Source organism: Struthio camelus, chromosome Z, assembly GCF_040807025.1.
Source record: "Struthio camelus isolate bStrCam1 chromosome Z, bStrCam1.hap1, whole genome shotgun sequence".
In the NCBI taxonomy this organism is placed as follows: Eukaryota; Metazoa; Chordata; class Aves; order Struthioniformes; family Struthionidae; genus Struthio; species Struthio camelus.
In genome coordinates, this window is record NC_090982.1 from 42,230,656 (window position 1) to 42,519,013 (window position 288,358).

The 288,358-nt window shown below is 38.7% G+C and overlaps 1 protein-coding gene and 1 long non-coding RNA gene across 7 annotated transcripts; both read left to right on the forward strand.

Moving 5' to 3' along the window:
- Positions 1-1,353: 1,353 nt before the first annotated feature.
- Positions 1,354-122,613, forward strand: LOC138064505 (tRNA-uridine aminocarboxypropyltransferase 2-like). Of its 6 annotated transcripts, none has more exons than XR_011137769.1 (8): positions 1,354-3,822; positions 33,557-33,647; positions 37,766-37,860; positions 58,103-58,292; positions 92,034-92,162; positions 96,209-96,358; positions 116,294-116,442; positions 122,459-122,613. XR_011137769.1 is itself a non-coding variant. In XM_068927383.1 (7 exons), exons 1-7 carry the CDS (start codon positions 3,668-3,670, stop codon positions 112,109-112,111), a joined length of 813 nt encoding a protein of 270 aa, XP_068783484.1. In that variant the 5' UTR covers positions 1,354-3,667; the 3' UTR covers positions 112,112-112,203. The 6 variants fall into 6 exon arrangements, 3 of the variants coding, with proteins under 3 accessions (XP_068783484.1, XP_068783482.1, XP_068783483.1); XR_011137767.1 differs by lacking the exons at positions 116,294-116,442; positions 122,459-122,613 and adding exons at positions 96,560-96,690; positions 113,513-113,663; XR_011137768.1 differs by lacking the exons at positions 116,294-116,442; positions 122,459-122,613 and adding an exon at positions 113,513-113,662 and having other exon boundaries at positions 96,209-96,690.
- Positions 122,614-267,975: 145,362 nt separating this feature from the next.
- Positions 267,976-275,786, forward strand: LOC138064507 (uncharacterized). The gene is made up of 4 exons (XR_011137771.1): positions 267,976-268,108; positions 269,147-269,341; positions 272,015-273,059; positions 274,777-275,786. It is a non-coding gene; the product is annotated as an uncharacterized lncRNA (long non-coding RNA).
- Positions 275,787-288,358: the final 12,572 nt, after the last annotated feature.

Genomic DNA, 288,358 nt, shown 5'->3' on the forward strand with positions numbered 1-288,358 from the left:
GTGTGAGAGCTGGGATGCAAGTTATTGTGAGCTATTTCCTCACTTAAGAATAGCTCTTAGCAGCTTCTCGTTACAGGATATCTCCAGGCTGATGGGGAAAAAAGGCTTGAATTGATGAATATTGCTGTCCCCCAAATGCTGTGATTTTGAGAAGACTATGTTACGGAAAATGTCTGTGTTTTGGCACAGGCTGTAGAAAGAGACGCTAAAAAGCAACAGCCCACTCTGCAGAGGGATTTCCATCAGACAGAATAAAAGAAGAATCACCGCTGCAAAGCATTTTGGACACGATTGCATAAATTTCAGTTCTTATGTCAACAGAAAGAAATGTAGATGAAGATTAAGCAACCAACAGGATGTTTTTCTTGCTGCTTGCTGCTGTAGTTTATGTAAAGGACATTTCAAACCACACCATAGTGACTAAAATATCCGTACTGAATTCTGTGTTTTTCAAGCCACTTGCTATCAGTTGTTGAAAAGTAGTAAATTAGCTTGAATGATGGGCAAATCCAAAGACATTAAACAGAACTGGCAATATCTGAAGCCCACCTAGGTACTGAGTCATGACTTTAAAGAAATATAATATATGAACAGATTAGGAGAAAATATTGTACACAGTTGTTACACTGTTGCTTACTATGCAATCAGTTTCTCCCTGCTGGACGGCTACGTCCTTTCTGCTGTTTTTCTTTTGTATGTGTAATCCTTAACTGCCCAGGCAAACAAACAGAATATGACAGTTTGCTCCCAGCTTTAAGCTGTAAGTCGTTTACAGTATGGCACATTCTAGTGCAGTCACAGGCTCAGCTTTTGCCCATAAGCCTCGCAGAACCTCTGCGCATGTGTAAAAACACGGCACCGCTTGGAGCAGTAGTTACCAAGGCCAAGTCCTTTGTGGGTGGCTGGAGCTGTATTATTCTGACCAGCTACCTTGTCCCTCTAAACCATTCTTTCTGCATCAAAAAGGCCTGCTTCAGGAAACAAGTGGGCTGGCAAACCAGATCTGTGCACGCTTGAGTCAAACAGAAACAAAGCTCTTCCCCCAAACTCACCAGTTCTTGGTTTTGAGTTCAGATGCTGCCAAACTTGTCCTGCAGGTACCTTTAGTCACCCAGGGTGGTATTTACCAGCATTGTGCATGACAGTCTGTAGGTGAATTAAATTTGGAAATCTCTCATCTACTATACAGCTTTCTAAATGTGTATACAGGCTTCTGTTCACAAAATGTTCCCTACTGGGGTGGTGCTTTGTTAATATCATTTTTATATACAAACAGCAACTGTTTTGTGTTGCGAGCAAGCGTGGCAGAAAGATGAGAAACTTAAAAACATTGTCTGTTCTTTTCCCCTGCAGCATGACAGTCTTTGTATGACTATCTCCTAGCTCACCTGTTTCCAAACTTGTTTCCACTTGTGACTCTACGTCTCATTCCACAGCATCTGGATTTGATTCACAGTCCTCATACTAGTATAAGCTACTGAAATCTCCTTCATCCGAGGTCCCTTTGAGTTCTCCAGGCTCGTTCATGGTGCGCTGGGATTGCAGCTTAGCCAATGAATCACGCCTTCCAAACTCCCAGCCTGACCCCACTTCTACAGCCTGTGGCTCGTGCTGACACCGGTGGCCCTGCCGTGATCCTGTTCAGGCAGTTCATCCAACTTAAAACGAATTGTTTTAGGTAGGTTTCTGCATCAATTCCTTGAATGTATGGCCAACCATGGAAGTGGACAGGAAAGATCTACATCAGCCCTGGATCTAACCACTAGTTCCATGGGAGCACACCCTATATGAGGCTATAGTTTTTGCAACAAAAGTCAGAAACTCAACAGAATTTCAAATGAATATGTTGGTATCTGAAACCATGAGTCAAGCCTGGGAGTAGAAATGTGGCACTTGGACTTAAACTGGCTAAAGCCACTGGGGAACTACACCTGTCATTCAAATAGCCTTGCTTGAGAACTGCTCTCTTGACAGCTTCACATCTCTAAGACATGTATTAAATTTGAACTTCAGAGAGGGGATTTTTCTGAGTACACCACAAGTTACAACAAGAAATTTAAGTTGTTCTTAGTAAAGGCAAAACCTACAATACAAGAAAAATAATTTATTTAAGAATGCAGAAGAGGTTGGACATGTAGAAGAATGATACTTTCCGTAAAATTTAACGGACTTTCCATGCTACAGTGAGTCTACAGCTAGTCACTAAACACATGATCATCCATGATCCCCCAAAAAGGGAACAGTGCAGTACATTAGAGGGTATTAACTGCAAATAAGAAGCTCCCAGTCATGTCACCATTTAGTTCAGTAAGTTTTTAAATTGCAGAAGACTGGCCCAAAGCAGTTACTGCGGAGTTCCTCAGGTCTCTAATATGTGTGGAGAGGTTAATTTGGATTTAAACATGAACATCGGACACTCAAGCTAATTCTGCATTAAATCGGTAGTGGGAACATATGTGGCTATTAGCCTGAAACACAGATTGTCAAGATCTGTCATAAAGTGAGTTTAATATTTTGCCTCATATTTAGCACTGAGGGATTCTTTTTAAACTTTTTCTGTTGTTTACGACTCTTTGGCCTAGAAATCATGCTTCCAATTTTTTTTAGAGGAACATCTGGTTCCAGATTTTCCATCCTGTAGTGAGAGGAGTTGCTGGTTTCTGCTGAGTCCTGGAACAACATGCAGAGAGCAGACGCTGGCTGTAGTCCAAAAGAAGCTAAGGTTGGGCTGGTTTTGGATCCCTGTTACTTCTCTTGGTAAGCCAGGACAGCCATGCTCTGAAAACCAGGAATCCTCTTAACTTCCAGCCTACGTTTATTCACAGGCAGTTTATGTTCATTTGATCTTGTGGCACATTTTCCATCGGCTTAAACCGCTCACTTTCCTCTTCAGATGTACGTACAGAGAGAACATTTGGCTACATCTACAAAACCACAGTGGAAAAATATGAAAACTAAAAGCCCAACCATCTTCATATTGTATACGCATCTACTACCACCAGGTCGGAATTACATCAGACGGCTCTGAAGACGGTAAACACGTACACACAATATACTTTATGTTGGATGCGGAAGTGATAACTTCGCAATTGCCTAACCTATCCGCAGCTACTAATTTCAGGAAATGATCTCTTGTGTAGAAATTCACTAGTTCATTATTTCAGCTGATTTCTAGTGTGTAAACTGCAACAACCTAGGAGTTGAATTCGGTTTCACCCCAGAGCAGACTCTCTGTATTCTGTTTCCTACTCTACCTGGTTTACCAAGCGGAATATAGCCTGTATCTAAAGCCTGGGCTGTATCTACAGTGTCTTCGTGCAGGCACTGCTGAGGTCGGAAGAACCGAACCGAACCGAACCGAACCGAACCGAACCGAACCGAACCGAACCGAACCGAACCGAACCGAACCGAACCGAACCGAACCGAACCGAACCCAACCCTCCGGCACACTCCCCTCCAACGGCGGCGCAAACACCGCGCTCCCATAGGCAGGACGAGGGAGCCTCCGCGCTCTGATTGGTTGAGCGCCCACGAGGGGGCGGCCCCAGGCGGAGGGGCCGGCGCTTTTCAGTGCGAGGGAGGGGCAGCGCGGGTGCTTTTTCCTGCCCTCGGGCGCCTCCTGACGGCCGCAGCGGGCGCGGGGGAGGCCCTACCGCCAGGAGCCGGCATGGAGCGGGCCGCTGCGGCAGGCGGGAGCGTGGCGGCGGGGGGTACGGGCCCGGCTGCTGCCCCCGCGGAGGAGGAGGAGTGCGAAGGCTTCGCGGGCCTGTGGGAGCTGCCGGTGGAGCGCTGCGAGAGGCGGCCCGAGTGCGGGCGCTGCGGGTGAGGCAAGGCCGCGGGCGCCGAGGTGCCGCGGCGCGGGGAGGCGGAGCCGGCGGGGCGGGGGGAGGCGGAGCCGGCGGCTGCGCGGTGCGGGCGGGGGCCGGGGCTGGCGGCAGGCTGTGGCGCGGCCCTGGGCGACCGTTGGCCGCGACCTAGCGGGGGTGGGGCGATGCCGGTCTTGCGGCAGGCGGAAGCGCTTCGGTGGTGGGTTTTTTTAAATAAAAACTTTTTTTTTAGTAAATCTACAGTAGAGAGAGTTATTTGCTTTTCAAAACCGCTCGCAGGGTGATGCTTATATCAGCCTAGCCAGAGACCTTGTAGTGCTAAAGGAAAGGGGGCTGGCTTACTTAAGTTTTGGCTAGCTGAGTGTTTGAGAAGAGCTTACTTGTGCTGGTGGCTGGCTTATTAGACCGCTGACTGCGACACGGGTAGTGATGCCAGCTGCTTAACGGAAATTGAAATCCCCTTGGACCGCGGGATGCCTCTGTGGTTGTTTGTTGATGTGTGTGTATATATATATGTTTGTGTTGAAGCTAGCGGTGGAACTGATTTTCAGGTTGTCTGTTAACAGTTTAACTCTTCCAAAACTGTTGTCTTTGTGTTTGTCCCTGAGGGCTGGGAAACAACTTCTGTTACTTTTGGCACGGAAACATAGTGGATGCTTGGGAGACAGTACAGGTGGGAAGAGTTTGTGTGGATTTTTTCAGTGTTGGGCAGGCACTAGTGTAAAAATATATGTGCTATATATATATAAATTCTTTATGTAACATCAATATCTACCTGTCTATACATGTTTTTTCCTTTTGAAAGGGGTCCCTGCCTGTTTTCATGGAGAGCTTAAATTTGGCTGTACTGGGTTAGATCCAGTATCTGTCTTTCCCAGGATCCCACATGCATGGTCTGCATCTCTGATGCTCAGACACCTTAGAAAATGCCCCATAAAGACTTCAAGGATTTAATTTAAGGTGGGGAGCGGGGAGTCTAGCATGCTTGTAAATACCATAGGATGAAGTGCATAAAAGCTCAGTAAAGCAGCCAGGTCCTAGTACCTTATCCAAAGAAGTTTAAAAGCAAGAAACTGCTCCTACTTAACAATTTTATAGATAGTTTTGAAATCTAATTCAGCACTGGAAAATGGAGATGTTAATATAACTTGATGTGAATTCAGATTCGTAAAGCTGTCAATGGCTCTTGATCTTATATCACAAACACGCGTGCTTCTTTTTAATAAAGTGAGTTGGCTGTATGTCAGCCTCAGAATTCAGGCATTTAGTGAAGTTCTGCGTGTAACTTCTGTAAATAATCTTTAAGAAAGTTAATGAGGTTTATTAGCAGACCTGTTATGTGGAAATTCTGCTACGATTTCAAAGTTTGAATTTATAGTTAAAAAAAAATTGTGCAAGTCACAGCATTTGTAAGTGCTAACTATGAAAAAACCAAAAACAAGCCAAACCCCATGGTACATGACAATCCCTCATTGATAATGTGCTGTTTTCCAGCTAGTTTTAGTTCAGAAGTTGTCTTGCCGCAGATGCGGTTTTGTGTTTATTTGGTGTGTCCCAGTAGATTTTTTCTTCAATGAATGTCTCCAGTCTTCCTTGAACCTGTGTAAAGTTCTTAATATCCACAGCATCTTGCTCACAAGGGGGCTAATCAGGCCTACAGCCCCTAATGTGGAGAATTAAATCCTGTTTGTTTTGGTTGTGGCTTCCTGCACACAGTATTCAAGGTGTGGCTAAGTCAGATTTGCATGCTGCAAGTTTCTGTTTATTCTTATAAGGACCTTTCCTTATGCTTGGCTGCTTAGTTTACTAGTAGGCTTTAGATGAGGAACTTTAAAGCTTTTTGGTAAGCCATTTTTTCTTCTTTAAGGGCTAGACAGACCATGTTCACCCATCTGTTCAGTGACCCTTTCAGAGAGCTTCAGTAGTTTTGAAAAGCAGGATTTCTGTTTGCAAAAGCTATATGAGTTGTTCTATGTAAATAATATTTTTCTAAGCATCTGTTAACTGTATTTTTAGTGTAGTTTCTGTTACACATGAACCGTGTTACCTGTTGCAAGTTTCTTTAAAAGTTGGCTTTGTGTTTGCCATTTTCAGTCCTTAGACACTAAGGAACTTTTAAATGAGAGTTAATCCACACTTATTCAGCTATTTAGCCTTGAGTCCTTTTAGGACATCTGTGGGATGGGATTACTTGTGGGTGTTAATTTTGTTGATGTTTTTCCGCAGCCTCTTTTAAATTCCCTTCAACTCTGGATGGATTCTGAGCCACCTGCAAAGGAGGCTTCCAGAATAAGAATCTCCCTATTTTCTTCTATAGTAAACCCTGATGGAAGGGGTATATTCAGCTCCTTATCATGTAGTACTATGAAACTTGCTTTTCTAAAAAACACTAAATGAATTACACCTCACAGAATCAGAATGGCCAAGGTTGGAAGGGACCTCTGGAGATAACCCCTCCGCACTTGCTGCGAAGAGCATGGGTGCAGTAAGGGCAGACAGTGAACTAATGAAGTGGAGAGAGAGGGAAATAGGGGAGGATAAAGAGACTGCCTAGATGCTTGCCTTTTAAGTAACAAGGAAAGTATATAGCAATGCTTTGAATACAAATACATTTCAGTGTTGATCATGCTTAACTGAATTTCGGGATCTATCTGTTTTTTGTAGGGTATTCCCATCTCCTTTCTTGGGACTAGTTTAAGTTATGGAAAGGATGCTTGTTGAGTGTGGCATTCTGAGGCATGATGTGGAGTAGAAGTGACTACTGCGGGGACTTAGGGAAGGTCATGGGATATAATATTATGAGACTTGTTTTTTGCCCTGAGTACTGTCATGATGATGATTTAGTGCAAGTTTAACGAAATCTCTCATTTTTCCAAACTGTAGAAGAGATTTTTGTCTTTAAAGCATTTTAATGGATGTGATTTAAGAGCTAGTACTTGAAATCAGTGCTTAGAGTAGGGTTTGTCTGAATTCAGTTCAAATGCACAAAAGAATGGCCTCTCATTTGGGGTTCCCTTATGGGGGGGGGGAGACTTAGGGTTTCAGGTGGGTTTTTTGTGTTGGCGCTTTTTTGATATGGCAAGGTATTTGTCATGTTTTTTTACTTCTGCGGTTCTGAGTAGGATATCCATACAGAAAAGTGGAAGGTTAATACAAGCAGGAGAAATGGGGCTTAATTTCGTAACTGTTGGCTGCAAGAGGTCTCTGGAGGTCACCTAGTCCTTATGACTCCTGGGAACCCAGGACTGATCACTGCACAGGCTGCCTCGACGTATGTTCTTGTTTCTAGTCCTTACAATCATTTGTAGTCATTAATCCAAGCACTTTTTTTCCTTATCCTTTAATATATTCGGCATCATTCTGGCCTCAGCTTGAGTTATGCCTCGTTCTATCCTTTCACACATTAATGTGCTACAACATAAAATTAGCAGAACTAATACACACACAAGTACCAAAGTCAATAATCCTAACAAATATACTGTCTTAAGCAGTTTTCTTAACCATCCTTTAAGGTCTGGGAGCCAGTCCCACTAATCAAAAGGTTTTTCTTCAGCTACTTTGTGTAAGACTGTTTCAGGGTCTTTAATGTGGTTGTCCTGAAATATCAACAGCATATATCCTTCTGAGAATAAGGGAACTGCAGGAAAACTGGGACTGCATAAAGTAGATTGAGTATCACCAGTATCAGCTAGGCGAGAAGCAATCTTGCTGTTAACAGGGTAAGATAAGTAAGGGCTAGTCTGATCTAAAGAAAGTGAAGAAGTGATGAAGTCTCTGTCCTTCTGGCTGTTCTAACTGCGTTTCTGAGATTGTCATGGAGAAAGGGCTGGGTGCAAAGGTAGGGTTACTGAATGCTGCTGGACTGAAGGACTCATGAATAGGTCTGTAAGGACACTCTCACTTCCAATGTCTTTGTTTGCAATAATTACATGAATTGGAGGATGGTCTAAAGGTCTCCCAAGTCCTTGGTCATGGCTTTCTCTGCGTTCCTCCTCTTCTCCTGCCCCAGCCTCTTGTAGCTCCTCTATATCTTTTAGTATTTCCTAGAGTAAAATGCTGAATTTGTTGTGTCAGGAGTTTAGTCTCACTGTTTATCTTTTTCCGCTCTTGAAGCGCACTGCGGTGATTAGCAATGGTAACAGGCTCAATAAGAGTCTTAGTCTGCCACTTGATGGCAATAGATTGTAATTGCTCTTGAATTTTTGGTTGCAAGCCTTGAGCAAAGGCAGCTGCTGCAGCTTCTGAAGCATTTTCAGTAGCATAGTCTATGCCAGAATGCCTGTTACAGACTTCCTTGAGGCAGTCCACGTAATCTGCAGGGGATTACCCCTCCTTCTGTTTACAATTATTCATTTTGGCCCAATCTATTTTCCTTGGGCGGACTGACTGGATTGCCTCAAGAAGACAGTCCTGAGCTGATATAAGTTCTCTGTTACTGGAAACATTGGGAGGCCAGTGAGCTTCGATTGTTCATTGCAGTCTGATTTCATGCAGCACAGTGGGCACACAGTTGGTTCTTACTGGCCCAGTTTGGATTATAACAACTGTAGGAGTAACTATAACAATTATATCAGTCTCCAATTCCTCTCTAAATTTTTGAGGGTCTTCCCTTATGTTTGGAAATTCTCTGACTAGGTTTAAGTGTCCAGGAGTCTGTGGGGCATGAACAATGACTGCATCTACTGGTCCTGGTACCTGCTGTAAAGGTGCCTGTATTACAAGTCCCCTCTGGCAGGTTCTGCCAGTGACTGGAGAAAAATTGGGCATGTTCTGATAATTTAGGGGTACTTGTGGCACTTCTGGTATTATGGGGGCAGGGCAAGGGAGTTTTCAAATAACCTTAGGGTTAGTAGGGAGTTGATGTTTTTCTAACTGATTTGTAAGATGTTTTACTTGATCTTTCAATTTTTGCAGGGAGTCTCTACTTTAGGATTCTGTTTTTCTTTCAGAGGCCTCCTTTACTAATCAACAAATACATGTTATAAAGAGAAGTTATTTGAGTATTTCTTTTTGGATTGTATTTACTGCCACTGATGCTTTCTAATACTTGACAACATGATAGCGAGCTTGGTTTTGGAGTCCAACAGCTGCATCATGCTGTTGGTACTTGGCAGGTGGTCTGCTGTGCTCTTCTCTATACTGCGTAAGCAGAGGAAAACACTTGTGTGCTATAATATTCCTTGCTCTAGCAAAGAACAACCGTGCAATTGTCACGCACAAGCAACAGCAATATATCTTTGTGTAGGAGGGGCATGCAAAGGCTTCTTAATATGATAGATATTTGAAGTATGTCGTAAGATGGGTAGCAATGCATAGGACTGAGAGACTGTCTAATTTGATGCAGATGAATTAGCTGTTCTGCTGTTCTTGCTCTTTTGCTGGGCAGGCGTTAACGTTAGGCTGGCTGCCTGCTGTGAGCTGGGATATTGGACTACAGGTGGAAAGTGGAACTGGGGAAGCCTCACTTGGATGAGCTTAAACTGCCATGAAAGAGAAGGGCAGGATGAATCAATACCGCTAAGTGAAGAGGATCCCTGTTCAAAGTGAATTAAAATGAATTTCATATTTTCTTGAGATACAGGAGGTTACGTAACTGCTGATGATGAGGGCATGTGAATGCTGTCATTCCTGGCCCTTGGACCAAAAGCTGGCAGAAGTAAGAAAGACGTATGATAGAGGGTTTGGTCTTGGCAAAGTTAGAGTAAAAATGAGACCTTGGCTGACTTAAGATGTGCTGGTAGAGCATAGGTAGTTTATAATAAAATTTAGTTCTGAGGAGGCGAAAACCTCTAGAAATACTCAGTTATCTTTCTGTAACTGAGAAACTTGCTTTCTAGTTCTTCTAGTCAAGGTCAAAGAAGGTTACATTATGATAATGCTACATAATACAGTTTTATGATATGACACCAGCTCGTGAATGTCCACCACATCAGCATTTGACGAGGAAGATATTTTGGTAGATAGTATTCACTGTTTTGCAGATAGGTCTAAACATGTCTGAAGAGTGATCACTCTGAAGAATTAAGATCTTCATCTGCCTTTGGAGTTGTGTGGAAGGACTTTAACAGTGTAATTCTGATTTACACTGGGGAGTTCCTAGCAGGGAAATACTGGAGAGAAGGATTAAGTTCTAAAAATAGTAATGTTCAGCTGCTGCTGCCACCAACTGGGTAAATATTTGTGTGTGTTTGGGTATAACTGAAGGAAAGAATAACACTTTATAGACTTTCAACCTATAGAAATTAAGTTAATTTCTTGTAACTTTTTTCATTTATTAATCTTAAAAGACATGATGCATTTGCAATTCTGTGGTACCCTTGAGTTGGCCTAGTAATTGCATGCATAGATTATTCAAAGTGTATCCCAAATGCAGGGACAGAATTCCCTGAACTGGTAAATTGATAAGACTTTTGTAAACTAATTTAAACACAGATGTGCCTGATCAAATATTTATAGAACATACAGCCTAGACACCTACAAGTCTGTTTCTTAAATAAATAAATAAAACTTAGAAGTATTAGCAGATTTCTCAAGCTGCCATTCAGTGCTTTTTAAATGAGACATTTCAAGATTGTAATTTAATACAGAGGGGTAAAGATGTAAAAATCTATTTCTGTTTCTACAAGCTTGTGTACATAAGCAACTGAGAAGGTAAGAGATCTATCTCCGTGAAAATCGGGTGTCTGACCCTGATTTGGAGCTTTGTCAACCCTGCAGCAAACATGAGTTGAAAGGGGAGGAGCTCTGTTACCATGACTATTTTCTTTTTGATACCTGATTTATGTGCATATAGCCAGCTTGGGCATCTGTATATTTACTCGGAGATCTGAATCAGTGCTCTTAGTGATCAGAAAGCTAGAAGGTGATTTAGACAATGAAATGTTATCAATATGCCTGCTCCCGGACTTTTGGTTGTGCCTTATTAGCCAGCAGAGAATCCATCTGCAAGACCACAGTCAATTTTTTTGAAGCTTATCTTTAAGGAATGTTTTCCTTGATGCACATATATTTAAAGTTTTTACAGCCTAGTGCACAGTTATTTAACAATGAACGCTTATTTCTACAACTGCAAAAGTTTGCTTACAAATTGTGAGTTTATTTCTACATGAAGTTATGTTGATTTTCCTGTTGCTGAAGCAACACAAACATTTATGCAGTAATATATCAGCTTATCTGAAGAGACTAAAAAATTTTAATGCTGTTGAGGATGTGGAGAGCAAAAGTACTCAAAAGCCTGGAAGGCTCTGTCACTCAACTTTCTGTTTCCTTATTTGGCATATACACTCCTGTATGTCTTTGAGTTTTTTAATTTGTTTTTAATAGAAGACTCTCAGATGAAGGAGTTTTAAAGAATGTAAGGAGGGACTCTTGAAATGTTGCACTTAATAAATAAAATCCATGTGAAGTTACTAACAATAGATTAAGCTGCAACTTTCCTGAAATCGATAGATATATGGAAGACTGCAGAAATAATATAGCCTGATGAAATGTGAAGTCTTTACTTCCAAACACAAGTTTGACTGGCAGTACATCTCTTGTCTTGCAGTAGAGCTTCTAGCTGCTGCCATGCTGTTGTTCCAAATCCTTAGGTTTTCAGTGTTTTTGACTGCTTCTGTGAATGCTGCTCATTACCAAGGCATAAACAATTTCTACCATGTTTTAGAGCCAAATGCTAAAGATAACTGAAAAAATTACCAAGCATTAAAACAGTTTGAGTGCTGAATGTCTTGGACCTCTTATAATCTTAACGTACTTTTATTCATGCTACTTTAAAGTTATTGAAGTTCATGTACTAAACTTTCAGTGGCTTATATTGGTTAGAATTGTAAATATCAAGATAAATATTGCTCAGTGGGTTTCAGTTAACTTTCATTCTGCACTTGATGGTTGTATTAAGAATTCCTCATGCTTATGTTTCTTTGGCCTGTAAAAAACCACCATGAGTGGTGCTAGTAGTGTTGATTAGCTTGAAAAAACTTTGGTGACTAGAATGTTACTTCCTTCTGCTTGGCTGAACTGCTAAGGCATTTACTCATTTCCTCTAATATTGTGATTAGACTAATGAGTAGTGACCTTTCTAGGACGCTTCAGTTGGCATCCATTTTTGGTCTGCTGGCCTTGAAAAAAGGGGAGGAGGATGGCAGCTGTATCCTCCAGGACAGGAGGAAGGCCACATCCTTTTAACTGTGGTAGCTGTTGGCTAGTAGCAGTACATCTAGAGGCAAGAGCTGCAGCAGAGAATAATCTTGTTAATTAAAGCAACTCCAGTATCTTTTGATCTGCTTTTCTGTAATTATATCAACTGCAAACTTTGCCCTGGGGAGGGTAGTTATTGTAAGAGAAAGCAAAGATGTTTCAACAATGATTAAATTGGTGAGGTCTGATCATAAGGAATACTAAGAAGACAAATGGTTCCTTTGCAAGAATCGCTATTGATTTTTATAAACATGGCACAAGGCAAAACATGAAACAACATCTATTTTCCTTTTTATGGCTTAATGGTTATGAAAATAGATTAGAGCTGAAGACTTTTTATTCATACACCCATAAGAGGTTGGTTTAATGACAGCTAATTCTAGTAATGTTTTCTGGTAATTTTTGATAGACTTTGGCATAGATGAATTCACTTGAAATGTACTGCTGAGAAAGAGCAGTATTTTCTTCTGAGGAAAGCGGGTCCTGGCATATCCTAGTGTTGCCTGTAACATTCCAGTGCTGCAGAGCTTTTTTGAAAAAAGTCTGCTTGATGTTCTTCACTCTGATTCTTCTTTGATTTCACCACTTTTTTTTTCCCCCTCAAGCCTAGTCAAGTTTCATTTTTACAGTCCCAAGCTTTCCTGTCACTTCATATTCACTGTTCAAACCTTCCTCTTCACTTGCCTCTGTGTGCCTAGGATATCTTAGGGTTTTTTCTGCCTCCCTTTGAGAACGAATCATCAGAATGATCTGACTTCCTCTACCTGTTGGTTTTTGCCTGCCTTTCACTTGCACGTTTTTCTTGCCTTCTATTTCAGATTTGGAAGGTGGGTTTTGTTGTCTTCTCTGTTTCTTTTGGTTGACTGTATTTCATCCCACCATCTGATCTCCCTTTCAGATTCATCCTTTACAGTGCAACTGTACTTTGCTTTCTCATTTCTTAAGTCAAATACCAGCTTAGAAGCTCTGGATTCAGTTTTTTTTGGCTCTTCTGTAGTTGTACTATGCTGCTGCTCTTCAAGCTCTGCTGAAACAGCTACTGTCAATCTATAATACTTTTTGCTCAGACTATATAATCCACCTAAAGTTCCTTGCTGTGTCAGCCTTGTAGTAGTAGACTGTGGTGTTAATGGAAACAGCTCTCCTTTGGCTTCTCAGACATTTTCCTCATCTGTGTTTTCCTCCCTCCTCCTGCCTTCATACTGTTTCTGGCTTATACCAGCTACATTCACTACTACTAGTAAGGTTGTGTGTGGTTTTTTGGTTTTGTTTTTAATTCTTCTCCGTTTCTAAAGCTATTTGACCTTTTTGTAATATAGAAAACCTGCAGAACTCTCTGTAACAGATGACTTCAGTTTAATCTCAAGTTTGCCTCTTCAGTATCTTCTTGTAAATTTCCAGATGTATCAGATTGATAAAGGAGAACGTGTCCTTACTGCACTTCATTTACTTGTCTCCCTGGGCCCTGTGTGAAAAACAGGTAAAATGAGTCTTTGGAGCCTCTCACTATGGCTTTTCTGGTGCGATAGTAGTAGATAGAAAATTTATGCCATAAAGTTGAATGCAATCTTTTCTTATCTAATGAGTAGCTACCTACTTATTGTCGTTGCTTTTCTGTGTGTCTGTGGATTTGCATTAAGTTCTTCAAGTTTCAATGGACAAGATAGTTGATCTTGATTTCTTTCTACTTGTTTTTCTTAATTTGATGCATGCTGTGTCTGTGCTAATGGTTGATAATACCATTCTTTGAGACTTTTTAAAAGTAGTCAGCTGTCATCCAGAACTAATTTTGTATTAATATCTTTTCTTATGATGTCATGGAAAAAGACCTTCTTCCCTGTAGTTATATTTAGTTCAAAAGTCTGATTTAATGATGTTGAAAATAGGTGAATCATGCCCTGGGGAGACAGTAAGTGGGGCAAAATGGCATGACTGTGATGTGTTCAAGAATTTCTTCCTACTTTCTGAAGGGAGCCTTTAAGTAAGTCAGTAATCCTTAGCTTAAGTAAAAGAGAAAGCACCTGGAGTTGTGGGTTTAGTAAGGAAGCCTAACAAACTGGAGAACTCCACTGCCAGAAGAGTTGGTCTGATTTTTTCCAAAACTATAAAGAATGAAAGAAAGCTCCTTTATGGTACTAGCTGTGTGCTGATGTTTCTATTATGTTCTTAAAATGTTTGGAAAATTTATGATTTTTCAAAGGGAAAAATAGGGTATATTTCTGTCATGTGATAGACTTTCCAGTAATGTTGAGAATGCATGTTAAATAGCAGTTACTAAAGCTAGATGGTTTTGTTGGTCTGGATAACCTTTTGCAACTAAGATGTTTCAAAAGAAGTGTCAGTAGTTTCAGGGTAGCTAATACTGTGTTTGCTTTTTGTAAAGTCTTGAATAAAGAGGCAATCTCAGAGGAGTAGCAGAAAGCTAATATTGTGATTATGCATATTAAGTATGGTAGACTTCAACTTCATGCTAGTTGCCAGCTTGATTTGTTTTTTTCAGAGATCAGTGTTAGATAGAACTGGCATAAAATTTGACATAGAGCTATATTTATGAAGAAGGGGTTAATAAACAGAGAATTTAAAGAAAAACTGCAGAACTCACTAGCCCTCTTCGGCGTAATGTCCGTGAAGACATTGGTATAACTAAACTCATGTAGAAAAACAGCAGTACTGAGAAACTGATATGATAAATGTAAAATGGAAACTTAGTAGGTTTCAGTATAACTACAGTCAAGGAACTTTAGAACAATTGTTTCTTTGGCTGATCACCAGAGACTTGTTTTTAGTCTCTGAGTAACTTTATGTTCGGGCCACAGGGAAGAAAAAGCTGCTAGTGACCTTTTTCAGGTATTCAAGGGTGGAATAATGAGAACTATTCTTGAGTAATCTAGGGGTGTTAGAGCAAAGAATTGATACAAAAGTCTTCCACCTAGCATTTGAGAATATACAGTGGAAGTGCCACTGAGAGGCAGGTGGCTGGTCACTGGATAATGGGTATCTTATGAGTCACCAATTTGTAGCTTAGCAGGCTTGGGCTCAAGTTGAAAGTATGACAAAATCACCTCAGTCATGAGGTGAGACTGGTGTAAGATGGCAGTAACTGTCAATGACTAATTTAGTTAATAGTGGATTATGTTAATTGGTAAACAAAGAGTACTCTTTTATAAGAGGTCAAAACAGCTGATTTAGACTGTTCTTAGGATTTGTTACTTGTATGGGACAGCAGAATTGCTCTACTCCAGTTTTATAACACATGGAACTTATTTTTCTTGATAGTTGTGAATTCAGTGTTACCTCTGCATAATTTGGGAGTAATCCTTCTAACTTTTTTCCTAAATTCCTAGTAGGATTTGTACAGAAATTTAACTGCTCGTTAGTAAAGAAATGGAGTTCTGAGACTGTAAAATCATTAAAGTTCTAATATGTCTTACTAGTTTTAATAGGGTTTAACTATGTCCTCTAATAGGGAATTTCTTCATTAAAATAGCAAAGAGCTGAGCAATTGCATCCAGGTGTGCTGTTTCTATTGGAGACGTACATATAATTTTTCTCTGAACATCTAAGTTCTTTTGAAAACCCTTATGTATGAGAAGGGCAGCTAATGGAAATCGTTAAGTTGATTTTAAGTGCCTTCTGGAATGCTTTGTCTTCAAGAGATGGTTGGTGATTTTTTTTAGTACAACAAAATTGCTTTCCATCTATGGCCCCCTTGTGCCTTATAAAACTTAAGCGGAGATTCTAAAGGGTACGTATGCATTTTAAACTCAAGTGGTTTCAAAGGAATGTAGGCATCTAAATATCTGAGTGCTTTAGACTCCAAAACCACTTTGGTAGTGACTTGTACGTTTATAACAGTACAGTGGATGCAATTGTTCAAACCCGACTGAAGTTGATTTCTCCTTTAGTATAATTCTGTTATGAGCCACTGCGTTGACTTGGTGTTTAGAGGTATCTGTTAGCGTTTGCAAGTATAGATTAAGTAGCAGTTTTCAGAGCAGAGGAAAATAAAATTTAATGAGCAGTATTACAGGACTGATGAAACAGTGTACCCACAAAGCAAGCTAGTGAAAGGGGAAGAAGGAAAAACGGCATGCCCACATGCGTTTGCCGGATTGGTTAGCGGATGTAATCGTATGTAGCCAAGCTTTCAGACTTTCAAATAGTGATGGATACATTCATTTGAGTTGCCAAGAATGACAGGGCTTTTGACAGTTTTCTGCAGTATCCTAATAGCCAAGCTAAGGAGATGGGGATTAAGTGAATGGGCTATGAAATGAACGAAGAACTGACTGGACCGTTGATCTCAAATTGTAACTTGATTTGAAGTTTATCTGAACAGCTGCTTAGGAGAGGTCTTCCCCAGTGGTTGATACTGTGTCCAAAGCTGGTTAACACATTCCCAGCCACCTGGCCTCGCAGGAAGGGACTGGAAGGTAGAGCTGCCATTCAGAGAGAAGTTGCCAAACTGTCTTGTCAACAGAAACCTCATGAAATTTAACAAAGACAAATTGAAAGCCCTGCACCTGGGGCTGAACAGCCCCTGTTAGCATTGCTGGGGCCTGGCTGGTGAGGGAGCAGCCCTGCAGCAAAGAACCTGGGTGGGCAGCAGAGCAGGCTGGATGTGAGCCAGCTGGGTGCCTGGCAGCGGAAACAGCCCAGTGCACTCTGGGCCGCTTCAGCAAGAGCATAGCCAGCAGCTTGAGGAAGCTGGTCGTTCCCCACAGTGTTAGTTGAGGCTGTCTGGAATGATGTCCTGTTTTGGACCTTCCAGCACAGATGAGGAGAGATGAGAGCGAGTCCAGCAGCGAGCTGCTGAGGTACTGGAGTACATGCTGGATGAGGAAAGGCTAAGGGAACTGGGTTTATTTAGTTTGGAGAAGAGAAAGCTGAGACCTAATTTCAGCCTTTCCCTACAATGGAAGGGTTGTTATTGATCCAGGTTCTTATAGTTGCACAGTGAAAAGAAGGAAGTCATAAGTTGGAAAGAGGGAAATTCTGTTTGGACGTGAAGAAAAAACTATTCCCTATGAGTGGTTAAATGCTGGAACACGTTGCCTGGTAAGTCTGTAGAGTCTGCATCCTCAGAGATGCTCAGAATTAGCCAAGGTCCTGAGCAACCTGATCAGACTTTGAAATTTGCTCTGCTTTGGGAAGCTGATGTAGAGGACCTGCAGAGGTCCCTTCCAATATAAATTATTTTAACTTTTTTTAGATTTGTACTGGTATTGTGCTCTGCCTGAGCTAGTACTTGTAGCCTCAGTGCAGGTAATGCTAGTTCTTTTTGAACTTAGAGGGGCCGCAACAGTTATGACGTGTATTCCCATCAGTCTCTTACTAATGTGCTCAGATGGAGTCTATCCCTGTTTTGTTGAATTTTATGAGCACGGTTGCCAGCTACACTATGTTAATTACAAAACAAATATTTCTGAATTATACAAGAAAAATTCATCCGTGTGTTAGACTTCTAGCTTAAGCAAAAAAGTATTATTGTAAGGTGTTTTTCATCAGGAGTGATGCTTGCAAAGCTCTCTCAGTAGTCATTAGGTATAAGTCAGTATGGTTCTGGAGTTTGATGTGGCAAGGGCTATGTTTAGCATTTAAAAGCATTTGGGCTTAATTGCAGCTATAACTTAAAAACAGTGTCTTAATATATTCCCCCAAAAGCTTTAGAATACATTATTTAACTAGCGATCAACTGCATAAAGTCAGTGTCTTATACTCGGTAAAAAGTCAACAAGTTTTAATGTATTTTTTTGTTGTAGATTACTTGCTTTTAGGAATGAAATAACTAACTTAAATGACTCGCCTTACGAAATATATCGAACAGTTTTTACTTTTTAATAGCTAGTATATTTTAATATACATCAGTTCACTGTAGCAAAAGGCAGTCAATAAACAACTTGGCTAATACAATTTGTGTGAAAAGTAGAATGTTAAATTTTGAAGTGAAAGCATATCCAACACAAGTGCCTGCTATTTAGAAAAAGGACGCTAGAGTGCAGTGTAGCATTTACAGTAACACTTAAAAGCTAAGACTTAGCAAAGTCTTTTGAACATAGCATTCATTTGCTTGCACACTGCTTTTTTTATACAGTATTCTAACTTTAGGCTCTATAGAAATTCTCTAAATGTATTAGCAGAACTCCATTCTTTTACCACTTATGACGTGCTCCTTTTTTCTATTATCTTTTTGAGTGTTTACTATATTAACAAAAGAGGTTTCTAAGAATTAAACTGCAGATGGTCTAAGTGAACGTTAAAATCTCTGAAAGTTGGGATGGTTACAAAAGATAATTTTAACTTAACAAGGTTGTGTAAAGCTTTGCTAGGAAGTGGTGAGTTCACTGCACAAGTTGAAGATTTTTGAAAATATAGAACTATTTTCCTAATACAAGTTATCATATGAAGCTCTGATGGTAATTGTTTATGTTCTGTTGAAGACAAACTACAGAGTGAGTGGTAGATTCTGCTTTTAACAGGAGTCTGTACCTATTAAAGAAGTTGAGTAGAAGGCATCCACTTTTTTTGTTAAAGTACGAGCTAGAACACTTGCTTCTGAAAGGTGTATGGGTTCTGAGCCAGCTTTTATTAAAAATCAATGACAGAAGTCACTCTTGACTTCATTTGGTGCAGGGCTGAGCTTTAAATTCAACTCTCTCATCTTGTTTTGAAACTGGAATATTCTTGGAAAAGGTTTTTGATATGGAAACGCATGTTGTGCTAGTAACAAATACAATAGATGTGCCATAGACTGTCCTTAAAATGCTGTATTTAATAAGGTAATGTTGCGTAGTTAAACCTAAATTTCAAATGCTAAAGGAGTTATTGCTTATGTGGAGATAAAGTTACTTAGCCAAGTCAATTTTATTGATATTCAGTGTGTATGTTTTCAGAACAAGAGAATAAAACATAAAAAAAACCCAATCTCAAAACAAAACCAAAAACTTTTCATCAGCTGTGACATGGAAGCTGAGAATGTTAGAAGCTTTTTACTCTTGCACAGATTATTGCAAGGTTTCCTTTAATGACAAGGTGCAATTCTTTATTAATAAAAAATCCCCAACAATAATAAAGCCATGTATGAAGCTTTCAGGTAATTTAACTTCAGATGGTGGACCAGTTTTACACCACTTCATTTGCTGTTTGGACCACTGAATGCGTCTGAAAGTTACTGACACTAGCTCCGGCTAGCCTTATTTTAGTCCTTAGCCGCCTTCAGCTGCCTTTTCTCCTGCTCACTTTCACGTCCACTATTACTTTCTTCTACACAGGGTAAAAAGAGCCTACATTCCCTGGCTTCAGTGGATGCCAGACTGGGGAGGAGACGGGGAGAAGCAGTGGCCGGCTGTAATACTAAAGAGTCCTCAGCAGTGAGGCTTTTGGGGATGGTTGTTGGGGGCTATCACTAGCAAGACTATTGGGGACCACAGGCTGAAGAACATCCTGCGCTAGTCCTGGCAGGTTGGAAAAGTTATCTGTCCATGGCTGCACACTTCTGATGTGGTGTATTTGGTCCTCTTCTGAATTATCATGGAAGTTTGGTGCCAGCGAGGAATCAACTTACTCTTGATACAAGAGAACCATCTGTCAGATTTGTAGTATTGTTTCCTGAATGTTTTATAAGCTAATTGAGCAATATAGACACTGCTACTTCAGCAAAAGGCAGTTTAAACTTCCTGGGTTCTGTTAAAATCCTATCAGTGCCTGTGCCCCTCAAGAGTTTATGTAGATATTCCACCTGCTGCCTCAAACATTTGTGCAATTGTAACATAAGTAACACTAACAAGTAACTAGTAACACTAGTGACATGAGTGGTTTAAGTTAGCTAACAGTTTAGGCAAGTAGTAACTCTCATCCCAGTGCTGCCTTGGATCAAGATGGTGTTGCTGCTTCAGGTGTATGACTTCGCTTTAGAAGTTTTTTGTGTGTTTTTTGTAGCTGAAAGGAAGATGAACAACTTCATTTTTTCAATGGAAATAGTGGTCTGAGTTGCAAAGCACATGTTTGCTGATGACTTAAGGGCAGACCTGTCTTTCTCTTTGGAACTGGGTGTGGGTGCAGGGCTCCCCAAACATTTCCCACATGTAGACATGGGTGGCAGGAGTCTGTTTCTGCAGAGCAGCAAGCTGACTTTGTCTCTTCTGAATTGCCCTCTAGAAGAATTTAAAGCTTCATATGTAATATTCATGAATATGTAATATTCATGTTGTGGTGTCTTAAGCTTTAACTGAACTGTATTTCCATGTCCAAATACATAGTTTCTGAAAGGATAAGATGAAGTCACTGCTTTGTCAGATAGCAGCTTTTGCTTTGGTGGAGAGCAGCAGTCTTCATTACAAAGCGCTGCCTATTCCAGAACTGCTGTTTAAACAGCAAGCAACTTTGAGTAGGTTCTGCTAAAACCATACATGAGAAAGCAATATGGTAGGGGAAGCTGTGAGAAACCTTGTGGCAAATTTGACTGTAATTTGATTTGTGTTCCCCTTTTTTTTTCTTCCTGGAAACATCACTTTGGTAAAACTGTACTTTCTCACTTAAAAAGGCAGTTGAGCTGGAGAGGGAAGCAAGCTTTCCTTAGGCTATGCTAGTGTTTCTCTAATTTATTAGTTGTGTGTGCTCTTGTGTGTGGAGATACAGATGTTAGCAATGCACTCCGATTTGTATTATGTGTTTTTATATAAAAATATAATTAAAATATGAAATTTGCAAATAACTTTGTATATATACAGTTAAGACTTTCGTAGTCATTATTCATTGCTGACCTAATATAGAAGTTGAGATACTGTTAAGAGTATTAATTGTTTGTGGGTGTGTTATGCACAATAGTAAATACAATTTAATATTGCATGCCATTTTTTGTCTGTGAAATGACAAACTTGCTGAAAATGGAGCAGCTGAACAAAGTGAGAGTGAGACTGCGGAACGGTAGGTGGCACTGGCATTGCATGGGACTGATGTGCACTCCTGGGGCCCCAGCACTCAGTAGTGAAGGGATGAACTGCATATAAGGAAAAAACAAATTGTGTTCCTGCTTAGTGGAAAGGCCTGTGTAAAAAGTAACTGTTGTACAGGTTCCCTATGTTATCAGTGTGGATGAGAGCTGTTTTACTCTCCATTTTTATCATTTAGTGGGCTCTGAACTGCTCCAGCTCATGCCTTGAAGATCATTTTCAGCTTTCTATCTTCTGTTTTAGTGAAGAGAGTAAGGTAAGGGAAATATTTAAAACCATGGTAGGGCAGACAGACCCTCATAGGCATAGGTAAGTACAAAAGGCAATAACTCTAATTTTAGTCAAATAACTACTCACAACTCTTCACCTTTTTCATTGATAATCCCTTAGGAAGGAGGATATATCAGACTCTATAACTGGAGTTTATAAAATCGTGTACATATAAAGTTCCCATTTGGTATCTTTCAATTAAAATCAGTGAAGTGACATAAATTAAAGAAGGGTTAGAGATGAGAACTACAGTGGATCCTCTTAAAGAGTCTTTATTTTTGAGTGTTTCATGTTCTGATGTTGAAACTAGTTTGCAGCGTTTTCAGATGTGGACCCTTCTAATCATCTTTTAAACAAGCTGTGTTTCAACCTAAAGCATAGCTGGATCTGGCTTTATTTCATAATGCCAATGCTGCAGTTTCTCATTTCCTAATATATCAAAGACTAAAAGGATACAAGCATTTGGAAAAACAAAGCTCTTCAGTTTGAGTCAAACATTCAAATGAATGCTTTTCTGCAGTATTGTAAAAAATATCTGCAGCCAATGGTATGCAGTCTTCATTTAACTGAAGAAATATTTAGACATTTGTGCTCTTCAAAAATACATTATGCTGTTAACCAGAGTGTTCTCTGCATATATACAAATAGATCAAGTATCCAAGATGCTGAATCTGTATTGCTGGATTTTTTTTTTTCCCTTCCTGGATCAGTTGGTTCCTCTGTTCCCAGGAGAATTTTGAGCTTTTCCACGACACCTTTCTGGTTACAGAATTTGCTAGAGTGTCTTTGCTCATGGCAGCCTCTAAGCTTCTAAGAAACAGGCGAGAAATTATAAAGCTGGCAGTGGAAGACTTCAGTTAACACCTTAATTTTAGTGTCTCAGTCTTAATGGTTGAGTTGAAATGGCATTACTGCCTCACCTTGTTCAGCAGATTTCAAGCTCTGTTAATTATCTGGCATCAAGCTTGTCAGAGTGCCAGCTGTCTTTCCAGACTGTAGACCAAGATGCACAAAAATGTCAACAATTTCAAGCACATTAGTTTTTGACTTTCCTGGCCTCTTTGTAATGACTCCAGTGCTGCATAAGCTAAATCCTATTGTTTTGTTAACTCCTATTAGGTATAATGGAAACCATAGCCGATTGTAATGTACGCGGTTGGAGTAGCTGTGTCCTCCTATGCTTTGTTCATTTCAGTTATTAAGGAAAGTTACCTGCCAAGATCTCCTTCTGTATAATATATTAATAAAATATACAGGGTGTATATATTGTGTTCTTGACTCCTTAGTATCTTTTGTCTTACATGGCATAGGAAGATATTTGTTGTTTTTAATATGTTCAGATTAGCCTTGTAAAGCTGTCATGAACATCTGAGGTTTGAAATTAAGTCAAATCCTCCATTTTTCCCCAAACTTATTTCCTTTATTTATGATGTAGTTTATCTGAAACTTATTTGTCTTGGGAAATGGTTGTTAGAACTCTACGCAATTTAGAACCTTGAACAAAGGCAACGTGCACCTTGTCCACATCTATATTATGTGAAGTGTATTGACTTTTGTCTTTATACCTTCAGTGTGAAAATATGTAAAAGAATATACTCCTTAAGGGCAACTTATACTCTACATTTAGCTTTTATACAAATGCTGTACTAATGAATCCAAACATTTTGTTGGTAATGGTTACCTTCTGTTGTAATGTCAAAGTTCAGAATAAGTGTCTACATTAATTTAAAGCACTAAGGTAATTGCCTACCACTGTAGTGTTATAAATTTCTCCATAAAACCCAAATTCACCCTGAAGTGGTAATTCTGCAGATGCAAGTTTCTCTTCAATACAAAAAAAAAACCTGAAAATTTTCTATTGTACTCTTTACTTACTGTTCAAATCACATATAATAAAAATAAAGCGGCAGTTTGGAGTGATATGTGGACTACAAAAAGCTTTGGAAGGAAAGCTTTCTTGTTTACTAAATGTAGATATTTAGATACAGATATTTCTTTGTCTCTTTCCAGGAAATGAGTGTTTACTTTCTTCTTGAAAAAACTAAGCAAATTTATTAGCTGATTGTCTTTCCCAAAAGACAGGAATGTTGTCCTTAAACAGAACTGAGCTTGTCAGGAAGTAAGTTGCTGCTTCCATCCTTCATCTCCAGAGGTGCTTTTTTTGTCCAGTTTTGGTCTTAAATCTAGGAAGAATGGCATCTTGTAATCTCTATAAGTAATGCTTTCAAATGTTTGACTGAAAATCATTACAAACTGATGGCTGTTTGGTGCTGGAAAGGAAATGAATTGGTGATGTCAATCCTTTTTTAATGGTTGGTGTCAACAGCAGAAAACCCTGAGATCAAAATCAGCACTAACAAACTTTAAGACTTGAACTGAGGATAGTTTTGGTGTTTGCTTTTTTGAGATATTTTGGTGCTTTCAGGACATTTCCCAAAATGTATTAGGTTGCTCTGGAAGTAATTGTTGAAATGAGAGCTCCTGTAATCTGTGCTTGTTCTGAATACTTATGTTGGTGAATGCTATTTCCTTTGGTTGGGTGTTGGAGCTGGGTGTTGTCTATTGTAGGACCACAGATATAAGAAAAATGAAACAATTTGTTTGCGTTGTTATTCAGCAACAGTAAATACATGCTTGTTTTTATGTTCTGCTGAAGCCTGAAGGACCTGAGAACTATTTGCACATGGCTTAACAGCTCTATTCTTTCATGTGTTGCTCTGTGCCATAGTAAACTATACTGAGAATGAATGGACCAGACCAAGGTTTGTGTGGTGGAGGGCTGAACAGTAAAGAATAGCAGCTGCTTAGGGAACAGCATAATACAGTGCAACTATAGAGTGATGTTTTCTGGCTGATAACAGTTAGTGGTTCTGGGATTTTTTGTGAGCCAAAAACTCCTCTTCCTGTTACAGCTCATGATGATGGGTACTTGTTTCCTGCCAGGAATTATTTTTCCATAATCATAAGGTCTACAACTCAACTAAGCGTTTTGTTGATAGCTATCTTCTTTTGAACTTACAACCTGCTTGTATTGTTTCTCCTATTTTTTCTATTTATAGGAAAAAATATGTATTTATAGGTGAGGCAAGTATTTTCTTTTTGGCTTCTCCATGTGCCTTATGACTTTCTCTTTCACTAGTTGTTTCTGCTCCAGACTGAAAATTGCTAGTTTATTTAGTCCTCCTTCATACAGGAAGTGTTTCTGGTATCGACCTGCCTTATTTTTTGTATGGGTTTACTGAAGTCTTTTGCCCAGGGCAAAGGCCCATGAGTTAAATTTACAAGAGAGCACGAGTCCTCTGGGTTCGCAGGGGGTGGAGGGGCAGAACTGATGACAGCATTGTTGAGGAAAGAGTGGAAAATGTAGGGAAGGGCAAGGGGTGTGTGTTCCTACTGTAGCACTGAGGAAAAAATTGCTGAAAGCTGGTACAGAGGGAATCTGAACTCTAGGAGCTACGGTATGATCAGTAGGACCTGCTTTGTTGAGAGGTGGGACTCTCAACTGCTTACACTTTCTGTGTTTCTTCACTGAAGTATCTCTGGTTTGGGTTGGAGGAGGCATTTTTGTATGAAATACTGCACAGCTTTTGTGTACCTCTGCTGTCACAGCTGTTATGGTGCGTATCATGACTGTCTATGCCTTGACCGCACTAGGTATGTTGATAGTGTGTTATAGCAAGAATAGCAGGTAGAATGTTGTCTCAATTGTAGAACTGTCAGAAGACTTTTTTCAAAAAGTGCTTTTTCAAATAGAATGGTAATCTGTCTGTCATTGATCACTTCTATATTTGTGCTACTTTGGAATTAACCCCTTGCAAATCCATGGTTCTGCCTTGAATCTCTTCTACTATAAAATGCTTGTTTCAGTATATTTTAATGAATTTAAAATGTGATGTTATAATGGCTTTTACTGGAGCTAGGGAGAACATGCAGTGGGCTGTATTGTTTCTAGTTCCAAGTTTAAAGTGATCCTGTCTGCTGTTGCTCTAAATGCATGCTCCTAAGATGCCTCTCCCTGTTTGTGCCTGGCATTCCAGAGCAACAAAAGAAGGGAACTGACACTTTATATGCCTTCATATTGAGGCTTGATGTTCTGCCTCAGAGTGCTTCTAGCTACTTAGCACCATTCATGTTTTCTACATGTCTGAAAATGGCCTTTTGCAAAGTGTAAAGACATATCAAATTAACTCACAACTGTCTCATGGTACAGTGGAGGGGCTCTTGTGTAAGTTGGCAATAGTGCTCCAGACTTCTGATTGCCCCAGTTAACTTGTTACAATGTCAGACTGTTTGAAGTTGCTGGGGCCTTTTTTGTTTAAAAAGGACAGTAAGAGCTTTTGTATAGGATAACTTTAAAATGTCTTTACTTCTTTACACCTAGAGGCATTTTGTTTGCAGTGGTTGATAGTGTGTTGGCTGGTAACGTTTTTTTTCTTCTGTTGTGTGTGATCTTTTCCACCTTGGATAGAATGCTTTTATGTGCGTGTCTTTATGGAGAAGGTGGTACCAGAATAATTAGTTTTGTGCTCTTTAAATGTTTCTGGAGCTGATGAAGAGGTTGAGGAACTGGGAAAGGGAATGAATGTTTCTGTGAATATTTTACATATGTATATATATGTGTAAAAATTTATGTCCAGAAATGCAAGTTGAGTAATCAGTAGGTATAATCATCAGTTTAGAAAGCTGTATTTTATTAATATAAATATATAATTATGAGCCCTTTAAGTTACATATTTAAAATTCAAAAGGCATAAATAACTTTCACTATGATTCATATTGTATCTTTCTCCTTTTAAATGAATCAGTTTATTTAGGAAAGTGTGGTATATAAATTTGCTGGCTTTCTTATTTTTAAGTTCTTGTGGGAAGCGAAAACTCAGCAATTTGCCTTCGAGTGGGGTGGGGGTATCCCCTCTCTTTCCTGTAGTAGGCTCATGCTATGCTGGTCACTGAGTGAACAAGTGGGTTATTGCTTGTTCTCCATATTCTCCCAGCTGTGTTTCTGATATGGTCTTTTTTCTCTGTGCCTGTTGATGTTCATGAAATCCATAAAAATTAATCTTAAATTTCTGTACCTCTTGACTCAGTTTTGAAAGCCTCTTGAAAGAAGTTAGAGGAACAGATGGACATTGGAGCATGGTGGAGCCAGAACGTGATCTCATAAGCCTGATTGATCCATGACTTGGATGAAGGGATAGAGTGCACCCTCAGCAAGTTTGCTGATGATACAAAACTGGGAGGAGTGGCTGATATACCAGAGGCCTGTGCTGCCATTCAGAAGAACCTCGACAGGCTGGAAAGACGGGCAGAGGGGAACCTCATGAAATTCAAAGGGAAGTGCAGGGTCTTGCACCTGGGGAGGAATAACCCCATGCCCCAGTACAGGCTGGGGACTGACCTGCTGGAAAGAAGGAGGAGGCTCCTTCTCTGAGGAGAAGGACCTGGGAGTCCTAGCGGACAACAAGTTGACCGTGAGCCGGCAGCGTGCCCTTGCGGCCAAGAAGGCCGACGGTATCCTGAGCCGCGTTAGGCGGAGCGTTGCCAGCGGGTCGAGGGAGGTGATCCTGCCCCTCTCCTCAGCCCTGGGGAGGCCGCACCTGGACTACTGTGTCCAGTTCTGGACTCCCCAGTACAAGAGAGAGATGGAGCGCCTGAAGCCAGTCCAACGGAGCGCTACAAAGATGATGAAGGGACTGGAGCATCTCTCCTATGAGGAAAGGCTGAGAGAGCTGGGCCTGCTCGGCCTGGAGGAGAGAAGGCTCTGGGGAGATCTGATCAATGTGTACAAGTATCTGAAGGGGGGTGGGGGGGTGTCAAGAGGATGGGGCCAGGCTCTTCTCCGTGGTGCCCAGGGACAGGACGAGAGGCAACGCGCTCAAACTGAAATACAGGCAGCTCCGTCTGAGCGTGAGGAAAAAGTTCTTTGCTGTGAGGGTGACTGAGCCCTGGAACAGGTTGCCCAGAGAGGCTGTGGAGTCTCCTTCCCTGGAGACATTCAAAAGCCACCTGGACACAATTCTAGGCGATGATGCTCTAGGTGACCCTGCTTGAGCAGGAGGGTTGGACTAGAGGATCTCCAGAGGTCCCTTCAACCTCAACCACTCTGTGGTTTTTCTCAGGAAACGATATTAAACTAAGGGTTGGCAGTTTTGACTGTTCAAAAAGCAAACTAGAGACCTACCAGTGCTGCTGAAATGCAGATAATTTCATGTGGTTAAGAGCTGTAGTACCTCTCAAAGATGGTTTTTGAAACCTGTTAGAAAGGGAAGTGACGAAGACGGAATGCATGTATGTGGAAAATTGAGACTAAAACAGCATGAATTTATATCATGTTGTTTCTACTAATGGTTTTTTAACTCTTGATCTTGTCTGTGGGGATTAGTCTTCTGTAGGCTAATTGATTTGAATAGTCATGAGGCTAGTCATAGGCATCTTAACTGCCCTGCTTGCATTGCTGTATTTAAAACAACTAAACGTGATGACCATGAATCACTCGGCTGCATTACCTACATACTACCTGCTGTTGGGAAAATAAGAGTAGCGCATGATAATTGAAGCAATGGTAACAGTTGAATTGGGTCATCCTGTTTTCTTATAAAACAAAAGAAGAGAGAACTCCAAATGACTCATTCATCTTTTTCAGTGTTACAGTCTACAGTTTGCCTCTTACAGTGGGGGTTAAAAGCAGGTGTGTGTTTCAATTACCAGAGCGTTGCAAAAGAGCTTGGATGTTTGGGCCATCATCTGTGGAGTTTCTAGTTTAAATCTAGCCTTAATAGCTTTGAATCAGAGGGTTGGGAATTCTTCAGAAACCTGAAGCTTACTGTGCAGGCATAACTTCAGGCCTGTCTTTCACTCAGTGCAGCTGGTGGTCCGGGTGTTTTGGCTAGAATTACAGGATCTGTGTTTATTGTCAGCAGAGCTCCAGGGAATACCAAGTGTTCTTCCTGGCTGCGCTTGCCCTGAATTTGCCAGATGAGTCTTAGCTGTGTAGAGGAAGTAGTAGTTAAACTAATTATTTCCCCTCTGCTTAGGGAAAGAGAGATAGGCTTTCGTTGAATAGGGATGGTTTCTTATCTATAAAGTTGCAACAATTGCATCAGGTCACATACTGTAGCGCTATAAAGAGGGAAAGCAGAAATACTGTCTTGGCACTTGACACTTGGCAATGTCTTTTTAAGACAGCAGTTAAGTCCTGTCTGTTACAAAAGACTGCCTTACAGTTCCTTTAGGACTTGCTTAGAGAAATTCAGAAGTATATAAAAATAAAATTTTACAGCCACAGTACAAGGAGTAAGAAATTCTAGGTAGATTATCTCTAGCCAATGCTATTGGCATTGTATACATTCGTATTAAATTGTGCTGAAATGACTGAGCATGGAAGAATGGCCATTTGAGAGTGTATCAAAGGTCCATCTTGTTCAGCATGCGATCTCCAAGCATAAACAGATCTTAGTCATGAGTATATATCTGAGCAAGAGTTAAGAACAGAGCAAGCATATGTGGCTATTTCTCTCCTTTCTCCAAGTGCCTTTTGCTCAGGGGGCTTTCTGAGCCAGATGTGGCTTTGTGTATTCAATGCTAGTGTTTATGTATTCAGTGGATTTTTATTCCATGAATTTCTTAGTTTCCCTTGAACTCATGTAAAGTTGTTGTATTTGCAGCATCAGGTAGTGAGGAGGCCTCTGGCCCCTGGCCTGAGCAGTTCCTGTCTCTTGTTTGTTTTGGACTGGCTTCTGTAGTCTGTCTTTGCGCTCAGTACAAGGTGTGGATAAGCCAGAGACTTATGCTGTGGCGTAAGGACCTTCTCCATTTAGATCTTTCTTCCTTTCCTAATAATTTTTAATGTCTGATTAGCCTTTTTAAGCACTACCAAGCATTCAGCTGCTGTTTTCACAGAAATGCTTATCGTAAGGGCTAACTCCTGAGTACTAATATTTGGCTCTGACCTGAGATTTTTATGTTGGGCTAGGATTGTTTTTTCTACTCCCACATTCATTGTTTTATGTTTGTTTAACTTTATCTGCTGTTTTATTGCTTTGTCACTCATAATTGGAAGGCTCTTATAGAACTGTAATGGTTAATGTTGAAGGCTGCAAAATGTAATTTTGAAATTATTTTTAATGTGTTTGTTGCTGGCAAAACTGAAGTTTGTTCTCAGATTTAAACCCTTGGCACGGAGTTCCGACAAATCTTTATAAAATTCCTGAACATGGTTTTCATGGCTATATCTAATGAACTTGTGTGAGTATAAAACATGTATCAAAACACTAGTATAAAACAAATGCACGGTGACTTTGTGTCTCTCCAGGCTTCTCAGGTGGGTTTTGACCTTGAGAGGCATGATGCTTTGTCCTAAATACCAGAGAAATCTAATTAACTTGAAGCAGCCATTTCTGTTTGGCCAGGCATGTTTCTTTGAAAATACCAAGTCTGGGGCCTGACCTTGGCAATTTGTTGGAACATGAAAATGTTGTCACAATTCATGGTTGTTCAAAAACATCTGCTTCCTTTTTATTTTAATATTTATTAGATAGGTATTTAGTAGGTACTTAATATCTATTTCTAGAACATATGTTGTGGCGCACTTAACCTCTTGGTATGTTTCCCTAGAAAAATTTACAGATGCTGAACATGAAAATGTAACCTTTTTCTTCACTTACTCTGGGATAAAATGCTTGATTTTTTTTTCTTTAGTTTTCTGAATATAGCCATAGGAGTATACTTATTTGCATTCCCAGGATGGTGCCCGTTTTCAGAAGTCCTTTGGGTGTATTGCTTCAGGTTTAACTGTTACATCCTCAGTTGTTTTCCGAGCTGCTGCATCCTCACTTTTAGAGTGTCTCTGCCCAGAAACTACTGGTCAAATTAAACCTCACACCATAGTATGATGCAATCCATTGTCTGGATTCAGTTCTGCTGGGAAAATATACTAAATGTTATTCTGAACATCATAATTAAAATGCAGGAAAAAATGAAGGGAAAGCTGTGACATGACTCTGTGCATGGTTGTTTTCTCTTGCGTGTGAAATATTTTTGCTAGACATAGAATGATTTTTTTTTTTTACTCCCACTAGTGTCACAGGTTGCTTTGTAATAAGATCAAACAAGAAGTGATATGCTGAAAAACAGGTGAGAACCTCTTGGATAGCTTTGAGCTATAGTGAAATTGCATATAAGTGGATAATACTGCAGAAATCATCCCCTTCAAATCCTTTCCCACTCTCAAGTTTTTCATTAATATTCCAAATACTATAGTACCTGCCTGTGACTGTATCCTTACTTTGGAGAAGGTTTGACTAGTGAGAGCTTCATCCCTTCTGGAGTTTGGTGCAGATCATTACTTCCATTTCCGGAAATGGAAGAAGGCGTATGTTTATTGTTAAGTTCTCTGTTGCCGCCCCTACTCTTCTGTACCATCAATTGCATGTGGAGGGCAAGAGTGTACCAGAAACTTCAAACAAAAGAAAAATACAAAAGGCCTTTTCTGCCTAGGTGGCCTTTCTCAGAGTATAGGCAGCTTTTGTGGTGGTGGAACAGAACTTCTCTTGTTCTGAAGTGTTTTCCGTCCTGCTCTTGCAGGCTGATAATGTAGGTTTCATGTAGGGGTAAAGTTTTAAGTATGGGGTGTTTTTTTTCCTTCCACCCTGCAACAGCACAATAACTATTAGGTACCAAAATGAAAGTACAGAAGTAAGTCCTTATGCCCCCAGGATGGGGTTGTAAAAATACATATTCAATGTAATTAGGTACCTAATTGGGTGCTTAAAGCTGAGTGATGTATATACATATGTTAGTAATTAAATTATATTGAAAAGTGCTCTATTTGTTGTGCTCTGCTCCCTACGAATCAAATTATAGGTAGGATTGTTTCTTTAACTACTTAAATGCTTGCTTTCTGGGTTGTTTCCTTTATTTTTATAAGGTTAACAAAGCTCAGAAAAGCTACCTGTGAAAGATATAAACCAGTGTGGAAAATACAAAAAGCATATGTGAAAAGGAGATTGAAAATAAACCAACTAAATCTAGCCAACTTTGCTATAGTAAACACTCTGAGGTCAAATCTTTGGAAACTGTTTCTGTCTGGTTATAAAAGCTAGTGAACAATGCAGCTCTTTGACTTGAAGTCACCAGCTAACTGTTTTGAAATAGTTTTACATAGTAGATTTTCATGCCTCAATCTCTCCAGGAGAAAACGCCATTGTGGCGAGAATGCCCACAAAAACTCTTATTAATGAGAGGATATAATAATGCGGAGAAACCAAGGGATCACATTTAATATATAAATGAGTTTTCAGTAAATATGATGGAAAAAGGAGGGGAGCTTTTACTTAACTCTCAAGGCAGAAGTAACAAACAGCCTGTGGGAGTACTTGCTGCTTCCAAGTTGTTAACAAAACTGATTTTGGAAACTTCTGTTCCAGTCAGTTGCATGAACAGAGGCATTTCTGGAAGAAAGACTGGTGCAGTGCTAGAGAACTTCAGAAATACAGGCTGGTCCAATCTAGAAATGAGGTTGGTTTCAGTGTGCTCCCGGTGAAGGTCCCCAGAACACCCCAGTGACTCATGGAATTGAATGCTTAAATTTAGGCTCGAAGCCCGTGGATTAATACAACAGGATATTCTGCAGTTATGCAGAATATCAACAAGAAAATGACAATGCTAGAAGTGCAACTGAAAAAGAAGGCAAGCCACTTGAAATTTTACCAGAAAGGTGTATTTGAGCAATTTCCATCTAAAATAAGTTCACCTACTTGGTCTTGAACCTTTTAGTCTAAATCTTTAGGTTTTAGGTTTTTTCCTCCAGTGCTTATTTTGACCATTACTAATTCCGTCCCCTACTCCCTGCCCCTTCCAATATGGACTTCGGTTGTTGTTAGCTAACCTTTAACTGGACTCTAAAGAAAAGGAGAGTAATCTCAAAATAAACCTCAGTCTTGGTAGATAGGACTAGAAGGGGTAGACTTAATTTAACACAGCTGTCAGCTGTTAGAGTTCTTATCTACTGTCTTTCTGCAGTGCTGCTGTTTACTGGTGAGAAGTAATGCTTTATTTCCACATGCTCTAGGGAATAGTCACCCTGGTGTGGGAGAGGGTAACATCAAGCAGTGCCCCTGACTGGGTGTTTGCTCTTGCAGACAAGCAACTGCAGGGTTGAACGGCCTGGCCACAGACTTCATCTCGGCCTGTCTTACGAATTAGCCTCAGTAAATTGCACTTACTGCAGTAATTAATTGTTTTGCATGTGATCAGTCTATACAGACTGTTCTCAGGAAAGATTACAGGGAGCCTGTGGGTCAAGTTATACTTGGAGTTCCTAGGAGTCTGCTGAAAATGCAACTTTTTTTTTAAACCCAGAGAACTTTGCAGACAGGGTATGATTGATTTTTATATGGTGAACATTAGTGATAGCATCAGTGTTAAGGAAATGTATCATTTTTTGAAGTTGCTGATTAAAATATGCTAGTAGTTAGTGATTCCTGTGCATGTATGTATGTGTGTGTATGTAAAAACATATAGGGATTAACAGCTTTACTTCCTCTTTGTTTGACTTTGAACTTAATGCTTTGCTTTCCCCTTATTCTTGATCTTCTAGCTTGTCATGTGCCAAACTTTGTTTAAGTATCATTATTCCACTAGTTATTTTAACAATAACATGTGGTGCACCGAAGACTTAAATAGCTCTATCTATTTTGTATTCTTTTTGTTAGACTTAGGAATTTCAAATTTGAAATGGCTTTTTTGTTTTAATGCTTCTTTTTTACAGTCCAATGCTATTTATCAACATAGTTAGAATTATGTAAAAAAAAAAAGGAACGTGCTCATAAATATAGCATGTGTGGGGTTTTCTGTGTTTCGTTCTTTAAAGTATTGTTTCTATTGTTTTATATTTGTTGAAAGGCTAACTTGGTGTGAAATGCTCTGACAGATTTTTCCCAGTGTGGCTACTAATAGGTTGCTTCTCTTGCAGAAAGTAAAAGGGTTTTTAGAATGCTTTAATACTAACCACACTGCAGAAGTTATTTGAATGCTGTTCTTAAAACTCATTTGAATGAGGTCTTTCAAAATTTAAAAGTTTTGAACTTTTTTAATTTTTTGTTTCTAAAATAGAAAATTTTTGTTGTTGTTTTTCCATTTTTAGAAACAGGAGTGATCTTGCGAATAGAAAATTACACCAGCTGGTTTAGTATGTTGTGTTGTAAGGGGGAAGCTATTAGTGTGGCTCCTGGGATGGGATATATATTTTAGTACACTTATTCTGTCTGTCATAAATTGCTCATTCCTTTTTTCCTTCTCTCCTATGTCTTGTAGCCGTCCTCAGAAGGTGTGCCTGTGTCCATTCCTGCCAGTACATCCACTAAAAGTCTCCACCTGCTTATATATAATTCAGCATCCAGCAGAGGTGAGTAAGGCTATGGGCATGGTCAGGGTTCCCCTAGAACCTTTGCCAGTTCATCTGAATTACTGAATTCATTTTTCAAATTTAGCCACTGTTGTTTTTCTTCACTTATGTTCTGGAGTCATGCCTTAGTTCTGCAACACAAGACATCTTTCCTTGTCAAAATAGTCCTGTTTAAAGTTTACATACTGTGGTATGTTATAGCATGGAGGCTTCAGGTTGATCCAGGGAGGAGTGCTTTTTAATTGCAGCAGTCCCCTTTGCTAGTGTTGCGCTAAATATTTGAACTAAGCAATTCTTAATGGTGACCCTAAATAGTTAGACAACAAAAACGACAGCTGCAGTTCAGAACAGTATGTTTTGTGGATTTTTTTTATTTAGAGGAGTGCATTTGTGAACCACAAAACCAGGAGCTTGCTTTGCAGTTTGCAGTGTCTCCTTTTAAATGTACTCTTGCTTTTCAAAGATTCTAGGTGAAGGTGAAGTATTTCCTATGTTGGACTTAATACACCTAGTGTATCCTTTTACATTTCCTGTTCCATGCTTTTGAAGATCTTGTGGACTCTCATTTTTGGTTTAACTAACAGCAGATTTTATATTAATACTTTTCTTGCTTTCCTAACAGTCCAGTATGATGGTGGGTTATAAGGAGTTTAGGAGCTAGACTGGTTACACGAAGTTGGAGAGATGCTGGGCCTACAAGTAAGGATATGGAGTTTGGAAACCTGAGTTCTAGTGCCACTGTTTACTTACCTAGCATTACATGGTAGCTCAGTTAGCAGATACAGTGTCAGTCCTTGCCTGGGAGAGCTTTAGTGGAGTCTAAATGAGCAAATTGGATAAAGCCTCTGGAGAAACAGAGGCTATGAAGTATTCAGTCCCTAAGCAGCGAAGTGGTGGTTTTTAAGTGGCTTTCCTAGATGCTGCTATAATAAGTGATGTTGTGTATTACTTCCGATTTCAAAAGTACTTAAGTATATGCTTAAATTATTTGCTGGAAAGAGGTTTAAAAATGTGCCCAAGATCTTTGAACTGGGAATTGAATTGGCTTGCATTTCCTATTCACAGTAGAAGGTATTAGAAAAAATAGGCAGATTCTCCTTAAAATTTTTTCTTTATTTCTGTATCCTTCTGAAAGGCCACCTACACTTCTTAATAAGCTAGCTCAACAGCTGTCTATTACAATGGAATGTAACTTTTCCATGAATGTCTTAAATAATGATATTTCAAATGATAAACCAGTAGTAAGTTTTTGCTCTGCTATAAACACAATAGGGACTTAATCACTGGTGGGTGACACCTTTTGGCTAACGGTTCAAGAGGACTTTGAAGTCGTTCTTAAACCACAGAGCAGACAGTACTTTTTTCCTAGAAGGCTAAAGGACGTTATTAACATCAAATCTTTGAGGAAAGATATAGGTCTTCCAGGATGTGTAGAACTTTTGGTTAGGCAGCTGTTTTGATGAACGCTACAGTAGATACAGGTTGGACTCTGAAACCTCTGAGAGGTGACTTGCTCCCTCTCACCAGCCTTGGTGTGTGCCCATTAAAAACTGAGCACTTCATTATTATGCTGGTGGTTTTCTCTCGCTGCCTTCTTCTCATCCCCCTTTCTAATGTCTCTTCAGGGACCTTGTGACTTTTTTAAAAAGGACTTACAGAATTAAATATCAGACAGAAGGGAATACAGAGGATGGAGCCAGACTCTTCCCAGTGATGCCCAGTGACAGGAAAGGAGGCAGTGGGCATAAATTGAAACACAGGAAGTGGGGACTTGGCTTATCAGAGATAAAGCCAACTGAAACTGTGGCAACCTTACATGATCTTTGAAAATGTTTGTTTTAGATGATAGCGGGTGATGCTTTTGACTCACACCTGCCAAAGGATAGGTTCCTTTTGCTACATCTGCTAGTCTTCAGAATAGAATCAGTTTGGAAGGCAGGTAATCCTTCTGGATTTAGTAACAGAATCTGATCCTTCATTTTGCTATTTCATTGCAGATACTTTTGAATTGGACCATGGAGTGTATGTCATTATAGCAACCAGAGAGTGAATGCCTTTCTCCCACTGCACATCAGTGCTGACTTATCTTCCATGTGCTTTGTTAATTTAGTGGTTTTGGGAGTCTGCAGTGTGATGGTGTGAAATAATCCACTAACCTTGGCTAAATGATATTAGTAAGAGTAATACTATGCAAGCAAGAGGGTTACTTAGGAATTTGGGAGCAGTGTTTCCTGTGTGCTGCAGTTAATGGCTAGAGGGCATGCTGCCAGGTAGACTTGTGCAGGTGTTAAGTATTGTGAAGGAGGAATCATTTATTGTACAGCAGGAGGAACCTTACCATTCATCTTCTGTCCTTGCATAGTAGGTCCTTGCCTTGATAGTTTTTTTTTAACTTGTGAAGCAATTTGAAGAGAATTCAGCATTACATGTCAAAGGGTAAATATTTGTTTTTTGAATAGTGTTGGTGCACCTGCTCATTTATTGCCACCCTTTCCATCCTTATGAAGAAGGAAGTCTTCTGACTAGTGAATTAAAAACAAATGATCCCATACTATCAATGATTACTGGTTTAGCTTTGCTGAGATAGAAGGAATCAATGGTATTTTGAGGGCTAATTCTCCTTTCTCTTGCTAACGCTTCGTTCTCCAGGTACTTTGATCTTCGTCTGTTCCTGGGAGACCTTGTGCTACGGTTACAGAGCAAAGTGGTGGTGAATGTAGCAGGATTTCTTCTTCCTTTAGCTCTGTAATGTTTTGTTTATACTTTGGAGGATCAGTAAAATTAACAGAGGGTCTGTGCAAAACAGTGGTAAAATATTCAAAGAACTAATTTAACAGCAATTTTGTGGTCGAAGGGAGAGCTCTGGGCAGCTGTAGATTGATGCTTGTGGAAGGTAACAGCCATTGAGAGCACTTAGCTAATAGCGGCCTTACTTGTTCACAAGTACTGAATTGTTGATATATGGCTCTAAAATCAAGACAGACCAAAAAACCTCATAGGTTTTTACTAATTTATTGTGTGGTTTAGGGACTGAGCCTGAATCCTGAGACATTCAGGTTAAGAATACTGTACGAACTCAGTTTTTACTGGGTTTAAGGCTTTCATAATTGTAACTCCACCTTGAGTGTCTTGGCTCCTGCTAGATTCAACTAAACTTCCTTTATTCCTGTTGCAATAAATTGCGAGTTTCTCCTTTACTTTCATCACTCAAACAATTTTTGCTGTTGCTTTATTTTCAGTACTTATCTGCACCACCTTCTCCTTGAGTAGTAGTTTAACATTTTCTAACTCTTACTCATGACGTCCGAAGTATTTGAGCTCAGTTTATGGAACTTCTTGTCTAAAGAAATTAGTGTGTTCTCAGCTATGTTAAATTAAGTACAGAAATTGATTACTGTGTTTAATAAGTAGGTAGTTCTTCAGTTAGCTCCTCTTCCTCTGTGTTTGAAGCGGAAGTCCCCTGGTTCAACACAGTTCTCTCGCTCGCTCTCTGAGATTTGAAGAGACCCTTCTCTGCTCACAGGCACAGTATCTTGTTGTTCCTAGATAGCAAAGATGTAGGTGGAGGCCCAGTCTGCATAACCTGAACAGTGTGAAGTAGGGTACTCATGGCAGTGTTGGTGCTGTGATGTTGGTTACTGTAAAGTGAAAATGGAATTCAATTCCTATTCTGCACTGTCTGTTACTTCTCATACATCTAGTGTTTTTTGTTTTTAGCACCTGTTTGTGAAAGTCAGGATCATCTATACTGGCAGATGAGTTTCTCAATATTGGAAAATGAGTGAAGTTAGCTCCCCAACCTATTATGTTAATGTGAATGCTCTTTCCTTGGCTAATTTTATTATTTTGTTCAATTTTGTTTTTTTTCTGATACTGATAGCCTACCTGAATAAACTTATGCTGATGGTCATAGGTTAGGACAAGACCAAGTTTAACACTATTGGTCAGAACAATATGATTTGATTACATCAGAATCAGGTGTGTGTTCTTGCAGATTTTTTTCCTGTTAGCTGATACGAGTTTTTTTGTGTATGTGTAGTTGACAAAGTTAAATGGAAACTTTAAGAATTCACAGAAGCCTCCTTGGTTTTTATTAAGAAGTAACTTTTCTTTTTCAGGAAAGTCGAGTGTTAAGGACAGTACCTCTGCTAGCTGCTTGTCTCCCTCCAGACAAATGTAAAGTTTTGATTGGTCGACGTTTTAGTGAAGACAGGTGAGCAGGATTGTGAATATATTTTTCTGGTTCTCTGTATATTATTGAGATGTTTCTTCCAATTTCTTTAACAGCACTCCGTGTTCTTAGTTGTTATTTCAATGGCACATCTTCACTTTTGATGTAAGCTTCTGACTTGAAGTAAATATAAACTTGGCACAGTAGTCTGAAACAGCTGATATGTTTTCTTTTACTCAGCAGCTTCCACTATGTTAGCAAGATTCTGTTGCAAAATATTCTTTCATAATGGGCTGATGTGCTCCCTTATTTTTACTCTTCCACAGTATGCTACAATGCCATCTATATTTCAGGTGGGAGGAATGGCCAGTTCTTCCTTGGCTATGCCAGTTAATGACAAGGCAGCCAGTTTGCTGGGTTGCTCTCTTCAGCTGTGGTGCTCTTGAAAGTTCATCTAGTTACTCTGCAACTCTTTATAAAGCTTTTTGTAACTGTATTCTTAGCGGGTACTTGGCTCATCTTGCTGTTTTGCGTGGTTCTTGCAGTGTTTGCCTTGTTTGACAAACCACTTGGTGCTACTGAAATAGAAGTAGTAGTTTGTACTTGAGTGTCTGAGATTGTACTTGAGAGCGGAGTTCTCACATGAAAAATTCTTGGAGAATATAATTTTTGTCAAATCCTTTTCTCTTTCTGGAAAACTGATTATAAGGGATCATGGTGCTTTCAGTTTTTTTTTCTCTGAGACTTTGGACAATATTGGTCTCTAATGTTTTTCATCGTCATTTGTAGCAAGTCTTAGAAAACAGTTCCTGGTAGAAAAGCTGATTAAACTTTACATACGTTTTCAATGAAAGCAAACAAAAATCATGAATATCGATGAAGCAAACTTTAAATTTGAGTTTAATCTTTGGAGAAAACTTCTCTAGAGTTCACTGAACAGAAACGTTGAGAGGTGATTCAGAATGCTGCTCCCACCCCATTGCATATAATAACTAGAGCACATTAGAAATACATTACTTTCCTGTTAGTCTTGTATGGTAATAACTCTAATAATTATCAAAAGTTCCAGGCTACAGGGAAACTGTACTCTTCCCATTAAAGCTGAAAATGAAGCAACTTTTTGTGCTGACGTTATCAATGCAACCTGCTTCTGGTAAATCTCCTTAGAAGTTTTTCTTAGAAGTGATGAATAGTCTTTAAAGCCCCTTTGGGTTCCACCACAAGGACGTTGCTGTAACATAAGAGCCCGTCCAGGTGAAAACCTGTTGTGGAACATCTCAACCCCAGCGTAACTTCAGTAGTTCCAGAATTACCTAGTCCCTATGAGATCAGTATGTTTTTTGGCAGAAAACACTTAAGATGGTGAATTATCAACATACTACCAATGGACTTGAAAGAGATGAAAGTTTTTCCTCAGGTTAATGTGACTTTTGGTGATTTCACTTACCCTGATGCAGAGCTAAAAATATTTTAGGTAATAATCAGGGCCCTACTTTAAGTATCTGTAATATACCTACTTCTGTTGTGCACATATGAGTGAGATGACAGCAGTCTGCAATGCATAGCAATTGAAATCATTCCCCCCTGGGAGGAAAAGGTGAAAAAAGCAAAGATGTGTTTTGTGCTTTACAATCTGTTATTTTCTAAATCAGTTTATTAGCTATATATGCCTCTTGTCAGTGTTTTAATCCATGTTTCTTACTTTCAGCTAGTAATCAGTGCTTGAGTATGTGGCTAGAGGATCCTATCAATGTTACTTTGGACTTCTGGTGTCCTGTCAGGATAGGCCATAAACTAGGCAAATATATTCAGAGAGCTCAAATTAATGACCTGAAATGACTTGACGAACTGTTCCTTCTCTGTGGCATGTGCAAGGAATGTGTATCTGCAGATAGGGGTAGAAACATCCCAGGGTTTACTGTGAGTTGGGAGGATCGTAGTGGCTCCTGCCCTGCTGTTAGGATGGAAACCTCCGCTAACGGAGCGCTTAAAGGCTCACAAAATACAAGCTGAACCACTGGGATTTCTGGCTGGTGTGCCAAACTAAACTGGCCCTAATTGGTGGTGGTGGGTTTGGGTTTTTTTCCCCTTTAAAAGCCATGCTGTTTGTAAGCAGTTTGGTAGCTGCTACACAAGCATCTTCATCAACCTTGCAGCATGTAGTGGGAGGACTTCTGTCTCTTATTTTAAGGAAAAATTATTAAAGGGTGTTTGCTGATAAATTGTATAAGCATTATTGTTATGAAGCTTATTAAGGCCTTACCTTTGATTCTTTTGAAGATCAGTGTGACCTTATTTGTCTTTTGCAGCTTCCACCAAATGCGTGGGAGGAGGGGGGAATAGAAACAAGTATAACTGAATTGATGCCTGCACTTCCGTGTGAACAGTGTCTGCAGATGGAGGGATAACTTGGTGCATGCATTTCCTTGCTTTCATGTTTATTTAGAAGCCCTACTGCACAGTCCAAGACTGGCCTGTAAAAGAGTGATACCCTTGGTGGTTGCTCATATGTTGGTAAATCGTGAGAGTAGAATGACATTAGGTGTACTTGTTAACATAGGATTCAGCAGCCCTTTGCAACAGCTTCTTTTGAACAGAATTCAAAACATCTCCAGCTGGGCTTTGGCGACCCAAATTTTCATTATGGTTTTATGTGAACATTAAGCCATCAGCTAGCTGATACTCTGTCAGCAGCACTGTAGCTCTAGCAGTGGCACACCAACCAGCAAACCGATCAGCTTTCAGGGGTGAACAAACATTGCCTGAGGGAGGTGGCCCTTCCAGGCTTACTATATCTTTTTCTTCAGGGGAAAAGTAGATTGTCACCCAAGTATGTGCAGTTTATTTTTCTCAAGTTGTCTTAGCTCTGCAAAATTGTGTGTTCCCATAGTTTGTGATCGTCTGAAACTAGTGAGGAGCACCAAGGAATTTCCTTTTAAAAAAAACCTTCCCATGGAATTGAGTGCTCTAGAGAAAAGGAGATCATTAAAGCTTAGGCTTCTGATGTTTATGACAATAAGATTGAAAATTAGGCAGGAGTTTTTATTCTTGGTGGCTTTTGGTTTTTCTGAGTTCTTGTGTTTAGGTGAAAAACAAGTCAGGCTGAGCTTTTTTGTTTCCTCTACCCAATTCTACCTCATTTGCCCAACTTTTCTTGTGATTGATAATTGATACACAACTTAATTGAATTTCATATACCTTATTATTGATGATATATTGCAGAAAAGCTGAAGAACCAACTTAGTCTTTCTAGAAGAACACACAGCTAATCAAAGCTTTCTGAAGTTAATGTCTCTAACATAATATTGACACAGGAATAGAAAGATGGGAAAGTGGCTTAATGTTAACTTTTGTTTTTTCTTCAGTCTTGTCTGTTCCTCATGCAATCTGGCATTTTAATTCTCTTGAAAAGTGTATAATCAAGTATACTGTCATAAGGCAATGGGCAGAAACTGAACCACAGGAAGTTCCACCTAGACCTGAGAGGAAACTTCTTCACTGTGAGGGTGACAGAGCACTGGAACAGGTTGCCCAGAGAGGTTGTGGAGTCTCCTTCGCTGGAGATATTCAAAACCTGCCTGGATGCAATCCTGGGCAATATGCTCTAGGTGACCCTGCTTGAGCAGGGAGGTTGGACTAGATGATCTCCAGAGGTCCCTTCCAACCTAAACGATTCTGTGAAGTCTTGAAGTTTGACTTGACTGATCAGATAGCATTACTGACTTAACCAACCAAACTGGTCTTTCATCTGTAGCTTATGGTTGTGTGTGTGTGTTTTGTTTTTTTGTTTTGTTTTAAGTACTGCTACTTTAACTTCTGCGCTATACTGTTTTGGTGTTGACTATGTTATTGATAGATACTGGTGTTCACTTTTTATACTAAAATGAGTAAGGCAGAATAAACGTTCTGGCAGTAGTACTTATCAAACAGCATTACTGCAGAAATAGCACTTTTGTGAGCAGTTAAGAATTACTGTTCACTTCTGTTTTAGATTGACAGTGAACCCAGTTTTGTAGTAGCTTGTGGAAGGTGGGGTGGGGCAGCACCACTGTCAAGTGAGAGATTGAAGTTTACGTGTGTAAAAATACTTAGCACTTTGTGCATCTGACTTACCATGCTAGTACAGATGGTGAGCCTGTTACATATAGCATCTTCTAAATGTTTTAGATGCGGACTAGGACCGCATACACCAGTAAAGGACTCGGATCAGTCATACTGAAACTTTCAATACCTTTATGTACAGTAAACTTCCCTTCTTGCGCAGTTGGGCTGATTTTGTGGGAACTGGAATTTCACTTCTGCCTTTATGAAGTGACCGAGTAACATGTAGTGAGACACGGGGAAGTTGACAGTAAGGATTAGTAACACCTACCAAAATTGTGCAATAGGACAGCAGTTAGTTTCTACGTGGCTAGTAGTTCATTTCTACTCATTTCTGATATAAGGCTGTTTCTTTTGTATTGCTGCTGCAAAGCACAGGTATTGGATAAAGTATGTAGGTTGGTTATGCTGACAAAATGCATTTTACAAATAAATGACTAGCAACTGCTGTCTGAGCCTTATCTGAGTTTTTTGAACCTTACAGGAAGGAGAATGTCAGTTACTTATTATTGATGTATCAATTTTTTTTTAGTATTCATAACATGGATTTTAGCGGTTTGTAATGACTTTTAACGTCTGCACCTTAATCTCCTTTACTGGGAATGTTAGGAAAATATTTACACCTGTCTTCTAACCATTTCTTCCACTTTATTTTGCTTCTCTGTAGCTTAGAAACACTGCTTTTCTCTTGACTCTAGTAGCTGTTTGCTTCATATCTCTGAGGTTTTTTTCCTTAGTGACTTTACCAGCATTCAAATACCACTCGTTGCTCTTTTTCTCCATGTTAGCATTCACTACTTAGGTGTAGTTTTCCTTTCCTTTTTTTCCTGGCTTTCTAGGTGTGTACATATGCTACAAGTTGTATGATCTTTTCTTTTTCCCGTTCTTTGAAGTCTTCCAGCAGCAGAAGTCCAGGTAGCGTTTCCCATTTTTTTTTTTCCATCTGTAATATCATTGTGTCTGATTACTTCACAAATCCTCCCTATGCTTTACATTAGCTACCGTCTATTTGAACACTATTTGACTTATGATTCCTAGGTCTTCCTTACTTTGTGGTCTCTCCAATTCTGTAGCATTAGTTAGGATAATTTCTGGTTCGCAGTTCTTAAAACTTATTGAATCTGTATCTCTGGTTCAGTGCTTCTACTCATCAAAGAGATATGGACGCTTAACTTTTTCTCCAGCTTTGAATACCCCTACCTCTCTGAATATTGTCCAGCAGCTTTCTCCTTCATCCTCTTACTAGGTCTTCAGATGATCTCCAGTTCATCCGTGCTTGTTACAGGGATCATCAGCCCAAACCTGCTTCCTGTTCTCCGCTGGCAGGACTGATCTCTCATGCTATGACAAACGTACTTTCTCTGCTCACCTCACTCTCCTTTGGTTCTGCTATCTTTCCTGCTAAACAACTCTAAATGCTTGTTTAATTCTGCCTAGTGTCTTTTGCTACCAACATTTCTACTGTCTTTGATTCTTTCCTTGAACCACACAGTTCTGCTGCAACTCCTTTTGCTGTTTTTTTCTCAATTTTAAAGATTTCTTCTGGGATAATATTGACAGAATGTAATGATGTTTGTTCTTTTTGTTATCTTTCCTTCATTCTGTTCTGCACTGGCAAAAAAATGTTTGTCTCATCCTTTCTTCTGTCTTCTAGATTATGTATTTGATCTAGTGACTGGATCTTTTGATTTCTCTTGGCCTAATCTCTTCTTATTACCCTTCTTTCAAAAGTTTAATTTTGGGATCTTCTAATGCCTGATATTCTTACACCTTTTACTTTCTGTTGTGCTATCATTTTAGCTTCAAAAATGGTGTTCTTTGGCTTGCTAGATGCTCCCTTGTTGCATCCGTATGTGAAACCAATACACAAAACAAAAGGGAGGATCCAGACACCTGTTTGTGCCTTCTCTTTCCTGTACATGTGTGGCTTTTTCTTCCACAGATTATCCACGAACACATGGTCACATCACCCGCATACTGATCTACTCCTTTGGAATAGAATGAGTGATCTTAATTTTCTGGTGTGTTCTGGTGAATATTAAGCTTGAACTGACAATTCTTGTCCTGACTTGCACCTGTTTCAAAGGTTCTAGCATGCTTTTCTCGGGCCTTGACAAACGAAACAGTCTTTTCCCTTAAGATTTATCCGAAAAGCTACTAACAGCTGTTTTCTCAGCTTATTGACCTGTTTTGTTCTGACTGTTTGACAAGTCAAAACATTATCTCCTCTTGTCATACCAATAATGAGCTTGTTTTCAGAGGTTTTTCTTTGTGCAGAGTACTATCATTCATTTGCTCTTCAAACCTGTGCTCTCACCTCCAGTTGCTCAAAGCTATCGGTTTCTTTTTGATTATTGGTTATGTTTTCTTCTAAGTATCTCTTTGGGCTTGCTTGGTTGTCCTGGAAACACTTGCAGAGCTGATTAACCTCCTTTGTGTGTGTCCTGAAAATTCAAATTGCAGTGAGTTTTAATATGTGCCTGTAGAGGTGTGAAGTTAGGTTCGTGATATATAGAGAGTACTTGGTTTGTGCTCTGCATTTCTTTATTATTAATATTATTATCTGCTTACTCCCTTACTTAAAATGTGTTACTTCTGGTTTGTTAATTCCTTGACAGGAAGTAACTTGGGTCTGTTTTGTTTTTTAACTCCTGGCGAACCTGGGATTTGGCTTCAAAAAGCAAAGATCTTCAGTGCTTGAATTAATGTCAATTAATACATTACCACTTACACCTTTAACTTGTATATTCAGTTGTAGTGTTACATATGTATTTGTGCTAATACACTTAGTATTCTAAATGCATCATATGTTGAAGTTTTCCCTAGGTGGACTGGTGAGTGATTATATATGCAGCAATCAAGTAGCTTGAATCAAATTTGGTCATGATCATATTTGTTAGCATGGGAACATGGAGGGTACTGAAAACGTACCCTCTTTCTCCTCCTTGTGCCTTACCAACTAAATATGCTCTTGTACATAAAAACTATTTAATACTGAATTATATGCAAAAGACAACACTTTGAAAATATTTCATTGGACTTTTAGTTCAATGGCATATAAGGGAGGGCTCACTCATACATTAGATGTTACATTTAAGTCTTGTTATTCTAAGTTTGATTGGGCATTGTCAGCAATAAACTTCAGTGTTTGCAGCCGCTTTTGGAGAGCTTATTTCTCATGGGTTTCGTTTGCACCAAGAATGTTCTGGGAAAGATTACCGAACTCCCAGTGCCTTGTGGAAGTTATGTTGATAAATGTGAAAGTTGCAGTGATGAATGGGAACCAAGGTGCCCATTTGCACAAGATGCTGGTGCAGCTGAAAGGAAGGTCAAAGGCAATAGTCTGCTCAGTGACATATGTTCAACAATAGATTTGCTATGAAAGATCTAAACTTCAAGCCCTGCCTGTAACTTGCAGTAGTATTGCAATACATGTAATACATTGAGCGAGGACAATTTTGAAAATAGAAAGTGTGGAGATGGCAGGAGGAAGCAAGGGCAAGTGCTGACTCAATTTATCTAGATAAACTACTGTTTATTCTTTCTTAAATAGAAAGTTGGTGTATTTTACGTTGCTGGATATAGACTGCAGAGTGTATGGTGATATTTTTTGAAACTAGGTGCAGAAGCATGTATGTGTTAGATATCTATTGAGATATTTTTGATAAAGGCAATACCTTGAAGAGGAGAAAGGAGGCGGGGGAAAAAAGGATGTGTCTTAATTTCTCTTCTTGGGGATCATTCATGGGACCATATCTAAAAATTGCTGTAAACTCTTTGACCAGTAGGTTTGCTCTCCGCTATGAAAATACAAAGGGACAAACCCAACTAGATTCTCGTTCTTGAATAAAGTATCACTTCTGGAATTCATGTTCTTAGACTACTAATAAACTTGTTGCAGGCAATTTTTTCTTGAATAATAATACTATTCGTTCAGCTCAACAGGATTTTTTGGCATATACTGAACAGAACAGCAACTATATCTGAACTCTAACATGTCAAGAGTCTGAATTATTTTGATTTTTGTCATAGTTACATGAGCAGTCTTGCTACTGCTGTTTGAGTTTCATTTTATACTTTTCCCCTCAAACTGTGGTGACAAAGATTATTTTGACCCTTTATTCATTTTTTTTTAAAATGAAATGCTAGTCTTGCTCTCAAACCTTTTCCCTTGGCAAGTGTTCACGCTTACGTAGTTTTCTGATTGTGTGCTGTGATGGAATTATATACCCTAATGATTGATCTCTAATGGGGATGCTGACACATCTCTGCATCCATCACCCTATTTGGGACAGTGAGGAGGTAATTACAAGCTTATTTGCATTGCTCTCTAAAATCAGACTGCAGAAATCTCTTCAATAAATTCTGTAGAGAAAAACTGCCAGCTGTGCTACAGATCAGTAGTTTAGATCAGAAATGAATTGGAACACTTGGAGAAAATTGTAACTCAAACCTATATTGAAGTAATAAAATGCAGCTTACTACTTTAATTTTATAAAGCTCTTCATGGCATGTGACATTTTTCTTTTGCTTACTCGCAAATATATTTTCACTGTATTAAATATCAGCTAATCAAGTTTTACCATTTACCAAATACTTAAACTGTTTATAATATATGGCTTCTTGTTTATTCAGGTGGGCTTTATTTCATGTTTTTCAGTGTCATTATGTGTATTAAACAAAAACTACATCTTTCTCCTTATCTTGGTTAGCACTAAGTAGAGAGCCTGAGCTTAGCCAGTCAGCCTTGTTACTGTATTTAAAAGTAGAGGTCAATGTGCTATGCTAGAATTCACTAAAGCTGTGCTTTACCATACCAGGTTTCACATTTGCTCAGTATAACTCTGGATACATCTTCTTTGACTGTATTGGCTTTGAATATTGCAGCTTTTAGCTCCAGCGTAGACTTAAACTCCTGTCTTAGCTGATGGGATAGGGGCTGTTACTGTCTAAGGCTAGCTTAAAAGGAGTGACACAGTGCAAACCAAACTGAATTCAACAGTTTTTATGAAGTAACATGAAGCTTGTACAAAAATCTCCGTTATATTTTTTTTTTACTGCTGGGAGCAGGAGTTGAGGTAGTAGTTATGAGAGCATGGTCCACCTCGAGTTAGCCTTTTGTGTAGTTATCTGGGAATGAGTATGTGGTATCTAAACTGGTGCCAGGACCATATCTACTGATGGTACCAGACACTGGCTGACTTAGTTGTGTTACAGAACCTACTAGAGAAGGTTCAAGAAGCACATTGTCAGCATAGTTTATGTCTCTGTACTCTGTCAGGAAAAAAGTCTCCAACTAGGTGGTTGGGTGGAGAAGATTGGTGTTTATTGCTGCAGAAGAAAATTCACTTCATCATAAATACTTTATCATTATGAATACTTCATACTTATTGTGAAACAAATTTCATTAGTCCAGGTTACAGAGGAGAAATACATGCATTACCTGAAGCAAAGTTTGCAGCTTTTTTGGAGAAGTAATTGTGGCTGTGCTTTACTTAAAAGGATTTGGCATTTCTAGATATATTAATTACCACAGCTGTTGAAATGTGCTTTGCTTCTAAATACTAATTTCCTGGGCTTCCGTTTCTAATTTGCTTGAATATTTTTGCTTTAGTTCTAAGTCTTCCTCTAAATTCTGCTCTCTGGACAGTTCTCAGATTTGTTGTCTTATAATACTTTGTGGTAGAATTGCTGTGTCTTTCTCCTGGGCTTAGGGCATGTTTGGAGAATTCTTCCTCTGCTGGAAGGAGTGGAAGACTTTTGTCCCTACTCAAAACACTTCATGTGTTTGTTAAGCTGCCAGGTACTGTCTCAAATTTGTTCCTCTTTCTCCCCAAAACTAGTAGTTTGAAGAAATGCTGGGTTTTAGAATACATGCAGTTAATAACTTTTCTGTTCTAAAGTATAAGCAATGCAACAGAGATTACAGAAAACAAAAGTTTAATAGAACTTTGACAGGCTGAACAGGGGAAAAAAAGGGATCTTGTTAAGTTGCAGGATTTTGGAAATGCTAATAGGTAACTAGTTTGTGTTGCAGAAGAGGCATCTTAAGGCTCAGTGAAAGATCTATGAAAGTCTGTTAGCGTTACTGGAACTTCTCTGGTGCTTCCTGCACAATTCTCATGTGCTGTGAGTGAGGACTGACTTCTTAGTCTGCATGTGTATGTTCCGTAGAAGAGGAGTTTTAGTCTGTGATTATAGCTGCTAGGTATGGCTGAGCGCTGCTGTCCATGGTACAGACTAGATTTCTCCATAGTTCATTTGGTTAAGTTATACCCAGCTTCTTTAAGCAATTGTCTTCCTTGCTGCTTTTTTATAGAAGGAATGTTCATTTAAAAAAACCTGTATACTGATTTTCTTACCTTGTTCCACAGTGCTAGATAAGCCATGAAGTGTTTCTGGTAAGTTTAAGATTATATAAATAGTAGATAGAAAGGAAGTATTGTATACAATGCAAAGGGAAAAAAACTTCCATAGAATATGGAAACCTATGTTTTCAGGCATGACGCTTCCCCCCTGCAATAAACATCTATCTAGGAAATCATTAAATATTTGAGTGTTTTTTGCTGTTTGTTTTTCATATTTAAAGCTCAAAACTTGCAAATAAGTATAGTAGTTCACTTAAAAGCAAAACAAAGCTCAGCAGTGGAATGGCTGGAGTTACTGTAGCATGTATATATTTATGCCTTTGTGCAGTGCAAGACTTGCTAGCTTTAAATCGTTGCTGCTGCTTTGCCCCAGACAGATTAACCAGAAAGTTACAGCACCTATCCGGTGGCGTGCGATAATATTAGATGGAGAAATGGCTCCAGTTTTCAAAACAGAAGAAACTATCAGAAAGGACAGTGGTGGAAGTGAAGATAGACATGGTCGGAAGGGAGATGACTGTGTTCTTGCTCACCTACTTTTGCTTTCCAAAATGATACTGAGGTCCACTGGTAAAGCCAGAACTGCTAAGATAATGGTTCCTGCAGCTCTCTATTTCTTGACAGAACTTTCCCTTCAACTGCCATTGCATTCATCTTCAAAACTAATCTGTCTATATTAACAGGTATGACTGTTGGCATGAAGACTGGGTAGGATGTTCTGCCCATGTAGTCTAATCCATGGATGCTGATGGGTTTGTGGGATTGAGGCTACAATATTCAGCTCTCGGTTAGTAACATATGGGGGCCTATATTAGTTGATAGTTTTTGTAGTACAAAACTTCAGCCATGTTTGCAGTCCAGTGAGTTGAGAATTCAGAGGAATAAAGAACGTTCTTCTGACTGCGTTCCCGTTTTGTATATTTTCATCTTTCCATTGTTTTTCCTACACAACTTAGCAACACATCAAGTAGCTGAATACTTAGTTTACTTGATTAAAAAGTTGTATGTTTGTGTTCGTTTTCTGTTCTAATGTCTGTGTTCTTTGAGAATTATTATTAGTAAATACTGTAATGCTACAGATGGTACAAATACCAAGGTAAATATATTTTAATTAAAAATGAAAACCAGATGCTGCTCCAGTAATTTCAAGTTGTAGAACTGTCCTTCTACCTTAGATATTCTTCTCAGTAGCCCTTAGTTTACATCATGATAGGATAGGTGGATATCTGTTTTTTTAATAAACAAACAAAAACCACTTATCTGGTCCTTAAGAAAAAGCGATTTTCTCCTTTGGTCCTGTGTAATGACAAACTGAAAAGATCAGTATTTTTCTAAAAGAATTGCCTACAGGCTGCCATACTACAGGGGGTTTTTCTTATGCTACTGCAGACTCTTGGATTAACATCAATTTTCAGACTTTTTTTGGCCTGAGAATGGTTCATGTCACTTAAACGACTTCAATTTTCTTTTCCATAGTTATACTTTCAACTTCACAGCAGCACTTTCACAGTTGTGTTTTCACTGAGTTCTCAGCTGTGGTGGTGGATAATTCTTATTCTTGGGGGGTATGCCAGGAGAAAGGACAGAAATGGACTGTGCAAATTAGTGTTTTTATTAGATTAGTTGGACAAGAGGTTCATCGCTTTTGCCAGTGTCTTAATGTTTCCATAGTGCTTTGGGGTAATGGAATGAGAACTGAAAATAGTTACAAATTAAATACGGTTATGAACCAAAATGATCTCTTTTTAAGATGGCAGAGAGAAATAATGTTAATTAGAAGATACTCATGTTTTTAAACTAAATGCCAAGGTTCATTGAAATCTATTTTTCTAGAAAAATCTGCAAGTACACTAACAGTGCAAGAAACAGTTTTCATTTTATGAAAATACTAAACTAAGTATTATTAAAGCACAACACCTCAGAAAGGAGAAATAAATGGAAATAGGAATAATAGAAAGCAGAATAAAGAGAACCCATTGTTCCTTTTTTCTAGTTCTTACACTGTTGCAGGCCACCTCCAGTTCTGACAGGAAAAAAAAAAATTTAAGATCACACACTACCAGCCTAATGGTAGTGACATGCTGAGTCCTTAAACAAGGAAGCTCCCTTCTCCTTTATTTACATGTTTATGTTGTAATAGCTAACGTTATTCAGAGGCATTGACAATGGTGGATTTTCACTGTGGAACTCACCAGAGTGTTTACTTAAAGTATGTGATGCACAGGTTTGCCTAGATTAAAAAGGCTTACTTAATAAGCAGCTTTTGTGACACCTCCCTGCCCAGTAAATGGTTAAAGAAGTCATAAAATTACAAGCTTCCAAAAACCTTAAATGTTTTTGTGACTTCATTTTGTGACCAAAGATAAATCTGTGCTGCTTAAAAGGGGGAAAAACATAGACCTCACTGGAGGTTAGTATGAAAATGGCAATCTTTCTCTTCCTTATGCTTCAGCACTGATCCTAAGGAACTGTGTGTACTCTCCACACAGAGTTGTTGACTTTATTCATTTAATTACCTTATGTGAACTGTGGGGATCAGTGTTCTCACAGTTGGAATTCGTAGTGCAGGGGCTGGTTAAAAGGTCTAGTGACCTGCCAAGGTGAACCAGTAGTGATGATGAGGTGGAGGAAAAGTGAGAAGTTCCTGTTAAACTGCTTGTTTTTTAAAGATGCTAAATTAGCATCTGTTCTCTAATATTAGTACTATTTGCTAACTGGCAACGTGGCTTTTTTTATTTGAACACTTTTATTGGCACTGACAAAGTTTAATAGTCTCCTATTGAATTAAACCCATCAAAGAATTTGACAGAAACTGGTTATAGCTGTGTGATTAAAAAAGTTTATGCTGCAAAGACTGCAGTGTTTAACTTCCATGCTTCTAGAGCATGCATCTCAGGAATAATGAGATGCTACCTGTCTTAAGTATGATCATGAGAACATAAGAATAGTCTATGACAAAGTGGTTGGATACAATTTAGGCACAAATGAAGAAGATCGCAGTACTTTTGGCTAGCAGAATGTTGTAAGACTAAACAGATCACATGGACCTGTAGTACCTGCTGCGTACTAAAACTAAGGCTGAATAGTGGTTTGCATGAGATGTATTATAAGCTTTTCTCTTAGGATTCAAGAACATAGCTGTACCTTAAAACACCTTTAAAGCACATAATCTTCTTACAAGCTGTACACTGTCTGCGGAAAGGATGGTAATAGATAAGAAATTTAATTTTAATGTGTATGTACATATAGAAAGAAGTTGATCTTCAGGTTGGTTGAATTTTTAATTACTGGGGGAAAATATTAAATGGAAAGAAATGGAATGCTGCAGCCATAACTAAAAACTGATTTTTGCCTGGGAATTATTGTAGTTTTTAAACTCCACAAACTGGTAATGAAAACTTAAAAGCTATTAATATATGCAAATACTGCAAGTATAGCACCTGTAGCGAGTGTTCCTGGGAAGATTGTTACATTAAATACAAGTGTGGGAACACTGGAAGCATGGGCATCTATAGATGAGATGTTCCTTTGGGCTAGCGCCGTTAGTGGAAGTCATATGTGAGAGTAAGACAAAGAGTAAAGACCATTAGCACTTGGTATTTGCTGTAACATACAGCAGCACGCTTACAGAAGTAGAGCTTGAAAGGTCCTCAAATGTCACTGTTATTCCTGTACAGAAAGCAAAATCAGCTGTGTACATGCCTGGTGTTAACACAGTCCAATACTGGAGTCTCTATAGTATTCTCAGTGAGTCTATTTTAGTATGTGGTCTTAATTTTTTTACTTTTAGAAAGCTTGCGGGGGTTTTTCCCTGTTCAGTATGTATCTTTGTTGCTATACTTATGCTTGATGTTTATCTTCCTGTCTGCTGTTGACATAAAGAATAGGTTACCTTCTTCTTGGGGTCTTGGATACTGCTTAGATTTCCCCTTGGCCTTGTTTTCTAGAAAATATACAAATTCAGTCTATTCAGTTCCTCTGTAAAGGCTTTGACTACTCTTGCTGTTCTTGTCCATAGACTTTCTCCAGTTCACATGTATTTTTGAGGGATTTCTTTTCAAACTGTTCTAGAACGTGCACAAATTGTTCTGAGGTAACATACTTTGAGGTGACTATATTCTAACTTAAGAGCTGGCTTGTTTATTGAAGCCCATTGCGTTACCAATATGATTCTACTGAAAAGTTTAACTGTAAGATTCAAATTTTGAGCTTTTATGTATTGCCAGTTTTTCCTGAGTTGCAGGCCTGTGTTGTTTGTGCGTGGTTTCTTTTTTCCTCCTGCTCTTGATGTACTTGTGCAAGAGCTGCTTATTCTGGTTTTGTACTTAACCATCCTTAGTATCTGAGCGAACATCTATTGGCTGTGTATTTGTTATACTTATTTTCTGACATAATGAAGTGATTACAGTTTAGGTGAGGTATTCCTGTTGGGTTTCTATTTCATGCTTTGTATTTCCTCTTAATTTGTGCTGCTTTCTTTCATGGAAATAGTAAGACTTGAATTTCTTTTCTGGTATCATATCTTCCTGCTTGATTAACCTCTTAGTCTTGTCCACCAATTCTGTGAATTTTTTTTTCCTCCTTAGCCATTGCTTAGACCCACAGAGGAGAGAATGGGTCTTGCTCTACTTTGTCCTTTTGAGAGAAGGAAAGCAACACCTCTTTCCATGACTGTAACCTTGAGCAAGCTCTTTTTCTATTGATGTCCAATGCATGTGAATTTAAGGTCTCTTTAGTTCCCCTCAAGCATCTTTTACATCATTCAAATGTATATTTTCATTATATTGCCCATTTTCCATTATACATTAACTTACAAACCTAGATCATGCTTTAGAGGCAAAGTCGTGTTTGTTATCAGGCCCTTTCAGGTTATGCCAGCTGAAATCTGTTATGTAATGGTCATGACTGTCAAATTTCCAACAGAATTAAGTTGTCTTCTCAACTCTTTGCACAATATTAAGAATTAAGAACTCTGTTACAGTCATCTTGGCTGGGGTGGAAGGTTAGATCTGCACGTTTTTTTCCTTGTTACATATGTATGAGTGAATTGTGTATATTTAACTTCATCAGTGATTCACTATAATTTTATTTCATTTAGATTTTATAAAAGGACCTAGGTTCATGACTTGAAAGTCATAATCATAACAAATCTGTAAAGAGCTTTTGATAACACCTGTTAAAAGTACATGAATACAGGTGACAAATGAAGGATTTGCTTGGTTGGTTGTCTTAATTGTTAAGTTAACATATAACAACTGTGTGTTTGAAGTTCTTTAGCAGATCCACTTTTTAAATGAGATGAGTTATTTGAAAAGTAGCATTTAAAATGAATTCTAAATCCCACCAAATTTGACAGTACACTGAAGTTCAGTACCTAAAGCCAGAAATGAGTTCTCATTTCAGTTTTGAGGTTTTACCACTCTCTTGAAGGCCCTTTGGAAATGTTAAGGCTCTGGAGGAGCTCAACTGTTTTAAGAAAATATATATTTTTTGCAAATACAGCAACTTCCTCTTTCTTTTTTTCCTTGACTGGCAGAGTTGTAAAATCTCTTAAGGTCAGCTTCTGATCTGTAGGAAGTCAAGTACTGGTTGTTTAGAAATTCAGCTTCAGTCCCCTCTTGATTTGGTAGCTTCAAAGAGTCTGTCATGAGCATGCTGGCTGAGGCTGCTCATGGTAAAATTAAGAGCCTTTACATATTTCAGAGTAAGCAAAGCTTCTATAAAAGCATGAGGGAATGAATGCCCTAGGACACACTACATATAAGTAAGGTATACTTTAAGTCTCCCTCGAACAATGGCCAATAGCCACACTGCAGTCTGCCCTCCGCTTGTTCTGAGCTCCTATGCTAGCTGCTGTGCCCCCTACTGTGCCTGGTGTTTGCCATGTTTTCCAGCGTTAGGCCACAGTTGTGTTCAAGCATTTGTGCTTGAGGCTTCAAAGACAGCGGAAGACTTCCATGTCCTAAACACCACTGAGAAGGGATTTGATTGCAACAGGTACTCTCACTGAACTGCTCCTGGATTCAAGTTATAACGTAACTAGTGGCAAGACTGTTTGAGAAGTTTCCTGAAGAACATCTGAAAGAAAGCTTCATTTTGAAGCATGTGGTCCTTGTATCTTGTCCATAGCAAATGCTGACCCCTGCACAGACAGATCTCTGTTCTTCAGCTGTACTGCCAAAACTGTGTGGCTGGATGGCAAACGACATGTTGTCTTTGGCCATGTCAGAAGTCACAAACGCTGTGAAAGCTGTTGTGTGTTCGATCAAAATATGGCAAGATGAGTAAGAAAATCACCTTTTGACTGTAGGCAGCTGTTATGTGAACTTTTCTATCATTACTATCAACTCTTCTGTAGCCTGAGCTAGCTTATCGTGATGTGAGCGTCTGCACTTGTGCTCCTTGTGCTTACCCCTACTGAATCTTTGCGCTCCTGCTTTACCTGTGTGTGTGTTGGATTTCATTTCCCCACAATCACTGGTCTAGCTGGACTATAGAATTATGTTTCTGAACTTTAACAGCAGTTTAAGTTAAAACAAAACCACAAAATAACAACCTGATCCCCAAACCCATCCCACCTCAAAAGATGAACTTGGGTGGTTTATAGTAGGTTAAGCCTGTATTGAGACTTTCCCAATTCTCCTTTCAGCAGTTTAGCAATTCTCTGGACTTGGTCGAAGATGGTGTCCTTCTAAGAAGTTGTATGTCTCCTTCCTAATGCAGTGGTCTAGTATGTGGCCTGGGCTTTGTGTCTAGTCATTTTTAGTGCTTCTATACACAGCAAGAGTGGGCTGGGTAACACACGTGCAAGTGGCCTGGTGCTGAGTTTTTTAGCACCAGCCTTGTGTGGTGGGGATGAAAAGTAAAAATACCTTTCAGTGCGTAGCATGGCATTGAGCAAGGAGCTTCTGCTGTGGGTCTGGGGAGAGTTTCAAAACTGGCATATGTTGTTTAATATTTCATGAGTTGTCATAATTTTATTAAGGTTGATGTTTATATTCATCTCCTGTATTTTTAATGAGCCATACTATTTGTATCAAATTACTCTTGTACTTAAACAATGGAAGAAATTGATGACATTTGGGGGAAAAAAAAAATCAATATTGATGTTGTTTTAATGAATTTTTATTGTAGGACTATATGCCCTTGCTTTTAGAAGTAAAGATATGTGAAGACGAAATCTAATTCATAATCTTTTACTTGGTGCTATAGTAAGCTTAAGCATACAAGTCAAAGCTTGTAGGCAAAAAAAGCCAAGCAAACTGTATTATAGTGTGTGGATCAGGTTTTCAGAAGAGCTGAGCAGGCAACAGCTCTATTTCAGCATTTCAGTGAAATGGCTGATTTTTCACAATTGTTCCCTCTAATGGTTTAGTTTTAAAACATCTGGCTCTAGGGTATCCATCTCAGCAGATATCCTGCCCTATTGCAGTATTTCAATAGTAGTGTGTGATTAAATATATTGTATTACAGCATTTACCCAAAGCAAGCAGATCAGAAGCATGTTCTTGCTAAGTGGCTGTGAAAAGTGGTATTGTTGATATGTACTTGCCTTTCAAATGCAACATGAAGTTGTTCAGTTAACACAGATCCATTTTACTTATCAATGTTGCAGATCCAGTCTCTTTAAGTGAGACTGTTTCAATTTTTTTATGCAGTTATAATTAAAATTGAAGGATTCACATGAAACCTGTTTGGAGGAGAGAGGCAAATTCTTCATAGCAATGGTGATTCATGAGTAAGAAAAGGCTTATTGTGCTATGTTTTGGCCACAAACTAACAGAAAGCAAAGCCTTAGAAAACAGGCAAAACTAAAGCCTGATGTGCCATGACCTACAAGGAGCTGAGCAGCATGTATTTCTAGGAACCTCTTACTGTGCAAGGAAAGTGTGGTAAATCTCTCTACATACGCTCAGCAGCACTCAAGGTCGTGGGTGTTTTTTGTTTGCTTTTGGAATGGGGTGTTTTTGGCCATCACCTAAGAGGTCTTGATTATTTTTAAGCTCTAACATCCCAGAATTAGGAGACTTGGCTCTTCTGAGGAGTTGGGCTCTCAAGATAAGCATCTGAAATTAATGACCACTATTATAGATTTAAACCTTGAATGTTTTGGTAGCCTGTAATGAAATATCCCTTGTATGTGACTGAGTAGCATGATTTCTGGTTAGGCTGAAGTGATTAGAAATTACCAAAATTTTAAGTTAAGGTTAAAAGTTGTGTGTGGATAGGTTTCCATGTAGTCCTTGGTAGAAAGTTATTACAGACTTATTTTACAGCTTTTCTATCTCTGCTTACATTTTTTATTTATTTTGGAAAAAAAGGTGGTTACTTTTTTGATAAGTAACATTGACAGTATCGAACAACGTAGGGTTGAGCCAGGTCTATCTGGATTGTTTACCTGGAGTGAGGATGGTCAAATATGGGAAGGCTGGCTCTGGGCTAATATTGGTATGCTGAATTCAATTTCTCTTCCATTTTGAATGTCTCCCATGTGGTCCTAGGCAAGTCTTGAGCTTTAGAGTCTCAGTGTCTTAGGACTGAAATTCTACCTAAACCTAACAGCAATCAAACTGTATTTCCCCATCTGTCCAGAGTGTGGTGAGGTATGCAGGTTTGAAGTACACCTAATAGATGTCAACTCAAGAACCATTAATAAGCATTGCTTTCTTCCCCGACCTTTTTTCTTCCTCTGCCTTCATTGCAATAAAGGAAAGGAGATGCTTGCTTGAATTTTAGAGAAATGGTGCAGGTGCCCCGCTCCTGGGGCTTCAAGACTGAGTGCACAATAGTGTTAGGAATTTCCTAGCATGAACTGACATCTTTAAATCCTGCTTCTGTTGGTGTCTTGGTACATATACTTGTCCTTTGTGGTTCTTCTAAGATAGCATGGATAGCCCACTTGATGTGCTGGCTATTGAGAATCCCATTGTATTGCTTTGCACCTTATTTCCACAATGCCTTGTTGCCTTTTGTAGATGGTATACAGTTGGTGCTTTGGTTTCTTAGCTTTTTTTTAAATGAGTTGTGATATGTGCTGTATTTCACATGACTGTTTTGGTGTACTATCTTCAGAATACCGTCAAACAAGGGGCACTGCTACTCACCAGTTGATCTTAATGATCAGGAATACTTTTGGCCCTCTTAGCAATCTAATCTTAAAGAAGGCGAGGAGGCCAGAGCAGTGCTAAGCTCTACTAGCTTTCCATTTGACTTCCGAGTGCAAAAACAGTCATAGACTATTTAAACTGCTCGTTACTCTGCTCCCTCTCCTCACTGGCAGTCGCTCTCTGTAACCTCTGAAGTAGTATGCAGAATTTTTTTTTTAGTCTGCTGCATATGCTTTAGTCAGTCCTTGCTTTGTATTTTCTTCTTCCTGAATTGAGGCAGTTCTGAAGACTGCAAGTTGATGTTAACTGAAACTGCTTCATGACTGTAGGTTGTAGTATTTTTGCATTTAGTGTTGGAATAAATTTTAGATTAGTTTTTATGGTAAAATTTTAGTAAACAATTCAAAACATCCTCTAATGTTTATCTGAAGTGAAGGTCTTAATCTCTACTGATTAAAGCATTGGAAAATATTGCTGATTGCTTCATTAAGCTTTTTACTGATTACTACTGTGAAGTTCCCCTTCCCCCTCATTAGGAGGCAAGGGGAAAACAAGAACTGTACATGAAGTTTTGAAAAGAGATCGGCTGAGTGATGGACTTTTGGAAATTTAAAATTGAGATGAATTGGATTTAGTAGCTTAGAATATCTGAAAGTATATATTTGTCGTGGAAACATTCAATTGTCTTTTTATGTGTGTGCATTGAAGGTATCCTGAATTAGCAACTGTGTGCAGAAATCCCAATGCTCTAATTTTGTATCCTGGAGCTGAAGCAACTAATCTGGAAGAAGTTGCTTTGATGCCTTCTAGTCCATCTGTGATGATTATCATCGATGGAACATGGAGTCAGGCTAAAGATATATTTTATAAAAACTCTCTCTTCCGGCTTCCCAAGCAGGTAAGTTATTTTTTTAATGTATAAATATATATGTATTTTAATTTTTTTAATATGCATAATATGCTTGATTTCTGACCAACCGAAAAAGGAGCCTTTCAGTTAAGGAGGAAATGATGGAAATGCTGCCCCCTGTGTGCTTCCTCCCTGCCATTAGAACCAACTGTTAATATAAGGAGAACTTGTGCAATAAAAGTAACTACGTGATTATGAAAAAGATGACCTGCTAAATAGTAGGATTTTCACTTTATCACTTGACGTTTGATTTGTTGAGTTAATGCATCTAATATAATGAATCAACCCCCTTGCAAAACTGAGAGCTATTTTAATTTATGTAGAAAACTGTTGCCTTTCTGTTATCTGAGACATTCTAACATGTGCAATGAAATAGGCTTTTTCTTCCCTGGACAAGTGCTTTGTATTGCTTCCTTATTGTTAATAGGGAAGCAGAAAGTAGAATATTGCAGTCACTTATGAAAACGTCACCTTCTGAATTTTGATGAACTTCCTGTAGAATTTGAAGCCATTTTTTTGGGGTGGGGGTGGGGGGGTGGCACACTGCCTCTGTCTCCAACCCTGAACTGCCAATAAAATTTAAGCTGTGGTGGTGTAATTGTTATAGTTCTCCCTGCCATTATTAAATATCCTACCTTATATCATCTTATTAAAACTGATGGATGTGGGTCTTGTTGCTGCATTATGAGTAGTATGACACTATGTTCCAGGCATTTTTAATGGAGAACTGAATGTGGCTTTGGCATCAGGAATTTTGCCTGTAGGCTTTGAAGGTAAAGCTTAATTTCATGTGACTCAGTCACGGCTGTTCAAGAAATTTTTCTCCTGTTACTAGATTGAACTTGTTTTATATATATTATATAAACACATTAGGCTGTATTCTTTTATGCTACTGTGCTGTACCTGGGTTAAATGCCCGTTTTACAGATCTTCTAGGGAAGGTGCTCATTTGGCATACTTGCAGTTGTGTCCAGATTGTTCTTTTCTTGATTAACAGTTACATTGGCAGCTGATGAAAGATGAGTAATAGGCTTTCTGGAGTGTTTTCGAGGAACTGAGTTCATAGTGGGGATGGTGGTGGTGGTCCAGGAAATACAGACAACTGAGACCCTTGTGATGTTTTTAAACTGTATTGGCATGTGCGTTTTTGTTCTTCCTTTCTATACTGGAAGATGTGGAAGTAGCTACTTCTCAAGTCCTGAAAAAATTTAAGGAGACTATATGCACAGGGGATCTGTGTGGTGAAGGCTGTAGTGTTTTGTGACCTGGTTATGGTACAGATATTCTTGTTACTTCTCCTTTGATAAATTTATGAAAAATCTAAGCACTGAACTGGCATGGCCAAGTTCATATTCAAGTCCGTATCTGACGCGGAGGCATGGAAAAGTGAGCAGTTTTCTTCGGATCAAAATAAGAGGCAGTACTTTGTCCTCATCTCTTGGTTTCTTGTAGCTGGAGTTATGTCTAGAATATTTCTCCCCATATATGGGTGTAGTAGTTGGGACTCAGAGGACGATTTTTCAACATGTACACAAATTGAACCCTAGGTGGTATAAACAGGACTTTTGCTTCTCTTTCTGAAGTGTTGCTATGAGATGATTTTGTTGTCCAGGTGTAATTTGTTAACAGAGTTTGTATATTCTCTCGGGGTGTTATAGGAGTATGCCATGGAAAAAATTGATATTCCCACTATTAGTAACAGAACAAATTGTCTTCATTACTGAATTTTGTTTTCATCAGTGAAGACTGGCTGTGTCCTTCTGGGGATGAACAAACTGGCAACTTGCAAACTTGTAAAAACCAAACCCTTATTGCCCTAGGATGTTAGAGTAGTTTAAATGGAATACTGTTAGTTAACATGCTGTCAATTCAAAAACCAGGTTGCTGTATGTTTAAGTTGCAAATTTCATTTAGAAGGTGAAATCTCCATTTTATATCAGTGGGAGTTGCGTCTGGGCTCTTACTGTAGTATAACAGTTACATTATGTTGGTGCAAGTGAAAGGCAAAATAAATCTTAAGTTTTAGTCCAATTATTTTTGTTTCCAGAGAAAGATGGTAAGACAGATGAAATCTACAACTAGGAACTTACGGAATTCGTTTCAATGTATCTCAATTCCACTGCAGTTTTATGAGTAGATTTTATAGAATTTATTTTACTGCAACTCATTTCAAATTCTGTAGAACACTTGTCGTAGCCTGACGCACCTGACCGCTGATATATGATTTGCCTTTAAGTGAGAAAATGTTTCAATTCAGAGTCTCCTTAGTTGCACCCTACCAAATTTGTGGGTAAGTCACACATCTCTAATTCTGTAAGCTACTTATTCTCAATCCAGAGTGTATTCTCAAACTAGAAAAATCAGATAAGTCATTTCTCTTAATACATTCCCTTGGAGGAAGGGAGATAAAGGAGAAACTTGGTCTTTTTTAAATTGTCTCTTTTCATAACTTTTTGAATTATTTCTAGTTTTATTAGCCAGAAACTAAGTATTCCTGTGCTTTTACAGCTTTAATCTACTTAGTCCATGTTAAAAAAAGAGAAATCTCTTACAGATAAGATCCAATGGTTACAGCAGTTCAACTCCAGCCTGCTATTCTACAGCAGACCTTTTGAATTAATTTGTTCTCTAATTGATTTCCCTTATTTGAAAATGAACTTGGAGAATAGCTTAGCTGGCTTTCTTTGCCTTACCTTTTGCTTGCCTTCTCTTATATCCTTGCTGCTGACTGAACTGTCTCTCTGTGATTGCATGTAAGAGGCAATCTCTTCAAAAGCTGGGACAAGCAGAAGGGGGTGGATGTTTTCTAAAGTGTTTTTCTGTTTTGTCCAGTTACTCAGAGTGACTAATTCTTTTCTTTTGTGTGTCAGTCAACCATCTGTGTTTGGTGGGCTGAAGTTCATGCTGCCTTAATCTATGAAGCTGAAACCTAATCATCCTGTCAGGTTCCTTTTTGCTGACAGTTGGATTGGCTTCTGCAATGGAACTTGATTTTTTTGGAAGAGCAGTTATTGAGCTGTATTGCAGGTGATGACTCCTTTATGACATTTAACTACTAGCTATGTCTCCCCATCGTTAATGCTGTTGGCAGATCAGATCAGTAGGAGCCTTATGACAAGAGAGGATGCTGAGTAGATAATCAGTGTTTGTCATCTACCTCTTTATCAAGATATCTTCTTCCATTTCTCTTTCAAGATGTTGATAAGAGTGAGTAACCTCTAGGTTTTTCACTTACTCAGCTTACGTTACTGTTATTTCTTAATCTTTAAGCTCCTTTCTCTGAGGAGTATGACTGGAAGAGCTGACTGATCTTGTCTTTCAGATCTTGTTTTTAACTGTTTAAGGCTATACTGTATAAGCTTATTGTCATGGCAGAACCTATTTCTTGTTCTGTATTGTAAACTATGAAATCTCATTTTTGTCCAAACAGTTGTTAGCATGTAAGCTAATTTTCATTTCTGAATGACTCCTTGAAATAAAAATATCTGAACTGGAAGAAAATGACAGTATCTTCCTTTTTTAGGAAAAGGTCAAGAAGTGACAGACTATTAAGGTACAAGCTTAAGCTTAATGAAACTCGGCTATGATTTTATTCCTTCTTTGCTCTCATTTTAGCCTACTCCCTTGTCACACGTTATTGCTGAGGAAAACAATTCATGAGCTAACCAACTACTAAATCAATGTTTGATCACAGCAGATAACTCTTCAGAATAATTAAGATAGTTAAAAAAAAAATGCAGGGTGTAGTTGCATATTCTGATGGGGAAAAATATTGGAAATTAGGAATATACTTGGAAGGTAATTTAACAGCTGTATGCTAGAATTTTGTTGCCAGTGTTATGCGTCCATGCTGCCTAAGAACCATAGCATTATTAAAACGAGTGTAAAGTCATGCATAAACCAGCTAATTTCAGTGATTACTAACAAATCAAAAGGGATATAGCCAGCCAGTTTTGTCCAATATTTGAAAAAATTTAAGCACAGAACTGAACTGCTCAAATATGCTGCCAAGTATGATGTAGGGGGACAGAACTTATTTTTTTAATGTATGAAGCTAAAATGTTTGTTTTAACCTACCAAACTTAACATTAAATCAATAAGGAACAGAAAAAAACAAAACCTGGGAACAAATTAACCTCTCACTTGAAATAGATAAATGTGATTATAGTGATGTAATTAAAACATAATTTGATTCTTCTCCCTCAAGCTGTATTCCTTAATTACAGCTTTTATTGGCCATTGAACAGTATTGTACGCACCTTTTCATGGTGTGTAAGCTATTTGGGTCAGGAACCCATTTTGACATGTCTGGTCTGGATACTGTGCATGAACATTTCTGATGTTTGGTTACGCTATTAGTTGTATGACAATCTTTTGGGTAAATAGAATCTGCATAGAGAATTTCAGTAATCCAAGTAGAAGAACTCTTACCAATTTTTGAATTGGAGCCTTAATTTCCTTAATTTCCTTAATTTAAAAAGAGGAAAGACAGAAAGCAACTTGTGAAGAAAATAAATGTTAGTTAGAAAACTTTGTAGGGATGACTTTTGTGTGTGTGTGTGTGTGTGTATCTCCTGACATACTAGTCATCCAAATTCTTTGTTTCTGATTGTAGCAAGTATCTGAAGGCACAAAAAAGTTACTAATCTGACTTGTACATCACCTTTATGGAAAAGCTCATTGTTGAAAATAAACTCTGTTCTTTTGAAAATCCAAAGGGGTTTAATTATGCATTTCTAACAAAATCCAGAAATGTTCTCTTGGGCCTTTTGGAAAATCTAAGTGGTTTGATCTTATGAGTGAAAGAATTTATAGGTAACATTTTGGAGGTCATAGAAAGTATTTAATAATTAAGGCAGAAGTCCACAGAGACTCTGAAAATGATATCAAGTCTGTAAATGCAGGCCTTGCAATATGTTGTAGAATTTACTTTGTTCCTTCTAGACTTTCTTATGTTTTATGATCAACTTCTTTCATTTTCCATGTGGGACTGCTTCTTCATGCACTTTTCTTTCATACCAGGCCCCTTGTGAAAGTCTGCTGGAGGATATATAGGCAATCCAGCTAGAGAGCATAGCCTGAAAGCCAAGGAGTGGGTGGGAAAGTTTAGTTCAGGCTTCAGGAGAGCTGATCTAGAGGAAATGTAGGAAGTTTGCTTAGACCCTTATGTAAATCCCTTAAGGAAATGTGAGCGTTTCAGAAAGCAGTTAAGTTCTTTCAGAAGACTCGAGAGAGGATGGATGTATTTGAGATCCTGCAGAATTTATGAAGGAATGAAAGAAACCCTGAAGGAAAGGGCTGAAATCCTACAATTTGTGTTCTTTATTACACCAATTATTGACTTAACATCCTGGCACACGACATCTGCCTTCCCCACAAGCAGTATTAGCTGTTTACTCTTTTCCTCTTCTTATTCAGTTTGTAACTAATGCGTTCCTTGCTATGAGATTCATTAGTCTGATTAAATGTTGATGCGGCTTTTCACATAACTCTTACTGACTCTCTTGACTTCTCTCGAGTCAGTCCCAGCTTTGTATTTAACTTCTTCCTTGTGTTGTTTGTAGATGAACACTCAAAATTTAAAGCTTTTCTTGAAGCTCTGACAAGAACAGAAAACATTTTATGATGGCTTGGCTTTACTGGGTTTTGTTCTAGTTTTAACATTTCATGACACTGAAGGTTAAGATAAAGTCTAAAGTGTTGTTTCCTTTATGGTCTGAAGCATCATCTAAATACAAAAATTTATGGGCTATCTACCTTATTTTCTTGCTTTCTAGTCAATGTCATCATCCTTGAAGGTAAAGCATAAGGACAAATATTTTATATCTCTGAATAAAATTCAGAAGACAATATACATGCTTCTAAATATGTTTTGATTTCTGACACTTCAATTCGTGGCATGGGTCAACACAGATGTGATTATGACATCAGACAATATATAATGGAGAAACTTAAGCAGGTGCCAGGAGGAAGAGTTAGCCCTATGCAGGACTGCTGCCTTAAAATACGTAGAATTTAAATGCTTGAGGAAAAACAGTAGACTTTCTATTTAAGATGAGGAGTTCTAACTGGAGTGCTCAGCATGGTTGCACAAGTTTGAAAGGCTCTCCAACTAAAACAGAGTACAATCAAAGCAGATAATATATTCTTTTCACTCCATTTTAGATTGGTAGCCTTTTTCAGGGAACCAAGCTTGTTCGTTTTACTTCTGATTTCTATATGCTGATATTGAATGTACAAGAAACTCGCATTTCTTTGGTTTAACTAATTTAACAGGTGTCTCTGACATTGTTGGACCTAAATTTATAGGAGGCTTGTGACAGAAATACAACCTAGACCTTCAGAGTTGTTTTAGTTCTGTAGCATTGAAAGGATTTTTCCTTTTTCATCTAACACTTCATTTTTCTGTAATCTATGAATATGTGAATTTTTATTTTGAATTTGTTCGGTCTTGGAAACTTAGTGGAAAACGTGCAGTGAGTTCTTTCTAGGTGTGAACTTTACACCCAGTTATGCATTGAACTGCGTTTTGAAAGCAAAGTGGAGTAAAGAGTGTTTTGCCTGAGTTGCTCCCCCTTGCTGAAACTGAAGGACTGCCTATTATATTATCTGTGAGTATAGTCAGCTCTGAGAGGGGAGAAGCAGGGCAGATTGTGTTTGCCTTTACATGTTTCTCAATTATTTATGTAGGATGAGCAAATTGGGATCTTCAGTTTATTTCTGAAACTTGTTCCTCTTCATATTTTGTGTGAATACCATATTTAGTTTCAGAAGTTTGCTGCTTGGTGCTTTGACGGAAATAAATCTTCCTGGCAAAATGGGCTCTTGCACCTGGTTGAGTTGATAGGATAAAACCTGTATCCTTTACAGGACTCTCTACTTTGATAGTGATATGCTATAACTACTGCAGTCTTAGCAGTCAGGGTTATGGCTTTAAAGCATGTAGCAATAGCTTTCTGTTGTCATTCTCTAGTTCTCTATGCTTTCCAATTATAGAATTAGTGCATATTAAAATGAAGTTTTTAAAGCATTATTCTTAAAATTAAAAATGCTTCTGAAAAAATCCTATATATCAGTCATTGCACTTCCTGACAATATCATGGAATATGCTTGTGTAACTAAGTTAGTTAGCAGACCCTTGCAGTAGCAAGCTGAGTTTAAAAATGATGAAATGTAGCTTGGGGGGGGAGGAGGGTATGTAGATACATATATATAGGATATGTGTGTATGTAGATACATATATATAGGTGTCTTGGATTTTAGTGCATGTTCAGATTTTTACCTCTTGCAATAAATTTGCAGTGTCAAAGGCAGAATGCAAGTCAAAGCACTTCACATTAATTGGGGAAAAAAACCTTGAAATCTTAGGAATAAATTAATGCAGAGAACTCAAATATAAAACATTTTCTGAGAATAAATTTTTGAAAGAGGGAGAGTGGGCCATGTTAGCCTTAGTGGTATGCTGCTGCTGGTATGAGAGCCATATGGAGGCAGCCTTCTCATATGTGATGGATCCTTATCTATTAGCTATTCGCTATGGGTTTTAAGATGCCTAAATTTGAGGAAGAATGCTTTTTTCTTCACTAATAATGCTTTCTGGGGTGCTTCAAACAGGGATCTAAATTCAGGTTATTTTTTTCTCGTGGATTAAAAACAGACAAAGCTTCTTGGGAAGAGCAGAAAAGGAACCTGACTTGTTCCATTATATAGCTCCTTTGTAACTTTCACATGTTGTCAATTCCTTTGTGATAAAATTTCTGCCTTCTTGCTTCTGACACTTATTATGCTTTCAGATAGGTGCTGTTCCTTAGTTCGGTGTTACAATCACAAATGCAATGTTTTAGCCTCCTGATAAGGAGGTCTTTCTGAAAAACTGTAGGTCCTTTTGGAAAATAGAAGGGTTTAATAGGTAAAATTCATAGCATCAGGGGAAAATAAAGAGCATTTAATTTAGAGATGGGAAACGCGTAGATCCTTCTAGCTGGGGAAACAGATTTATTTAAGCTCCTCGCTTTGAGGCTGAATGCTGGGGCTTAAGCATGACATAAAACTCACCAGTAGGAGTGCTCGGAGGGGCTTGCTGGGTTGCTCAAGCTGCTACCTGAATGTATAGAGTGGTCACCAATGTTTCAAAACAAGTTTTGTTTAAGAGCTGTAGCCAAAGGTTTCTTGTTCATAAGCAAGACAATTTGAAAGCTTATCAGAAAATATGCCCATCTCTTGTACCGCTATTGCTAGCGAGGAGGTAAGTTCCTCCTGTTTTGCACAGCAAAGCCATATTGAATGGTTTAATAGAACATCCTTAACGGAGACCATCACAGTCAGTGCCATGGCAGGAACTTCTGGCTGTGCAGATCTGAAAGTAGCTGGGGAAGGTGAAACTAATTGTGCTTTTTTTCCCCCTCCCCCACTGTTACAGTTGAGTGTAAAAAGCTCATGTCTGAGGTTAGTGCATGCAGATAGCTTAACTTTAGCATGTGGTTTGACAGTAATAAAACTCAGGCAAGTCATCTTGAGGCTATAATAAGAAACAACAAGACTAGAGGCTGCCACGGGAAGCTATTGATTTGGTGTAACTGGATATTTGTAGTGTTTTGGTGAAGTACAAGCTTACAGCAGTTTTGTCCTCAGCATTTCAGATTTTTAGGACCGATATGGTACTCTTAAGGCAGACCTGGTTAGTGGTTTAGGGAAAAAAAGGCCAAACCTTTGGAAAATATTTCATTAGAGAGGCTTCATCCTTTTGCAGTCAGAAGTGTGCGAAGAATATTTAGAATAGATGCTTTTTGTGCACGGAACAAAAACAATTATGCTCTTTTCAGATTACTTATATAAAAATCAAAAAAATTCTCTCCTAGTATGATCTATGTTTGCACTCATTCTGGTGTGTGTGCAATCTGTATCTGCACAACAGGTTCTTGTAATTGCTTAGTTATAGAATTAATGAATATCAAGTAATATTCTAGTTATTTCAAAATACTTTTTTGCTCTTTGAGCTCTTAACTGTTAAGGAAGGACTAATAGCTTAGTTTTAGGTGTACTAACTGGCACTAATGATTGTGCTTGTAACTGAGGGGTTTCCCGAAAGATCATTTTCAACCAGGTTCAAGTTAAATTATTTAGGCGGACCTCTGGCTCTGGGATGTGTACTTGTAGTTACACTTACTGCTTTCCTGTGTAACATGTTTCTTTTCCCCAGTGACCATCTCCAGCTTTGGAGAAGATATGGTTAGCATATGACTAAATGCATGATTGGTAAGTAACTTAACTGTGTTTTATTGGATATTGATTTTATCGGATACTCATTTAATGACTGCTTATAAATACGGACATACATAGCTGAAGGTTATTTGTGCGTATACCTACCTAATTTGACACTAAAATCAGTTTTGTTAGGACAGCAGACTTTTGCCGTAAACTTAGCAGTAGGTACCTTCCTCACACTTTCAGTGCTGCTTTGGGGTCAGTATAGATGAGCTATACCACATGTGACTTAACCTGGTATGATGTGCGTCATCTTCAGTTAATGCACTGCTGCGTGACTGACTTGGGGCAAACAAGTTGGTTTATGGGACCGTGAGAATCCCGTATTTTAGCAATAGCCTTAGATCATGGCTTGAGTGCAGCTGCAACTTTTAGGATTTTGAGCTCAGTGTTATGTGTATGCTATTTGTACATGCTGCTACTTAATTGGATACATGTTATATCCAGCAATATGCCTGTATAAGCAGACAGGGAGCATGTCAGCTTTAATTATTTGCTGATATTGCATCCTTACATGAAGTAGCACAGATGTATTGAGTTTCTGCTAGTGCTAGGGCATGTATAACTTCATGGTAATATCTTGATTATAAAGGTATATAATACTGAAAGACACAAGTTACCAGGGTGTAGTATTAGTCTTAAGTCTTGGTATTGGTGGTGGTGTCCTCTGTCCCCCTCTGCAGTGTTCAGCACAGCCCTGTTGTCCACCTGCTCTCAGTGTGCTTTATGATGTGTGCCAACTCAGCGGTTACAATTATTGAAACATGAAATGTATTTTAGGGTAACTTTTAATGACTTTAGCATCCTAGATTTTAAGCCAATTAGAATATTTGATTGCAGACTGGGGTGGGGAGAGTACATTCATACGTAAGACTAAATCATGTGAAAAGATCTACTAGAGTTATAAATTTAAGTTGAAGCAGGATGTTGGTAAGGGAAAAACATATATTCAGTGACAATCTCATTCCATATGAATCAGAAATACAATTTTCTGATTGCAGCAACAATAATGGCTTGATTGCTAAAATTGTTTTTTTGCATAGATGGCAGATGTCTTGTGAGAATGAAAATGGTTTGCTCCCCAAGTCAAATAATGTTAGAGATGTAAGTAAATGACATCTTTGTTTACACTTTTAAATCTCCGATTTACAGCCTGACATCATCCTTTCTTATATCTCGTGCTTTCTTCTGCCGTGTCTTTCACAATCAAATTATTGATTGTCAAAACACAAAAGGTTTCTTGTAAAATTCTGAAATCCTCTGTAATGCAAAAGGGACTTGAAAGAAACTGTAGTAGTGTGACAAAAAAAGATATAGTGGACATAAAGTAAGATAATATGCCAAGGAAATTTGGGGCAAGTGGATAGTAGTATTGACTATATAGTCAGGAACAGTTTTCCATTTCTGAGACAGTGGTGCTAATGGTGGTAAGTGGAGGTAGAGATGAGTGGGTTCTGGGTTTTGTTGCTGAGCTGAAACATGCATTTGCTGGATACTCTCATCATTCCAACTCTAGGTTATTGGTGGCAGTCCCAACTCTGTATATGTTTCTTTTTCTAAAAGAACAGTATTGATATTTCTTCATTAAAGACTGCCTTTGACTTTTTAATGGTGGAGAGATCTTAAGGATAAGATGGTAGGCAGAGAATAGTATTTTGCATACTAAGTGGAATTCTGAAAAGGTCCCATTGAAGTTGTTACTCCTAGGTGTTGAGTTTTTTTGGTTCAATGATTTTAAATGAAGAGACCAACTATATTTTTTCCGAAACTTTCATAATTTCATAAGAATTAGTGATATTTAATAAGTGATGTAATATTAAAAGATACAGTAAAAAAAGCGGAACATTTCAATCTAAGAAGTAGTAAAATACATTTGCATACTATGGGAAATCATTTGCTGTCTACAGAGCCAAACTACTAGTACTGCAGGATTTTTTAATATTAGGCTAGATATGAAGTCATGAGTAAATCATGTGATTTTTAAAGAAACTTAATTTACCTATAGCAGTTTTCTTTTTTTGAAAAATTATGCTTGCATAAACAGGTAAGAGCAGATGGCAATTTTAATCTGGAGCCCTCCTTATGTGGATATGGATAAAAGCATATAAATGCATGGTGGCCCTGAAATTCAAGAATCACAGAATGGTTGAGGTTGGAAGGGACCTCTGGAGATCATCTAGTCCAACCTCCCTGCTCAAGCAAGGTCCTCTAGAGCATATTGCCCAGGGTCACATCCAGACGGGAATAATCGGCCCTCCAAATGCTGATTGCTGCAGGGCACTATGTGCTTTCAGTTGTAGTATGTGGCTTTATAAAGAACTCAAGACTTGACAAAACTGAACTGTTAGTTTTAGTTTATCATGGGGGCAGATAAGATGCTCTTTGTGAGAAAGTTTTGAAGCTTTTCTGAGTTTTGTGGAGCAGTGCTGCAAATGATCACACTGAGCTTTTGCGGGGGGGAAAATGTGAGCAGACAGCAGGAATATCAAAAAGATCCCTAGCGGGTTTCTGGATAGTGTAAATTTGCTTCTTTGTGCAAACTTGAACCCTGCATTGCATGGGTCACAGCCTTATAATAATAGTGGTTATAGCCTGTCTGAATTAATACTCCACATTTTCTATCTGATCTTTCTTTAAGGGAAAAGAATATGCTACTGTTCCTTCCCTTTTTACTGCAATTGCATTCCAAGTCCTGTTTTAAGAGTTTTAAACTTTTACTGAAAATGAAGTCCACTGACTTGTGGAGCATTAAGGATCAATTTAATAAGTATATTAAAGTAACTCTCAAACCAACAGATGTGTTGGTTGTTACTAAGTTACTAGAGCTAATATCAGTGTTTGTGTTCTAGCTTTATGTACTAGTTGATACCTGCAGATACTCAGAAGAGCTGGAGCTGTCCAGTGTTGTAACAACACTGGTATAGTTCTCCAATGCAGGTATAACTTTCTGTGAAACAAATTATTTTCCCATATTCAAGTGGGAGCTAAGTGGCTTCACTCCCTTGATCAAGTTTAAAAATCATATATAATGATTTGAGTATGAGTTAAGTTTTATTTGAGCAATCCTGGTAGTACAGTAGTGAACCACATCTAGTGCTGTGACTCCAAGTAGTTATCTCTCAGACAAGTAGTACACGTTTAAGACACCAATTGAGTATGGAGCAGTACAAAGATAAGTAGGTTAGGTTTAAGCACTGCCTAAACAACAGTGTAGTAAACTAATTTAGGTTAATTTAGGCAGAAATGAATTAGAGCTACTTGTGCAATCCACTACGGTTGATAAGATCAACAAGCTATTCAATTGTTGAAATTAGCAGTCAGGTGGTAAAAGATAGTTCCAGAAAAGTTTGGAAGCACACAAACTCTTGCAGCTTAAGTTTTGTTCACCCTATGAATTAAATTTTGTTAACCGTATGACTCTTGTCTGTGTTTCTCCTTCTGCACTGTTGGCTACTGTCTTGCTTAATGCGGTTTTTCTTGGCTGTTTTCTTTCTGCAGTTTTGTTCTTGTCTTGATGAGAAGCATGGGACAGTGATTTTGTAGCTGTGAACTCCTTCAGTTGTGAGCCCAATGTTCCTCCTGCTTTCTAACTTTCTGTCTTGCAATCAATTAAGATAACTATCTATGCTGGCTTTTAATAGTCTCCAATTGCTGAACTTAGCGAAAGAGCTAACCAAAAACTTGAAGCACGTGAAAGCAAAGACTCACTCATGGGCAAGGAGTGCATTTTACTTGTGTTTAAATATTCTGTGAATGGTTCTGTATTGGAATGATTTTTTTCATGTTCTCAAAGTTTGGGTTGATAATGCAATTATGCAAAATCAAAATGATAAGAATATCATTATATTTGTAACTTAGGAAGGCATTTTTATGTTTCAGAAAGAGAATGAGGTAGATACAACAACAACAATATAAAGAAGAAATATTAAGGGAGAAGAGAATATGATACCTTTAGGGGTTACTTATAAATGAAAACTGTTGGTTGCTATTAATCTTCTGAAATAATGATTTCAACTTCTGACTGGAATGCTTTATAGGTAGAAAATATTTTTAGTAGTTAAGAGGATAATCAGTTCTTAATTGCAAGATATACTACAAAGACAGTAAATTGGAGGCATTAAAGGATCACATTGAATTATTTGTTATTGCTTCACTGGTCTTGGATAACAAACAGTTAGACTGAATGATTTTAAAGATGATGTTGACTATTTTAATGAACTTTGTTTTAAATTAGTATTAAAATCTGCATGTCTTCAGTAAAAAGCTGTAGAAATAAATAGCTCAGTCAGCAAAGCCAGTTCCTTTGAAAATATTCTTTAAAGAAATTCCTATTTGACTCTTGCAGAAAGTGCCAGAGGAGATATATTTATGGTGGTAATGTATTTAATTTTACCAGAAATATTTAAAAGGACTAGCTTCATTTATATCTTGATCCAGCGTTGTTCTGATTGTCTGATCTTTTTCTAAATAGAACCTTGGAAAAAACAGCAGCTTGTATGAGATGCATGGTTTAAGGTGACTTTTGTAGTTCGATAATATGATTACTTTGATTGCTTTGTACTCTGAACTGGCACCCTTTAGAGAAGCACATCATCCCAGGATGTTTTGCATAGCCACAACTAAGGAAGAGGCCGCAAACATCAGGGTTTGCACTGCAGGCTTGCTTGCAACAGCTGTCGTGGTTGGCAAAGGTGGTACAGAAAAAGTATTGCATTAACTTGGCCCAGCGGATGTAATTCGTTGAGGGAAGAACGAGCTAGTTTGCACAGCAGGCAAGCTTGGCACAGTTCGGCAGCTGGTGTATTGTATGAAGCACTCGCAGAGCACCATGGGTGAAACCCTCCATTTATGAGGAGACAGACATGGCATAGTGGAAACAGATGGCTAAAAAAACCGTATGACCTTCTACTACTTCGTCACCCAAAAGGGTTGAGAAAAACAACCTATGGACAAGCACAGAAATAAAACATGGATGCGTTATCCCAAATATTTTATGAATAAAATTTTTACTCTTTGTGGCACTTGCTAGAAGTAGAGAGTGAATGAGTGAGTATTATTTATACATTTGTATTTCTTGGTCCAGTGAGTGTTATTTATACTTTAGTATTTCTTGGTCCATTGTTGTCAATCTGTGCACCTGCTGGCAAATACCTGAAAAGGATTATTTTTGCAGCCTGAACTCTTGTGTTCCTTCGTGAAATGGCTACCAAACAGCTCTGTAATACTTATGTTGCTGTTCATACTGCAGGCTTCCAAAAAGAATCATCCGTCTCTAAAAAAATGTTAAGCTTTGGAAGTGCTACACAATTGATGTTGAGAATTGGGGAAGGGGAGGATTTCACATACTGGTCTTCAAGTATCAAAAAATAAGCTAGATGTACACTGGTGTATGAAAACTGAGTCTTGCCTTCTAATGTTAAGCTAAAATCTATCTAGCCAACTGTCAAGAGAAATGCAGTCCCTGATATTCTGGAAAGGGACATAAAGTGTAGCTCAGTTAGTAGCTTTGCTTTTTCCTCCTTTTATGCATAATACTTATACCTGAGAATCTGTAATTCTGCCTTGACATCTTGCACTCACCAAGTACTTTTTTTAATGCATTAGAAGAGCACCATGTGTTTTCATGAAGTTAAGAGTGTTTCAGCTGTTGTAGTGTTGCCACTTGCATAGGTGGTATGGCCTTTTTGCTTCTAGCTGTATTTACTCTAATTCTGAATACTGCCCCTGCTTGTGTGGTGGGAGGCAGTTTGAGGCTGGAGGCTGGGGAGGGCATTCATATTCACTTTTGCTCTATAATTCTTGACTTATGTGCTGCTCTGCTATTTTATGCTGCTGGTATTATGCCTATTATGCCAGTAAATCATCCTGTTCATTATAGCATTGCCGTTATACAGACTTTCAGCACCTCATCTTTTCTCATCAGCCTTTTAGCAACTTCGGATATATCTGTTCTTGTTTGGCCTATTTTCTTTGTTATATTAAATTTGGTATCATCAGCTAAAATCTAGTTTCTTACAGCAGATTTTAACACTTCAGGTTTACCTTACATTTCAGCTTGCACTGTATGTAGTAATCTGCTAGACGGGTAATGAACACGTGTGAGTGTATGTCATTGTTTCCAGCTAGTTCTCAAATGAGTTGCTGTCTTGAGATCTGAGATAAGATTATGCTTATGATCTGTCTTGCTCTTCTGTCCCTCCCCAGCCTTCTATCTCAGAGTCCTACTTTTTCCTGTCAGCTAGCTTCCTCAGAGCCCAGGACATGGCTTGTAAAGATGTAACAGAATTATGTGCTTACTTAATTGAGCTTATATTTAAAACAAAAAAATAAAAAAAAAAACTTTGGGATCATGGCTCCCTGGTAAAACAGACTCATTGTAATCAGCATATTAACAGTTGAAAATGATTTATTTCTTCTCTTAGAAAAGAAGTGAGAGTACCAAACACCAGCCAGAACATACAGCAGAAGCACTCCAGGATGACAACAGTATGTAAATGCATAGATAGATTGCCGCTCAGAGGTTTTGGCAAGCAATGTGTGCAGTAATTGTAGTGAATATTTAGACTTTGGAGTTAATGTGCATCAGAAACACTTTAGCATGAGGTTGCCATGCACAAAGGAGGTGTTTTTTGTTGAGGGCAGGGTCCTTTAAGATCTTAATTATCTCTTTATTGATCCATACACTTAATACTTGGCACACACAACATTTGAGGGGATAGAAAAAATAAGTTAGGTGAAAAGATCAAATAGTGTTGGGAGCAATAAACCAGCAGGAGGTTGACATGGAGGCTCTGAAACTTGATGGGGCTCTAGGTGGACAGGGCAGTACAAATAAAGTAGCAACTGGTAGTGAAAAATGCATAGCCCACCAGAGAATACATTCTGGAAAGGCCAAAAGAAACCATTTTTCCGAGAGCTTTCCATTTCATCTTTTCACGATGTTAACGCAACTAATATTGCAGGAGTAGTCCTTCACTGTTAATGGCGTTGTGCACGTATATTGTTTCCTCAGTGTATGGACATTCTATTGTTTTTTATTTATTGTCTTTTTTAATTAAGGTGCTTTCTGAACAGTAATGCTCACTTCTCTTCTCCTGCAAATTCATTAATTTACCAGGAGCCTTTTTGTTGTCCTTGAATATGTTTAATATAAACTAGTTCAAAGAAAACAAATAAGCCAATAATTTGCTCTTATATTTCCTATTTGCAGTTGCTTCTGTTTTTTCTTCATCTTTTTTGTTTTATCTTTTCAATGCTTTTTGTTACTGGATCTCTTTTTTGACTCCTAAAATGTATGACTTGACTTATTGCTGTGATGTTCCCAAGTTCTGTAGCTGAACGCATTCCTTTTCTTATTTTAGTTTTATGTTCTAATATAAGCTGTGTTTTACTAGCTCTTCCCATATCATTTTAGAAGAAATAAAGATATTCTAAAAGTAGTCTTTCAGCATATGGGAAAGCTGTGTCATTTTTTTGGCCTCACTGCCTGGAAGTTCACAATGTCAAAATCTTTTATAGAAAACTATTTTGTTTCCAAAAAGTTTGTGATAAAAGTTCCTGCTGTTGATAAAGGTATTCTGCAGTCGTTCTGGAAGAGTTATGAATTTGCAGGGTTTAGTTATGAATCAAGGGGGTGACTATGTGTTTTAAGAGTAAAAATTTGAATGTAGCTTTCAGTGCTTACAAAGAAAAAATAGCACCAATTTGCTTCTCTTAGTCATTTGATAAATCAGTGACACTTATTTGAAAGTATCTTTACTTAGTATCTTACTATGCAAGTGAAGGATAGCAGAATTTAGTCCTTGGTTTTGAAATTTTGTTCTGTAGTCTTCCTCATACCTATTAGCAATTCCTAATTATTAATTTAAGGAAGTGCTCAATACTGTAAGTAGTGGCTTTCTTACAGCACTTGGGCTTGTCAGCTTAGGCTTTGGTAGTAATTCCTGTATCTGCTTAAAAAGATATTCTCATTTAAGGGCAGAACCCAAGAATATTGGATACCTAACTGTATTATCTGTATTTTTTGGACTTTACATACACACAAGACTATTCCAAATCTAGTCCTGAATTTGGAATTGCTAAATCAGCTCGTCCTTGGCAATACTTTCGTGGATGAAGATTTTTGCTTTCTAATCTCATTCAGTTAACGAACAGGAATGTTAACTGGAATAGGTTGAGGCTTATATTCACGAAATAAATCTTAAACACTTTATAGCTGCACCTACCAAGAAGAGAAACTTGTGCTAAAAAGGTACTAGTGCAGAAATCCTAGTTTTTCTCCTTTAAGCTAATTAAAAATGGGCTTTCACTTAGTTTGTTAGACAGCAATAATCAAATGTGGTGATAGATAAACCTAGAAGGTATAGAGATTAATCTCATGCAAGACTCTTAACAAGAAATCTATATAGCCTTACTTCCATAACATGTAATGTAATACCCATTCAGCTGTTGTTTGCACTTGGGTCTATTCCAGCTGAGTGGTCTTTTTATCTGTACCCCTCAGTGATTCTTACTGTTTGTTTTTTTCAAAACAGTGTTCTTACTGTCTTGTTTTTTTTTTTGACAACTGGTCTCTGATCTTTGAGGCACGGGTTAAAACTTGTCTTACAAATCCTGAAATGCAAAGTGGTGTTATGAGGCATGAGTGGTGAGGCTGGCAATGGATTGAAGAAATCCTAGTATGTTTCTTCAAAGACAGAAGAAGGTATGATTAACTCCTGAACACCAAGGCAAAAGTCTTTTCACCTGGAAACAGGATCAGTTCTTACAGTTGGCAGGAAAACTGTCTTTGGTCTATGAGCATTAGTTACAAAGTTTCTTTTCTACTAATTCATTAGCTGCATGGGAGATGGGGCAATTCTAAAAAGAGGCTACTTGACTGAAGCTTTGTGTTTTGTATGGGGTGTTTTTTCTGTGAGTTTTCTGAGATTACTTTCAATCCAACTAGCTCTTTTTTTTTTAGGCAGAGTGAAGAAAGTGTTAGAGTGAGGAAAAAATTATACAGAATTCAGGGACTTCACAAGGTCACAAGCAAGCAGCAGAGTTAAGGGGACTGAAGGATTTCATCTGTAAATCTCATAGTTTACCTGTCCATCTATTCATAAATCTATTTCACTGATTGCAATTAATTAGGGTTTATACATTTGTTTTAGCAATTATTAGTTAGACTCTTCAGCGGAATGGAAATGAAAAGGCCAAGTTATCTTTTTTGTAGCTTTACTAGGAAAATGTGTATGAATACCTAGCTGTGAATGAGATAGGAATAAATTTGTTTCAAATGCTGGAGTCCCTTGGACAAGAAGTGCTTATAGCTTTGAAAAAGGTGGGGGTGGGTGACTCACTAGTATCTTCCCTTGCTTTTGTTAATTTTGCAGTGGCTGCTTGACTATTATGTATGGAGAATTTTTTTTTATTACAACAGTCTTTCACAAGTCCTAATACACTGATGCAGAAAGGGATAAAAGCAAAATGTTTAGTATGTGGTCTGAGTTTAGAAGCCTTTGTTGCCCTTCCAGCCTTGGAAAAGTAATTTTGAGTTTTGTTAGCACATTGTGGCTCGTCTAGACACAAGTGATGTCAAACAGGATCTGATCACTTGGGTTTTGATCCGCACAAACTGTATTGTGAAAACTTGGGATGAAGAGATTGCAGGGTGTTACTGTTAAATCCCAGCACTGTGAATGATTAAGTATGAAATTAACTTCATATGCCTTGGTAGTCCAGTTGGGTTCAGCAGCAGTGCTTATATAAAGTTGCTGATTTGCATATATCTAAGGTCAATGCAATCATATTCATGCATATTTAGCTTTTATGAAAATACTGTCACCCTTTTTGGAAAATAGCTGCATTATTTTCTCATTTTACAGTTCTCATAAGTTTAATGGATTGTATTGTCTTTGGGAAAGCGTGCTTGCAGTGTGTGTACATACAGGTATATATGTGTGTATACATGTACATACACACTTTTTATACTGAACTTCATAATAAATCTTTGGTAAGAGAGTTGGAGACATTTAAATATGTGTATATGTATAAATACACATGTATATATCTCAGGATCAGAGCTATGCAAATAAAGATTAATTGTATTTCACCTTTAGCACCTGAAACTAGAAGTAATAAAAAATATATTTTAATTACCCTAAATTCTAAAAAAGCATGAAGGGGAATAGTGCTGTTCAAGGGTAGTACAAGTTAGATAGGAATTCAGTTCTGTCCAGTCCAATGAATTCCCTTTATTTTTCATACAGATTTAACTTCTGATATTTATGTTTAGTTGAGCAGTGTTGTACACAGTCTGTTTTGTCCCTGCTTCTGTCTTGTCTTCATTATTGTCCCTTCATAAGGGCTCTTTTGAACCCTTTTGAGTTTGTTTTGAGTCAAGTTACTGTCCAATTTTCCTAAGTAATGTTTGTTTTGGTTGGTGAGAGTATGAAACTTGTTAAAATGAGAAACAAATTTCTACAAGTAGATGAGTTTTCTGCTTTGACTGAATGTTACTGCTTAGCTCAGAGCCTAGTAATTCCATTCAGATTAGTTATTTGGTGATTCATGTTCTTGATCTCTCAGATCAGCAAGTATTAATATATGACCTTAAGAGTATTTGTTGCACATTTCTTCTGTAAAATATGGAACCCTTCTGTTAACTTTTTTCAGAAATTCCTTTTAATTTAGAGAAAAATAGTCATTTATAATATAGTTACTAATTTCCAGGCAGTAATATGAAGTGTAGGTGAGTTACTTTGGTTATTTTTTGAATAACTAATGTATATCTGTGTAAGTGTTTTCTTCATAATAAATGTCTTCCTTGTGCAGCCTAAATAAGGCTGAAGAGGAATAAGATCTTCCCCATTGCAGGTTGTGTAGTGCCACACATGCTTCAGCTTTTGCCAAGTTGTTAACCTTTGGATCCCTATTAGGTGGGAAACAATGGCTCTCACAAATGCTGTGGGTAATACCAAGTTCCCTAATGCAAAGGGATGTGGTTGGCCTTTTGTGCAATGCTTGATTTTTCTACAGGCCTTACAGAATCGTTCTTCTTGTTTTGGTGCTTAGCTGTATGGCTAAATTAAAGAGAGACAAAAATTTCCTTTAAAATAGTCATTAAGAGTGAGCTGGAGCCACAGCATTAGCTAATGTCATTAAAAAACCTGAGAGAAAGTTGCAGTTGCAGGAAGCTAAAGCCTACTGTGTTGTTTCATTATTACCGGGAACATATGGGTGGGCTAATACTAATTTTAGGATTACTTTTAATTTTTGAATACTGTTCTACACCAGAGGCATGCTTCCTCTCTTCAGGTGTTTCCTTTCTTCCCTGTAGCCTCAGCTCTTCAACCTGTTTGTATTATCTCCTTTTCTTTAGTTGCTCTTCAGCTTAATTTGCTTCAGATATGACTTTATTGCTAGATTCTAGGTCTTTATCCTTCAGACCCACTTCCTGCTTCCTTCCCCTGTGCTGGGACCTTAGGTTGCGAGGAGAGCAGGATGAGCTCCAAAATGCTCTGGGAGCAACACAAGGGTTTGCCTCTGTCCTGTGAGCAAAGTGGGAGCGTGGCTCCCTGACAGCACTCGGTGCCTGGGAGTTCATCTTACTAGAAGTATCAACCAGGGCGAGAATGCCTGCGAGAGGAGGTGTAATAGGTGGTCAGTTGTGGAGCATAATGCTTTCCCTTTGCTCCAGATTATCAGTGCTGAGTGTACTAAATATTTGGTGGGTTTCTCTCAAACGGCAGCAAAATTCTGAGTTCCAACCAAGTGCGTTCTCTCCCTGGCATACCAGGAAAAGGCCATGAGTCATGGGAGCTTCTGCTGCTGGAGATACTGCTTCACTGAAGTGCTTATAACCCAGCTAAAAAAAAGTGGGAGGGGAAGGGAAGCACACGTCTTTTATGCTGTCTCTCTGTGAGCTGGGGCTGTTAACTCAAGTATCCTAGCCAAATACTTCTCAAAGTAACCAGACAGTTTCTTAAACTAAATTCCCCTGTGGTTTCAATTGAATTATGTATTCCGTTAAGTGTTCTGTGTTATACAACCTGATAGTCTTGAAATCAGCTGTTAAAGTAGACAAGTGTTACTTATTAGTAGGTGAGGTAGATCCTACCATATGCTGTCTCTTTTCCAGTTACTCATATGCAATTTTAAGACTCCTGTGATAAAAGGTGCTTTGTATATGTACAATCATAAAACTAGCTCTCAAGAAGTTGCACTTTTACAGGTAAACATTTTTAAGCTGAGACCCTCAGAGCAGTTTGTTTAGGATCTCATTTGTCACAATGAGCTGCAGAGTTCCAGGATATTACACAAATGCTCTTTACTCAGCACTGAGTTTATAAAAGGATTGTTCTTGCAAAATATATTTCATTCCTTCTCTGGCTTTTGTATAGCTTTTCGAAAAGAATAAGGCCCTTGACTCCGTGCATAAGATGAACACAGTCCACTAAACATGCTTCAACTTGTAATCAGTAGAAGCAGATTTTCAAAAGTCTTTATTGATAACTTAAAATACCATAGTGCTCCGAAAACCCATCAGAGTACCTCAATACAATTGTCTCCCATACAAAGGTGAGGTTTGCAGAAAGTGTTATTGATGACAGGAAGGTATAACCTTTGACCTTAGACTGGTATTATAACCAGTTTGTCCTCTAAAAAGAGGAAAAAAGCCGTAGAAGTTGGCAACCTCGTGGTTTGGTGCATCTTGAGTGCCAGTCAATGAAAGAGAAATTGAATAAATCTTGACAATGTATTTGATTTGTGGGTCTTATCCTCAGCTTCTGAGAAACATGGCCAAATTGGTATGTTAAAATTAGAAGACAGTGCAATGAAATACATGTGAAACACTTAAGTGTTTCTGTTTCTTCCCCGTTGTTCACTGACTACCCTGGAATATCTGTGGGATCAGTGGCAGAAGGCTAGTCAGAACCCAAGGCACTGGTTCAGTTGCCGGTTCCTGAGTGTTTGGAGAGTTTGTGCCCTGCCTCGCAGCCCTCCACCTGCCAGCAATGGTTTTCTGGTATTTAACTGGAGCCTGTGGATTTGTAGCTCTGCTAGTTTGCACTTCGGTGTATCTACTTGCACAGTTGTAGTGGGAGCAATTGTAGGACTACAGGTCCCAGAAAGGAGCGTGTGTTCAACCATTCATCCTGATTCCAACGGAAGAAAAATACCTTGTTTCCACTGATTTGTTCTGTAAACACTTTTGATTTAGATCTATGCGACACCTTTGATTTTACTAAAAAATATCTCCTAGGAGAGCCTAGAGATCTGTAGGCTGTAGAAGACTTTGAAATCTTTGACAGTGAGCCGCTTTTCTTGTTTATGTTGGTGTTTTTAAATCATTTTTGTTGTTGTTGCAAGGAAACTGTTTTTGTTGAATAGGTAGCTCATACCTTGTGCTATATAATGAATTGAAAGATCAAGAAAAAATAAAAATGTGGCTTTGACTAGAAGTTAGAAATATGATTTCTCATTCTAAAATTTTTATGAGTGTGTCCAGATTGTACCTGCTGTATTAGAACTGAACCATTGAAGAAAATATCTTGGACCCTAAAGAGCAGAGTAGACTATGCCAGAACCAGTTTGAGCAGACTGGGGTAACAGTGAGAGAACTGAAAATTATCTTGGGTCAAGCCTTTATGTACAACAGCGATGCGATGCTGAGCAATCAACAGGATACTGTCCTTCAGACATTTAGATTAATTTGAATGACACAGGTACACTTTATTTGACCTGTGGTCCTAAGTACTTATTTCCTCTCTACAGTGACATTTTCTTTGTGACTTGGTCTTGGGTGGTTTGGCAGATCTCAAACATATGCCATTTTCATACTTGAATGTTGGGCAGAAGCATTCTTTGCTTTAAATTTGTTTCTTTGCCATTTTTTCATAAATATTTTTAAACTGTTTACTTTTATATATATATATGTGTGAATATCTTGCTGCTAGAACATTTCAAGAGTGAGTTTTGTAGTGTTGCATCCATGCTGAAGTTCTCATGGGATATGAAGACTCTGTAGTAAGGAAACTAGAATTAATCATTTTTTAACTGTGATTGACCTTGTTTTCAAATAATCTTGTAATTGAAGGATTTTCCCCCTCTTAAACTTTCTGCCATGTACCTTCATTTCCCCCCACCACTGAGATTTTCAGGAGCTGCTTCTGCTTTTTTCTTCCTTTTTCGGAGGAAGTGCTTGCTACCTTTTAACATATAATAAGGAAAAAAAGAAACCAGAGAAAGCAAAAGTAATTAGCAGATTCCAAAGAACAATGTCAGTATGCTGATACTACTTTTTGACACTGAGGTATTTAATTTTCCTTTTCAATTTTCTGATATTTGCAGGTGATTAAAGTTAAATAGCTGTGACAATACATGTAATTACATTTTCTTTCTTCGTTTCATGACCCTGTTCTGTAGATCTGTACTCTGCTCACTGACTGAATTTACTTGCAGCACTTTCCTCTTGCATTAATTATTGAAAGAATAGTGCTGCATAAAATATTGATCTGAATGTTGCCTGACATTCATTTTTGAAATGCAAGCAGAGCAAGAGGTAATACTGAGAACCGTTTCTGGATCTTTCCTTTCTCTAAATACAAAAATATGATGCATGAAAGAAATTTAACTAAACATGCATATTTATTTTATGACATGCTGGGCATGCACTGTAAAACTCCTACTTAAATGTGTATTTTTACATAGCATAATGCTACTATTATATAATTCATTTGTTATAGGTAAAAAGCTGCAGTTTCAGAAGCTGAGATTATAACTAGATGGTATTTCAATTATTTATAGGAAGTGTATAGTCCAAATCCTATTAGGTTAGTCCTGTCTTTTCTTTCATCTTAACTGTGAGGCCTTTCCTTTCCTTCAACTTCAGTCTTTTGGCTCTTAATTTTATCTTAGCTGTCAGGGGAAGCTCAAGCTGCCTTCTATTAAAAGAATTCAACCGACTATCTTAAAACCAGCTTGTCTTATCTGTACTAGGGCTTTATTTCAGTTAACCTTTTTAACTGAAGACTATGTTGTTTGACTTTAAGGTCTTCAGTTTTTGATAGTGTTCCTTATGCTTTTAAATCTTCATGCAAGAAACATGGGGCAAGAGTAAAGAGAATCTTGATTTTTCTGATATCCCTATGTATAAGGAGGATTCTCCTAATCCCTGTTTACTTCTTTGTCCTTGCCACTCCTACAGCTTTTTAAAAAATATATATATATTGCTCAAAAAGAGAGGAAGGAAGATACTCCTCCTCAGTAGTAACTTCTTGCTGTTTTTGATTTGTCCTCCACTTTTACATCACCCTTTCCCTCAGCCTTCAAATTGCTTTACAGTATTGGGTAGATATCTTACAGAGAGAAAACTCGGAGCCCAGAAGAAGGTGACTTGCCTAAACTAGCACAGTGACTTAGTGAGGTGAGGTTATTTCCTGAGATCTGGTCCAGTGTCCTGTTTTCAGAGAAGCAGGATACGTAGATACAGACATGCTTCACCCTCCTTCCAGCACTGGTGGCTGATCCTTGTCTGTCACTGTCAGCAGCCTATGGTAATGCCACCTTAGAAAGTGCTACTTTAGATAACTATCACTGATAAAGATTTTCAGTAATTTAAAAATTAATGTTGCTTAATTAGTAAGTTAAATACTTCCTGCAGACCAGTGGTACAAAATAAAACCAAAAGAAAACCTTTTCTATGTATAGTTACTATTTACGTCCTTATTAAAAGTAAGCCATAATATCTTGCTTACTCCTTTGAAAAAGGACTTTCTCAGGTAAGCATAGGTTTATTTGCATAATGATTTTTTGGGTTGGGGACCTACTTCATGCTCTATTTTCATGCGTGCTGTAAGTGGTGAAAGACATAGGAGATGGTGTGAAGCATTAAGAGTCCGTAACTTCACCCCCTCCTGTGTTGTACGTAACATCTACGATGCCAAATAGGCAGATGGATATAAGCAACCTTTGGAATATTTTCAAAAACAAAGTTTATCATGTAGATATTTGAAAGTTAATTTTAAAAAAAAGACCCACATCCTACAGCCTTTAGTCTTTGGACACTGGGATATGAATACAATGAAAGTAACAGTCACAATGGTGAATAGCTTTAAAAGATAGTGTTTCTTTGCGCTAAGCTGAGAGAGCCTTTCTTTGAGGCACTTAATTTTCCATGTTTCAAATTATTTTCGAAGTTAATTTTGAAAGTTGTATCTCTGCTTCTGGAAGTAATAGAACTTTCTAACGGGTATGAGTGTTATGTTGCTTTTTTTTGTTTAAACTTTGTCTCTGGTAGGATTAGGATTAGTTTCTTCCTTGTTTGATTTACTCTAGTGTTAGCTTCTTTCTTCCTCAGTTAATATCAATTATACAAGTTCATTTTCCATTATTTTTCTGAGGAGGAAAAGCAATACCAAGGCCTCTATTTTGGTGGTATTTCTAAATTACTAGAGTTTGCAAGTATGTCTGCTACCTTGAAGCTAAATGTTTGAGAACCTAAAGGGAGAGGATATTTATTTCGTTTTAAATGTGTGACAAGTGCTCAACTGTTGAATTATCTTAGCTTCTCTGACAAGATGCTCAAAATTTGAGTTGCTATGAAAGCTACTGTGACAGTATCCTGATGGAAGGCACCTTAGAAATGAGTAGATAGGCAGAAGAAGTGGTAAATGTAAAGCACATGAAGTGTGAAGAGGGCCACTGCATGCTTTTTATTTTTGCATAAATGTCTTTGATTTTGTATAGTATTAGAGAAATATTTAGCATCAAGACTTACTAATAAGCTGTTGGGCTGTCTCAAAACAGTCTGCATGTTTTATAGTGAGTGTTTTGAAGTATCAGGTTTTCCTGCAATGAAACTTGTATTTTGGAACCTGAGTTTTACCTGACTTTCAAACATTGTAACTTTTAAAGATGATCAGTATAGGTATATACGTAAATTAGCTCATTAGAATAGAGAAACTTGATTGCTGTTTTCCTAAATTTAGTAGGCACTTGACATGTTAATTGTCGTAACTACTTAATAAATGAAAGCTTTTTGTTCTTGTGTGAAATACTCCTCCCATTTTTATTCCAACTGAATTATGAAGCAGGAATCTTGCTGTGTAAGAAACTTGTATTCTCCAAATAGTGATACTTTCTGTAAGGCTTCTGTTTACAATAGTTTTTTCTGCTTGATTTACCACAATCTTGTACATGTGGAGAATGTAGTGTTATATTTTAATACCACAAGAGCTTTACCTATATTCTGATTGTCTTTTTAAAGGCAGTGCTTCTGTTAAGTTCATTGTTCACTTACCCAGCTCTTGGAAAAGAGTCTATATTGAACAATTTGGCTGAGACGCTATAAAAACCTGAAATTGGGGGGGAAGTGCATATGTTTCTGGTTACAAGATTTATTGTTAACTTTTCTGTAGTAAGGTGGTATAAATCTGAGCATGTTCCTTCTGCAGTTTCAATTCTCTCTGGCCCTCAATTATGCTTGAAAATGAAAGCAAGGCACAGAAATCTTCCCTATGTTCTGAATTATTCTTGTTAAAAAGTTATTTTGAAAGAAAAGTCAGAATATGAAACACTGAATAACTTTTTTTCCAGACTACAGAGAAGTATCTGAGTATCAGTGCATCAGATTACAAGATATTCATTTTATTCTCTTTTGAACTCTGGCTTTTAGAGTAACTGGAAAGATTGAAATAAGTACAGAGATAATGCTTTTGAGAGGTCATTTGACATAGCTGTGGAGCAAAGAGACAGATCTTGTAGGCTTATATTCAGCTGTTGAGCATTCAGTCATTCCGTGAGTAGCTCTGCTGCTTTGATTTGGACTGTTTATCTTTAGTGAATAATACTCTGCAACAATAAAAATCTGGTTCTTAAATGATTTTACTTTAAGAAGCAAACAAAGAACGTCCTTGAAACTACGTAGAAATTTACTGTGTTTTCCCACGTGAGCCTTATGTTTCTCCCTTGAAGGAGAATCTGGGCACTCCCAGATCCCTGAGAATCTCTTACTCGGGTCCTTTTATAAGGAGGTAAGAAAACTATCTTTGACCTGTTAAACAGTTAATCACAATTGCAATCCCGAATCCACGTTCTCCTGCGCAAAGATGAAAGGAGCGTGAGGAGGCAGAACACCTTGCAGCCACGTTGTGCTGTTCAGCAGAAGCAATTCTGCTGCTTTTCTGAAGAAAGAATATGGTTACCATAGTTCCTGTCAGTGTGACAAGGCTTGTTGTAGTGATAAAACTGTAGAGTCTAACCCGAAGTGATAAACTGGGAGGAAAGGCTTGTGAGGTACCAAAAGGGAGAGGAAGCCTCACCTAAGCTTTTTAGTTCACTGGAAATTGCCTGGGGAAATTGTCTGGGGAAAATAGCTTGTCATTTCAAGGAGTTTGAACAAATTGCTTTCCCTGAAGTTTACTTCAGAGTTGCAATGTAATCTGTGACTTATTTCAGCAATTTACATGCAACAAATACTCAGGAATGCATAGGTGCATCTAAACATTCAACCAGAAGACATGCAGAGTGGGGAGAGACCTCCACAACATCCATTTACTTTTTCTGACTATCCATTTGTGACAGTTGCATGACAGTTGTACTCTGCAGAATTTGAAAACAGAGAGCTCTTAAGATGTCTCTTCTAATTAGAGCCAAGATTTTGAACAAATAACTTATTTATGTGCTTGATGTAAACTTCAATAGCATGCTGAGGCTTACTTTACTCAGGCTATCTTCTCCATCACGAAGGTAACTTTAATTGTGTGAGATTTTTGTGTATAATATATAGAAAATAGTTTGGCTTGCTAGCGAAAGGTATTGAGCAATTGACCTTTTCCATGCCAGGCTCCCCTTTTTGTTAAGAGGTTGGTTGTGCAAATAGCACATAGAGAATACTTCTCTTCAGCACCCTCCAGTTTCTGGAATTGATGAGCAAGGTGGCAGGATGTATTTGTATTCTTATTGGGTTTTGTACCTTTAGAGTTCACTTAAAAAAAAAAAAAAAAAAAGCATTTTTCTGGAAGATACTTATTAAAATAATGAGACTTAGGAATAATAGCCACTAATTATGTTACTAACCCTTATGGTCATTCTATGTTCTTGGAGGTGCGTTATATTCCCAAAAGTATTTTAAGGTAATGTTTGGTTCTATTTGGAGAATAAAGCCAGTAAAAGGGCAGCGGAGGAGAAATTGGCATAGACGAGGTGGTGGCCAAAAGATAAGGATACTGACATTCAGGAGAGGGCAGGGGATAGTGCTTATAGCTTTCTGCAAGAGCTCCAGTCCCTATATTTAAAATAGGAGCAGAAACCAGTTGCCTGGCCTGCTTTCTGAAAATTTCACACAGTAGGTTTTTGACCGTATCAAAGCAACATTTCAGCTGTTCAGGACTCATGGAAGCATAACAGGATCAGCTGGGTCATTATTTGACTGGGACATTCCCAAAGAGTGTCTTAGAAGAGCTCAGCCCTGAGAAATGCTGAAGGGCTACTACTTCTACTGGGATTCAGTGTTGATTAAATTAGTATAATAGCTGGGGAAGTGCTGACTTTAAGATCTCCGGAAACCCTGGCTCTTGAGTTACACATAGAAGTGAAACTTGGTTTTAAATGTTGCTTCAGGCTTCTGATGGCTTGAAAACTAAGTCTCCAAATTCCCTGGCACTTGCGAAAAGAATAGATATGCTAATTTCAGTGTCTTGGCTAAATTCCACTGAGTAACTGCATTCAGCTTATCTAAATTCCCCTCTCTAGTTTGAATTGGTTGAGATATTCTCCATTTTCTTTTTTAGGCTATTGTTTAGTTTTGCTGAGTGCTGTTAAATAATGGGCTGCTGTCCTTTGAGCCTGACACTACTGTATTTTGGTGGTAACTACAATGTTGTAGAGTACGCTTATCACTTTGCAAATTGCTTTGACAGGCTTAAAATTAAACTATTCTATCATTACACTTGCATCATGTTATGGGGAAATGGTTATGAAATATGATTCTTGTTTTGAAATATACTTGAATAGGATATTTAAGAATGCTTATTCTGAGGTTGTTTTCAGATGTAAAGCAGAAGATAGATAAAGTCTGACTTTGTTTACATAAGGTACAGAGGGTGCACTTCCCTAACTCACTGAAGCTTGTTCAGATCGATTTGAGATATACAGGTGATTAATGCTTTCTCTATGGACAAATGGAGCAGTTTTGATGAGATTGTTGCATTACCTTACCTGAAATGGCCTTGTAAACTATTACTTTAGCTCCACAAAAGGCCAGACAAGTCGCACGTTAGAGTCTTGTTGTTTAAAATTGATAGAAGTAGTAGTCTTTCCCAGCCACATTTGAGAACAGTAAATATTTCATGTCTTTATTGATTTTTAGGCACATTTTCAAGAGGGTTTCCCTGTGTCTGAAATATGTATTGACTGTATTTCATTTTGATTTCTGTATTGGTTTCGTCTTGCCCCCTTAGAGCCCTTGTGCTCTAAGTTGGTAGAGCTCCTTCTTGATGTATTTTATTTAGTCAGTGAGCATATGTAGCTTGTGGTACACAATCACTCCTTCAGTGAGCGTATCCAAATTATGGTAGGCAGTCAGGCTACCCTGCTTGTATTTCAGGTGACGTTCTTGTGTCTAAGGATCTCTTATTTAGGTGCTGTGCTTTAAGAGCAAATTGCATCTTTGAAAGAAATCTGAGACAAACTGTAGCAGGAAGTTGTCCTGGTCAAGTATTCTTTCTCTGCCCACCACTGTACTGTCTGTGAGGTGTTTTGTGTGCGAGTCAGCTGCTCATTATTTTCATCCCATCCCTGTGAATGTCTCATTTTTCAGAGAAGTGGTTTGGGATAACTTCTCTCCATCCTCTCTCACTTCTCCCAAGAAAGAAGAAACAACTTGGTTGCTGCTACTGATTTAAATATAAATTTGTCCTTATGTACCATGTCAGCTGTTGGAAGGCTGTGCTCAACAGATTTCGGACTTTACAGCATAAGGCGGAGTACAGACAGAGTTTCTTCTGTATAGCTTGTTAGAATCATGAAGTTAGGGTCAAGTTTCCTTTTGCTGGAATATTGATCTGACGTTTTCCAGCGTGAGCCCAAAGCAGTTCATGAAGGGTAGGAGCCAGCAGATAGACCTTTTCACAGACAGCTCTTCCAGAAAAAAGTTTTAAGGCACTGTTGCCTGGGCCCAAGGAAAGGGATGTCAGTGCATCTTCAGGTAGTCCAGTATTACAGGAGGTGGTTTCTCTGAGTCTTTGGAACGACTGTGAAGAACGTGATTGTCCTCTGAGAAAAAGATTTCTTTCTGGTGAGGTTAAGTGCCTGGTCTGTTGCTCAGGCTACATCCTGGAGAACTAATGGAGTGAGCTGGCCCTTGTTCTTAACACCTGGCTAGGAACTAGCAAGGTTCCTAGCAGGGACTAAAAACTCCCTCCAGCATGCAGCTCTGTATAACTGGAAAAAAACAGCTTTCCTGCTATGTCATGGTCCCATGGATCCTGAGATCCATACATGGTCCCAGGAAGGAAATGTAAAAATAAAGCAAACCTTAAAGAACAACAAATTAAAATTATAGTCTTTTCATTTACTTCTGCATTTTGTTGTATATATAGAATTTGGAGGTCTGGGTTCTGCCTTCTCTCTCCTGAATCAATTTCTCCTCTATCTTTTTACAATACTGTGAAAAGTTGAAGAAAGCAGTTGGCAAAGGCTAGTATATATTCACTAGTTTCCTTTTTGAATCTGGTCTGGATCTATTCTTCAGTATGGGGGATTAGATTTGCAGTTTAATAGCCAAGTAAGTGTTAACATCCTTTATATAATGTAAAATATATGAAAGTTCTGCAGTATGACCATAAATTAAGAATTGTATGATGGGTTGCTGGCATAGTGTAATAGCAAGCATAATCTGCTAATGAGGTGTTAAGTAGAAACTCTTTCCCATCCCTGGGTCGCATGGAGTACAGAGCTAGAGACTGTAGACCTTCATTTTTGCAGACATGAAGTAGCTTCAGATAACTCGGCATTAAATATAAAATATTTTCACCGTTATAGTTAGTAGTTCACATGCATTAATTGAATAATTTGTCATATGTTGTGCCAATCCAGTTGCAGAAATATGCTGAATAGCTGCAGAAACTGAAAGTGAGTTTTAAGTGAAGATGACACTGAATTTGCAGGAAATAACTCTCAAGTGTCATCTCTACCTGTTTCTTTCAAATACATAGGAATACTAAGTAATGTTTGGGAAAGATATGTTTCTATAGTTGAGAACACCGCTGCATTTTAGAGTTAATTAGCAGTTGCTAATTGTATAACCTGATTAAAAATGTAATGCATCCCAGGTAATTATTGTGGCAAGCAACCTTAAAAGCATCGCTCTTCACTCAAATTTCTCATGCTGTTGTCCAAGGACTGATATATCTTGAAATACTGATGTGAGCAAACTGAAGCTATAGGAGCTGAAAGATGGTGTTTAACTCCTTAGGATCCCTTACTGTAAGGAAGCATGTCTTGGCATATTTGCACGTCTGCAGATTCTGATGGGGAGATGTTGCCTGTAACAGAAGAATTTTTCATGACGAAGAGTAAGGTTGTTCTGGAGAGCGGGCATACCAAGGTGTGAATTTAGCTTGGGTCAAGTGATTTAGAAGGTAGGGTTGCATATTATGTAGAGAAGTAATAAGAGCCTAGTCATGCACTGGGGTAGTACTGAATTGGAATAAGGAGGAAGAGAAAGATTTTGAAAAATGAAAGAGTTGTAGGAGACTGAAGGAAGAACACTGCTAGAGCAGTGAGAAGAAAAAGGGGTTGAGAAAAGGAAGAGAATATCAGAAAATGACAAAAATATGTCAGAAAGGAAAGAGGGCGCAAAGTGGTTTCTGGAAGGTGTGCTTTTAAGGGACTTAAGAAGCTACCTCTAATATTGCAGTTTTGAGAAGACATGTATTTTATATACTGCAAAAATAATGCACTGTATTGCTTTACATCAACTTTTTAATTGAAGTGCGTATTCTTTGGGTGTTGAAGTGGATCTCTGTTATCTTATGTCCTTGCTAGAAACTTCTAAAACATTCTGAATCATGCATGTCTTTGTCCTTTAAACCTACCCAACAGCAACTAAAGGCCAGCATTTCAAAACAGAACGAGCTAGAAAAATGCATCTTTCTGAAGATGGTTCCTTTTCATGTATTTGAGTGTACTGAGCTTTTATACCTAACCTACTTTCCTTTCCAGAATGGCTTTGCTCTTTTCATGTTTTTCAGTTCCCATAGTGTCAATTAAGGTATTGGAATTTGATCTCAGTCATCCCGCATCATCCTCTTTGGGCAGGTTGGAGGTTCGCTTTCATAAATGAGAAATCTTAACTTTAATGAAGGAATAACTGAACGTGAGATGAAGGCACTACAAATAAAAAGCAAAAAGTAGGAAAGTGAGAGAGAAGTCTAAATAGAGAAAAGAAACTTCAGGCAACCAAGGTGGGAGCCATATTGCAATGAGCGGGAAAGTGTCGCCCATCTGGAGAAGATGGGGTAATAAAAGACAGAACTGCTGGGATGAAAATGAACAAGACAAATGAATTGACTTGCACTTTTAAAATAATTCCTTAGGGTTTATTGCTTTGTATTGTAATTGTTTGGGAAAGGAATTGATTATTGTTAACCAGGAATTATGTTACCAAGCCTTAACTTGTATGACAAAGCTACTTTAAATGTATGTGGAGAAGGCAATAAAAGTTTTTGGAGCAGTGTAATGGTTGAAAGAAGCTTCTATTTCTTAAATGTTTAACCTCTGAGATAGTATGAAGTGCTTATCGCTTGAGGCAGAGCCAGTAAATCAGTTTGAGATAGGTTTTAAATAAGCAAGTCAGTTCTAATCAAAGTGACCAGTAAATTATATGGACAAATGCAGTTTCTAAAGGACATTTTTGCTTCAAAATATGCCAAATAATGTTTAAACAGGGTCAGTAGTGTCAGTGAGTATATACAGAGCCATTGTATCCTGTATAGGAAGGAGCATGTATGTATTCAGTGTGTATAATAAAGCACACATGTGTGATTATGTGCAAGTCAGGTTAGGACTTTCATGGCAGGTATTTTATTTTTGTTTTAGGGCATCTGAAATTGGTTCCTAGTGTATTTTATTCTTTTTCATGGGGTTTTTTGCTAATGAGAAAAAGCACAGAAGAGTAACAAAAAACTTAGTCTTAATGTATAGCCTCTGTTTCATTCAGTTTTTCCTCTGACAATCAGTTGTATTAGTTAGACATGTTTGTACATTGGGAAATATTCAGTTCTTGTCTGTGGTGGCTCTCAGGGTTTATAACTGTAGCATAAAGTCATTGGCTATTGGGAGACAAAAACGGCAAAAAGGTAAGAACACAATTGATTACCGAGTGGAAGGGGACTGAGGCTTTAGTTTTCTTAGTGTAGAAAAGGGGTGCTTATTTGCTGGACTGAACTGTCTGCTTCAGGAGAGTTTGCTATTTTTCAGGTGCAGTTAAAAACCAGCATTTCAAGTCAGTATGTAATTCGTACACAGCCCACAAACACTTGTCTGTCTACACTTGAATGCGCAGCTGTTGCTCTTTCCATCATGGAAAAAAATAAGAGTATACAAGAGGTATGTAATTAACTTAAGTTTCTGTTATGAATATCACAGGTACAGCAAAGTTGGATATTAATATGGCATTTGACAATCCCAATCTTAAGGGCCATAGCAAACTAAAACAGTGTACTAATGCAACAGAAAATAGATTTTATATTTATGAACTCTCTAATATAGTTAAATTATTATGACCCTCCCCTGTGGTGTTTCAGAGCCTGTATACTCTTCCTAGGCTTATTCAATGTTGCTGTCAAACTGTTGAGAGAACTTGTAAGGTACAATGCCCTTGATTTTTATTTTGATGTTATTTTCAGTACATTGAATTGTGGTACAGTGTTTATACTCCTATATCAATAATGGGATTAGATAGGCTTTTTTATTGTGAGGAGTTGTCTCAAGATAAACCTTGGCAAGGTTCAGGCATAAAAATCTTGCTTGGGTTGTATTTAAAGTACCAGTTAGTGTCAGATATCTCCTGTAACAGAATGTATTTGGTATTGGCATGACCCTCAAGGCTGAATGCAGATTATTTATCTGATGGACTAATTCTGTCTCTGGCAGCATGTTTTGTATATGGAACAATATATTGATTATTGAGAGCTGCTACATTCGTAACTTGTCACCTCCGTTCCTTTTTTCCTTTTTCTTCTTTGTCTAGCACTTTTCCCAGTCAGTTCACTTTTATGTTCATGTTGCGCTGTCTACAGGTTCGTGTCACAGGATTTGCATTTCCTTTTTCCTGTACCTGTTGCTCACTCTTCCTTCTGTCTTCCTTTTTTCTACTTCATTCACTATTTCTCTTCTACCTTTTATGCATTTTTATCTTAGCGGTCCTTGTGTCCTGCAGTTCCTTCTCTCCTTCTACCCCATTTTCTTTCCTATAAGATTATCTTCCACCCTCTACCACTTTCTTAAACCTCCTTTCTCCTCTTTGAAATCTCTTGAGAAGGGTGATGACTCAAAGTCTGTTCATCTGTACACTTAGCCCAAAATAATTGGAAGAAGCACTGTTGTGTATGTAGCAGGACAAATAATGCATGTGGCTTACGAGTATCTCTTCCTGTGATGTTTTCTGAAGTTCACTTGATGCTTTTACTGCAATACTGTGCAACAACTTCCACAGACTGTGCACAAGGCATTTGTAATATGCTGAATTGCACTAATATAACCTGTTGTTGATATTTTTAACATTTTTCTTTGCTCATTTCTTAACTGTAGCTTATCAAAACCTACTGTTTTATGTACTAGTTAAACGAACTTTATGCTTAGTTGTCGTAACACATGAGCTTTACGTGTTGTACGCTTATGTTACCAAAGTTGTATTTCCTCTAAAAGTATGACTAGTATTTTGTATCGACAGAAAATACTAGTAAAATTGGCTGTGATTATAGCCTATAATCATTCTGTAACATAATTTTCATGAAGGCAAAAAAGCATGATGATTGAGTTGATTAGGGATTCATTGGTACTGAATGATGTGGCAATTTGTGTTTGGAATGAAATTTTTGTGCTGAATCTTGAAAGCTTTGTGCCTTTGACTTTCTTGTGCTTCTCCCTAGTGGGAGATGAAACCTAAATCAATTTAGTCAGTCTTTTCATCCTACACACTGTACATAATACATATATATGGGGGGGATGTATATACTCTCCCCCCCCCCCCCCAAGAAAAAAGGATTATTTCACTTGAATACAGAATAGAAACCTTTAAATTTTCTTTTACAAGTTATCATGTTTACAAGTGGCTATGTAATCTAATAATGAGGAGTAGAATTATTTGAGTTGCTATCAGAAATCCCCAAGAGCCTCTAACTAAAATAGGTTTGGATAGAATTTATTTAGAAGGAAAAGTATATCCAAGATTTAAGGAAACTTAAATTTTGAAAAGTAGCATCAGTAAAATTTCTGTCCTTAATTAGCCTTTTAACTGCCTCTTATAGGTAATTTGCTTAGCTGAGATCTGAATTTGAAATTACTGGACTAACAAATGTTGTTGAGAATGGCTGCTGTTAGATTCTAAAGCAAGTTAATGTAATGATCTGCCATGATTCATTTCCTTAGTAGCTTTTTATTAGTCTCGTAATACTTACTGGAGATAAATAACTTACCTTTTGAATAGATAAATATTTTTAAATGATCTTCTAGAAATGAAAACACAGCAAGATGATCTCAGAAAACAAAAGCTGATCCAATTCAGGATGGGCAATCAAATATTACTATATGGAAAATAACAAGTTTTTCTTTGCAAGAGTTAGGCTGCAGGGACTGAATACACCCTGTAACTAGACTGAAGATAAACCGCTTTTATAAGCATGCCCCGTGGATTGCCAGCATCTTAGGGGACGCAACCCGCTGGCTTACCTCTTCATTATTACCAATCAGTTTATAGCAATTTAGTGTCATTGGAGGAAATTAATTTAAACTGGAGGACTTAACAGTACTTACGTTTATTCCAAATTAAAGAATGTCAATGTATAAGCCTCTTAAAAAAAAAAAAAAAAAAATCTAAGAGTAGTCCAGAGGTGTCTGTAGAAAGAGACTGAAAGCTCATCCATGTGTTCATTGCATTCTGGTATCCACTGCAGGTGTTGGTATTTTTCTCCATCAAATAATGAATGTTTTAATACTTGGTCATCAATTAAAATGGTTCCCAGGGCAAAAAATTGCATGTGCAATTGGCTAAATGTAGAATATACCATCCCTTCCCCTTTTTTCTCCAGTAATCCTCCTTCAATTTGGATTTGCAAGGATGAATGGCAGAATGCCATAAATGACAGTCTGCCCTGTGACATTAGAGAGTCACCTCAATGCTAAGTCAGTTGCCTTAAGAACCAGATTATGATGCAGTGTGTGGCCCTACAGGAAAATGTGGCTCAGAAATTTGAAATCTGGGTAGAGAAACTTTCCCAGAAAGTTGTGTACTTCTGTGACAGCGCTGATATCATATGCTGTTATGCTGAAAGAATACAGTTATTGTAGAAGCTAAATACAAAACAATGAGAAATAGTGAAATCAAAGTCAGATTTGCATATTTCATTTTGTTTCCTTTGGTGTGCTAGGACAATGTTGGCATACTTTTTCTTCATTTGACCTGCTGTCTCATTCATGCCCAGGAAGAATACTTTCTTAGTGTCTACAACTCCCTGCCTTGTACTGTTTTGTCCCTGCCGCTTGGTATTTGCTCCAGCCTACTTCTCAGACAAAACTGTCAACTTCTCAAAGTGCTCCTACAGATGTTACGATACTGCGGAGTTTGATCAACATCAGTGAACTCTTTTAATAATCTCTCTGAATTAAGTGAGGGCTGCCTTTCCCAGCATAAAGGTGGTGCATTGAGGTCCAGAAGAATGGAAGTTAAGAATGGCTGATTAATTTGATGCCCAGTATAAGTCACTTGGCTTTTTAGTGTGCACAGAAGAGTTACGTTTTTTTGATTGAACTCGGTTCCTGCTGACTGAGTTACATGTGTGATTGCTTTACACATCTGTACATGAGGCTGAATAATAAGCCATGCAACCAGAAAATGAAGAACCTGCAGTTAGTAACCACTTAAACTTATCTCAAGTGGTTTAATTAGCCTTATGTAATATCAGTAGGGGCAGACAGGGATGAAATCCAGTCTCCAGGATAGCAGCCCAGCTACTTTGAACATGAGACCCTTTTCTCTTTCTAAAATGCTGCCTTAAGGTATTTTTATGCAACCACGAACAATTTAGTCATTTGTTTTATTACCACTTGTTGACTGAGTCATGGTAATTGATCGTAGTCCATTGCTAAGGTGAAGTAAAACCATAGCTCTACATAATGCAGCTGGAGCTAAAGACGAGAGCAAGGAGGTTTGAGAGAGGAGCAAGGAATGACAGCGGTTGGATGTGTCTCTATTGTGTGGCTTTTTTAGTATGTCTCTTATTCATTTGTACCCACTATGACCCCACTGGTTCTGCATAAATTATATTCAACCAGCAATTTTAATAGTAGCCCTCAAACACAAAAACTGGAGTAAGTGATGTCTCCATCATGGCTTACTAAGAAGTTGGGTTTTTTTCTCCCCTGTTTTTCTGCAGACTATGCTCCGTCCACTTCAAGCTTTATGTTCTTTCCAGCTTCAGCATGGTGCCCAGATCCATCACAGCAAGGAGCATCTTCTCAAAAATGGCCTATATGACAAGCCCATGCCAAAGAATAAACGCAAACTCAGAAGAATGGAACTTTTGGTAACTAATGTTAAAATCTAGGAAAACTATGCTGATAGTGAAATGTAGTTTATTTGAAGCTAGCAAATGAGTCTGGATTTAATCCAAACAGCAGTCCATATGGTAATAAAATAACTTTTTATTGGATGAGCCTTTTCATTTTGCAAAAGGCCAGGTGCCTTTGTTCAAATGGTAAAAGATCATTCTTCCTATTTCCTATAGAAAAAAATTCTGAGAATAATTTAGAGTTATGTTCTCTCTTGAGTGAAGAGTGATCCTCAATATGACTGGATAAATATACTTTGGAGAAGCTTTTGTCAGTCCTCAAAGAGGAATTTGAACATAATGCAATGGTAAGGCTCCAGCATTTAAGAGTATATTGAATTTCTGTTGCGTATTGTAATATCTAATTACAGTAGGTTTTCAAACTGTAATTCCTTATATTATTTAGGCAATATTTGTATAGCTTTGTAAACTCTGAGACTTTCATTTCTTACACTATTAGAATTTCTTTTTGTAAATTTATATGCCTTTTACAAGATTGTCAGATTTAGTTTATCCCTCAGACTTTATTAAGATCAGCCCGTATGTATTTTTACCAGAACCTGAATACTTTTGATTTAGGTGGGAGTTGGGGGTGGGGGGGGGAGAAAAGGGGGGAAAGTGAATGTAGAGGTATAATTATTGTAACTGGAGCTCAGGTTCTTCACTTTTTACTTGAGCAAAAACTGTTTTTATCTGCCTAGGAAAGGCAAAATACAGATGATGTGTATATACACACCTATACCTGTCCTACAACAATTGTATTATTGAAGGGATTAAACAAGCCCAATGTGAATAGCCCTTTCAGAAGTATCACTCAATGGCAAATGGTTATTTCTGGATACAAACTTCTAACATGTTTGCAGATCCATTAACGTGTGTTGTTTAATTAGTTTCTCTCTTCCATGCAAAATATAACTGTACTTCTTTCTTATGGGAAGCACTAGGAAGCAGAAGAATTGGGTGTTTCAAAGTAACATTCACTGTGAAGTAACATTTTATAATCTGTAAGAAAAGAAAGGTGAAATAAAGGCTTTGACATTCCTTTCTTCATGTTTATAAATGCTTCCTTCATGAAACAGATTAAAATGCTTAATGCTTGTCTCTACTATCAGTTCTGCTCTAGGTAACAACATAGAGCTACTCAGGTTTCAATTATTCTTAGACTACAGAGATTTTTGTCTTTAATTTATGACCTGCAAGGAAAGAAACCACAGAAGTGGGGGTATACAAAGCTCACCAATATATTAACTTGGAAGTATTTCTACAATTAACAGAAGAGGTCAAAATTAGGTCAGAGATTAGCTAATAAGTTTTAACTAACCCTGAGCTGACAGTGACCTTTCGTTTAGGCATGGATTAACAATTTAATTTGTCTGGCTATCTTAGCGAAGTTTATATAACCTTATTCTCTTCTGGTCTAGATAAAGCGTATATCTTTTGCTAACATCAGTAAACCCGAATTAGTTTTGACAAATCTGAAGCAGAACAGTCTAATGCGATTAATTATTGTGTAGATGCACTCCTCATTGGAACAGAGAAAAGGCATGGTTATTCCTGTAGCAGAGCCCAGTGCAGGAATTGACAAGCTGAAGTTGCAGTCTTGTGCAACTTGCCTGTGCACCGTGTTGGGTGTGTGGTGCTGCTTCCTGCTCTAGGGCTGGTATGACTGGTGCTGGGATGCAAATCTTTCCTCCATGCTCCAGGACGAGGTATAGACATGTCCAAGTTTTCCTGATAAAGGAAAACAAGGTATTGGGCTTCATAGTTAATGCCATGTTTACACAGTTGGAAGATGTTAACACTTAATGTTGTATCTGTTAATTTAGTTTGCCTTCTTCTAGACCCATCTAGAATAATAGGGCATCCTTAGACCTAGTGTGCGAAAGTTATTTCCCTAAACAGAAGGCTAAATATGTCTTTTCATAGAACGTGAACTTGTATTATGAAGAACAAAAAGAAACTTATTTTACTGCCTGGGCTTCAGACATCTGCAAAATGCCTTAGAATTACAGGATCAAAAAATAGTTGTCTTAATTGACTTATCCTGCATTAAATACTTTTGTGTGCACAGTTTGAGAGTTTAGAGGCTTCATGTCATTCAGTAAAGGACAAATTTCACAGTAGTCATGTAAGCATATTTTAGTGATGTGAATAATCCTGTTGATTGAGGCTGTTCTTCTAAATTTTTCTCCTGTGGTTAACAGGATTTGTAGGATTGTATTGCTGGACACATGGAAGCCTTTAATTGCTAATTCTTTATGTTGTACAGTACCAGAAGATCAATCACTGTGCAGTAGTTGCTGAAGGAATGAAAAATAATTCACTGTAACTTCCAGATGTCTTATTTTTGAGCTTTTTGCAGTCCTTTTTTTGGCAATAATAGAATGACCATTTAGATGCAGCATGGTAGCCATATGAAATTCAATCTCAGATTAAGGATTTGTTTGATGCTATTAAAAACATAAAATAAGGTTTTTTTAATTGTTGGTGAAACTTGTGTGGCTTTAGAAATATATATGCAGTAGAAAAATACTTTTAAGAGTTTAGAAAGTGTGTTTTAAGGGCTTTTGGATTCAGGATTTACCTCTAAATTATGTCAAAGAAATGGGTTCTCCAAATTCCAAACTCTTGAGACAGGGGTTTAAGTAGGAGTCTTTGCATGCATTTTTGTTAAAATAAATTTAATTAGCAGTTTTATTTTGTGCTTTAATGGTCAATCTGTTTCACTTACTGAAAGAGTAATGAGTCAAAAGCACCACTTTGACAAGATATTGGCTAAGAAGAAGAATATGTTTGCTTTTAATGTTTGATCCTTTGTCCTTGTCCATTCTGTACTTGCCAATATTGAAATCTGCCTTCCGAATGCTACTGTCATGCTTTGGGGAATCGGTGACATGGATAGGCTTCTGAGCATACGTAACAATTTGCAGAGGTGGGAATTCTTAAATCTGCATATTTTCATAATATGTAAGAGGAAGTTTAAAAAATGATAAGGCAAAAAAATCTTTAAGAACACACCAAAAAGATTTTGTTTAGAAAGCTTCAAATTAAAAGTTAACACTGGCCCAGAAAAAATATAAGTTTCTTTTTGCCTTCAGGTTTTACTCTCATTGTCTCGTAACCCCACTGGAGCTCTAGCTAGGCGATGGTGTTGAAGTACTCCAAGCAATTTCTCTTTTTATTAGTTTTCTGTTAAGTGAAAAACAAAAACAAATCACTTTCTAACTCTTTAACTGACTTCAGAAAAGGGTAAAAATTATTTTTAGACCAAGGGTTTTCTTCTGAATTTAGGTTAAAAATTGTTCATGCTGTGTTTCCACACAAGTTTTGGTTTTAAAATTTAAATAAAAACTGAACTTTTAAAGGTGTAATGGCTCATGTTTTTCCCTTGAGGCTTGTTTATTGTACCTATATACATGAACGCACATAAATTACATATTTGTTTCTGCTTCAAAGCAATAAAAGATTTCATTTACTATGGTCGTGTGCCGCTGCTTCTGCACTGAAGTAAGTTCACATATGCTAGTATCACAAGGATGTAAGCTGATTCCAGTGCTGTGTCTTTTTTGCACCACTCAAGTGAGGAAGAAGTGTGGCTTCTCTTGTGCCTTTCTGAAGAAGATTCTTTTGTTATCCATTGAGACTTGCATGAAGACCAAATTTCTCTGACTGTAGCTCTGAAACATGTCAACCTCAGCTTCCTTCATGCTTTCTGCACTAGTTGCTGGCTTGTTTCCCACCCCACAAACCTGCTTGTGTTCCTGTACTCCAGCATCGCCCAAGCGCTGCGCCTCCCGAAGTTGTGCCCTACTAGCAGTAATGGTCTTTTCCTCATGTTTCTCACCCTTACGGTTTCCTTCTCCAATTTCTTGCCCTCAAGTTCAAACAAAGCTGGTTCTTTCCTTGCGTGACCTTTCTTCATGTTCTGCCTGCTACAAAATGTGCACTTGAGGGGCTCCCATACTCCCTTAGCTGCCAGCTTGCTTCCTTGTGTCCCTTGTCACAATCCCTCCAAAACCCTAGTATTTCCTCTTCTGAGAGCTTGCTTTTTTGTGGAGAGAATGGGGTAAAGAGAAAAGTAGATTTAGGGGTTCAGATGAAAGCTGCCTCTGTTGCTATGATAAGGCTGGTAGAAAGCTTGATACACATTGCCATAGCTTGGTGTTAATACTAGGGTTGTCCTAACAGCTTGGATTGTGTTTGCCTGCATCCTGCACATCTTGTGTCATAGATGGCATAGCCAGCAGAGGCTCAGTTGGAAGTAGCTTTGAACTGTTCTCTCTGCCTCTGAGTTATAACTAAAAACCTTCCTAGCTGTAGCAAACCATATGCTCTGCTGAGCCCTAGTGCGCCTGTGAGGACAGGTAACAAATTTTAGCTGTTATAGCTGAACTGAAACTGGGACTTCCTCTGCCATGTGAAGGGTGTTTTAACCAAGCAAAGTTAATTGGGCTTGAATATTGGGATTAAGCCTTAATGAAGACATACAGCAGAGTGTATACAAATAATTTAAAGCCTATTAAGACAAATCTACTTCTTTGTGTTAGAGGAGCAGAGCAACCTACAGAATTGGGCAAATTAATGTGTAATTTTTTTGCATATATGCACATACATATGTATGTAACACAGTTAACTTATGTTGTAAATATATGAATTAACATCAGATTTAAAATAGTTTCTTTAGAATTTGCCTTTATTAAAGAATGGTTATTGATTCTAGCTTCACGTTTTCCTTTTGCTGATGGAGGCCTGTGAAAACTTACAAGTACAACAGATGGTTAGATGAAAGGCATCAGGTAAACTTTTTCTAATGAGTGTTGAAGAATGGGTCATGTACTGGTTGTGATTAAGCACTCGCTGAACTAAGGTCTGCATATGAACCTTTTCCATAGTTCCTAGCAGTAGAAAATGAGGAAAAGTGACACTACAGTATATTAATTTATCAAGTTATGTTAGTTTATTATACTGGTAAATCTCTTCTAAGGGATTTTCAGTTTTGCACAGCATCTAGTTGTCTTGTTCTTTTGAGTGCTGGTATTAGATAAGATGGCTTAAGTCTGTGCTAGATGTGCTAGTGTATGCCAAACATGCAGTTGCTACTGTGAGGGAAAACTAAATTCAGATGAAAAAATGGTTTTATGTAATTTTCCCTAGAAAGGCTGCATGGATTTCCTTTTTGACTAAGAGTGTGTATGGAGTAGGGCTGTTTGTCTTCTCATTTGAATGTAATGAAACTATGCAGAACTGGAGTATTGCTGGTTGTTCTGTTTCATTATGGATTGTGTTAATGGCATTTGTTACTGGTAGGTGATACTCGGATCTTAGCTAAAATAGTGAACACTTTCAATTTGTGACCCCTTTCCTTATTCAAAAGAATTGTCTTTGTTTTTGAACAGACATCTGCTAGTAGAGAAAATACGTATTTTGATGGATCTTAGAATAGTTGTTAGATTCTTGTGTGTTGCTTTACTCATCTGCCTCCCCTAAAACAGACAACAGTTCTTTGATCTGTGAATCATATTGATGGTCTCCCTGTGATCTGTAAGAGCTTCATGTTCTTTAATAGGGCAGACTGAATTTCTGTGTCTTCCTGAGAAATGAAATCACCACTACTTCTCTGCTCAGACACCAATCATGTTTTCTTTTTGACCCCATGGTCACAGTGGAGTCGCAAATCATGTTTTACAGACCTGTTCTGGCATTGCTGGGGCGTGGTACGTTTTTAACATGAGGAAAGAGAAGCCAGTGTGAGTGTAAGTTTCTGTTGCAGTTCCTCTTCAACAGAGTTTTATTTGAAAAGGGAGAAACAAAAAAGTCTGTGTTTGTCAAATAGTGAAGGACCAAAATATGAAAGTCAGCTCTTAAGGAACGGGCTTTGTACCTTGCCTGGGAGCAAGCAAAGGGAGATCGTCGTTTACGTGCCCTTCACAAGGTGCAAGCAGAGTCACAGCCTTTCTATTGAAGGAAAACAGGGACAGTTCCTTCTCTGTATCTCTGGATGCACGTGTCCCTTCAAAGCGGGAGGGAAAGGGGCATGAACACTGTGTAACTCAAACGTCTTGTAACACTATATGCTATCACTATAAAAACGAGTCTGGGGATAGATGCAGCTTCTTTAGGGTAAGTTCCCTGTTAAGTGTGTTAAGGCTTCACCGCCAGAGGAAGTAATGGATTTTAAATCCAACAGAAGTGATTCACTTAACTGGCAGCATTGTAAACTAATAACTCATCTGCATTACTGTTGCTTTCACAGGGTGTATATGAAAAAATAATACCTACTTCATAGTGGTACATATCCACAACAGGAGAGAAAAACGCAAGGTGTCACTCTTAAGGTTTTGCTTACGGACGCAGCCATCTTTGTTTTCTGTAACAATATCTAGTGCTCTCAATTTTGTAAGTATTTACTTGTGGGAGAGTTGCAGGTTTCGGGGGTTTATGCTTTTTTTTATGGTAACTATAAACAAATTTGGGAGCAAGGAGGAAATTACTGAAGAAGTTGGATTGGATCTGAAGAGAGGTACAAGTTAGTTGCAGATCCTGAGATTTTAGACCTTGTAATTTGTACCTACTCTGAGTTGCTAGCATTTTCATGTTATAAAAGCTGCGAGGTGAATGTTACACCTTTCAGAGAAGTAGCTTGAAGTCTTTACCATTATATTCTATGGCAGCACTAAAACATGGTCCTGTGCTGTCCTTTGCAGACAAGTGAACTTTGCCTTTGTGAAGCTTTGGATGAAGTTTTGGTTATTCGGATTGAGTTCACTGCAAGTTTTATAGCTAGCTTCAGTTTTATGCCTGTAGTACGCAGGGTGCATTCTGCCTCCAACATTGCTGAAGCAACCATAGGAGACAGAAGCCTATTTCTGACATAATGATTCTTTGTATTCGTCTCAGACTTTGACAATGAAACATTAGCTTTCTATAATAATGGTAGGAATAGTTTCTCCAGCTGTACCACCTGATTTCCCTCCCCCCACCTCATGTAAGTTACTATCATATTGATTACTTGGAAAAAATTAGTAGGTCATAGAAGTAGGTATTCCAGAGATAATGTTATTTATCTATGTATATCAAAATGTTATTCAATTCTACCTATTTGCATTTATTCACTAATTTTTGGGAACCTTGTGATTCGCAATACAGACTTCTCTCCTTTCAATCTGAGATGCTATTGTTGATGTGTGGCAGGCAATAGACATTCATGAATGAAAGCTTCAAACGTAATTTCTTCTTCAGGGGAAAAAATCTAGTGCTCTTGACTACATTAGAGCTTAATTCAGGGGAAAAAATAAAATATGACAGGAGTTTTCTGCAGAGTGGCTTTTCCAGTTAAGTTGATTTCTAGAGGGGAACACCTCATGAATAATTCAGGTAAGATAGGAGCAAGTGCCTCACTGGCCAGTGATTCGGTGAAGAAATCATGTTGGAACCAGAGCATCCCATGTAAAATGCATGGTAGTCTTAATGCTCATGGTTAAGTATTAATGAGTTTGGATAGGCAGAAGTGCGGCTCGACTGAAATCCCACACAGCGCCTGTGTATATAGCTTCTGAAGCTGTCACAAATAGTCTGCTTTAAAACAGAACTAAATGGATGGTCTATGTTGCCTGAAGTAGTACCAGCCTCCATTTCTCCGGCAAGTTGAATTGGCTTATAAAAGAGAATGCGGTGTCAACGTTTTACAGATAGGTCTGGAACGACTATAGGGAAGAGGCAGATAAACACCCTTTTACATTGCTGTGCTTCCTGAAGAGTTGAACTTGTTGGTGCTAATGTTTGTCAGCAAGAGCAGAAGATAGGTTTAATAGAAATGAAATACCTTAAAATTAACTATGGTAGCTTATGCAAGAAATGCATAGTAAATACAAAAAATTGTTTTAATTTCCATATTTATTAAACAAGTTAAAAATTTGTTGTTCAAATAGGTCCCAGTTCTGCATGCATTTTATCTGAGAATCTGTGAGGAATTTACAAAGGTTACTTAATTTCTACATCCTGATTTTGGTTTCAAAAACTGCTAATGTACTTGCTTTGTGCTTGGAAGAAGTTACTGAAAAGTTAATGGGTGAATTGTGATTTATCTATTTCAGTACTGCTGTTTATTAAGGCAACAATATTATATATAGCTCTTGCATGCTGCCTTTGTCTTTTGTAATGTACCTTACAAGACATGTATACAATTAAACCAACTATGGCAAAAAATATTTTAGTGCTCTGTATGTCAGTAACTTTAATTTAATGTTGCTTAGAGTGCATTGATACAGGGAACTGCTGTAACATGTTTATATTTCAGGGCTCCTTGGATCAAAAGTCTATGCTTAAAAAAAAAAAAAAAAACACACACAGTATTTATAGTGCTCTCTGATGCATAGGTCATGAATTCAAAAGGATGCAAGGAACAGTACGGCATAGTTGAAGAAAAGTAGATGTCATTCCACAGAAATTTAATTACCGCTTTAGCAAGAGTATCTGAAATTCAGACCTCTTATAGTTTCCAATTTCTTTTAAGGATTTTTTTTTAAATCTGAGTTCAAGGTAATAGGTTAAATTCAATTTCAGCCCACAGAACCTGGGACTTGTGGAATAAAACAAAAGATTTCAATGTATTTTATTCTTTAAAAGAAATCTCATTGCGTCTATGGTGAGTATGTTTTTTAGTTAATGATATGAACAAAAAGATGTCAGGTGTAGTTGCTGCAGGCTAACAAGTATTTCTTATCGGGGACATGGTAACCTGCCATGTGCTTCTCTCAGACAAGCTGCAAGGTCAAGTGGTTAACTTAGAACATTGTTATGGCGTTGGCATTTTGTGATTGTGTTTTTCAAGTCTGTGAGCTATCCAGTTAGCTTTGCATGTTCTCTGGAGCAGTGTAGGTCGTACTAGCCTTTGAGCTTGTCCCTGCGAAAGTACCTGGGGGGGGGGGAAATCTGTAGCATTAGCATAAAGAACATAGTTTGTATTAACGCCTTTTTCCATTCTCTTCAGAGACTTGTCTCTCTGAAGCAGAGAAACTGGGTTGGTACACATGCTACAGGCTTCTCATTCAAGCTGCAATTTATAGCAAACTACTAGTTCTTATAAGTTGCAAACACTGCTTACACTTTACAAAAGCTTGAGATACTGCGGATGCCTGCTTAGGACTGCTTGGGTTTCTTCAGCCTTTCACTCTCCTCTGTCCTCTCCTTGATTTTCAGCATCTTCTGACTAAGAATTATTTTCTGCCCTCCTTGGTTTTTCCTCTTGACATCCCTTCCCAAATTAGGACGCAGGCTGACCCACTTCTATGAAAAGCTGTGTTCAAATGCCTTTGGCTTTTGTCTGACTACTTGCTAAAAAACAGATTAGCTCGTTTTCCCAACTAATAAATTATCAGAACCTTTCTCTTACTTCTGTCTCTCTCTTGCTTGGACACACTCAAGAATTATTTCTCAGAGTCCCTGGAGTTTAACTGCATATAAATTAGTTCTTTCACTTGCCTTACTGCGCTAACCACTTTCTATTAACATCGCTTTCAAAGATCACTAGCAACACTTTCCATTTCCTTTGCTCCAAAGGACTCATGTCAGTATGAAACTGCAATGTTTAAGATAGTCTTTTAAATCATTTAACTGCAACATACAATTATGTATTGTTGTGGCATCTGTTTTCTGTATGCTTTTATGTTTTAAACTTGCTCCTCAGGAAGGTCTTACTAATTTTATATTAAGGGACCTCTTTGGCTTTCATGTATGTTAACTGATGTTTTATCAGATCATAGCACAATAAATGCTAAAGAGAAAGCTATTAATGACTGCTAGCCAGCTTAAGGTTTGCCTCTTGTAAGGAGTCTCTCCATGTTGCTCAAATTAGAGGGGACGTATAAGGGCATGTTTATACGGTCATGCTGGTGCTCTCTTGTTTTATTTAAATCCTGTCCCTCAGTCGTTTGCATGTTGGTATGAACGAGGCCTCTGCTTTGGTGTAAGTCTACTTCTCTTTGAGGAAGCTGAAGTGCAAGGCAGGAGATGGAACAGGAGTGGGCCTTGCCTTTTCCAGCACGGACGCGGTCAGTGTGCTCTGACCCTGTGCCGCAGGCACAACGAGCGTGCACAGCGTTCAGCAAGCGGAGGCGCGTGGGTGGAGGTGTTTACTGATATCTAGCTTATATGGCTCTGCAACAAGGTCACTGAAGGTGTCTCGGGCCTCCTGGTTTCACCACTGGTCCCCTCTGGGCTCTGCCTGCTCCACGTGCAGTGCGTGTCTGATGCAGGAGAACTGACTGGAAACACTTGAACCCGCTAACGCGCACGGCAGGGACAGGGTGCCTCAAGGCACAGATCCGTAAGGCAGCTTGTTCTCCTCCCCATCCTTCCCCCCTGCCCCCTGTAGTTTTTCTCATGCCTCTTTGGACAAGGAGCCAAGACTTCAATGGTTGAAGGAAATACAATATTTAGATGTTTTCTTGAACATAATTTTATTTGGCATAAAATTTCTTTGCACTGAAAGTGACTACAAAACTGATGTTATACCTTCCTTGGAAAGGAGCTTAAGCACAGTTAATGTTTAATAATGAACAAAGCTGGAGGGTGTTTTAACCTTTTCAGCTTGTGCCTTAGTGTTTGTTAACGTTCTATCTAGTGAGAAAATACCATCTTTGATTAAAATGAAACTTTGCGTTCTGATTTCTCTAAGACCCCAAGGGAATCCCATAGTTTGGAATGCTAATCCTGCTGAAAGTCACTTTTACTTATGCTAGTTATTTGTTTTAATTAGCGGCTGTGTGTAACAGGGGTATAGGCTTCTGATATTTACTTAGTTTTTGTTGTTGTTGTGTAAGCAGTTGTGCTTTGGAATGGGAATATTTATGCAAAAGTTGACTGTAGATGACAACACTGGTAAAGTGTTGGCAGAGCGGTTGGGAACTCCCATAAAAACTATATGAGAACTCAAGAGAAACTGAAGTTCATTAAAGGTTGCTAGGAAACAAACCTGCTAAGCAGAAGCTTAATGGAGCTATACGGCATACTAGACCTGATCAACAGGTCACTTAAAGTCTACTTATTTTTCATTGTTCTTTATCTGCCACTGAAAGGTTCGCGTCTGTGACAGTTTAAGACTATAACAGAATCATGTCAATGACTAAATTGATTCCATTTTCCTTTAAGTTTTACTGTAGATCTAGATAGTCTAGATAGCCTTATGTGGTACCAAACAGTGTTATTTGAATGCTTTTCAGATTGTACTGGATGCTCACTTCTGAACATCTGTAAGCACTGAAACTATTGTTATAAAACATGAGTTTCCTGGTGTGCGTTTGAAGTGTGCTGCTTTTAAGGATGTTGAAAAATAATTTTGAATTTTTGAGTAACTTTTCTCATGTTACAAGTGAATCGTAGCAAATAAATTGATCTGCCTGTTAGAGGATTTATCTTCTATGGTGATAGAATGGATTCTTTAGTCCAGAAATAGCAGGATGATACTGGGAGGAAGACTGAGTTCAGATGGTTGAGAATCGGTCGTGAGACTGAAAAACAATGACAGTTCAGTGGAGACGTGTTGTTAGTAAGGCTTCAGTAAGAGTGTAACTGGGAGAGAAGGAGAATAGCTAGGAAATTTCCCAGTCCTACAGAGACACTGAAAAATGTGATTAGAGGTTTCCTGGAGCTGAGAAAGTGCTGGTACAGCAATGGGAAACTGGGTGGATTTGGAAGTTGATTTATCAAGTTGTGTATATCAAATACACATGCATGCTTGTACGCATACTTTGTCATCAATGTATGCATAAATGAAGGCTGTAATTTCACTCTGAGCTTTTGAGAATGTGCTTTTTAAGCTTCTGTCTTATAGTTTCTGATGTCGTAAGAATCCCTTTGCTGGGGCTGTACGTCATGGTGTACTACTGGAGGACCTTTATGTATAATATATTTTCAAGTAGAATTAATCAGTGGTAAACCCTGGCAATTGCTTCCTCCAAAGGAGAAATCACATAACACGTTATGAGTGTATGTGGAATTGTACACAGAAGGTACGTTTTTGGAATTTGTCTCAGTTTTCATTCTTTTTTTGGATATCTGTTCTCTCATACTGAAAAACATTTAGAAGTGGAGTTCTACAGCTCCTGTCCCCATTCTAACTTCAGCGAATATAATTTAAGAGGGATGTAGATCCTTGAGTTAAACAGAGTTCATGTGTCTCAACTTAGTAGGCTCTTGATATCCGGTTACACTTTTCTTCACAGATGTGGACAACAACAAACAGTAAGGTACCTACTGGTTTGGGCTGAGATTTTGTTAGGTGCCAAGTCTTGTGATGAGATTTGGGTGGCTTTGAGTTCCTTTGAAAACCTATGTGTCAAATAGTACTTGAGAGCATTGTTGAACATTTATAAACACAGCAGTAGTGACTAAGTTCAAGCGCACAGACAAGGGTCTTGGCTAAAAGTGCTGCTGCGAATCAGCAGCTCCTTTCAGCTACAGCAGCAATTGTGGCTATTTATCACTAGGAGCAAGCCCTGAGGTGCTTCACTGGAAGGCCATTTGAAGTTTTAAGCTTAACGTACTTAATTGTCAAAAAACTAGAAAGTCTTGAAGTTGTATGTGGCTTTTTAAAGGGCTCAAATAGTTATGTAGATGACCCACTGAGCTATGGAGGAAAACGCAAATCTGTAAGGCTATTTAGGGTTTTGAGACAGGTTCTGGGGAATGAATCGGGGTGGGGGAGCGGAAATACCCCTTGCTACCTGAAGAAAATTAACTTCATGATTTTCATTATCTCTCTGCCAGGAAGAACACATCTGAGGAAAGTGTTTACTCGTGTTCATAATTCAATTCCTGTTCTTCACACAAGAACTACTTTGCTATTGCAACTTTACTAGCCCGCAGCAGAGTTCATACATAGCCTGTAGCAGTTTTTTTTTCCCCCTCTTCCTTTGTAAGCACCTTCTTGAAAGTAAAGATTTTTGTCATGGTTGAGTGCAACTCCATGTCATAGAAGCATCCATTAGACCTGATGACAGACTGATTAGATGCCTGCCTTTTGGTACGTGATATTGAAACTTAAATTCTAGCACACCTAAAGTTCATGCAATTCCAGGCCTCAGTCAATTAGATGAGGGAAAAACAGGTCAATTTTTTAGACTCCATGACTTGGGCAGTTGATAATCCTGAGAAAACACAGGACTTGGTACTTTAACAGAGGGTTTGCTTTTGTAATTGATTAACTGCTGCCTCCTGCTCTATTGACCTTCACTAATTTGTGGTAGTGTCTGTCATTCCTTATCTGCAGCTGAGTGGGGAGGTACATATGTAAACATCAACATGGCTGGGGTCAGAGGGGACTTCATCTGTCTCTGTAGTCTGTTCATTTTAATTGTGTATAGAGCCAGGCTGCAAGCTTGCTGGTTTGTTCCACAAATCCACCTGAAAATCTGCAGCCGTTGTCACGCTGTCGCCGTTTTAATTGTGACAGCATGAACAATGAAAATAGCTATGGATCATTTAATAGCAATGAGAGTTTCTTTTGCTGTGCTCCCACGGCTGCCCCAGAATCCTGCCTTCCCAAGGGGGGGCGAAGAGGCTGACTGTGATTTGCACGCTATTTGCTGGATGGACCATTTAGGGGCGTGCTGGTTTGCTCTGGGTGACGTGGTGGCCTATAACAAAGGCTTTACGCTGCTGTTGTGATTGCAGTAAGGCCCTACCTTGACCTGTCAGCAGGGAGGCTGCAACTGGGAGAACTGCCCTAAGCTTTCACTTTAAAAAAAAAAAAAAAAAAAAAAAAGTTGCAGTAAATACCCTAAAGCTGTATTTCTCAATGTTTGGGATATGCCTATATGAAATGGAAAAGCATGTCAGGGTTCACTGGGGCCTGCCAAAATTGTGCTTTTTTAAGGAAATTTTTTACTGTTATTACCAATGTAAATGCACAATTGGCACTTGTATTAGGTAAAACTTTGTGACAAAAGTGCTGTAACTGTCTTTTTGGCAGTTTCTATATCTCATTTCTGCTGCAGGATGATTGTATATACAACGAAAATTGCCTTTTTCTCCTCTAAATAGCTTCTGATAAAGTATGAGTTGTTGGCATTATTTTCTGTAGCCGTATGCCATAGGTATGCCGTAATATATTTAATATATTTTAGCATCAACTGTTTTTTTAATGAGCATGTTAAATGTCTTTATTTTAATTTCATCTCAATGTTCAGCCTAGCAAGCTTTGTACTTCAGCAGATGATTCTTCAGTTCCTTTGATGCTTCTTCCCTTTAGATATTTGTATGCATGTACCTTATTTTCCTCTTACTTTACATTGGCTAAGCTGTTACATGTGGTAGTTCTTCCAGATTTTTTTCCGCTAGACACCTATGCTGTTTGAAGCTTTCCAGTAAGTTGTCTAGATACGTGCTCAGAAGTCTTGGCGCTAGCAATTAGCAAGCAAATGACTGCTTCTCTGCCTCTAATGGAGAAAATGGAGAACCCAAACATGCTTTTTCATTTTCCTGTTGTATATCCCTGTGTGCTCTCCCAATTATTAATCAGCTTCATTTCAGGGTTTGAATCGTTTCTCATGCAGAGATTCTAGTTTGACATTTTTCAAGTTGATTTGCGATGCATTTTGTATTCCAAACCTTCCATGTTTTCCAAACAATACATGTATGTATTCATAACCACTGCTGATGTGATATCAATCAGGAATAGAATTTATGATATATTTTCTTCCTGCTATAGATTAGGAATAAGAATACTAAATTTATTTCCTACGCTCTAATTTGAGCAAGAAATACAAGAATAAAGGGAGAAGATTCTGAAGCACTCTTTTGTTTACTCTTCCTTTGCTTACTCAGTCTTGGATATCTGGAAAGACAATGGGTGAATTAATGGACAGTCAGCAGTTTCACTTTGGCAGAAGTCAATGAGAGTCTTTTTAATGGCATTTTACTCTCCTTATCCTCCTTCCAGCCTTGCTACTTTAAATTGCTGTTCAGAAACCAATGTTAACCCATATGGAATGTGGAAAAGTACTAAAATTCATGCTGTGCATCTTGATGAGCATCTCAGAGACAAAAGTCTAATGAATTTGAGTCCAACGCTCCAGTTTTTGCAAAGAAACTGCATTTCTGAAATGAGGCAAGCTGAGACCAAGTTACTGCCTATAGCTTGAGAGCTTTGCTCTCCCTTTAACTGATGCTGTGTAGCTGTGAATCCTTCAAGGTGACGTAACAAATCCTGAACTGTAAACTCGCAGATCTGGATGATAAAGCAGAAAAATAACTTGTGTGCATATTTAAGCCTGTAGCTGTGTTAAACTGTTTCCTTTAACTCGTGCTCCTGTTTTTCTTGCATTGTTTTCTTGGGAAGAGCACTACTATGTTTGTATGTGAGAGCCTTAATGGTGAGACTTCTTCTCCAGTATTACAAAGCACTGCTGTTATCCACAAGTGAAGTACAGATGAAAGAAAGCCATTTGGTATACTTGGGAAACTGCAGTAAAATACTTTTCTCCTCCTTTGAATTTGCACATTGCAAAGAGCTTTAACAGAAAGGAAGCAACCACAATTTTCTGGGAGGTGAGGAGAAAGGGACAAGATCCTATGTGAAATGTGTTAAACTTCTTGTGCAGCTAGAGGGAAGAAGGAAAATCCTCAAGAACTTTTGGGTCTTAACAGAGTTTCCGTAGACATTGCACCTGTGTCCTTGGGTTTTATTTTCCCCCCAGCAGCCAGCTGACATCTGTCTCGCTTCCTTAGTGACATTGCTGGAGTGAAGCGCAGATGAAGAGCAGAAGGAATTGAAAGCAAGGTCAGGCCCAAAATAAAAAGGCACTGTGGCTTTCACTGAGCTCCTTATGCCCACCCAGAATGGAAGGCTTTTTTCTCCTGTTAACAATGCTTCATCTTAGTAATGAGTAAATGACTGAAATGCTGGGTGAAGCGAGGTGGGGGGGTGGGAAATTGGGTTAACTTAATTTTGCCTGTATTTCCAAGATATCAAAGACCAACTAAATAATTTGAGGGAATTTTTTAAAAGAAAGTTATAGCTTGTAAGAAAATTATCACAGCCCCCTAAACTTATCAAATATTGTGTGAGATCTAGGTTTAACAGTGATACAGATTGTAAGTAAGTAATAAATTATTTACACAATGCACTTCATCAAGAATAATCTCAAACTGCTTGCAAGAGTGGCTGTGGCTTATGTACAAACATATGTAGTGTATGCTGGGGCCAAGTGAGTCTAATGCCCATCTTACAAAATTACTTTGAAAATTTTTTTCAGGAGTTAGGTCCTTAGTACTGCTGAAAATTAGGCAGTCTTAGTCGCAAAAGTGAGATGTAGAGGTGTTTGCAATTGCTGTATTAAGAATGTGTCATACAGTCTGTGTGTATTTGTATACAGTGCTTTGCCTTAAGTTATTTGTATGGAGAATTTTTCTTATCAGGAGTATACCAGTCATCTTAATAAAACAGTTGGCATACTTTGATCTAATGAGCACATGCATTTCAAGGTGCCCACAGGAAATGAGCCTGCTGGTAAGAGAAGGGAGCGTTGCAACTGGGAGGAGGGGAGGGATGATGAGCAAAATTGCCTTTATTAAATGATGGGAGAAGGTGGCAGTGCTTGGAGGAAGAACTCAGCTGGAAGCTGAAATGGGCAAATTGGTGTCAAGGCTGGGAGGGAAGTCTATGAACGTGGCCCAATGGGGAAGAAATACCAGACCATGTAGGAAAAACCCAGCAAACTTCCTTTCGAGTTACGAGCAATGTGTAGTACTTAATGTTAGCAAGGTCAGAGCGCGTGAGGTTAGCGTGCTCTTGTATTTTGAGCAGAGGTATTCAATGCAAGGAGGGAATTTGCTGTCCTGCAGTATGACAAAGCACAGAATTGGGAAATTGTCTTAGCAGGTTCACAGAGAACCGAACTGAGGTTTGGAGGTGAAAGGAGGCAAATCTGGCCTACTCCAAGAACCTGATGGTAAGGCAGCTAGATCCCTTTAGGGAGGAATCATAAATCAGCTAAACAACCTAATCTTGCTTTTCTGATTTTGTATTATATAGATATATATAGACTTCCCTATCTTTTTCTGGTGTCTTTCTAGTTAATCTTATTATTTTGGGAGAAAATGTTAATATTTTGGTAATCTTTATGCTTCTAGGCCAGAGAGCTACAACCTTGTCTACAAGAAGACAATTGCTCCTGTCCAGAGCACCTGGATATATCAATGCCATACTTTGAAAAAGAAGAAAAGAATTACTGAAGAAAAAAATTACTGAGAATGTACAGGGAGATTATGGGAGTAAAAAGCAAACTTCAACTATATAAGCAATTTTTACCATACTCTGCTGTGTTGCTTTAGTACTTTTTTTTTTTTAAGGTATACTTAAGACACTGTTCTCTTGTTTGCCTGAAAGTAAATGTGATACGTTATGGTGCAATGAAATAATGCTGCTTCTGTATAAACCCAGGGATTAAGTCTACTGCTCTGCTTATCTGGCCTTGTCGTCCATGAATGGAGCTTTGAATAGAACATCCAGCCGTGGCCTTGTCTGAAGAATTCAGGCTTCCTGGGAATGTGATACTTGTTTCACCATATCAGAACATCCCAAACTGCTGAAGGCACTGTGAGCTAAACAACAATGGGGAGAGGCAGTAGTTTTGTTCCTGAACTAACTGCAAGCAAGCAAGTCGGTGATAAGAGAAACTGTATATTACTGCTGGCTGTGGTTACAGGCATAGCTGTACCTGTGACTTGCCTCTCTGTAAGGGGCCCATTTTTAACTAAGCATGACTCCTTGGTTTGATTAAATGTCCACCTGCCTTGCCTGACAGGGTCAAATGAGGTTGACTGCATGTAGAGGTATGTTGGCATGCTCTCCCAGTTTCTGATGACTTGTAGCACAGGCATATGCTGAGATAAAAACAGTATCTTAATATCTAATAGGTCTAGGATATTTTTTCCTTATTTTAGTTCTCTGAGTAGAATCCCAAATTTAGCCTGAGTTACCAGTGTGAAACACTGGTTTTTATCAAAGGCATTTTCTTTTTCGTTCTGTGTGGGCAGATAGATGCAGCAGCCTTACTTGAAGTTTCTACCCTAAGATGCCCCAAATTCTCTTGTCTTCTGTCTATCTTAAGGTATTAGCCTCATTTGAACAAAACACAGAATTTCCAAGGCTGCAACTCCTGTGCTGTAATGCATTGGTCACTCGGAGATACTGACTTTGTTCTTACCAATGGTCAAGCATCACCCAGGACCAGGCTAACTCTTGACTTATGATCTAGCTGATATCAAGATGGTAATCAAATGCAGAAATGCATATTAATGTTAGTGAATATCCTTTTCTTCCTTTCTACAGACCTATATTTGATCTGTTATTTAATGACCAGTTTTACTACATGTCCCTGATGAACTGTTGCTGATCCTCAAGTACTTTTACTTTTACCTTCTTGTTCTTCCCTGTGAAGGCTATGTTTCACAGGACTTGGCAGGTATGGACAGAACAGAGATCCTCTTAAACCCATACTACTGCTTAGTCAGGAAGATGGGTCTGGGATATCTTTCCCCATCCTTCCCTGGACCAGTCATGTTGCTTCTGTGTTGCATCTAGTTTCCTAGTCTTTTCTAGTCTTTTACTCGCGAACTAGGATCAAGGCATAAGAGTATAATGTGTTTTATCACTCTTGACTACTGCTTTAAAAAAAAAAAAAAAAAAGAACTTAGAGCTACTAAGCCACCTATTTGGATTAGGGCAAAGATAAGATTTAAAGGAAAACCTATTTTGCCTGTATTTACAGGATTTGGGAAGACAGGCAGGAAATAGAGCTGGTGCTGTGCAGTAGGGTTGAGTAGCCAGGAGGTGGCACCTGAAGTATTCCATTGCACTGAGAGCAGAAAGCAACCTATAAATAACACTGCTTTTGCTTCTTTGCAAGGGGAAAGGCTGTACTTTGTTAGCTGTGTGCTAAAAGGAAAAGTCATAATGGAGTGGATGCCTGCTTTCATCCAAACATCTCAAGCATCCCTTCTGATCTTTGAATTAATTCTGGGTATGATTATGGAGTGGTACCCAGAATTAATTCAAAGGTTGGAAAAATGTTTGCCATTTGATGCCTGTTCAGATTCTTTTTTTGACTGACTTGAAAATTGCTAGGTAACTTCTGGGCTTTTGGGGGGCATGCTTTTGTTTTCTTTAATGTGTTTTGTTTTCTGTTTATCAAGAGGCTAATGTTCTGACTTGTTGTGCTTGGAGTATCATTGATGCTGACAGGCAATCAGAATATTTTTTTTCATCTTGGCAATGCTTTTAATCTTACCAGCTTGGTTTAAGTGGTCTCCAAACAGCTTCCACCTGACTAACACTCTAGTCTATATATAAATAAATATACCTGATGTATATTTTAAGTCTGCAAGGCAATGTGAATAAGGAGAAATCAAAGCACAGCTCGACCATTAGTCCATGACTCTGTTTTCCCTTACTGACCAGAAGCTTTATAGAGCGGCATTGTCAGCTGGATTATTAGTGCTATGGAGAAGATGGCTGTTTCAGCCACTTGCTTTAAGTGGTTAGGAAACCACAAGCTACAGCTGATCTGACTTCTTCTGTAAAAGAAATTACATAGCCTGAATCATAGCTATTTAAAACATTTTCACCTTTAATAAGGTGCAACAGCCAGCTGGGGAATTCTAGCTTTTGATTAAATGCTTGGAGCAGCCAACCCTTCAACTGTACAACTTCCAAAATGGCAGGTGATGCTTTTTCTCCCTCAGGTAGCAAGTGAAAATATGCCTGTATTCCTAATTACATTGAAACTCACCAAAACAAACAAACAAAACAAAACAAATGGACTTTTTCTTAATCTGTTTTCTGAAGAACAGTATTTACTGTTAGGAGAATGATAGTAGCTAAATCCCTCTTGGTTTCCTTTTGTCTTGCAGTGAAAGATGCCTCCTGACCTTGGATCTCAGTTATGCCTGTGCCTTTAGGTGATACTTTAGCAGCATAAATGGGTTTTAAGTGAGACTTATGGGATCCTTTCAGGAGAGCACAGGTGTGAGGAGCAGGCATCAGCCACCCCAGCTCTGAGGTATGTAATTAGGTCAGATATGGGAGACTACTGTACAGGTAGATACCAGAAGCGTGTGGAGTGTGCTCCTAGCAGCTACGTGAACCAAAGCCTACATTTTAAGGGTGGATGCACCAGGATGTCAGGAAACTATAGCTTTTGCCCTCCATCCTTGTTAGCACTGCCCAAGAGCAAAGTAGGCTCCATGTCATGTGATAGTGCCAAGAACAGCCTGGCTACTACCTGCAGCCTGGCTTAAACCTTTCTTTGGGCCAAAAGAGAGCCTGGTTCCTCTCCAGGACATGTAAGAGCTCACAGTGGAGGCTGAGAAATGCCTGTTCCATCACTGAATGGACATTCAGCCTTATGGCCAGGTATGTCTCGCACAAGTGCGCTTACAGATTCCCACATCCCCACTTGCTTCCCACTGTGGTGTGTGTGGTTTGGGGGGTGAGGGGGGCAGGGGTTTTTTGTATCTGTTTTAGATGTTTTTCTTAGCAGATACTGCTAGCAGAATAAATGCTTTTACTTGAAATGCCTGTTGAAGATGAACACAAAAGAGCACATATGTAATGTTGTAGCAAATTTATGAAACTTACTTTCAGTAAATCTTCCTTCAAGTGTTCCCCTTTCCCTGAACTTGGCGCTTGTGTTCATACACTCTCCTGGCTAATGGTAAAACAAAGTCTCCTTCAGAAAACAGCCTCCACCACCACCTCCTTCCCCTAGAATATAACCTAACTGCTCAGCCTGTCCTGACATGACTGGTGGGGTTAGGTTTCTGTGCAGTGTCTATCAGCTATGCTCTGCTTCTAAGCTGATTTCTTTCTAGTAGAGACCTTTAGATAGGGTAGCAAACAAGTCTAGGCTGATCTTCACATATGCTGTGATCTGGTCTTTTCTGACATTTAGGTGAAAGTTGTGTGTGTGTCATAGGTTTTCCAAGGGATGAACTGTAGGTCCAATCTACCAGAAGCACAAGTCCTAAATAGCTTGATACGACTCAGTTTTAGTGTTTTTATAATGTCAGCACGCAGGAATAACTGATACAAACAGGTGTATCAGGTGGGGGCACTATTGTAGCCAGATGCTCAGATCTGATCTCATTTGCATTTGAAAACTTATAGCAGCAGAGTATGTTTCTGCTAAAGTTTCCAGCCCTCCTAAAGCTGCTGTTTATCAGGAGCTTTCTTGTGGCTCGACTGCTGGTTATCGTTTAAAATGATCTGTGCTACTGAGTGGAAAAACAACAGCAAAAAAGACTAATATAGGGAACGTAACTTCCTGGGTTGCTTGCTGTTCAAGTTTAGTTTACTTTATTAATGAGCCAAACCTTATTTTTGTCTATAAAAATTTCCTTCAAAACAGTAACAGTTTCCCTATGAGTTCTGCCAAAACAAATATTCCCGTTGCTTTATCTTGTGACATAAGCTGATGTTCCATACACTTTGTTTCTAGATACGCTTTCTACCATAAAAAGACAGTCTGTATCCAAGACGAGTTTCCAATATCCCTGTCTTATTTAAGAGATAAATGCTTTGAAAGCATTTATTGGACTCATTTCTGGAATTAACTCTTACACCAAACAGATACATCTGTCTGGTTTTATTTTGTGGTAGCTGACCAGAAATAGAAAGTAGAGAAAGGGGAGATTTCAGTTGTGTTTTGTTTTGTTTCCCATTCTGTGATAAAGTTGCAATGAAATGTTAAATGAACAGTTTAAAGCTGTTGACAAAACAAAAGCCATGCTATTTGTGATATCTCATATGCTAAAAAGGTTGTCAGTCTCTAGAAATAAAAAATGTAAGAGCTTGTCACTAATGCTGTATGCATGTTTTGTTCTTGGGAAAGTCAGATAAGTGTTGTATTGAAATGGACCCATATTACACATTCTGCAGATTTTCTTCCTCTTTTCTGTAATTGTAAAAAAAAAAAAAAAAAAAAAATAACATAACAATAGAAGAATAAAAGTGCCTCCTCCCAAGTGGTAAATCTCAGTAACAGACTTTTGCAAAGGAAGGTACTGAAAATATTAGCTAGGCAGAGGCATTATGTTCCAGCAAGCAATTTCACCTTTCTGCAAATAACGACTGTGAGAGTGTTAAGATGTAGCGAGTAGATTTTTTCCTGCACAACTTATTACTTGTGGCCTTTTGTAATATCCCTTCAGCAGGGGGATGACATGACCTTTTCCAGCATATTTATCAGTCTCAGCCTCATGGGGAAGATGATGCGGTGTCAGAAATATAGATGCTGGGAGGAATGACCAATTCTAGAAGACTGGTCCAGAATCGGTTTTTGGCTGGGATGCTTTGAAATGCTCTTATCCTGGTGCCTGTACATGACTCTCCTTTTGAAGCTCTGCTTTCAAAGAGTGAAGTGTAATGCAGAATTCTATTTCTAGAACAAGAGTTATTAAAAGGAACTTAAAATTAGACTAAATAGTAGATGAAATGCATCTGACGAAGCACGTGTTAGGTTCAATGAAAGACGGAGAATGAAATCGTGCTTTGTGCTTTATGAAAAGGAAGGAGAGGGGAAGGGATTTTATGTGCCTTGTTTTCAGAGCAGAAGTATTGCAAAAATTGTGAAATAAGGGCATAGTTTCTGAATAACATAATGGATTTACTGATTTTGGAGGCTAGAATAGATATTTATAACACAGTACGTTGTCCTCCAATGAAACCGTTTTTGATCTTGTGAAAAGTGCTTTTTGCCTTTTTTCTACAGAGGCATGATCCTTCTCTCTTTCCTCTTGCAGAGAGTCTCATGTTGAAAGAGAGAGGATTTGATACTTGAGGGATGTGCTGACTTATTCAAATTGTTTTCTGATACTGCATTATGGCATTTCTTGCGTGTTTCCAAGAAGCTTCAGATATTCACTGTACTCAGAATATTTATATTAAAGGATTGATCTTCATTTCTTTGAAATCAATGACAAAACTTCTATTTATTTCAAACTTGCCAGGGTCAAGACTTGGAAGAACTGCTGTACTGATTCAGGAGGTCTGTTCTTTTACTCTTAAAAGATTGTGTACTGTATCCCATTTCCATTTAAAATATTTCTACAAAAAAGATTGTCTTGCTGCATTAATCCATTTACAACAGAAAAATTAATGATGTATGTGTCTGAATACATATGTTACATTCCTGGCACTGTTCTGCACCTTTTGCACTCCCTCTCAGAAATTTCAGATCTTCTACAGGGAGATATGAGTAAGCAAAGAAAATAGCTGTACCCTAAAGGTAGATGGGCATGACAAGAGAATGCCAGAATTCACTGATAGTGATATGGGAAGAAACAAGAATATGGTATTTAAATGGTCACTTTATGTAATAGCTCATAACTTCTCATACAGCAGGATTTGTGTACAATGTCAATGACTTCAGTGATTCTTTGTAAAGCTTGTTAGTCATTTCTGATGTGTTATGAAGGTGGTTTCTTAACCTTATTATTTATTTATTCTTCCAATCTTCTGTTTCATAGCTACCCTGCAGCACTTGTTTTTTCCACTGTGTCTCGGTTACTGACATTAATACCTGTTTTAGAGGCTGGAGCCTTTCCAGGGCAGGAATTTTTCATAGTGGGTGATGCATCATAAGGCTGTGAATGAGCAGTGAGGAAATTCACATTAGGGGCCTTCCTAAAGCTTTAATTTTCCTTTTTATATAGATAAATAGTATTGCTCTTTGCCTGCTGACTTTATATCACTAAACTTGTGTGGAAGTTCTGTTAAGGCTGCTGCTGAATGTCAAGATAATACTAAGGACAAGATAATGCTAGGGACTGTCCCTGCTTCTTACTGGGACTTGCTGTTTGGAGAAGTAAAAATGAGAATCTAGGAAATGAGGCTCGTTAGATGCCGTGGATTAAGGAATCCACTGACTATTTTAATTCTATACTAGCTCTAACGCTGCTCATGTTGCTCGTTGTTGACTGTGATCTGTGAGCAACTCCTTGTTGACAGAAAAGTGTTCCCAGTTATTGCTCGTCATGCTCTCTATGCAAGTGAGTTAAATAGGCAAACGGACTTTTTTAAACTCGTACTCTGCCAGTAATGTGAAAAGGAACAGACCTCCAAAGGGTTCGTGTTCTGCTGGCCAAAATAGCTGAGGATCCTCGCAGTCCAGGTTTACAAGAGAAGATTAAGTGGAGGGAAGAAGGGGGAACCCCCCCCCCCCCCAAAGACTCAACAAATTTCTGGCTTCATGAGGTGAGGCCCATAGAGAGGGAGTCCTGCATTAGTGAAAATGTACAAAATAATCAAGTAGAGCACAGTATATGTTTAAGGAATGACCTCTTGTAAACTTTTATAGACAATTCCTCTGCTTGTCCAAAGCTGTTCCCTGAGGTACTGCTGAAAACCTTTGCCAGAAGTAACAGATTCGAATAGCAGGCATCTGATTCAAAACATTTTGCAGCTCATAAACAGGGCTACTTCTAGAAGAGGCAAATCACTTCCACAGAGGCCCATCGTGGCTTGTGACGTTGTGTGCGTCATGGCAATACTGAGGTGCTTGCGATTGCCTCCTTGGCACTTGTATAAAGCAAGTGGTCTTACTGCAGTCACTTCCACTGTCATATGAAGAGACAGTGATAAACACATACGAGGAGGTTAGGATGCTGCATCCAGTTGGAGTCCCTGAATTACTCTTTGAAACCTATGCTTTAATTTACCTTGGGGCGTGACCATTTCCTGCCTCTTCCCCCACCTTTCATAGTCCTATCATGAGGTCTAGCAGTGCTGGCACATGCTGGTCTGGATGGAGATAGAGACACCACCAGAGCCCAGCTGAGACAAGTGGGCAAGCTTGCTGGAGGACAAGCAGGAGGAGGCTGTAGTATGGAGATGAAGTTAAGGAAGAAGGCGGCATAATGAGGTCAAAGCGAGGTAAACCTGTAGAGCAAATTGATCTTTCAACTTATATGTTGGCAAGACAAGGCTTACTAGGGGAGGAAAAAAAAAAGTCCCATTTTTAATGTGTTTTTTACTTAGTAGCATGCTTTCAGTTTGTGTTCTGCTTTCCTATTCTGTTCAGAAGAACTATGTGAATGTTTCCTAGGATGACTTGTGTTTTAAGATGCTAATCCTGATGGTGTTTATGCACAGGCAAAGGTTTAAGCACTTGTTGGGCCCAATGGCTTATCCTTAAGGAAGTCCAGAAGGGTATGCAAGACTTTGACATAAGGGGAAAAAAATATATAATAGGATATAATAGGATAAAATGTTGTACTCTTTAGAAAATGTTAAATAGGAGGGGAAAAAAAATGAACCACTTGGATAAACTTAAAATTATGTTGAATTTAAGTTTTCAAACAGTGCATGGTAGTTTCTGCATGGAGTTTAGGTTTTCATTTTTCCTTATATACTGTAAAACTTCAGTTCCTTTAAAATTAAGAACAGTATTACTTCAAGAAATATGAAGAGTAACACTATACATTGCACTGTCCAAAAAATTTATAGCCCATCTTAAATGGGAAAATCTTGCAGAGAGCAGCTGTCAGGATGGTCAGATGTAGATTTTCAACTACTTTTTTTTTTCTCTCTCTGCAATCAGTGTGAGAAAGGGGAAGAAAAAATATATATAAACCATTGTCAGGTTTTCAGCTGAAAACAAATGGCGTAATTATGGAAAAAGTTCCAATCACAAGACCTCGTGTTTCCTCCAAAACCTCCATCTTTGAAGAAAAAGGTACACCTTGGACCTCTCTCAATGTGGATGAAGCTGAAAATATGTTGAGTAGAAGTAATCAAGTTAGTCAAGCGTAACCTAGTATGTCTAGGATTTATATGGCCAATTGGAGGAAGTAGTTTTTAATTAAAACTTGGTAGTCTTTTCTTGGTTTTGATCTGTTTAATGTTAACAAAAATATTTGATGGTCTATGCTTTTAAAGACAATATGAAGGGCAGAAAAGCCAAGGAATATCACTTGATGCTGAGTTAGTGGGTGATAGTGCTGTATTTTACTCTAGGTATTATATACCATTAGTTACACATAATATATTGCAGCTATTATCCATTTTTTCCATTAAAGACATGGAGAAATCACAGCAGAAAGACTTCAGTGATTTCATGCTGATGTTTTAAGGAGCATAAGATGCAGTTTTCAGCGTTGACTTGCAGTCTGCTCCAGCAGAGCTCCAATTCAACTTCAGGAATGGGGCAATAGAGCTCAGTTTAATAGAGCAGGTAAGTGACTTTCTATTTGAAGAAATGATTTGTCAGAATCTATCCCTATGGCTGTCAGCACTGTGATGACATCCAATCCAAACAATTGCCAAATATCTGAGAATTCCACTTAGTCATAGAAGTATTGATATACGTACTATATACCTTTGGCTGCATGCTAGTAACATCTTTTACTTAAAATACAGTACAGAAGCCTTGGGCATCTCAAGGTAGTTCACATACACTAAATGAGTGAGCTCTGCATTTTCCAAGCTGCGGATACTGTGGGAGCAAGTTCCTTGTACACAGATAGACTTGGGGAGAATCTGGGAATAAAAACTAATTGACTGAGTAATTTACTGATCCTGCTAAGAGCTCGGTCTGTGGATAGCTTTTTTTTTTTGTATTGCCTGAGATTAGTCTGAGAACGTTCATAGGGCTTGCTTTTAAAGTGGTAATAACTTAAAATGGTGCATCAGAGGAATGTGTCAGAGTAAAGTTTTGTTTGTTGCGTTCCCTGACGTCTACCTGGGGGAATTATTATGAACACAGCTCATTGTGCTGAACTTATATTACTCATTTTTCCTGCCAGCCTGTTCCTCAGTAGGCTGTGCAGCATTTGCATTGTGAATGCTTCCTGCACTCACATCCCTTTACAGATTTCTCCTTTATGCCATGCTTTTTTCTTTGTTGTCCTGTTAGGCTTGCTAACCTTTTTCATTCTTACAGTAACTGGGATAGAAAGAATGATTTTTTTTGATAGTCCCCTAAAAAACTGTTTCTAATCTCCTCAGGAAGAGGAAGAGCAGTGTATGAAACCCCCTGTGGGAAGATCTTGGCAGATATTATCTTTTTTTTTTTAAAAAAAATCTTGCTTCTAGAATGTGCCACTATCTCTACCCCAAACTCTATTTTTATTTCTGGTTTCCTTTGCAGAACAGAGCAATAATAAAACATTCATTTTATCTATTCATTTAAGTCATTTTCTAACCCAGCTCCAAAGAGCAGCCTGAGAGCAGAGATGACTTTTCTCTCCTCTGTGAAGCAGCCTTATCCAGCCTGAGCCTGCTAGATCTCTTGGCAGAGCTGTTATCCCTGCCAGGTGAGGAGCAGGCTGCTCGCAGTCATGCTTGACCTGTTGGCTGGGCAAAATTTTTTGTGAAATCTTCAGTTTTCCTTTGTAAGCTTGAATCAGAGCTGCACTTCACTGAATTTGAAGCAGAGTTGAATTTTACTGCTCTAAGCACTGAGGAGGAGGCACCTGGCCAGGTTTTGGCCACAGAGGGGAGGTATGGAGATGGGAGCAGAGTGCTGTGGGACACCAGGCGTCGTCCTGCTGCTGCCAAAATGGGTGAAATGGGAACAGCAGTAGATGCCAATCTGCGCGCACTGACTCTTCATTGTGCTGGTGGCTGCGGCAGCCTGTCCCCAGCAGCTGTCCGCTTTGCATGTGCAAGATAGCTGGCTCTATCCTGAATAGTCTGAATAGCAATGTTACTGTTGATTCTTTTTCTTTTCACAGGGATGAAAATGGTAGGAGTGATCAAGATGTCGTTGCATGGGAGTGAGCATACCCACATCTACTCCCACTCCCTTGAGTTTTTTGATAAGGTTGTGAGCGGTGGTGGGCCAAATTCCACAACATTTCTGCTCAGTTAAGAGAAGCAAAATCCATGTCCTTATGTGAAGGGTTGAACCTTCTCAGCCTGCCTACATTGCAGAAACTGTAATAACGTTGAAAGCTATTGCATAAGACGAAGAACTCAAAGATGGGGAAGAGGGAAGGGGGGTTTTATACAGAAGCAGATGAGGTGGAAGCTATTCCATCTTTTATCCGCGAGTAGCTGGATAGGATAGGTGGTACCTAAAGAATATTTCCTTATAAGGATAATAGAATTTCAGGATCAGGCAAGGACATAAATGAACGAAAGAAAAATGTTCTCACAGTACCAAAGTACATAATTAAAATTGCATTCCAATCAAAAATGCATTTGTTCATTATCGAATACATTCATCAATCAAAAATGCATTTGTTCATTATCGAATACATTCATTCCCGGTTGCTGTATCCTGAATGCACTGCTGCACTAGGGAGCTTCTTTCCAGGTTCAGGCAAACTTTCCACAAAGCTTTGTGATAAAGGTGTTCTCTTGTACTACTTTAAGCTCTGTGTCATCTAGCTAGCTGTCTTTGAGGGCACAAGTTGCACTGGTCTCTCTTAATACTGAAATATCTTGATTTCGACGTTGCTAAATGTAGAAGAGGGAGAGAAGAGCAGTATTTCTGCAGCTACCAGATAAATAATTGCTCTAGGTGTACAGACAAATCGCACGGAACGGATCAGAATAGGAGTGGTGTTTGAAATGGTTTGGCGGGGGGGAAGACACAGGTGGCTTTGGGTTTTTTTCTGTCATCAATGGATGCAATTTAATTAAGGAAAGACTTTATAGGAAACTTATGGTGATAAAATGGGTATTCATGTGGGAGCAAGGAGAGCAAAAGGGCCTCCTGTAAAACACAGAGGCTTGTGTTTGGCTGGAAATGAGATCTGGATATTTTTTAACAAGGGTGCTATAGTATTTGTCAGCTCTGCATCTTTAAGAAGTTTCTATGAATTTCAGTTGTTCTCCATCTTCACTTCCTATTATTTGTCTTCAAGTTCAGAGTTCATGTTCAGTGATTTGTCTGTATGTTCGTTCAGCTCTTTGTTTTAAATCATGAAAATTCTGCATAGAGATGTAATGGCTGCAAGGTTTCTGCAAGTGAATGGAGAAAAAAAAATACAATGCAGCAACTAGTAAGGATATCAGACACTGAGCTGGACCATACTGTGATCATGGAAAACAGCTGACTTTGTTTTACAGTTAAGGATAGAGAGGCAGGGAGAATGAGTATCTTGTCCAAAATACATAGCAACTCTTGCGGAGTTAGGTCCAGGATGTTGGTCTGAGTATTGCTCTATGCTCTAGTCACTCTTTCAATAAAACATCAATTGTACTTAAAGTGACGTTTTGCCTTGTGCAAAATTATGTTACAAAATACTGTAGCAGCAAGTACAATGTTTAAACTTAACTCGGAGAAAGAGATTAAGTACCTTTAAGGGTTACTGCTTTTCTTGGCTGACCTCTTATTGTAGCTCTGTTTCCTTCTTATTTGAGCAGCTTTCATCAAGGGCATTTGCCCACAGATTCTCAGGAAAAACCACCTACCCCTTGCTCTGGGAAGGTTTGAGGAGAGCGGAGAAAGGTGGAGGAGGGCAGAGAATGAGAAGCCAGCGGCCTTACAGGAAGCAGCAGGTATTAGTGACACCAACGGCATAAGAACATTCATTTACAAATCCAACCAATTTCAGCCAGGAAACCGTAGCAGGGATAGCGTGAGGGAAACCTGCTGCTGGAGACGAAAGCGCACCTCTTGCACTGACTTGGCTGCTCTGCTTAGGAATGGGTCAGCAGACCTACACAGTGCATGGGAAAACATCTGTTTCTGTTTGAGATAATGGATGAGTATTCTGAGTGTGAATGCGAACTGAAATAATTTAGATTTACCAGAAAAGAAAGTGATCTCCATAATGTTGGCACTGTTGGAGAGTTTAAATGAGCCCTGGGGCACTGTTTCTCCTTTGATTTATAAACAAAGAGGGAGTGATGTTTGCTAGAGAGCTATGCTATACACCTTTAAAGGATCTGGCCTCATGATTTGAAGGATGAAAGTCTTGTGATATGCTTGGCCCTTAAGACTCCTGTTTGCTTGACTCAAATTTTCTGGCAGCTGAAGGTAGAGAGAATAAAGCATCCTGCAGAAGGCGGTTCTGTTCTTCAGGCTCTTCAAGAGAAAACTTCTAATTGTGTCTAATGAAAGGATTTTGAAGGTTTATTTTGTTACAGGACTGCCTAGTGGTTCAGATGCCATTCTCTGGTGTGTTCCTTGTCTAGTCCCAGTTTTGTCTGATGTGTTGTATGATGCTATTGAAGATCATTTTTTTCCTTATCTTTTGATTTTTTTTTTTAATTTAGTTTATCTGAGAAACTTCAAATATTATGGGCTCGGGGCAGGGTGGGGAGGGGAAAAGGGAGTATTTATTCTCTTTGATCACAGGCCAGCACTTTCTTTTGAAATGGTATTGTTGTATAAATACTCTAGAAGGGCTTCGAGAAGTTCTGCTCGCAGAGGTGGGTGAGGACAGAGGAGTGATCTTTCTTGAGACAGATTGCTGAGGAGCAGTTGCTGGCAGCATGCCCATGAAGCTGAAACTGGTGCTAGGCTTTCATTTCCAGGGTGAAACTCCTATTTCTATCTAGTTAGTATAGAGCAGGTATGTCTAATAAAATGCTTGTGTTTATTCCTCTCAGAAACTTCTGGCCAGATGTGTTCTCTCAGAACAGAAGGACAAGTTATGATTTATTAGGCAGATAAAAGCTTTCATTCCTCCAAAGGAAATTTTTGCGGCTATAGCAAAATGAGAAAGAAACTTTTTCTTTTCCTGTTGTGAAGTGCATGTACAGCAAGCAGAAACAATTGTAGCACGCATCAGTATGCGCACAGAAGGAAAACAGGCTGTGGGGCTTTAACAAAAGTCTACAATATTATCCATGCTTTCGGGAGTGCCATGAAACAGGGTATCACCCAGCACAAAAGTTCACCACTAGCCATAACTGAGTTGCGCTGGGTCGTCTTTTAAATAAGTCGCAAAAAAATTGCCCTCACTTTCCCACCTCTCTAATTTGCAGTAGAAAGTTATTCCTGGGACCGAAGACACATGAAACACTTGGGAGTGACTGCCTTTTTACACAGCTACACTTACAATATCATCCAGTGTTTGTAATCTCTCCAGGCTAATACAGTACCTTGATCTGAGCAACATTAGAACTGTGTAACAGTAATGATAATGATAATGAATTTTGTATCACCACAGAAGTGAATTAAAAATATCAGGCATTAGAAAGGCAATCAAGATGGCAGGTATGCAGCTTCTTCAGCACCCCATCTTTGCGGTTACTCTAACAATACAAATAGTGATGTTAAACACGTCAGGGCAAATCCTCATCTAGATAATTCTAGCTGAGTCCTCTCAAAGTGAGAGAAGTTCTTTTGGATTTATATCACTGTCACCGAAAGCAGAACTTGACATGCGTTGAAACTTCTCATTTGTCAAGATTTGTTACTTCCTGGCAAAGAGATGAATGAAGATAGATGACTTTGTTCTGGTGACGCCCTTTACTAACTGGAAGAGCTCTTTCACTCTGGTCAGACAGTTTCCTCCGCACAAATTTCACCCTTCTTTGAACAGGAGTGGAGCCTCAAATTCCCACTAACCAGTGGTTGTGTATTCGGCAGCCAGGACTCCCAGACCTGTCGTCTCTGGCAGCTAATTATATTTCCCAAATAACAGCTATGATGTTTGTGCTTACAAAGTAATGTATCTAAAAACCAAACCCCTCCACCAAATGTGCAGTGGTGGACTCTGAAGAGACAGCAGCAGTCGGGGAGAGCTCTTGGACCAACTGTGGCCTGTTCTCTGAAAACATGGCCTTGGCACCGCAGGCATGCGACGTGTCCCGGATGCTCCAGCTTGCTCTTGTTCTGTTTCAAAGAGAAAAGGTGCAGAAAGAAAAAGGCTGCAAGAACGATCAGATGTACGGCATGGCTGTTTCGCTCAGAAAGAGCGATGGAGTGGGATCTGGCAAAGGTCTAAAAAAAAAATCATCAAAGATACAGAGAAATAAAGCAAAACTTCTATTTTTTTTTCTTGCTAGGACCTTACATCTAATGATGAAGTTAGGGGCACTAATTAAAAATGAATCGTCTGCTTCACAGTTCAAAGAAATAATCTAACCTTTTGTGTTTGTGAGGGCTTTTTTGTTTGTTTGTTTTTAAAAAAGGAACCTTTCCTCAGACTCAGAAGATTCAGCCCAGAGTAGACGTTGTCTGGTACAACGTTCAGGTTAGTAGTCTTCATGTAGCTTTTTACTTGAATGTGAAATTCTTGAGATAATGTAAACAGGATTTTAAGTGTTCTCTGAAGTAGCCTTTGTATCTTTGAAGCTAATTATGAACCAGAAGACTGAGTGTGGTTCCCCCCCCCCCCTTTTTTTCCTCTCTGTTACTGCACCCATGCGACAATATATCATAGTGACAAGGGAAACGACACTAAGGTTATATGCTTATGCCATGCTACAGTGAAGCTAGCCAGGCAGTGGCCTTAGTATACCTATGTTTGTGACTAAAGCTGACTCTTATTTACCTTCAGCCCATATGATTCCCTGAAGCCTTGAATCTGGATTAAAAAAAAAAAGCTTTTGGCCAGTGTTAGGCTAGTTGCTTCACACCTAAGATCATTCTTTATAAAACTTTATGCAAATCTAGTCAAATTAGATTTATTAAAAAATATGAAAGAGAGCAGGGAAGTTCAAATGAGCAGCGATGCTGTGCATTATCTGTGCACAAAGCAGATGTAATGATGCATTATAAATGCTGAGGAAAATTTAATCAGCGTAGAAAAAAATATAATGAAATGGTTGTTTAAACACTGTAAAGCTAATGTTATAGTAATTACTTCCCATTGAGCAAGACATGGTACACATTATCCAGGCTGTGTTTGATTAGTGATCCTGCCTGTGACATCTTGCCTCTTCTTAATTTTACTTCAGAATCATTTTTAAAATCTTCAGTTGAAACCCCAATTAAAAAAATAGAAGTGAGCATGTTATCAACATCCAATTCTCCTTCCTTTTCCTTTGTTACTTTGCCTGCTTAAAAGTCTGCTTTAATTTACTATTGTTGTATGAGAGGACGATGAACGCTTGCACTTCTGTCTGTCTTTCCCCTGTGAAGTGACATTAGCAGCATTACTTGTAATGAAGTTCATACTTTCTAGCATGTCCTTGTGGAAGATGGATTGGAATATACTGAGGTTTAGCTATGCATCTTTTGTAAGATTCTTTTAAATAAGACGTGGATTTCACCACTGATGTTTCTCAGTTCTTCAGAGGCTTTGGGGATTAATTTTGTTTATACTAATAACTATATTCCAGTCTCTGAAAGGAAACACATGAAAAACTTCTACTTGTAGGCCCCCTTACAACTATAAAGCTTAGATATGAATATAAAAGGAGTTCTTATCCATCTTGTCCACTGATAATTATCTACAGGGGCCAGTTAGGGCTTTGTCTTTAGAAACTGTCTTAAAGTTGCAGAGATTCTGAAGTGTGGCTGATACTGTTTAAGTTATATTGGATCATAAAGGATAGAGGAGAACTGAATTTTGTTGGTGATCTCCAGTCATCAAGATCTGCTTCAATGTTAAGGCTCGTTCAGCACTCGCTGAACTCGGTGAGGGTTTTCTACTGCTTCTGAGAACTGGATTTGGCACTTCTCATGGGGAAGGTATAGAAGCCGCTGTCATGCATTACTTCAGGTCAGGCAGGAATTCTTTTTCAAATCTGGAGCTACAGCCTTTTATAGAGAAACCAGAGCAAGAGAGAGAAGAAACAGCAAACATTTGAAGAAAAGAAAGAATACTTTCCCAGTAAGTATCCTTCAAAATACAAAAATGTGTTAGACTAGCTATAGCAACATTACTGGTTCTGCACGTGTTCATCTTTGCAAATGTTAGAGCAAACACATGACTCTCTTGCTTTTGGCTTGAAGCAATTAACTCGTGCATGTTTCTGCGTTCTAAGGTCTTTCTCTAAGCATTTCCATAGTTATAAACTGAATTTTAACTGTTATTTTAAAAATTAATTTTTATGTAAGTCCTAAGCTGATATTTTCAGGGTAAAGTTTGCCAATTTTAGAAAAAGTAAGAGCTTACCCTCATCAAAGATACTAGAAATAGAAAAGTGAAATACTCAGATTTTGATTTGCATGTGGGCAGGAAAACATTAACAACTTGCTAACAAGTTGCTAGCAAGGATTTTTGAAGGACTGACTTAGGATTTTGAAGTCAGCCCATTACTAATAAGAAATTCACAGGCTACTTAATGAAACCATTTGCTCTGTTTTTTGCTAAGATTGATTGCTCAGTTTCTTGGAGGTGACATTATGTACTTCAATGCTCCTCAGGTATATGAAAGTATCTACAATGTATCTTACATATATATCACTGAGGAATATTTTTTGTATATTCTTGAACTACTTTTCTAAACCTTTGATTCCAGTCAAAGATCAAGAACACATCACTTCAGAAGTGAATGGTACTCTGATCTCAGGCCTAGGTACCAGTTGGTGCAGTTGCTACTGCTGGCATAACCCTAGAAATGAAAAACAATTTTGGGCTAATTTGAGAGAGGAACAGGTGAAGCTCAAGTAATGTAGGCGCAGGGAGAAAAAGAGCAAGTGGCAGCTGCTCCAAGAAACATTGGCTTGTATCAGTGCAGCATTTGGAAGGGGAAATCATAAGCATATAATTTCATCGTCTCAGTATAAAGGCTCTGCCTTCAGATCAACAGTGCACCAATTTTATTATCATTTTGAATAAATGAGTTTGAGTTAGTGCTGCACCAGGAGAATCCTGCAGACTCATGAAAGAAGCCAAGGCATGGCTTTCCTTCAGAAATATAGCTTGCGTGGTGAGACGTGTTAAATCAATAGCCTCTCTGCTGAACTGAAGTGGCAGTGCAACTTAAAGGTATTCACTTAAGAGAAGAGAAGGAAAAGAAAAATTGGTGTGTGTTTAACTAGTTAGAGCGTTTGGTTTTCCTTACCTGGCCCTCGTGCACTGTTTAAAGCTTTTTTCTAATATCTAGATGTTGCAAGATAGCTATAATAGTTCTGAAAGTAAATAGTGTGTCACTATGATGCATTCTACTTTGCACGGAGACTGCACTTTGGGCTCATATCTGTAATAGCAGTCATGACATGAAGATACAGGGCAAACCTTACAGCTTGATTGATCTTTGTCAGAGTGGTAACAATGTTCAGCACTGAAATCCAAGATATACGTAACTCTAAAAAGAGCAATTTGTCAAGTATTTCATTGACACAAATTGAAATGAAACTAGTTCGTAGACTCTAGAGGTCACTTTTCAACAGGAAGAATTCATTATCTAAGTATACACAGAGGAAAACTGTTTCACAATTGAAGTTGATTTGTGAGAGATGGATGTACACACGTGAAACTAAAAAAATCATAGGTCACACTTGCCAAGTAAACTATAAGAAGCTGCAGCTTCAAGTACTCCCCAGCTAATGAGTAGCCCAACGGTTCCCTCTGAAAAACCAGAGCAGCTGTTGAGTCATATTGGAGCGTGAGGTCTGTCAAGTACTTTAGACTCTGTATAAGGAAACATAGATTACCTGCTTTGCACTTTGAAGCAAACGTGTTTGAACAGTTATTAGAACTATATTGGGGTACAGTACACCATCCTAATAAGGCTTTTTAAAGTTTGTGTTTTATTTCAGTGACTGCCTTCCATCAAACCTATTAGAAAAATGCTCCTTTCTTAAGCACATTCAATTTCAAGCCTGTTGCTTCAGAGGCTAAAATAGGCTCAATTTCAAAGTTTCCCAGGTTAAATCTTTCTTCTGTTGTGGAAGAAGAGGAAGTCTCTTATGCAGAAGCAAACTCCACATCCCACACTTGCTCAGAGATTACTGGAATATGAAAGCAGAAGCTTAAGAGAAAGGGGAAGCAGTGATAAAGTTACGAGGAGTGTTTATGCCTGCAGTGGAGTTTATGTTCTCCAGTGTTTTATGGAAAGGGAACATAATCACTGGTGACACGGTGAAGTCATCAAAAGGAGTGTTGTTGATCAGCAGTGATATCTGAATAGTCTCAGGGATGCGGATCTCCCGAAGGAGGGGTGTACTGCTCTCCATCCAGGTTCTCCAGCCTGTGCCTAGGCTCTCCTTTTTTTTTTTTTTTTTTTTTTAAAAAAAAAAGAAGGACTGCAAGCTTTTTTCTTTGCTTTCACTTGTGTAGCTGTTCTGGTCAGCTGAGAATGACAGCAATTTACACCTACTTTTCACACAGGTGAAAGATGCCAGGCTGTGGCTGAAGAGGCCCAATACACAGGATTTTTTCATGTGGTGGCATCTCTTGGTGGTATGTTTTCTCACAGAAATTATTGACAAGTTTTCACCCCTCTCTTACGGGGGGTGAAAAAACAGATTGAGTAATTAAAACAAAAAACAAAAACCTACCCCAACCCAAAAACGTAAAATAATAAAACTAAAATGTTTGCAAAAAGTTATTCTATTTACAAAATGCCTTCATTCAGGCACCCAACTAAGAGATGGGTATAGATGCGTGGTCTCTAGATGTTTTAGACCAATAAACAACTGCTAATCCTTAAAATAATCACCACTACTGTTCATCCTTTTCTAAAATTTTCTACTTTTTTTTGTAGACTTGTATACTTTTGTAGACTTTTGTAGACTTTTATAGCTTGGAGCAAGCTCAGTTGTCTTCAGATAGCATGTTGAGAATCGGTAGCCCAAGATGTATTGGGAAAGTGAGAATGAATTTGGGATTACGGGTTTGCTGGGCTAGATAGGAGCATTACTGAGAAAATGAGCTAAAGCATCTGACCTAATACGTTGTCAACCCGGCAAAACGTGACTGGCATCAGCGGAAACTGCTTCTGCAACTCTCTAGCCTATCTGGATAAAGGTGTACAATGCCCTAGATCGAGTATCCCCCTGGGAAATAAAAGCAGGCCAGAAACCTTTTCTTTGAGATGTGTCCATAGCAGTTTTAGCGTCCTACTACCTAGTGACTGATTGGGACTGGTTTTGTGTTTTGTATCCCTATGGAGTATTGCCAAATATCACAAATACAGCAAAGGTTAGGAAATCATTGCCACGGATGGCTTTGAAGAAAAGTATTTGTGATATGGTAACAGAAAGAATTAAGTTTTAACTAACAGGCTGGCGATTTCTGACTCACGAAGAACGACCACCCAGAGTTACTCAACTTGCCCAGAAATTTTTAATGCTAGTGAATGCACCGTTCAGCCACTGAGGAAAACAAATAAATACCTGATAAGCAATTTTTTGATATGAGTAAAAACAACTTTTTTCTGCGGATAGGGAAAAAAACCTACCAATATTGAGATGACTGATGATTAGTCATTGATGATACTGAAAAATTCAGCACAATACGTTAATGTGATAAGCTTTTGCCTTGAGGGGGGAGAGAATCTTAAATTATACATGTAAGATTAGGCCAGAACATGGAGTCTTCAGAAAATTTCATCAAAATAAGTATATAAATTGGAGCAAATTAGATGACAGCATGTTGCACAATGCAGTTTGCAGAAAGCTTCTGGAATTACGAAGAGGAGCAGAAAAGAACGTGGTTGAAGTAGTCTTTATCTGCTGGACAACAGAGAGCGAGAAAAGGTAGGAAACGCGTTAAAACATTCACTGTCTCTGAAGTCTTTGGATTTTGGTCTGCATCTCGTGGGTAGAGAAGGCTTCTCTTGGAGACTTCCTAGAGCAGGCTCTATGGTCTGGTGCCAAAAGGGAGTGCTAGGGAGGCAAATTTGACACAGGCTAGAATGGTAAATGAAGAAAAAAATTTTTCCATTAGTTGAAAAAATTGTCTATTAACTTTTAATTAATTTTAATAATTAAAATGAAAAAGTAGGAATAGTAAAAATGCAAATAACAAATACAATGAATGTACATAACAAGCAAGAGTAAGTGGTAAATCCACCTGGTGACCAGGGAAAAAAAAATTACATAACTGACATTTCTAATGCCTGATTGGAACTATCTGTCAATATTGAAACATTACAGCCCTGTCAAGAGTTTCTCTTAAGAAGTGTAGAGTAGCTCAAGTAATTGGTAACTAGTGAAAATATGTTTTGGAGCTATAACAACTATGGCTGAGTATGTTACGGTCTTAATCCTAGAACGATGGAGATATTTAACAATTGTTGGAGTTATTTGATTGTTGAAGTTATTAACTGTTGAATGAGAAGTTACTCTTCAAGCACTGTTTTGAATATATGAAAATGAGAACTCTTGTTCATGTGGAACTTTAATTTGGAAGAGACAAATGCAAGCAGCCATAATATCAAGTCACTCAAATCTCTAAGTTACAGATGGTTTTCTTATACTGAGGATATTACAAGAATATAAATTTGTCACATTTAGAGCCTTCATTTGATGGTTAAAAGTAAGGTTATAACTGGACTGGAAGTTGGTGGTCTGTAAATTAGTAGCTATGATCTGTTTACTTCTAATATGAGCGAAGAGAACACAATTCCAAGCAGTCAAATGCTTGTCTTAAGTTGAAAAAGCCTTATTTTACCAAAGATAAGGAAGACTATAAATAATATGCAGGCAAAAAAACATGAGTAAAAGTTTGGAATTTAAGTTTAGGGAGAAGTTTAAAAACCAACAAACAAACAAAAGCTCAACACCCCCCAAAACCCCACCTGCAGTGGTGCAGTTGAGAAATAGGACAATTTTTACTAAGCCTTCTTGATTCAGTGATGAAATGAAGATATCAATTAAACCAATAAAAGTAGTATTAAAAAAAACGGGAAAGAGGAAATATGAATTGCTATCAAATTTAAGTTAGGGACATAGAAAATATTGTTAAGGGAATCCAGAATTCTAGGAAGGCTACGGGAAGCAGGGGATTTAAAACGTGTGTGTACATAGGGACATGCTAATGGACTACTTAGGATGGAGATGGTAGAGAAATAAGTACTTAATCACTTCTCTTCTGTATTTTCAAACAAAGTGCATGATTCCCTGTATCACCTGAGGTTGAAGGAGTTTCTTCTTATCCACTAAGAAGAAGAGTACTGACAGGAACAGTTCAAGATAAATGCTTTAGAATCAGGAGGCCGGGAGAGCTTGCAAACAGTGTAATAGCACTTGGTGAGATATCTGTAGATAAGTGTAACAAGGCCTCATATTGGATTTGATTAAACTAAAAAGGAATGCTGCTGGTCTAAATCCACATTCTTCTGTGGAGAATAGGCCTTATTCAATGAAATTATGACTTTGGATGATCAGAGTAACTACAGAGTAAACACACTGGTTCTCATCCAATAATATAATTTTAAAGAACATTAAAATAATACCAGTAATGAATGTGTATTAAATATATTCAAAGCTTATAGAACTGAAAGGAAAAGAAGGGGGGGGAAAAAAAAAAGCCAGACTGATTTTGTTGTTGTTGTTCTTTTAAATCTTGATCTCACAGTTGACAGACTTGAAAGAGTCTGTGAATGATTTTATGACTAAAATAGCTGTAGATGCTTTTCTGGAATGTGTAAATAAGGGTAGTGATTACGAGAAAATAAAATTGTACAAGTGATAAATGGAATTATAGAATTCTGCGTATTATCTATGGCTCTGCAGTTCGCCTTTTGAAGAAGGAATTAAAGAACGGAGAGCAATGTCACAGATATCCACCAAAACGTTACGCAGGTCGGGTGAGATGACTTGATGTGACACCTTTAACTCAATACATCTCGATTACCAAGGAAAGTAATTTGATTACAGAAAATGACAGCTCCCTGAAAGAAAAAGGCGGAATACTTAACTGAGAAGGCACAACAGGAAGATTCAGTGGCTGAAAACTGAATTCAGATAAACTCAAGTAGGAAATAATTTTTTTTTAATTTTTATATTTTTGAGGTAGGGTGTTAGTAATTGGGAGAAATGATCCAAAAAGTGGTGTTTTTTCAGCACTTCCTGTCCTGCTGTCTTCAACTCAAGACTGAAGGACTGTTTAGAAAATATCAGCAAAGTTAAATTTAACAGCCCATCCTGTATAGGAGGTCAGCTGTGTTGAAATGTTCTTTCTTGCCTTTATCTGCATCAATGCACCAAGCAGAAGGAACGCCTTGTGCTATTAATGCTTTTCCCCTACTCCCACAGTGACCGCAGAGGGCCCTGTATGAACAGTTGGAAAATGAGAAGAATTAAGCATAATAGCTTCACGGGGCGCTCACGAAAGGTAGTCCTCGTGAAGTTAACAGGTGCTGTTTGAAGTCTTCTTCTCTGGAGTCAGTAGTACGTGGGTCACAAGCCAGCCTGAGGGACCTGTTATAAAACGTGTGTTTTTGTTGCTGAGCCTTGCTGTCAATTCCTTCTGCTTGATTGCAGTTTAATGTCTTGCACATAATAAGTGCTAAAGGTATTTTGGGCCGTTTCTTCTCTCTATTCTGCTTGAAGCAAAACATCATGAGAGCAAAAAATACTAAAGCGGCAAGTGACTCATCCTTTAGCTGGAGTTAACTTAATCAACAACATCTAAACAGTGGAGATGCTGCACACTGATTTCAGTAAAAGCACAGTTTTCAAAATTACCTTCCTGTTTCCTATTAAAAAAGAAGTAAAAGAAATTGGTTTGACTGAAATGGTCAAATGCAAAATAAGAATTTGGTGCAGATTTTCAGTTATTGTATTTGTTATCTTGAAATGTGAGAAAAAGCAGTTGTAACTTTCCTGAATTATCTTATTTATTCCTTTGCTAGCTACAGCTTAGTCAGTGCTATCAGTGGAAGACAAGAAAATTAAATGCTTTTGTTAACTTTAAGTCATCAGAAGTTCAGGGTTCAGAGGGTTGATAAAATCCTATGTGTTGTAGAGCTGTAAACATTAGCTAACCAGCTAATGCAAATTTCTTGGTGTTAACAATAAACATCATCTTTCTTGCAATCCTGTTGTTTCCCAAATATCTCTTCAAAATTGCTTCAGGAATGAAGTTAATTGTTTTTCGGAGCTCTAGGAGATGAGGGCTGAGAAACAAACAGGAAATAGTGCGGCACCACCTTGTAAGTAGTTCAGTTTAGCTGCAGGCATTTTGGTCTTGGTTTTTTGCTCACCTGCTTAGCAGGTTCAAGTTACATTGGCGTCAAGTGCTACTATAACACTTAGTAATGGTTTTCAGTACAGCAGCACTTACTGTGTGGTAGGTACTCCTCAGAGCCTCCAAAATTTGTATTTATGTAATTAAAACTGTACAAAATAAAAAGTGGCAATGAGATCTGGACAGCTGGAAAGCAGATGACGTAGGTAATGTGAGCAGGACTTCAGTGGGCAGATATTCTAATTCTACATGTATTATTTTAGTAGACTTCCGTAGGTCTCGAGGAAGGAGTTGAATTACCTTGGTGAGCTGTAGAAGAGTTACTTCATTGTGACTGAGGTGCTGGGGGAAAGAGGGAACTTAGAAACTTCTGTTTCTAAGTATATGTATACACTGTATGTATAGTCACAGGTTTGCTGGGAACAAGGAAAGCGGAGAAAGTTTTCCGAGTGCTCTAAACATGGTAATACTCCAAGCAGATTTCTTACTGTTTGGTAACCGATTTGTATCGTGGTCTTTGAAATTTGAGTTTTCTGGGTATTTCTTTCTCATCATAATCATAAACTGACCCCATCCAAGAATGTAGGGTTTTATAACCCTGTTCCAAGGAAACAGCTGGTTGCGTTGACACTACTGATTTTATCTATTGTCTGCGTCGCCTGTGCAGTATAGCACTTGCCACAAAAGTTACAAGGCAATGCTTTAAATGGCTAGTTATCCAGAAATCATGGGGGGAACGTGTTTGAAATCAGATGGAACAAGGTATACAGCCTCGGAGAGGGAAAAAGGGAAAAACGCAGGGAGAAGAAATCACTATGCTGCTTTTGAGACAAATGAGGATATTGCTGTCATAACCCTAAAAAGCTGCAACCCTGAAATATGATGCAGACTCAGGGATGCAAAAACTTGCTGAATAAATTGGACACTAATTTTGTCTGCTCGTTCATGGAAATAATTTTACGCAGCTCTGCTTCCAGCATCCATTTTCAATCTGTGGAATGATTGATTTGTCATTGTTCCAATCCCTACAAGCTTGTTCAAGTCGGCAGCATGTTTCTCAATAGTAAACACAGCTTTAGGCGTATATGAAATGAAGCACCTATCCCAGTGGAAAGTGATAGAAGAGAACTCCCTTCAGTACTATAAGCTAACAAGGAAACAATTGGTCCAAGTGAAAGGTCTGTGTTATAAGTCCCCGCAAAAACATTGAGCATTCCTATTTTAGTATCACTGAAATCTCCCATCATCTCACACCAGTGAGGGCAAAATAAATAGCCATATGCACAGCAAATTTCACTTGCAGAAGAACATCTTGTAGGAATATTGAATATTTCCGTGGAATGCTATCAAGCCATCCGTTGACTGCAGCTGTAGTGAGGATTTTGTGCACTGCAGAGCAGTGGCTCACCGGAGTGGCCCGTTGCTTGCTAACATTTTGGATGCTTCATCTTTCAGATGTCCTGTTTTCTTGGAGTTGCACAAAGCGTGATCATGCCTTCAGAACACATCTTCAGGGTAAGGAGAGGAGCTAGTGACACAGCAATGGGATCTTCTCAGATAAATATCTGGGTTAGAATCAGACTGTCCTTTCAGGTTGCACTAAGGACTGGAAAAAGACATTAAGAATAGGTGTTTAGGATGCACCTTTGTCCTGGCCACATTAGAAGCTAAAAAGTTGGAAAATTGAGACCTGTGGATTGGACCTTAATTAAAAAGAGTCCACAGATTGAGGGTGAGTAGCTAAAAACCTGTTTCGTACAGGAGCTACATGTTCTTTGCTGCAGAGGTTGGATGAGCTATATAGGCAATGAGGTAAGCTTACAGAATAAAAAGCAACCTCTTATAGGAAAGGCTACAGTACAAATTTGGCCGTTGCAGCCTAAATTTAGCCACTGGGACCTAAATTAGATTTTTCATAGATGATTGGCACCTGTTCCTTGACAGAGACCTCTAAATTGCAGGAGGACACCTGAACTGTGCTGTCAACATTAGGTTTTATAGAGCGCTAAGCACTTTGCGAAATAAGGTTTTAGTTGCCTTATATTGAGTGTCCAGATAACATGGAACGTTTTGACCTTATTGTTTCTGTAAACGGTAGTTTCAGTATCCATCACATCAGCCTACTGGGGTGTTTCAAAGTTGTATTGGTTACTATTTGTGAGGCATTTGGCCACTTAAGAAAACTGGACAATAAATGCAAAGGAATTGGTTTACGTTTTGCTGTATTTCTGTAACTGTTAGGTAGAGAGTCTGTGGCTGTGCTTGAGCGTTCAGGATGCCCACACAGGCTCTTGTAAATGTAATCTCCTCTTTCATAACCCATTTTTTATAAACAGATAGATCAGGAGTTTGCTGTAAAAGCTTTTGCTCCTAATAGACTATAAAATCAGCTATTCTTAGAGATGGCTGACTTTTCTCATTGCCTTGTTTAAATCAAACATTCTTTTGCAACCAGCATCTTTATATTTTTTGAAGGGAGAAGACAGAGGTGGTGGTAGCAAGGACTAGTTTGACTGAGAATATACAATACAGCTCAATTAATGTCTAAACCTTACAGAGATAATCGCTCCTTCTGACTGCTGTATCGTTAAGATTAGAAGCTGAAAATCTTAGTTCATGAAGATTCTCAGGACTCAAATAAATCTGTGAGCTTTACTACTTTCTTTTTTCACTTTTATTTCCATTCAGTTTTACTGATTGAGCACAAACTGTAGGAACCCCAAGTGCGTGCACGCAAATGAAGAAATGAAGTACCTTTTTTATAAGCCTCAGAAGGACTATATTGCTTTCACTCAGCAAAAACTACTTTAAAAAAAAAAAAGATAAAACCACATTTGATGGCTGCTCAAAGGGAATAATCCAGCTACAGACATTATGGCACAACATGCCGTGCAGTTTCAATCTGCTACACTTTAGTAGCACATCGGTCACAATGAGCCCATTGTGAAAGCTTTTCTCCTCTTCATATATTTTTTAGAAGACCCCTGGAGGTAGTGGGAAATATGTATATTTGTGTGTGTGAGAGAGTGAACAAACTATGTCTTTGGGATAATCTGAACAGTTGCTGATTGATAATTCTTGTATGAATCCTAAAATGGAGGTTTACCAGCTGTGCTTGATGAGACTCGACATCTCATGCAATGCTGATAGCTCCTGCAAGGCTGCTCCATGTCTTGTCAATGTGTGTGTGAAACATGAGCTGGGTGGAGCAGGCAGTAACAAGTGCCTGCTTTACAGAGCCCCCATTCAGGCATTGGGTATCAGCATTTGCCAGTAGACAGCAGTTGGAGTCAGGCTAGAGACAGACAAGGACAGATTTAGCATCTTGCTCCAGTTGTAAACGTAGCCCAGTGCACATGCACAGACTTGCAGTATGAAGAGCATGCTGAAGAGCTGCCAAAGCAGCCGTGCTATAAACGGCACCTGTGCTGCCAAATGGTGCCGGGGCTCCCCAGCCGGCCCCTTTTGCCCTGCCTGGGATTTGGGGAGCGGATTCCCGAGGTCAGGCCCCGCTTCCTCTGGAGGTGAGGTGGGGTTCGAATTTAAAGATAAAGATTCCCTTTCCCCTGCTTTTGTGAGCAATTAGCCAGATCATAGGAGGCTGAAGGCTTTCTGAAATTAAGCACTCCACTTGGTCATTAAAAGCAATTTGGTTCAAGTAGTGTGACCAGGAGTGAGCTCTGTGGTGTTGATTAGCCTCTGGAAGCTTGCTTAACCAGTTTCAGGTTAAGGGTTTCTCTAACCTTACCTGTCTGCTACTCTGATTTGCCTTCAATCAAATCTAGCAAGGGGTGCAGGACTGAGAAGCTGCTTGCATCTCCCCTCAAGCGCAGTGACCTTTTTTCAATATTCAAAAAAAAATTTAGGATAATCTCTACAACTTGTGCTTGCATTAAATATTCTATGCTGTACTTTATATCCATGCAGGTAATGCACAAGCAATGGCAATGGGAATTTCTCCCATTCCCCTCCTATGCTGCTGTGGGAACAGATGCTCATCAGACAAAGTCCTCCAAAGTTGCCCTTATGCCAGGTGAAGTTGCTGATATTGTACCCTGCCCAGAAACTGTATATGTTGCTTCCTGGGCCAAAGTGTACATCTGAATTTCAAAGTGGTATTTGCATATGGATGTCCTGCACACTTAAAGTCTAGTAAGACTTCAAATCCAGATATAGGCCTCTGGCAGTGAGTTAACCCTACAAGCCTCCAAACCTCCCATCACTTACAAATAAACTATTACTTCAAAAAATCTATAAGAAAAAATATTCTGTACTAAATGCTGCATATGTATTTTGTATTTTACAGTCTCCTACTGACATTAAGGGAAAAATGGGTTAGGAAGTGCCAGGGGAGGCTGCCGGGGGAACTTGCATTCAACTCTCTTTGCAATACATTTATAAATCATTTTTAAGCATACTATTGGATACTAATTTTTTATTTCAGCCTGGACAAAACACCTGATCATCATCTGTCATTCTCCACTGAGGAAAAAAAATGGTTCTGATTATTTTAGAGTTGAAGCTGAAGCTTAGAAATGACATGGGAAATTTCAGCCTAAGCAATTAGTGATGGACAAAGTATTAAGCAACTGGAAACAGAGCCTTATAATGGAAAGTCCTGGGTAACCTTAACACAGGGGAATACTGTCCATCCTCCCTTACTAAAAACATCAAGAAAATCCCAGAGGTTGTTATTTAGACTTTACCTGTGTTTTCCTCTAGTGACTCTATGGTATGCTGGATTTGTTCTTGATCATAATGTAGGGGGGGAAAAAAGGTTAATATTGAAAAACAAAAGATAAGTACTTCACAGTTTAAAACAGCATCTGGAAACACTTACCACAATGGTATCTGAAATATTATAGTATTCTCTTGAAGTCTCAGGGAATATGTGTCTGGAGTCTTAGCTGAACTCAGTAATAACTTCGTCTGCAGGAACCCTACTGCTTATAACCATAACCCTAAACACCTACTCTAACCTAGGGACTTCCCGCGCAGGCGTGCATCTGCAGGGGGAAAACCTGACTCTTGCCTTTATAGTAGTGATCGCTGTGAGCCTGGAACTAAGTTTTTAAACCTGGAGCCTTGCAGTTTGGCCTGTTCTTTAAGTGCTGTTTCCTACCTTTGTAGGACAAGCTCTCTGGCGTGAGGTCTTGCAGCTGACTCACTGCAGTTCGTCTCTCAGCAAGGCTCGTTTGGCAGGACACCACGTGGAGCTCACTTGTTTGCACAGCTTTGCTGGCCAAGCGGGAGGCACAGGCAGAGGAAGACGGCATCAATTCACCCCCACTTGCACAAACATGCTCTTGGTCAGGCCTCGCGTGTGGTACTCAGGGTCAGTTTCTAAGCTGGTTTGAATTAGAGATCATTATGTTGCGTGATCTGATTTGTACAGCAGGAGTGGCTGGATGCCAGTTTTGAATTCCCTTTTCTCTTGTTGCAGGCACGTGCTCAGGACAAGCAGGTCTGTATCTTCTACTTCTCCTGTGTGGCTATGGTGAAAACAGGTCCAGGCTTAGAGCCCGAGCTTTTTCAGGGCCCCAAAAGTACTAAGTGTTGTTCTAACAGCCGTGCTCTGACTTTTCTGAAAGAACGGTTAGCTTGGTTAAAAGCTCCTCTGTGCTGAGTCTTGCTCTGTCTTTTGGGCAATGTGGATTTAAGGTATCTGTTGAAATCTGAATTTCTGTTGTATATGTGCCTCGAGGTGTTATTTAACAAAACTTAGGTACATCATCTTGTACTAATTTTATTACGAGAAAAAAAAAAAAGTACCCAAGGTAGATGTGCTTTTTTTAAAAGTAAATAAATGTTCAATAACATTACCAAGTCTTACTTTATATTAACATTGACCTTTAAGTTATGCCACATCTTTCTTTGCATCAAGGAACAGCGTTAGATTGGTGAGTTGAATAGGTGGCTTCTGGGAAAGTTAAAGCATGGAAAATTATTCTGAGATCACCCCATACTACCAACCTAGTTTTGTACGTGGGCAGCTTGTACAAGCTGCATGGCAATGTTTGCAAATGCATCTAACTCGTTTTGGTTTTTGTATGTTAAGTATTTTTTGAAATACTGCTCCTCGGTTGAAAGTGAAGTTAGGTTATGGGTAGTGTTGATGAACAGTGTGTGAATCAATGTCTACTTATGTAAGATTTCCCCCCCACACACCTGTCTTTCCACAGGGTTTGTTGAACCCCACTATTCTATTTTCATCCTCAAGAAGTAATAGCTGTGTAGCAGTAGGTAACATCTTTCCCAGTACAATCTCCCAGAAAACCTGTGTGGGTAGGTGAAATAATTTTTCGAGATATTCATAAGTTCGATAGTAGTGTTGTTGCCAACTGGCTCCCCTTTTAAAGTATTTTCAACCTTTTTTTTTCAGTTCAGATTTCATTGTTTTTAAACGTCAAGCAAGCCATGTGTGTTACATGATGGAATCACATTTACTTGTATGAAAGATTTAAAAAACAAAACAAAACAAAACAAACCTCTGTTATGGTTTCCAGTGGAAGACTTGTTAGGCATATGCTAAGAAAGGGAAGGTGGGGGGATGGGGGAAGGTGTTTTATGAAGAATGATAACACTGTTTGCCATCTAGAACACATCTGTGATGAGTTGCCTACAGATTGCCTCTAAGTAGACAGGGTCCTTGTTTATGAGATCTCCCCTTCAAACATCTGGTGTTTTCAAGATATTTCTGGAGGCAAGTAGCTCCCTGTGCCCAGGAATCAGGAAGACCTGAAGAGTCTTCCAGTTACAATCTCTTCCAGTGAAGGCTGTCATCCAAGTTGATCTGGGCAAATGGCCAATAAAGGGAACAACTTCTGCCTGTGTGGCATGAAGCTCAGTGTAGCAAAACGTGGTGCTGCGACTCACCAAGGAACCGCAGCATTGTCCCTGCCCTGGCTCCCAAAGCTCTCCTCTAGAGCTTGGAAGAAATTTCTACATGAACTCTCACTAATTCACTGTTAATAACTTTCTTGCTGCAGCAGAGTTTCAAATTAAAAAAAAAAAATTGTGAGCATTGCGTTATGAGACACCATTTCACTGGTCCAGGTGTTCAGTGTCCCTTTTGTGGCATGAGAACACCCTTTATTAACTAGAATCGTGTCTTAATGCATTATCTAACAGGCAGCAAATAGCATTTTGCTCCCGAGAGGATGCTACATTCAGCCAGCTCGTACGTAATGAACAAGTGGCCATTAGGTGAGGATTCTGCTCAGTGCTCTGCGCTGATGAATTCAAACTGCCTGTGTTTCTTAGGAGCACTGCAATTATTGGGGAATTGAATATTGTTTATATAAGGAACGGTTGTAAAACCTGGAGATGACAATCTGGGTAGTGAATTTTTTACCAATTAGGCTAGCTACCTTTGGGAACGGCGGGGAGTTGGAAAAGGAAAAGGAGAGGGCAAATCAGAGGAAAAGCAGTACCTTGGTGCACATGCGGTTTTATGGGGACTGCTGTCCAAACACAGCCTTTACTTAAACAATATAGGGCCAGCTTTAGCTGTGTATTACTTTCATAGTCATCAAAGACAAAAGATCCTAACATCCTAATTAGGAAAACATCCGAATTCGGTATATTTCATAAGACTAGGTTTATGTGTAACTTATTCAAAAGGACTGAAACAAATACATACACACACACACACTCGGGGGGGGGGGGGGGAAGCTAAGGGGTGCTCTAAATAGGAATGATCACAAACATATGCTGAGCTGCTTTTACTAATTGCTTAGTCAGTCCTTGGTCCCAGTTACGCAGCAGTATCATTGCAATTACTTAAGAGCGTACAGTTCATCATGCTTATCCATTTCAGTGGCCAAACTGGCATTACATGCAGAGTGAGACAGAAATAAATTTGATAGGAAGAAAGAATTCCACCTTCTCTCGAAATACAACAGCAACAACAAAAAACCTACCAAGACTCAGGCTTCACAAAGCCCGGGACAGTGTGCTACCCTGTTGGTTTTGTTGTGGGGGTCAATTGCAGTGCGCAAAGCGACTTCTGAGCAGTGACCGCTGTAAGGAAGCGTACTGTCATTCTCATCCGAGAGGCTGCTGCTTACTTGTCCGAGCTGAGGTAATAAAACTGTTGTAGCCCAGCTCACTTTTGGATTTTGCATGTGTGAGATAGAAGCCATCACCACTTTTTTCAAGGGTTAACAATAGCATTGTGGTTACATCAGAAAGCTGATGATTAGGTCCTTGGTTTGCTTTCTTCTTACCTGATGCCAAATCAAAGATTGTTTAGAGCAGACGTTTATAGATGCAGAGAATGGATCAAATCCACGGTTCCTTACCGCTCTGTTCTTATTTATCCTAAATGTGATTTTTGTGAAGAAAAAAAACTAGGCAAAAAGTGGATAAAGTTTTGCTGTTTGGCCTGAAGACAGCTGGGATGACTTTGATTATATCTTGTCTCCATAGCTACCTTAATGCTCAGTAACCCCAACTAATAGTCTTCCAGCTTCATTTTGTCATGATTCCTGAAGAGGTTGCCTCCTTGTTTACTGTGTAATCTCAGGGTCTGAATCTGCAGCCATGAAAGACCATAGAAATGCTGCTATTGACTGAGAGACTAATTCAGTGCTGTGTGGCGAGCATGCTTTGCTACGGGCATGGCATGAAGGAAGTCTAGCGGACACCAGCTGTTGCGGAGTGCCTCCCCATGCTTCCTCGCCTGATGTGCGCTCCCGTCGAGCCCCTGCTCATATTTCCAGTGCACAATTACTATTCCGGACAGGTCCTTTAAAAAAAAATGTGGCATATAATCAAGAAACAGAGTGAATTTTGGAATGTATCCAGCCATCCTGCAGAAAGAACAGAAGAAGCGTTTTTAAACAAGGGATCTTCTAGGAAAAGCCTGGAGAGAACAGTCTTTTATATATACATATATGTATATGTATGTATATATGTGTGTGTGGGTATATTTGTATGTATGCATCTCCATGAGAACGTTTCAGAAAGAACAGGCCTGGGGAGGAAAGTAAGCAAAAAGCAGCTGAAGTGCCAAGATCTGTGTTCGGGGGTTGTTTGTAGTTTTCTGTATTGGCTGTTTGTTATTGGCGTTGCTGTCGGTTTTTAAACGATGCGTGAGTGAGTGATGTGGGAGAAATTGTTAAGGAATAGAATATAGAAGAGCATCCAGGAACCGGATTTAAATCTGATCCAAGTGGGCTAAAGAACATGCAACAAAATATTCTTATTAACCCGGGGGGTTATTTTCATGACTTGAGTTGGGACAGCTGCCCCCCATATCCATTTTTTATTTCTTTGTAAACTTAGAGGTTTTCGGAAGGAAAGGAAGAAGCTGCCCAAAGGTGCCTGGATGAATGCTTTGCTGATCTGCCTTACTTATATTGAATGTTTGTGAGTGTATCGCTTTGTTATTAAGTGCCACTTTACTGCATACTAATTGTTTCAGATATTGGCATTGAAGATTGAGGGCTCCATTACTGCAGTATTGTGCAACAAACTCTCTGTAAGGGGCTCTTTTTAGTTTTAGCGCTTCCCATAGCGTTTACCCTTCTCAAATGATGGTGCACATGTGTATAACACCTTAATCCGTCAATGATCTGACATAATCAGTGTTTCACTGTGCCTGTGGAGTCAGCTTGGGAAGCAGGCCTAGGAAGTCCAGTTTTCAGGGGTATGAATGCATAGATTACTAAGGAATGAAATAGCATGTTAAAAGAAGGGATATGACTAAGGCTAGAGGGTAACTTCAGCTGGATGAGTGATCATTAACTAAGAGGTAAGAGCCCAAAAGATAAGTCAGTGTCTTGTCTACTAAACGTTTGTAGGTCAACATTTAATGCTAGTGGAAAAAAACTTGTTTGCATGCAATTTCTGGAATGGAAAGCTAGATCCCAAAGGTTCAGCGATATCTGGATGCTTTTCCTTGTAGATTTGGACCAAGATTCACTGTTTCTTAGTTTTGTCCTTGACTGAGTGAATTTCTCAGTGCTGTCATCTTAGCTGTTAACATATTCACGGTAAGCTATGGAGACTCTCACTGGAGATCTCACTGGTAGTGTACAATAGCCCTGTATACATCAAAAGAACCTTTAAACTGCTACTGTTGCATTATTAGTATTTGTTAGTCTTGACATACTAATAGATGTATTCAGGTTTGAAACCCTGGGTGTCTGGGTTGCTTTTTATGGGGATAAACATGTAAACTCTGAAAACTCCCTTATGTAATAGTTTAAAAAAAATGAAAGCAGTCATGAAAATTTGAATGCTTTCAAGGAACTCTGCTATGAAAGATGTATCCCTATGAATTAGAGCTCAAACAAGATCAAAGTCTTCTAATCTTGATGCTGTTTTTATTCACATACTAGTATAATTTGCTCTGAATCTGTGACTCAAGGTATCACTTTGGTTAGAGCAATGTGAAATCTGATTGACTGCATTTTCAAGCATCCTTTTGCAGATATTCTTAATCTTGCAGCGAGCAAGACAAAGCACTTTGGGGGAGAGGAACAATTTCAGATAACTTGCAGATTAAGGAATAAAAACGTAAGCAAAAATTCAGTGTGCCCTAGATATAAGTAAGCAGGCCAAAAGAAGGGAAAAAATGAATGGCGAGAAGATCAAAATGCAGTCCAAGCTAGAAGGTACGGTCCAAAGGCTTGTTCATTTAGATTCCTCTGAGGTGGCTCACTATCTTCTCAGAATTTATTTTTGAAGAGGAAATAGAGGACAATGCAATGCCTTTTGAAGTCAGAGTGCCTTTTTCTTCTTGTAATGAAGTCTGACAGATCATCTTTGATCTCGGAAACAATCTACAATCATGTATAGCTTTGATCGCTAGCATAATGGATGTATTGTTATTTTCTGTATGGACTGAAAGTGGGTCTTAACTGATCTGGTTAGAATGGCTGCTAATTAAATTTACAAAGCCGCTTTACCTCATATGGAAGTAAAGGGGTTACCAAAGGAAGACAGACCTGCATTTATGCCTTGTCTCTTCAGGAGTGAAAACCCAGAGCGGAGAAGCATTGTGTCGTACTGCCTTCTCGTGTTGTAGACGCGTGCTTTTACAGGATTAATACAAGTAGGCTATGTTTATGCCTCTCGGTTTGTATAAGTCTTATCTTGCTGTGTCGTGTTTCTGGAGAGCCTACTAGTGTTTGCCAGCAAACACTTCATTAGCGCAACCGTGTGATGACAGACTCCCCTTTCTCTCGCTGGCCTCCCGCGGCGAGCATTGGCAGAGCAGATACGTGGAAGGTGCTGGGAGAGAGCATCCCGCCTCTTGCTACCAGCTGCCTTCAAAGGATTAATGCAGTAATAGGGAATCAAAACTCAAATTTAGGCTTGACATTGCAATCGGATAAACCTTGTTTCTGAGACCAACGGATGGAGGTGTATAGGCGTATATTCATGGCATGTACTGGAAGGAAGGGGCTCAAAAGCCCCATGACATGGCCACATAGAGGGACCCATTTAAACTATGGAGATTAGCCACGAGCATCACCGGTTATTTTAACTGTGGGGGCAACGTTTTTGCTCCGTCGTTATCTGCGAGATAGTGTTTTGAACGCAGGGCTCTGTTCTGGAAGCAACGTATGGGAAGGCTGGGGAAGGAGCTGGAATATACTTGTGCTGTCCCGGGCAGGGCCGTCCTCCCTGCTCACATGAGCAAAGGTACCACTACTATACTACGGTGAAGTATGGCAAGAGCCAATGGGATAATAAAAAAGTTCAGGATATTAGGTCTGTATGAAGAGTTTTATAAAACTGTTTTTGAACGACCATTTCCTGAGAGGAATAACTGTGATCACGGCATTAAAATGATTTGCTTGCAAGTGTGTCAGGCTCAAGCACAAAGAAATCATGGACTTAAGTTCAGGACTTCTTGAAGGGCTTAGTTTTCAAAAAATAGATTTATGGTGTAAGTGGCTAATCTAAGACGACATAAAAGTACCTTGGAAGTATAGGAAAGGGATATAGATGGAAGCTCGTGGAAGATCTATGGCCCTATATGCTAGGCCTCATCCATGCTTGCAGTAAACTTCTGTTTTTGAAGAACAGAATAGCAATTTCAACATAGGTTGTTAATAGGAATAACGCATACCCACACATCTCTCCTTTTCAGAGTGAGGAAAGTTACAAATATAAAGGTACGAATAAATGCAGCTTCGCCAACCTTTCTACAGGTATCCGTGCTGCCAAGGCTATTGTCTAACCAAAATATTCAGAAGGATTTTCTGCTCTGGAAACTCTGAGCAGGCTGCTGTTGTGTGTAGGTGGGGTCCCTGTGTCAGTGAAAGCCTCTGTGTTGAGCTTCGCTGTTGTACCTGTACTTCACGGCTGAAGAAATCCCTGGGGAGCAGGGAGGGAAGCAAACACTTTCCTGTCTTGAGGACTGGCTTTGGCAAGATCCCATATATCCTTCTGGACAGCAATGAAAGCTGGTTTGCCTTGGCTTAGCTTTGGTTCATTTTAGTTGCTGTAAATAGTGCTTTTACTTGCTTTTGATTCTCACTCGAGATATTCCTTTATGGAGGCTTATTATCTTAGGTTTTTAACATTTTCCAGTTACTTTTTCTGAATTTTGCAAGGGCATTGTAAGACCTCACATATTTAGTAATGATGGTTAGTGCACTTGCTAGTTAATAAAATTTCAATATTCTCAGAATTTGCAGGAAATTGAATTTCAACTGAGAAAAGTGCTTTCACTCTTTTAAAACTCCATTTCTAGCTATTTTCCTGGATGTAGGGCGCGCTCTCTTGTGTGCATTTGTGAGCATGGAGGTCTAAATGCCAGCAAATGGCGTGGGAATTATAGGTCAGAGGGGCCCATGTGTCTGTGGTGTCAACAACTGCAGAGACCAGAGAGAGTGCCTATTGTGTGGATGTGTATGTCTGTATAGTAGCTAGTGAATATCAAGCTGGACTAGGCAACAAATAGGATAAGAGGCTTAGGAACTGGCGTAAGTCTGGGCCAGCTACTGGAGAGAGACCAGAGTGATTTTTGAGAGTTGGCTACTGGAGCGACCAGGGGTCCCAGCCAGCTATTGGAGAGCCCATGGGGTCTGGGGGTCAGCTAATGTTAAGGCCATAGGTTTGGACCAGCTACCAGAAAAACCCGTTTGCGTGTATGTGTGTGCATGTGAGACAACTGAGAGACTTGGGAGCCACCGGCAGCTACTTGCATAGGGTATCTGGATGTCTAAGGCCAGCTAGTGGAGAGATCCATAATGTATATATGTACATTTATAAAAGTATCTATATATTTTCCACTAATGGCCTTTCATGTTTTCATCCCTAGAGAGGGCAACAGGACCAGGCTGTTGGCGCTATTTTTAGCACTCAGGTAGCTGCTAGGTGGGTTACATTTGATCCCAAATCATAGGGCATGTCTTCCTCTCTTGTATAAGCATGGAGAGCTCTGGCAGGAGTAATGACAGCAATTTGAAGAAAATTCATTTAGATGCTATAGATCTTGAAATCAGAGTGCTGCAAAAAAGTAATGGAAACCATAAATGTCATCATAAGGGAGGGTATTAATGTCAACTGATGGGCAGGAGTCATGACTGGCTGAGATCATGTCAAACTGAGGTGACTTGTACAGTGAGGGAGCAGTGGCAATTTATCTTACAGGAGCAGTCTTGCAATATTATGGTGCCTTGGATGAGGAATATGCTCAAAATCATGTGTTCTCTTTTTGCATTCATGTAAAATGAGTGAAATTATGAAAGAGTGCAAAATACTCCTTTTTACTATGTTAGGACAGACTAAATAAAACGTAAGTACGTGGCAGATGTCAAAGCCTGGTTGTTTGTACATACTGGGTTCTTGTTGCTGAAAGAAGGTGCAATCTTTATCTGACTGCACCTACCACCTTGCCCCAGCTTCCTGTTGATGCCTGGCATGATGAGTTGTAATACTGTGTGATTTATTATATTGCGTGACTAGATAGCGAAGCCTTTGGCAGTCCCAAGGCCCGATGCAATAGCCAAGCTGTGGGTGTTTGTGGCCATGCCCCCTCTCTCGGCCGCAGGCAAAGAGCAGTCGCGTGGAGCAAAGCAGTTCCCCCTTCTCTGAGTGCTGATAGCTCATCTTGCCCCTGCCATAGGCAATGCCGCTGGCTTCAGTGGTGTGGAAAGGGTCCCACTTGATCGAGACTCAGGAACTACACTCTGCACCCCTCAAAGAGGGATGGGGGAGAAGAAAGCAGGATTTTTTTTTTTTTTTTTTTGCTAGAGGAATTCTTTATTCTCCAATAACAGCACCTGGCCGCTTATTAAAAAGCGTTGGAGCTTTGCTTAAAACTTCACTAGGAAATTCTCCTTACATCCCTGTTGGATAGCATATAATTAAGCAGCTTCAGCTGTGCTTAAATAAAAAAAGAAGAGAGGTTTTTGTTTAGAATACAAGCTTCAAATCAGCAGCATCAGAGACAAAACTGGATTGATATAAATCCTTCCAAGGATAAAATACATTTGCAGATTAACCCTGACCCATACTTAAAAACTCCCAAGCGCGCTCTCTTCTGTATTGATTTATCTAAGCAAGGCCACCTGGCTGCACACAATGAAATGTTTCCTCCGTAGTAGGTCAATTAGCAGGAGGCACCTGGGTGGCATTCAGACTTTTGTTAGGCGTAGAAAATCCTGTTAGATATTATCACAGATGTTTGCTGTGGGTTTGCTACCACTATGAATATTATATTTAGAAACCTGAAATAGAGGGTATGAAAAAAACCTGACAGCTATAAGTCTCGTATTTGGAGCGAACAGCTTTATTGACTGCTGCTACCTTTGAGATTGAGAAAAGGGGGAATCTGTTCTAGCCCTTTGATTTACTATGCAAGAGCACTATTTAGGGATGATTGATGGCTGAAAAGTGACTTACCAAGTGCTCTGCATGATTGTATTACCCTAGGTAATAGGTTAAACAGGAAAGAGGGGCTCCTGAATTTAAAGGCACTAAACATCATTTTATTGCAAATGAGAAAAATCACTGCAAGTATGGCATGGATATGTTCATTTATATTCCAGACCAAACCGAAAGAGCATCTTATAAATTATTAATTTCCAGACTAGTTGTGTGCCACCCTGAACTGTTGTCTGGGTCATGCTAAATTTCATGCTTTTTCGGTCCCTGTAAGGAGATACTTTGAATGTATTTGGAAGCTTTCCGATGTCTACCTGCCCCTGAAATTTAATGTTGCCCTAGAAAAAATTGAGATGGTGTCAGCCCGTTCACTACTGTGTATTGGGGTGCATCTGTCTCACTTCCAGTGGTATTGTAATTAGGAATGTCACTGAATTTTATATTATAAAAAAGAGTCAGAAAGCTACTTAAGAATAAAATCCTACCTCCGTTGAAATAAAACGCAAAAACTCTCTTGCCTCGTGAGACTAGGATTTCTCTTGAACTTTTCCACACGTGTGCATTTAGATTGTGCCCCAGAGCACGTGGATAGGCGACAGTAAAATCATTCAACCTGCCTGTATATCAAAAATCCAATCTATACAATGGGGTGGATACATCTCAATACATCAGAGATATATTAAGAGGATAAGTTAAACATTTTGACTGCTTCAAATTGAGATGTAATCAATATGAAGTTATTAGACATTATAGTATTAACAAAGATTTTTAAGCATAGAGTTGTATATTGTTACTTACTAGAAACATGTCTTTTTAACTCCGAGGTTATCAAATAAACAGTGAGGGATAGTCACTGGTGCACAGATAGTGAAAGATCTCTTTTCTCCCGATTATTGAAATGCATTGAGGATTCAGCTGACTGCAGTAGTTGACTGCCATACCTGCAAGGCCCAGCTAGTTTTTAAATGCTTGAAGCTGCTGCTGAGTGAGAGTTAGGACTGGGAGACCAGCCACAGCGTGTCAGTAGTTTGGAATGAGTGTTAGAATCTTTTACGCTGTTTTTTAACTGTTAACCTTTCACTATCATTTATTTAGAGCTGTTTGAAAGATACCATTTTTATATCTCTTATCAAAAACACAGGATTTCTATACTTTTAGTGCTTTATTGGCAGAGAACAGCCAGAACATTATGGTATTTATTATAGTATTATCACTTTCGTGAAAGTAAAATCTGTAAAAATCCCCAAACCTGAAGACAGGTTAAATTCTCTTCCAAAAAACCAGCCAACTGACCAGAAAACCTCAGTTAAAATAATAGTAGTAAAGTGTAGGAAAGGCATATTAGATCATTCTCCTCTCTTGCAAGACATACGCTCTTGAAAGAAGATGGATATTAAACTGAATGACACTTGCCATTAGACTACAGACAGGGCCTCTCTGGGAGAAACTGAAATGCTATTTGTTCTTGATGCGTTTAGGTACAGTACTAACATAAGCCTATAAAAATCCAGCTACTTTATTGCTTCTAAAAGCACGATGGGTTTAACAGATGTTGAAAGATGTATGCTCCATTTATATGAAAGAATATATAATACGTGTTTTGCTATAAATTATATACAATACAGATGTGGAATCATGACTCTTTTTTTTTTTTTTTTTCCCCGAGTTAGCTTTGCAGTTGAGTAAGAGCTTGATACAGTATCTGGTGGTATAGTGTCCTGCTCACAAATTTAGACCAGCACTGGGATACCCTTTCCACCTGTGGCTGGCGCGCTGGAGAAGGATGGAACGGGGTGGATGTTGAACGTCAGTACGCACAAAATCGGAACGGAGGTTTCAAATACAAGAAGGGGGGCAATAAGACATGTCCAGCAGTGCATTTTTCAAGGATTACTGTATACCTTAGGTGTGTGCTAAGACACGTGACGAACAAGGGCAGTAGTCCCTTCAGAACAAAGTCTGTTGTGTGTTAAAAGCAGTTAGCTATTGCTTATTTCAGCATAGGAGTTATGGCAGTGTTATTGGCTAATAAAAGCCGGTCTCCTCAGAGGTAGGATGAAGTGTGGCTTACCTCACCTGTCATCTACTCTAGACCTTTATAAAGACAGAAATAGTGAAAATGCTGCTAAATAATAAATCACTTAGATCATTAGTTAGAGGCTCCTTGCTCTGTGCAAGATGCTCGCTTTCTATTCTGGCTTTTACATGTGAAAAATGATGGATCTGGAGTTGACAGAGAAAATAAGACATGAGATGTCAAATAAAAATTACAGCCGAGATAAAGTTTTTGGAAATGAGTGCAAGAGGATCAAGGACACACTGTGGAGAAATTTTTTATCTTTAGATTGTCAAGACTACAACTTTTATGGTGAGACGTGTTCCCTCTTGTTGCTGATTTATCTCATCCAGAAAAGGAGTAGTATGAAACATTTAAACTGCAACCACCATGAGAAAAACCTGAAAATATATGGTTTGCTGTAAACCAAGTGAAAATTACTAATTTTAAGTAACGAATAAAACATTGTGACGGAAAGTGAGAAAAGGATTAAATTTCGAGGGGAAGTCAAATTTGGGGGGTGGTGGGGGAGGGGAAAATGAATCACTTATTTTCCACCAAAACCTTTTCTTTATCAGACTTGCAGTGGTCCATAACACCACCTGAGGCAGAATACATCTGTAACTGCATGTCTTGTCTGAGAGTTACAAGAGCAATAGAACTCTGAGTGGATTTTGGTGAGTAAACTCCATTGTTTTGATAGCTTTAATGACCGCCTGACGCTTTTTACGATGCACTGAGGTGCATAATAACAGATAGCTAGTGCTCATATGTGTAAGTGTGTGCTAGTGCTCACAGGACAGTAGGTGGCCTTAAGTATAATAATAACGATTTGACTTAGCTTGTGGGGTTATTTTGTTTGCGTCTTTTTAAAGCTCCTGATTAGCTCATAGATGAGGTGAAACGTATCAATTTTAGGAACTTAATACTTCTGATGTCAAAAGGTCAATGCTTTCTCAGCATAGGTGACGCTGGTTGGTGGACAGCTATGTCTGGTTAATATCTATCTATTGTTCCAGTAAGTACAGCAGCAATGCTTATTTCTAACATCAAAAATGTTATCTCTTCGAGAGCTTTGAAACATTTGCCTGTACTTGAACTACCTTGTTTCTCTGCAAATAACAAAGAAGTATTTCAGCAGTAGTTTCTTTGAGCGTGAATGGGAGAGTATGATGTAAACTACATAAATGTGAAGAGTTTATTAGTTTATTTTCTTTAGCAATGTTGTTGCTTGCTTTGGAGTTGTTTTCGAACATGTGCTTACATGTCTGTATTTGCTTGCATGCATGCATACATTCATTCAGGCTTCTGCACTGACCTGAAGCAGCCAGGTCTAGCTGCGGTGCTGCAAGTCGCATAGCGCTTTGGGAAATGCAAACGTTTCGCTGTGCCACTGTGGTTTTGTCAGTCGAGGACCTCCCTCCAGAAGAATACGCTGGAAGTATGGTTTTCAGGGAGATAGAAAGGCTCTTCCTCACTGAAATATGCTAGCCTTTTGGTTGAAGCTCCCTCCTGAGTTACGCAGCGATGGCAGGGAAGAAAAGGCATTGTTCCAGACCTCTCCTTATTAGTTACTGTGTAGCTTGAATGACAGGGCTGCGAGCAGGTGTTTGTCCTGGATATTCATTCGTGGTGGTGCTGGCTGGCAGCCAGAAATTGTCTGTAGTCTCCCGTATTGAACAGCTGAGATGCGTAGATGACACGAGATAGTCAATAAAATTCTTCTTGTGTGTGACATGTCTAGATCCTACTTGCTTGACTAAGATGATGTAAACCACCACATGCTTTTGTACCAGTGTTTTGTATTAGAGCATGTATTTTATAGTAGAGCTGCATCACTTTATATCAATTGAGGATTCTGAGAAAGCTCTAAAAATATACGTGAATTCAACATTCATTTACATTTCCAAATGAGTGGTGCTGGCCGTGTTTGATTCAAACAAGGTTTATTATAGGTTCCTGTAGTGAACTTCATTACTGAATGTCAGCACTCGTATTCTTTTGTGTTACCTTTCTGTAAGTATTCACATGAGCTAGTTTTAATAGAACAAAAGCTTGTGGCAAATAGAGTTTAGGTTTTTGTGCTTGAACACCTACAGACTATGAAGTTTAAATGCACTATCAGTAAGCAACCTTATTCTGGAAATGTGAAGTAGTAAGAGTTTCATTGATTCAGTCGGGGGTCAGAAACATTTGACGTTTCAATCAGAGAAGAATATTGGAGCCTAGACTTCAGACTTTAAATAGGCAACCACAGAGAAAATGAAATGTGTTTAAACACTTCAGTGAATGATTTTGAAAAATAAATAGTTTGAGAAAATGGTTAGTGGAGATTTTTTTTTAAAAAGGAAAAGGTAGTATTCCTCAGACAAACTGCAGAGTGTTACCTTATCTCAAGATACTGGTGGCATGTCAGTCTGTGAATGAACCCAGCGAAAAAATGTTTGTAGGAGCTCTCTCTGTCAGATTTTATTTTTGCCTTGCTGCTCCTCTTCTGTTTTTGTAATTAGGCTGTCATTAAGATTCTCTTGCTTGGTAGTTATTTAGTAAAAAATATGATACATATATGCAGGTGTTTAGGTGACTCAGTATTACTAAGATTAACTGAACTTTTTTTCTTAATCATCAGGTAAAAGGCAATTTATGGTGTGTGATTTATAAAGTCTATAAGTGATAGTATTTCCTGTTTTCAGAAGAAGTGAATTTTGGTATGACCCAGAGGAACATGAATATTACATAAGCTGCTTTTGAAAAATAACTCTAAAAATGGGATTTAAGCTCTGAAATCCTTGAAGAAATTTCTTAAGTCTTACGCATTATAAATAATTTCTCAGCTGGTGAAGGCAAAGAGTGTTTCTAGCTGTTTAATCCCAAAGGTATTTGACTAAATTATGGCACTGGACAATGTCGTAGAAGGCTGTATCTAATCAAGGGCACATTTAACCTACAGTCCTGTCTGCAACGCTGGCCAGCACTGGATGCTTATGAAAAAGCCACAAAATCACATAGTGGAATATGGAGCTTATGAGCCATACAGGGATCACTGAGAGAGGTTTTCTGATCTGAAGCAATGTCATTCTCCATTTTAATCATTATTACACACAACTACCTCTTTAATTTGATGTGCGGTAACTTTTTTAAATTCACAAGTGGTTCCCTCAATGGGACGATTTTACTTCCGTCACCATGAGAAGCTTAGTAAAGGTGGCGTTTGTGCTTCAGAATGAAACCGATTTTTTAAAAAAAAAGACCTCCAAGTAATTGTGTTCCATTATTTTGAAATGGCTTTCACTTGTCACCCAACATACCTGTGCTCAATTTTCATCTATTCCACCTTCACTGCACTTCACAGTGCTTTGCTCAGTCATACTGTGCATAGCAACAACACTGTGTTGCACAGTATGTTCCTAAGCCAGCCCTTGTGGGCCAGCACGTGGCTGCAATCTCACTATCTCACTTGAGATCTGGTCACCAGAGTTTGAGCTTTTTTTTTTTTTTTTAAAAAAAAAAAAAGCAACTGATGTTTCTCATCTGATGAGGAAGGGGAACATTAAGAGTATTAGAAAACCAGACTGGATAGTGTCTCTTTTAAGGAAGATTCAATTTTATTTACATATTTCTATTTTATTTTATTTTTCAGATTTCTTTTATAAACTTATTTTTTCTTCTGGCTGTTTGCAGTTTTCCTGGCTGGTAGCCATCCAGCCCTATATTGGATACCCGAAGATGTTTATATTGGACTGTGCTTTTTTCATCTTTAGGTCCTTTACAGGTATTTCTCTTCATACTGGTTGTTTTGATCTTTTTGGTATCAATCCTACTATGAAGTTGCTGAATGTTGTTTGGCTGACAGGGCTATTCACTGAGTATGGTAAGTAATCCACAATTTGGATGTCAAGAATCTAATTCCCCGAAGTGGAAGTAGATTGTACGATGGGAAATGCTAAGTAACGTGGGTCATATTTTTCCATTGACAAGAGTAGACTCGTAATTTACGAGTCTTTCAGCCATAGATAATGCAAACTGATGTGTGTCAGGAATACAGCAGAACTTTGGAAAGTTGGGTACTAAAATCTCTGTTTCTGAAGCTCATTTAACAGCATGGGTAACAGAAGTATTCACTTGCTGCTGGAACATCATCTCTTTACTTTATGCCACCCCACCCCATGAGATAAAAGGGTATGGTTCCCCACAGATGCCTATCTCTCTTTCCTTGGAGGAGAGTGATAGCTTTATCCTGCTGAGCATGCTTGTGCCTCTGGATACACTTTGCTTAGCTGGTGGATGAATGCTGGAAACGTATGCTTTGCCTGGAAGGATTCTTCATAGCATACTTAATATTGAAAGACATGAGCTGGAAGCCTGTATCGAGCTGTGACATTGACAGGCAAAACTTGCAGTACTGTTTGCATTCCAGTTACATCAATAAACTCAAAAAGAGTTTAATGTATGCTTTCTGTATACTTCCGTTAAGCTGCCTTTTTGGATAGAAAAGGACCAGTTGATCCCATGATCTGTGGATCTGAATTTTGAGAAATTTGTTTTAGGAAGTTGAATTTCATGAGAATGCGTGTCCATCCAACTGATGCTCTTGGGCAATTTTCAGCAGTCCTTTGCTGTTAAGAGAAAAGTATCGGTCTCCAAAGATTAATTTCATCTTCTCCTTTCTCCTCATTCTAAATGTAAGCCTTGATTCCTGTTGGGCATCACAGGGGAAACTGCTCACCCACAGAAGATGTGAGCATTCACGGCTTTCCCATATGTGGGTGCTTCTTTAATAATTAGCCAGCTTCAGTGAGCAGACACATCTGGCTGATGGGGTGGGGGGCAGGGCATTAAAGCCACCAGGTTCAGTACAGGAATGAGTAAAAGTCAATATGCAGTTGCAGGACTGCACGTGCTACAGGAATGGCCATCAGATTCTAGGAACTGCAGGTGTCCCAGTTGAAGCCTTTTGCCCGTGGACCAGAAAGGGCATCTTTGTCCAGTGGCAAGCAATGAAAATTTATATGAGCAAAGAATTAGTGTTAGTGTATTTCCTAGAATTTCCGAAGATGTCCTAGGAATGTAGCATCTAGGTAACAAAATGTCCACCAGTTGCAGGGAGTATCAGATGTGATATAAACTGGGGGTAAACGAGAGAGGTATGAAGTAGTAGAATGGAGCTATAAGATAACACAGTTGCTAAGGCTGTATTAGTGCATTAAGGATGAAACAAGTTTAAAAAAAACAAGTAGGTATGCAAATTATGTAATTTCTTTCAAGTTTTGTGGAAGAAACAATTCTAATTGTATCCAACAAAGAATCAAACTTTCGATCTGGGAATTGAACAGCAGTCATTAGCAACGCTTGGAAGCTATTCCCCCACCCTCATGCCTCCCTGCAGCATCCTTGGATGGTATATTTATACTGAACTTTTATTTTGGGTTACAGTGGCTTTACAGCAGCCAACTTTATGTAGTACTAGATAGATCAAAAATCCTCATCTTTCCCTAGAATGAATTTTAAAAAAGCTGGTTGAACTCACAAGAAATACTTGGATAATTCCCCAAACAAGTGTACAACTCATTCTCTTGGACAGCAGATACGTTGCTAAGACACCCTTTGATTTAACTACCTATTATATTTCTTACTATCATTCCCTGAAGCATCATCTCTGGAAGATGGTACGCTTGGGTGTTGCATTCAACACTGGGAACGCTGATTTATAGGTAGCATGCTATCTCTCGTTCTCAGGAGTCTATGCCCCAGAATACAATGCCACAGCACTTATGCTAATAAAACCATGTTTGTTATGTGACTATCTGACTTGGTAGACATCCATACATGTGCTTTATTACTTAGTTCCCAAGAGAGAAACTGTGGTACAGCACTATGACTTTCCAAATCTGACTGCTGTTGACAAGGTATAGCACTGGAAATTTTCAGGTATGTTTTTCTTGCTGGAGCTTTCTAGATCAGTAATGTTTTTTAGAAAGATAAGTGCAAAATATTTTGCATAGCAGGAGAGATGTTGGTGGAATTTGTTAGTACGTTGACTTTGGTCAAGCCCCCAATAGATTTAATATTTAAGCCTAAAATAGAAACATTTTATTGATATCTGCGCATCTGCACTTTCTTTAGGTTGGCCTTTAGACTACCTCCTTCCCTCCCTCCTCCTGCTTGTATAAGGGACAGAGCTGAAAACTGGGAGGGTGGAGAAATGAGCCATGAGTAACCAATAGCTTTTTAGCAAAAGTGCACTAATGAACTTCACTTATTGATCTGTGTATTTCACATAGCCAAGGGTTGAATGTTCAGCTGGTGTGAACTGGCAGAGCTTACATTTGATTCATATAAGCAGCAAAACTCACTTTAAAATCTGCCTTTGAAAATGGAACCTATTATTTATATTGTCTAGGACATGCCAAAAATAGGACATCCCACAGACCCTCTAATGATCACATTTCAGCTAGTGGAATAAAAAAGGCAATGTTACTGAACTATTGCCATGCCATCATGTTGAGAGATTTTAGTTGTATTATGTGGTAGGGGGACTCCTTCTTCCCCCAAAGGATAATGAATCTTTGAGGCCCGTTATGCTCTTCCAGTTCAATGGCATTTTCTTTAAATAAATGCCTATTACAATTTAACTGCTTTTAAAGTTGCCAACCAAATTAATATACTGCCCTGAACTGCTGCCTTGGGATTTATGTTGGTTATATCCCTAAAATGTCATGCAATTTTTGTTTTCTGGTTCAAATACAGGTTTTTACAAAGTCTTTGGAGCATATCTCGACTCATCTGTCTTTACTCTTGTGGTTTTATCTTGCTGAGACAGAAAGACATTAACTGAGAGTTTTGCTGTAAATGAGCATGTGGACTGTGTAGTCTACAGGGACGCAAGGGAACTATGAAGCAAATGTTTGCGCTAACAGCTGGGAAACAGTACAGTAACGATGGGTTTCATGGTTGTGGTGGTGTTTGTGTAATTCAGGCAACAATTATCATTTTGTTCATGAGAAAGACCTTTTGTCATATACTCAATTAACCTAGGTGATGAATTCCTGACCCATTTTTTTCTTAAATAATTTTTGAGTTGAGTGTAATCACAGGAGAGGCAAGGAAGAGATGCATGTTTTTTAGAAAGCTTCTCTGGCCATGATTTGACCTTTTCTGTCATACGAAACAAAAATTAAAAAAATCCCTGGATCTTGAACTTTCTGAAAGTGCTCTGAAAATCTGGGGTCTGAAAATCATTTTGGGTTAAAATTTCTCAAACTCGTTCAAAGGCTCAGAGTTACTTTGAACTGAACCTTTATTTTTTTCTTTTCTTCTAACAACTACATAGTACTGGAAGTAATTTGTGGCAAATTTACAACTGGCCAGTTTGAATTAACTTAAAAGAGTTGATGTCTGGAGATTATGGAAGCCATCAAACACTGTAAAATGCAGGTCTCATAACTCAATTGGAAGATGTGTGGCGTTTGTCCTTAAAATGCATGCCCTGATAATTTCATGTCTTCAGATTTCAGTGTGAAGTATCAGTGTGAGCTACCTGCTGCTAATATGCTCATCAACTTCAGCAACAACAGTAACAAAAAGGTCAGAAATGATAGCTTAAACACTTTGCTGGATTTTTTGGGGATGGCCAAAATAGAGCCCAAGTCCCATTTTTTACACTGCGTGAGGCAAAAGAGAAACTACTTGTAAGAAAAATATTTTTGCTGTCTGTTAAACTTCTGTAAGTTAGTGATGTTTTCTGTTGTAACAATGGAAAAATCAACTTCAGCTGTCTGTCAAATTTATTGAAAGTGTTCTCTCTTGGCAAAGGGATGGAATTAGGAGAAGAAAATTTGCTGTAATGAGCAACATTGCATGCCTCTGCTTTCAGGATTCGGAGGAAGACAAAAAGATTTTAATAAACACTGAAGGGAAAGCATCTTTAGACCCAATCTGCTGCTGTTAAATATGCTCTATGATAGGGAGACAAAGATTTTAGTCTGCAAAAGGCTTTCTGAAGAACTTTCTGAATTAACTTTTCACAGCCACCCTCAAGCACAAAATAATAGACCAAAGGATGTTGAATATTATTTGGTTTAGGAAACTCAGACTGAATCAGAGCCTTGAGAGCTTTGTTCCCAGTACACACACAGTGGATGTTAATTGACCATTTTGTTTTTATTAATCATTTCTGTTATTTTGTTTTTGGAACTAACTGCTATATAAATCTTAGGTATCATCCTAGAGGCATTTCTCTTTGCTATTTCTTTAAAGGAGATGATTAAAAGTAGCAAAAATCAAGCAAGATTCAAGAACGCTCCCCCTCCCTCCCTTCAATTGTTCATGTCATCTTACTCAAATTTTTTAGAAATAAATGTATTGGATACTCTCTCATGGTCTCTGTCTGCAATTAACAGTGTCTAGGAAAAGGTGAAATTGCTATAGTATTAATTGACAAGATTGTAAAGATAGTGCCCTTTACTCAAAGGATGGTTAAAAACAACTGTGTGAAGTAACATCTTTGCTTGATCCTGCTCAGGCTGAATTGGGCTTACTGCAGGTCCCAAAGACGGAGATAAAAGTAGCTTCCCCATGCTTGGTGCAGCCTTGCCTCCTTAAAAGTGCTGTGGCTGGATCAGAAGTTGAAACAATTTCCTCTTCCCCTGGACACAACATAGCTATTGAAGTAATCCCTCCGCACTGGGAAAACTCTCTGCATCACTGTTTCCAAGTGGCTGGGAGATGGCCAAGGTTCCATTTTGGGGTCTGCCCACCCCCTTTCTCTGAAGAACCCCTAAGCTCTGTTCAGTGTTTGCTCTCTGCAACAGAGGAGGTTTGTCTGAAGCTCTGTCTTGAACAAGTCAGGGCCTTTGATTTCAGGTGTGTTGTGACAGGTCTCCCACTGGCGACCAAGGAGTTTATGCAATATTCCCGGTGATGCCTGGAATACAAGCTCTGGCCAATCATGTGATTTTTATGCATTGCTGTAGTTGCATTGTCAATAAAGTGCTGAGATACCCCTCTATTTTTTTTTTATAAATGATTTTATGAGATAAGGCAGATGGGATTGAAAGAGAAGCTTATATTTTCCTGAGACCTTTTTGTGCTCTCTGTTCAAAAATATGTCTGCCCTTTATGGACTTCACATTGACATTTCAGTGAGTTCAACTTAGCTTACTTCAAAAGAACGAAGGATTAGTATGAAGCTCAGTGCAGGGTCTTTCAGATGAGACCTTTAAAATGAATCATTGTTGCTCTGCTGGCCCATTGAAGTTCTCATCACACTGTAATGGTGAAGTGTTTGTGACCTTACAAAAGGTACAGGTTCTGGCAATGGAAAACTTAAGTCAGGGGGATCCCTCTCTGCAAGCTACCAGCTATTCTATACAATATGTATGTGCTCATTTTGAACATAAGCTTAGACTCGCATGCCATTTACACGGGAGCCAGCATGGTGTGGATGTGACTGAAGGGAAAAGAGATGATAGTTTTCTATTTTAATAAACGTGTGATTCACCTACTTTTTCTGGTATAAATTTCAGGATGCAGGTTCTCGCATGAAGTGCTGCCTACATGCCAAAGAGAACTGGAAAAAAAAAAACCCAAAACAAAACTAAAAAAGGATCTTCTATGACTTTCTCTTTCCCCTTGGTCTCTTGGCAGGTGTGATATACTATTTTAATATAGAAAGTGTTATGGAGTGTTGGTTCTGGACACTTCAGCAATTTCCTTCAGGGCTACTGCCAAGCTTTTATCTGCTTTTATTTATACTTTGCATTCTTTTTAATGTGCTTTTACTTGAACAAATGTAGATGTCAATACTTCTGCTCCATTTATTTCATATCATTGGATAAACACATAGGTTTGCACAAGTATTAATTTTATAAAATTACCTCACTTGCTTTGTGCACCCTGTAATGGCTTTAGTGTGTTTTTGTTCTGTTTTAACCATCGCAGAGGAAACCATTCTTACTGTTTACATTTAAAAGATTAAAAAAAAAACCCACAAAAAACGCGCACACACACAAATCAAACCAAGACAAAAAAACCTGAATGCTGTTTCTGAAGACTGATTATTAATGTTTTGAAAAACTGGTATTTAGAATCAACAATGTGATGACTGGAGGGAGCTGTTTTTTCTCAGGTGGGTCTTTCTTGATGCAACGTTGACCTCAGGAGTTCCTGGCTTGTTAAAGACTGCAGGATTGGTCTCAGTGTGCTTTCTCTGCCCAGTGCTGTCTGCCTGGCAGTATAGCAATCGTGCAATAGATGAGAATGGCATGTTTGTTCAATCGATGTGTCTGTAGAGAAGTATTGTGACAAATGGAGGATCCATTTAAATTCATAATCTTAATTATGATCCACAAACTATTCAGTGCTGGAAAGCAAAATTACTTTGATAGTGATTACAGATGATATCACTCCACCTTATTCTGTAGGCCTGGCTAATGCTTCAGCTTCCAACTTCCTTTGAGCTAAACAGAGAAAACACATGGGGAGATATCTTGATATTTAGCAAAATGCCTGCTTGGGATTAACTGACCTTTCCTATAAATCAGAAGCAAAGTTGCCAGCTGGGCACTTTCTCATTTGCAGTATATTCAGGCAGCAAGAAAATGAGCCGAAGAGCTCTCTGAAGCAAAAGATTACGTGCACAATTTTTTCCTACTGTTCTTCTACCGTAATAATGCAAAAAGCTATTCCTGAGGGTAAACCAGGAAAGGTGCTTCAGCCCTGTTATCTCTTCGTCTTTTCGCAGTGAGCACCACAAATACGCACTGGTTCATATTCTTGACTACTTATTTTCAAAGGAAGTTGCTCTTTGGCTGGCAGAAAGGGGAAAGAGTGAGTTGTTGTTTCATGTTTTCACCTGCATTGCTAGCCCAGGAAAAACATATGAAAATTATTTTAATAGTCCATAGCAATAAGATATATGTAGGTAAGTCAGATTCCAAGCATGCAAGATGAGTGGACTTAGGACTGTTTAACAGCTGACCTGTTGAGCTGCTGTACACAATAATGATTCTTTTTTCACTGTGTTTTTAACAAGCCCACTGTCTTTAATGTGATTGTTCCTGTGCAAAACAGAGGCAAGTGAAAATGGAGCCAGTTCAAAGTTACCGCCATAATGCTCTTACTACAAGCCTAACAGTATACAGGCTTAAAGCAAGGAAGTACCAGTAAGGGCTATCACAGTGCCACATGTGAAAACTCTTCGTTTAGCTGATGGAGGAAGTTAATGCTGCTGCACAGTGTTACATTTCTGTGGAACTGTGCCTGTACAAAGCTCTGTATGAGCCAGTTTTTATCAGACATAAATGTATTCTCAAACAGCGCCAGTGTGCAGAAGGGTTTCTTTTCTGCAGGCTCAGCAATGTCAGAGTGATTAGATCTATGCAAAACACAATGCAAAAACTGTTGTTGAGAAAAAGTGCTATATTTTAAATTAGCTTTACTCCTTTAGAGACAGTGGCTTTCATTCTAATCTCTGTAGGGTTACTCATGTTCTACACTGTGTAAGTCTGGAATCAGACAACTACTTTATTCTGTGCTGCACTTGAAAGAAACTGTGAAGTAAGTGTTCTGCTCCTTTGTTTTGCTACGGGTATAATAAGTATGTGGGAAAGGCTCGCTCTTGAGCTGTATGAAGGAAAGGATAGAGCTGTTCATGAGGCGATGCTGGCTCCCTAACTGAAATAACCCAGGTTATTGCATTTTTATCTTGATACCCATCAACTTTCATCTGCATCCCGGTGACCTCCTTTCCCAGTACAGTTTTGTGTCTTTGTCTCCCTTGGAAAATTTTAACTGCCCTTAGAACAAATGGCAGTCCCAGACTCCCACCCATTGCATCCTCAACACACTGTGCTGTGCTCTGCGTGAAGACTGGCTCCAGTCCAGGTTCTTGTGGGGGCAGCACTTTGTTGCTACCGGCTGGCCTGTTACTTTCCTTGAGCTTCTCATAGGATTGTCTCTGGAGTCTTGCACTTGCCCAGGTCCTCAGTATATCTGGGATCTGTGTGATCTGGGTGGGTATGGCGTGATGGACAACACTGTGCTGTATGTTCCCCCCCGAATCTGAGTGGACCTAGGTCCTTTCCTGTGACTGACTGGGAACGTGGAGCACATGGACTCAGTCATGCTGGGGACATGCTGTTGGCTGATGTGCTTGAACTGGGTTATTTGACTTTAAAATTAGCGTATGTTTTGTGAATGTCTGGCCAAGTATTAATACATACACGCTCAGTTAGGAAATCTACCTCTGCCTCATGTGACTTCAGCTTTTCTGATTTGATCCTGAGATCTAGCTCCATCTTCACATCTGACTGTAGACATTAATAGAATTTAGCTGAGCCCTTCCACTCTTCTCTGGGCTCTGCTGTTATTCCCCTGTGAAAGGAGAGGGGCACAGAAGTAGGTAGATGGAGGAGGACTAAGCTCTGAGCATCTCTTAGCTAACTGGACGCCCTTTCTCAACAAGTGTTCTCTGCTAGACCTTTTGCCCCTTTGTGCAAGTATGTTGCAATAGAGGCACAAGTCACTAGTGGGCATTTTCTGATCAACTTTTCTGTGAAGTGTGACTCACTGCTGTTTGTCATCGAACTTTGGCTGGGGCAGAGGACTCGTGTGAATATCTACTGCTCAAGGAAGTACAGTTAGGCTACCACAGTCAATAGTTTTAGAGTTTATTTGTGACCTTTAGTCCAAAATTTTCCTGACTATTTCATTTCTTTTGGACAAGAAGACTGAGGGCAATGAACAATCATGGTATTTTTGCAAATTGCAAACAACCTCAAAATTGCCCATCTGGATTTCCAGCTGAGTAGACCCCTGCAAATTGGCTTCACACCTACAGTCACATTAATAATCATAATGGCAGCTCTGTAAGAGGTTAATATTTCCTTCCTTCATCCTTTTTATTGTTCTGGAAAATACTCAAGAATAATTAGGTCAGCATTAGCTATTCTGATCAAAAGCGTTGAACAGAATAATTTTATGGTATCAAATGGTTTGGAAGGTTCTTTTCTTGATAGAATAAGTTAGTGCTGATAATAGGAAAGCATACAAGGAGCTGGGTAACATGACTTGGTGTGCCAAGGAAATTAAAAATAAACTCTGCTAAAGACTTCATCCAGGAAATTAGAAAATGAACTTTACTAAAAACAAAATAAATTGTAGAGTAAGAGCCTCTTAATATAAGATTTTTAAATTATTGGCAGAAAGTGTTGTGCATGTAATCGTATAGTATCATGGAGTGATGTAGCAGGGGGTGAAATAATTTGGTTGGTTGTGGCTCAGTGACTTGGTCGTGCACATTGGCTGTGCTGCAGGCTTCACAATATAAGTTTTCTGTTGAAAAAAAAGTATTGCTTGCTTTTGTGAAGATAATCTTTAAAATATCAATCAGGTCCAAATTGAAAGTTGCCCAAGACTGCGAGCAGTCTGAAATGATATCTGGAGAAGAGATGTAAGCATATCCGCTGCTCCTTCACTGCTCTGTTCTGCTAGCTCTGAGGGCTGCCCTTTTTTCCTGGTGCGCTAATTGAGTCCTTGTCCTTGTTTCACCTGCCATTGTATTACTGTATATGGGATTGTGAAATGGGAGAGGAAGGGAGGAGGAGACTTCAAGGAACTTTGTGCAAGTAAAAAAGAGAATCCCCTAGGGACACTCTGGGGATTCATCTCTGACAGCATGCTGCTGTATCTGGCACCAGCAATACCCAGAAAACTTGGCAAAGCTCAGCACTGCTGTGTCGTAGTGGCTCTTGATATGTTTCATGATGTAGTTGTATATGCTCCGTTATCCCCTGAGTGTGCGCTGATCAACAGTGGATGGCTAACTTCTGGATATGAAACAGCCAGCTTCATAGTCTTGCTCCAGGAACTACGATTAACTCTATAGTAGAAGCTCTTATTTGGACCCCTCATCCTAGTTAAGAGGGAGGCAAAGCTTTGCCCTGTTGACACTGGTTGTGTCAGATTTCTCCTAATCTAAAGAATAATATTTCAGCTTCTGGCTGAATAGTTTAACCTGTGGTGGCAACTGTCCTTATCAGATGTCCACAAGGCCAAGGTGCAGCGAGCTCTTTACTCAGCTGGTTGCTAACGGCGTCATCTGGACCCTTACTCTAGCCCTCTGGGGGCTTAGCACATCCTGTAAACTGGGACTGTTGCTATTGCACATCCTTTTTGATTGTCCTTCCAAGTGAGATTAAAATTATTGTGATTATAAGAGTGTTCCCTAGGACTGCAGGCATTGTAGATGACTCCTGCACACTGACACAGCTATGTCAGCTCTGTGCATGATAAGTCTAGCGTGTTTCTCTTAGGCTAATTGTATGCCTGTAACTTGCCCATATGCAGCAGATGTATGCCCTGTATGTCAGAAGACAGATGCCTCTATACTGCTAACAAGGAGAGAGGCTAAGATGTCAAAGATGATGTTCACTTCTGCTATCTAGTATTCCTCATTTGTAAATTTGCATGTTGTAGTCCTTCACGTAGCCTATGATTTTTGCCTTACCTTGTGCTGTTTGGTTGCTCCTTCTACACCCATCTCTTTCTCCAAAAACTTTTTAGGCATTTTCAGCTCTCTCTAAAGACACTAGAGTCCTCACTGTTGCCTCACTTGTAGGCTGTGATTCAGCTGGCTATTTCAGACTTGTCTGTTCTCAGAGATGATCTCGTTACATGTGAAAACTCTTGTTCTCCTAGTTTACGTACCATCTGGCTATAACGAGGGAAACTTAATGTAGCTGAGATGAGGGTAATGCTGACCAACCCATTCTCAGAAAGCGTGTTTCCCAAGGCACACCTGTAGGGATACAGTTTAAGAAATTTGTACTGCTCAAGATTTTCAACTGGAATAATAGTTGTGAAGACTTACTAAAAAAAATAGGGTATAAATAGGGGTTTTGTGAAGAGGTTGTTTAAGAAAATTCTGAGTAGTCGCACTTTGAAAACTGCAGTTGATTAACATGTTTCCAGCCAAGTCCAATAAATCCAAAGTCAAAACTCACCTTTGAAAATCTTTGTCGGTTATAAGCACTGGATACTCTTTATGCTTTGGTATGACTTGTTTTCTTTCTTTCTTTGCTACGTCTAGATATCTTTCATATTAAAGCAAATGAATTTGTGCTTGGGAGAATGAAGAGTGAAAATGAGCGCTCTGTCTAGAAAGAGACCTTGCAGGAACATCTCCTAAATACTACAGTAATATCTGTATCATCTCAGATTTTTAAAAATGTCTAACAGAAAAGTTATCTTTCAGTTGCTTCTATTCCAAGCCAAACTGATGAATATGGTAAGGAAAAGCAGGATGAATTGTTGGGAGCTTACATAAAATCTGGAGCTCTACTACTACAGTAAGGCAGACTTCATTCTCTGATGAAATTACTCAAATTGCTTTGAATTTGTGTTGATATAAATGATCAGCACTTGTCTTGCAGTAAGTAACTTTTGCTTTTACATATCTTATTGATGTTTCTTCTGGACCGTAGCGCTATACAACTCAAATTAAAGTTATAAGCCACAGCAAATATTCCTTAGTACATGAAATTTAAATTTATTATGAAAGTCTACTTTAAATGCTTAGCCTACAGCAGAAATTCACCAGCATTCTTTCCCTCGTCTTTAAGATTAATATTGTGAAAGAATATTGCTCTAGATTTGCATCACGTACAATAGTATAGCAGTAAAACGTGACAATGGTGCATTAATGGACTATAAATACATGCCTCAGGTACAATGTATATGTAAGGCTGAAGGCCAAAGGCATATAATCACCTGAAATGACTATTAGGCATCCATTAGCGTGTAGCTAGGTATATGTTTCTTCTGTATTAATAGGAATAAATATGATGACTGTGATCTTTGGAAAAAGAGAAAGGTCTTATGTTGCAGTGAGGAAGACCAAACTGTTAATTCAAAAAGAAGCAATACCTCTGGAAATATTTTTAAAGGTTTTCTAAATGGGCTTGCTATTTGAAACAGTCTTCACGTTGTGGGCCTCATTTTACCAGTCTCTATTCTTTCAGCTTCTGTGAAGACTGATTCCATGTTGTCCTATCTATGTTTCCTTTTTTTCCACTGCAACTGCCTGAAGATGCCACTAAGCGCTGCTGTCTGCTCTCAGACGAGCAAGGAATGAAAAATGTGGTCCAAATTGAGTAACTTGTAGTAGTCATTCATGCCAATTTGGCTTTGACTTCCAGAAAGTGAACAGACCACTGTTGTGGCTGTCAATACAGTGGGTGAATAGTCACAAATTTGCCTGTTGTCTTCTAGCTATTGTTAATTTCTTCAGATTGCTCATGGAATTAATGTTCATCCTATAAATAATTATCCTCAGGATAGTTTTTCATCATTTTTGCAATTTTTTAAAAATTTTAAACTAAGAACATAGAACACTAAAGCTGATTTTAATATTCTTTTTGGGTGGAAATCAATCTGTCCATTTAGAAACAAAAAGAGAAATGAAATCTTGTAGAACAGAAATCTATTTGCAGTGTCACAAGTCTCTAAAGAAGTTATTGCAAAGTGTGATAACAGAGTAAGGTAATATCAGAGCAGAAACGTAAGGGAAGTCTACAACAATATAAGAACCAAGCATCAGTAAAGAGATTCTTAACCATTGAGGTGTGCTCACCTCAATGTCTTGTATAAGGGAAATGGGCTGGTTATCAGTACACTGGAGAAAAAAATGGAAGTGCACTCCAAGAAAAAACCCCTAGAGAAGTTTAGCTGGGAGAAGGAAAAATGTCACTGAACTTACTTGGCATGGATCCAGGAGGAAGAATGGTGCAGTTTGAAGGTATATTAATCCTGTAGAAAAAGAAAGAAACAAAAAATGGACCAAATTTGACTTGAACCTCAACCTTAAACTTATTTCTCATTTTTGTGCTCTGTTACTTTCATGGTTGAAGTGAAAGCCTGAAGTATGACCAGAACAGCATACAAAAAACCATTTGTGAACAGCCATTATTTACTACTTGAGCTCAAGCAAAAGGGATGGGAAATCTTACGAGAAAACTTGTTATTTCTGTTCTTGATCTTTGTTCTAATTTGTAGGCTCAGAGAGCCTTGACAGTTCAGAAAATAGAAATTTTGCATCTTTACCTGACCAAATGTTAGTTGGTGTTTACCTCTCTGGTTGACAGAAGCAGAAGGCAAAGGTAAGTGAGTTAACCAAATAGTACTTTGATTGCTTTCAAGTTAGAGCACACACACAGAACTGTAAAGAAAAAATGGAAACCTCAGGACATCTCATCTCAAATATAGCTTTATTTTTCCTTCTCTCTGTCTCTTTTTTCCTTCCTTCCTTCCTTCCTTCCTTCCTACAATGGCCTAATGGTAGGGACTAGAGAAGATGGAGCCAGGTTCTTCTGGGAGGTGCCTGGTGATATGATAAGAGGTAATGGGCACAATTTGGAACACAGGAAATTCTGACTTATAAGAAAAAAGATTTTCATCATGGGGATGGTGACTTATTGGAACAAGTTGTCCTGAGAGACTCTGAATTCTCTGTCTGTCCCTGGAGATATTCAAAACCGGATCAGACGCAACCCTGAGCAACCTGTTCTAGTTGACCCTGCTCTGAACAGGTGTTGAACTAGAGACCTCCAGAGGTCCCTTTAACCAAAATTATTTTATGATTCTGTGATCTTAATAATATTACCTAAGGTGCTTTCACTGTCTGTGAGATGTTTCTGAATGAAAATACAATATGAATATGGCAACTGCAGACAAGAAAATATTAATCTAGGAAATATAATATTATGTCAAATCCAGTTTAGCATGATGATGTGTGAAATTAATATGCTAGAGAGGTCTGAGTAGAACAATTACTCCATTAAAAGGAAGTGATTTTTTTAACGTGGATGCTAAAAGAGAAAATTAAGACCTGACTTGGTCAACATTGAACAGTTAAATTGGTTTTTCCTAAAAATGGGAATATAAATTCCTGTATCCCCCTCTGTTCCAATAAAATGGGATCGTTTGCGAGGTCTAAATTTCTGTGATGGGAGAAACTTTTCCGTTGCTTAATGTTGCCCTGCAACAATATGCTATGGATTAAAATGAGAGAAAAAATAAGAAATACTTCTGCAATTAGGAGGCAGTTATTAGGCTCCCTGTGCAAGCTGTTTTCATAAAAATGTGTCCTGCAATAATTGCCTACACTATACTTGAAAAGGGAACGCATTGGTCAAACTCTCTAGAATGGTATCTAGCCAATGGATCTAGACTGGAATTCATGGAGGGCGGCGGACCTTAGACTACAGTTAAGGAAAACATGTTAACCCATTCTTAATCTGAAATATATACTTATGTTGAGATGAATTCAATGTGGTTTAGGCAGGTAAGGTATAAACGATGATAGCATAAGACTGGAATCTGGCCAAAATGCCTCCTTTCATATGTCCCCCCAGCTTTGCAGTTTCTGCGCATGCATCACAATCCTATGTACAGCCTATTTAATTGCTTTTGTAAGGCCCCTTGTGACACCAGGGAAGCAGCCTTGTGCTAGGCAAGGGAGAAGCATAACCACACCAAAATACTGTGAGGAAAGGTGAGCCTGCATTATGCTAGAGGAGTCCCTGCAGCTGCGCATAGTTTGCGATGACTCTGTCTCTGTGCTGTGGCTAAACCTGCTCTCAGGCCAGAGATGGAAAATGCTTTCTCTGGCCTTTGCTCCTTGTAGAGGTGTTCAGTTCTTTACTTGGGATGTAATAGACTTTTTTTGCCAGTTAATTTCTATTTGTATAGAAATACTTGTTGTTGATACGAAAGGTGCAAGAACCTTTCCTTGGCCTTTTGGGTTCATCTTGTCTGTTTAAATGTTAGTTTAGGAGCAATAAAGTAATGGTGTCTTGTGATTCATTATTTTTGCTTAAATAGTTAATAGTCTAAAACTGCTTTGGTTGGGCTTGGGTTTCTGTTGCAGCAGTTTTCTAGGCACAGTATTTAATTTTGTTGGTGTTCTTGCTATTTACGTTGAGCAGTAAGAATTTGAGGGACAATTATATTACAATCAACTTCCGATTTGGGAATCGGAATGATTTATCTGTATGGGATTTTCATATGTTACTGTGAATTTTCTTTAAGTAATCCTCAGAAAAAAATACATCTAGGAGATGCATTATGTGCTACATAGTAACTAATCTTGTACACAAGTAGGCTTGGCGTAAGCAGTTTGCCTCTGGTTTGGCCATTCTCTAAAAGTTAAAATAGGAACAGGCCAGATAGAAAAATAAGATGTGCAAACTGCATTTCAGCCAACTGAAACTCGGTGTGTAATATGCTTGAATGACTCTTCAAACAGCTGAACATTGTGCATCTGACTAGAGATAGCAGATAGTCTTGTCCGAACCCTTTCCACTTTAATCTGATAACTATCTGGGTTATTTTTTTTTGCCCTTTTGACACTATCATTTGGGAAATCCCTTTTTTATCTATGACATGTTTTTAAGCTGGCATATTCCTGTTAAGGATCTAGGGCATGTAACTTTCCAATATTAAGATAACAAGAAGAATGCTGCCACAATCTTGGCCTAAGTTATGGCTCTTAAGCTGTCTGCACACTGAAAAATAAGTGAAATGTTTTGACAGAGAAAAATATGTGTTGTCAACTTTGTTTTATCCATGGCTGAGAAGGGAAATTGAAACTGTACTTCAGCAGGGTTCAGGCACTGATGGCTAAAATGATCTTCTGGTAGACAAATTAGAAGAGAACTCTTCTTCTCTTGACATATTATATTTTCCTCAATGAAATGGACAACTAAATCACTGCTTGTGTATTTAAAAGAAGTATTTAAGAGAGTCTAAAGAGCGAATGTGATGGGAAAAAAAGCACCGTTCGCATCATATAATGGAAAAAATTATAAACAGTACATAGTGAATAGCTTCTGTAGCTGAAGATTGTGACTTATCGGGTTATTTAAATGCACATAAGGTATAGTTTCTCTACGTTGTATTTTGTTTCAATGTTATATGAAAACATGGCAGTTAGATACAGAGCTCCACAGGTGAAGAAAACCAGCATAAAGTTTCTAGAGGAAGAATGCCTTCATGACAACAGTTCCAGGTCTCCTTATTAGGAGGAGACAGAGTGGTCTATTGTGTGGCCAGTTTTTGCAAAGCTTGTTCTTTTCCATGCTTGCCTGCCTTCTGACTTATTGCTGTCAAGAGCTCTCTCCACCTGTCAAGTCCTGCTGTACTGTTTTTCCTATTATCTGCAAATTCTGTTTAGCTTAGCGGTAACTTAAATTATAAGAACACTATCTTTAAAAAAAAAATGTTAGCTTTGCCTTGGAGTCTCTTTTAGACTTCTTTTGCTGATTTCCTACTGTGATGCTCTGCTTCAAACATAACACAGAGCAATTCTCAGGGCTAAAATCATATGCTTGCAAATATTTATTTTGGAGGCTAAAAAGCTTTTGTTAGATCACGTATGATGTAAGCCCAGCTCCTGCAGCCACTTCTTGTAAGACGTGGGCCCTGGGCCACTAACCATTTCAGCAGTGCTCTGCGGGACCCGTTCCAGTTTCTCAGCCCCCTTCTGGAACTGGGTCAGGGCAGAGGAAGGGTCCCAAAGTGGACACAGGATTTCGGGTACAGCCTCACTAGTGCTGAGTACAGGGAGGTAACTTGCCTCTATCTGCTGGCCCATGTCAACAACAGCCTGTTTCCCTAGCAAAAGAAATGCAGACAGTAATTATCCATACAAGTATGACTTTGTAAATAGTAAATACCAACTCCTAGGTTCAAATCCTTGTTATCTAATTAGGAAGGGGAAAAGGCACAAATTTATTTTCAGTGTTAAATGATGAACAGATGCAAGTTCATGAACACTTTGAAATCTAAAAACTGGTGACATTTGATAACTAATTTATTTGCATTCAACAAGTCTAACTGCCAGAGGCTGTTTGTAATTCTTATGATTATTTCACTTTAAGTAAGTTGTAGGATTATGTGCGTTTGTTTTAATATCTCCTTTTTCATATAAGAAATCAAAAATTAGAAATAGGGAATACCTCTGAATACTTACTGTGTATTTGAATCTAATATATGAATATTAATTTTTCTCTGCAACTTCAATAGTATACACAAAGGCATATGCACAGTACTTTCTCAGATTTTTTTCAGCCTGAGAATGCATTTTAGATAACCCCTGTATATCCTATCATCCTCACTCACCATTGATTTGCTTTTGCTGAATTTCGTTAGAAAAGTGCTAGCCTTTCATTCTGAGTAAATAATGAATTTTCCTTCAAAGGCACACAACAGTTACTACATTTCAGAAGGCTATACCAAGTCAATTCTTGATCCTCCTCCTCCCCCCAAAATACTGAGAACCTCAGTACTCTCATGGCTGAGAATACTCTCATTAAGGGGATCTCAGGCTTTTTAGCAGATGGTAATCTTTCTTCTTCTGATGCCAACACATTTGTCGCATTTATGACATGGTTCCCATTCAATTTATATTTCCACTGTCTTTCAAACCTGTGTTGTTTTGGAGTTGCATGCTTGTCTATTGTAATGATGTAGTTCACATAATCCTTGCACCTCTAGAAAGAACAGGGCACTTTTTTTTTCTTTTCTTTTCATCAATATTCTTGTACATTCCGATTCCAAAATTCATTTTTGTGTTCCTTTTTCCTGGAAAAATTAAAAGCTGTGTCCTTTGGTCTCCCCAGAATTCTGAGATCAACAAAAAAGGCAACTAAAAGGTTCGTAGTATCAGAACATTTTCCTCTAACAGCAATACCCTGTAACTTATGGCTGCAGGAAAAAAAAAAAGCTCTGTTGGACAAATCCTCACTTTGTGTAGTTCAACATCATCTGCTTTTTCTGTAGCTCCAAAGAAACAACACGTTTCTTTCACAGACTTTGGTGTCCCTGAGTTTAGGTGGTACCACATGAGGCATAATGGTTACACGCCTCGGTTCACTTACTGGGAAATTGTGAAGTGTAAGCAAATTTACAGTCAGGGAGGTCCTGTCCCCTTTCAAGAAGGGAAGGACAAACTGTGCTGTAGTTCACAGTTCTCCATTTGTTTATGGTCGTAGCATGAGTAATATTGTTATCAAAAATCAAATAACCGTTGATTCCAAAAATACATCCTGAGAGTCTTAATTGCCTCTGTAAGAACGTTTAAAGAACTTTTACCTAGGTACAGCAGGGGAGTTGTCATTCTTTTTATTTTTTTTATTTTCTTTTTTTTTTTTTGTCTGAATGTTAGTAGGAGCATCTTAGGTGTGTGCTTGTGACAGGTTAGCAAAGGAAGGCTGTGGCAGAAATAATTCTTATTAGGAGCAGGGTTTTAAACCATGATTTTTTTTTTTTTTTGAGTAGCATTTGTATCCGTGGGTGCTCACTCTGCTACCTAATTGGAGATTTTTCTGCCCAATACTAGCATGTGCACTATTCTTAGAAGAATTATTAAAGAACTGTTTCTTGTCCTACCACTCCTCTGCTCTGATTGTAATACTCTGAAATCGATGTCCAGCTGCCGAAACTTAAAAACTGTGTTAGCTGGCCTTTGATAGACTTTATGTACTTAGGAGCAGGTCATGGATGCTGTGCAGATATTTGTTTGCTGGCCCAACTCTTTGCTGATGACCTCCTTCTCGTGGCTCTCCGTCCTTGCAATTCAGGCAGTTCCCTACTTCTTGCGTATATCATCTGTTTTCTTCAATGATTAAGAAGGATTTTGCTTCCTCTAGTTAGATAAAAATTAATCTCATGGACAACCCTTTGCCTTGCCTGAGTACCCAATGCTCTGCGAAGGCTGCAAATGTTTGTCTGATATTTTTCATATCTCTTTTTGTAGAAAAATCTGATCATTTTGGATCTGAATATCTCATGTCTGAAAGGCAAAATGAAACAGTAAAATACTGTATAATTATGTCATTTTATAATCTGGTTGACTAATTTAGTACTGTGGCTATTCAAACCTGGAAGCATGAATAAATAGTGACGGATCAGTGTTATTTTAACTACAGATTCATTACAATTACTGCACATTTGCATTTTAGCTTCAATGAAAAAATGACACCTCCATTCTGCAATGCACATAGCAGTGAAGACCTGAAATACCGATGCTACTAAAGACTTCAAAGAACGCCCTGCAGTGCTTATATCTAAAATCAGAATTGTACTGTGAGGTGATGGCAGTTTTAATGACAAAATGGACGGTGAAAATTGTTTTGGCTTAATGTCCTCATAGATCTCACCTTTGGAAGTTAAACGGTAATAGGCTGTTAGTGCAGAATCGCCCTCCGTTCAGAAACAGTGCGTGACTGGATATCTGAATATAATTCTTTGAGATTGTTTTCCAGTAGGTGTCCTATTGACATAGAGGTGTACCTTTGCATGCAAATGACTTAGGCATGAAAATCAAATGAAAATTACACTTTTCCAGGCTGAGATTATTTACTGCATAAACGCATAGCTTCTGCATAGTGCCACATTCAATAGAATGAAGAATTTCTAGACATGAACTCATTCGGCTAGCGCTATATTGAATAGCTCTACTCTTCTTTTAAAAAGACAGGTTAGTAGAGAATACTACACAAAAAACTGTTGGGGCCAAGACTAGGCTGTTTGTTAAGACATTATTTAAAATGTGGAAATCAGGGATAATGGAAGGGTTGTGGCTATTCATATAGCCAGGAAACAGGGAGCACACTCGAGTTAGTAAAACAGTTCTGGGGTTTTTTTTGAGGCACACACATGCACTTAGGAGTCCTGAAAGCAGATGAGAATGCAAACTGTTTGCAGTCACAGCTTAAAGAATTTCTAGTTTTCTTAAAAATATATATATATTGGAAGATGCTAAAACGTTATCATCTGAGGAAACATAAGATAATAAGGGATTTCAGAAGTATAATTTTTTCTACCAAGATTTTTTATGCTATGTTATGCACCAGCATTACAAGTATTACTAGACTAAGCTGACTAAATACAACATAATGAACAAATTGACAGGCAAATTTGTTTATGAATGCCAGTGAAAGCATATTATAGAATGAAATATTATCAAGTATCTGTTGATTGCAATTATGTCTGAATACTTTCAACCCAAAATATTGCAGATTGAGAGTGACTGACCTTAAATGCTGGAAATTTCCAGCATTTTGATGACTTTGTTCAAGTCCCATGGGATTTTTAATGCTTTATTGTTGGCTAATAGTTCTATATAATCATTACTTACACAGTCTGAATTTTGAAAGGCTCATTACTGGTTAGTTGTTCAAGTAAGAATTAAATTTTGTTAACTACAGGATCATTGAACCCTACTATTCAGTGCTATGAGCTCTCGTACCAGTAAAAGTTTTTTAACTGGAATAACAAAAAGAGTAGAACGCTCTATTCAAATATATTGTGATTTTATGATTTTTTTTCTTAGTATTTATCAGCTGTCATATCTATTAGTGCTATACTGACCGACAGCAAAAGGGATATTAATGTAGAATATAGAAAATTTAGTCGAGGCCATTGCAGGAGGCTAGTAACTGTTTCTTTTGGGGGCAGATTGTATACTACTGCATTACTACTAGAGAAGATGTACCTTCCCCATTGAGCTAGTGTATAAAATGTGAAGTATGCCTAGAATTGTGATGTAGCTAATTCACGCAAACCATCCGTGGTACATATTAGCTTTGAGATGCCTGTGTTCTGGTCAGGAAATGGCATCGTATCCATTTTCCTGCGGCCCTTGTTTTGTCTGGTAGAGTAAACAACAATACCCAGAGGACATGAAAATAGCTTTAATGACTCAATAAATCTGATGGTGAAAAATATATGAAACCTGCAGTTGACATGTGGAAATAAGCTTGACCATCAACAAGAATGAAAAATTTTTATAATATGCTTCGTCATGCACATAGTGTTTTTTTGAACAACTAGGCGAGATCTAATGCACTGCAAAGCCAGGCTATCCAAATGAAATATTGCAGTTAGCATTAAGTGTATAGACAGAATGTAACAAACGTATTTTGAAAGATGGTACAAGCTTTAGGACATACTGGTGCAAACAGCTGTTCTACCCAAATAAATGTCATGTTTGGATGTTTTTCCCGTCCAAAGAGCTATTACTAAGATGGTACTTGGGCAATGTGAGGGTCTAGCCCTCATTTGAAATCTCTCTGTAACACAGTCCCTAGAGGTGCAGCGTTTTTTCTAGACACAGTACTACATAGGTTCCTTAATCTAGCTGTGTGAGTGTATATTCTTATGTCTGGTTTATGTCTCTTTTGCAGAGAAAACAGTAGAAAAGGCAGAGCTTATGCAAAAGGCAAAACCTAATCGGCCAAATCCAAGTAGTTTTGTTATGGCTGTGCAGGTAGAACAGATCCTCCCCAAAACGGGACTGTTTGGCCTGTGTGTGTGTGTTTGTGTGTGTGTGGTAGAGGGTGGGGATCTCCAGCAGTGACAAATGACCCTAATCTGAGGTTAGCACCGAACCGAGGGACAGAATGAAAAGAAAAATCACTACGTGTTTTTTCTGACGGTTGTATTTCTCGCCTGATTTCTGGGCACAATCCCCCTAGGACGTTGCCGAGCCGTTATTTCTCTATTTATATCGCTAAGCTGGAACGAGGGACTAATTTTAACCATTATAAGGTTGAGCAACGCTATGAAACCCTGCAAAATATGAAGTCGACCTACTGCATCTGTGTAACGGGGACGAGGGGAAGCTGGAGAGCGAAGCTGCCAAGCAGCTGGGTCACGGCCTCGCTAGCGGGAGCGGTGCGGGACACCCGCGCTGTTCCCAGAGAAAGGGTCTGCAGGCGGAGAGGTGCAGAAACACAACCTTTAAAAATATGTTTCAGGAGTCAAACAGACTGGAGGGCTAAAACACGGAGGCGCCTGTTACGTGGGTTCAATAGTGAGGCAGCGCAGGCCATCGCCCGGTCGCTGTGGGGCGGCTGTGAGGGCCAAGCGGTGGCCGACTGAAGCACGCTGAAGCCGTGTGTATTTATTCTTTAAAAGGAGGAAAAAAAAAAAAAAAGAAAAAAAAAAAACACCAACCACAGGAGCCAGCAGTCCACCCGACGTCCATGATGAATGCTGGCGCTGTGGTACTCACCTTGGCTTTTCTACGCCTCTGTGTACACAGGTACATGCGGTCTCTGTTTGGGGTTAATTTTGAGGGTTAAGGTCCCCCGAAAGGGAAGCTCGTGCGAGGCAGTGTGGCACTCGCGAGGGTGGTGGCTGGGAGGTGAGGAGCGGGATGGTGGCCAGGCACCTGCGGAAGGTTCTGGAAGGTGCCCCCCCCCCCCCCCCCCCGGCCTGCCAGCACCGCCCTGCTGGCCACGAACCTGCCCCCAGGCTCACCGCCTATCCGTGCCTGTTACCCGAATGAATACTCTTTTAATCCGTCTTCACCCCCTTTGATGTTAATGTGCAGCGCTGGCGAACAGTTGTTTCCCGCAGCAGAAATATGTGCTTATTATACCGCGTTAAGCAGGTTAATACGTCCTTGCGTTTTATAGCAAGGAAGTTTATCGCTACGCTGCCGTTAACATGGGTAGAGTAACGCTCTCCAGATAAAGGCTGACCGGGTAATCGCTAACCTAAGGCAGGATCAAGGGGTGTCATTGCGCTAAAATCCCTAACTGCAGGAGGGATGAAGATCGGGACTGTCCTGTCCTATCACCAAAGCAGCGCATCAGACTGCCCAGGTTTAATGCAAGGGGGCTGTTGATGACGTGTTGTGGAAAGAGCCACTTTATCGGCGCCTTTAGTATGTAAAAGCGACCGACCGAGTCTGGCGGGCCCTTTAGCTCAGGGTCTGCGGACCCCACCGTCACCTTGCTGGGGACGTTGGCTGATGAGGCGTCTTTTCGCTGCAGCAGCGCTAAATGCAGCCGGGCGGGCGAAGGTGTCAGCGAGGTGTCGAGCCTGGCGCGGCGCCCGGCTCGGGGGCCGCCGCTGTGCAGCGCTCGGGGACGTTTCTAGGCTCTCTTAGCCCTGAGAGGGTGGACGGGGCGTGGGTGGCGTTGGTCGAGAGTGAGCCAAGCAGCGCGCGCGCGGTTAGCGGGGGCGGAGGGAGCGTGCTGCAGCTGAGGTCTTTCCCTGGCGCTGCTGGCTGCGCGACGCTGCCAAAGCCAAACGCCCTGAACGGCCTTGTCACAAGAGGCACCTGTCCTTGTTTCGGCTGGCGGCTGTTCTGAAGTATTTGCGGAGCCTTTTAAGTTTATCCTGGGTATGGTGGCAAAACGCTGCTACAAATTGTTGTTGGCTGAATCTCTTTGCTTCAAAAGCTATGATGGCCAGCGAGTTTCACGAGTCGCTTACTGCAAGCAGAGTTTCCACTGCCATTTGTATAATTCTCCGAAAGAGCAATTTCTGCAATGGCTGTGACTAAATAGAAAAAAAAAAAAAACCCTATAATTTATTTTGAAGATGACCTGCAAAAGTGTTTAGCACACAGTAGTCTTAACTTGTTTGATTTTGTTTGGTTCTTGCACTGCGAAACCTAGCTAACCACCGGTAGCCATTGGACCTGACTGGCTGAAGCTGCACCCACCTCTGTACGGAGCCGCCTAAGGAGGCTGCTGTGTTTCAGGGGGGAGAGGAGCAGGCGGCTGCTGAGGGTGGTGGCAGGAGGGAGGGCGCTGCCACCCCGGGGGCTATGAGCGAGGCGGCGGCACTCTGTTGCCTGCCTGCAGCCAAACCCAGCCTTGGCCAAAGTGGTGGCTTGGAGGTGGGGTGGCTGCTCGCGCCCCAGCTGCGCTGCTGACCGTCTACAGTCATCTTTCGAGGGGCACCGGCTGCTCTTGCCATGTCAAAGGCACCTGGGGCACGGTGTGTGATTTTTGGGGCTGGACATTAGGAGCATGAGCTGTGCGCTCTGCCGGCTGCTCTTTGTGGTGGTGGGCGGTCTCTGCACTGCCAAGAAGCTTTTCTGCAAGTAGAGCTGGTGAAACCGCTCCTAGAAAGTGAATTTGATGTTTCCTTTTGGATTTTAGACCATGAGGTTAATAGTTGCTGTTCTCCATGCAGTTCACATTCAGGAAATAAAAGCTTGGCTCTGAAAGGTGCTGGCACAGCTGAAGCAAACTCATTGCAGATACCAAATGAATGGCCGTGGAAAACTGTCTTCAGTACTGACCAAACTCTTCTTCCAGTCACCAAATTGCTTTCTCAGCTGGGCACTGATCATTTAATCCTGCTTGGGTCATCATGTGTGGTTTTTAAGCCAGGAAAGCGCTTTTCTTTCTGCTTTTATTTACTGAATCTACTTTGCTGTAGTTCGCAAAGAACTCATCCCTTTTATAGCAGATGAAATGAGTTTCATTCACAGAGGACAGCTGAAAAGAACGAGGTAAGGTCTTGGAGGCTTTGACCCCTCGCTCTGCATCCAGATATTGTCCAGGGATCCTGAGCCTGAATGTTTGGAAGTTCCTGCAGAGTTCTGCTGTAATGCTGGAGCAATTTATTTCAATATGATTTCTGGAGTTCTTCTATTTTATTCTTTTCTGTCTCTGTGTTTGACAGGGCTTCACCTTCATTATCTTGACAGATCAGCACTAAACTAGATATTTCCTCCTTGCTCCCACTGTGAAAACCAAAACAAATAAATCACTTAGCTGCTTTGCCATCTCTTTAGTCTCCTCGCTGCGTTATCTTTAATCATTTTGACCTTGTAAACCTCAAAAGTCTTATAAGGCTCTCTGATACTCTGATATCCTTAAGAGATTCCCATGTATCAGCAGTGCATTTAAATACCGTTCTGTTGCACATTACCTTTTTTTGGTCACAACTTTTAAAGTGTTTTCATGCCCTTACCGTTATTTCAGGTTAGTGACTTAATAGTGTTTGGCAAGGATAGAATTCCAGCTTTACGTCTGCAAATTAAGTGTTAACTCTGAATTTGAAAATAGTATGCTTTGTCATTTTGGTTGAGTATAGGTATTCATTAGGTAAGAATACAAATGACTAATTACCAGTTTGAGGAATCTGGCCTCTGTGTATGCCCAGTGAGTCTATTGCACAGATTTATTTCAGATTGATTTCCATATGTTCGTCATATATGTCTAGCGTGAGATGTCTATTAGAGTCTCATTACCCTTACAGATGATTTTATCCAAAGGACTTATTGTGTTTTTTGCCATTTTATGAGTTCAAAACAAAACTATATTTTTGTCTGCATCTTTTATAACTTCCTATCACAAGCAATAAGTACAAGTTAATAGAAAAACAACACATTATATTTAAGTGTGGGGTAAAGCCTAAATTCCGGCTGATTTACCTCCCCCCAAATGTTGCAGGTTACAAGCTTTGTTAGAAGTGATGTCTGGAGTGTGTAATTTGACACTCAGAAAATTTTAGTCTGAAAGTTTTCTGATTGAAGGCTAAATTAATTTACAGCCTGAGAAAAAAAAAGCAGTCGAGAACTTTCAGTTGAAGTGTCATTTCTACAGAGTAAAATTGGATATTGCTGAAATATTTCAGTTTCTGTGGAAAAAATAAAAATGAAGTATTCACATAATGCGAAGCTTTCTCATGGTTATAATTCAGGAGATTTGAGTTCTTATTTTCCCTAGCATTTTCCGACGGAGATGTATGTTTTGTTACAGATATCTCTCCTCGTGTCCTTGGATGAATGACTGTCTATTGCAAGCTCTTCTGACCCTGGTGTGTCACTGGGAGCTCAGGCTACCGGGGCAACAGTGGTGGTACTTGGTAGTACACCGGTTTAGCGATTCCCCAGGATCATGAAAACATCTGGAGGCTTGGGTAGGTACCAATTGCCTTTCCATAATTAACATGCCAGTGTACCTGCCTGTGTCTGATGGAGTTTTCTATGTGGTTGAAGTTAAGCACCTTATCAGTGTCCAGGAAAAGGGAGGGGAAAAAGAAGTGCAACTGTTGTCTCGTGTCATTGCACTTTCATTAGTGCATTAGATTACTGCTCACTTCAAACCTGCCCTGGCTTCAAAGCAGGTATTTACTGGCAGAAGTCTCTGTACTCTATTACAAATGAGATGTGGTATTAAGAATCTCTGTCTAGTTTTCAATATATTCAATATATTTTCATGGTAGTGGACTGCAGTTAGCAACACGCACAAGTCCAGGATCCAGTTTCAAAAACCCTTAATAAAACATAAGAGTTTTCTGAAGTAGAAGTGGTAGTAAGGTTTGAGCAATAAAATAATGCCTTGACTCGTCGCCAATTAAGAGTGCAATTTATGAAAGGAATTAATGGGGAATAGGAAGGAAGCAACAGCTCTAAGTTTTTAAAATAACCTATTATTAACCATCTGGAGCAAATCGATCCGTACCTGCAGCTCAGTCAACTCTTTAACAGCCTGGACAATAGTTAAAGCAGGTATTTGGAGAAATTATTGCTATTCTAAAATGTGGCCAATGCTTTATAATGTCAAAAATACCTGCTTTTTATCCAATATGTGTTTAATTTCTTCCAGCATGCTGTCTAAGTGCTTTTTCACTCACATAATGCGCAGTAACAGATAAATAACATGCATAAGAACAATATAGAATACAAGCCAAATATTAAAAAGGTTTCCTTTATTAGCATTCCTTATCAACCAATAATTAATACTTTTTTATTAATTTCCTGGTCTTGTGAGAATGTTAAAAATTAATTATTAATGAGAAGCAAATGACAGCCCCACAACAGCACAGCTGTTCTTTGTTAAAGTAATTAAGACTGTCTGCATTCATGATCACACAGTTAATACAAATTTTGAGCAGTAACTCGGGCAGGGTTTCTAATAGTGATGAATTATAGCTGTGTTTACAAGTTTTGGAGCCATACCACAGAGAATGGTAGAGGAAAATGGTTGTTCTGTATTAATTTCTTATAGCACTAACATGTGAGAGAGGTCAAGAAGGTACGCCTGTCTAGATTTGAGAGAAAACCTAGCTGATATTTCTCTGGTCCTTTATTCAAAGATTTTCATCCAAGGGGTGGGGGAGCCCTTTCCTACAAAGTTCTTTGCATTTTCCCTTCTTTGATGTCTCTCATCTAACAAGAGGCAACAAAACTTTGATAATTTGGGAGGAAGAGGGGAAGGTTGTGGTTTTGATTTTCATCTTTTCTTTGGGAAACTGGAAAATTTCTCTTAATGAGATCTTTTCTAATTTTTTTTTAGTGTTTGTGTGGAAAATATTCACCTTGGTTTTAACAAGGGTTAGCCTCATGTAGCACACAGGCACTCTGCGTGCATGCATGCATGCAAATTGTTAAACAGTTATTGTGCGTTTGGCCAAACATAGGATTAAACTTGTCCATAGTTACTAATAGGCTAATTTTGTTTGTACAGGTGTTGGCTTGCCTATGGAGAGGAAGCCTGAGCTATGCTTAGGTTTTAGGGCAGTGACTCCATGCTACAGTTTTTAAGTGAAACTTTTATTGGCAGTAGTTGGATATGTAGGCTCAAGAGTCAGCACCGTGCAGCGTGCTCAACTGTTGTTTTTAAGTTTCTGTCTGAGTCTCCACTGGGAACGGTCATTTGTAAGAATTTGTTGTCAATGTAGTGAAGGAGCAGGTGCAGAGCTTAGAGCAACCATGTTGTGAGTCGATATAAAGTAATGGTCTAAGACAGACTGAACGCAAGAGGAAGCTTTGAGGAAGGACTTTCAGCCCAACAAGAAGCTGAAGATAGGGCAGAAGGTAGTGAGACATGGACAAACAGCTTCAAGTAGGGGAATGTCTTCCACAGCTACTGAGAAGGAAAAGGTGGGCGTTCAAGAAGAAAACCACGCTGGAAAAAATAGAGATGAGGCAAAGTGCAAGTTGTCACAGTATCCTTCAAAGATATGAATGGGGGCTGCTAGCAAAGGAGCGATAGTGGAGGTCGTGCTTCACTTCCATGAAATAACAATTGCTGATATCTTTAAAAATACTGTGAATAAAAGCAAATTTGATCTTTTGACAGAAGTAGAATTCTTGCTTTTAACATTTGTAAATAGACAAGACCTCCATCAAAGCCTCCTGTTTTTTGCCCTGTGCATTTGTCTGCTGAAACCAAGTCAGATAAAATATGACTAAAGTTAACAAACTGCTGCTTCACCTATAAGAAACCTTGAGAGCTTTCCTGCTTTGCATAGAAGGTCATAATTGCCCTAGAGGATTTCGTTTTTTCATTTCTCTTATGAAATGGAAGTGATAAAAACCTTTCATTTCACTTGAGTTTCAGATCAATCTTTGTCTCCTTTGTCCTTTCAAGAAAATCCCTGCAAAGTCTGCATGACACTGGATCTTCTGAAAGGCCATATAGTTTTAGTATATTGAAGGACATCCCTCAAAACTCTTTTTAAAGTGGAAAGCTATTTGCAGGGCAGGGGGTTGAGACCCTTCCCCCAAGTCTTTTGAAATGCACTCTAATTTTCTGAAGTGCCCTGTAGTGAACACTATAATTCACTTACAGCTCTGCTTTCTGTCTGTGTAGTGAAACATTGACTTCTGAGTGGCTCTCCCTCTGCAACTCTCTGCCTCTTGCTGTGACATTCACTGACAGATTAAATTCAGAAGGCCAGCATGAGAGGACTGGAGTGTTACTGGTGGAAAAGGACCTGGAGACTCTTTTGATCACAACAATTTTAGGTCTTGCTCATGCTGCAAATTCTAACGTGTATCTGATAAAATGGAGACAAAAACTGAAAATGCCCCAGGACACCCCTTTTTTGCCAAAGTAGTAGGGGGAACTTCTTCCAACACTGAGGGACTTCATTTTTTGAAGACTGTAAGACACTCGTTACTTTTTGTCCGTGCTTTCAGAACTTCTCTTCTGCTTTCCATCCTTTGCCCTTCTTTCCTTCATGTGCTTTCCTTTCTTTATTCATCTCCTTTGGAAGAGTGCAGATTTTCTCAGCTGTGGGAAAACAAACAATGCTTTAATATTAAGGTGATTTTCAACAAGACCGAGTAGGCACAGTACTGGCTAGTATCAATGAAGAGAGGAGCATTGTTACGATACTCTTGCCGACAAGAGCCTGTTACCTTTGTGAACGCGCTGGTGCCAAATTCTAGGCTATTCTGATGGCCCTGACACGAGCGGTCTGATTTTGGCAGTTAAATCCTGACACTTGAGCAAGAGTATCACAGAACTGTGATCTGTGCTGCTGAAAGGCTCTTTTTAAAGCACCCTGTAACTGAGCAGTCAGATTTGTCAGGAAATGTGACCATTTCACCTATCGCTGGAATTTGTTTCCAGTCTAACCTGATTTGTCTTCAACCATTCAAACATTCACATGTGAGAAAAAGATGTTACTTGAATGCGTAATCAAAGAACTAAATGAGATTTATTCACTTTCATTCACTTAATACTAGGTCTATCCAACATGGAGATTATTACCCACCTGTTGTTTGCTGGAATGGAAGTTAAGTGCTATTTTTTTTACTATGCTGTCTGTTGGTGTAACTTGCTTACTTTAGTAAAAGGAGCTGAGCCTCTCGCTACCTTTCAAGATCATTTATGAGACTACTTTTCTCCATATGGCATAGTTACTGAATACCAATCCTGGTATTTTATACTTCCTGCTGGTACTGAATGTAGTTTATGACTTCGTATTGTGCTGTGTAACCTGATTACTTTTTTATTGCAATGGTCTGGCACTGCCACAAGGACCAGATGATAACATATAGGAGAGGTGGCATCTCAGTCCTGGGGAATGAATAAAATAAATCTTTTCTTTCATAAGAAAATTGAGAGTAGTTGCGTGAAACAGCTTTATTTTAGGAGATTGTTTGTCTCTTGGCATAGAATGATCAAAATAAATAATAGCACAACCAACCACCCAAACATCCCACTTTACAGTTCTGTGATACAGTCAACTGTGCACAGGGATGCTTTCCATGATTAGTTATAATCAGAATATCACTCAAGCTTCAGTCCTATTTGGAGGCTGGGTGGCAGGCAGTCGGATCCCTGCAGAGGATAGCCTGAGCAGTGCGCTGGAGCATCTGCTCCAGCATAAAGAGCAAGAAGAACAGGAGTGGATGTTGCTCTTCATAAGCCTGTAAGCAGCAATCGCCCCCTCCCCAGCAAAACAAAAAGGCTCCAAATGACTACTCCTGAAGGTTGTTCAAAGAGTGCAGACAGCTGCCCCAAACTGGTTCTAGCTTATTTGACAAGGATTTCTACTGATAGCTTTTTTTCAAGTTCAAACAGGTCGGGAAACTTCCTGCTCTTGCATAGAGAATCTCAGCCAGAGATGCGTTTATGTTTTGCCAGGATGCTTCATGTCAGACCCTAAGCATAGCCCGTGTCTGGCTGTCAAGCCTCTGGGCAGGGGACCGAGATGACTGGCTCCTTTCCTAGCTTAGGATGTATGTTGTGCATTTTTAGTGCAAGATAGTGTCCCGTTCCCTGTGCCGGGGGCTAACAGATCCAGCCAGCGGGTTGGCAGATCGGAGACCCAGGCAGCTGCCTTTGCTCCACCAGGAAAGGGTGGGAGATGACAAAGGTGCAGGAAAGGGCAACATATTTAATTGGCAGCCAGAGATGTCTCATCTGTCTGAGCTCAGCAGCCTGCTGCTCAGCCACAGCCTAGGCCTGGGTATCTTCCTTGAGTTGTTACTTTGCTCTTTATCCGTGAATGAGAAGAAAAGTGCCCTAACATGAGAGAAGTTATGAGACTGTATTATCACTAGAAAATAATGAATTTTAAGTGGTTTGCGCAGGTCCTATTTTTTTAGCATGTCAAATATTTGCTTCTTGGTTTTATATAAAAACCTGTTGATCCCTTAGAGTTCTGATTAGCACAATCTTTCTCCTGCTCCCTCTCCTATTATCTGTCTTTCTCAATTAAGTCTTAATTAGCTTATAAGCCCTTTGCGGTAGGGACCATATTATTTTATGAGTTGGCCCAATATTTAGCACAACGGAACATCAACCTTTTCTGGCTTATTATGTTGCTTTATTTAAAGGTCATATCACGTAAATAACATAACTGACAAAACTTGTCCTTCAGACTGGACCACAGTGTCCTGTGTCACATGTGGCAATGTGCCTAGAGAAGTGGATGAAAAAGGAATATCCCCGACGTGTATATGAATTTAGCCTGCAGTCACAAAAACCTGCTTTGGGCTGAAGCTGACCCTCCCCTCGCTCCCCTGGTTCTGAGGACTGAGAGAGTTATTGCATCATATGAGGGGTTGCAAAGACAGAGCGTAACTAAGGCAGGGAAGGGGAAACAAAATTCAGAATTATTAACCAGATAATCTCTTTATTAGAGACTCAGTTATTTTTATGGTGACATAAGTGAGATGGGAATTAATTAGCGATTCTATGTGAAAATTTCAGTGTTACACTTGTCTTAGGTTTTCAGCTGGATGTCCTTGAAACCTACAGATTGTGTGTTAGCCTAGGTTTAGTGTTCTAAATCTACGTTGACAGTTGTGAATTTAGGCTAATAAATGAATTACACAAGTAAGGAAAAACAAGCACCATCTCCTCAGAGGGTGTATAAGCCATATAGCTAATGTTATCAAGAAAACACTGATCAGACACTAGCTGATTGATTTCTTCCCCCCCCCCCCCCCCCGGTAGATATTAAGCTGTGCGGCTGATGAAATTGTAACTATTCATGTTTCTCTCTCCTTCATTTCTCATCTTATTAGATTTAGCCTGTTTGCTATATAGGATCTTTCCATCAGCTCCAAGGCTCTCAAGTGAAAGCAGCAACAACCTTCCCTTTCTATCTGTGCTCTTTAGGGGTAGACTGTCAAATTCCCTCAAAACCTTGCAAGTTTTTACTTTTGGCCGGCAACAGCAGTCTTGGCACAGCCGTAGCGTGAGGCAGTGATAAATCTGGTTTTTGGAACCCCTTCTCTCATCCCGGTTAAGCGGAGCACCAGTGGCAGGTACGTGAGGGTATCATGTGGGGAACAAAGAGTGTGTGCAGCAGCAGCCATAAGTCACCTCAAGAGGAAGATGTATTTAAGAAAGGCTTGAGGGACAAAACAGAAGAACAGCCCAAGAGCAGCAGAGGGCACTGGTGATTTAAAGTCCTCCTGCTAAGTCTGAGGCTGCTGAATGCTCTGCAGAGTTTTTCTATACAACTGTATAGCCCTGAGTCTCACCTGAAATCCCATCTGCTAATGCAAATATATATATAATGGACGTAATTTTTCTCTTACTTTCTCTAGTGAAAATTAAGAGCGACTCCAATGAGGGCAAGGCATTAGAGAGCAGAAAGTGAGAGGGAATTAAAACGTACTGTGTGGAAACAAGACTAGGGGAAGAACAAGAATTTTTTTTGTTTGTTTAGAGAAGCTTAGAAGGTTCACAAAATGGGTTACCTTAAACTATTTTTCTTATGTTCTTGGCAAAGAATGATGCAATCAAAGGGTTTTTTTTGAAGCATAATATAACTTAGTATGTATTTAAGAGGAAAAAATTGGCAGTTTAACTTTTTTTTTACGGTCCCATAGCTAGTATAACCTGATTTATCAAGAGCAATTAGGGCAGGGAAAAAGCATGTCCTATTTCACATGCTGGTCTGTAGTAACTGATGCTAAATTGATGCTTTAAAAGTGACAGCTGTAACTCATTTTGTGTGTTTTATAACAAAATATATATTGAATTTTCTAAACACCCTGAAACTGTGTCTTTGATTCAGTGTTGCATTTAGCCTGGCCTTTTTGACGTGTCTGTCTTATCCATTTTGACAGCACAATTAAGGTGGAACAGCCGCTAAATTCGATAGGGCTAGCAATAACTGTATATCTCTACCTGTAGTTACTAAGTTACTAGCATGAACATCCCTCCCAAGTATTACTTCTGTCTTGACTCCAGGTGTGCCCTAGACTTCTGTTTAAGCCAGCATCTGAGCCAGGGCTACACCCTGATAAATGATAATCTATGCTATATTTGAGACTGGAGGCACCTGAGGACACAGCCACCCAGTGAAATCAGTAATGCGATATCAAAACTCGCTGTCAAGGTGAAGACCTCTGCACTGTTTGGTTGGCATTGAACTCTTTCAAAAGGCTGGCAGCTTCACAGAAAGCTTTCCTTTTAATTGCCTTCTGCTCAGCAAAGGCATTAGTTTGCTTCTGGCAGCTTTACAATTCCAGATGTCCAGATCTCTCATGATTTTCAAAACAGAGGCCTTGGAGTTTTAAAACTCTACTAGCGGGTTGTGCTGCTGGCTCCCCAGGGCGAGGGTGCGCTACCGAGCTGGTCTACAGCTGTGCCGGCGTCGTCATTCTCCGGTTTATTTACCTGCAACTTCTGGCTAGCAGAAGATGCCCACCTCTGGGAAGGTGCTTGGTCGGAGCACCTCCAGGTTGACAGCGCAGGAGTTTTAAGTGCTGTGTGTTGTTTGCTGCCCTCCCATCTGAGGGAAGCCAAGAAAGGAAGTAAACCTGAAAAAATTTAGAATGTTGCTTTGTAAAGTATCCTGTTTGTTCCCTTCCTAATACAAAATATTCTATAATCGGCAGATCTGCTGTCTCAGAAAACTGACCTTTCTTAGGTTGCAACGCTACCAAAAGATCTGGCAGCTTAGTTAAATACAGCAGCTTATGCTTAGTACAGTCCCAGTTAATGATGCTGTTTTCTCAGATGGTGACAGCAGTCCAAGATTGTGGAAAAATTTCAACAGTACCCATGGGTCCAGTGACTAAGCCCTGCAGTTTTAGAAGCCTGAGGTTCCTGTTTTTTATGTTTAGATAATCCATAGGAGATTTTGTAGACTATGGAACTGTTAAGTTCTTTATGCTGAACATTAAATTAGGCGTATTTCCCGTTATAATAATGTAAATAAAGAAGATTAACTATACAGTACGTAGACGGACCTGACATCCCACAATATACTTACTGTGTAATGTGAATTTGTTGGTCAGGGTGTCCAGTTGATTGGCCTAGCCATGGCTGCACATGACCAAGACTTCTCTTTAGTACCATGGTTCCTCATCCGCTGTACTACTTGCACTTTTTTTCCATTATAACCCACATTTCTCACATCTTTATTTAAAAAAAAAAAAAAAAAAAAAAAACACTCCCCAAGCCTCTATGTCTCATAATGGTTCAACAATAAACTAATCAGGAAAAAACTGAGCTGGGATTAATACTTATTTACCCAGAGAGGAGATGCAAGATTAATTTTTTAAGAGTTATGTTCTTTTAGATAAGAGAGATGGAAATGTCAATTATTTTGTAGACTCATATATAAATTCTGTAGACTAATAAAAGTGGAAAGGAGCCAACAGAAGAAAAATGATAGGATTCACACTAATTAAAAAACAAAAAGCTGTTTGCATTGATACATTTTGCAGAACAAGTGATATTTCTGTAGTGTAGACTGTCTTGAAAAAAAAAAAATTATAGAAGCAAACAAATCATTTCCTAGCAGATTTTTTGGGGGTTAAATCATTTCTTTTCTGTTTAAAACATATTCATAAGCAGATCAAAATTCTCAGGTGTATTTGCAGTTTATTGCAGTCATTGAATAATTCCTAATGTATATCTTGTTTGTAAATTGTTTATTATAAGTGTTCAAGTTTGCATATAGACTACAGAGTGTTTTCAGTCCCCATTTGTATCAGCATAGTCATAATAAGTATTCTGTAAACAGCATCGTTTATATGAAAATGCCCAAGAAGAGCCAATAATAATAATGATAATGAAAGCCTGTTGTCTAATGTGGTATGAATACTTTACTTTGAGGACAACATTCCCTTCATTCTCTTTTGTTGTGAGTGTTTCTATCCTCTCACAACTCTGTTTTGCTCTAAGCTGAGTTACTATTGGTTTCTTGCTTATTTGTTTTAAGGGGTGCTGTAACCTGTTGTTGATGTCAGTGGGCATAGCATCTGCCTCTGAGATATGCTCTAGCCCTTACTTCTAAGTATCTTGCGATTGAAACTGGATGGGTAACTTATTTTAATTCCAGAAGAACTCAAGATTATATAATCTGGGTTATCTACATTAAACACTATTGGTTTTTCAGTTTGGCAGTTTGATAATACAGAAGCTCACAAGTTTGCTAAATACTGGCAGGATTGTGTGGGTTGCAGGTGGCCTAATATGACTTGTATATTTTTGAATAGACAGGATATTCTTCGGTGTGAGAGAAATCTAACTCCAGGATAGACCTACCTAGCCTGTTGCATGGTGTGAATGATTGATGTTCTCAATATCAGGAATTCATCTTTTGTTTTGGTAGGTTTCAAGGCAAAAGCCTTGCCATTGTCTTGGCAATGACTTACTGGAATTTGAAAGTTTTGCTGCTGCATCTGCCTGGTTGCAAATATACTAAACAGTTAATGCATTTGTGATAGTCCTGTAGCTTCAACTGATTTATTTGAGGAGTGTGATTGCTCTCATTTTTTGTCAGTTTAGGGGCATAAGTGTCTCTCACTTGATGTGTAAGTCTTTGTAGGAAAGGAAAAAAAACACCTCACTTCGTAAAATCATGTTATTAACCATTGTTAGTATGTCTTTAGGGCATACCTACCAATTGTTGAACACTTAATTCCAGCTATTGAGAAAATTCGTTATAATTCATATCATGCATCAGCCTGAACGATACAGTGTCAATTGCACAGGTTTAATTGCTGTAAATTAAACTTATTTCAGCGGTGTCTTGGGCAGTCCATGTTGTTGTTCTTGGTGATGAGTAATGAACTGAAGTTGATATGGCTTGGAGTGGCTAAATACGATTTTAGCTGAAACTGGATGTCTCTTTGATGGCAAAATTTGTGATTTATTGATCTGGATTGCGCTCTTTAATTTTGCATTGCTCCTGTCCATGCACAGCAGTTTCTGTGGGATGACACCTGACACCTGTTGTACCTTCTTCTTTTGTCTCCTGCCTATTCGGTTTTCAGCTTCCTTCCAAATGAAGGCATTTGGTGTCCTCTTTTACATGTGCTGAGCTTCTCTTCTTCCATGCTGTGATTCAAAGTCCCTTCCCTGCCACCATTATTTTTTTTCACTTTTTGAACAACGCTGCCTGCAGGTTTTCTCTGCGCTCTGAAAGGCTGTCTCAGTCCCCTTCCCCTTTTTGCCTTGACACCTAGCGCACGCTTTTTTCTCGCTCTCTCTCTCTCCGTCCTTCACACAAACTCTAGCACATGCAATCTCGCACTGCAGTTTCCATGCAGATGGCACAAGCAGCACCCTGGTTATGTTTCTCTTTTGCTTGTTACGTTTCTTTACGCTCACCTCTTCATCTGGCCTCTGTTCAAGGCCAAATGAACAGATCATTTTCCTACCCTGCTACTTTAACCATGTCTCCTCTTTCTTTGTATTACCCTGTTACCCATTAAATCCAGATTCCCCCATTTTCAAGCTGGACTAACGAGTCTTACTCGTTAGTAGGAATTGACCTGCTTGCAATTGGTTCAGCATTTCTCATCACTGAATAAACATTCAAATATTTTTTCCAGCATGATCTGCATAATCCTCTTTAACTCTGTGAAACTCTCCTTTCCCATGATGTCTACACAACCCTTCACAATTGTTCATTTGTTGGTATGCTGTAACAGTTTTAGAAATTCAGCCTGTGTCTTCATTGGTTCTATCTTGCTTTAAATTGCCATTTTAATCTGGTTGAAGTCAGGGATCATTTATTTTCTGTCTTTACATAACATCAAACAGTCCATAATTAGGGCTGCTAGATGGAATGATAGCATAAGTAATAAACCCATGTGTTTGTCTCATATTAAAAACATTTAAGACATCCCTAAAGATACTGAGATAAAGATACTGAGATAAGAGATCTATTGAAATAAGTCTTTTGATTTACTGTATTTGCTGGAATTTTGATTAACCTACGGAACGGAAAGACCTTGGGGATCTTCTGAACTCTGTAAGCTGTTTCACTCTAAATTAATGGCCTTTAGGATTTTTTTTTTTAACGCTAATAATGATTTTAATTTATCTTGTCTTTTGGAAGATATTTAATCAACAAAAATACCTGCAGTGTCAGTGTGAAATACCACATATGGGCTGTTTTACGGGGAAAAATCAAAAAAGCGAGTAAACAAACAAAAAACCCACAAAAACCCCAAGTCCCTAAACTGCATTCTCTATTTGAGTAGGAATTGCAGCCTTTTTGAAGTGGACCAGAATTAGTGTGATGATAGCACACAAATAAGTGATTTGAAAGGAGACATCAAGATTCCTAATGGTTGATATTTTTCAGCTTCTGTTTGGTTGCCATTTTAGTTGTGAAATGCTCTTATGAAGAGCATAAGAAATGGGTTAATTATCAGCCCTAGTTTTGTACTGGGAATGTGCTAACGTGATCCTGCTACTTGCTTCAGTAGGCTTCTTTCGCTGTGTTTGGAATATTAAAACATATTTCAGTCTCAATAGGTAGTATAAAGATTAATCTTCGGAAGTTTTGCTTTCCTTTAAATTTCATGGATACTCAAAAAATCCATCAAAATGAATTAATAAAAACTTTTCTGTAACTTGATTACCAGAAAATCTTTCCGTGGTTAGTATCAATACTCTTTTCAACGTAATAACTGAGGAATAATATTATTATGCTTTTTTGATTTTAGAAGGATAAGAAACTGGCTGCAGTTCTGAATGTATATCAAACATACAGAGTTAAGGAGAGATGTTAACATCTAGTTAAATTCTCCCTCTCCCCTTCCCTGCCATGACCAATGATAGCTTTTAATGTAGCTATTGGATTATGGAAAAGCTTATATACTCAGACTCGATCTATATTAAAAATATCTTCTGATGTCTAAATTGCTTAGAATTTTTCCTTAAGCCAAAGTATTTAACATTTCCTTTTATCTCCCTTTTAATCTGCTGCTTGTTTTACATTTAGTTTGCATATCATAACAGTACCTTTTTTTTTTTCTTAAATGTTTTTACTTTATGTAAAATCCATTTGTACACCTTTCCTGGCGATGCTTTGGGGTCAGGAAAGACTAGTATCTTTTCTTTCTGACGGTTTGTTAGGAGTTATGACACTGCTGTCAGCAGAACGCAGTAGCTACAGAAAGAGTTTGTTTTCAAGAGTCCCTTTTATAACATATTCCTTATAACATATAGATATGAGTCAATGGAATGAAGATATGATTGATGCTGCTGAATTTATAGATAACTGTAGCTTAACATGAAGCATATCAGAAGGAAAAAAAGGAGCATGTGACATATCTTTCTGCAAATTGAAGGTGTATCAGTAGATCTATGAAGGCCTGGGAAACAAATTTTTAAAATGCTGAAAGCTCCATCAATTATAGGTCTGGAGTAATTAATGTTGACATGTATAGCTGTATTTTAGTGCTCCTCTGCAGGGAAAACAAGAGGAGACAGGCAGTGACTTATAAGGGAGAGGAACAATTGTCATCTGCAAAACAACAGGAGTGACTTGATCTAAGCTGAATAAATTGTGAAAGTTAACTTTAAGATCTGCAGTTGTTTCTTATTTTTACAAAAGGGAGAAATCACTTTGAAGTTAATAGGCATTTTGCTTTTATAAGGATTACATGGGAACAGTACTACTCAGAGTGATAAGAAGAAAACCACATGGATTGCAGAGTGTCTTTGAGCTGTTAGTGTCACCTGGTGAAGGATCTGGTGCATGTGATGCTTGGATGTACTGAGAGATGTAAGAAAGGAAATACCGAGCACGGCTGTGCAAGGCCCAGGTTGACCATGTACGCACAATTCTGCTAACTCAGTAACACCAAGAAGATGAATTTTGGCTGAAAGGAGTGCAGAGAGAAGCTGCTAGAATCGCTGAAATGCGTCTATATACAGAAGAGGAGAAGAGCTTGGCCCAAGAAGAAAAGCTCGAAGCGGTTGCTGGGTGTAGCAACAGGTAGGATATAAACTTCAGGAAAAGAAAGGAGTGACTTAAACTGATAGAAGATCCAACAGGCAAAAACTTAGCTATGAATAACATATGATAAGAATGAGAAGAACACTTCCGTCCCTTAGTCCTAGGACAGATTAACGATAGATAGAGTAACACAAAAATAATATTTGGGTAATGCTAGTCAGTTTGTGTCAGTGATTATATGTGATACATTTGCTTTGGATAGCTTCTCTGTGACCCTAAGCATTTCTGCTATGTGCTGTTCTTGTATGCCTGATTCCTCTGGGGGTGGGGGAAGCAATTATACTGCTGGAGACAAAGCAGATGAATTTTCCTAGTCTTTATTTACTGGAGATGGAAGCAGGGTCCTTATGCTGCACCCAGTCTTCTGAGATGAGCAAGAGATGCTGGTAGTGATAAGTGTTTAATTTTCATGTATTTTTTTTATTTAATTTGCTCTGGGTACAAGCGCTGGGTTATTCTTCCCTTTCCCAGGCATTCAGAGAGACTGGAAGCAGCGATTCAGAAGTAGTGTAATTTTTCATGACCTCGGTGCTTGGGAAATGGAAAAGGTGGTCTCAAGAAGGAGGAGCAGAGTGAACAAGAAGCTTGTTTCGAGGAAATAAGTATGAAGCTGAGAGGCTTTCATGTTAGGGTCAGATGATGCTGGCAGGTATGCCTTCTGAAATACAGATCTGCACTGGATGGCGTCTGGAAATGTTCCCTGGGTTTGTGTTAGCAAGGTTGTGACGTGCTTGTCTTGAATGAAGTTTGGCACAAACAGATTTACAGAGCTCTAGGAACAAAATGACTGCTTCAGGAGGCAGGAGACACTTCCCTCGTGGACAAATCTAAAGCAATTGCTGAGGAACTGTATTTGTTTCCTAGTTTCCTTCTAAATCACTGAATACCAAATGCTGGCTGTTGCTGGAGGCAAGACATTGGACTTGATGTATAAATAGTGCAATTTAGTACAGGAAATCCTATTAGTCAATTTAACTTTGTGTTGAAGTACTACAAAAACACATAAGCACAAGTTATTTAATAGAAAAACTAGGAGAAAGTATATGCTGCAGTAGTTCTTGTATAGTAAGTAGAAAATAAAATACTGCATAATGACCTGGATTTATGCACTGCCGATCTAGAAGTAGTTTGAGGAAGTGTAAATAATTTTGATACACCCTTCTGTTACCACTGCAAAAGTCCTTAGTGGCTCTGAAAGATTGCCTTTAGGGTATTAAGATAGCAAAACACCCTTTGGTGCAGTCATTCAAGGGTGCTTGCCTTGATCTAAGATTACATAGTCCTGTGGGTGAGCTGGATGTATCGCTGCCTTCTTGGAGTGGGCCTAAGTGCCATTAGGTAGTGGGGGGGTTTGTAGCCTGTACAGGGCTTAGAGCTTTTTAAAGGTCCATTATGCACTGGTTACTACTGTGCAAAGTGTGCTTTTAAATATTATCTTGTACACAAATTACACCGAATGGGCTAGTGTAACGCGTTCACGTTATTAAAGTTAATGGCCCATTGCATTAGTAGTGATGGTGAAGGAAATCTGAAGACAAATTTCCTGTTTTAATCGCAGGACTGTACAATTGGAGGGAGGTTAGTGTCACTGCACTGGAACTGGTGGCACCTACTAGGCCTTGGAAGGCAGCAACCGTCTATGTTTTGTGTATTACTGAATCTTTTTCAAATGTGTGTCATATTTTTAAAGATTATTTAAAATCACTGCTTCAAAAGCAGTTTTTAATTTGCCGTGTTCAGTCGCGCTGAGTAACATCGTGATCTGACTTTTTATTTAGAGCTGAATAGTTGCTTCTGCTCAAAGGACAAATATAGGCTTGGCTGCTGTTAAGAAAAGGGATGGAGATTGGTGTGGGCTCGTTCTGCCCTGAGGTGCTGTTCTGTGTTTGTGTTCGCGGAGCCTCCCGCGACACCCGTCTGCGAAGCCCGTGGGACCGGTGCGCTCGGGGCCCGTAGCCTGCGAGGGAGCGCAGGGCTGAGTCTGGGCAGCGCTCCCTCTGCTCTCAGTAACTCACGGGCGGCTGCTCTTTAAGGCCTGACCTTCAGCAAATGTACAGAGTGGGTATTACGAGGTGCGAGTTTAGGCTTGAAATGAATACGCAAGATGCAGCAACTCGCGTTATCTGAGCTCATCACTCAGCTGGCAAATATCTATTCACGGTAGCCTGACTCCTACCCAGCGCACGCTTTTCTTTTCCCCAGCTCATTTGTTGGTGATGCTCTGCGTTTGGGCAGTTTCTGCTGCTTGGTGGCATCCCCTTACGCTCTCACATCTCGGCTGTGAGCCTTTCAAAACTAACTCGGCTTTATCCTATTCTTTCTTATAAACTGCTGAGCTGCTTTAGTGAGCTGCGAAAAGGGAGGGTGCGGAGGGGTGGATGGAGAACGTGTTTCTGTGTCCCCAATGCTTTCTCTGTCCTGTGAGGGAAGCTCTCAAGAAGGACATTGTGCGATCTTGGCATAAAGCACCAATCTCCTGTGAATGCTGCGTTTTGTAGCAGCTCCATGGCTGTTAGTTAAAGGTGTCCCTTTCTTTAGGGTTTCTGTTTGATTCGATGACGGCTGCGGCACGGGAGGCTCTGCTGGGCGCCACCTCTCTGCTCACAGGCTCAGATGAGACGTGGTTCCCATGAGCCCGTGGCCCGGGTCAGTCTAACAGGGCTGGGTGCGCACGGGGCCTTTCCTGCGTGAGTGCAATCACTCGCCTCTGCCAAAAGGATCTTGTAAATTTGTTAACACATTTGTTAATGACATTTGTTAATGCTTCGCCTAATGATTTCCATAGAGTGAGGTACGTGAAGGCGGGGGGAAAGAAACTGGAGGTTTTTAGGACTACCCTTTCGTTCTAATGGTGGTGATGAGCTTTTTTCCTTCTTTCTTTCTTTCTTTTTCTTTTTTTTTTTTAGTTGGTAGACTTATTAGGTAGTCTGCTATGTGACGGTATCCCGAGATAGGTTAGATCGGATATTCTAAACAGTGACTACCAGTGTATCTGGCTTTTTTTTCAGTGTGTTACTTAACACACAATGTGTTGCATTTCTGTTATGTAATATTTTCAGACATGTGCATTTTTTATAATACTATAATAGATGAGCCTTCCAATTATATCCATGCCTTAACCTGTCCTACTTTTGTTTTGAATCTGTACATAGCCTTTTTCAACAGTCAGGTGATTTAGCATCTCTTGGGTTTTGTTTTCTCTAAGCAACCTGCAAACAAAGCATCTGCAGAAGTTCATAATCCAATTCTTATTTCATGCCAGAAAATGTTAGTAAACCAGGAGAGTTAAACTGTAATCTCATCATGCAGCATAAGCTCTGCTAAATCAAGCTATGCATATTTGGAATAGTTGATTTTTTTCCCCATTATTGTACCATTAGCTTCATGCATTTTGTCCTCTTCCTGCAAAGAACTGGAGCACTATAAATAGATCTGGTTATATAATGTGAAGAAAACTAGTTTATTTTGATATTACTTTCCTGAATTATACTTTTTCAGCAGTTATCAAAGCAATAAATAGAAGTTTTATGGCCTACCTCTTTAATCCACTGCTATATCAACGTACTTTCTTACACAGTGACTCTTGTAATTGGAACTGTCCTTAATGAAAAGGTAGCTAATCTCTCTGTAGGTTATCACACAGGCTTGTAAAATAATTATTCGTCAACCCTACTTGGATGGCAGATCTTAGATCAGTACCTGTTGGTTGTAATAGGCAGTGCAGTTTTTAGCAATCTTTGATGCAGTTTTCGAAAATGCACTAAATGGTCTGTTCAACACAGCTCTTGTAGGAGATATCATTAGATCTCCTCCTATTAAGGCATACGGCATCGATAGGGGTAACTGACAGCACTAGCCAACAGTGCAGTCTGTGCACTAGCCTGCGTAGGGGAAGAAGCCTTTACCCTCTTTCATTTTAAATTGCCTTAGCAGAGGGTTGCCGGTAAAAATAATGAATGAATGTGAATACTCCACTCGGAGAGAAGGGCTAGGATTATTTAGGTTCTTCAGATAGCACGCTGCTGAGGGAAGAAATGGAGGGTAGGAACACGTAATCCAAACAATTACATTGGCAATGAAAATGTTGTAATCTTTACCCTTGAAAGGAAATTATAAAAAGTATGGGACGAAGCAGCTGAAGGACTTAGCACTTCTGTTTTCGTGGCACATGGCAGGAAAAGGGAGAACTATTTGACTCAATTAAATGAAAAAATGGGACACTTCATACTGATGGAAACAATTTTCATTTTACAGAATGTGTAATTAAGCTGTGAAGTGGCATTATACTTAATGAGATATAAAACGATACATGTCATAAGAAAATCCTGAATTATGATGAAATATTTTTGAAGAAATATTGAAGGACATGTTTTAGGATTTCATCGTGTGTCAATCGGAGACCAAATTAAGGCCAGAGCAGTGTGCAATGTTGACGTGTTACATAGCTTTTGGGATTCCTATACTCTCCTGTGGAATATCTGATATTAGCAGAGACAGATTGTTGGAGTTAGGTGGACGCTTTCTGAATGATGGCAATTCCCCTGTTTCTGAAGGGAAAATACTCACAGATATGTGGCTGGGGGCTTGTTTCTGGGTTTTGTAGGGGAGAAGAAATTGTGTTGTGTCCTGCAAACTGCTTACCACAGCAGCTGCTTACATCACTTTGAAGTGGTCTTGAAGCTACCTTTTTCACCATTTGGATCGCCCTTTTCCCGGCATGCCAGCTGCTCTTCCTCTGTGGAAACCCTTCTCAGAAACGATTTGCAAAGACTTTGATGACTAATATTCTTTTGTCTTTGTTGTGAAGCTGAAGACAGGCAAATCTGTAACTGAGCCCTCTGTTTTCTCATCTTTTTCTCCCTCTCCTACTTTCTCCTTTTCCTAATACTTTCCCCAGGTATTTCAGTTAGTGTCATAATCTTCTACACTTAAAGAAATGAAGCCAGTTGGCTTCTTCCTTAGTTAAAAGCCATTCTTCTTCTCCTACTGCTCTGTATAAAGACAATTCACTGTCTTCAGAAGTTGTCGTCAAACATATCAAAAACTTCCACGTCCTTGCAAGAGCAACGTTCTGGAAGATAATTGGTTCTATGTCCACTCATATTCAAGCAGAAAATCAAGGGGAAAAAAATCTAATTGTGCTCATACAGAGCATTTCACTAAAAGTCTGTGTCTAATTACAGTGGTGAACACACAGCAGGGACACTAGAAAGAGGAGATATCTTTATACCCTTCGTCTTTGAAGAGGCCCTTTGACACCAAATATGATTCATGGTATGAAAGCAGGCTCCTGACAAGTTATACCCCAATAAGTGTGTCACTGAGGAGTAGGCTGCATACGAAGCATTTGTCACAACATACATATTCTGCCTAATTATTAATGGAAAGTGTATTTTCTCTCAGTTGTTTTCCCATACTAATTAACATTCTTCTATGTTTTATGACTTTGCTTGACAATAAGAAGTTGAAGCAAGTCTGCAGTTCAGATACTCGATATAACTGCAGTGACTTCACATGTTCTATTCTGAGTTGATGGGTCCAGTTGAACCATCCATTTGAAGCAAATGATGCTGGACTTCTATACTGTGCCCCCCAAATTAGCCACAGGATATTTTTCTTCCCTTTTACACATTTGTTATGGGATTCTGTGACTGTGGAACAAATGTGTTGCTATAAATTAAAAGTGGCATATATGCTTCTTATTCTGGAAAGTGTAACTCAAAGCAGCTGCATGGAATCTATAACATCGAATCACAATATTCTTTATAGCAACCATCATAAAAATCTTAATTGCCTTAAAATGTCTCAGAATCAAACTTTGACCCATTACCCTTGACCACCATTCTGCAACTAACACAAAGGCCAGTGTAAGTAATAGCTAATAAGCTGTGAATATATTAGCAGTTACATTTTTCATAACAAAAGCACTGGTCTTTTTTACTGGTCTTTCTCCATTACAGACATTTTTAATATAGCCTCAAGCTCTCATGAAATAGACCCTGATGGTATTCTAGGCATTTGGGATCTAGATGCAAGAGATCTCTGCATTCATAAAATTGTCGGCAACATCCACTCTTCAAATGCTAAAATTATATAAGAACACTTGTTCCATTTCCTGTCGTCTTTAGATATTTCCACTGCATCTGTTGAGACAGGGAAATAACTGACAATTTAGCTAAGACCCTGCTGGAAAGCCTGAAATTTGAACAAGATAGTCAGAAAAACTTGAAGGTACTAGTCACAACTGTTGAGATTCAATTTCTGGAATTGTCACCGAAATCTATTAATCTCACCAAATGATTACAGGGACTGTGATCTCCAAATCTTCGTAGTTAAGAAGGGCATTTGCAGATCATCTACTTGTAGAGCAACACAAGAGTTTAATCCACTAGGAAAGGAGAAATAGGACTAGGTTTTCGTAGCACATTCTAAACTGTATGTATTGTAGCGCTCCTCACATGTTTTTGGAAGGCAATACATTGAGGGAAAGGGACTCCGAAGATCCTGAGACTTAATTTGTATATGGAAATAAATGCAAGTATGTATGTGTAGACACTGGCTTTTAGTGATGAGAAGGGTGAATTTTTGGTTTCTATGCCGTGCCAGTGAGCTTTGAGCCAAGATGGTGTTTGGCATCCTATTTGGTTTGTGGCCTTCCTCATTCATCTCAGGTTTTTACATGTCTGACTTCTCCCTGTGCCTGAGATGCAGTGATTTTTAACCTTTCTCACTGAGTACACATTAAAGACATTGAGATACGTACATACATATCTATGTATGTTTAAAAAAAATCCCTCACAGGGAGGCAACTAGATACAACTTCAAATTCATGCATATATTTTATCTCATGATTTTTAAGTCAATGTATGCTTTTGAGAGCCTTGTCTCATGATTTCTTGAATTATTGTAATTCTACCTCTGCTTATAAAGAAGAAAAATAACCTGTGTACCATTAAAGACAGTTAGGCCTTCAAATGGGACAGAAAGGAGATTGATTATGTTTTAGGTAGCATTGGTCACTTCTCTGGCTGATTCACTCTTTGAAGCTTTGGCTGACTTTACTGCAAGCCTAGATTCATAAATCAGTATTTATATGTCCAAGTGCTATAAAATTGCAGTAATGTGGTACAGTAATGTAGACAGAATGGGAGTCTTCTGTGGAAGGACAATCCTAAAGAAAGGCAATATGCAAACCGCTGTTGTGATTGTGAAGAACTATGGGAGTTTTACCACTGTCTTTAGGAAGTCCTTTTCTTTTGATCTGCTTTTTGTTAGGAAAATGAGGATTGTTTTTGAAGATCACAGTTACCTTTCTTGATGTCATTTGCTAATTATGAGGCTTATTTAGGCATTTAATAGAGTACTTCTAAGTTTTTAATCCTATTAAAATTAGTCTGTTTTTATAGAACTGTTTGTTTTGTAAGCCAACAAGAACAACAGAGAGGGCTGAAACAGTGCTATCGTCAGAGATAGAGACAGCTCAAACAATTTTTCTCCTGTGTACTCATTGTATCATATAAGCATCTGGATTACCTACATGGTATTTGGCCTTTTTCATAATCTCCAATCTTTTTTTTTCTAGTGCAGACATTTCAGTCAAATGAATTGCTAATTGTTACTTAGTGGTCAGCCACAGACTTTACTCAAAAGGGATGCAAAGCAAGCATCAGGAGTCTTTGCTAATATTAACATGACTTATGTGATGCAAAATAACTGTATTAAACCTTTTTAGCTTTTAAAAGAGCATGAGGATCCATCAATAGCTACAATTATGGGAAGGGGATAGTAATAATTTTATCGAGTAGTGTTTGTACTTTTGCTAGCAGAGACCCCTATTTAGTAGTTAGGCAAATTGGGACTCTTCCTTTAGAAATAAAAAGGGGCATGGAGGTCACCCTTTTAGAGCTGGTGGGAGTGTGCTCATCATGCTCCTGAGTTAGTGTATGTATCTTGGAGTGCAGCAGCTTAAGAAAGTCGGGCTTAAAAAAGAATTTGCCCCTCCAAAACCAAGCCTTGGCATTGAAGGTGTGACTGAAATGACATTAAGGGAGGCAAGGAACTGCATGCTCCAGGAAACTTGGTGGACTAAGCATAAAGACTGTCATCAGAGCCAGATTCGTGCTGGTCACTGTCATGTGAGCTCCTATAGCTTGGAAGATTTACCCTGTGACTTGACTTCACCTAGAAATACTGAAGGGAGAAAGTAGAGGTTGTTATGAAATGACAGATAGGATTACTGAAATGATTGCTTTATCCAGCTGTAATTGGGGGAACCAAGTTCTTTACATCATAAGCTTAATCGCTTTTACCATCTGCCATGAATGTCTTAGTGTTTTACAATGAAGTGTTTGGCATGTGGAGTTTTACTACATTCTTAATAAATTAAGACAGACATTGATGACAATACCTTTGGAAAAATCATCTAAATATGCCTAACTTCATTACGACTGGAGGTGCAGTTAGCAGCTAAGAATTACTGGAATAGTATTCCCAAGCTGAGGAATCCTCCTGGTGCAAGTGGGATGCAAATTAAATGGCCAGGCCTATTTCCCAGTGGGGAACTTGAAATAGCCAATGGGAAAAAAATACCTTACCAGTCACAGTATTCTACTGAAAGCATTAAGTCCCTTGTTAATAAGCCCAAAAGAAACATATCAGCACTTTTGATGTACAGCTGTCATAAAGAGATAAGATGTAACAGAATGGGTCTCATCAAATGCTGCTTGTTTTTCGTTTCCAAGCTGCCATGCTGGAGAGCAGGTGCTGGTGCTCCCGAAATCTCTGCAGCAGTAGCGCTGCCCCTAGCCTTTGGGACCAGCGAATGATTTTGTCATCGTTGACATCTGAAACCCCTGAATGCACCCGTTGTCCCATTGCATCCTTTTCATAGGGCAGAAAATCAGGTTATGTGTCATGCCCAGACAGCTCAAGGAGGAGATGTGCTTAAATGGCAACTGTTTTAGTAACAGCATAAAGAAGTAGAGTGTGACCAGCCGAGAAGACAGATACTAGAATATCTGCATTACTGTAATTCATTTGTGCTTTTCTGCAAAGCTGAACTGTACTCATCTCTTACATGATTACCTAAACTTATTTTTAGTTAACAGAAATAACTGTGGATAATGTCAGCTTACTAATGGGTCCAAAGATAGAATTTCTTTTGCCTGTTTTGACAGACTTGATTCTTTCACACAAATCCATGGCTTGCCCAGCTATGCCTGGAGGCTGATACGCTACTGTGGGCTTTTTCAATGCTGTTGATGGATGCTGTGCCGCCAACACATTAATCTGTTTCTTTAGATAAATCGTGCACAAATAAAAGAGCATATGTCAAATCTTAATCGTGTTTCAGTGTGGATGAACCAGTATTGGTAAAATAAGACCCCCCTCTTCCCTCCTACACTGAATCTGAAGATAACACTTGAGTCTGAACCGATTGAATATTTTTGATTTCGAAAATATTCCTGAAGAGAGAGCCAGCCACTTCCTCATTTGTTTAATCACTGTAGTGAGCTTCCTTGAGGAGAGGCATTGCAACAAACCACCCCTCTGGCATCCCAGACCAGTTGGTGCTTCAGGCTGGTTAAGAATTTAAAGCACTCAGGGCCTGCTGGGATCTGCTGCAGCCTGCCTGGCCCTGTGCAGGAACTGCTGCCAGGCCCCTGTGCTTCGAGGGGAATTTGCGGAGACCTACCAGCTGGCTCCTGAAAAAGCAGGACAGGGTGCAGGCCCAGCAATGCTCTCGGAGAGCCGGCTGGACCAGCTGGCCACCTGCAGAATATACCAAAGGGGGCAGCAATCTGCTGAGCTGCCTGAGTAAAACTGGGCTTATTTGGTAGATTAATTTTGAAAGGTTCTAAGTGGCGTTCCTAAGTATTATTTCTGTATTTCTAAGACGAAGCAGCACAAGCGATTGGCCCTTAATAATGAATGAGAAGAATTAATAATTGCCGTATCTACTGCTCTCATCAAACCCTGGCCCCAGCCCTTGGCTTGAAGACCTGACCCCAGATGTGAAGGTAGACCCGGTGAGGAGTCCTGGGTCTTGGACTTGCTTCGCAGCCGCTCGGTCCTTGTGGCCTTGGCAGTCTGTGTTTTCCTGCCGTCCAGATCCCAGAGGGTCCTGGTTTTATGGCTCTGATGCTCTGACAGTCTCTACTCAAACAGCAAGCGTGTTGCTTGAGAAACAGACAAGGTGTTAAGAAATGATAAAATGTGTTGAACAGCATGTTTTGCAGGGACAAGTATAGTTACAGCAGTTGTAATGTGCTTTAGGTGTGTGTTTAGTTGTGTCATGCCATAACTGGAATGTTTTTGATGAGGAGAAGAAACCTTTATACCCTTTAGGATTTAATAAGCAATTAAACATTCAGTGAAACCCTTTAAATGAAGTGAAAACATGCAGCCGTTCTCAGAAGAAAATCAGAAGAACATATATTCACTGGTTTAAAGGTACTTAACCTATTTAAAATTTTATGTTGCAGTTGTTCTTAGACATCTTGACTCAGGATACTATTCAAAATACAGGAACATAGATGTAGAAACGGCCCTTTCTGATGGAGCTGACAGTATATAAAGACATGATTGTCAGGGTACCAAAGGTCTGACTTGAGATTAAACCAAAAGGTTTTATGTTGCTTTTCTTGTGCAATTCTCGTATATGAAAGATACGCAGATTACCTAATAGTGTTGCAGTGCAGCTGGGATAAGGCACTGTTGTTATACCCATGCTGAATATTGAAAAAAAGGGGAGAAATCCAACAAAACAAAAAAAAAAACCCAACACCTAAAATTTCTGTGGGGTTTGTGTGTTCTGTAAGAGCTTGATCCAAAGCCCGCTGTTGTGTTTTCATTACTTTTAGTGGGCTTCAGAATCAGCCTTAACTGAGCATCATGAAAAAATCTGAAGTCCTGCAGTGATGTGAATGCATTATTAAAGTCCTGCTTCCTTCTCTTGCCTGTTAAAATCTGCATTTGATCTGCTTTTTTCTCTTCTCCAAAAACTGGGCAGATGTTTATGCTTGTTTTCAAATGACTTTTTGCTTGTCAACTATAAAAAAAAAAATTATAAAAATTTCAGCTCCTGCATGTTTGCAGTGGGTGACCTAGTTCATTGCAGAAATAGGTTAAAATTAGCCTTCGTAAAAAATCTATTTTCATCTCGCAGAATATCTTTTAGCCCATGTCTTTTTGTATTTCATAAAACGTCTATCTCTTCCTGCTTAAAAAGCTGGCGTTGTTTTGCTAAGCTTTGATCAAGACACGCTCATTCAGACCATGACAGCCTTAATTACATCCAGAGTTATGGTAACAAGGCGGCTTTATCCTGCCTCATATACTCAGTATCTTAAAGTATATCATTGATCCGGATTTTCAAATATTAGGTATTCTTTTGTTTGGGGGAAAAAATGATTATTTAGCTGATGGTTTGAACTTTTCTTTTGTTTTCCCTTTTAACACTTTGGTATATTAACATTCTGAAATAAGGAGAGCTGTGTGGTATGTTCACACTTTATGCTTAAAAATTACACATGCACTGTAGGAAGTCTCAGCTCACAATTCCTGGCTAACCCATGTGACTTTTTATGGCATGCAGCTTGATAAGTTTATGCTGATCATATTCTTGGTTAGTTTTACTGACTGTATTCCACCATGGTTATGGCTAAGACTCACCATCTACGGGGGTTTATAATAATAGCGCATTACATTCTTTATTCTGTTTTTAGGAAAGCTGTAACTGCGTAGGGGAAGGATTTGTGTGCTTATGTAAAAATGTGATTGCTGGAGAGCTTTCTGAGCCATATCAAAAATCATAATAATAATTATTGGTTTTTTACTAGTACAAATTTCAGCAGAGGTATAACTCTGTCTATGGGGTATGTTGACACGTAGGAAATGGAAAATAGAAGGCTTACCTTACTGCTGTTTGCAGATTTGCTATAAAAATATTGCTGCTTTGGATTATTCTAATCCAAATGTGTGAAAGTTCAGTGACAACAACACATACGCTTTTTCCTCAGTGGACCTGCCTTCTGAACAAACATTACCATTCATCTCCGCTCCTTACCTTTGAGCGGTCCTGGAGCCTTCGTGCAAGATAATGTCTTGTTTTGCACAGACGTGCTTCGCAATCAAGGAGCGCAAGCTGTTTTTGCTAACCTAACTAGCCTTCACAGTTTCTAGAATATGCTTTTGTGGAGCTTAGCCCCTCGCTGTCTTCCTGCTGAAAGTGGGCGAGAACTGGACAGAGCCTTAATTCTGCCTTTAACGCCCACTTAACACACAGCTGAACTGCGAGATTGTGCTGAGTCTGTCATGGAAGATGCAAAGAGCATTTGGTTTCCTCCAAGGCACAGGAGCTATATGCAGACGCTTAAAACTTGATGTGTACTTGCAAAATAAGCAAAAATAAGCAGAAGACATGCTGAAAAGCGATGAGCTATTTTTTCTATCCTTCTGCTCGGGCAGGATTGTTCAGTACTTGCATTTGCAGTACAATGGCCTTGCTCGTTCACCTCGCTCTAAGACTTATTTGCTTATTATCATTATTACTTTGTTTATACTGCAGTATAAACTGGGCCTTGGCGATGTTTAGGACCCGTTTTCCTAGGCTTTGTACAAATAAGTAAGGAAGTGACTTTGCTCGAAGCAGCACACAGTTTGCCCCAGGTCCAGGGTCTAAATTTAACTTTCCTCATATAAATGACTGTGGTCCTTTCTGCAAAGAGAAAGCTTGCGATCCATTTTGGGCTCAGTTGATAGCTCCGTGAAAGGATATATAGCAAGTGATTTTGAGAGTCATATTTTCTCTCTAGTTTAATAAGTTGCTTCCTATCCGCATAATAGAGAACAAGTGTATTGATATGTACACTGATAATCTCCAGCTTTCTGTCATCGTCCCAGTAATTCACACTAACTAACTACGTATGTGTGCCTTGTAGTCTTAGGTAACTGTTGAGGATGTCTCATTTGCTTGCATATCGGCTGGGGACACCAAAAGAGCTGGGGCTTGTACTTCACCTGCAGCGTCATTGTCCCACAGCAAACAAGACATACACTGCCTGGTTAAAAACAGTTGATTTTGTACTGGGTCATCTATGCTAACGGCATGCCAGGTACGAAACGTGTTGCTTTATTTTATGCTTGGTATATTTTAAGATTTCATTAAGTTCAATGACAACACAGAAACGTTCCAGAACACGATCGTGCTGCGGCAGTCACTGGATTTATTGTTAAAAGTAATTTTACTGAAGGAATTATGATGCACTGGGGAGAAATTACCTTTCTTGCAAATATTCCTCAGAGGATTGCTTTGGAGCTCGGCACGGTTTTATTTTAAACAGAAGTTTAAGAATAAGAAGGAGCTTCATAAAAGGTTTGTTCACTACATAACCACCTTTTTTGTTGTTATTAGGCAAGCCATTACTCCAACTATTTTTTTCTCCTTTTAATTTGAGGTAAGGTTGTGGAGGTTGGGATGTTTTACATTATGTGAAGTGCTTCTGGCATTAAGCTATTAGGGAGACTGGGGTTGCTTTACCCACTAGGTCACGGTAAATGAATGCAGATGCAAAGACTACGTCAATTGTGTCAATGGTGAAGGCTGCGCCACACAGATTGTGAAAAATTAGAGGAGGGCAGGAAATAATTTATTTTTCTAACAACCTATTTCCCATTTACAAGTTGTACCTGTTGAAGCTGAAAATGCTCCCCTTGTTTTGTCCTTTCCCTGCTGCCTGTCTCTCTTTTTTATTTGACAGATATTCAACACTTGAGGCCTTAAGTTCAGATGAGTATTATTAACAGCGACCATTACAGTCCCCTGGGGATTAATTTTACTTTGTGCGTGTGTGTGTTTCCACAATAGTTTCAAGATGCTGGAATGCAGATATATTTCAAGTGGAAAAAAAAAAAAAAATTTAGACAGGTTGATTCATTTAGCTACCCAGCAGGATCTGATTGCTTTTCTAAAGTTAATTCCCAGTGAGTTTTTTTTCCCACCAGAAGAATACTACAGTAGCTATTGCTGTGAATGAAAATAATTGCTTTCTTGCAAAGAAATGAGTCAAGGTTTAACTTTTTTCCGTATTCCTCCTTTTATACAATTTTTTTTGAAGTCACTCAGAGCAAAGGTATGCTAATTACATAGACATTTACAAGATATTGTTCGTGCGATGTCCTCTTTCTCAAGAACTAAAGCCTCTGCCTTCTCTGAGGAAATTAAAAGGTTGTTTTCCTTATTCAGAGGCAGGGTGTCTTTTTGGTTCATGTTTGTTGGGTTTGGAGGGGAGGGATTGGTTTGCTTGCTTGATTACAGCTGACAAAGCAAAAAGACCCCTTTGTCCCTCTCTTCAAGCTGTGCGTGAACTCCACTGGAATTCTGAACAGGTAAAACAATAAATCCTATGTACTGCGGATGGGCTAATAAGAAGTTCTTCTTGCATTCTGGACTCTACAAGCAGCAGCTATGACACAGAAACGGCAAGTACATATTTTGCTGGTGATGGCATTTAAAGTGTTTGATACTCTCAAAATAAAAAATGTTCTATTTTCGTACTTTCACTGAGGACTGAAGTGCAGATTAAAGTTTCTTCTATATTTATGGGGTGCACCTAGGCAAAACCTAATATAAATCACAAGAGTTCAATGGTGGCTTTGATGACAGTTTCCACAGCAACTTTGATAGTTTGTCACGTACCGGTTGAGAAGTAGCTGAGCGATGTAGAGAGACAAAAGTAGCGCAAGCAGAAAAAGCAATTTCATATATTTTGGCCAAGCTACGACTGCAGCAGCACATTCAAAGGAGCCCAGGTGGAAGAGACCCAGAAGCCAGAGCAGCAGGGAGCTCGCGCCTGCTGCCTGGGCCACGGCGGTGGGAGGTGCGGCACTGCCCTGGCATCCTCCTTGGTGTCTCCATGATTTGGGGCAGCTGGGTAGCAGGGTTCGGCCCCTCTGGCGTCCAACCGGTCGTGCCAGAGCTGCAGTTAGTTACGGTGCAGTGCGTTCCCTTCAATTTATTCTCATCACCTGGGTTAAAGAATATAATTCTCAAGAATATGTTTCTTCCAGTGACACCTTGACAGCCATTTTGATATCACTGCTGCCTAGAGTAATCTCTCTCTTGAGATTTAATCAAAAGCTTCTGAAGAAATATGGTGAGGGAAAGATCATATCTTCTTATTAGGCTAATCTAAAATTTCCATTTCTTCAGCCTCTCGTACTTTACTTGTTCCTAAATATCAAACAAATATAAAGATTGAGATTTTTTTTTGAAATCCCAAGCTTGCTTAGTTACAGAACTACAAATGAGTGGTTGTAAGAGTTGACTTTTTTCCTACTTTTTAAAGGTTTGCAATGTGTAGGAACGGCTGACTTGGCTTTTCAGATAGCTATGTAGCAAGCATCAGGGTGATTTTTACCACGTATAAATTCTCAGCAGAGTCCATTCGGAATGCTACTAAGGAGAGAAATATATACATTTTAATAGTCCTTAAATTTGAGGTAAAGCAGATGCAGTGTTGATATAAATATTAATGTAACACCTTCAGGCAAAGACAGTGCACTTTGGGAACCTTAATTAGCATCTCAGAAGGATTTCTTCCAATAAATTGTCTAGTATTGCCATGTGAACAGCTTCAGGTAGTGAATCTACCCTTGGATTCACTGCGGATAAAATAACTGAGCAGGAAAACAGGAGCTAGGCTGCGTTGTGGTACTAGAAACAAATCTTATTCTGACGCTGGTGAGAGAGTGGTCTGGTATAGTAACAACAGAGCATGTCACCCAGCAACAAACCCCAAAGTGTTTCTTAGGGTGTGTAGGAGCAGACTGAAATTTGGGATTGTGGTAGTGACAGTCAGCGTGAAAAAAGAGAAGAAAAATAAATATACTTTTACATTTCAGCTAGAATTTTTTATTCATTGAAACTAAATCTTGTATGGTTCAAGTGCCATGGCAGTACTACAGAAGGGGTCATGCTGGCTCTGAAAACATTTCTGTTCCTGAATTATATGAATTTAAATAAAGCTAAAAGTAGCAGAAGTAGAATATATATTTTCATCATTTAGGAAGACGTACAGTGGTTAAAACTGCTTAGGCATAAATTATAAGATTATTTAGTGAGTAAGTAATGAATACTGAGATAAACTTGGCAGGCCCTTAAGGACATCCTGTCAGCTCGGTGTGCAGACTGTAACAACCCCATAAATAGAGTTATCTAAAGAAATCACCCTCAAATCTGTTGGTACGATTAGATTTTATCAAAGTACTAACTGAGAACATGTATTAGTCAGTGATCGTTTGACAGTCTGTGTATTTTAAGCAATATCTGTCAGTATTAATCAAGAATTTACGGTTGTGATGTAAGCTCTGGTGGCTGCAAACAAACCCATGACATTAAAAAGAATGATAATATAATCTTAAATGGCTTTATAGTAGGTAATCTAGGTCAAGAGTAGATAAATAGTTGTTTTAGATAGAGGTCTTAAAAAAAATCATTAAAGATTCCCTCTAGTTTACTTTAAAAATTTAGAATGCGAAAACTTAATTGCAGATAGTTAGCTAGGAAGTTAGTCAAAGATTTGGGGTCCAGAAAGAAAGAAAAGATACTCTGAAACTGGCCTACCAGCCATTTCGTTAAAAAGTCGACCAATGAAGCTGGAAAAGAAAGTCTCCAGATTCCAGTAAGCAGTTTAGTGCAGAAACAAATTTTAAGATTGAGTTACTTATACATCTGTTTCTGTGTTGGACACGTTTCTGAATTGTACCTTAGCAGTGCGGTCATGTTACCGCACATCTTCATGTAGTAAGTGAGTGATTGTTGTATTAGCTTAGTGATTCCTAAAATCCAGTACTTCTGTGTTTGTAAGTTCATTCTAATAGATTATAGATACGTTCTATAGTTTTCAGCTGTTTTTCTAAATCTCTTACAGCAATTTTAGTGGAAAAATGCATTCCATGTTTATTTCTGAAGACTGGGGTGGCGGGGGGAAGGTTAACAAAAGTTCCAATGGTTTTGTCATGAAAAGTTTGTTGTATTGGGATCGTCCGTCCCAAGTGCTCCAAAATAACGACAAGCCCTGGGGAAGCAAGTGAATGGTTTGCAAATGCTGGAGATTTTTTAAAAAGTTAAAATGTTGAGTCTTCTAATGTTTTTACCTTACATCTTGAAATATTTTAGGGAATATTTTCTTTCTTATTTTATTTATTTTTTTCCAATAGCCATGATAAATAGAAGCTTTTTAAGAAATGATAATGTTTATCTTTTTATTTCTGGAACTGGATTGAAAATATTGAACACTTCAGGCGTTATTAAAAGGGATCAAAGACTTGGCAAAGCCATGTGCTTCTAGAAATTAGGTGGAAAATTGAGATTGGGTAAACTTGATTCTGCTTACCACTTTGCGTATTAAGGTGGATCTGTCAGCCTGTAGAACATTCACCTCTGTGTGAAAATCTAAACCTTTTTTCCCCTCCTTTTATAAATGTTTTGGCAAAAACAGAAGTGTAGCTCTTTAAATAGAAAATCTGTCTATAATCTGAAATGGTGAACATAATGAATCGGCTCTCTGGATATAGTCTCTCTAGTCTGTTAATGCTCGCAAAAGAAATTCAATAAGAAAGAAAAAAATTGTAACTAAGAATTTACTGAGTATAAATGCAGTAACTTTCTTGATGTGTAAGTATGACTTGCTGGGCTTTCTGACGTTTTTAAATTAGCCCTGTTTTGGAAGTAAAAGGAATGGAAACGCTGCTTCGGCAGGAAGAGAAGGTTAGTTAGAACTATCACAGTGCCTGTTATCCTTCAGAAAGGCATTTACCTTTTCCTCCCCCACGAGGAGGCACGAGTTTTGCCATTTGGGTATGTGCAACTGCAGACTTCTTGCACATTGAATTCTACTGACTTAAACAAACAAAAAGTGTTTTATTGGCAACTCTAGAAGTCTGGAGATGGGAGAGTGAATTTCACCTAAGCTAAAGGATAGCATCAGTTAAGAGAGAAGAATAGGTGTGTAGCCACCAGAGAGTACTACTAGCACGGACTAGCGCAGCAGTTTGGGATTGTAAAGAGTTTCCCATAGATTATCCTGTTTAAAGACTAGGTCCATCTTTCACTCTTTTAGTGATAACTCTTCCACTCTTTTTTTTAATGTTCCAGAGTGTACCTATTTCCTATTTTTCATTGAATGGTTGTTTCCAGTACAATAATTAAGGATAAGATTATTAAAAAGCCTCCAAGACATACATCTCACTGGCTCTGTGGTCTGTGGGTCAGAGCTAAAAAGGGCCCAGGTACCTACCGTAAGAGGTAGATGGGCTTCCAAATCATAACACTTTAGTGCTTTCAGATCTCCGCACAAGCTTGAAATCATCCCCTCCTATCCGCATTATTTCAGCATGAAGGGGCTGAACATCTCCTTGCCTTGATTGTAAAGGCTAAGCTGAAATGCAGTCATTTACTCCCAGGTTTTTTCAGATGAGAAATTCTTTAACACTGATTGTGTAAGTTGTTCTGAAGTATTTAGGGGAGAATGGACTAATTAGATTTGTTTGAATCATGGGCAGTAGACTTTTAAAGTAAGTTCTTGCATTCAGTTACAGGGGAGGTAGGTGGAATAAGAATGAATTTAGTTTTCATGAAAGTTCCCTTGTAGGTTTGTTTGAAATCGGACTTGAAGTCTGAAATGGAAGGCTTAACTGCTCTTCTCTTGCCCTTAATGTTTGTGGGGTATGAATCAGTACCCGGAATAAGGAAGATGTTTTCTAGGGGAGAAAGAAAGCAATACCTTTTTGGGAAAAAGAAATAATGAGAAAAATATCCCACCATCAGTGTCTTAATAGTCCCTCAAGCCAGTTTCCTACCCACAGTGTGAAAATCCTGTGGGCATGTAACTTCTTAACAAATCATGGGGTACTTACTCCCTGCTCGCTCTTACCAGCTACTGGTTGAGGTGCAGGGCACGGGCAGTGCACTTAGGCAGCTTTGACCTAACTTGAGGCTCTCCAGGCAACCCCCACTGTAGTTATTTCACCTTTAGTAGGCCTGCAGCTCTTACTGGGGCGTCTGTTGTTTTCTTCTGCAGTTTCAGCAAAATGCAGTGAAAGCAATTTCTACCTTGCTGTGCACCAAGAAGGCATTTCTGCAGCATTGCCTCTGGGTCATCTGTCAGTGAAAAATCACCGCTGTATCACATCCTCTTGGCAGGGAGTCGATACCATGCAGCAGCCGGTTTCCCTTCTCCTGGTGTCAGTTCAGTTTTACTACTTGCATACAGTGTGCTAGTGACATCTCCTCCTTCCCTGCCCTATAATGTCAACCAGAGCATTTCCAAAAAGAGAGCTATTGGATGAATTTTCCAGCTAGCTGTTCCCCTGTTCACTGAGAGACAGTGGTGGAGAACATCTTTCCTAGAAACTTTATCCATCTGGAGTTCTGGATAAGCATCTTATGGAGTATCTCCTTGTCCTTATTTCCTCTCCTGCTACAAAGATGCTGTCAAAGAACTCTTCTTCCTATATTTGCATTTTCTCCTACTGCCAAGAGATGGTTAGTAGCAAGCTTTCTGCCTTTTCTATGTAGTTTCCGAACATCGGTGCTTTGTGTTTGTCACTGGGAAATGACGCACCGTATTTGGCGGTCAATGTGTGGTGGTTTGTGTGCATGTGTGAATGAGCGCCTGGCTTTTATAGAACTTCGTATAATACAGAAAAGCCATCACTGTCAGTTTGTCAAGCGTAATGTATGAGTTGCTGGAAGATGCCCCTTTCTTTAGGCTTGTTGAAGAAGTTTAAACATGCTGGTGTATTTTTCCAGTATGGGAAGATCTGAGTGAATTTGAGTTACTCTGATATTTTTTTGAAATTGAGCACTGGATCAAAAAAACCAGGTAATTCAGAGACTATTGTACAGGTTAGTTTGCAGCTACAAGGTCTTACAGGTAGCACCAGCTCCTGAGTTTGTGTCTCATTTTTGATTGCCTTATGAATGATTTTTAAAAATATTCAGACTTTCAAAAATAGAGAAGTTAAATGCAAAATGCCATAAAAGTGTCCTTTTTCAAAATGTTCTGTCCATTAAGTATGTTGAAGGATGAAAATGGCATTTATTGCTACAGCTAAATCCTGTGAAGGCTTGCAATGAAATTTTATGTTTTTATTACTAATCTTTGTGTCTGGTGTATCTATCCTGTAAATGGTCCTACAAGATTTCCCTTCTATTTGGGATGAACAAAATGCAATGTTAGAAGAATATTTTAAAGAAAATAAATAATCATTACCATACATCTCAGAAGGAAATAATTTAATATTTTTAGAACAATATGAGGCAAGTAGTACATAACTGGCTGTTGAATTTCCTAAAGTGGAGACAAAGAAATCAACTGAGAATGAATATGGCCTTTTTACTTAGAGAGTGTCACTTCATGTTAGAGTAATTTACTTCTCTTTCAAATAAAACTGCTGCCTTTATTTAGAAGATAGATGCAAGACTGCAGGCACACAGTCCAGGGATTCTGTTTCACTTACTTTTTACTTTTTGAAGGACTGCCTAGATCTAATCTTATTAGATCAGACTTTCTTGTATTCACAGTTGCATAATTGCATAATTTGCGATAATTTGCAAATACTGAATAATTTGAAACACAAAATAAAAGTTAAGAAAAATGAGAACACTAGGTGAACATGTAGAATAAAAATAGTTCAGATAATTTTGATCATTCGATAAATTTTAGCTTATAGAAACTGCTCATAATTTGTTTTCCCTTGAATTGTATACACTGCCTGTTTTTTTTTACTGTCGAAAATTAATGCTTATTGGTTAAGTGTTGTGCCATTTTGCTCTGCTTGTTCTTTTTTTAATCAAAGCTGTGCCATTAAGAGAAAGTGATGAGAAAATGGGAACTGAAAGTTCCATTTTTTAAATGAGGTTCATTTGAAGCTAATTAATTAATACCACCTCCATGAGGGAATTCATAGCAAACAGTACTAACTGGTTTGTTGCATCAGCTAAATTGGATGCAACTCATTTTCTTCCCTTGTTCTTGTGGTATCTATAAATATTGGCTTTTTTTTTGGCACAAGTTGTTACAGAGTTCCAAAAACTACCCTCAAAGTCTTCATTCATACGTAAATAAGACCTAACGATGTATGAATGCATTGAAAATCAAAGGCTTGTTATGTTGATGATTAAACAGCACAAAATTTTTCTGTGTTTAACAGTGAATATTTAGCACAATTTTCCTCTTTTTTTTTTTTCTCTTAAACAAAGTGAATAGATGGATGGACACTATGCTACGTACAGTAAAATTCCTGGGACATTAAGACTGGTAAAAGGCATTTCTGTCTGTAAGTAGTTTTATGTCTTTACTGTGACGTCTTGGATTTAATAGCCTATTTTGGTATGATGTACAGGTTCAAAGGACTTAGCATGTTTTACTGGGAATGACTCCACTGATAGCAAAGTTGGCTGCTTGAAGGAAGGCTACATTAGGTTACCTTCCCTTTTTCACATTGCTGTGTTATCACTAACCCTTTTTCAGGATGGAAATATAATGAGGATTGTTATGGGGAGGTGTTTATAAATGAAGTAAAACAAAATGCTAGCGTCTGCAAGTGTTCTAAATTGGCATTTGTCTGAATTCATAAAGGATCTTTAAGAAAAGTTAGTTTGGGAAAGCATAATAAATAGGAAGAATCTTGAGTCACTGTGTGGTGCAGAATAAAGTTTATTGTGAATTCCCAAAATCATAATGAGGGAATGGGTCTGTGGATAGGATTTATAGATCTGTGTCTATTTTGGGGCAAGCTCAATAATAACTTTATTGGCTAGCTGTGCACTTTGTGGATATATGGCTTACTCCCAGCCTTTTCAATTTCTTTAGTCTGCTAGCTTGAGCTTTAAAATACTAGAGATGAGCCAGTCTTCTAATTTTGTGACAGATTCAATGAAAATCTGATGAAACTGTCTTGTTTTCCTGAAAATTGTTGGCTGAGTAAACACAGGCAAACCTCAAACTATATTTGTAGGCGTCCCTACCATTTTTACATATAAATGTACAGATTTAAGTCCCTCAGAATAAACACAAAGCAGAATGATGGCTGCAGTCTACAAGACAAGCTTTGAAAATGAGTAGTATAGAGCCACAGGTGGTAAAGAAGTTAAAGACAGCATCTTTGCTTTTACCTTTTCATTCTGAGTCACTTGACTCCATGGTAGAGACATCTAATGACTCGCTGTAACCTATTTTGTCAGAGCCTGAAATCAATCCCGCACACGGCCCGCTCCAGGGTCAGAACATCACTTAAAAAATTATTTGTATCTCTCATCTCTCCTGATTTATATAATCTACCTACCTTATGGAAATATTTAGGCTGGCAGAGGCCTCTAGACATCACCTGCTTCCATCTTCTCTTGAAAGCAGGGTCCTAGGCGAGGTTATCCAGGCCTCTGTTGAGTCAATTCTTTAACTTTTGCCAGAGAGGGACACTCCACCACTTCTCTGGGCAAGCTGTTTCAATGTTTAACTGCTCTCAGGGTGAAGAATGCTTTTCTTACATGCAGACAGAATTTCCCCTTGAAGCAGCTTGTGCCCATTGCCACTTGCCCTGTCTCTGCGCACCCTTGTGAAGAGAGCACCTCCATGTTTCTCTGTAACAACTGTTTAGGAACTGGAAGGTTGTGATTCAATCCCTCGGAGCCCTCTCTTCTCTGCATTGAACAAACCCCCTTTCTACAACCTTTCTTCCTACAACCTTTCTTCCTATGTCAACTTCTCCAACCCTTTAATCATCTTGGAGGTTGTCATCTGCTGGACCTTCTCTGTTTTTTTCAGTCTCTCTCTTGAACTGGGGACCAACACTGGATGCAGTACTCCAGATGTGGCCTGAAAAATGCCAAGTGGGGGTAACCATATGCCTTGGTCTGCTGGCTATACACCTGCTTGTTGTGGACCGGGATGCAGTTGGCCTTTGTTGTTGCCAGGGCACGCTGCTGGCTCACGCTCACCTTGCTGCCCCCAGGACCCCAGGGACTTTTCAGTAGAGATGCTTTCCAGCCAGGCAGTCCCAGCCAGTACTGTGGCTTGGGATTCCTCCGACCCAGGTGCTGGACTTTACATTTCTCTGTGGTAAACCTCATACAGTTCTTGCTGGCCCATTTTCTCTGTAGCGTGACCCTTCCTTTTTCACCACTTCTCCTAGTTCGGTGTCATACAGAAGCTTGGAGAGGGTGCATTCAGTCCTGTCATTGGGATTGTTTTATAAAGATATTGATACTAATCAGACCCAGTATCAACCCTGAGGAACTCTACTTGTGACCGACTGCTAATTTAACTTTGTGCCATTGACTGCCACCCTTCGAACTTGACAGCTCAGCCAGTTCTCCACTCGTCTTGCAGTCTATCTGCCCAGTCTGTGTCTTATCAGTTTATCAACAACTATGTTGTGTGAGACCATGTCAAACACCTTGTTAAAGTCAAGGTAAGCGATGTCCACAGCTCTCCCCTCACGCACTGAGGACGATGTTTCATCACAAAAGGTGATCAGGGTGGTCAAACATGATTTGCTATCAGTAAATCCATGTTGGACTTTCCCTGTCACCTTCTCCTTCGTGCATCTGGTAACGGGTTCAATGAGGACACGAACCGTAATTTTCCCAAAGCCTGAAGTGAGGCTCACTGGCCTATAGTTTCCCAGATCATCCTTTTTGCCCCTTTTGTAGATGGCTGTAATATTTCCCCTTTTCCAGTCCTTCAGGACTTTCTTTTATCTCCAAGACCCTTCAAAGATGATAGAGCCTGGCTTTGCGATGATGTCAGCCAACAGATATGTTGTGAGATTGTGACATAGCGTAGTACTTTTTTGCAATCATATTTTATAGAAATGTGTGTTCTTTGTCACTTGACCAGGATATTGGCTTTTTATTAGAATTTAATATCCAGTAATTCAGTCAATGGGATATCTTGTCCATTTTTTAAATGAAAAATCGGTAGGAAATCAAATTTTGTCCCAGTGACACCATCATCTGTATTTTGTTGCTCTAGTATGTTCAGTAGAAGAACATGTGGCTGCAATTAGCTGCAGAAATGCGAGCAGCAGGAAACAAAGACGACCCAATCTATGTCTGTGCCACAGATAATCACTGGCATAGCTCATACTATCACATCATGTTTTTAAGAGCTAAATATATATGGCAGTATGATATGCCTATTTATGAAGCTGGATTACTATCATTTTTTCAGTTTCCCAAATCCTGCCTAGTAAGGTCCATAAACCAGACTTTCCAGAAAAACTGTAATCATCCCCTGGTTTATGAACAGTATAATGTCTAATTCAGTTCTGAGTTACTGAAGTAGATATTGTGGCTCGCTTACATTTGGAAAGGAACGTGCACATAAAATTCGCTGTACTCTGTTGTCTGAGAAATGTGTAATCCTGCTGCATTAGGGAAAAATAATGTCACTTATGGAAGCCTTGCTATTCTAGCCTTCTGCAAAAAGATCCTATCATTCTGGTCTGCTGCTACTGCTGAACAGAAGCAAATGTGACTGAGGCACTGATGAAAATAGCTGTTCTGCTATACCCTGCTCTCTGATTCTCAACTATATTTTGTGAAGCCAAGAGAAGCAAATAGTATGGAGGACCAGAGGAGGACCAAAGGAGTGCCACACAAAGCAGAGGTCTTTGAGTCTGTATGGTCCCACATCTTTCCACCTAGAAAGGCAGGAAACACAACAGTTTTCAAAAACTTATCTTGATTTGTTTTCTATCACTCTGTTTTTGTTGCAAAAGAAAATGATTTAACCTATAGTTAGGACTGTGTTTCTTTATTCCTGAAATTTAGAGGGTGAAGCAATGCCAAAAACTAGCTTGTTTATGTCCCTCCAATGGTGTTGGGAACTGGATGCATTTGTGAAAGAGACTATGTGATGCAGCTTGCTAGGATAGCAGAGGGTAGGACCACCTGCTTCAAGAGATCCTTTCCAACCTGTGTGTCCTATAAATGAAGTTCTAGTAGTTTAAAAAAAAAAAAAAAAATTATGTCAGTGCAATGTAAGTTATGTATTTACAAAGTTGAGAGCTTCTCATGTTCTCTAATTGTTTGAAAAGAAAACATTTGTATGTTTTTAATATTGCATATATTTTGCTCTTTGTTCTTTAATCTCATCCATCAATGCATAGCTTGCTAGAAGCGTTTGATATGTTAGCAATGTACTTTAGTGTATTAAAATGCAGACTGTTTTTGTCACTTAGGTTTTTTGAACGTGCTCCATGTTAGAATACCTGAGAAATTTAGTGTAGACTTAGTATATGTTTTATAGTTTCATATAGTCTAGTATAAGAACATGGACCAATATTATACTTAAAAATAACCTAAGATGACTTCTTCAAAAGAAAAGCATGAGGAAATGAGTTGCATAGTCCGGTTTCAGTCTGATAACTCTAAGTCTCAGATATTCTGATGGAAGATAATGCTATTACCAGGGGAAGTAATGCATTTATTTGACTATTGAGATGATGCAGTTTGGTTGTTTTTTTTTTTTTTTTTTTTTTTTTTTCACTCTTTAAGCTGGAAAATCAAGGATCAAGGCAGAGAAAGCCACAATATCCCTGTGGAAACTGACTCATCTAAGACTATTCCCAAGGTCCAGTGAGATATCACAGATTCACTGAAGGCCAGACCTATTTGTTTCTTGCAACACTCCTGGCATCTAAGTTTCCTTTCATGATTTCCGGCAAAGTCAAACTATGTGTAGTTTTCTGTTGACAGTTCTAACGCTCACCATGAAATGAAGGTAAAACATACATATTATATATTTTTTTGTATGTTAATGATATATATGTATTGTATTTTATATATAATATATATGCGTATGTAAGTAGGTGCATACATACACACCAACATGCACACACATAAAAATATATTTGTATACATAGACAAGTTCACAAGCAATGTATATGAACTCTTTACCCTGTATCAGCCTGCCCACTTTTAATTCCTGTGTTCAAGACAGTTTCTAGAATATGTGGAAGAGATCCAGGCACTGAAATGTCAGATGCATGTTAGGGAGCATGTGCAACCCATTTTCACTGGAGAGGGGAGAGATTGGCTCATCCTTAACTAACGGTGTACAGTCTAGCAAATCACTTAGAAGAAGAATGTGTGTGGGAGTTGTTAAAGCAGTTGTTACACCTTTCAGATTCTCTGAAGCTTTATTTTTCGGCTGCCTTTTGTCATGCTTTCCTACTTACTTCATTTTAAGCAACAAAAGCAGTTATAGATGAAGTGTAAAGAGCAACATTAACTTGTCATGGGCAAAGAAGAGTATTTTGTATAGTCTCATATGCAGCTGGAGCAATACATTCACAAAAACTAATTCGTAGCTGTTGATAGCTGGGCTTACAACTGTTACTATAATGGCTCCTGTGCTTTCCTCTGTAAACTTAGATTGTTTGCAGATGTGAAGACATTTGTTGTTTTCTTCCATTGTTGTCATATGAAAGCTTTTATCATAACGCGGTAGCGTAGATGAAAGAGGTTGAGCAAAGCAGATTTACATGGACTTACGGAAGAATTTGATCTGACGTTAGGTTGTTCTTAACACTTTCGCAACCCCTTTCCATAGCTGTACAGATGTACTTCTGTGTATTTATTGTCTTTTCCTCCCTTCAATGCTGTTGTTTAGTGTTCTTGCATACAGCTTCGTAGTTTTTAAGATACAGTCCAAAGGTAGCTAAGGAATTGCTTGAGCCGAATGATGATCCATAGTGCATTTTTTTCTTAACTTTACTGGTAAACTGCCATTTTTAAGAAAGAATTGATGATTTCATCTAAAAATAAAATTCCTATGTGCAGTTGTGGAAGCAACTTTAAAGACAGTCTTTGAAGAAGAAAACTGATTTGTACTTCTTACTTTGCAATACCCATTAAGTTAGTCCATTTAAAAATGTCCTGTACATGTTTTCAGAACATAGAAGAATCTGTCAGACTGGAACTTTTACTTCGTTTGCAAATGTTATCTGAATATTTTCAGCCTCTAAAATACACATCAGGATTTCTCAAGATCTTGACTGTTATCATGTTTGTCTAAAATTTCTTGCATTAAAAAGAAGACAACGACTAGGAGAAGGAAAAGAAAAAGTGATGTTGGTGAAAGGAGAGAAAACCACCTGACACCAAGCAAGTGCTGTGAATACTTAAACTCTTTTAAAACGGAAGTAGGTGTGTGCATTAGGGGACTTCGCATGTGAGCCCTCAATGCAGATCTCTCTTTTCCGGTTGGGGTCTTAGAGCATGACAGTGACTAGCGGTGAGAGAGCGGTGAGAATGAAAATTGTTTTATGTTGGTTACTGCGTGCTGGCACTCTATAGGAGTTGTCAGTGCTGAAGTTACAATTGTACTTTTTAATTGAGATTAACGGTGCCTAGAGGCTTACAGATGAGCTGATGTAGCTTCAGATATGCAAACAACAAGATATCTGTAGCATGGATTGGGTTTCTCGGGGAATCATTCATGTAAAGAAAAAGGCTCCTTTTCTCATTGACTTGGATTAGAGCATAGGGTTTATTTGCAGAACAAGCTGTGTGTGGGAGGAGACTAAACTGCCTTTCTCACAAGCTTGAGAGAGAGATGTAGCACAGGACAGGATTATTCTCTTTTGTGCCAGGATAGGTGTACTGAGAAGTAACTTAATGCTTTGCATTTAAACCTCTAGGGCTTGACTCTTCGCTGCACCTGAGTGGGAGTCTTGTGCTCAGGTGCACGATAGGACGTCACAAAACCAGTGCAGGGCTGGCTCTAGGCCAGATATCAGTTAAAGATGGTTTTTGGCCGCTTATATGGTATGTTTGAAATGGGAGTTCAAAAATATGAGTGGAAGACTGCAACGTGTCATGAGTATGCCAGAAGTATGTGAGGACAGCACAGATGAGGTCTTGGCTGCAGCACAGATGCACTAAGCGTTTCTCTAGCAGTACAGAATTTGTCTGCTGGGTATTTGCACTTTAATTTGTAGACCTTTTTCTGTTTATCAAAGTTGTTTCCATGCAGGGTGTAGTGTCTATTGTGCTGACTTTGCTAAAGAGAAAAAGAGCAGCGAGCAGTTTCCGATTGTTTCTTTTCCCAAGTTTGTGTTCAGTGGGTGTCTCCGATCACAGAAGGGGAAGAGAGCATATTTCCCAGCATAGCCATATTCTTTTCGCTTCTCCTTGACCTTGTACTGTGTTCCCAGATTCAACAGTAAGAGGGAGGAATCTTTCTTGCCTTTTCTGTGGGCTGACCTCATCCACCTGCTGTTTGTACTGTGCACGGTTCCAGCTGTGCCTCGCTACGAGACAGGAAAGATGTATTTGAGACCATAATCTGTAAAGATAAGCAGAGATATTTTAATATTAATTTTATGTTCAAGCTGCTGATTTGTGAGTAAGCATTGATGAGGGGACATAAAACATCCTGAAGGCAATTAAGAAAAAGAAGAAAACAGTCTTATTTTGTGTGACACTATTGGTGGCAGCTTTCTAGTGCGTAAGTCATTGAATTGAAGTTTCAGGCCTGAATTTACAGGCACACTGTGAAGTACATAGAGGACCCTTCTCTGGCACACACCTCCATTGGTTAAAGAAGGAAAATGTTCCAACAGATGTTAAGTTTTTGAATGTGGCTTCTGAAAACCAAGTGAGATAATAAAATGGCTTTAATGACAGCATCCACAGGTGATGTTTTATATCCTGCTCTGCAAACAGATTTAAATGACCCTGATTTTGATCACGTTGAGCCTGTGTTCACACATGAGCGTTTGTGGAGCTTTCTAGCAGGGTGCTGCTTGTTAAAAGCAGAATCTAGACTAAATGTTTTCCATTAATTTTTCCCTTTTGTTGGTTGTTTGGGTTTTTTGTTTAAGCATTTCAATCAAATAGTGAAAAAAATACAGTGGTGTTCTGGGGGAATAGCTTTTTTTATTTCACAAATCTTTTTCAGAGAAAGCTTGATAGAGTAATCTCATCTCATCTAAAAGGCATCCAGATTTATACCCTATACAATAAGAAAAAGGTAAAAATATTTTATAGATGCCATCATTTGACTTGTTGCCTTGAAAAAATTTGAAAATGGCTGCAGATGGTCTTTGTGCTTTCTGACTGGTGAATGTAACGTGGGAAGGACTCCTGAGCATGAACTGCAGACTTTGGCTCGCACAAACCTGGGAGCTGGAAAACCTGAAAAAATGAATGAAAACGATTTTTTTCCCCTTTCTACTTCCTTATTAAAGTAATCAAGCAAATAGTTCTTCCAGCCCCACAGTTTGGGCTGTTCTATTGTAGTCTGTAAAGGCATTCATAGCAGTGTAATCAAAGTCCAGAGAGCAAGTTCAAATGTGTGGCAATCTTAATTAGTTTATTAATATCTTCTTATATCCCACCATTCTCTCAGTGCTGAATTGCCAAATGTTAGCTCACCTGACACAAACACAGTCAGAAAATTTTACCACCCGTCACTGCTCTGGATGTTCATGCTGTTTGAGATTCTAAGTTTGATGAGTAATAACAGCTCAGGGTGGGGAAGAGTAAAGACAATAGGAAAGAGAATAGAAATAGTCCTTTCCCAAACCGGTTATCTTCTGGAAGAGGTTTGGTTTTCATTTGAACATGCATTTCATAATAGCACCAGCCTGTCAGCATCAGTCTGCTAGCTAGCCCCTTTGAAGCGCTGCCAAGTCCTTGCATCACCTGTGCTTTTGCTTCAGGCTTCTGTTCACACAAAAAATGCTTGGGGAAAATGAAAGCATCAGAAAGTTTCACTTCACTATAAAAAGTGACAAACATCAATGACATGGATTTGGCTTGTTTGGTAAAAGGGGGGAAAAAAAGCTATTCCTGTGTGCACTCTGCAGGCCCATTCCATTATACTGTGTCTGGCTAGGAAATGAGCAACAAATTTTTTTTTTTTCCTTTTAGTATCGCAATTAACAGCTTCTCAGCTTTCAGAGTGAAACTCCATCATCTTTTTCTTATTAGGACTTTATGTTTTGGGAATATCTGCCCATTAAAGAAGTGGCCTTTTCTGTTGCTGGCATTTGCAACTTCAAACAGCTCTTATTTAACAGGCAGGGAAAAGAACATTTTGAGGGGGTGTTTATACAGTGTTCTTATTCTAGTGGCTGAAAGATGATGTTTTTTTAATGTACAATTTAAAATGTTTTATATCAAGTTGAGTCTTATACAGATACATTTCATTAAATCTGCAAGACTTTCCTTCTCACCCCATTAAATTCCATTATCAAAATTACCAGTGTGTAGCATAAAGTCTTAAAGTTATATCACTAATAATTGTGCAGAATTTCTTTCCATACCGAGTACAGTTTAAAATGAAACATGGCTATTTTCCCTGCCAATTTTAAATCTTGTAGCTGGAAACAGTCCCAAAGTTGCAAAATTGTTGTCTGTCTGACTAACATTGACTTTCATGACATGATCCAGCTGAGAAAGAAATAAAACCAAAACTAAATAGAAGTGGAAAAACACCAAGAGGATGAGTGTTTTTGGAAGATTAAACCGAGAGAACTAAAACCAGCTCACTCTGCTCGCATGAGTGTGTGAATAATAGCTAGATCCTGAAATCCACTATTCAGTTTTCAATCAGACAAAAATATAACTGCAGTTTTGCCTGTGTCAGACCTTGCCTTCACTATCGAGCATATGGTCACAGAACCTGTACAGAACTCGAGGAGCCACACTCTGACACACTGATTTCTCTTCCCAGAAATATTAATGTGTTCTCTCTCTCGATCCATTTAAAAAAAGGATTCATTTCTCTTTTTAACAGAACCTTTAAATCAGGTTGCTTTTCAGCAACAAATCAGTCCATATGGTACTTCAAAATGAATTTTAAAATTTGTGTGAACTGACTTATCCAAGTGGATAGTAACCATCTGGACTTCTCAATAAATCAATATGCATCAAGTAACAAAGACAGAATTCTAAAAGCAAAGTAATGTGTGTGCAGTCTCTAAATTTCTTGTCCATCTTATGGTCATAAGAGACAGAGTTAGAATGTCTTTTATGCTTGTCATAAGCCTGGCACTTAAATGCACGCTATTTGTTGCATTTTTGATAGAGCCATGAAAAGTCCTTCCAAAGTTATCAGCCATCACAGCCAGCACATAAATGTTAGTACTGTAAACAATTTGGCTCTGCTATTGCGTTATTGATTCTTATGCTGAAGTGATATAGTTTCTCTGGAATGAAAATGCAGTACCTAAATGTTAAGGTCTCACAGCTGATCTCTCTGAAGATGATGGACATGTCACATGCTCTGCAGATGCTCAAAATTACTGTTTAAAGAAGATCCACTGGTTCAGTGCTGTGATGGTGGGAAAAAAAAAAATTGCCCCAAAAGATGACATGAAGACAGGAAGCATATGTCCGCACTTGCACAGTGCGGAAATTGGAGCTAAGAGTTTCACCCAGTGTAGTGCAGCAGGTCTAACTAAACATACTGCGGGGTGATGACATAAGCTGTTGTCCCCAAACCTTTATAAAGGTAGTGGCAAAGTCCAGCACCTCAGCTAAGAGATCCTGTCTCTTCTTACAATTTCTTCTTTGGAGGAGGTGGTGCAAATTCCTCTCTGTATGTTTGAGTGGTGATAAAGAACATGAAAGAACCTCCAGTGTCTAGAATCCAGTATGTAGCCTGTAGCAAAGAGCAGACCTAAGGGTTAATTCCTGAGATGCTATTTCTGGTTCAGTTCTGCACACTTTAAGTATTCATTGGTAGCTTTCACTCAGCAAAAATTCGGTCTATTAATAAAGCCTCCTGCTATTTACTTCTTTGTGGTCTTGTTCTTGCTGCTCTACTTCTACATTACTAATCTTGCATTCTCAATAAGAGTCATTCTAACTGAATGAAAGTGCTGCTTCATCTACAGGTAAATACAGCAGCATCTCACCCAGTCAGTGAGCAGAAAAAAACCTCCTCAACCTCATGGCAATCAATTAACCAACAGAGAATTGCACATGCCTCTAGTGATATATATCTAAGTGATAATGGATTGGAAGAAAAATCTGAAAAAAATGTAGGAATATAATATTTTAAAGATGGGAACTTTGTGATTGTTTTACAATCAATTCACAGTTAGCAAAAAGGGTGAATTCCTTAAAAAGGCTGTTTGAACTGAACCAAATACAAGTGAATTATTTGCATTTGTCCACCGGGGCACAGCACAGCACTTTTCTGAGCTATTGGGATTTCAAGTATGTCTTCAGAGTGATGGATGGTCCAAATGATTTTATTTCTTATCTTGGAAAAGAATGTTCTTTCTTCTAGATCATCTGTGGGACGTTACAACCTCTCACTCACTGTGTATTAAGGAAAGGTTTGACTTGTTGGCAATGAAAAGTTCTCCATTGTTTTAATTATGTTCTCTGTGTTAATAAATTACATAATATAGTTACTTTTCTGCCAACTCTCTTGTTTTTTCTTTGCTATTTGCACAGTATCTCCTGGAAATGAGATGATTGCATCCTTAAGTTTTTGCCTAGTTTCAAGTAAGTGTGAAACCTATGTAAGATTCTTTCTGAGACCCTTCAGAGGCATGTGTCCAGTGCTTGATGGCAGGCTAATGTCAAATGACTGGACTGGGGCTGCAGAGTTAAGATAAGTGTGAGCTTGGACTTTCTCTAAAAAGGTTGTTGTGATAATAGTAAAGAGTGGAAGCTGCAAGCAAGCTCCGTCATGTCTAAACCTCAACTGGGAGTGGAGTTTTGCCTCTGTGACTGTTTACATTGCACCCAGCTAGACCTGACATGTTTGGGTTTCATGAAGGTAAAGTGAATCCCAATATTTCCTAAATAACTGTATTTCAATACAAATTAATAATTAGTTTCTCTTCCTGGTTCTAGTGTGTCTCAGACAACATTTGGGATCCTCCCCTTTGTTATTAAATGCTGGGCCTGCAACTAGAATTATAAATAAATGTTCTGGATTAAGGTATTACATAGAAATCTACTTATTCCTTTGGGAACTATTTTTAAACTTTTTTAAATTGTTATAAATTAGTATTTAAAGCTTTTCTGTTAGGGCTGTAGAAGTATGTTTGTACCTTAGCTCCAGGGAGTACAAAGAAGCTTGTATTCACTACCCCCTGAAATAGGTGCTCTCCAAAGGAAGAGGGTTTTGGAGAGTTTAAGTAAGATTGATGTAAACACCTATGCAAAAGTGATTGTTGCTAATCCTAGTTTTCATAAAGTCAGGGAAATAAAGAGGTAGGTACTGAACAGAGAATTTAAGATTCTTGGGAGGTATAGTTAATAGAGGCTTTCCTGATGTGGTACGTCTCTAAGCTGAGGCTAGCATACACCATATGATGCAGACTTGGAGGGTGTGTAACTGAGAGGCGTATCTGCTGGTGTGCCAGCTAAATGGAGGCAACCCTGGCAACTCATAAATCCATATGGTATACCCCTTTCCCATTCAGTACTGATTCTCCTCTTATAAAATTCAAAGTATGACTATGAGCATTTAGGAAACTAGCTTTAGAGGGACTCAGAGTTTGAAGTGGAATTCAAGGGGAATAGAGATCAGTTAAATAAGATGAGCTATATCCATGAAGGACCTTGTAGGTTAAAAGCAAATTTTTAACATCATTTATGACTTTATGGGAAATCAGTTTAATGATTCACAAGGAATACATGAAATATGATAGTGTTTTGTGTTGGTAACTAACCTTGCCGTATAGTTCTGAACCTTTATTTCTCTTTGATCCAGGACAGCTTCAGGAACATTATCTCGTACAGGTAATAATCAGTGTATGGGGGCACAAAGGCACGAACAAGCAATGTCAGGAGGGGAAAGTGAGGATAATGGTCAGGTAGTATTTCTCAGGTAACAAAAGAAGAAAAAAGAAGAATCTTTCTCATTTTTAATGTGTTTCAAACAATGTTGGGATATCATAGTGACCTTCCTCCTAGCCTCTGTTACTGAATGCTGAAGCTGCAACTAGAAGTTGAGGATGATCATTGTTTCAGACTAGGAGTATATGCTGCTTAAAATCAGCTCTCACTTATGAATTAGATTTTTGAATGGTTTCCGCCTTATGCAGGGTATTTTATGATAATATCCTCAAAGTCTGGAAGATGTTTTCAGAGTGTCTTTCAAACAGCTTTTCAGGTGAGTTACTGCTTTCCCAGAGTTATGTATCTTTTATTTTAAATATACTCTCTTCTAAAAGCTCATTAAACCTGCTGCATTTCAGAAAGGAAGTGATGGGGAATGGTTTTTACGTAACACAACTGCAAGACAAGTTGTGGTGATGGGCACCTGATAAAGTCTGTGTATATGACTGGTAATAAATAATCCCATTTACAGATTATAGCAAAACTGCAACAGACATCAGAAATGTTAGCATTTCTGAAGGCATTCAGAATATTTTATTTTATTTTTTTAAACAGATGTCTCTTAGTGGTTTGTATTTTTCTCAGCACGATGAGGGAAAATCGGTAAGGAATATTGTTCAGGTGCTGTGATACCCAGTGACTCAATGGGGATAGCGTGTTCTCAATAACTCCCTGGAGTGGACTTTTATTTATTTGCATCTGTGAGGAACTTAAGCAAATTGATAAAGGTCATTTTTGCTTCCTTTCTATGGCCTGGATTGAATTAAATTCTCATTACAAATGAGCTCTTTAGTGTCTCTTTTCTAATTCTCTCCAGATCTTCAGAAGTCATTCCTAGTCAGCTAGAGTTTTGCGTTGGTTTGTATCACTGGGTGGGCCAGTACAAAATGAGGGAATCTTGCTCTGAAACGAGACTCTGTAAAGTCAGCATAGTGTGACTTCTGTGCTTTGTACCATGCAATTTCCATATTAATGTGTTCATCTTATAGCTGAAACTGTATTCCTTCTGACTGCTAGTCCTCAAACAGGGAGATGAACCTTGGATTTCTGTAACTGATTGGAAGTGGTATGTCAATTTTAATGCAATAAAGGGAAGAACAGAATCTCTCTTATAGCATAGTCAGCTCTATACAGGACTCGGTAGATGGAAAAGCAAACTAAAATTATTTGTTTCAGTGGGGTAAGTATGTGCAACTTAGCATTCACAGGAGATGATCTTCTAGCATGCAAAAGGTGTATTTTTGTACGGGTCTTCTTTAAATGACCCCTGTGATAATTAGGCCTACCCTTTGCACTGTATATCACATTGGTAGCGCTCAATAGATCAATGGGATTAGACATGACTTAAATTCTTTTGTGCCGGAAGAGGTCATTTAGCAATTGAGGGTATGTGATGTCTCCCCTTTCCTTAGAAGCCAATTAGACGTAGAAATATGAGAGAACTGGTGAAAGCAGACAGAATCATGAAATGCCACAAGAAACTATCTTTCTTTTTATTCTAACCACTCTCAGCAGAGAAGTCTCTCATGCGATGTGCTCTGGTGTGAGGTGCAAGCCTCCTTTTACAGAGGGGACAGTGCTGCAGAGTTCTCAGAAGGCTTGGTATGAAATGCACGTAGCTACGTTGCATCTTGATCGTTACTCAGAACTGGGTCAAACTTAAAGGCATGAAGCACTCAGGCAAAAGCCAGGACAAAAGTTTATGCTCTTATGTCTTATTTGCCATTGCTATTTGTTTCTCTTTCTGCTATCTGCTGTTAAATGTCTCATATAGGTGACAAGGACTGACAGCAATGTGAAATCAAATAATATTGATCTCCTTTAAGGATAAAAGTCTCCTTTAAGGATAAAAGATGCAGTAACCAGAGGGAAGGATGATTTAGGCTATAAAAAGAAATGATGTGACCTAAGATCCTACTGTATTCATATAATAAATATGATATTCAATTTGAAAGACTTATATTTAGGTGCCTACACATAGGCAGTGGTGTAGAAGTGAGGTGAGAAAGCCAATGCAAGCACTAGACACTGGTAGGCATCTACTCTAGGATAAGTTGAAATTGCTCTCTTGGCTCCACTGATTGTGTAGACTAGATATTGCTATTGACTATAATAGGAGTTTAGGCATCTGCAGGTAGACACCTAAGTGCAAATGTCTTAGTTTAGAGCTGTCTTATGGGGCTGTCCATGGAATAGTATCTCACATCATTGTTACCTGCTAGCTGACTCCAGAAAAAATGATTGTGCTCGTTGTCTAACTGCAGGAAGAAAGATTTTAGAAAAGATTTAAAAGTTGAGAATAGACCAGCACACCCTAAATAACAGATTATGCAAATAGGTAAGTGTGAATTGGATCATGCGTGAGTGTATTACGCGGTGAGTTGCACCGTGTGCAAAGGAGATTTCTGTAGTGGCATTGCTAGGTATGCCAAGACAAGGACCATGAATTGCTTTTCTGTGTGTTGATGTGCACATTTCCACATTGCGTTATGGAAGCCCAAAACACAGAAATCAGTGAGCAGTTTCAGTCTGAGCATGTCTCAGTTTTCATATAACTATCTCATATGTGTTTAAAAAGCATGGCTCTTGAGCAGTTCCTGCAAGATGCTGTGGTTTTGGACCAGACTTTTGAGCTATAGCATTTAATCAGCCAGCTGCAGAGATAATGACAACCAAAAGTAAACATTATAAAAAAGCATAAGTGGAACCTTGCATACAAGAATGCTGTAGATCACTGAATTTTTGGAGGAGACCAAAATGTACTTTTAATCAAGATGCATTTGTGGAGCTTGTTGGTGGGAGGAAGTAAATGTTACTTTATACATGAATGATGTATACACTGAGTTGTAAATGAATTGTTCTGTGTTAATTTATAAAGAACTTATATGGAATAGCATTACCAAAAAGAGAAGGTGATCTTGGACACCTTTATTTTTGAGATCTTTGCTGTTTTCCCTGGTGTAATGAAGGATATAGAGCACGCACAGCGTATACTGTGTTACTGCTTTAAGCAGTTACTATTTTTAGTGGTTTTAGTATTTTTAGGAGCTGTTATTTCTTTACCTAACAGTCTCTAACCTATTTTGACTTACTGAACAGTATCTGTTGGGAATACACTTCAGTTTGTGTAGGCACATGCTGGTGAATGCTGCTAAGACATATTGTTTATCACCCTGCCATATACATAGGAATCTGACCAGATGTTCTGCTAAAAACTCACCATTCCACACATGCAGTAATTTGGGGAAAATTCCCCCCCCCGCCACCCCGGGCTTTTTCTTAAAGGTGATTTACAGATTCAATACTACCATGGCTGTTCCTGAATTGCAGCCTCATCATTTTTATTTTTTCTGTAAGAAATTACCAACCAGGTCTTTCGATCACCTGCTTGACTACTGCAAAATTGTTTCTCCAGTCATCTTATGATGTTTTGTGATAGTATTTCAGATGCGCTGTATAGAACTGTGGACAAAGGCTCCAGGACTATGTTAAGTATATATATATGTGCTCTGTGCCATGGGCTTAGGAGCTGAAGCACGCTATATTGCCTTTTCAACTAAAAGAAAGGAAGCTGAGACCACTTAGGACTAGAAGAGATGTGTTTAACTTGTTTCAAAAGGACAATAGTTTTCTTTGATGGCAGACAACTTCAGTTCACTTAAAACTCTCCTAATCTTACTTTGTATTACTGTAGTTGCAGAAGAGAAGTGAAGCTGGTTCATGAAATAATCCCTATATTATCTTATAGACTATTACATTTTAAACAGAGTGGCATTAGCAATTCAATATTGAAATATCAGATTAAAAATTCTAGCTCGAATAACACGTATCATAAGAAGAGTTTGAAAGTTTGCCATTGTCTAAAGACCCATCTGAAGATCAACCCTAAGAAACAAAATTTACATCTTTTCCACCAATTCTTTTTCACCAATTAGCACAAGGTGAAACCTCTATTTAAGAAAAGTAACCTTGAGAAATTCATTTCCAAATATGATGTTTTCACAGGGAACTGTTTACACTTTGGGGCCTGAGTGTCATCTTGAGAGTAAAGTGCTGCTCTCAAAAGTATCTACGTGTTCTGGAAGATAAAAATACGATAGAAGAGCAGTTACATTTTGAAATTTGGATGTGCATTATAGAAAAGGTTAACTTTTAAAACAAATGTGTGGAATAAACAAATCAGAGGGTCAAAGGGGCTCTTATGTTTTAAAGATTATCAGGGATCTAGAAGTATGTCAGTAAGAAGACACCCAGAGCAGGGTATCTACAAAGAAAACTGGACAGTGATCAAAAACTCCGAAACTGAGTTTCTCCCTCTAATGTAACAAATAGTGCTGATAAATGAAATATCCATAGATTATGTCATAATAAATACCCATTTAATTTTATATCACTATATGAGACTACCATATGGAAAGCTTCAATAACAGCTGTTTTCCCGTCATTATTCTATGTGAAAACCTTCTCTGCACATTTACGGTGTGTCTCTTGATTGCACCAGTATTTAGGGGGTGGTTTTTATTCGTACAAATGCTTTTATCTGCAAGTAAGAGTAAGCAGTTCATATGCAGCTACTGCCCTGATTATGATGACAACAGTGTGAATGGCAGAAGAATTAATTTTTACCCTGGGGTTTGGTTATGTGAGGTGAGCTGGTAAAGGGACAGGGGTTGGGGTTATGCAGATCTTGCTCCTCACACCCCATTTTCAGCTATTCGTAATTTAGTCAAAATGTAGATATTCGATAGATAATTTTACATTGCAGGAAGTTGTTTCAAATTTTTTTTTTAATTTTGACTTGAAATTTCATTAGAGGAAATAAAAAGATTTGAGTGTCAGAATGATTGAAATGTTCTGTTTTAATAGAACAGAAAGTTCCTTGATTTTCTTTCAAATTCTTTTTTTTTTGGAAATATTTATAGAGGTACTCGGAAAAATTATATACTTTAACTTCTTCCACTAAGGCAAGCTCTAAACCGTTCTTAGCAGATGCTTGTTTAACCTAATCTTAAGTATCTCCAGTGATAGGGATTCCACACTACATAGGCTATTCCAGAGGTTATTCATGAATAGAAAATTTTGTTTGATATCTTAAAGTAAATCTCTTAAGCTTGTTACTTACACTGTCCACAGCGGAACCGAAAAACTGCTATTGGCAGCCACTCCTTTTGCAGCTATGAAGACTCTTGCTCTGTCCTCCTTCAGTCTCTCCCTCTTTTTTGGTGACTGAAACATAAAATACAATTTAAAAAGTCAAAGTCAGAATAAAAGATGATATTACATACATGCCTTTTCAAATACACATCAGTGCAATTACTTTGTAAAGATATGACAAGGCAGAATTGATTGTCCAGAAAGGTAATTATGTGTCTGTCTCTCTTCCTGTCAAGAAAGAACCTATGTATTTTTAAATAGTTGTCAGGTTTCCTTGCCAAAGAGGAAGAATGAACTTAAATGCTATAAATTTCCCTGGATCTGTTTTTCTCTTCTCATTGTATCACTCAGTCATCTCTGCCTTGCAAGTTGTCTTCATCTTGTCTCTGGAAGATAAAAAATTAGATAAATTATCCATTTCTTTTTTACTTCTTCCAAAATAGTTCACAGTTAGGTCATCTGGGCAGGGAAAAGAAACACCTCTGTATAATTTAAATGAAGCAGAAAATGAAAATAATGAATATCAAGCATGCAAGTGCATATTAGTGACTAGTTTACAACAAACACTTAGCTTAATTTCTTTTTGATAACGGAATCTCTCTTCTCAAACAATTTCAAAGCGTTAACGTAACAATGAATGTGATCAGTTCCAATGACAAGTCCTTAGGGATAGTTTGGATGGATAAGTGGTTTGAGGTGTTAATGATACGATCAGCACTGATTTCACTGTTGATCTGAATAACGTTTAGCAGATAAGCTCACCATACTCTCTGAACTTGCTCTTTGGTGTCATATGGGTGATTTTACATTCATATATATGTGTGTATATATATATATATATATATGTATATACACACACGCAAACACACACACACACACACGCACATTTATATATATATATATATACACATAGATATATATATATAGTGATTTTATGCTGCAGGTAATTATCATTCACAAAATGCTTTCAAGTAGAAAGAAACCATGGCATGTTTTCAAATGTTTTGGAAACTGGCACTTTTCAAGGGAATAACAATACCTTTAGTAGTTATGTAACATTTTTCTTGCTAAAATCAATAGTCCTTTTTGTCCTCCTTTGTTGCCAATTTTTCTTTGTTATCATATCACTGAGATATTTAAAGCAAAATTGCTACACACTGCAAAGTTTTTTTTTATTCGCAATAAAAACAAGAGTGTTTGTAACTCATCAGTAATAGTATTTACATTGTCTACAGTCTGCCAATATGTATTGTGTGAATAGATAATAACTTTAAGATCGTATAAAGCCACTGTGATAATATTTCAATCTGCTCTCCTTATAGCAATGTAATCTGTGATTCTACTTCCTGCAGCTAGCCCAGAATTTAATGGTTGAGCCAAAGTACCCCTTCAGAACAAATGGGTGGGTTGTAACGCTTTAACATACCTATCGCTCCTCTGAGTACTTACCTATCTTTCCTTGGCTGACTTTGACTAATTGCAGCTTCTGAACATTAGATGTATTTATGCTCTAATCTGCTGCATTTAAATAATCCTTTATGTCTTTTCTTTGTAGAGATCCTACTAGTCTGCAGTTAAATTATATAGATAAATTAAGTAGATTAAGTTCTTTAAGTTGTAAGGTTGTTTTCAGAAGTCTGTGTCATCTGGATGGCTCTTTTTGAATCACCTTTCCATTTCCCTATTCCACATCTCTTGGATACGGTTACCAGAACTGCATGAAAATTCTGGCATGAAAGAAGACTTTTGAGATGCATAGTGAGGCGGTAGATAGGTTTATTCTCTCTATTCTTGCGTATATTTTCGAGAATAAATATGTTAAAACTGGTACACTGATAGTGAAGTTTCTGTGGTTTTCATGATTATGAGCTGATGACAAAAAGGAGTTTGGGCCAAATTTTCATGGGAGAATGAATCTGACTTGCACCAGCTTGTCAGTAAGCATGTTGGAGTTTGAATTCTTAATATATAAGCACAAAGTTGGAGAATGAGGGTGTGTAATAACACTAAAAATATATAGCACTGTGACAGAGGTATAAAAAGTATAGGGCAAGAAGTCTACATTTCTGTATAGGTTTTCTCAGTTTTTGCAAGGTACTGAGGATATTCGGTCAGCTCTGCTAAGCGTTAAGAAAGACGGGGTCAGACCATAGACCCTTCTTCCAAATAATACACTTTCAGGCATTGAAAAGGGAGTATTAACCTAGGACCTTACAGCAAGCCCGTTGAACTCTTTCCATTGATTTCAGATCAAGTAAGAGTGCAATTCTATGTTTGACTGCTAAACAAAAACTCATGTGAGGGGAAAAAAAGAGTTTCTGAGGGTCTAATGTTTGCTTTTGCCAATTTTCCCCACTTAGTTGATAGCAGACCCTTCTGAGTTGGTCTCAAGAGTAAAAACAAAGAAAATCAAACACTCGGAACTCGGAGACATGCAATTAGGTTAACAAGGTACCTATTAGAGCTAACTGAGAACATTAAAAGTACTAGCACAACTGAAGTCTCATAGCTAATGTAATGAAGTGCTTTTATTTTCATTGCTTTTTGAATGCAGCAGACAATGTAGTTTGTCTGCTGGGGTTTCAGAGTTGCACTGCTCTTGAAGAAAGTGATTTTAACTTCCGGCTTTATTCAAAACATTATGAAATTGTTTCTGTAGTAGAGAAGGAAGCTACATAAATATTCTTTTAAATGATGTTTGACTATGACACAGAGTACAATATTGGGAAGAGTATATAATTACAGCAATTATAGAACGTGATAGGTTACAAATATTACGTGTATATCCATACTTTTGTACTTTCTTTGGCTTCCAGCTGTAATGCTATCATGTATACAGTTGCGCAGTACTTATAGTTAGGTGTTACGACTTCATCATGATACCAGTCATTTGCATTCTTTATTTGCCTTTTATTCAGAAAGCATTTCATACTCTGGATCTCCTAGTAGAAAACCTAATGGCTGCGTTAGCTTCGGTAGAACTAGATGCATTTTCACCAACGGGCCTGGCCCTCCATGCCATGATTTGTGGCGGTTTGATACAGTCCAGGCACTGGTTATATTTTCTAATACAACTTTCAGGAATCTACTGGACATCGCACGGACTGTGCAGTATTTATGTGACAGAGCAGAGAGCGTGGGGCTCCTGCCTCTGCTGAATTAAAATGGGATGTAGCTCCATTGCCTCGAAAGGAAGTGCAGTATTTATACCGGCTGAGAGTCATCTTTGCTCTAGCTAATTAGAGTGACTGTTCTGTTTTAGAATAAATGGTACAAGCGTGCTCAAATCTAGGGTCCGTTCGGTAACCAATGTTAATATTACTGTGCAAGCAGCTGGGATAGTTGGTGCGCTTAAGTTTCCCCGTGACTGAGCCACTGTTTGCTATTTCCCAAGGAGCTGTTAGATATCTCTAACAGCTGCCATGTTATGAAACGTACCATGAATATCTACCATCCAGAGGGTCACCTGAAGTCTTTCATGACACAGACCTCTTCCTGTGTGAGGCCTTGACCCGTCCCCATCCCTGCGGTGGTTCCTGACGCCCCGCAGGGCTGGGGCTGCCAGGCCCAATCCTGCCCTGCTGGGAAGCCCCACTGCTCCTGACGGTTCCTTCCCTCCTTTTTGGTGACTTAATTTTGGGAAAAGATGAAAAGGCTTTTCCTTTAAAATGTGGCAGTTCCAAAAAAACAGTGAAATGCAATTACTGCGGATACAGTTACAGTTCAGAAGTGATGGAGTGTAGCCATGTTTGAGACTCAAAAACACACAAGATGAAATTGTTATCATAATGAGAAGCAATGTACAAAATAGCACAGATCTTTGGCACTTCCTGCTTACAACAGAAATAATAGCCCAATTTACAAAAAAAGCCAAAAACCCCAAACCTCATGTAATTAATGTAAAACTCATTGTAAATAACCAGATGGCAAACAAGTGTATCCTATATATATTGTCTTCCAAATATGTTGCTCCTACACCCTGGCTGCCAGGGAATGCCAGTCGTAGCATAAATATGTCATTGATAATTTGTCAGTTTGCCCTACTAATGACAGAAACTGTGACTATCAAAAATAATTTTAAAAGATTTCTTAAATAATATCTGTCAGTTAGAAGCTCATTGAAGAGTCCTCTTTAATAAGCAACAAATGCAGCATTGTTTGTAGATAAGCGATGTAATATTATATTGGAAAGATCAGTGAATGTAGTTGAAAGAAACGTCAATGAATATGGTCCAGGCAGGTTAAATACACTGCACAGAAATGCAGTTTTGTTCGGCTTTTTTTTTTCCTTTTTTTCCTCGTTTTTTCCAGTTTAGCTCTTTCATTATCAGAATGAGACTCAAGCTTTAAAAAAAGATGTGGGACGTCACTGTTTTCTGGTGTGGGAAAACGATGTAGAACTTTCAAGTATTTTAATTAGATTAAAGATGCTTTGTGGCCTTTAAAAAGAGCTTCCTAGTTTTTGAGGTTTACTTTCATGTATTAAATGAAATCTCATAAGATGAAGAATGAATGTGATTTGTGGGACCAGAGTCACCCCTTACTGCAGCTTGACTGGTCTCAGTTTGGGGTACCCTGTATGTATATTCACTCACGAGTGGAGACTGTAGAATAAGTAAGACAGTAACTTGAGGAATAAAGGAAAGATAATCCATGTTCACTGCATATCATGGAGTTAGAGTCCTCAAAATGACCTTGCTGTAATGAACAACCGAAAGCAAGACTTTTAGTCTATGACCATTTTTTGTAAACCATCTGTGAACCATCCAGTCTAACTCCGTAGAATTTTGTGCAAGAGAACTACAAATGTTATTTATTTACCAGTTGGATCATAGGTTTAAATATAGCAAACCTCACTAAACAAAATGACATACTGGACATTTGTTTCTTCTGTCGGAAACATTATCAGTCCCCTGCCCCTATATAAAGCCTTTTTTTTTTTTTTTTTTAACTTTAGTTGCAACATTACAATCTGACAGTTCTATGACTGTGCTGTTGTTCTGATGCCACTTATGACTGTGGAACGGTGCTAAATTTTCAAGTAAGTGTGTAAAGCTGTTAGAAAAGCGTAAGTTTGAATCAAATTAATTTTTTGCAGGTAATATTTCGTTGAGTTGTTTTTTTCACTAAAATTGCAGTAGCTTCTTTCTCTTGTAAAGTATAAAAGTATACTAAGCACTCTTTGCTCAATGTGAAGTTTTTCTGACTGCTAGCATAAACTCCATATTGGGTACTCTGATTAATTTCATTGATCTGGATCAGACTGACGCTGTCAGTTGATCTGATAATTCACAGATTCTTTTATTAATTAAGAAGGAAACATCTCCTTATAAGTAATTGTATATTGATAATTACTGTGGTAAAGATGCTTTTTCATCATGAGGTGTTGGAACAAATGCTGCTGTGTGTTTTCAAGTGATGGAAGTGTCCTACAGGGAAGTATAAGCGACTACTGAGCTCAGAAGTTCTGCATTTAGAGTTGGATTATACAGACCTGAGTTGTGAGAAATAAAATAGAAGCCGTTAGTATAGAGGTGTAGAGTACAGTTAAAGTTGAAGGTTGATCAAGAGGAGGTGCAAATGGATTTTGCAAGACTTCTTTCCTGTTTCTGAATTCATTAACTGAAGTAAAACAAAGATGAAGGTTGGGAAGAAATAGTACGGAACAATGACATGAAATCGTGGGAGTACAAAGGACTGTTATATATGTGTCCATGGTTTGGGGAGTAAAAAGCCTTAAACTTGCACTTTCCTAAAATTTTAAATGTGTATTATTTTATTCTAAAGAGAAATAAACCTGTTATTTTATGTCACACACTCCCTGAAACTTGGGTGAGAGTCTTGTCTGTCTTGCCTAAAAGTTGGGTGCTTTGTCTAGGCTAGCTAGACTCATTCTGCAGTCAATGAACAGAAGTCAATATCTGAGGAGGGCTGGTTAGTCCATCTGTCTTAGTCATTTATCTTCAGTTGGGTGAAATTTCCCTCTAGAAACACATTTATTAGGGATGTTAGACGAATACCCTAGAATAGAAGGCTGATTTTCAAAGACAAGGTGGATTGATTCCCATCGTAACTTCAACTCTTGGCTTGGATTTTAAGAAAACACATTTGGATTTTCTTTTCATATTGATTATGGAGTGCTGAGAATGGAAAAGTAGCTGAAGACTTGTGCAATAGACCAGGCTCATCAATATACGTTGATCAGGCAGAAATGAATCATTTCTCTCTTGTCTATAAGAACAGCAAAATGGAGATGTTGATGGCTAAGAAGGGTAGTGAGCTTCTCCTGTCCAGGGCTGGCCCTATGAATTTGTTATACAGGGTTTCTCCGTATAGAATAAAAAGAAATGATTGTTTTGTGAATTGATCATGTAGTAAGGTCAGAAATAGACTGAGAATGAGAGTCACCAGGGGAAAAATAGTATCTAGCAGCAGTCTTGTCTGAAATGAATGAAGTAAGTGGCAGAAGATCTGCTGACTTCCGCAGAGGATAAGTTTTCCTCTTCAGTTTGCAAGTGACTTAAAATGCCCAGCCTATCTTTCTGATTGCTGGATGAACGATCTTTCATTCTTCACAATGAAAGCAAAGCCCTGGTATTCATAGGACTTCTCGTCATTATGTAGTTCTGCTTTGGAGCTGAAGAAATATAGAATTTCCATCCTTTACCCACCTTCACATCTGCATCATGGGAAGAATAGTGATGTGGAGTAAGCATCTAGGAGAATGTGTTCAGAAGTAAATAAACCCAAAAGAATGAGAAAAGGAATGATGTATATATGCCAAAGGCTGAATGAAAGGGTAATGACCCATATTTCCTGAATCACTTTTATGTGTAATTTGCCAGAGAAAACAGAAAATGAGATTTTTCTGCCAGATTCATAGCAAAAATGTATTCATGTGATGTTCTGTGCAGTGGATTTTTTCCTTCTAATAGAAGCCAATTCATTAAATCCTGCTGATCCCAATAAAATTGAATAATCAGGAAATAAACCTGAAATATATCACACAGGTTATTATAAATTTTTTTGTATTTGTTCTAAGGAAAAAGAGTTACTCAGCTCCCAAGGATCCCTTATAGGGAAGAATGACTTTTACTCTGAGGACTTTCTGCGAAGAAGGCGGCTGATAAAGGCCAAGGGAATGGTAATACAAGCTGAAGAGCAAAAAACAAAACCCTAAAAGCAAATGCAGTACTTTAATCAAAGATCACTCTGACTAATCATCATCCTTTCTAGGAATAGTTAGAATAGGTGATTTCAGTTTGGTTTAAACATTACTCTTTTGAGGGAAGAACATGCATCAAGAGTGAATAATTTTATTTGAGAAGGAGAATTGGAGATGGAATTTTTTACATGGAAAGTCACTTATTGGCTATTTTCATTTTCAAAATTAAGTTTCTCACTTACCTAGACATTTATCTGTAGCTCTTGATGTTTAAGTATGTCAAGTGAGCTCTGCTAAGAATTATATCTAACCAGATTTAAACTTTCTTTTGAACTATAATGATATATATGAGGTATGATAAGCTCTGTAATGAAGAGGTCTTAAAGCAATTGGTTCTTCTAAGGAATCTCATCTCATATATCACAGGAAATATACTGTTACTGTTGTTTAAGTAAAGTTGATAGAGCTGTTTGCATTTGTTTTTCAGATTTGGGTTTATGAAATTGTAGTACTGTATTAATATTCCTTGATATATGATCAGATGTATATATCACAGTGTCTAGTTTGGACTAATATAGTTGCCTATATGATCTTTTTTGGTATTTAACATAACTATCAGGTTGAAATCTGAGGTGGTCATCTTTGAACATTTGGTAACAGACTGAAACTCAAATCCATTAAGTTATTTTGTGGCTATGAGGTTACAGGCCTCGTTCAAAATCTTGGTGGGGTGCTGCAGCTTACCTTAGCCCTGTATCTGCTCATTATTTGATGGTAATTTTAGAGCTGTCCCTTAGGCAGTGCAATTGCTGACCGAAGTAAAGCATAAAATAAATGGAGAGGAAATTAAACTCTTTTATATAAAGCTCCAGAATTGCATGCAGAGCTTAGAATCACTGTGGGGAATTTCCCAAGAGGCAAATGTCTTTCCCAGTTGAGGAAAATAGTTTTGACTACCGAAAGATGAAGAGAAAAGGGTTTACAAAGAAAAAAAATTAAGTAAATAGCTCCATAAAGATATCTGGCATAACATACGCACAAATATTTTAATGCTGACTGGGGCATTGTACTGTAACATTAAAAAAGTGGAGCACTTTTCTGTAGTTTTTCTAGAACAGTCTTTGAAATTATTGATATTGAAATGCATTAAAAAGGGAAAGATATTTACGGCTGCTGGCTACTCCCACAAAACAGTTTTTGGAGAATTGATAGATATTCTGGAGTATGATAAGGGTAGGCTACCTGCCTAAAAATCAATGATAGGTTAGATTTAATAACTTTAATAAAAATAAGAGAAAATGTTACGTGCTTATTGCAGGCAAAAGAAAATCATTTTTGCTACCCAAACTACTTCACTCTTTTTCCTTACTGCAGAAATCAATAAAGTGCTTCTTGTTCCCAACCTTCGTCATCAAAAAAGCCCATCACCATCTTGCACCTACTTGCTGCCTCCCACCCGTTCATAACACTTTTCCAGGCTTTGGCTGGGATTGCTCAGGAGCGTGCTAACACCACATTTTCCTCTCTAGTGGCAGTAGCCCTCCCCTGTATGCAGGGCATAGCGCTGCGGGGCTTGGTGGCAGCGGGCCGCCTGACTGGGGACATCTGCTCCTTGAACCTATCTTCTCTGAGGCTTTTTGTGGATCTGCAGGATTAAAGAGAAGCATGCAGAAAATAATTGCAAACTTTCTCTAGACATGCCATGTAAGTGCGGTGTTGGGACTGGGTGGAAACGGGAGCATGCAGGGCAAGAGACAAATTGAAGTATTACCACTGAGTGCTGCAGCCCTCAATTTCTCTTTGGACTGCTCATGTGGTGAGCAGAAGAATGAGTCAACTGAGTCCCCTGTATGTACTTAGGTGCTCAGGCAGGGCACTTTGCAGCATCTCTAACCACAGGAAGGTTTGGAAGGGATTCAAACTACTGTCAGTCAGCATTTTCATCCTCTTTTTCATGGGCTGAGCTGCATGTTTTTTCTGCTTTTATCTCACATGCCACAATTCCAGTCTGCACTGGAACACATACAGTGCTAACTCTTTAAGATACGCTCCAACAGAAAGATGTGCGTATCTGTGAGTCCTTCCCAATCTTCATGTAGAGACATGGATATAAGGTATATGTTTCTTACAATCTTAACATTGTCATGCATTTTCCAGGATGTCTTCTCCAAGAAGCCAAGGAATGCTACTCTCTGGAAGGCTGCTAATGGGACTGCCACAAGTCAGTCTTCTCTCAGCTTTTCCAAATGCTACTTGTTTTGGGCCACTTGATACATTTCTCTTAAGGCAAAAAACTAGGACTACCTTTAGTTGTTGCTGTAGAAGTAGATTTTTGTTTAAAAATGTGGTGGTTTATAGTGATGCTCATTCCCTAAAAGAGGATGGAAATACTGCAGCTGGATTATAGCTGACTTATTCTTTTATACCCATATTACACATCACAAACTGCTCAGGAATTTTGCTAATGCAGTGCAATTCTTTCCTATTTTATGTGGTGGATATCCAGCTGCACCCATAGTGATGTGGAACTGCTGATAAATAAAGAAAGGTTGAAACTGGCCTGGTTAGGAGGTGAGATTGTACTGCTAATTTCACATCCAAAATAATGTGACAATAAGCTCTTTTGGTGAAGATGCAATTTAAGTTGATTTGTCAAAGCAAGAGAAAGGCTTTTCATAAAAGCAAATAGTGAAAAACATGAGTGCTCTCGTAGTCCATTATGGCTCTAATAACATCCCTGCTGAATAGTGAAGATCTGATCTTTGCAAATTAAAACAAATAAAGACCCATGGTATGTAGATGAAACACCTTGTTGCGAATGTGTGAGGAAACACAGCCATAAGTTTTACCAGAGTTGATTTGCCTGGTAAGCTGATAGTACTATTTTTGTATACCATCAAAAAGATTTTCAGGTTACACTCATTTACTTGAAAGAAAAACAAAACCCTAAAGGGCCTTTCTGTGGGCAGGGTCTCCTAATTCGACACCCAGCTCTTTCCTCATTCTCCTACTCTGCCCATCACAAAATCCCAGTGGGTAAAATGCCAGATTAGTCTATTACCCATTTCATTCTGTGGTGGGAAAGGTGGTACTAGAATGCTTATGGTGATATCGGTAGACCATGGATTAAGGCAAGAGCAAGGAGCAGGTAATGGTTTTATAAGGAGTTTATTAACCATAGTACCGCCTAATCTAAGCCGCAAAGTTGTTGACTGAAGCAATTCTGTCTTTTCAAACCTACATGCTATGGGTAAAGTTCTAGTGTGTTTATCAGGACTTCTTTCACTGTTCTCTTCTCTGATGAGAGGAATGAATCTGCAGTCAAGCTTTGACATACAGTACTACACCTCATATCTCTAGACTATCCACGTTATTTTTTCCTATGAAAGAATCTTAACTCATAAAGTGGAAAGCAAATATTAAAAATGAAAGTATTATAAAAAACAAATTATGATGAAACCTTCCTATGATACTTCTGTCTGTCTGAGGAAAATGCCATGGTTTAACATTAGAAGGCTTCCCTATAATTTTACATGTAGCAAGCTACTGTGAAAAAATATTTTAAATGGAATTTCCTTACCTTGGAAATTTACCTTGGAGTAAACAAATGCTTGTGCCTTTCATGCTGAGTACTCACTTGAGTCAATAGCAATAACCTATCATTTTTTACCAAGGTAAAGAAAAAAATTGAATCATACTTTTTGGCATCTTTAAATATGTCTGATTATGGCTTTATGGAAATCTTTTGAAATTTCCTTTGCAGCTGTGCCTCACAGCAAAGATTTTTTTTCAAAGAACTCTCTAGTTATATCTAGCTTCTATCATGTACTGTTATTTTAAAGATAATATCTTAAATGCTTACTCACAAATAGTACTTTAAAGGCAGCCTTTAAAGTTGAAAAAGTATGATAGTAAATGCGTTTCTCAAAGAGTAATGGTGAGCTTTGAAGAAAGTTTAATAAAGTAAACTACATCTAGTAATTTTTGAAGAATTTAGGCCCTTCTTTACTCTACCCTTTGATTTAGGATTAGTAGGAGAAAATGGGCAGGATGTTCCAGCCCCAAATTGGAAGTAGACCTGGTTACTGCCTATTGATGGCAGAGGGGGTTTGCAGCGGGTAGGAGAGGTCTGAGTAGCTGGATTGGGTTGGGCAGATAAAGACATGAAGAGAGCAGCTGAAGGAAGAGCTGCTACCCTTCGCAAAAATAGGTCTTTGCGTTGCTTAAGCAGAAGTGTTTGACTATGCCAAAAGAAATGAAAATTTTCAAACTAGTTTTGATTAGAAAATAGACATGTTCACATGAGAGTCATGCATTTTTGTGTAAACAACGGAGTACAGAAAGAGAATAGCTGTGTAATAGGTAAGTAAATGTTAGCAAAGACCTCAAAACTGGATTCTCATTGCCGGTCCTATCTTTGTCTTTGTATTTCCCAGGCATCTTATTTGAAAGGTAATGTATCTTCTATGTGAATATATTATTTAAGAATACATAAGCATTATTTAAATTGTTTTGTTTTACCCGAGTGTAAATGTTTTTTCATGCTAAGCAATTTTGTGATGAGCTCTCTTGCATCTAACTGGGAGAAAATAATAAAAGCTATTCTGGGGTGTGAAATATAACATCTTGTGTAAATTATATATAATTGTTATTGACAAGAAACAAACTCTCTCTTATGCCCCTGAAAATATATGGGACAGCATGCAGAAAGGGCAGCATAACTGTATTATATGTCACTTTACACAATATCCCAATTACAGTAGCGTTTACGCAGTGTGCTTTCTCTCTAAAGGTACATTTTCTCCTGCAGGAAATTTCTTATAATATCACCTAAACAATATGCAATCTACTAATGATTTTTTTTCCTGTATTTTTCTGTAACTACATTTTTACTGCTTCTGTGGCATCTTGCGGTGTAGAAGATTGGTAATTACATCTAATTAGAAAAGATTAAAATGCTATGACTCAGAAAAATAATGAAACTCCACTACGTTTTATATAAGGCATAAAATCCCCAAACTACATTTTACACTTCAAATTAGTTTATAACTTGATCAACAAGGAAATGGCAATGCTTTGAATCTTTAACAGAGTATTTGTTTTCCTAGAAGTGTTTTAATATCTTTTCCTCAGACTAATTATTAAAACCAAAACTTCCTTTATTGGAGGGAAAGTTGAGTTTTATTACTTTAATTTACTTTTTAATATATTTTATGGCTCACCTTTTTGTAGTAGTGTATGTTAAATGGACTATGTTAAGGTGAAGGATGAATATTAGAAAACAGCTTTGATAAAATATAATGACTTTTTAAAAAATTACCCACTAATAGCATTTTTTTTAAATTTAAAGACCTTTTCCACTTTTATTAACTCAGCCATCAAGAAGCGGTAATAAAGAACTTTTACTCTTTATTATAGCATTAATTTTTTCCTATCATTGTTCTGGAATAAAAGTTCATTTCAGTTACAGTCCGGTTCACAAAGATGCTTGCTTTCTGCCAGCAGTTCACTCAAACATATGCAGTTTTACAGGAGAGCAGAGGGAGACATTAGACACAAATAGAATTGTGCAGTAAACACCATGTACACCATGTTCGCATTAGGGATTTTCTAGATGGAGGGAGAAAGAATGGCATACATAAAAATGTCATCTTACTTAAAAGAGTACGTTTTGCACATGGAATAGGTACGCGGTTTTCAGAATACCAAAAAATTGTATCCTGAAAGGTTCAAGTTTTAAATTGCCCTATCACATGATGATAATTCCTGCTAAAGCAGAGATGTTATGAAAACCTCCTGAGCCATCTGCCTAAAAGTCAGATACCACTGCCAGACAAATGTCTGCTCTCAGTTAGTGGTTGATGCACCATGTATCAGCTGTAATCAGACCCAATCACTGGCAGTGCGGTTTTCTAAATAGTGAAAACAAAAATGTTTAATTATATTTAAAAAAAAAAAAAAGCCCTCTAAGATTTTTATAGTTGCATATTTAAAAGCTCCTCAGTGTATAATATTTCAGCTTCAAGATTACACTTTTATAAAAATTTTCCACTTACCTATTCCTCTGAATAATAAATATGCATAAATATGATCCTAGTAATATGAATCTCTGGGAAGAGCACAGAATTATGCACACTGTTGACAGAGGCAGTGTATATTTTTACTTGTAATAATTAATTTGCAGTGGCATTTATATGCTTGCATTTTCCCTAATTGATATTTGCCCAACTCCATTGACAATATATATTATGTACTGAAAATGCAAGTACTGGGAGACATTGAAGACACAACCTATTACTGGTGCCTTAAGGGAAAAATGCGTGAGTGCTACTTTTCCAGAAGCATTCAAAACTACATTTACAAGTGAGCTGCTGTTACAATTAGGTATAGACTTCCAAAACAGGTAGAGACCGTTTCGTAATGTAATACTGTGGTCAGCATTCATTGTACTGTGCTTGAGTGAAAAGTATGGCCACTCACAGTGACATGAGGCTTTTTCCTAGTCTGCAATTTTCTTTTTTTTTTTTAATATTTATCCAAATACCTTACATTCTTTTGTGCAATAAATTTAACTTCACATCTCATAAATTTGGTTCTAGACTTGGAAACCACCTAAGTATGTTGTTGTGTGGGTTCATGGCAAAGCTTTGTCCCCAGCACGTGTCCAGTTTTCTGCTTCCACCCACTCTAGTCATCTTCAATAAAGTTCTGTTTCCGTTTTACAAAGCCCCCCATGGTTGGGATCACCATGCTGCTCCCAGTAATACTGTAACAGCTATTAAGTAGTTGAGGACCCTGGTTCATGAGGGTCCATGGCAAGACTCCCTTTTGTTCAGCCAGTGTTTTGCCCTTGCTGACCAGTTCAAGTTTTTCTCTGCCCTCCTTGTTACTACTGGAAGGATATCCGTCCTTACAATGAGTTCCTGACTCTAGGGCATGAAAAGGAGCACAATGCAAAATTATAAAGTTGTTTTCCAAGAGAAACAACTGAGAAGGCAGGATTTTTGTAGGTAAACTCAGAGGCTTAATGGCCTGTGATCTATTCTTTTTAATTTATTTTTAATTTCCCTTCACAGTATCCTTTTGATACTTGCAAGCCACGGTCCTAGTGCGTATTGGGCAATTTCCAGAAACTTGCTTCTAGCAGGTAAAGTAGCGTTTCATTCTTTCTTTGCTGAACACTTAACTAGGGAGAGAACTCTAGTTGTCTACCCTAACTTACAATATTAATACGTTAAATAATCTCAGAAGAAACTTATCCTTTGTCTCATGACTCCCACTTCTTCCTAGCGTGCAACAAAGGTCTGTGTTATCTTAGGGTTCTCCATTTACTCTTTGGCACTGGTGGTAAGAAATAGATATCTCTCCAATTTGACCCAAATTCTGACGATCTGAAAACAATTCCAAATAGTCACTCTCATCATGTTTATACCTGCATTTTAAACAAAGGCTTAAAGGGAATAGTTATTGATCATGAATGTCTTTAAAATGTTACTTCTCTAAAGCGCTCGTGAAGGCTGGGAGCTTTGCCTTGAATGTTCTAAGTAATCTACAGGCTGCGAGGGATTTTGGATTATATGAAGCTCCCTTACCACCCATAGTAAGAACGGCATATTTCAACAGCGAGGCTTGGTTAACGGCTGTCTCTAAGGTGAGGATACACAGCCCTGTCTCCCTGGGGGCCAGCTCGCCGCGTGTGTGGTGGCCTGGACCCTGGATCAGAGTGCACCACTTGATCTGTTGTGCCAAGAGGGTCGTCCTGTGAGGCCGCTTGAAACAAAGAAGAGTAACCAAAGGAAGCTTGAGAGAGATCTTGCTTCTCTTGAATAATCAGGCTGATAGCGGTGCATGGGGAACAGATTCTGAAAGAGAGGCTTTCTCTGTTACTAACAGAAAATGAATGAGAGAAGGTTAATTTAGCACTTGTTCGTACAAAGTTCTATGCATAGCTTTCCAGGAAAATCCCAGCGAAAATGGACTAATGAGACACCGAGGTGCTCAGCCGCAAGATCTAATCAGCTTTTTGGCACAGCCCAACAAGGGGCTGAGCTCTCTCAGCAGAAATCATTGCTGCTTGGAAAGGTGCTTTGTAAGCACTTTGCGAGTTTAGTCGTGTTTGCAGTATTTACCACAGGTGGCCCAAAACCCTTAGACTTTGTGGGCCATGTATGTACTATAAGCAGTGAATATTAGCAAAGAGAAATTTGCTCTAAAAGTGAAAGTGCTTGTATCCAATAATAAAATGGAAAACAGGGTTTTACACCTGCTCTTAAAATACTTCTCCACTCATTACATTCCCACAGAAAGATCTTCCTAGGTAGACCTATTATCCATTAATGGACATATTTTACCTAATGTGTGGTTTCTTTTGCAATTTGAAATGTATTAAATGAAACCCTTTTTAACTTGCAATTTAATTCATATTCAGTGGCTTTTAATTACAAATTTTATTCAATAATTTCTAAATAATGAAGTAGTTACAAACTTTAAATTAAAACATGATTTTCTCCCCCTGGTTTTCTGGCAAGAAAAACTACATAGATATGAATGAACTGATTTGTAACTAGAAAATATTTGCTGTTCCTGAAACCATGCCAGACTTCAGATTTGGTGAAGAGTTTTGTGAGCACAAAGCCATAATTGTGTAAGACAGTCTGGGAAAATACAACAAAAATCTCTGTGACTTTTCATCAAGTATTTAAATAACGTGATTTTTTTTTTTTAACGTATCATTTCCCTGACTATTGTAATGTTTTCTATGCAGGATTACTGGCAAAAATATTTGTGAAAATGACATACTAGGAGGATGTACATAAATTGGATTTTAATATTCTAAGCTTAATCAATCCTACTGGAAAACTTCATCAAAGGATTACAAATAGCCTAACAATCTGATACATTGCTGATGTTTAGATCACCACATTGACAGAAAATCCAGATGGCTTACAATTTGAAACAAATTAGTGAAACAATGTACCTACAGTGTGATTATGGTCTGTGGCCCAATTTTGCAGTTCAGGTAACTTCAAGTGTGTACTCAAAAAGAAAGCAGTTACCAGGTGAGAAAGGAAGACCCACAAAGTAGAGATCTGATGATCACCAGAAGAGGAATAATAACGAGGAACCCACAGATCTGCCTTTTCTGCGGTAAAACGGTCATTGTGTTGACTTGCTTGAGAACACGACAGATCTGGGAAGGAAAATTGAGAAGGAAATATCCTGCTAGTATTCATTTTTATTTTGAAAGAGGGGAAATATTTGGCATGAGAAACAATTTTTTTTTGATATAATGAGTGTGGCTCATGATACGTCAACAGTGTCATGTGGAAACTCTTCACCTGTGGCTGCCTCTCTGGCTGCCTCAGAAGCAGAGTACATTTTATGCTCATTGCTCTTTGTGGTTGTTGACTGTAGAAGACATGAGCAAGCAGAGTCAGAAGTACTATTGTCTTAGACCCTTGCGCATAGGGTCATCTTGACTTTTGTACCAATTACAAGGTTTGTATTTAGATAGGGATGATGAGATTTGACGTTAGCTATTTCTTCCTCTGTGGATGCAAGAGTGCGGCAGGTAAGCAACGTTCTCCTACAGCTCTTCAGCTAGTTCTGCTTCCCCTTGCTATCTTCCAGCCTTTTCTCCATGTTGCCATTTTCCCCACATAAGGCTTCAGTATATCCTCATTCGGGAATACCACTGCATCTCTCAGGGAAGCCCGTTCCCCCCGACTTTTCTTGGGTTTTGCTGTTCTGTTGTGGTGGACATGTGGACTCTGAGGACTGCAAAAAGAAAGAGCTGATCGAAGAAGTGCTTGTGGCTCCACATCTACAAGCTGTTTTTCTCTCACCAGTATGAATTTGCTTCTTTCTAGACAACGCTGTTGCTCCTCTCCTACATTAACGTACACGTATATGTGTAGAAAAAGAATCACTGTGTTGCCACAGTCGACCCCTTCCCTCATCAGCTCCCTGAATTAATTGGGTAAGTTTTCATTCTGAGGGCGCTTTGCTGCAAGTCTCAAAGTATAAACTTAATGTGAGACTTCAATACAATGTCAAATAGATTACAATCTAGTCATTTTCTGAGCTGTGCAATTAAAAGGGATTTAACCGCGTTGTGGCCTACATTTGGTGTCCTTACTCATTAGTCAGGCTCCAATCGTGCCGTGTGTTCACTGGAGGTTGTAGGGAGGGAGGAGCAGGCAGAGCAAGTCCTCAGATCTCCGAGAATGGTTGCCCTTAGGACATGCTATACTATAATGTGATGAAGAAGAAATATAAAATAATGTCAAGCAGAGGAAAATGCACAGCTCCCTCGCTGTTTAAATGAAGAGATTAGACAAGGCAAAATAGCCTCTAGGACTATGTGCGTCTTTGATCTTTCTCAGACCCTGGGCTGCTTGTACGTTTCTCTTGTTAAACTGTAAATAACCCAAATCGATGGACTTAATATCAAATCAGTTCCAGCATACAGTAATAAATGCTAAACAATTCCCAGCATGTATATTGTTATGTTGACTGGGAGAAAACCATAGATGCATCATTTTCCTGATGAGCTCGTAGATAGATGCCAACTGCTCAGCACATACAGAACTGATTTTAGTAGCATATAGAATTGCAGATAGGCTTTTTTTTGCCTTAGAATGAGTCAAAATGGCTTCTGTGGTGTCTTCTGCTAGATGACGTTAGCTCAGTCAATTGAAGAAACAAGAAAAAGCACTATGTAGCTCATCAGATTGTTCCGAAGCAGTTCAGCTCAGAAGTAAGACAAAGACCTGGAGTACAATGAGATGAAGAGGGAGGGAGAAAGGCAAAATAGGTACTAAAACCCTTAAATCACAGAAGAAAGTGTCTGGCCTTGAAAATGCCGCTCCAATATTTACATAATCATTAAGAGCAGATTTAGTGTGCTTGTAGTTTTTCCAATAGGAAGTTTGATATGGTAAGGTTAAAATAGAGCCTTCTATACCTGTTTGCTAATGTTCATCAAACGGTGGGAAGCATGTTTCCTTCTGCTCGCTCAGTGGAGCCAGGCATTTTCACAGAGAGCTAAGCATAATGTTTTACATTGCTGAAGCATGGGCATACATTTTGAATAGAAGATATGCTGTGGATTTCCTTATTTTCAAGAGGACAGTGAGATACAATATATAGTAAAAGACAGATGCGAATGTGCAGTATATAGTACTGTAGAGATGCATGCAATATTTGTAAGTGAAGTTTTCTTTTCAAATGCGGCATAGTTCAGGAAGGAATCTAAATGCAGTTTCATTATACACGAGGGGTACAAAATCTGATAATTTCCTTTTCCTTTTTCTGGCATCAAGCAACTTTTTGCCTGCAAAGGTGAGCTCCTTACCATGATTCTGTGCGCTCCTGATTCTGCTCGCTTGTGCGCTACTCAGCTCCTCTTCTGTTCAGGTTTAAGCCCTTCAAAGTATTTCTTCCAGGACACAAACTCATTAGCACAGTACAATGACAAAGTCGATAATTCACAGATTAAGTTTTACCAGCTGGTTAGAAGCCCAGATTAATAGGTATGTGTTGTATATTACATTAACAGCAATTAACGAGTGGTAATCCTAAAGATTATTAGTGGATGTGAAGACTGTTTTTCTATTTATGCTATTATAACTTAAATATGAACAACGCAGTTCAGAGCCAATGCTTGACTTGCATCTACACAACTACCGTGTTAATGAGACTGACATCCATTTCTTGTTGTGCCCTTCGCAAAAATAGAAAACATTGGCTAATGCTGAGTGACAGCAATTAGAAGTACTGCTTTCATCAGATGACTAAGATTTGTAGTTATGTGTTTTAGGGCCCCAATCCAACAAATTACTTAAGAGCATGGTTAAAGTTAAGCTCATGCTTAAGAGCTTTTCTGGATCAGGGCCTAAGATAGGAATACTCACATATCATGACTCAGAAATATAAGTTAATTTTCTTAAGAGCTGTTAGGGAAATTTTGTCCTCCAGTACAAAAAAGAGTTATGGTAGGTTGTTTGGCATGAGATAGTCTCTTTATCCTAAACAGCAGCTACTGCCTACAGTGGGAGACAGGATATTAAAGCTGGTTGGGTAGACAATTTGACATTGCGCTGCAAATCCTACACTGTTCATAAAATAAAATTAAATGTGTCCCTATGCAGTGTGGTACTCAACTGTTTATTGAATAACTCAACTGAGAGTCATTTCAAACAAGCATCGTAACTTTCCGAGACTTTGGCAATACATAATCTTAATGAGGGTGAGTTAAATGTATATGTGAAAGGAAGAGAAACCTCAGAGGTTTTCTAATCAAGTGTTTGTCAAGCTGTTTTATGTAAATTGTTGATAGCCTGAAGAAATTCAGTCGGTTTCACTGGTAGGGTAGGATTATGCCTTACTGTTTAACGTTTCCATTTTCACACAAATGTTAACAGAAGTTTCATGGATAAATTGTGGTTTTATTGAAGTAAAAAAGCAAAGTCTCCCTGACCTTAATTGGGCACAATTTCCCCTTGAGAATTTGTATTCTCAGCGCCCTTCTCATAATTCAAAAATAGAACAAAATGAGTAACTCAAAGCAGACTACAATGTGACAGTAAAATTCAATGCAACACCAATATATCAGACAACTAAAAAAACACTTATTTGTCTCGCCCTCTGACAACGTCCCCATTCTTCAAATTCTTCTCATTTTCAAAAGCCTGAAGAGAAAAGAAGAATTTAGCAGCATGAGCTAGAAATCATCAGAAATACAAGCTGAGACGGGAGGAATTTCAGAGCTATGCAACCACTAGAGAGAAGCTTCTGATTCTCTGCTGTGTACAGCCCAGTTTTAAACATTTAGTTTGGTCCCAAATAGCTCTAAATCTACTGTCCTGAATATTTGATCCAATACTAAATCACTCAGATTTGCCCCACTTGCACAGACAACTCCATGTAAATATAATTCTGATGAAATTTTCTCTGAAATGTACTATATAATTTCCCTTTTATTACCTTCTTCATATTCATTATGTTTGAATAGCTCACCCTGGAGAAGTCTTAAAATTCTCATTAGGAGGTTTCATTCCTTCCTTTGTTTGGTGTTTCTCTAAGCTGTATATAGAGATGTATCATGATGCTCCTGATAAATCAGCTGCAGTAGTGTCTGAATTATTGTAGATTTTTTCCCCTGAATTCCCACCAATCGGTAAACCTTTTTCTATTACTCTTATACAGATCTGAACACAATATTGTAGGATACTTTGTCATTTCTTAAAGGGAAGCTACTGAAAACACTGCCAGAAGTCGGCCTTAGACTGTGTCTGTTGGAAATATAATGAGAAATTTTCAGGTCTAAAAACCCCCTCTTTTTTGTTATTAAACCAAAGTGAAATAGTTACTGGAATATTCTATTTTTGTCTAACATTCATGGTAATTTTTACATAAATAAACCAAGGAGGAATGCTATTTTTGTGCCATTTAAGTTGACATATAGCTAGAAAGAGTTATTGCTTGTTAGTACACTGCGCCTCGAAAGTCAATTTCCCTTTTACAGGCAAATGGAAGGTAAATCACTTTATGCCACTTTGCTGAGAGCAAGGAAAGTTTAAAATAATATTGTCAATACAGTACGACCCTTTCCCTTCCATCAACTCTGATGTCGTGTTGGATATTATGTTATTGTTTTGTAATTCCCCTAAAATGATTGACGTATGAATCATTTTTACTTTGACCCGGGAGAAATTGGCAAATGATAGGCTTGTCCAACACATTTGTCTTCTGAATAGCAGAAAGTATAAAACAATCTAAAAATATTCTTAAATGATGCCTCTCTATATGCAATGCAACTAAGGGAAGCAATGACCTAGTACTGTACTTTGAGTTATGCTTAAATGTAACATTAACGAGCATGCTTATTTGCTATGAAACCTGACAGTAATGTAGGTGCCCAATGTCTATGAAACTCTACTGTAATACCTCAGACATATCTGATGTGGCAGTTACCACTGAAAAAATAAATATTTTCCAACAGTGGATCGCATAATACTTTCTCCTGATAGTTGTAAATAATGGTGGTATCAAAGGCCCCAGTTTTGTTATAGGACTTAGGAAGCAGATCCTTTGCAGGGCACCGAATATCTTGTGGCTTTTGGGTACTCTCTTTACATCAGAGTGTTACTGCCGGTGACTGGCAGTCCTGCACTTTCTAGCGTGTTCCCATAATAAAATTAACTGTCCTAAAAACAGTAAGGTTCTGCTTCTTTGGGTTGTTCCCTTTCAGATGGTTTTCTTTTGAGGGAGCATGAATTGTATCAACAGATCAAATGGAATTTGACAAGAAGGAAGCAGACAGGTGGGAACTGGTATCCTACCGCTGCCTTTTGCACCCAGCTGCCTCAAACTCAGGCTATTTTCTGAATAAAGAGCCAAGCTTGAATAACTCTTGATAAGTGACTAAATATATTTTCCAGGTACGCTGAGAAAGGGCATTTCCCAGATTCAGTGCAACCTGCTTTTAATTACACAGCATAGAAGGATTTAAAGGATCAAATCACCACAGATTTGCTTTTCCAAGTTACCTTCTTAAATCGGCTTTACAATAGACTTACATAGCCTTCAGATATGCAGCAAGAGAATAAAACTAAACGCTTCTGATTTCCAAATCATCGTCATTTAAAAAGCTATAATTCATATTTAATGAAGAAGAAACAGCAGAAAAAGCATCTAGAAGCATTTCACAAGCAGCTCTGAGAACATTAAGTTTTTATCCTCTGCTAAAAGCCCTTCACCTTATTCTTTCATTTTATAGGCTGATGCAACGTGTTTGGAAGAAGCTGGATGTTTTTAGAGCATTATTAAATTATAAAAGGGCTAATATTAGAAATAAATGATAGTTTAGATTAAAATGGTATGGTTGGAGATTTTCCTGAAATGTACAAAGAACGTTCATTTCAGTGAAAGTAATTTATTGCAAACAGAATAAGAAACAATAACAAAACTATATGCCACTAACCCCGATTATAAAGAATAGATCTTAACAGACGCTCCCTGTTTTTAACGTAATTACTAAATTAGGGGATGAAAGGAAAGCAGTGGATACGGATGGATTTCAGTAATGCGTTGTTAAAATGTGATGAAACCTTTCTCTCACAACTGATTTGGAGCTGCTTGAGTATGAACATCATAATGTGCTTTGCAGGCTGACTAAAAGACCATAAATGAAAGTTAATGAGAACTGGCAAAGTATTGTGGGTCTGATGGGGAATGATAGGATATGAATTAGTTGAAGTCTTATTTTAAAACCCTCAATTGTAATGTGGACGACAGTTCTGTCAATTGTAGGTGATAATAAATAGGGAGGAGCTGAAAACGCCTGCAAAGACAGAGCAATAATATAAAGGAGATTTACAAGAATAAAATATGTGCTCTGAAAAATCATTAAAGGAAAAAAAAAGGTAAGTTAATATATCTAGGGATCACAGCAGTCAATCTGAGAATGAGCCTGTTCAGCTGAGTATGCACTGCAAGAGAAATCTGGACTGTAATGGTGGTAGAATGGCATTATTGTGGTAGATGAATATTATTCCTAAGTTTGCTAAGCAGGATAACCATGACAGGAAGCACATGGTGTTGCAGAGATTCTTCTTACTAGAGGGATGTGAGTAGCAGGTACAGGTTACTCGGCAGCACCAAAGGCCAGTCTCTGACGGTGTCCAGTAGCAGAAAGGAAAAGCATACAAGAATATAAAGCAAGTATCAAGTGATGCTCATTCCCAAAGCTTAGGAATCATGAGGGCTAGCGAATTCCTGAGATGAAATCATGCAGCTCCTAAACTGCCATGTGGTTTTGTATTTGTGGAACCTGTTCCACCGTTTTGGAACCACTTACTTCCTGGCTTTCGCAGTATCAAAAGGCTACAAGTAATTCAACAAGTATGGTGTAAAAAAAAAAAATATATTTATTTAATTTAATCTTTCTACTTGATAATCTCACTGATCACCTCCTAATTCTTGTATTATGACAACTGGTGAATCGTATTCCTTATTCAATTTCTCTCTGTTATTCATGATTTTATATACTTCTGCTGTACCACTTCTCTATTTTCTGAGCTGAATAGTCCCTGTTTGTTTAATCTTTCATTTTCTGTAGGCTGTTTCCTATTGCTAATCATCCTTGTCACCTTATGTATAGCTTTTCTATTATTTGCCATCCAAGTTGGAGGGACTGTACTGTGCACAGAATTCAAGACGTGGATGCATAATTTTGTTTTCTGTATTGCTTTCTTGGTAGTTAGTAATATTCTATCTATGTTTTGACCAGAGAGTGGACATTTTCAAAATATTCCTCCCACAGACTCAAAGAGCACTTCCCTTAGGGGTAAGAGCAAAACTGAACTCTTCTCTGGCTGCGGTGACTGAAAGCTGCTGTTCCCAATGATGGGATGTATATGCGAAATGAAGTATGGTTCCTATTGGACGTGAACTGCAACTACTGGACATGAAAACAACTATTAAAATGGGGTGTGTTTCCCCCCTTTGTTAGTTCTTTCATAAGAAAGGTTATAAGCTGGATAATCTTGAAGGCAGAAATATCTTTTCATCACTTGAGCGTTATTTCCAGTAAACATTATTTCAGGCATTTGGGGGTGAGAAGAATGAAGAGGAGATTTCTAATGCAAATAGGGCTGCTGCTGGCCATGTATCCTATGTTATGCAGATAAGCTCTCAAGTGCCAAATTCATTGGCAATCTAGGAAAGTATATATAGTTCAATATAATATCTGTGATTTGCAACCGTTTTTCAGGGTTTCACTCTACCCAGTCTGGAAACAGTGTGAAATTAAAATGCCTTGAGATCAGAGGAGCACAAGGAAAAATATGATTCAGAACTTCTTCTTTCATGATGTTGTTTGTTTACTTCTTGAGCTCTAGCTATTGAAGGGTTTGTCATTCATATTAAGGGATAAAACAATTTTACTAAAGTCTAACCTAATTTCTTAACACCGTATGACTACATGGTAGCCCTGTGGTCGATTACTATGAAGTAATAGATTATTATAGATTCATATTAGATTTAATATAGGATGCTACCTGATTTATATTAAATCTAGATTCTGCTTCTAACTTTTCCTTAAGTGTAAAGGAAAAAGGTCTCTTTGTATTTGTTAACAATTCTAAGAAGGATAGCTTGATTAAAATGTACAGTCCCTCAGATTTATGCAAAAAAGGTGGCACAGCATGTTCTTTTGTGGGCTAGGATACACTTTTTTCTACTGTAAATGTCTGCTCATGAGAAAAGAGAATACTGAACTCTACAAAAATGTGCTCAGATGTAAATTTCAAATTATCTGCCAAAACCAGATTAGATTGCCTAAGTAAAGTAGTGCTACAAAAATGAAGGTGTTTATGAAAAGTTCCATAAGCAATGGTAGAAGAGACATTGTCACTTCACAGAATCACAGAAAGGTTGAGGTTGGAAGGGACCTCTGGAATTCATCTAGTCCAACCCCCCTGCTCAAGCAGGGTCCTCTAGAACATATTTCCAAGGATCGCATCCAGGCAGGTTTTGAATATCTCCAGGGAAGGAGACACCACAACTTCTCTGGGCAACCTGTTCCAGCGCTCGGTCACCCTCACAGTGAAGTAGTAGCTTTTGTAGTAGCTTTAGCAATGTCCCTTTAATAAAACTTAATCTTAGAGTCCAAGATCATCTAAAATGCAATATTTTTATTTAATATGACAAAAAATAGTAGCAATTTCTAAATATGAAGTGTGGATGGTTCATATTTTTTAACTCAACACTTTGCACCATGGTTTTTTAAGAAGTAGTTTTGAAGTTCATGGGGGAAAAACTGCCCACCAGTGTAGCGCTAAATGTGTATTCACAGTTGCAAAACTGTGTGTTTCCCAGGACTATTGCAAATCCCACTGGTATATGTAGAAGTGATTGCTTAAATATATAACTAACCATTAGCACAGGAAATCACTTACTCTGGACATGAGATTATTTTGAGAACAGCGTATTATATGCAGGTTCCTACTTTTATTCAGACCTGAGGTTTTCTTTCCTATTTGTTGTCCTTCATGTGATTATTGCCGCAAGCAATAATAAGAAAATCAAATTTCTAGCAAACCGCCTGTTTGTTCCTAATTCAGGAACTGCTGGACTCATTATTTCCAATCAAATCTGCAGGCTCTAGAATTCAATATGTCATCTAAGGTTATTCAAATAAAAGACAGTCAGCATCAAGCATGATGGGAGTTTTATGACTTTTGTGCACATTAAATGGCTTTTGCAGCAATTCTTGTCAATGACCTCTGGCAGAACTATTGGTAAGAGGTTGATTACTCACTATAGAATTTCTGCTCTTATGCCTACTAAAAGGCAAAGCAGACCTGCTGAGAATAAGTTCCTTCTCCTTGCTGTTTCTTGCAAAGACTGGGAATCTACATATGCATGGTATTAAAGGATGCTATTTCCTAACTGAAGGGGAGTTGGAGTCATATTCAATTACTTTTCTATTTCTCCCTTCATTTTCCTGATAAAATGACTCCGTAAATATTCTGCAATGTATGTCAAATTCTGATCATATTTAAATTTTACTATTGGAAGACTTTTACAAGAATATCATAAAGGTACAAGTCACTTTCCCATTGCTTTTTTTATGGGCACTTTTACTACCTACCGACTTTTAACAAAAGTCTATCATCTGCTCTGTAAGCATTTAAACCAAAACATACTACTTCCTGTAGTATTTTCTCCATCAAGCTCATAAATAATAGGAAGTCCTTGTTCTGCAAAGCACATTTCTTATTTTTTAGGTAAACATGTATAAATCAAAAAATGACTTGGTGAAAACAACGTCCCCATCTGCAGGAACATATAGTGTACTCGTCTTCCAAGAAAAATGCTAATCTTGCCATGATTGCAAGACAAATAATCCAAACCCCTCTGTGAAGACATTTTCCTGAATTACAGTAGTTTGAATTTGTCCTCCAACAAATGGGCAGATGTTGGGGTTTTGCAGTTTTGTTTGTTCACTCTCCTCCCCCCATGAGGAATAAATCAAGAAGAAATGACAGCAAGTCGCACAATGCCTCCTTAACTTTGGAAATGAATGAGTTACTTTACCTGAAATTTGCTTAAAAATATAGCCTGTAGATTCCCAGGATGAAAATAGCTGATGTTTGGACAGTTATTATAATTTATACAACATTCCTGCCCAGCACCTTTTGTATCTTTGGTGATGCTGCGGCTCTAGTCAGCTCCCTTATGTGAGAAGCGTGCAGCAAGGCTGTCTCAGCAAGGGCAGAGCTAGGCACAAGGGAGAGCATGTGGTCCTCAAGGAACATTAATGTCCGTATATGTGCCGTTCTCCAGCTGGATCGGTGGTGAAGCTGTAATTTTGACATTTTCCTGTCACTTTTTTGGGTGACTTTCAAGTAGCTTCTTATAGCTTGTTACACAGATTTAGGTCTATGTAGCCCCTCATCCTTGTGTGTTTATGTACTTACTCTTGATGTTCAAGGATGTAGAGCTCTTTGCGCTTGTGTGTGAAGGAATATTTGTTCTCAAAGTATTGAAAGTAAGATGAGAGGGGACCATTTACCACAGGATTGCATCCTTGTCTGTCGTTTAGTTGACATAAAAGCTAAGACACCTTGCAAGACACAAGGGTGAAATGTCTGATTCATTGGAAACAAGCTCTAATAACTCATGAAAAACAGTCAGATGCTAATTTTAGGGAGTCTGTCACATGCTGTACCAGAGAAATGTGATGAATCATAACAGTGAATAACACCTTGTACTGACATAGCACCTTTCATTTTAGGTTCTCAAAGTACCTTACAAATATTTAGTTATTTAAAGCTCACAACAGGCTGGGGAGGTAGATAAGCATTAATTTACCTTGTGACAGATAGATAGTTCACTATGGAATGGGATTTGTAAGATGGTGTTGCTGCTCTGTAAATCTACTTATGACAGATGGAATACGCTCAGTGAGGCAGGTCTTGACTTTCACTCTGTGGGGGTGGAGAATCCCGTGTCAGTACACAAAGTGAATGAAGATGTTTTGGAGCAGGATTTTGGAACTATGTCAAATGATGGAGAGTCCTGCTCTATAGCAGGCCGTGAAGGCAAGTAAAGGATTCAGCCCTCCCTTTCCTCAACTAATTTCCCCAGGATTCAGCCAGGATTTTTGACTCGCGTGCTTGAGAGTGCTATCTTTTCCCCATATTGATAAGCAGTAATATTTCTGAAGTCTACTAACAGATACATAGCTAAAGTTCAGCTGGGTTTCAGGCCAATTTTATAAATTGCCATTTGGGTCCATCTGGGCTTACAGGATCATTCCAGTCTTCAGTTGTTCATTAGCTAAAAACCTGCTCTTAAAAATGACCATTTTATATGTCATTAAATAGAGACACTGACACATATTTCACTCAAGGGTAAACGCGATCTATCAGCAATCCCATCTGGCTCTTTCCTCGAGCTGCTTCGCTCCACAATTCTCCTTCATGAGCAGCTCTTGGTGGAAAGTAATTTAATGAGTTCTTGCAATTCCTGGCCCTGGCTCTTGGCAAGCTGATCTTAGACTGGATTTCTGTGGGAAATCTCCTTGTTCTGGGCTACTCAACGACCTTCTCAGCTGCACTTTTGCCTCCTGAACGTGCCCAGTTACTCTCCTAGAATTTTCCTCTGTGACCTTTGCAATCTCAGCTAATCTGTCAGATGCAGCTCAGCAATAGCCTCTGGCTTAGAGGCATAACGTTTCCTGGAATTACCAGCTATTTTCCATCAGGCAAAATGAAGCATTACTTAAACACAAGAATATGTTTCCCAACGCTCTGTCTTATGCTGTAGTACAAATAAATGCAAATCAAGTTTGAATTATTCATGAACAGTGTTTTTAGCTTTTTCTAAAACTTCTGTGTTGGTATTTTCATAACCGAACTATTCCAGTCTGTTCTGATAGGAAAAAAAATTTCACACGTTAAACAGAAAGCACTATGTCTTAGCTATCGTAACCCTCACACATTTTATTACCTAGCTTGTCTATCTAACAGCAGATGGATGACCAGACAATATTCATGTTCTGTTCCCTCTGTAATCTGCTATGGAAACCAACAGAATATGTTAGCGTTATGACTTGAGAGGTTTCTGTTTATTTGAAATTAGACTGACCAAAACCATGAATCGTATATTTTAGGAGCAGCCTAATTAGTAAGGGAACTGATAGATGGAGAGTGGCTTGATTCCAGCTCTCTCCCGCATTTATCTCCTTCCAGTGTAGTCAGGAATGATGGAAACAAACATGATACAGTTTTGCTTGGTGGATAAATAAGTGCTATGCAGATTAATTACATTAACTTGTATGCTATTATGGTGTCAGTGTCTTTGGACTGTCTGACAGCACTTGAGTTATCCTGGGTGAACTCAGAGTGTCTTCATTTAAGACCTTAGGCTCAACAAATTTAGCTAATTTTAAAATTAGACTAGCTCTGAGCCAATAATGTTGAAATTTAGTCTCCAATGTCTGCTCCTGTGTCACCAATATGCAGAAAATTGGGGATGAAAAGAAAAAGGGTTGTGAAAAATTCAGAATTTTAAAAATTTGTGTTCCTGCATGGAATTAAAATGAAAATTTCCACATTTATTTTTAAAGGGGAGCTCAGTCAAGGCAGATACAATTCAGAATATCCAGTTTTATCCAAAAAAACTAGAATCTGCCATTTTCAAGTCCCTCTGCTCCTGGATGGGAAATCCCTAATTACTATTCAAGGGTTTCTTTCTGAGACCTTTGTGTTGAAATGTTCAAAGAAGCAGACATATTTTAATGAAACCTCTGTCGTCTTAGACAGAAAAAACAAAACTTTGATACATTTTGTGATGACAGAAAAGTACAAATGTTTTTCCAAAAGTAAATAAGTTTACTAAACTAATGTTCTATACCAATTTCCCTCTATCTTTCAGAGATCTAACAGGAGACCAGCTATCTATTTCTTTTTTAAAGTTTAGCCCTTGTAAAAAGACTTGTGGAACATAAAAGACACTTGAGAAGATGAAACTGGCTGGAACTATAATGGGAAATTCTCCTTTTAACAGCTGTGACTTTTCTGATCAGATCCAAAGCATGAGAGAGATTCTGCTGATGGCCTGAACTTGAAAGACTCCGTCCTTTCTCTGCTTTTCCAGGGTACTCTGCTCTAATTATATTCCACTGACTAAAGGCCTGAGGAAATCCGGTCACTACAATAAACTGCAGTGTCATATACTATATCATCCAGTCCATCAAGATGAGCATCAAATATCTGAAAATGTTAACCAAAAAGCAGACATACAAATCTCTTTTTAAAAATGTTTTCATATGTTATTTAACTTATAGGGCTGTTATACTAACTTAGGTATGGAGTAGTAAATATATTCGTAATTTCATAAATTAAGTTCTAGGTAATACACTGTAAGCAAGCCTGAAAAGCTGAGAAATCTGTGAGCTTATGCTGTTTGATCAGTAGGTAGATGGGACTGAGATACGTAATACATATTAGAGAATGTAGGAAGAGTTGTGGGGGAGTAACTGAAAGGTTAACACAGTGGTCCCCTCTTCCAGACTCTGATTTCTAAAGTTTAGACGTTAAACTGCTGGGCGACGTTTTTCTTCACTAAGCCCCAAAGCCAGAGTGAAGATATTTTAGGGAAAGTTGTAAGGTTTTGTGGTTTGTAGCTCTTTCAGGTGTTGGGATGATTTTATGAGTTTGGTGTTATTGGATGACTTATTCAGCTTGGAAAATAAACACTCTGCAGTCTTTGTTTGTTTTACAGATGGAGTGAGAAATACACAGCCCGGGGAGCTGGATCACATCCCTGACTTCACTTAACGCAGCCACGAGGTCTTCCTGCATTAGTACTGGATAAGAGCAAGGTGGGTTTTAATGTGTGTCCTGCCAAACGTGACTGAAAGAGGTGTTCAGCTTTTGGCAAAGAGGAGGTTCCACATCCGTGCCTTAAAGCCTGAAACTCCAGAAAAATCCATACTGAGTGTGGAAAAGCAGACAAGGAAGGATGATTCAAACTGTACTACACAACGGAGAGCTTAGATGGATTCTGAGTATTTGAGGCTTAGGCTCAAAACCCGCTTAAGTCACCCGTGAAAACAAATTTGTTATAATGTCAATCGTAGAATCCGTTTGGGCTCGTTATGCCGTAACCATAAACTGGATAATTTTTGTTTCAAGGAGGAGCAAGAATTTTCCTGCTAAAATTAGTATTAAAGTACATTGCCAAGAGCAATGTGAAATGGCTGTTGTGCATTAACTTCCCCTAAACTTTGTCCTTGCGTAGAAGCCTTAGAATGTCTGTAAATCATCCAGTTTGATATATATGACTTAAAAATATGATTTTAATGGGTTATGTATGTAATATGGATTTGCAGCACAAGATTGAACTTCTTCCAGAATATGCAACTCCTAACAGGAACAAAAGGGATATTTAGTAGCTCAGTTTTAGCAGAATTTGTTGGTTTTATTTTGTTTTATTGGAAAATGCCAGCTTACAAGTCAAACACTTCACGAGGAAAAAAACAAACAAACAACTAATGGATCTGTTTTGGGCAAAATTTCCTAAGATCTAGGTGGAGATAGACCTCACAGAAATTACTTTATATATTTAAAGAAAAAGAAACTGAAGTTGCTCGGTGAGATTAATTACATTAGGACTCGTATGAAAGAAAGACGGACAAAAGAGGCTGCATCCTTCCTCCAAGCAGAAACAGCAAAGAGATTGACCTGGGCCTTGCACATCTCAGAAGTGATACAACCAGCTGATAAAAACTAGTGTTTCTGTCAGAACTAGTGTTCCCTGTCTAAGAAAGATTTTATTATTAAGAATTAAATTGCTCCCCAGAAGAGATTTTGACCATCAGAGAAAATGGCCCTCAAAAGTCAATAGTTCACTTTAGCAGTCCACTTTGGGTGTGAAATGGTCCTGGTAAAATCTTATATTAGGTCACAGAAAAGGGAAATTTTCAAAGCACCAGCTTTTTTTTGCTGACTGGGATTATTATCTATATATGTATAGATATATATGTTTTAACCTTTTATTGAGGATGTCTTTTTCTTAAAATGAATTTGAAGTTCTTTGGTGCTAAAAGTAATTATAATCATTTTGATTTGTAGCTGCTACAGTTTTGACTCATTGTTTGGAAAGCTGTATACAATTTGGAGGAAAAAAAGGTGTGTGTGTGTGTATATATATGTGTGTGTGTATATATATGTATGTATATATACATATACACACATGCTTATTTGCCGTTTATGCAGAATATTATTATTGTTTCAGTAGTTAGAACTGCTCATCACACCTGACAGTATTAAATAACTTGAAGGGAAACATTTATTATGTGATTGACTTTCTGGGCAATTAAGATTTAAATGAACTGTGATCCTGCAGAAAAACGATGTGTTTATTTCCCCTGTTGTTTAGAAAAAACCAAACACACACACTCTGCACAGGATTAGCCAGTGTTTTTCTCGCTTCACAATACCATTCCTTTGCTTTTCTCAGCCAAGAACGATTACTTACTGTTCTGGCTGATGGCATGTTGTGTATAGAGAAGAGTCTCCAATGTCATAAAATTAAGACTGTGAGAAATTAAATCACAAATGCGTAGTTTACCAGAGCACCCAAATTAATGTCCAGCCTTACAGTTTTGCCTGTGCAGGTGGACACTGGCCCCTCTATGTCCCCTCGGTGAGGCCAGGAGGGCTTTGCGGGACTCCGGCTGTCCGTTGGCACACAGCCTGCTACTGAACTGCGGCTTCGATTTGTTTCTGGGTAGGAAGCTACTGGGTAGCACCTGGAGACGGCTTCATCCCTGTGGTATATTTGCTATTTTTCATTCATTTTTCTGAAAGGCAATGACAGCTGTTCTGCACTTTTGTGATAACTGTCTCAAATTGGACTTTCTCACCTGGTGCTTTCTTACATTATTTCAACCATTATCATCTCCTTGTAATTATTTTAAATAGGTTTTTATTCTCTAGCTCCTCGATCTCTGCCTGTGAAACAGGAGGTGGTGTCAGATACGTGCTAACTTAGCTAAAGCTGTCAAAGCATTACCCATTTGGGGCAGTTTCTATTACGCTACATTTTTTCAACAAGCTATTAAATTATCTGGTACTGTCTCTTTGTTGGAAACCGCAAAGAAATGAATATCATTCTCAGTGACTTTTAATAAAAACTGAAGAATGATGATAATGGTTTTTAAGTACTTGTACTATAGCCCAGCAGACCACTTACGTAATTGCACTGTATGTGTTTTGTTCATGTTTTGATTAAGAGGTGACTAGGCAATGCTCATACTGTAGAACTCAGTGCAATGAATTGGATGGGTCTTGGATAACGCCATCAGGTTGCTTTTTGTTGAGCTTTGGCTGTGCGGTATTTTCCTTTACCCTATTTAAAAGTGTCTGTAGGAATTACTAGATCATGGGAAGTATGAACATAAACAATATGATACATGGATGACAGACGTTTCCCATGAGACCGGGTTCCCCTCGATTTGTGTGCAACTCTCCTGAAACCAAGTGTTGTTTCAAATTCAAGCACAGAGTGGGATCCTTGGAAATTCATTCCTTTTTGAATGATTTAGCTCCTGGCTATGAGTGAACAGGTAATATACGAGTCAGTTTTGAAATAATGGACAGTACGTAGAATTGCATATTTTTGACAAAAAACCTGATGGCTATAATTTCAGTTCCCTCTAAGTCTCTGAATATGGCCTGGCCTGACCTTCAAAATAAATTTTGGGGCCATGTATCCATGAGAAGTACCAATTAAAACGTTTGCTTATGTCACTGTGGGGTAAAACTCAAATCAGTGTTTTATCGATGACTGATGCATTTTCTTGCGTTTCAGGGGTTGCGTATATCTCTCCTTTCCAATCTGCCTTGCTGCATCTCGAGAAGGGTGAGAAGCCCCCACGCTGTGGCACGAGACTCAGAGACCCTGGGCTGGGCCAGCTCAGCCTCCACCCCGCCTGGTGTCCCTCGTGTCCCATCCCAAACATGGGCCCACAGGGGGCACCTGCGACAGCCTGCAATAACAGCGCGGGTATCTAGTATTATTACTTTTTCAGCCTCGAGGATTAGCACCTCAGGGACTTCCTGCACCAGAAATGTCTGTTGTGAGCCAATTTAAGAGGTTAGGAAGAAACTCTTTCAATAACTACCCCCCTTAGATTTCTTATACCTCCCTCTGAAACGTATGGTAATGATCATAGGCAGAGCCAAGGTATAGGTCAAGATGAACCAGTCAGTGGTCTTGACTCAGTTTGACAATTTTGTAGTGTAGCCCTGTCTTTCTTCAGCTACATCTTCGTTTCTCCTGTCTGGGACCAGAACTCTTCTCATATGACTTATTAAACATTAATAATATATTTTAATATATTTGTACATTTAGTATTTTGCAAGTTCTGCTCTTTATCAAAGTTGTTTCGCTAATATGTATCTAAAAGAACTAACTATCCAAAATTAAGGGAACTTGTGATGAAAGGAGGAAATTAATAAGCTAATGTAAGTAAGCAAGGGAACAAGTAAAGGACATTTCTATGTGTTCAGTTGAATCAGCATGTTATCTTTTTAACTATACAACAAATACCTGATATCTAGCTAGCAGGATTAGTACTAGCTGTTACAGACAAGATCTGGACATACTTTTCACTACTGTTGCACTTCTACTCATGTCCATAAACTGACTTTTAGCTTACACCAGAGTATAATTAGGATGTATTTCTCTAAAGGGCAAATGGGTTATTTACTGCATAAACAAATTGCTTGTGAACTCTGTGCTGTTTTTGTCCTTTCCTATATATACCTCTGATGAGTTTGCAGACTGGCTGAATTTATAACTTTGAAGTTGTTATTATTCAATAAGTGAGATTTCTACTAAATCTTTTCGCTGAATTAGTGAGGATAATTAATTGATGAGCCAATTTGTTTCCAGCAAAGAATTGCTAAGCATATACACTAAGTGCAGAGGGAATCAAATATTAAGACACTAATTTCATACGAAAGTGCATCACTTTGTGATTATACTGAACCTGGTACAGTCCCTGATATTTAATTAATATTACCGATATCATAACAGCTGAAATCACACTAAGACTATAAAGATATATTGATACAATACAAACTTAATAGAATGAAAGCTGAAATGAAGGCAGTGCAATCTGTTTATTGTATTCATATTGAACTGAGAGCAAACTATATTGCATACCTTGTTTTTATTTTGAAAAAGAAACTTTTGCTTCTGGTTGCTTCCAAACTTCTAGGAAACATTGAAAGATACAATTTCATTACGCAGAACTTTGTGCAGGGGATCTGTCAGGTGATAGGTCTACTTGAGGCTGTATTGAGCTGAGTGCTGTGGGCAATCCTTCTGTGGGTATAGATAATGCTGTTTTTTTTAATCCCTCGCGTCCTTTGTCCTCAAGGGTCAGGTGGTTTTCAGGCATCCCAGGAAGAAAGTCCTCCTTTATTTCAGTGCTTTACATTGTCTTTTAATTATGAGTAGCTTATGGTTCAGATTTACTGTCCATCCACAGCACAGTTGAGCTGGTCAGGTAAGGAAAATAAAAAAAGAGGACAAGCTCAAACACACCTGAAATTTTCCTCTCATCTTGCCTCCATTTGTGTTTTCACAGTAATATGAGTCTGTGCATGCCTTTGCCTTCCTTTCTCTCCTGGAGGCTGTGTTATGCTAGCGAAGCAAGTAAAACAGATACTTGGAGGTTTGCAGGATCTGTTACTTTGAGAATGAAGATGTCAAGGGTAGGGACCTGTCGTTAGGCAGAGATTCACAGATGCCTCTTTCTGACCAAAGGACGATTTTTGTGCTGAGGGCCAGCAGATTCAAATCATATAGATTTATCCTCATTCTTTCCTTTCTACGCATTGGAGATGCGAGCTCTGCAGATGACACTGTGTACTTCCCATGCATCCTCCGTGCAACGTGGGAGGCCGAATTCCTATTACATGCTACTGCAGGGAACCATCTTGCACCAATTTACTCCTTAGACAGATTTTCCCCTTAGTGAGCTGGTATCAAAGACCCCAGTCATTCTGAATGCAAAACACACTGTATTTCAACTCCTAGGAAATGGGGTTACCTATCAGACAACACTGGTCACTTTGCAGGATCAGGATCTAAACATGTATAGTTGGCCTGAGGTTTTTTTAGGATCTTACTTCGTTTCACCTTTAAACTAAACACAAATGTTTAAATAAATATCAGTGCGGACAGTTTACAGCTTTCCCCCAGCATGGCTTTAAACATTTATTATTCTGCCCCTTTTAAAATAAGCTGGCAGCTTTTTATGACTATATTAAGGAAACCTTCAGGGCAGCAGACAAGACAGGATATTATTCTGAGATTAAGGGAGGAAAATGAGAAAAAGGGATGCTAACAAAAGGCAAACTGGAGAGGAAGAGGATCATACTCGCTTTCCACTGCTGGAGGAAACCACGGCCCCTATTGTGTGTGTTCTGAAAGTGATTATCTCCAGTCACTGATTCTTTCAGGGTCTAATCCGCTGATTCACTTGCTTTTTCCCATCAGGTTGGGAAAGGAGACATCAAAAAGCGTTAATATCCATTATAGCTAAGAATCCGCACCAAAGGGACCATTAGCTAATCTGCATTCAAATATTTGTTGGATAAATTTTGTTTCCCAAACACATTTTTGAGGTGGTTATTTACTCATTCGTAATACTTTCATTTTTTGCAGGAGGCTTGACAGCTATTGTGGAAAAGAAATGTTGCTGGCACTGCCACTCCGTGTGCTATCAGTTTGACTCCATGCATCCAAGGATTATGATTTTTGAAACCACAGATGTCTGCGGCTTGGCTAATAACAGACAGGCTTGTCGGCTACCCTGTGTCGAGGATAACTGCATCTCCCTGGGAAGCAGCGACTGAAGAGCCAGAGTTGCATCCTCACACTGTGAGATTTCTAATTAACTGCAGCACCCAAAGCAGGCCAGCCTGAAATCAATATAATAAGCCGCTATCAATGGGAAAAATCCTCAAACCCGCTAGTAATTTAGAAACAGAAACAATGTGGGAGTATTGGAAAACTGTATGTTATCATCTTTCAGAGGCTATTGAATAGTTTTGCAGGATTTTGAATGGAATAATGCAGTTTTATAGAACTCAACTATTGGGCTTCTCCCATCACACGGTTATACTGAATCACGTAAGGAATTGTGCTGTGCTATAGATAAAAGTGCCTGATGTGCATAACATATTGTAATGTGAAGAATCTGATACAATATTGCAATACCATGTTAGATTTTTGTCAGCTTTTCATTAGCGTTCAGTGAACTGCCCAAGGTCTCACACCAAGGCCCAGTGCTCTGCTGTGCTACTGCGGCTGTGTTCCTGCCTGCTGCCCTGCGCTAATGCCCAGGTGTGCCTCGTTCAGTAACGAGCCTCCACCTCCCTCATGCCCTCATACCACAGAGAAGGCTAGGTGGGCTTCTCATCTCCTCTTTGGCAATCCCATGCTCCTGTCTGCCGTGAGGGCCTGGTAAAGCAAAAGACTGTCAGGAATCCAAGCTGCCACCTGCAAGTCTGACCATTTGGTTAAAGGGCCCCAAATATTCAGATGCTGAGGTGGAGTGAAAAAAGTCACAAGTCGTAGAGCTGCTAATGCTCTGGATCATTGTCTGTTGAACCCTGGTTCACGGCTGAGAAGGCAACACCTGCACTTCTGGTTATGTGTTGTTCTTATCCTCAGACCTGCGTAGCAGTTGCCAAACTGGAGCTCTCAGGTAATGTTAGTTGTAAAAAATATAGGTTCTTCCTTCAAGGGAAGTGAAAGTGTTTGATACATTTAAATGGAGAATGATTGGCGAAAGTAGCCATGGACAAGGCTCAGTCCTCTCTTCTGTTATATTATTTGTTCAATTATTTGAGAGTGCAGTTAGATACTTCCAGTGAGCACAAGTGCAGCCTCTTGGGTACCTTCTGTGCTAGGCTTGAATGCCACTGGCTCTCTTTTGCTGCCTGGCTACAATAAACTCTAGATAAATGTGTTTAACAGATGGACAGAGGCAGTCTAGGCAGGGAATGAGAAATACTTTGAATATCTTTACTCTTTTGTTATTCTCCCGGTGTCTAACTTAGGACTTCTAGTTCATTTGAATTCATCAGTGCTAGGATTGCTATGTAATTGAAGATTGCCTGCATATCAGTGCAGGCCTTCTCAAGATAACCTAAGGGTATGAGGCCTTTCTTTCTTGTTGCATTACATATGTCTAGGACTGAAGACTCACATTTGAAAAAAGGCTGTAGTTGTGTCCTGTAGTAGGCTGTTTGCTTAGCCACATAAGTTGCCACTATGAACCTGTGGCACTGCTCTGTGTATCAGATTTCCATTTACCTTGTATTTGAGATACATTTTAATGTAGTTTTTAAAGCTGTCCAAAGGATCAGTCCTAGGTCGATGAGAGATTGTTCATCTCCCCTGGGCATCGGCCTCCCATGACAGTGATGTCCTCTGAGATCAGCAGTGTGACTGAGCAGCCTAGGATGCTTGTGAGTGCCGAAGACAAAATCTTTCATAGGATCCTGGTCCTGAAAGGTCTTGCTTCTCTGTTTGGTCCTGCTTCTCTGAGAAGTAAGAGTGACCTGACCATTTTAAGAACTAAATGCATAATTTCTTTCTTTCATTTAAGCTTTCCTTAGACAAGATTTTTCATTCCCTTCCCACCTATATATGGGTATGAGTCATATACCACATATACTCCCATATACTTACAGGCAAAGCATAAAAACATACCTATATATCTATCAACCTATACACTAAGATAGCTGAAAATGGAGTGTTCAAGTGCTAGTTTTAGATACTTGGGAAATTATAAGATAGAGTAATGGTGACAGATTATACAAGTAGATGGAAACCTACTATCACATGTGCATAAATCAAATGTGTAATATTCAGATTCTATTTGGACATTGGGCTACTTCTATACTGATGAAAAACTGAAAACATGTAAAATTGTATATGCAGGACTGGACGATATTTTAATATGAATGTCATAATGGTTATTTCTACTAGTGAAAATGTGATCATATGGAAGTCCATTTCTAGGAGAAACTGTATTTCTTATTAATAGGGTATATAAAACTCATAGGACACTACACTGATTGCTCTTTTGTCAGTTAAAAAAAAGTTAGGTCAGAGGAAAAAACAAAAATTTCAATTACATTTACAGCAGCAGCTGAAGGGGAACAAAATCAATGAAAGGAGCATACTTATTAGAGACCTGCAGTTGCCATAAAACTGAAACTAAATCACACTGACAGTGTCTGAACTTCAGATAAATTGCTTTGAATTCAGAATGGGAGCCTGGAGAAATAATGGAAATGATATTGCAGTTGTTAAAGAAAGAACTTTTTTATATCCGTTGCCTTTCTGGATCTTGTAGATTATTTCAAGGATCACACACTGATTTGTTATCTGTTTTATTATTATTTTTTGTATAGGGACGCCTATTGTTCCTCCAACAGATGAAACACTGCTGTCAATCGTCTTGGCACTGCCTGGTTAGAGAATTATGTGATTTTGAGGGATGAGATATTTCTTCTCGGTAGCTATCCAAGCTGACCTGTGGCTAAGCCTCAGTTATTATTTTAAAAAAAGTCAAGAGAAGGAAACAGGCACAAAAAGATGACCGGTTAAAAGTTACTCTTTCTTTCAACAACTCATCTAGCGATACAGTTCGCTTTCTGTGACATCCTCATAGAATGAAATCCTCTGCAGTTTCTCATGGGTTTCTTTACTGACTGCAACTGCTCTTTCTAAATTCACCGTAATTGTCTGATGGCTTGGTTCAGAAAGACTCAAAATTTGGCTGTTGCATTAATTTCCTCAATTCTGTGGTTTGCTGCTTGGAACACACTTGAAAAAAGCTGCTGTAGATCAGCTTTCATACTGTTTTTATATTCTTTGGTCCCCTGTTGGATGGAAATTGTTTGCATGAATGCTGTTTATGAGAGTCTCCTCAAGGACCCCTGGGTAACAGGGCTAGCTGGTATTCTCAAAACACTTAAAATTACAGGTACAGAAAATTGGTAAGGAAGAGTAGGGAGCTCCTAGACTGCACTGAAGGAGGTGCTGAGCCACTGTAGACTTTTTTGCAGGTGCTGAGCCACTGAAGACTTTTTTGCAGTAGCAGTATGGAAGGGTTGCAATGTTACATAACTCTCCATGCCAGCGTTGTCACCTCAGTGCTATGCTTTCCACGTTATTTATAATAGTTACCTTACTTGAAACTGATTTGTTAGTTATGATTTCAATATTTTTGTAGTTCTGTGGAGCATACTGTAGGTGTTCATAATTGCTAAGTTATAAATATTTATGGATGTATATATTCTTTTTAAAACTAATGTGTTACCCTGTTTTATTGATGTAGAAATGGTTCATCCAGGGTAACAAATAGTCTTCGTGGAATATCTGTGTGTCTGTGTGGAAAGAAAGAACCTAAACATGGAAATAAAATCCTACTCACTATACACTGAAATAAAATTTAAGGTGCTACACTGAAAGCTAGGAAATATAAAGTATTATAAATGCAATCTGTGATATGTATGCGACGGGACTAAAAAGTACCTTTATCAGTTGTGTCTGCAGCACATCCACGCGCCTTTCATTAAACATAATATACTGTAAAACAAAACAAAAACACTCTAGAAACTGCAGCAGACCTATTGTAAGGCGAATTGCCTGTACGAGGGGGCATGTGTGTGTACGCTGGGGATTCAGGAAAAGGGGAAAACCAAAAAGCTTATACTTCCATTTGATTTTCTCTGATGGTTCAGAAAGGTTTGGATGGTCAATGGCATTCTCATCCACTGTGACCAGGAAAAGAATTTTCAAACCTTCTTCCCCATCTTCATTTCAGCCTGAAATTCAGTATGACAGACCACCCACTGTAGCCTGATATTTACTCATGTTCCTATCTTAATATCATTCCAATGCTTAAAAGTGTTCCACATTAAAAGGTCTCTTATATTTTCCTCCATTTGTCCCAGGAAATTATTAATACCATGACGGTCTGCTGCATTCACACATGTAGCAATTTTTTCAGAGCCAGATAGTGTGTGGATCATTTCACCAGCAAAAATGGACAATTTTATCGTCTGGGTCTAATAAAATTAATAGTTTATGCATGTTAAAATGTTGACACAAAAATTGGACTAGGAGGTATTATAGAGACGGTGAACCACTTCAGAGGATTAATTTATGAATCTGCATTGTGGTTTATTTTCAGGAATTCCTTTTCATACTGGTTTGTTGTATTTCTGAATGTGTATTGCACTGTTTGTACCAGTCAAGCGTCATGAAGTAAAGGTAGATTGCTGTGAAGTTTGGTTAAAACTCGTGTGTCTACGGTAAGTATTACCTCCAACAAATGTTGCAATCTCTTTGTTGAAGAGGGAACGATTAACGAGAGTTGCAAGTTCGCTGGCTAATGCAAGAGGGTGAGTTAACTGTGTGTGAGTGAGTGTGTGTAAATTAGTAAGTGTGGGTGTTTAGGTGCCCATATGTTGAACAGTTTGCCTGTGTGTGTGTGTGTGTGTACATACGGTAGTTATCAATTTACTGGAATAAACATACAATTTGGTTACTCTGAAAAATGTGCTGCTCTTCTTATTTAATGAAAAACACTCTGCAGACTCTCAGGATTCTTTCACTTGGAATCAGATTCAAACCTCTGTTTGTCTTACATAACTCCGATTCTTTGAATTGTGCCAGATCATGATCCATGTTTCAATGTATGTTTCAGATCCTTTAAATTCCAAATGAGCGGTTCTAAATTCTGGAATAAAATCTCCTTTGTAATTATATACAGACACGGTTAGACTTTTATTTATGTCTGATTATTATTATTTTTTTAGTATGGTTTGCAATTCTTCTGCATACTTGAATATGAGTTTGAATAGTATCATATTTAATCAACCACCTTTTAAATAGAGATATTTTATCTCCTGTAAATGCGGATTGCTGAGATACTTAAAAGGATTGTTTTTAAGATGTGCATTCTGGGATAAAAAAAAAAAGACTTGAACTTACAAATTGTTACAGGATATTTATTTGCTTTGAAAGAGTTTTGAAAGAGTTCAGATCTATCCACATTTATCGTGTTCATTGGAACTGAATGATAGTATCTACACTGGTATCCTTTATATTTTTCTCAACTTTTCTTCTGTTTTTTTCCCCCCATCCCCACCAATACCATTTCCATTTTTCATGTGATGATAGTGAAACATAATTCTAAATTAATGACATTCACGCTTATGCACCAAAGAACACAGCTATAAAGATGGTCAAGAGTAGATTTTACTAGGCTGTTCTAGACTAAACTTAATCTTTCTTGTTAACCTGTATAGGCTGGCAGAAATGTTCAAGTCTGTTTTCCATCTGGAAGCCATTACTGAGACATGGATAGAAGCAATCATTCCTCAACATGCACATTAAAGCTCCTGGTGGGGGGAAGATTGAGGTCTCTATCCATATAAAGTATACTTGGCCTTCTAAGGCTGACACACGGCATCTACTATGGCTTTCTTTTCCATTAGAATTATCAAGGGCCTGGTCCATTTACATAGCAACTAGGCAGAAAAGAAATTTCTGATCCTATCGCTGGAAAAGAAACAGATATGCAGTGGCTCATTAAAACTAAAATTGGCATTGGGAGATTCATTCTAAAATGAAAAGAACCCCTTTGGTATAAAGACCAACCCCACAACTCCACCAAGATATAGAATGAAGGGAGATGAGTGAAATCTCTGTAGACCACCATCAGAGGAAGCAATCTGAGGCTGTAAAGAACCCTGAAATGCTACCTGGCCTGCCATATGAAATGTTTCTGGGCACTTAGAAAATAAATCTAGATATTCACATTGCTTCAAACGCTGGAGGATGTCCCAGGCCACGCTTGTTTCTTCCTAGTCACATATTGTTCATTACATCTTACTGTTTAATGTTAAATAATGCATTCAATGGATAACAGTAAAAATCATCAACAGGATTGCTAATTTGTGTTATAAATCTTTTAAAAAAGTATTCAGATAGTTGTTCTTTTCCACTGTAAAGTTCTTGCAAACCTAGGGTGCCATTAGCTGTGTTTAAAAACTACTGAACGTTGGTATTGGGTACGGAAGTAAGGCCCTGAAGGGTGGAATTATGAGAGTTTCTAAAAGCCCTTTTCTTACTAAAATTCTGCCACCAAACACAAAGGAGATTCAGATAATTTCTGGGTCCCTGACGGAATTCAGCCCTTTTCAGATACTGTTGTGTTGCTCCAGCCAGAAAACACTTATCTCTGAACTGAAAACAAGTATTTCCAAAAAGTACACTTATTTTTGCCTTTGCTTTGGAACATACTGACCCGTAGTGGCTTTCTTTTTCTAAAAATATCCTAAAACCCAGCTCCTCCTGTGGTTTTTATAGAGTTTTTAACACTAGTTTGAATGTTTTATATGTTACTTTTAGTACATCAGCTAAGTAAGATAGTCTAACAAGGTAAAACTCACAACTTTGTTTCTTCTCTCAGTGTCATCAGAAAGCATGCTGGTTTGAAGAAACACAACAAAAAGCTCCTTTGATTTCCGCTTCAGCTGATGTTAAAAATGGATCACCGGGTAAGTAGAAACTTTTGACTGGAGATTTTTATTTAAATTATTGGAAATAATCACTCATGCCAACAAATGTTCCACCAGAGTTTTTTAGCTGGACTCCAAGGAAGGAGAAAGTAATGAACTATCGTAAAGAAAGTGTCAGACTTTAACGTTTAGGTCTTACTCACACATTTTCCTTGTAAAACCCTCTTGTAAATCGTCTTAATCGGAAATCACTTGTAGACATAAAGCTGCAGCTTAATACTGTGTAAGAAGAGCGACAGGTTGGATGTGTTTTAGTGTCACTGAATTTGTATGGCATATGTTCAGAACCCATTTGCAATCAGATGAGACGTACACTGTCCTCACTATGCATTTTTCTACCTCCCTCCTGAAATGCAGCTATCTTAAGGAATTATCTAAACATCTAATGTATGGCTTTGAGTACAGTAAGTTGAGCCAAATCAATATTTTCTATTTTCATTTATGGTCAAATGGAAGGTATTTTCCAGTCATCCCAGAGCCCCTTCCCTGAATTCCATGGATCAAACTGAGAATGGCTGAAAGAATAAGGGATTTCTATTTTCCTGCAGCTAGTTTCTAAGAAAATCCTGCTCTCTCCATTCTGTACAAAGAAAACTTGAAAATAGGCTCCAAGAATTGATTAGGAATGATGGTTCCCCCCCCTCCCCCGGTGAAGTCAGCCTTCATGAGTAGTATAATAGTGGAAGAGGTGCTTCGTTTCTCTAAAATTGAAGAAATCCATTTCAGCAGAGTCCTGCCAAGTCATTTTGCATTTACAGGTAAGATTATGCTGCTCAGAGACGAGACATGTATTGCTAAATTGCATGAACAACCCATTTATGGAAAGCAGATGGTCAGTAAGAACATGGAAGGAAAAGAGATTGGCATAGGTGAAAATGCTGGAAAATATATATGCAATCAGTTCTGATTAACACCTGCTTTACAACATAGCTGAATCCTATGCTGATTGGTTGGCACTGTGCCAAAATAGATATTGAAGGCAGAGAGGCATCTATTTCTGATAGTGTATAGATATAGGTAGTATTTATGTGATTAAATAGTGGAATCACAGGATGAGCAACCTGATTAATTTATCCTGGAAATTTAACTGCTTTCTTGCTCCAGCTCATTTATCTGCCTTGTCTGGATCTCTTCGCATGCTTGCAAGGCAGAGCGGGAGCACAGCATCAGAAGCTGTTGTCTGCGTGGTGAAACAGAGCAACTCACCTCATGACAAAACAAAATGGGTTGTTTTAAGCTGCCCATGAGTTGAATTTCAAATTAATTTTGTTGCATTTCTGTGCTTAAGAAGCTCTGAAAGAATGTTTAATGTTGTTTACACGCCTTATGATGCAGAGAGATTTCTGCTGGAGTTTTCTTTGGCTTTGAGGCATCAGAATAAAAGGGGTTACGTGTCTGTACGCTACTGCAAATTCTGTAGTCCTTACCTGTCCTTATCTGCATCTTTAAGAACTAAAATATTTTTGAAAAATATTTATATTTGCTTCATAGGATGACAGGAAAGTAGTGCCAGTAAGTGAAGTGGGAGGGGAGAAACAACAAGCCTTCTTTTATATTTATGTAGCATCAGTGCAATTCAACAATTGGTTTCAATGTCTTGCAGAAACTCAGTAATGTCTTAAAATTGCTTTGCTGAAGTTCTCCTTTTATAAAATAAGGTATATAATATTTCTGTCTTATAGCCTCTGTCTTGGGGTTGGAGTGTGCTTGCAAGGTACTACATTGTACTGACATCTCAAACTTATGGAGAAAATGAAAACTAAAGGTGGAAATAGTACTAGCGCATAACATGTAGCACTACCGTGCAACATGTATAATGTGCGGCCTGATCTTTAGTTAACAAAAACTTGTCATTAGTGTCTGCTGATTTAAACCAGTTGAGTATCTGGCTCCTAAACATACTTATTTATGTGATTTTGATGATTTCACTCTAGGCAATATACACTAAATTTGGAAGGCTTTAGTCAGCTGAAGTCGTTGATTGGAAAAAATCTTGAAACTCGTGGCTGAAGGGATTGTTCTCACTCTCAAGTAAGTTCACAAATAAGAGAGACTATTTAGATTAAACTTCAGTTTCAAAAATGCTCCCTTCCCTGTGGTAGTGGTATCTCAAAAGTCTCGGGGTATCTTTACTGAAGTTGCCACCAGGCAACTATTGTAATGAGCGAAAAGTCATCATGAAGAATATGTTTTATCTTAGCCTGAAAAGCGAAGACTATAGTCAACATCCTTCTTTTTTATGATTTAACATTTTTCTTTTATTTATTTCAAAAGCCAATTTTACATTTCATTAGGTACAACAATATACCATCAGTCTTATATGCAATTACAAGCCCCAGCGACAGCATATAGCACGGAAAGGTTAAACGTACAATGCAGAATGTAACAAAAGAGTAAAGCAACCAGCTGCTGAGTAATTTCTGTATCCATGCATGGATACATGGATGACATTATAGTATGAAGCGATATAAAGCAAAAACCTTTATGTTAACAAATATTGTACTTTCGTCAGGAAATACTGTAGAGTCTCCCAGATTTTGGATGCACTGATTTGCAGCACTTGCTCAGCATCTCTTCTGAGTCATGACTCTGGGCGAGATCTCAGGTGAAAAAAATTGGGATCTGTGCACTACGTGAGACCCCAGGCTCCCTGCCATTTTCCTACTGTATCTTTGGAACATAACTCTATCTTTAAGTAACAAAAATCCAGTGGCAATTTTTTTTTTTTAAGACTCTTGAGTTGATCTTTAACCCCTAGAAACCCAAACCTGAATCTAAGTATGTATTGCATGTAGACGCAAACCCACCAAATTCCTCTTTGTTCCCACTTATAAATATGATCTTCACGTGTATTATCCTAATTATTCTGCTGTTAATGGAAAAGTGTACTAGTATCACTCCATTCGTAACATCACAGTATCATCACTTGTTGTTGAGGGCACTAAACCACAACGTAGTAACAGGTGCTGCTAAAATACCGTGAGTTCTTATTTAAGAACATAAAGATATGGGAATGTCCATATTGTTTCTGACTAAAGGCCCATAGAGCCCAGTATTTCGTCTCTGACGGTGGCTGCAAGAGGATGCCCAGGAAGGGGTAAAAACAGACCAATCACATCTGATACTTTACTGTAGTAATTTTTTAGTCTCCATCTTTTTTCAGCTGAAGGCATTTCCTCAGCCTGATGTGGTTTGCCTACTTAATAAACCTCAGTGGATCTGTCTTCCAAGTACTGAACCAGCCCCTTCCTTGGGGCCCATGCAAACGTCTTGCATTCACAATAATCTTTGTCAAGAAGTTTTGGGAAGGGCTCTGTCCAAAGCCTTTAGGAAATCCAAGTAGAATATAACAACTGGATCACTTTTTCAAAATGTTTGAGCTCTTCAAAAAATGTTAAGACATTTGTAAGGCTGGATCTTCCTTTAGAAAAGTCATGTTGACTCTTCAGAGGTAAGCCATTTATCTAGGCGTCTATGAATCCTGTCCTTCAGTGTGCTGGCTACTAATTTTGTTTCCTCCTCTTTTAATTTGGTAGTTTGAAGGGGGAGTAACCATTATACAGCCTTATGCTGCGTTTCTTGAGCTTATTATTTAATTTGCTTCAGTTAAATAGCTGGCAATGTATAAGAAGAGGGTAAAGGCACACAATGGTCAGTCTTGCTATGCTGTGAGGTTTAAAGCTCTTAAAATGTTTTTGTGATCAACTCATTAACACAATATAAGTATTTTTTATTTTAAATATTAAAAAAGGGTAGTCTCTAAAACTCCGTATTCTTTTAGAGAATCCCATAAAAAGCACATTGGGTGAAGGTTGTTGCCTAATTGTAATAGCTTAAATTCTGTCACTTGACACTTCAGGTCAATTGCTTTGCTGTTGAAAGTGAAATTTTAAATACTCTTTCTGAAATGCTGTTTGATCTTATTTGTGTTATATATAGTCTTTCTAGTTTCCTGTCTATCTGGCACTCGTTTATCACATCACATTGATCTGAATGGGGATCCTTTCAATATAAAGGATATAGATTTTCCTGTTCTGGGGAGGTACGTGTTCGAGAATGTAATGAAGTTAATAATAATGTATATATAATCTCACTATTTTTTTTTTTACATTGTAGAATTAATTCAATAGGAGTTCCAAACCTGATGATACAATTGTGTGTTTTAGGCAGGCACGAAAGCACGTTTCATATATTCATTTTGCTAAAATGTCCTGAACATCTTATACAAATTGCCATCTATTTAAATAGCCTCTAATATTTATTATTAGAAAACTTTCCACTAAAAAGAAAAAAAGGAAAGCAGCAAATTTATTTAGCTAGGTATCTCAGTTAATCTCATAGTTAAATGGAGGGAATAATAGCAAGAAGGATGAAAATCACAGTAAAGGAAAATATTTCAGGCCTGTTCCTTTGCATCATTGTATCATCGACTGTCCCATCTGGTTGGTCTGGTGAAGCAGCAAAAGGTGTCCTTTTAAGGAGGAAGTGTTGTGATCCAGGCTAGCGTTAAATTTGTCAGGTGTGTGGCAGAAAGGTAGCAGGAAGCATCAACAACAGTCTGTAGGAGGACAGGCTGGGAGTCCTGATGCTCTGCTTCACCTGCTGGTGAGGATTCCCTGCAGCCAGCAGAGCTTCAGCCCACCCTCAACTAACTATGTTCAGAGCCGCACTAGAGGCCGTTCCAGCGGGTCCAGGAAAAGAGAGAAGAAAAATGGCTTAGAGCAATTCTGTCGTCTTTTCCTCCCATCACCGAGTTTTCCTGAGTGCTTGGCTCTGCTGAGGCTTAACCATTATATTAACTGAAATTAAGTAAATCATTTTCCAAAGTTATAGGCAGTAGAGCATATCCACAGCTTAGAAACAGCCAGCCTGTGAGTTCTTCCTGCAGTTCTGTTTAAATATGTCAGGAATGGGCAGTGAAAATTGGCTCTGGCACTTTCCCTGTCTGTTATAAAAGGGCAGAAACCCATAACAAACCAAAGCACACAACTACTTTTGCCATCTGCAGGGCTTCCAAACCTTCTGTAATTTTAAAGATGGGCTGCCAAAGCCTTGGGAAGCCAGAATCCCGATTAAAAATATGCACCTATGCAGAAACTAGAAAGAAAGCGTGTTATAAGTAATGATATTTAGAAAGCAGTCAGTGGAAAAAAAGAGAGCAGCCATGAAAATTCAACAAATACAAAGGGGGCACCTAACAATTCCGGGGACAAAAGTAGAGGCAAAGGAACATAAGAGTGGTCTTGCAGAAAAGAGGCAAAACTGTCTATAATACAAATTTGCGTTAGGCTGAAGAGCTTCTGAACCAGAATGATGCTAGCCTGCTATAAAACTTTTCAACCTTCCTGCTATGAGCTGCTGCTGCTTCTCTCCTAGTACTGTGTCAAGACAGATGAATCATGGTGCACTTACTCCAGCTAAAATAAACCTTGAATTTTAGAGCTTCAGTAATCTCACTTTTTTTCCCCTCCTGGATTGTCAAAGGGGAAGATATATACCTACTGAGATTAATGTGCAACCAAACTCAAGTATTCATAGCTGAATATTTTGTCATTTTGAAAAAACTGTAAATAACCAGCAAAGCAAATGTATCTTTGTAGCCTCTTGGGCTAATGGTTTTGGTTCTGCTTTTTATTTCAAATAAGCAGCAAATGGCTGCATAGTAGCAAAATTACATGGGTAGCTAAATGGCCTTACGGTATTAAACTATGAATTTTCTCTCTGATACAAGCACAAGTTAGTAGGAGGTGAAAGGTGGCTGTTGTTACTGCCTGAATAACTGAGAACAACTTATCTGGAAAAAATAAAAAGGGCAAGAAAAATAAGTAACAACCTAAGAACTGGAAATGAAGTAAAATAGTTACCTCTGTTTTGACTGAAAGGCAAAATTATCACTTTGCTCTGATTATGAGGCCACCGTGGAAGAAATCAGCCATACAAAATAAAAGATATTTGGCTTGACTCTCCCATACACTAAAGTCAATTGATGCTGTTCCTGAACGAAAAAGAGGTCCTAAAGCAAGTGCAAGAAAACTGCATTCAGTACAGCCAATTCAAAAATCCCTTTACATGCACATGTAGGAAGGGACATCATAGCTGATCGGGAAGCTGTTTTGGAGGCTCAGGCCTAATCTTCCAACAGGCTTGTACTGTGTCTCTCACCACAGACTCTGCCTTCTGATTGCTCTTAAGGTATTACCACCACTGGTCACCTTATCTCCAGAAAATTAAAATAATGATGTTGGTGGGCTGCCAGACCCATGAGGTCTGAGATCCCACGCCCTCTGCTAACCTTAGCATTAGAGGAAAGGTTGGAGGTCTCCTGGGGAACACAGAAAAACGCTTGCACAGGGTCTGGTGTGACGAGGAAACAGGCCACCACTGCCACCCAAAAAAGTCTCGGTGATGCCTTCTTTAGCATGGTTACAGAAGCATTAGTGTTTGTCCTGGCCATAGATTCAGCTGAGCTAAATTAAAGGGCAGCATATCATTGTGCTGATTTAGAGCAGCCCCAGTACAAGGTTGAGTCACAGTATCCCTGTTCCTCTAACAAGAAAATAAACTGTGAAACAAGATATTTGTTGTGTCGTTAGTTAGTGGTATTAGTGGATGTAGAATAACCTGCTTTTCTCTGTTCTTCGTGATGGCAGGTCTTTTGCCCACCCTCATTGCTTCTGTTAGAAAACCTGTAATATGGGTCTGTGAAATCCACCTGAAGTATGACTACCAATGATTCATGCAAAAAAAAGATGATGCAGCCTTTAACAATTTATACAAGGTCACAGTCACTTTGAGATATAGAGTACTAGAAATCAAGGGGGTTTGTACACATGTGAATAGAGAAGATACTTCAAAACTTAGAAGTTTTTCAAGCATAGAATGAGACTGACAGATAAAGGGCCTGGTTTATAGGGTGCTAGGGCTTCAGCACATTCTTTTACACGCCTTCACAAGTCAAATCTACCTAATTTGTGCTATAATACAGAACAGGAAATGACCCAGAATTAATTCTGCTCTGAATGTTATCAGAGTAGATATTCTTCCTTGTGATATTTCAGTATACTGAAATATATCACGCAAGCAGTGTGAGCTCTTTCTGAATTGAGAAGGAATACAAGGTAACTGTGTTATTACCATAGCCTTGCTTTTACCAGCTGCATGTGTTATTACAATCTAGGCTGTGTGTAAAGAGTTGGGCGTGAAAGGGTATGACAAACAAAACTTGATTATATGTGAGACTTTTAAATAAAATAAATTCTACTCAGTTGAAATATGCACATGTGAATTAGTCATTTGGTATTTAAGTTTAACTAACATAGTAATCAATTTAAAGGCTCCAGACATTTGAGATTTTATTTATCCATTTATGTCCTACTGCCCATCTGGTGTGCATGCCAGAAATGGTAATGTTCTATAAACCAAATGAGAAAAGGAGGGGGAAAAAAAGCCAGACTTACTCTGTTCAGTCTATGAGATCTTCCCACTGGAACCCCTCAGATGGAATTCAAGCCCATTGCTTAATTTTTCAGTAGGATGGGGATAAAAATTTAGAATTTTAGATTATTTAGAATATATGAAAATATTCTGGGGAATATGCTAGCAAAATGCATATAGTAATCTTGTCTGATTATCCCAGCATATCAGCTTGATTTAGTATTATTTATAAAAATAACTAGCTAATTTTGACATTAATCTTTTCATACTAAGATGCCATGGCTGTCATTCTAGGCAATAGAATTCCAAGACTCTGCTCTGCTCTTCTGAAATTAATTATTGAAACCTCAAAACCAGCAAGCAGGATGTGAATTCAGTGACCCCCTACTTGAAAAAAACACAGCCAGAGGAGTAAATAGTGTTCTACTTTTATAATAGCTCCATAGCTGGACTGCTCATCCAGTTCCTATTCTGGAGGCTGACTGTATTTTGCATTAAGCAATGACTGGATAATAACCCTGGAATAGTTCTCAGAGCAGGTTTTGGAAGGTATGTCATCCCATGGCTAACCAAATACTGCAGGAACCAAATGCTTCTTGTATCCCGTCTCTTGTTCAGGCAACAAATGCCTAACCAGTCTATGCTAAATGGAAGTTACAGCTTCAACAGGAAGAATGGAAATGTCTTTTTTTTTTTTTTTTTTAAGTTAGTTAGCCTGTAGATTAGTGATGAAAGTTTGAGAGAGAGAGAGGATTGAAATATTTTAGGCTGAGAAAGGAAGTGAGCATAGTTTTTCGTTTTGTGTTTGCGTGACTCAAAGTTCTCAAGCACAGAGCACTCAAGTGCTGAGCTGTAGGATGAAGGCTAGGAGGACTGGTGACTGTTTTTATAGAAAGACTATTGCTACTCTCTTTTTGGAGAAGAAACAGAGTTGTGAATCCTGAGTGAGTGTCGTGCTTTCTAGTAACAGTGAATGAGGTACCCGAGTCTCAGAAAAGAATGAGGTTTGACTTGCTTAGCTGTCCTATATATTTCTTATGGCCTAACATAGGAAGCTCTGAATTCGATGAGACACATTTAAATTGGTCTGTGCCAAGCATACTTGCTTTGTGAATACCATTTTGTTATGCTCGGATCCTCTTGGGTGCTGTCTATGTTAAGGAGCATTTAATTTGAGGTCATAGATTCTGCTCTGGCAGTCAAGTACCTAACTCCATTTGTGGTTGCGTGCCAAGTTTTCAGAGGAATGTGTTCAAAAGCTATTTCAAACCAAAAGCAACCGTGGGGCAGAGATTTTTTTACAGTATGTGATTATCTTTGAAAAAATAGATGAATGTAACCAAAAAACAGGTAATAAGTAGTCTCTCTTGGTAAGACTTTGACTGTAGTCTCTATAGTTTTAGAACTGCCTAGCAAATGTTACCAAGAACTCCAGGAAATGCCAGAACTACAAAGGAGGAGTAGTGCTTTTTCACAACTATTTGGCACCTCTGCTCCTCAGAATCTTTGCTTATCTGAAGCACTTGAAAGATTTGAAGTTGTTAGATAAATAATGAATGTAAGAGCAAATTATCTCCTATCAGGTTAGCCATATTTGCCCTCTCTCATTCCGTCATTCATTTTCTTCTCACATCCAAACACAAACACAGTCTCTTGTGTGTATACATAAATTGAATAAACATACTTTGGTCTCTTTGGAAAAGACTTTAAAGACTTTCAGATCTTAATGGTTACCCTGTGGAAATTTTCTAATTGCTATAGGTAATGAAGCTCACTTGCATATTCCCTTTGATTAATGTCATATGAGACAGTGTTCAGAGAATTTTGGGGCTATTGACTGTATCATCAATGTATGTAATACATTGCATCTTATTAAAATTGGTATTCTTAGCTTTACAGTTAGAGAATGGGAAAGACTTAATTGTGCAGAAGATGAAGGTTATAAGGCAGTTTATGAAATATGAGG

Coding starts and splice junctions, on each gene's coding strand:
- LOC138064505 (XM_068927381.1), top strand. CDS start 3,668: ATGGAGCGGGCCGCTGCGGCAGGCGGGAGCGTGGCGGCGGGGGGTACG. Junction 33,648..37,765: donor TAATTCAGCATCCAGCAGAG/GTGAGTAAGGCT, acceptor TTTCTTTTTCAG/GAAAGTCGAGTGTTAAGGAC. Junction 37,861..58,102: donor CGACGTTTTAGTGAAGACAG/GTGAGCAGGATT, acceptor TGTGCATTGAAG/GTATCCTGAATTAGCAACTG.